The sequence below is a fragment of the Hylobates moloch genome, unplaced genomic scaffold (assembly GCF_009828535.3).
Source record: "Hylobates moloch isolate HMO894 unplaced genomic scaffold, HMol_V3 SCAFFOLD_1, whole genome shotgun sequence".
Taxonomy (NCBI): domain Eukaryota; kingdom Metazoa; phylum Chordata; class Mammalia; order Primates; family Hylobatidae; genus Hylobates; species Hylobates moloch.
The window spans coordinates 161,291,551-161,579,908 of record NW_026652276.1 but is presented as its reverse complement, the minus strand read 5'-3'; the positions used below and the strand labels follow the sequence as shown (position 1 = coordinate 161,579,908).

The 288,358-nt window shown below is 38.5% G+C and overlaps 3 protein-coding genes, 1 long non-coding RNA gene and 4 pseudogenes across 20 annotated transcripts in view; 5 read left to right on the top strand and 3 right to left on the bottom strand.

Moving 5' to 3' along the window:
* The window catches only part of UMAD1 (UBAP1-MVB12-associated (UMA) domain containing 1), a 261,998-nt gene extending 226,981 nt beyond the window's left edge, over window positions 1–35,017 (top strand). Inside the window, exons 4-7 of the mRNA XM_058440621.1 lie at window positions 17,194–17,408; window positions 20,224–20,313; window positions 25,335–25,449; window positions 34,784–35,017. Coding sequence (XP_058296604.1) covers window positions 17,194–17,408; window positions 20,224–20,313; window positions 25,335–25,449; window positions 34,784–35,017 — 654 coding nt within the window. The remainder of the gene's footprint in view (window positions 1–17,193; window positions 17,409–20,223; window positions 20,314–25,334; window positions 25,450–34,783) is intronic.
* An 11,676-nt stretch (window positions 35,018–46,693) lies between these two features.
* LOC116809815 (U6 spliceosomal RNA) lies at window positions 46,694–46,806 on the top strand (annotated as a pseudogene).
* Window positions 46,807–49,451: 2,645 nt separating this feature from the next.
* On the bottom strand, window positions 49,452–50,650 carry LOC116810811 (G2/mitotic-specific cyclin-B2-like; annotated as a pseudogene).
* A 35,000-nt stretch (window positions 50,651–85,650) lies between these two features.
* Window positions 85,651–108,861, bottom strand: LOC116813695 (uncharacterized). 2 transcript variants are annotated; one of them, XR_009215731.1, is made up of 6 exons: window positions 108,714–108,861; window positions 98,542–98,640; window positions 95,888–96,035; window positions 90,743–90,780; window positions 90,031–90,577; window positions 85,651–86,392 (listed from the first exon to the last, which is right to left on the bottom strand). It is a non-coding gene; the product is annotated as an uncharacterized LOC116813695 (long non-coding RNA). The 2 variants fall into 2 exon arrangements; XR_009215730.1 differs by lacking the exon at window positions 90,743–90,780.
* A 280-nt stretch (window positions 108,862–109,141) lies between these two features.
* Window positions 109,142–237,264, top strand: GLCCI1 (glucocorticoid induced 1). Of its 2 annotated transcripts, none has more exons than XM_032760680.2 (8): window positions 109,142–109,796; window positions 143,702–143,853; window positions 162,175–162,261; window positions 203,647–203,763; window positions 208,303–208,455; window positions 219,156–219,366; window positions 233,096–233,216; window positions 234,396–237,264. In XM_032760680.2, the coding sequence occupies exons 1-8, from the start codon at window positions 109,340–109,342 to the stop codon at window positions 234,739–234,741; spliced, it is 1,644 nt and encodes a 547-aa protein (XP_032616571.1). In that variant the 5' UTR covers window positions 109,142–109,339; the 3' UTR covers window positions 234,742–237,264. The 2 variants fall into 2 exon arrangements, with proteins under 2 accessions (XP_032616571.1, XP_032616580.1); XM_032760689.2 differs by having other exon boundaries at window positions 109,193–109,796; window positions 203,650–203,763.
* On the top strand, window positions 120,251–121,171 carry LOC116813694 (peptidyl-prolyl cis-trans isomerase-like 4; annotated as a pseudogene).
* Window positions 121,496–122,640, top strand: LOC131380641 (peptidyl-prolyl cis-trans isomerase-like 4; annotated as a pseudogene).
* A 24,638-nt stretch (window positions 237,265–261,902) lies between the features above and the next one.
* Window positions 261,903–288,358, bottom strand: part of ICA1 (islet cell autoantigen 1) — a 151,422-nt gene continuing 124,966 nt past the window's right edge. For 13 of the 15 annotated variants that reach the window (XM_058446910.1, XM_058446918.1, XM_032760635.2 and 10 more), the window contains 4 exons: window positions 287,362–287,424; window positions 287,217–287,258; window positions 276,805–277,074; window positions 261,903–262,175 (listed from right to left, as the gene is read on the bottom strand). In XM_058446910.1, coding sequence (XP_058302893.1) covers window positions 262,054–262,175; window positions 276,805–277,074; window positions 287,217–287,258; window positions 287,362–287,424 — 497 coding nt within the window. In that variant the 3' untranslated portion in view covers window positions 261,903–262,053. Of the gene's footprint in view, window positions 262,176–264,429; window positions 264,642–276,804; window positions 277,075–287,216; window positions 287,259–287,360; window positions 287,425–288,358 lie in introns of those variants that run through there. The other 2 variants (XR_009215718.1, XR_009215723.1) reach the window with 2 other exon arrangements.

Sequence of the window (288,358 nt, the reverse complement as noted above, 5' to 3'; positions counted from 1 at the left end):
TTTCTCTCACTTCGGGCCCTTGCTAATTGTCTTCCATCTACTTAAATATTCTGTATTCCTATATTCATCAAATCCTAATGAATCTGTTAGACTTGTTTCTGAACTTTTCCATCTTTTACTTAAAAATATTGTCCTGGCTGAGCACGGGGGCTCACGCCTGTAATCCCAGCACTTTGGGAGGCCGAGGCAGGCAGATCACGAGGTCAGGAGATAGAGACCATCCTGGCTAACACTGTGAAACCCTGTCTCTACTAAAAATACAAAATACAAAAAAAAAAAAAAAAATTAGCGGGCGTGGTGGCGGGCACCTGTAGTCCCAGCTACTCGGGAGGTCGAGGCAGGAGAATGACGTGAATCCAGGAGGCGGAGCTTGCAGTGAGCCAAGATCGCACCACTGCACTCCAGCCTGGGCGACAAAGCGAGACTCCATCTCAAAAAAAACAAAACAAAAAAATAATAATAATAATAATAATAAATATTGTCCTACATTAGACAAAAGATGGAAACAACCAAATGTCCATTAATAGATGAATGAATAAACAAAATGAGGCATATACATACAATGAAATCTTATTCAGCCTTAAAAAGGAATGAAATTCTGATATATGCTACAACATATGTGTACCTCGAAAACATTTGATTAAGTAAAATGACCAGACACAAAAGGATATACATTGTATGATTCCATTTATATAAGGTGCCTATAATAGGCAAATTGATAGAGACGAAAAGTGTTTACAAAAAGCTTACCCAGGGCTTGGGGAGAGGAGGGATGGGTAGTTGTTTAATGGGTATAGAGTTTCTGTTTAGGATTCTAGAGATGGATAGTACTGATAGTTGCACAACATTGTGAATTTACTTATGCCACTGAATTATACACTTAAAAATGGTTAAGATGGTTAATTTTATTTCTGTATATTTTACCACAATAACAAACTACTGTCCTGAGTTAGCCATGAAATGAAATAATAGCACACTCTTTTGGGCTCTGAGTGTGCACCAAGAAGGGACTCAGCCTCCTGCCATTCTGAATGGCCACTTCATCCTCATACTGGGGTGGAGAAAACACAGCAGTATTTACTTTTCCAACCCCATCTTCTATTTTGAAATATAACCTTTTGCAAGTGAGAGCCAAGGTCAAGTGACACAGCTTTCTGCTCACCTCTTCAGTTTGCCAAACATTGTTTTTCTAGTGGAGTTCTGGGTTAGGTGCAGCAAGTGTGAGTAACACTATCACTCATACGCCCAGTGGAATTTAATTAGCCTACCCTCATAATTTCTGTACTCGATTTGGTATGACACATTTCCTTACTTTCATCTGTATATGAAAACACACAGTTGCGTATTCACCAACTATAGTGTTTCCAAGTATGTGGATTACTCTATATATCAAATTCAAATTACACAGAAAATAAGGCTTTTCTTCTCCAATATTTTCCCATTTCTTGAAGAATTATTTACTTTTTGAGATTAGAGAGATGTTTATACATAGGGTGAACATGAGCAATTCTAAGTACATACTAAGTATTATATATGTATGTTTTTGTATAATAATGGTAGAAACAGTGGCAAAGCATAAATTTTCAGCATATATTAAGAGCGGCAGAGAAGATTAGTTTTTTGTGCTCAGACAACAGCCTTAACATGAAATAACTGTATTCATTGTTGTTTGTCATAATATTTAATTATTTGTTCTTAAAAATATATATCATACTTAGGTTATGAGAATGGCAAATGTTCATTCTATCAAAGCACACACCAAAAAACCCAACATGTAGCTGGTACTTAATATTTTTAGATTTACTTTCTTTTTGTATTTCTGACTGTATTTTATGCCATTTATTTGCATTCAGTCAATATCATATAAGTGATGTCAATTTATTTAATTATATAAAAACAAATAAGTATAATATATTTTCTTACCAGGTTTAAAAATGGAAAGTGTTCCATTTTCTTTCTTATTGTATATGTAGATGATTGAAGTACTTTTTTTCACTGAAATGAGTATTATTCACTTCAGTGAAATTAATATTCAGCATGCTGAGGAGATGGGCAAGATCATTTCTCATTGTTTTCCTTTTAAATTATCTGGAAAAAATATGATCTTGTTGCATTACATTCTGAAGAAGTTGAATAGATACTTACAATAAATAAGGCTATATAAATGGGAAGTTAAGTATTAATAGAATCCAGTGTGACTAACAAGGGATATCAAGTTCTTCAGACCTGTGGTATACATAATAAGCTTGAAGAATTCGTGCACAAAAGCCTTAACTGTTTTGCAAGCTTGGTTGTGATTAGATGCTATAGTTTTCTAAGATACTACATGTTGTAGCCAGCTTGGTAGATTTAACCTAGTAATAAGATGCTTAGTTTAACTGTTAGTTTAAACTCAGTTTCTATAGCGGCACAGTCTTTATTTTTGGACCTTCACTTGCCAATCCAGATGACGCTTGTCCATAAAGAAATTGCTGAACTTGAGACCTAAAAACAAAACAAAAAACAAAAAAAACTCCAGACAAGTATCCTTTCAAATTATTTCCCTTGATGGAAATTTACTGGAAGGCTTTAACCAATTCAGTTTGCTTAGACTCATAAAGAAATTATGATAATGTCTAGGTAAACTTCAGTAAAACATTTTTTGTGAAATTATACTACAGTACATAAAATTGAAATATTGCTGATTTCATGTAAAAAAAAAGACATCAGCTTGGCTAAGTTGGATTACATTGTTAGAGATTGCTTATGTAGGTTGCATCGACATTGTTATGATCTGGACACAGGGGATACATACTTGTTTTGTAGTCTATATGTGACTGTCATTGACTTGGAGTATGGGACAGGGAGCATTGGATTTTAAGTCAGAAGACCCAAAGTGTAAGTCTCTGCCAGTTAGTGGTGGTGTGATAGTCACTAACCTCTGAGCCTCAGAAGATAAGAATGAAATAGCTTCCGTATCAAATTTAGTGAGTTGTGAGGTTCCAATTAAATACATGTGAACTACTTTGAAAACTGTGTAAAGCACCATACAAATGTTATTTGTTATTTTTCCAAGGTTCTGATGAGAACTTTTCTGATCTCTTAGATCTAACTGAATTATCATGAAACTTTGATAAAATTATACCAATATATTGTTTCATATAGTACTATAGGGCATGCAAGTTTTTTAAACCCTTAGTTTGTTATATTTTAAATTTCCAGATCATTTAACATCTGCTTTACTTCGGTTTTTGTTTTGTGTTTTATTTTGTTTTGGTGTGGTTAATATGCCTTTTTTGTGTAAATGGAGTTGCTTTGGGCAGTAGAAGTTGGTGGGGGTCCTAAGTCCTAATAAAGGGCACTGTTTTTCCTTCTTATATCCAGAGCCAATGGAGAAATAAGACCAAAGAGCCACCAGACAGAGAAACAAGACACATACAGCTGTGGGTGGATAGTGTAATAGCTAAGATGGACTTGTGCACTCCCACTGTCCCATGTCTATATCTGTGGGGAAGTTTAAGGCACCACAACAGACTCTCCCTTTGGTCACTTTTTTACCCCAGTCCAAGCAGAGAGATAAGGAGAAAGAGACTCTCCCTGGGCCTTAGGATATTAGGGTTTAGCTTAGCCCACCTAGAAATATAGACTTACGTCTGTCATCCACTGTGATAATAAGAAATATATATTTGGTCTTTGTCTCTGGTTCCTGGCACTGAGCTTCTAGAACACTTTGAATTTCCTGAGTAATAGGGGTGAGAGGAGCATCTTTTGTTATCCATAACAAGTTCCTTTCAACCATGCCCACTTTTATACAGTAAACCCTCCACTGACATCCTCGATAGGTTCTTGGAAGCTACAACTTTAAGCAAAATGACATATAACAAAACCAGTTTTACCATAGGTTAATTGATAGAAATAAGAGTTAAGTTGCTATGGTATATTTGTGGTCACAAAAAAAATCACCAAACTTCTAAAGATCAAAACACTTCTAATAGTAAACACTGAAATAAATGTGAGCTCTGTATTTAGAAATATTAATAAGGACAAGTAAGAACATTACTCACCCAGTTATTCGAGTTTGGATTCGCTGGAGCATATCCCAGCAGCTCAGGGTGTCAGGGGGTACCCAGAGCTGGACAGGGCACCATCCCATCACAGGGCACACTCCTACACACCCACACCCAAGCAGATGGGGACAACGCAGACACACCAGTTCTAACATGCACAGCTTGGGGATGTGTGAGGAAACCAGGGTACCTGAAGAAAACCCACCTAGACATGAGGAGAACATGAAAACTACACACACACGCACACACACACACACACACACACGCACACACACACACACACAGTGGCCCCTTGAAGAATTGAGTTTTTTTTCTCATCCATGTTGTAACATTGAACAAAACGATGTTATCTGAGGACCCACTGTACTAATGAGATGGCTCTTGGTGGTTTCTGGATAGCATCAGAATGAAGGACCATTTGCCAGAGGAACCAACCATGTAATTAGAGGGTTGGAACCGTCAGACCCACTCCTTAACCTCTGGGAAGGAAGAAGAACTAGAGATTGAGTTAATCACCAGTGGCAATGACTTTTATGCCTATGTAATAAAACCTCCATAAAAACCTCTAAATAATAGTGGGTTCCAAGAGTTTCTGGATTGGTGAACACATTGAGGTGTTAGAAGGGCGAGGTCCCCGGAAAGGGTGTGGGAGCCCCTTGCTCCTTTCCCCTGATCTTGCCCTATGCATCTCTTCTGTTTGACTGTTCATGAGATGAGGGTATCCTCTGTAATAAACCAATAATGTGAAGAAAATTGTTTTTCTGGGTTTTGTAAGCTGCTCTAGCAAATTATCAACCCAGAGGAGGGGGTCGTGGGAATCCCCAACTTTATAGCTCGTCAGTCAAAAGTACTTGTGACCTGAATTTGTGATTGCCATCTGAAATGGGCGCAGCCTTGTGAGACTGAGCCCTGAACCTGTAGGGTTTGGGCTACCTCCAGGAAGTTAGCGTTGGAATTGAAATGAATTGTAGAACACTCGGTTGTTATTCGGGGAGTTGGAGAATTGGTTGGTATGAGGAAAAAGCCCACGCGTTTAGTGTCATAAGTGTTGTGACTAAAAACAATATAGACCCACCAACTAGGTAACTCAGCCTACCTCCTTGGGGAGGAATAAGGGGTGGAGCAGAAGGCCAGAGTTCCTGTGACAGAAAAAAATTCCTGTTTATGGAAACCAGAGAAGTAGATACGAGGCTTTTTCCCTCTAACAGAGGTGAAGAGCAATCAAATAAATGGAATTCACCTCCCCGTCCCCTTTCCTACCCTCCTTTGCAGCTCTCATCTCTGAGGCTGTCCTTCCTTTTCAGTACCTACCTAGTCCTGCCACCCTGTTGCTGTTCATGTCCACTCTCCCCAAGCATAGGCTACACTGCAGGCCCTCCAGATTATGCCATGTAGCTGGAGAGAAACACCGGTTCCTGGGAGAGAAGAGCTGTGTAAGGCAGGTTGGTTAAGGGGACTTTGGAGTATATGAGGCTAGCTCAGTGAGACGATGGGTCTGTAGGAAAAATCTTTCCCCAACGGTTTCATCTACATTGTAGCAGGACCCCAATAAACCTCCTTTAGGGGGTATATTTGTAAAGCTGTTCATTTGGCAAGTCAAGGAACAACTTATCTCATGCTTGAGGAAATGGATGTAGCTGGAGTCACAAACCAGTTTATCTCTGCATTTAATACCATCCGTAGTTTATCATGTTGTTGATAATGGGCAAAATGGGTTTAGTAAAATCTTAGAAAAAGAAACAATTGCAGGAATTGAGGCCCAACATCCTAATTCCTAGCTTATTCAGAAGAAATGTGAATATAAAATTTATGAAGAAATTTAGATTATTCAGTCATTCAGTAAACATGTATTGATTATCTGTTATGAGCCCCACATTGTGCTGGCTGGGAAGGAAATGGGAATGAAAGCTGTAGCCCATGGCTTTGAACAGCCCATAGCTTTGTGGGGGTGACAGGGAATTCTAGTCGAGTGTGATGTGTGCTGTGAGAGAAGTATGCACAAGGTGTTATGGGAACACAGGGATGGTTACTTGGCCCAGTTTTGGGGAGTTAGTTGGGGAAGTCTTTCTAAAAGAGGCTTGTGTGACCTGGAAGGGCAAATTGAAATAGGCAAGATGAAGGGAGTAGAAGAGAGGATGTCTTAACTTAGGTTAAAGTAATTAAATGAGCCAAGGCTCAGAACTAAAGAGAAAGCGTGTGTACACACACATGCATGAATCTACATACATATCTACTTTTGAGGGAGTAGAAAGCAGTAGGCACCATGAAAAGGTTTGGATAACAGCAGATAGCTTGGTATGGATGCAGTAAGGAGTTTAGGAATAACAGTACAAGAAATTGGAGGGGTAAGCAAGGCCAGGTCATGCTTGTGTGTCGTGATAAGGAGTTTGGTCTTTTTTCAAAGGCATTGAGGAATGTTAAGCAAGGAAGAGAATGTGTTTTATATGCTACAAGTGGTAGGAAGAGTGTAGTGTGGGGTAGTAAAGCTGTACATGGGAAACTCTTGCAGCATTCAAGGAAGAAGACCTTAGTATCCTGAATGAAGAGAATGACATGAACCTGAAGAGAAATGGATGAACTAGGGGAGATATTAAAAGCAGAAAAGTCAACAGGACTCAGTGATTTATTGCATGGAGGAAGTGAGAGGGAGGGAAATGTCAAAGATGATACAGGTTTCTGTGTTGGGCAACTATGTAGGTTCTCTTCACTGATACAGAAAATATTGGAAGATTGGAAGAGCATTAAGTTTGAGGTAAGGTTAAGGTAAGGAAGGGACTAAGCTAAGAGCCAGGTTTAAAACATGTTGAGTGTAAGATGTCCTGTGGAATATCCAAAAGGAAATGTATAATAGGAGTTGAACATATGGATCAGGAACTCTAGAGAGAAATCTGAGTTTGAGATTGGTATATGTGCATGTATCTACATACATACCACTTTTGGGGGAGTGGAAGAGTGGAGCAGTAGGCATGATCCATATCAGATAAGCTCATCCAAAGAAGTGTGTTGAGATTAGGAAGAATAAAGGAACAGAAATGAAACCCTAAAGAACACCATCACTTGAGAAATAGACAAAAAGAATAACCAGCTAAGACATGTAGAAAACAAAACTAACAAGTGTACCGAAGCCAAGAAATAAAAATTCAGAGAGAGAGTCAGTAGCAGTAAGTGCTACAAAGTGGTCATTTCAGATTAGCACTTCCAAACATTTTCTGAATTTAGAAAGAGAGTGATTATTAGTAAACTTTGTGAAAGCAGACTCAGTAGAGGGGTGCAGGCCGGAGGCAGGTTGCAGTGGGTGAGGGAGGCATGGCAGACAGCGTGTGCCAACAATGGTCTCAGCCTGGCTGTGAAAAAAACATGGAAAGATAGTATGGGAGTTAGGTAGGTGATATTCCAATGGGCAATATAGAGTTGAGTCGAATTTTTTAAAATGGTTAATTGCTTCTAGGAAAGATTAGCAATTTGGAGACTCCCCCTAATTGATGAAGCCATGTCCTTGAAGAGTTTGCACTGGGTGGATCTGCAGCCCTGGAAGCTCAGGGGAAGGGGTTGGATACAAATGCAGCTACATTTTTTGGGGGGTGGGGCAGATAGAGGAGATCCTCACTTGGTGGTTCCTGTTTTCTCTGTGAAATAGGAGGCTGGCCCACCTGCCAGCAGTGAGGAGGAAGGTAGTGATATAGGGCTAGAGGAGAGAAGAGAAAGGTGAAATGTGTGCTGAGAATCATGAGGGGGGAAGGCCTACTGGGAAAATATGAGCTGCCCGGACAGCTTACGGTCAGAGTTTATGAATTTCTATAAACCAACTTTAAAACAGTTTTTAAAAAAATCACTGAAACAGCCTTTTGTGTTTTCAAAACCAGTATTAAATAGAATCCTGCATTTAACACACTATTTCTTGCCTGGTTCCTTTCCTGAAATGCTTCTCTTTCCTCTTTCCACCGCGCCCCCACTCTAGTTGGCTAGTACAGAAGATTTTTCCAGCTTCAGACAAACCACTTTTCCAAGAATACATGGAACAGATTACAGAAGCAAGTAACAGCCTGCTTACTTCCCCTTCTGCACTTGTATGTACGTTCAGCTGGAGTTCTGAAAAGAGGAAGTCAGGAGAACATTTTTTTTCTTTTTAAAAGAAAGATTGGAGAACCAGGGAGCACAAGCAGGTGGAAATATTGAAGGAAAGAGAAAGAAGAGAAAATGGAAAAAATACTGAAAAAAAAAAAAATCATGAGCCAGAAGGTAAACCGAAATGATGTCAGAGACTAGGAAAGGAACAGAGAAAATAATCTGCCTTCTAACCTAGCCTCTTAGCTTGCTACTGAAATACAGCATTCTTGAACTGGAGCCCTCACTTCTAGGCGAACCTAACACCCAGGCCACATGGAGATAGAAATCTTCTGTGAATTCAGCTTCTCCCCCCTAATTTCTGTATCAGTGACAACATGTCCTGGGTTTTTATTTCTTTCTTTGACCTAACCCTTCAATTTTAAAATCAAGTCTGAGTGCGTAGAGTATCTGAAAAAGAAGGGGACCAGATCTAGTGCCATTCAAAAATATTTAATGAGCACTTTGTATATATAAGTGCTGTTCTGGGTACTGGGAGCTTGGAGAAAAATAGGAAACAATCTTTGCCGTTGCAATATGATTTCTCCCAAGTGAAAGGAGACTATTGCTTAGGAATTATATAGGTGCAAGACACCAACTCTCAGGCTTTTAATAGCTAGACAGACATTTATTAGTGACCAGCTTCTTACAAAAAATAAAAAGCTTAAGTACTGCCTTAACTGTGCCATAGCTTGTATCACCTTCTCCTAACCTCTGTCCCCTGATGCTTCTAACTCAGATTTGCCCCTCCACCTCACCCCACAGTCAAGAAGCTGATGTAATGCAAGCAGATACCAGCTGAAGCCAGAATAGAATGGATAGTTATCTAGGGAGATAAAGTGACAGTGTTGCTTGTTCAGGCTGTTGTTCAAAGAAGCATGTCTTTTATTTATAGACATTAGAATTTAAAGGCATAGACAGCCAGAGCTTGATATTACCTCTTCTTTTTGTAACTTGTTTTCTAGAAATATGCTTGGTATAGCTACCTTCTTTGCATGTAAATTGAATGTGTTAGAAGGGTGTTTTATACCTGGTTTCATGTTCTTTTAATAGGTTCTATTGCTGTTTTAGTTAAGGCTGGTTTCTAAATTTTAATGTATCAATATTTTGCTTTTATAGCATACTATTTTATCTCTGTCTGAGGCATAGGTTGCAGAAAAAAGCAGGAGGTTTTAAAAGAAGCCAAATATAGATGACTTTCATATTAATAAAATATTCATAATTTAGTTGGATATAGCTAAGTAGATGAGGTCTCCAATTGTTAGAGCGTCTGCAAAGTTGGCGCCTCCTAATAGACTTCATGGTGGTTACTGGAATTTTGTGCCAGGAAAAATGTAGTTGTCTGTTCTTAAACCTGAATTTCCTTGCTTTCAAACACCCAAGAGTGAGGTTCACAAGGATGCCACTAACCTTCTGTTGCTCCGGGGAAGCGACTTCATTTTTCCAACCCTTTGCTGAAAAGTGTTATATGCCTTGTATTCTTGGAGTGTGTTTTTTCCTAAGCTCTGAGAAGATTTTTAAGATTGAACCTCATGAATTTTTACACCCCTCTGCAAGAAAGAGAGGAAGAGTGCCTGTAAACCTCTTTGAATTATTTGAAATAAAGATAATAGAATGTAAGGAATGAAAATAAATTTGGCCAGTCAATTTTTTAACAGGTTAACTGATGAACAAGAAATAGTTTTTACACAAACACATGAAAACAGCTTATAACAGCAAACTCTATTTGTTGTAATGATATAAATAAGAATATTAATTTTCTTTGTAAGATTAAAAAAATCTGACATGGTATGCTCATATTTAAACTAAGTAAGGGCAACCACTAATTTGAAAAAGAAGTATTAAAACTAGGTTTATGAAGAAACTATGCTCAGAAACATTCTGATAGCAGCATTTCTGTGAACAGGATTCATCACAAAAATAACAAATATGCTTTATGAACTTAGTATTTGAATTAATTTTCTAAAATTTGGCTATTAACCAAAAGGTTAATTGAGTCTTTTCTTCTTGCTCTATTGTGGTTAACATACTAATTCTTCCCATTAAAGACCCATTTTATTATGCAAATGAAAAAATCACAAGACTTTGTGTCTAAGAGAAAGCTGCTTTTTTGCAGGGGAACTCATGCACCTGTTTAAACTCCCAGCCCCCACCACTGCTTCCATTGGCTGCCAGACTTAGTGATCAGGTTTATAGGCTGTAGGGTCCTTGAATTTTGACTCACATTTTCTTTGTGACTTACTCTTGTTTTGGCTTATATTTCTCCCCTTCCAGCTCTCAGCATGCCTACAGCAGCTGCATCATGGCACTCACCCTGCTGCCAAGAGGGCAGGCAGCCTCCTTGGAGACTGTAATGTTGCACTATAGCCAACAGTTAAGAGATAGATGCTGGAGTAATACTTACAGCACAGCTGAAATTCACATCATCCTAGGAGGCATTTGGTGGAACACTTTGCCCATCGTATTGTTAAACTAATTTTTAAAAACTTAATTATGAAAAATTTTCAAGCTTATACAAAGGTGGAAAGAATACTATAGTGCATTCCCACTTACCTTCATGTCTGTTTCAATAATTATCAACTCACAGACAATTTTTCACTGTCCATGGTGTTTTTCCCATGGTGTTATCCAGACTGCTGGTAGATTCATTTCCAGGGATAAATATATCTTAAATTAGAGTTGCTTTTCCATCCTTCTTCAGCCTGTCTGTAAGATCTGTCACCTTAATGATTTTCTCAGTCCTTTCTTCTTTAAGGTACAAAATATTAGCATCTTTTTTCTTCCTAAATTAAGCCAAGATATGCTACTTTAGTAACTGTTATATTTTCTAATACTGTACCCTAAAATTTTTGAAGCACTGTTCATTCAGTCAATCATTCTATCCAAAGCATGTCTGAAATGTGCAGGATCTTGGAATATAGAGCTTTAATGGTCATTGGGTTTGATTATCAGTTTCACCACTGACAAGCTGTGTAACCTGGGACAACTTCCTTAACCTCTCTGTGCCTCAGTTTCCTCTTGTCTTTAATACGGGACTAATAGGAGTACACACCCTTACAAGGCTATCGTAAGACTTAAATGAGCAAATACATTTAAACAGCTTAGATACAGCCTGACACAAAGGGTTCTGTATATGGTAGTTGCTGTCTTGTCATCATTGTCATCCTAGTTGTCTTCATCATCTTCATCTTTTGTCCCTCTTCACTCATTTTACATAATAGTGGGCTGAGGCTCAAATGGGTAAAGCAATCCCCTTCAGGTCAGATGGCAGTTTTATCAGGACAACTTGAACGAGAAACCATGTCCCAATTTTTTGACTGTACTAGATATAGTTTGATACATTCTTGTCCTCAAGGAATTACGTTCTCACAAATAACAAAGAATTGTCAAAAAAAAAAAGAGGATTAATAAAAATATGAACAAGGGAGTAAATATTGCTGCTGGAGAGTTAAGCCTTAGGAGCTGTGTGTTTCGAGAAGAAGAGAGAGACCCTCAGCTGCTGGGGAGTCCTTGCCACACTCAGTCTCCCACCACATCAAGAATCTCCCCTCCTCAGTTCCACGCAGACCTCCGAAAGAGGAGAGGCCTTCATGTCCCATCAGTAAAGTCTGCTCTACTCAGCCATAAAAAAAAAAAAAAAAAAAAGGAAGTCGTGTGTTTAGAAAGCAAAATGCTACAGGTAACGTACGGGCATACCTCGAAGATATTTCGGGTTCAGTTCTACACCACTGCAATAAAGTGAAAATTGCATTAAAGCGAGCCACGTAAATTTTTTTGTTTCCCACTACATATAAAAGTTATGCTTACACTATATTGTCATCTATTAAGTGTGCAATAGCAGTATGTCTAAACAAATGTACATGTCTGAATTAAAAGTATACTGAGCTGTCTCAGGGAAGTCTGAGGAGAGGCAGATAGGGGAATGGCCAACTAGTTGGTGGAACAATCAGAACACACACAACATTTATCAGTTAAATTTGTCGTCTTACATGAGCATGGTTCGTGGCACTGCAAAACAAATACAATAATAGCATCAAAGATCACTGATTATGCCTCACCAAAGCAGATAGAATAACAGCAAAATTTGAAATATTGCGGGAATTATAATAATGTGACATAGACACACAAAGTGAGCACATGCTGCTGGATAAATGACTCCAGTAGACTTACTTGATGCAGGGTTGCCACAAACCTTCAATTTGTAAAAAATGGAGTATCTATGAAGTACCGTAAAGCAAAGTGCAATAAAAGAATGTATGCCTATACCTCCACTTTAGTGGAGAAGGTGGGATGTCAGAAATGCTTTTGTTTAAAAAAGGAGATGATTTTGCTAATGAAACTCTAGAACATTCTATACACAACCAAAAAAGAAAAGAAAGCTTGAGTGGGATGAGACTACCAGATCTAGGGAATATTTACACATGAGATTAAAAGAGAAAGCAAGAAATAAAAGGAGAGGGAAAGGTATTATTTGAACTACCAGTGAGTGTCAAAACAAAAGAGATGAATGGATTCTAAACTTCATCTAACCCCACATGGGATCTGGCATTTCTAAAATGTTATTTATTCACTTACTTTAACATGTGCCAAGCACTGTTCTGCTTACTTATAAATGTAACTTTATTTAATCCTTGCATTTAACAATCCTATGAAATAGTTAACTGTTATCAATCTCATAATACAGCTAAGGAAACTGAGGCACGGAGAAGTTAAATAATTTGCCCAAGGCCATTTGCTTATTAATAAACAAGAGACCTGGGATTTATACCAAGCAGCATGGTTCTGGAATCTATGCTCCTAACCACTTCGTTCTTGGGCTCACAGGTGATCAAAGCCCCGGTGCATATGGAATCTTGAGGTTTTATGGTGAACCCAAATGTTGCTTCCCTTTCAGTTTTTCTATATAAACCAGTGTATAGGGAAGCCCTTTAAAGAGAATAGAATGGTGGTGTCATTACTCATACTTGCACTCTTGGCTGACCCGAGGATAATTAGCATTGTGAGTCCCAATTAGATTTCAGGAGATAGGATCTGCCCACTGCAGACATACGTCTTTATAACAAGCTTTATCATAACAGAGTATGATTACATTTGTTAGTTGCAGTCCTAAAACAGTAATCTGGTGTTATTTTCACATGAAATTATAAGACCACTCTTATAGGCATGTGCTTTTTAACTTTACTAATTCGAGGTCATTCACTAAAAAATATTTCTTGACGGCCCCTGTTTTAGGTGTTGGAGATGCTTTGTGACAAGTTCCTTCTCTATAAATTCTCTATGGATTTTTTCCTTTCTTATGAGCTGCTTCTTACTAGCTTATAAATTGTCATTATTTCTCCCAACTTAAAAAGAAAAACAAAAATCAAAAGAAACTTTTCTTGACTACACATCCCTTTTTAACTACTGGCCCATATATGTTTCCCCATTTACATCATAACACCTAGAAAATATTGTCTGTTCTAATTTTCTCTCCATTTTCTCCACCAGATCTCATCCAGCTCCAGATTCAAATTATATCCCCCTGCCTACTAACAGCTCCACCTGATGTCTGCTAGGCACTGAAACTTCCAAAACTGAACCCTTGATCTTCCCACCCATTCCTGCTCCCTGGTACTCTTTCCCATCCCTATAAATGGTGATTCCATATGTCTCATTGCTCAGGCCAAGAACTTTGGCTTTATCCTTAACTGTGCTTTTGTTCTCATACTCCCACCATCCATTCCATCAGCAAATTGTGTTCATTTGACCCTTAAAGTCTATCCAAAATCCAACCATTTTATCTCACCTTTGCTATCCCTGCTCTAATCGACTTCATAAGTAATCTCTCATTCCCAGCTATCTTCCCACTTCTTTCCCTGGCCACTCCACCTCTACCATCTGCTGTCAACCCAGCAACCAGGGTGATTCTTTTAAAACATCAGTCAGAATATATCACTTCTCCAACAATATGTTCTTCAAGATTTTTTTCAACTAACGTGAAATAATTTGGATGAATCTCATCCACATAATGTTGAGTAAAAGAAGCCAGAAGCAAGAGTTCATACTGTATGATTGCATTCATTTAAAATACAAAACCAGGCCAGGCATGGTGGCTCACGCCTGTAATCCCAGCACTTTAGGAGGCTGAGGAGGGTGGATCACCTGAGGTCAAGAGTTCAAGACCAGCCTGGCCAACATGGTGAAACCCTGTTTCTACTAAAAATACAGAAAGTATCTGGATGTTCCAGCCTGGGTGACAAAAGCAAAACTCTGTCTCAAAATAATAAATAAATTAATTAATTAAAATACAAAACCAGGTAAAACCAATTCTGTGTTATTAGCAATAAGGATCGTGATTGATGGGACGGGGGTTGATTGTGACTGCAAGAGAACACCAGGAGGGCTTCTGAGGGCTGGTCTTTTCTATTTCCTGATCTGGGTGCTGGTTGCTCATGTGTGTTGTTTGTAAAAATTTAGCAAGTTATACACTTATGAGGTAACCTTTTCTGTGTGTATTTTATACTTTAATAAAAAGTTTTACAAAATTATTTCTCATACAGAAAATTATTCTTTTTTTTTTTTTTTTTTTTTTTTGAGACGGAGTTTCGCTTTTGTTGCCCAGGCTGGAGTGCAATGGGGCGATCTTGGCTCACTGCAACCTTCACCTCCTGGGTTCAAGTGATTCTCCTGCTTCAGCCTCCCAGGTAGCTGAGATTACAGACATGCGCCACCACACCCGGCTAATTTTGTACTTTTAGTAGAGATGGGGTTTCTCCGTGTTGATCAGGCTGGTCTCGAACTCCCGACCTCAGGTGATCTGCCCACTTTAACCTCCTAAAGTGCTGGGATTACAGGTGTGAGCCACTGTGCCCGGCCTAGAAAATTATTCTTCTCCTTTAGACTTAGAGTCAAAGAATTTGTCAGCATTTATAACCAAAGACACAACGTACCAGAATCTTTGGGACACAGCTAAAACAGTGTTTAGAGAGAAATTTATAGCACTAAATGCCCACAGGAGAAAGCAGGAAAGATCTAAAATCAACACCCTAACATAACAATTAAAAGAACTAGAGAAGCAAGAGCAAACAAATTCATAAGCTAGCAGAAGACAAGAAATAACTAAGATCAGAGCAGAAGCGAAGGAGATAGAGACATGAAAAACCCTTCAAAAAATCAATGAATCCAGGAGCTGGTTTTTTGAAAGATCAACAAAATAGACCACTAGCCAGACTAGTAAAGAAGAAAAGAGAGAGAAGAATCAAATAGACACAATAAAAAATGATAAAGAGGATATCACCACTGATCCCACAGAAATACAAACTGCCATCAGAGAATACTATAAACACCTCTATGCAAATAAACTAGAAAATCTCGAAGAAATGGGTAAATTCCTGGACACATATACCCTCCCAAGACTAAACCAGGAAGAAGTCGAATCCCTGAATAGACCAATAACAAGTTGTGAAGTTGAGGCAGTAATTAATAGCCTACCAACCAAAAAAAGCCCAATAAATCTTTATTGAGCAGTAGGCACTGTTCTAGGCATGTGGGATACAGCAGTGAACATGTGCTACAAAAGCTTCTTGGCTGGGTGCAGTGGCTCATGCCTGTAATCCCAGCATTTTGGGAGGCAGGCAGATCGCTTGAGTCCAGGAGTTCAAGACCAGCCTGGGCAACATAGTGAAATCCTGTCTGTAAAAATAATACAAAAATTAGCCAAGCATGGTGGCATGCTCCTATGGTCCTAGCTACTTGGGAGGCTGAGACAGGCAGGGTGCAGTGAGCCAGGATCACACACTGCACCCCAGCCCGAGTGACAGAGCGAGACTCCGTCTCAAAAAAATAAAAAACAAAAACCACATAAAAGTAAGTTTTATATAAGTGAGAAAAGGCCTCATTGAGATGGCATCTGGGCTAGCACTTGGAAGGAGGTAAGGGAAGTAGCCCTGTGTATGTCTGAGAGAAGAGTGTCCTGGTGAGAGGGAATGGAAAGCAAAGGCCCTGAGGCAGAAGCAGGCTCGGTGTGCACGAGCAAGCACTTGCAAGGAGCACTAGCAAGGAGACAGTGGAATTGAAAAGGAATAGGCCAGGGCACACGAGCTGGAGATGAGGTCAGAGGCACACCTGGAGCCAGATCGTGAAGGAGCTAGTAGGCCTCTGTAAAGACTTGGGAGTTTTATTCTGCCTGAGATTGAGGGTTGAGGGGGGAGTCATTTTTTTGCCCAGGCTGGTTTGAGTTAGGTTCCAGGTGCTCATAGTGGCAGGCCATTCATCTTCATTGCTGTAAATAAATTTCAATATATTATCCATTCTTCTGTTGATTGATATTTAGGTGATTTGCAAGAGATATTAATTGTAAAGAAACTGAACAAGATATATCCTTTTCAAAAAAATTGCATAACTTTTGTGACATAACAGGCTAGTTCCAATGACAATCAGACAATCAATCAATACTCATGGTATACATTAGAGATAAATTATGAGTACGTATATATTAGTGTCAAACAGTAAAGTGTGCAAGGTTGAAAATACAAAGATATGCCAGATAGATTGCTTGCCTTCAAGGACCGTATAGTCTAGTTGGAGATAAGATATATTTGCATATGGAACAGCAATTAGCAAGGACACATATAGGCAACACCAAATAACATCTTAGGCAATTTGCTCCGTAAGCATTCTGAAATGGGCAAGATCACTTTGGACTCCAGTGATACAAGATTTTATAGGGCAGCTGAGAATTTAGCAGAGCCTGAAAACGTACATAGGATTTGGAAAAGCAGAAACAGACTTTGCAGACATTATCTGAGGGAAATAACAAGAAGGCCATTTTGTGTTTAAGGGGTCTGTGGGTGGTCAGTCTGAGTTAAAGTTTAGCATTCATTTTAAAGCCTAACGGAGATTTGGATGAATGTAATTCTAAAGTAAAGTAAAGAGCTGCGTTCAAATCTGGGAATATTTATATAGTCCACATTTCTCAATCATTTTGATGTATTAATGCCACATTTACCGTTACTAAACCTCAAAGTTCACAAGGCCTAAATGTTTTAAATATATGTATTTTTAGACCAACAAAGAAAATTCATCCAGTGTGACTGTATCAGACCCTGAGATGGAAAATAAGGCAGGCCAGACTCTGGAGAACAGCTCATTAATGGCCGAGCTCCTGAGCGATGTGCCCTTCACCCTGGCCCCGCATGTTCTGGCAGTACAGGGCACCATCACTGACCTTCCCGACCACTCACTCTCCTATGATGTCAGCGAAAACTTATCACGGTTTTGGTATGATTTCACTCTTGAAAATTCAGTGCTCTGTGATTCATAATCTTTATGTCTGTTGGCACCTTAACAGCTTTAAAATATGTTCGCCTATTTTATTTAACCCGTTTGATGTTCTTTGCCATTTCACTGTTTAAGGCCCTCAGCAAAGCAAGGATCATAAAGCAAAGAAAATAGCATTATGTTCATTACTCTATTTTTAAGAAAAAGGTACATTTGTACACAAACTGAACTTAAGTTCTACTTCCTTTCTCCCATATAATAAATATAAAAATTAGGCTATGAAGGTTTTATGAAAGGAGTCAATTCCTTCAGATGGTCTCTCAGAATATAACACCTCAACGTTATCTTAGAAGAACTGTGAAAAAGAATTGTGGCATTTTTCAGTTACCACAGCTCCAAAGTCTGAGCTAGAAGTGGGTGTGAAGTCTCCTCTCTGGTTTATAGGAAGTTGAATTAGTGTTATTCCTGAATTTTTTTCTTCCACAGTGTTTATGAATGAATTCAGAAAAAAAGTTGCCAGTTAGCTTAATTTCCTCAGACGCATTGATGTGGAAATTTAAAACTTGTCCTAAACAGCAGTGCTAGTTAGCTGATATGAGAATGCTAGACTTGCTCTGCGTGCTCTTTCTGGAGTGGCCCATTTCGGTTTTCTGAAACCCATGGCAGCCCTTTCCATCGTGAATAATTTTTGTGTTCCCACCTTTGTTCTCTGCCTTTTTGCTACTTCCGTGTGCTCTCTGACCAGCTTTCCAAAGAACTTTCCCTGCTTCTGCCTCAGTTGCCATTTGCTCTCCTTTTATCACGTATGTTCCCAGTTTATGAAGAGATACACACTTCCTTTCAACCTCTCTGCCTCCTGAAGAAAAAAATCTCATGATGATACATATTATTGCTGATAACACCCTTATTTAGAAATTTGTTGGCCACAATACAGATGGAAATGTTTTACTGCTGGAAAAACTAAAATCAACTTATTTCCAATTAGAGTATAGGCAGAACACCTAGATATGACTTTTAGTTCTTGAATATCTATTATTTACTATAATGAAAACAGAACTGCCATTGGTCAATAAACTGTAAAGGGAAAAGGTAAATTGTGATAGAGAATTTTCTATGCCATGGGAAATTGAAATCACATTTATTTTGATTACCAGCAATATGATTTATTAACTCTGTGCCAAGTTTTAAGTATATTTTTTCACAAAGATAGAGTGCCATAGTGAAACTAAACACTGTGCATAAAAGTACATGAATTATTCCAGTTTTAAAGTATTATGCATGTTTGTTTAATAAATGTGGCATGGTTTTAATACAAATGCTATGTTATTTAAAAGTTAGAGGAACATTTCTATTGACAAAAATGCTTCCTTTACATATGTTAGCATATGATGTTAATGATTAAATTAGATCTTTACATAGTTCTTATAAAGCATCAGTCTAGGAAATATGACTTATTACTGATGCAAATGTGAATATTTTATAGTAGTTTTGTAAAAGAACATCCTTTTCAAATATCTATGTTAATGTACCCTTGAAACTAAATGCAAGCACATAGTCAGTTTGTCTAATTTATGTGTGAAATTTTGTCGAAAATACCTAAACATTTCATCTATATTTGTGTCTACCATGTTATAAATGTTTATAAGTACCTTCATGTGTCTATAAAAAATGTTATATTTAAATAAATGTGAATTAAAATAAAATTTTTGATTATTTTCTGATCCAGAGAAGTGGGTTTCTTTGCATTATTTATATCTGAATGCAAGTTGTTAATTCTTTAGGAGCCAAAAAGTTTAAGTATATAGTTTGTATAGTGCTGGGAAAAATATGCAATTTCCTCTTACATGTAGTTTTAAGGAATAACATTAAAAATGGTAAGATCACTAGTCCTGGCTTAATAGGACTGGAGTGATTTGAGAGAGATGACATGAGCATTTCTAGATTGATCCCATCATCACAACATTTAGTAAGGGCCAATGTTAATGATCTTCTTTTTTAAACAAAAATATTGTGAAAATTACGATTTAATTTTTTATTCTGTATATAAATTAATATTTCTATGAAACATTAGAAATCAGTAAGTCAACTTCATTTTACCCAAGAGAAAATTGAAGCCTAGAAAGACTATATGACTTAAATCGCTTAGTGATAAATAAATGCCTGCTTTAATAGTGTTAGTAATTATAATATATGATAACAAAGCTGTATGATATTGTGGGAAAGAGTTCAGGCAATTGAGGCAGCCAGACAGAGTTTGTAATGGCTCCCTCCCTTATAAGCTGTGGAGCTTTCAATCAGTCCCCTGACTTCTGGTGCCCTCAGTTCTCTCAATTGTTAAACACTAATTGTTCATAACTTGCAGCGTTATGTTAAGTTATAGGTGGTGTATGTCAAATGCCTGGCAGCCTAAAGCCTAGCGCATCATCAGTATTCTGGGAAAGGGATTGTTATAATTCTCGTTATTGACCATACACACACAATGCTATAATGAAATGCAAAATACATATTAATTGAACTTCTTGAAGAGTAATATAAAAAAAAGGTACCTATACTAACTGTAGATCCCCCTCCTTCCCAGTATTTTTTTCCATATTAAATACCTTACTATGAGAAATATTCCTAAAATATGTTAGTTGACTGTTCTGCCTTAGCTAAGAATTCCATAGTGAACATTTTTTTCTTTTTCTCATTATTACAGTCTTTTTCCTAATATATGTTATTATTGCAAAGTACTATAGGTATAGAATGTGCAGGTGATTTTACTGAATCTTACTTATTTATTTATTTGTGACGGAGTTTTGCTCTTGTCACCCAGGCTGGAATGCAATGGCATGACCTCGGCTCACTACAACCTCCTCCTCCTGGGTTCAAGCGATTCTCCTGCCTCAGCCTCCCGAGTAGCTGCGATTACAGGTGCCTGCCACAATGCCTGACTAAATTTTTTGTTTTTTTCTTTTGGTAGATACGGGGCTTCACCATGTTGACCAGGTTGGTCTTGAACTCCTGACCTCAGATGATCTACCCGCCTAGGCCTCCCAAAGTGCTGGGATTACAGGCATGAACCACTGTGCCCAGCCTTGAATCTTATTTTTAGCCCTAAAATACGTTCAAGAACTTGCATATATTTTTTTCCCAAGCTTTCTTTAAAGACATTTGCATTCTTTCCTAAAAACAGAATGAGAGAGGCGATTCTGACCAGTTTATTATCCTGGCTAATTAAATTTTGATCAACTGAACTTTAAAATTGTACCATTAAAATGTTAACAAAGGCACGATTTTTATTAACAATTGCAGATCAAATCCATAATAGTTTTTTATGGTAAACATTCATTGACGTCAACACTTGTTTTTTTCTTCTCTTAAAGAAAAATGGTGAATTCAAAACAGTATTAAAAAATTCCTCTAAAATTCCCAGAGATTTCATTTCTCATAATTCTAAATGACAAGTAAGGAGAAGCAAGGAAAGAATCTCACTCATGTTCTGAAACCGTAGTGCATCAGACTACCTCTGTGCCTCCCATGGTAACAATTGATCAATAAATGAACACTGCCCTCAGTAATCTAGCAAAGAATATGTTTCTTTCAGAGATTAATGCATTATCTTATTAATTATGTCAATAACTCACACAAAATATAAGTTTATTGGAAATGTAGTTGAAGGATGTTTTGTCTTTTAAAGTTTTTGGGAAATACAGGTTTATGGACATTATCTTTTGAGCATTTGTCACATATTACTGAGGGCATGACCTAGTAGTTATTATTGGGAAATCTAGGTATTATTGGGAAATCTAGGTATTATTGGGAAATCTAAAACTTTCAGAATAAGTCCAATTCCATTCATACTACATTGGCTTGAAGGATTAAGTATTCTTATGTTTCAGGAAAAGGACTCTATGCCATATGGTTTGGCAGATAGGTGTGTGTGGGAAAGAGAGAAAGAAGTATTGATTGATGCAGGGAACTCTGTTTCAGTCGATATGACAATATGTCAGTCTTTTAAAAATTTAAATAAACTTTTTATTTTGGAATAGTTTTAGATTCACAGAAAAATTATGAAGATACTACAGAGAGTTCCCATATACCTCTCACTTAGTTTCCCCTGTTGTTGACATCTCACATAACTACAGTACATTTGTCACAACCAAGGAATCAACACTGGTACATTGCAATTAACTACATTGCACACCCTGTTCAGATTTCATAGTTTTCCTCTAATGTCCTTCTTCTCCTCCAGCAGCCTATCTGGGATAGCACATTACATTTATTTAGTCGTCATATCTCCTTAGGCACCTCTTGACTTCAACAGTTTCTCAGACTTTTTATTTTTGATGACCTTGCAGTTTTGAGGAGTACTGGTTAAGTATTTTGTAGAATATTTCTCAAGTGGGGTTTATCTGATGTCTTCACATGGTTAGACTAGAGATATGGGTTTTTGGAGAAATATTAAAAAGGTGATACGCCCTTCAGTGAGATTATATCATATTGAGGGTAGTATAAGCTATAAACATGACTTATTACTGATGATGCTGACTTTGAATACCTGGCCAAAGTAGTGCTTCTCAGGTTTCTCCACTGCAAAAGTTATTCCCCCCAACCTTTCTATACTCTTTGGAATTAAATCACAAAGCACAGCCCACACTCAAGCAGTGGGTAATTAAACTCCACCTCCTTGAAAGGCGACTATCACATAAATTATTTGGAATTCTTCTGCATAAGAGATTTGTCTCTTTTGCCCAATTTATTTATCAATTATTTATATTAGTATGAACTCAGGAATCTTCCATCTTTTTTCCAAGTCTTAATCAGCGCTATCCAAGAGACATATTTACATTTTTATGAAAGTCGATAAAATTTGGAACGTTTTACATGGTGCAGATGAATACCATTTTATGTTGGATATGACAGTATATTCTATGGTTTCCTCAAAATTTATCTTCCTGTTAATGTCAGGCATGTATCTCCTTAGCTTGCCATGAATAACTATATATACCACAGGCCTTCCTTGTAGGGCTAACAGTGTTGCATTGTAAGTGGAGCCCTCGTAGATACCTGGCCTTTTCCTACTTTATTCCAAAGATGGTTGCATCTTACAAATAATGTCATTCTTCAGCAAGTGGTATGGAAATGAGATTGTAATGTCATTATTTCCTCTTTAAAGAATCAGGACAACTGATGATACAAAGAGCTCTTCTCTGTAAAAGGTGAGACTTTTTTTTTTAGTAATAGCAAAAATAAAATTGTACCTCCTTAATTTTCTAAAGAAAGATGGATTTCATTTTCAACATTAAGAGGTAGTTTTAAGAAGCAGTAGAAGTCAGCGTGGGCAGCATGGTGAAACCCCGTCTCTACAAAAAAATTAGCTGGGCTTGGTAGCTGCAATCCCAGCTACTCTGGAGGCTGAGGTTGGAGATCATCTGAGCCTGGGGAGGTCAAAGCTGAGGCGATACAGTGAGCTGTGATTGTGCCACTCCAGCCTGGTCGACAGAGTAAGACCCTGCCAAAAAAAAAAAAAAAAAAAAAAAGAGGAAGAAAGGGAGAAGGAGAAGGAAGCAATAAAAGGAAGAAGAAGAAGAAGAAGAGGAGGAGGAGGAGGAGGAGGAGGAACAGGAAGAGGAAGAAAGAAAGAAGAAAGAAGAAGAAAAAGCAGCAATAAAAGGAAACCAATCTTCTTTTGGAGGGGAAAAGTGCCCAAGAATCTCATAATTTTACTTCTCATTAGCGAAAGCTCACTGCATGCTAAAACGTAAATTGGATGAGTGGATCTCATTCAGTTTCATTTGGGAAACACACAATCAAAGCAAAAAACAACTTATGTAGTCTTTGCAAGAAACTTGAACATAATTCCTTGTCAAGAATTTATCCAATCCCAATTTTCACCCTTACAATAAATAAATAAATAAATAAATGCCTTACAATCAAAGGTAAAGCAAAGGATAATTGCATGCAGAACAAACCATCAGTTGACTGACTCTGAACCAGCCCCAACAGAGAGCTTGCAAGTCACTACCCAGGCCAGAAAGGGAGTCAGACAATAGAGCATTTCAGAGGTCAGTTAAGGAGACAGGTTCCAACGTAGGACTGCTGCCAGGCAGGTACAATCCAGTGTCTGACATCTGGGTTCTGCAGCTGCCAAATCTGCCCCTTGTGTGGCCACAGGTGTTGGCTATAACTCTGAGGCACATGGGAGAAGGAACAGAGTAGTGTCAATGTCATTGTGCATATGTGTGTTTATGTGTATGGTTTTTCTTCTAATTTTTTCAAAAGGTACATAATTTATTTTGTTTTAAAATGAGTGTATTTCTACATAATGGCTGGGAAGATTTGGGAGGCTAGCAAAGAAGATTTCGTTCAAGAACAAGGGGAAAACAAAGGTGAATTTTTACATCTACAGGGTACATTGTACGCTAACATGTTGTGTGTGATGTTGTTAACTTAGTCATTTGAATAGGCCTTCTCAGGACAAAAATAAATAAATAAATAAATAAATGGATGCCGAAACACACACAGGCGGTTGGTATAAGATGAAACCTAAATACTCATTCTCTTCCTGCAGTTTTCTCCCCTCATCCTTCTTTTGGATCTTCAGGAGAATTTATGTTTATCCACACCTATTTTTGAGCCTGGAACAGACTAGACTGTATGCAGCCTTCTATCTCACACTATACCAGTTGTAGCTATCAATTAACACAGCTTAAAACAGGAACACAAAACTTTCCTCTTCTTTTTGCAGGAAACTTAGCTACTGTCTGTAAAGCAAATCTGGAAGTTTCTACCTCAGGTAGCTGTTTGAGTTTCCTAACCCTAAAGATATAGAAGAAATGAAGACGATTTAGAGAATGGAATGATCCCGCTAAGAACCTTAAAGAACAGATGGTCAGTAGGCTAGAAAAAAAAAATACAGGTCTATATCTCCACAAATTAATTGGATATTTCTTCCATGTTTTGCCTATTCCATATCCTGAAATTAGAAATTGAACTTCAAGGAGGAAGAAGGAATCTACATATTTTATCTTCATATTGAATCCCTTCTAAACAGAAATGCTTCAGTCCTTGGGCCAATGTCTGTCCTGCTTTTAAAACTAATGTGACCTGCAGTGGTTTTTCACTGTATCCTCTATATATTCCACCAGCCAAGAAGATTTCTGACAGGTTATACTTTGTATTTTCCATTACAAAGATCATAGGTAAATTGAATGCGCTTTTTCAAAAATTAATCCCCATCCCCTATTTCACTTAAGAATCAGTGCTCTGACTGGGCTTGTGCTTAGCACGTGATAAATCCTCAGTCAGGATTTGTTGAATGAAAGAGTGAACCAATGAAATAAATCATTAAGTTATTTATACATGAGATTTCCCAAAAGCAAAGGAATAGAATTTAAAAACTTTTGCCATTTCTCCAGCCTTGGGAAGAACTGTGTTTGTGCAGTTGAAAATAATGCTTAGCTTACCAGGCCTCTACAAATTGTGCCTTTTATCTGTTTAGGGTATTTTCCATGTTTCTCAGGTTGTGTTCTCCTCTGCCCGTAATGACTACATATGTCTTCATGATGAGTAAGAGCTGATTCTAGACAATACAGTGTATGTTGGTCCAAGGTTTTATCTAGCTGCCAAGTTTCCCTTGTGTGTTCTTGGTTATGGTAGTGTGTATTCCTGTCCCAGAATTTATTAGTCCTATCTGACCTGTCCTTGAAAAATGTTTTCCTTTTTCATTTGCTTGCCTCCAAGCACATTTGGGTATTTTTAATGACCTTGTTTTTTTTTAAAAAAAAGGTTTTTCCAGGAGCGGTAGTGCACCTTTGTTTCAGTACTCTCCTACATCTCTGTCCTACATTTCCTGCTCAGCCAGTTCTATCCCTTCGTCATATAAACATGTTTAGCGCTTTCCTGTCTAACTCCAACTATCAACTCTTTTTTCCTTCTCTTTAGAGTCAAGCTTCTTGAGAGAGTGGTCTATATTTGTGCCTCCAATTTCTTACTTTCTATTCATTGTCAACTTCTGCAGTCTGACTTCGCGTCCCTCATTAGAACCTCCCCTGAACTGGTTTATACTCAGCCCACCTTTAAAACCTGCCAAATGCCTTTATCTCTTTTTTTTTTTTTTTTTTTTTTGAGACGAAGTTTCACTCTGTTGCCCAGGCTGGAGGGCAGTGGCACAATCGCACGATCTCAGCTCACTGCAATCTCCACCTCCCAGGTTCAAGCGACTCTTCTGCCTCAGCCTCCCAAGTAGTTAGGATTACGGGCTATTTTTTTTTTTTTTTTTGTATTTAGTAGAGACGGGTTTTCACCATGTTGGTCAGGCTGGTCTCGAGCTCCTGACCTCGGGTGATCCACCCGCCTTGGCCTCCCAAAGTGCTGGGATTACAGGCGTTAGCCACCACGCCCAGGCTATCTCTCTTTGAGGCAATTAATCACTATTGATGAATCCTACTCTCTTGAAATTGTCTTCCACCCTTGATGTCTATGACACCTTTTCTGGTTTTCCTTCCATCTCTGTAACCATTCCATTTTAGACCTTTGGGGACTTGTTTTCACTTCTACTTGTAAAATGTTGGTGTTCTTCAGAATTCTGCCTCTGACTCTCTTCTCTACCTTTTCTTTTCCCTACACTATCATATCCATGCCTTATCTGCCAAATCAATCTTCAGCCCAGAACTCTCTCAAGTTCCATATCCATATACATAATTTGCTATCAAATATCTCCCTTGACCCTTACTCTCAGCTTCTATAACAAATCACAGTAGCTGCTATTTTTATTTGCTCTACACTATTTTTCATATCTCTCCCTCTGCCCACTTTCCTTTCAGGAATTCTGCACCACTTTATGTAGTCCTGGTGGGAGCAGTGATACTTATGGCCATTTCTATACCACAAGGTGATAAACACGTAACCTAGCCTAGTCCAATTATCATCCATCAACCAGTACATAGATTTTAGGAGAAAGAAGCACCTATTTTGCTGGGTTACTACTGACAGCCATCCTTCCCTCCATGTTTCGAAGTCTTGACCATATTATTTGAGGCCCTGGATTACCCAAGCAAGAAATCTAAGAATCTATCCATTCTTCTTTCTTGCCTCCATACTCAATTGATGATAAACTTTTGTTAATTATACATCTAAAAGATTTGTCTGTCAAATGTGTACTCCAGACCTACTACTACTCCTGCTTCAGTCCCGGTCTTTATCATTTCACCCAACTGATCTCCCTACATCCAGTTAAGCCTCCCTCCATCCATCCTCTACACTAAAGCCAGTTGAAATATATTAAGAAATACAGATAAATTCCTCAGGGGCTCTGTGGTGTCTCTGGAAAATTGAGGCATTTTAAGGCAAACAAGGGCCCCCCACCTGCCTTTCCAGCCTCCGCAAATGATATTGCAACTCATATATTCTGTGTTCTTGCCCTATTGAGCAATGCCCTGCACCATTTAACATGCCATAATTTCTTTGATTATCCTTATATTCTATTTCCTTTCCCTGGAATGCCCTGACCTTCCCTTCTTCACCCGGCTAAATCCTATTACAAGACTTTTTTTTTCTGTGTCATCTCCTCTAGGAGTCTTCCTTTATTTTTGCTGAGCTGCACTGATGTCTTTCCATGTTTTTGTGCTAACCTGTGCTCCCCTCTTTCAGGGTTCTTGATCCATAGTATTGTAATTGTTTGTTCCCTGTCTGCTTCATAACTCTGAATTGGTACCAACATAGACTTCTGTGCTTAACATGATGCCTGACATACAGCGTGTGCTCAGTAAAATTTGTCCAGTAGGTGAATGATTGAGTCACTATTGATTCAAGGAAATACATGAGTTTATATGCCATCTAAATTAGACTATTAAATGTTGCCCTTGTGTCTGTGTTGGAAGCCTTTAAGGAAACCTTTCAGATATCCATATTAGAATATGCTACATTTCCTTAATGCTCCCAAACATATCTTGTATTCTAAATAAATTAGCTTTTTAAATTTCTACCCCTTTTGTTTGGTGACCTGTATCAGCATTAATACAATAAAGACATTTTATATTTATTATAATCTTTCAGACAGTGTTAAGTCTTTAGATTAAATTTTGGGGATGTAAGTTACTATGAATCTATGTATTATTATTATTTTGCTCCCAGGCTGGAGTGCAGTGGTGCGATAATAGCTCACTGCAGACTCCAAATTCCTGGGCTCAGGTGATCCTCCTACCTCAACTTCCCCAGTGGCTGAGACTATAGGCACCTGCCACCATGCTTGGCTAATATTTTAATTTTTGCAGAGATGGGATCTCACTTTATTGCCCAGGCTGGTCATGAACTCCTGGCTTTAAGCAATCCTCTTGCTTTAACCTCCCAAAGCACTAGGATTATAGGCATTGAGCCACCATGGCTGGCTGGATCTATGTATTATAACTTCAGTTTTATTTTTTGGTTTACTTTATTTTTTATTTTATTTTATTTTTTTGAAACAGAGTCTCACTTATTCTGTAGCCCAGGCTAGAGTTCAGTGGTGCAATCTCAGCTTACTGCAACCTCTGCTTCCCAGGTTCAAGTGATTCTCCCACCTCAGCCTCCCAAAGTGCTTGGATTACAGGTGTGAGCCACCATGCCCAGCTAAATTTTTGTGTGTGTTTTTAGCATAGACGGGCTTTCCCCAAGTTGGCCAAAGTGGTCTCAAACTCCTGACAAGTGATCTACCCACCTTGGCCTCCCAAAGTGCTGGGATTACAGGCGTGAGCCACCATGCCTGGCCAATTTTTTTTGGCTTATTTTAATATCTACCTGGGAAGACCTTTCTTCCTCCTTCTATTAAATTAACATTATTTAATGCCAATTAAATTACATGGCTCTTTTCAAAGCATGGACTTGAGTAGATGTAAATATATATCATAAAATGGAATACCTGATTTTTTAATGGGCTGTAGCATTTTGTTTTTATGTAGTCTAACCTTACTGAAGGATTTGGAAATGTTAACCCTTTTGGTGATGGACCATATTGAAAGATAAGCTCATTTTGCTTTTGAGGAAAAAATAACAATTATTTGAGGAAGGAAAACCATAATTTCGATTTTTCATGCAATCAAAACAGGTTCTAAAATATTCTTTAACTGGTCCATTTATTTGATAGCCAGTTTACTGACTGAATTTAACTTTTTAATTTCTGTAATGGATTATAATGATTTTGTGCACTATTAGTTAACTGAATTTCTAACTAGTGTGGTTACCACATTAATTATTGCAACCTTTTCATGGGTCCTCTTCTCTCCCAAGATGCAAGTGTGGATATACAATACATTATTTTCAATAAATGGGGAATAGTAGCCAATCTCTTAAAACTTTGATTTAGCCTATAAGAAGAAGAAGAAAAAAAAACCCTGTTGTTAACAAAATTCTCATTTCTGTTACCTAAATAACAAGTTGCAAATACTTTGTAACATCAAGAAGTCATACAATTTTTCATTAGAAAGAGTTTCAGCAAAAATAGTCTCCAGAACTTAAAAGCAAACTCTTTCTTATGAAAAATTGTATGACTGACGGAGTCTTGCCCTGTCACCCAGGCTGGAGTGCAGTGGTGCAGTCTGGGCTCACTGCAAGCTCCGCCTCCCGGGTTCATGCCATTCTCCTGCCTCAGCCTCCCGAGTAGCTGGGACTACAAGTGCCCGCCACCATGGCCAGCTAATTTTTTGTGTGTATTTTTAGTAGAGACGGGGGTTTCGCCGTGTTAGCCAGGATGGTCTCGATCTCCTGACCTCATGATCCACCCGCCTCGGCCTCCCAAAGTGCTGGGATTACAGGAGTGAACCACCACGCCGGGCCTTTTGATTAAAATGCTAGATTAAATTAGCGTCAGGGGTCAATAGTTTCTTCTTTTCCAAATTGAAAGACTACCTGCTGAAACTCTATACCCACCTTAGGTTTCCCACCTGAGTAATTTTAAGTGACTAAGTTTCTACAGTTGGCAATATTTAACTATCAGAGTGGTTGTAGGAATTAAACCTCCTTTAAGCAAACCAATTGTCTTCTGGTTGTAGGTTATTTCCATTCAGGCTTATTTCCACTGGGGCTTTTCTAGTATATGTAGAGATACACCTGAGGCATGATTTCTTTTTTATGTGGATTGTGATAAGGGCCTCATTTCCCAGTGAAATTTCTAACCACCCTAGGGGGCGAGACCACTGGGCTTGCTGCTTTTGTTGTGTTGAAGTACAGCAAATGTGATATCCTTCAGCCTGGGTGTGCTTTGTTATGCTTGTTAAATACAGAGTGCCAGAAAATGTACCCTAAGCATGACACAACATAATACACAAAAGACAAGTTCTCTATCCTTAGCACTTTTCATTCTAGAGTCTAATATTGCAGGTAGCAGTAACAGTATCAAGTTGACCACCAAAGACAGGTTTGATCATCATGAAATGCCAAGTAAGTGAGCCAGTTTAAATGAAAGTCAGGGAAGGAGGTGATTCAGAGTAGTGGTTATTCAGAGCATCCAAAGAAAATTTGTTGGGGCTAGTTTATTATTTTTTTAATTACCTTGCCTGGAGTGTGTGATTTGTAATGCAACAAGATATAGAAAGAATGGACAAATGGACAGGGGTGGTGGTGATAAAACAGAATGCAAAGCTACAGCATCTAGACATGAAGCCATATTCTCTTGTCACTAGCCTGGAAATAATGAACTATTGAGTACATGTCTCCTTTTTGGCCCCATTCTCACTATTGAACCTTATTTCCCACAGGACCCAGTCAAGCCAACCTCTTTTCCACGTACTCATTCCTTATCTCCTTTCTGGTGCCATGTCACTCCTCTGTTGATGGTATTGCTCCCTCTTTTGGTCTTATATCCTGCCCGCACACATACTAACACTCACTGCACCTCTGTTTTCAGCCCCTTCATGAGTGTGTTCTCCAGGAATGGCCAACACATGTCATCTCAGAGCCCCTCTGGCGCTGGCATTCGGATTTTCCCACTGTTTCTTCCACTTGTTTTCTCACAATATTGTGTGATGAATCTTGACTCTCTAAGTACATTGTAAGATATGTAAAGGCAAACTGATTATTATTTTATGTAATAAAACATATTGCATACAGTAGGTGCTCAATGAATACCTGACTTCCAAACATTATTGGAGTTGTTGGATTTCAAATGATTGACCACCTACGTTAGTGTCAAAGGTCTTCAGTGCCGAAGTAAGATGTGTTATCACCACTGTCACTAGAGGGGGATTACCTTCCCTCCTCCCCACCTCTTTCCCACTCCCTGTTTAAATGTGTTCTTTAGTATATGCTCCTTCCCCTAAAGCAGATCCTCTCCCAGAGATGCACCTCTTATAATCAAAGTTTTGAAGCTCATGATTGATTGTAGAACTATTTCATCATCATTGGAAATGGTTAAGTGCTGCCCCTTTTCTTCTTTGTCATTTAACAATTTAATTATATGTCACTTCAGCTTAGGGTTGAAGCATAGTATTTTTCCCATAGGAGGTACTTAATAAAATCTGGATGAATGGATGGGCAGACAGATATGTGGGGTTGTATCCATTATACCTGCACCACAGACGGCCACAGACCTATGAACCTACCATTTGCTCCGAATTGTATGGTAGGTCTTCATGACGCTTTCAGTGTACCCGCATACTACTTCATTTCCCCTTGAAACGAAAGACAGTTGACAAAGTGGATGTGGTGGGTTGGTATTTAGCAATAGTAATAATAGTTTTTTTAGCTTACATTTGCTGAGTTCCTAGGTACCAAGCACTGTTCTAAATGCTTTACATATATTACTTATCTTTAAAAACTCTATTATTGCCAAAAGTAGAGATAACCCTTGTCCATCAGTTGATGAATGGCTAAATAAAATGTGAAATGTGTATACAATGGAATATTATTCAACCACAAAAAAGGAATAAAGTTATAATACATGCTACAACATGGATGAATCTTTAAAACATTATACTAAGTGAAATAAGCTAGACATAAAATGACAAATATTGTGTTATTCAACTTACATGAAATATCTAGAATTTGCATCTCTGTGCATACTCATAAAGATGGTAATTTGATTATAAATTACCAAGGACTTTAGTGGGAGGGATGGCAGTTATTACTTAATGGGTACAGAGTTTCCATTTGGGGCGATGAAAAATTTTGGAAATGGTGGTAATGGTTGCACAACATTGTGAATGTAATTAATGCCACTGAACTATACACTTAAAAATGGTTAAAATGGCAAATTTTGTTATATATATTATACCACAGTAAAAAACAGTTTTGCAAAACCCTGTTCCTCACCTAATTTTAATTTGAGTATATCTGGAATGTTTAAACAAATAGGAGTTGTATATACTAACATAAGAAGAAGTCTGGAGGGTGCTGTGGCATTGGTTCAGGATCATCCTCTCCTCGGATCTCTTGGCTGACCATCCACAGGCCTTTCCTGAGTGCTTAGTATTTAGCAATAACCTCCTACAATTTAGAAGGAATAGGGTATATGATGGAGGAACAAGGGTCAAGTCACCGTAACCCAAGTATTCTCAATGGGAAAACTGGTTTTGGGGAGACCAAAAATATCTTAAATATTAAACGGTTTGTGGCCCTCCAAGGCTCATCCCCACCCAACAAATCTTATCCCTTAGTATTTAATTCTCTCATAAGAGAGTATTTAAATTCTTTTTTCTCTTTTGGAGAACAGTAATGAAAAAAAAAATGAGAAATACTTTTGTAGCCTAAGGAAGTAGGTGGGGCAAGGGATATTTTTCAGAGAAGGTGAGAAGTACTGTTTCCTAAAATGAGATGATACAGTTCTCTAGAATATGAATGGCGAGTGATTTTTTTTTTTTTTTTTTTCTGAGACAGGGTCTTGCTCTGTCACTCAGGCTGGAGTGCAGTGGCTCCATCATGTCTCACTGCAGCCTCAACCTCCTGGGCTCAAGTGATCCTCCTACCTCCTGAGTAGCTGGGATTGCAGGCGCATGACACCATGCCCGGGTAGTTTCTTTTATTTTTTATAGAGACAGGGTCTGGCTATGTTCCCTAGGCTGGTCTTGAACTCCTGGGCTCAAGTGATCCACCTCAACCTCCCAAAGTGCTGGGATTATAGGCATGAGCCACCATGCCTGGCAGTGAGTGAATTTTCAAAGTCCTGCTGGGTATTTTCGTTAGATGCATCCCTTTAGCTGTTGTTAAAGTCACTATTCATCCCAGTTAATTCACTTTCATTCTCTCTATTCATGAATGAGATGTTCAGAGAATACTTGCTTTTTACAAAGGATGAAGTAGACATGGACACTAAATCACTTTTGAGAGTAACTGTGTCTACTTTTTAAATATCTTATCTGAAAATAACTGTACTATTTAGTTAAGATTTCTTTGAGTCACTAAAGCTGTAGTTGGGGGTTGGATGAGGGGACATGTAATTTCTTTCTGTACCCTATCTTTTCGACACTTTTTCTAGGTTTTAAAATATATGTGAAATGCTACCATTATGGAGATACAATAATATAACTCATAGCTGCATTTTATATCTATGACTTCATCTGGCTGTGTGAAGCAGATGGCTCACAGAATACAGCAGCCACTCTTATATTGATAGTTGTGGTTTAAAAATCATTGTAACAACTACTAACAACTACTGTATTTGCTAGAAAGGCACATAGTCCAGACTACATTTTGGCCTAGGGAACTGTTATTAATTCAAATATATGAAGCTTCACGGGATAATTTTACAAAATATTCATAGCTAAGCATTGGATTTTTGTCTTCTCTGACACTGTACCAAATTCCGTAACGAATTCCTTCTTGCTTAGATGTGGCTGGGACAAAGCCTCCCCGCATTTGACTTAATTGTTGCTTGTCCCAAATATTTGACTGAAAGTCTCACTACCTTTTAGCCATCCTCACAAAAACATAATTGAATATGTATTTTCATCTCTACTGAAACATCATTTTCCTTCAAATCAACTAAATTTGCCTCTTCCCCCAATTCGTTGTAGTATTCATTTTATCATATATCAGCTTTTTTACTCTAAACTATAGGAAGGGAATTGTCTGATGATAAAGTGGAAAGCACAAAAGTCATGAAATGCTAGGCTAAGTCTCTCCTGACAGTAAGCACCCACTATGGCCCTTTCTGCAAACCTCAGTACTCAGTACTCAGTTCTGCAAACCTCAGTACTCAGTTAGTGCCCTAACTAGTCATCATCCATCCTTTGTAAGGAAACATTAATTTCTGGTTCCCTGGCCTTTGCGTGATTGTGTTCAAATGTTTATTTCACTTTTGGATATTTGGCTCATTTTTTTCTTTCCACCTTATCCCCTTTATTCTAAGGCAGGGTGAGGTTGGAGATGATATATATTGAGGAAGAAAAATAGAAAAACATATAGTCTCTGAAATTCCCTGGAATTTCAGTTAGTTTCCTTTAGAACCAGGGATAAAACTCTTTGTCTAGATTTATCCATCCCTTTTCATTTCTTAAATATGGTAAGGAATTCTTACATGTCTGGTGCTGGCCTTTGGTATCCAGTAACATGAATGGAGAGACGCTCAGTGAATGTCTTTTAAGTGGGTGTACTAGTAAATGTTCCCTAAAGTGTTTATTTTATTCCCATGTCTTATATCATTTGACAGAAACACACAATTTGGGTTCTGTGAGGTGGATGCTAGGGTCTAGGTGATATCGTTCTGGTCGGGAGTTCCTATAGGCGTGTATCAACAGAGCCAAAGCACAATTATTTTCTCCAGTAAAATAGAACTTCATTTAAGCACATAAATACAAATATAAAGGAACATTCTGTGTAATTAAGAGACACAATATAGAGCTCAAACTAAAGGAATTCATGTGTCTAGGTGTAGTTAAATGCCTCACTAACATTCAGCCATTCTCAGTCACTGTAATCCAAACCCAATATCTCCCTGGGCTTAGGTAGATCCTAACTTGTATATAGAACTTTCCAGGGCTTGTCCAATTGAAGTTTTGTGGGTACGTTTCTAGTAAGCCTTTCATTTCTCTCTAATAACAATGATCTTTGCCTGCTGGTTTTCAATTCAAAAGGGGAGAGAAGCCTATTTGCCATTCCAAGGCTAAAGATATATTTGCTTTCCTAAAGTTGTTATTCTCTCATCTAACTTGAAACATACAGAAAGTCTAAAAAAGGTGATACCACTAAACCTAATCAAAGAGGAATTTCCGTGCCACTTCCAAAACCCCTACATCTTCTGTATCTGCTCTAAATTCAGTCTGCCTTATAAGTCAAGATTCATCTAGTTCAAAGAACTCACTCTTTCATAACATTAGATAGTATTAAAGTAGAATATGAGATTTTTTTTCACAGCGTATTGTCATGCTTATAGTACATTTTATCTACTGGAGTAATCTAATAACTTAATACTCTCTTAAACACAGCTTCTTGTAAGCACATTAAAACCTATCCTAGGAAGCCCTTCAGAAGAAGTGACAGCAAAATTCCCCAAAATGTTGCCTGCTTGGAAAGTTACCCAAAAGTTTAGTTCTGAGGAAGCTGACATTGAGTGTTTCTTGGTTTGGATTGTGCTCCTCTCTAGAGGCTGCCCCATGTGCATAGCTGGCAGAGAGGGACATGGATGGGCATTAGAAGCAGCTCCAGCCACTCAGAATTAGAGGTCTTGATGGGATTGGGGGTGGAGTTGGGGGGAGTGGTGAGAAAAGGAAGCAGAAACTGTGGTTGATTTCATGCTCCTCTGGCTTGCCTCTCTTACCCTAGGCACAGCCCAGAGATGCTCTGGCAGGGGTGGGAGGCAGCTGGATAGATTAAGAAAGGCCTTTTGTCCCTGCAATTCTCTAACAGACCATATTTGAGATGACAGATGCAAAATAAACAGGCATGACTTTAGACAGGTCCAGAATGGTCTTAATATCCTGAAGCTTATTCTTATTCAAACTTCGTGTTTTAATTGTTTGGAATTTTTAGACAGAGTAGGTGGAATTTCATCCTTTGTATGTTTTAAGGAGAGCTTCGCTCCTCTCTTTACCACCCACCCCCCGCCACCCAGTAAAATACTGAACTTTCATTTTAATCCATAACACTAAATGCTTTTGTGTTTCTCTTTCTTCAAAGACTGTCATTAATAATGTCTACGAGGAAATCATGGGAAATAACAAAATCTCCCCCAAATTGATTTTTACGTGTTGTTGGAAATAACCATATAACAACAACAACAAAAAAAATGCTCATTCTGGGAAAAAAGTCTGTCCAAGGATGTGGAAAACCTCAGCATTAAAAATAATATCCTAAGTAATCCAAAAGGGAAATTAACTTTCACTTTGAAGGCATTCACTAGCACAAACACTAAAATAATGAGTAAACTGTCTTTCCTGAGAAACTGCCAGCTGCTGCCTCCCATTGGGCTCCAGGTCTAACAAGCCTCGCTCCCTGCCCTAACTTGTGACTCTGTGTCAGGAGACTTTTCTGAAGGACATTTTTTCAAGCAATTAGAAACAATCTATTGTGGGCCAGGCACGGTGGCTCACGCCTATAATCCCAGCACTTTGGGAGGCCAAGGTGAGCAGATCACCTGAGGTCAGGAGTTCGAGACCGGATTGGCCAACATGGTGAAACCCCGTCTCTTCCCAAAAAAAAAAAAAAAAAAAAAAAAAAAACCACACAAAAATTAGCCGGGCACAGTGGTGTGCACCTGTAGTCCCAGCTACTTGGGGGCTGAGGCAGGAAAATCAGTTGAACCTGGGAAGAAGAGGTTGCAGTGAGCCGAGATTGTGCCACTGCCCTCCAGCCTGGGAGGCAGAACGAGACTCCATCTCAGAAAAAAAAAAAAAAAAAAAAAAAGGCCAGGCGCAGTGACTCACACCTGTAATCCTAACACTTTGCGAGGCCAAAGCAGGTGGATCACCTGAGGTCAGGAGTTCAAGACCAGCCTGGCCATCATGGTGAAACCTCATCTCTACTAAAAATACAAAAAATTAGCGGGGCATGGTGCTGCGCTCCTGTATTGCCAGTTACTCGGGAGGCTGAGGTGGGAGAATCACTTGAACCTGGGAGGCAGAGGTTGCAGTGAGCCGAGAGAGCACCACTGCACTCCAGCCTGGGTGACAAGAGCGAAACTCTGTCTCAAAAAAAAAAAAAAAAAAAAAAAGAATCTATTGTGTTATTAAACACCGACTTCTCTTATTGTCAAATCACTCAGAATTGGCCAATTTCCCTATTAAGTAAAATTGTCATTGTTATTATAACATAATAGCAATGCAAGGCACTGTGGAGTATAGAGGGTGTTTAAGTTGATGATGCGTATTTTACGACCCTCCAGAGAGGCAAACATGTTCAAGTGTCCATTCACACCCACATACAGTGAGTAGTCTCCTAGGGGATGGGTTTGTTGAAAATTTCAGAGATCACCTAGGGTCTATGAAATATATCAATAATTTCACTTTTAAATTGTATAGTAGATTTACAGGTGTATGTAATATAAGTAATTTAATTATTCATTGTGTATAATGTGACACATTATCATATAAAAGCTAAAAGTTAGGAAAAACAAAGGTCCTGAGCAATATCTTTAGTGTATAATCATTTATTGAAAAATTAGAAGTTGATTTGGGAATGCCATTGTACAGGCTTAGCTTGTTGAAACCAGCCTCTTCCATGTTACCCTCCACCCAGATTGACATATCTTAGTGTCTTCCACACTTCACAGGGTGATACAGGTTCTGCCACTCAAAGCTCACTTCGACCCTTGCCCATAAAATTCCTAAACAGCTTCATCTGTTAGTGGTTTTCAAGAGTAGTAGCATATGTGGACCATGCTGTAATAATCTCAGCAATACAGATTTGTTAAAGGTTCACAAATGCTTAAGCACAACTATATTCAAACTAATGTTACATTAGACTAAAACAATATCGCTTTTGAGAAGTGGAGCTACATGCTGGAAGTTTTTTAAGGGTAGAGGTTGGGGTGAAAGGGATGGAGAATGAAAACTGAACAGGAGAGAAAATCAAAGGAGAAAACAAAGTAACTACATTATCTTCCCTTGCATGTTAACATGGAAATAACAAAGACACTGAAATATTCTTGGAGAATTTTCCCCTCTGGGGGGGAGAATATCTATGAAAACTTTTAAGAAGGGGTATATATGGCCAAGTCACCTGAAAAGAACTTTAAGAAACATCTGTCTCCACCCTCGACCCTCAAAACATCTAAAATTAATTTTAGGACCTAAACCCGATTACTTTAAAAATACGTTTCCTAGATTTAAGCTGTAAAGTTTAAGTGTTCTCACCACAAAAAAAGTTAAGTATGTAAGGTAATACATGTGTTAATTAGCTCCATGTAGCCAATTCACAGTATATATGTATTTCAGGACATTATATTGTACATGATAAATTTATTTAATTTTTGTCTGTTAAAATAAATAACCAAAATAAAATATATCTAAGCAAAGCTAATAAAATAGAAATTACCAGATAGTACTTAAGAAAACCCAAGGTCGCTACTAGCAGCTATTTATAACTTCATGGAATGCTGGCATATCCGACGGTGTGTTTGTAATCTTTTCCTCTCAGGTTCTCTGATAGCAAGATTCTCTAAATTGAAATGACTGCTTTACTGATTGCCTCTAGTTTTCCCCCTTGTTCTCCCTGAACTATATTAACTTTGTGCTATGTTACTGACTGTGTATGTTGACAGATTTTCTAGAGAACTGCTGATGAATACTGCCCACAAGAAATCTCACTTTTCCTTTTCATTGACGTATTTGTGTAATTTATAATTCTAACCCATGAGTTAATTCAATGCAGAGATTATTTAAAAGACTACTTGAGACATAGTATATAGCTAATCCAGGTCCTCATAATCTTTACCAGAAGTTATTTGCTCTTGTGCGTAATTGAAAACAAATGTTCTGTGTTGTGTACAAGTATTTTGATCTTAAAGGCCATGCTTAGTAGAAAAAGAGAAGGTTAGGATTCTGTAGTTTCCCTTAGTGCTTTCAAGTTATCTTCTTTATAGTCATACTTATCTATATATTAAATTATAATAGTTTATATATAGGCTTGAGTTTATGTATGTATATGATTGTACATGGATATATGTGTCTAGACTTGGGAATGCATAGACTTAAAAATAAAATTGTAGACCTTGTCATAACTTAAAGAATTACAGATGGAATTTAACATAACATGTCTTTTAAAATCAGGTCTAAAGATTATTAGAAGGATTTGTTGCGCAAACTACCAGATTGGACATAAAACATGGTTTCTAGTTTTCCTTTGTTATGAAATGAGTGAGTCATTTAGCCTATTTGGGCCCCAGTTTACTTATTTTTACATTGAAAATACAAAAATAATTGTAGATACTTGACCCTTTAAAAGATAATGTGCTGAGAAAACAGGCAGAATGGTCAGCACATTTATTTTATTTCTTGAATTTCACAGATTAAGAATAGCACTTTCACTTACAGCAGCAATGGCAGACAAGACACTGTACTCGAAACCAATTATATCCGAAATAAAACATTTTGGTTTGCTGCTGGACTTCCTGGAAGTGGGTAAAACCATCTGTAAGTCCAACTTCTCCTCCCCTCCAAAAAATAAAAAGGAACAAGTTGAGACAATGTTGAAGCTTAGAGCCATGAGCAGATAAATGTCCTGAGCAAGAAGCAAGGGAGAGAAACTGTGATTATACTGAGGGGAAATGCCAAGAGAAGCACTGTAAATTGCAACAGGGATACTGAGCCTGGGGTCAACAGCAAGAAAAAGGAACTAAATCTGAGATTTTGCATTAACCCAGGTCCCTCAAAGAGTAGTAAATGGCCCCAGGTTAGTAGTCCTCCTACCTACTCGCAGAAACACACCAAATCACCATAGGAAAGAATCTTAAGGATACCTCGTCAGATTCCCACAATGTATAATCAGACAAGTATTAGTTCACAACCAAAGACATGAAGCGACAAGAGGAAATAAGCCATCTATATTAGAACTGTTAGACATAGAAATGCTGTTTATGAAGTACTTAAAAAGTAAAATATAGAATCAAAATAGTGAGCAAGGAACAGAAAATTATCAGGAATAATCAGGCAATTCTTACAAATAACACAATGGAATGTCTACATAAAATATGTAAACATTGAAAGAAAACACAAGACATGTTAAAAAGCAGATTGTCCACAGATGAAAGAGAATTAATGAACTTGTAGGTTGAAGTGAATACATTAACCAGAATATAATCTTAAAAGAAAAAGGGCCAGAAGACGTTAGAATAATTTAAAATGTTGAGGATAAAATAAGAAGGTCTAAAATAAGTCAAATCAGAGTCGCAGAAGAAAAGAATAAGTCAACCAAGAAGTGATAATAAAATTAATCAAGGAGAAATGTTCAGAAATGCTGAAAGCTGTGAATCCCCAGTTTCATAAAGGACAGTATTCCCAAGCAAGATGAAAAAGAAAACCAATAGCTAGCATAGTGGTGGCTTCTAGAGAAACAAAGCAAAAATGTTTAAAAGAGCCAGAAAGTAAAGACACATCACATACCAAGAAATAATCATTTCATTGGCAGCAGAGTGCTCAACAGTGATACCAGAAAACAGAAAGCAGTAGAATAATAAAGTGTTGAGAGCGAATAGCTATTATCTATCAATCATGAGAGTAAAAGGCATTTGCCATTAAACAAAAATTGAGAATTTACCATCGGTAGACTCACACTGTATTAATAGTCTGTTCTCACGCTGCTAATAAAGACATACCTGAGGCTGAGTATTCTATAAAGAAAAAGAAGTTTCATGGACTTGCAGTTCCACATGGCTGGGGAGGCCTCGCAATCATGGCAGAAGGCAAAGGAGGAGCAAAGGCGTGTCTCACATGGCGGCAGTCAAGAGGATGTGTGCAGGGGAACTGCCTTTATAAAACCATCAGATCTTGTGAGACTTATTCACTATCATGAGAAAAGCACAGGAACGACCTGCCTCCATGATTCAATTATCTCCCACTGGGTCCCTCCCATGACATGTAGGAATTATGGGAGCTACAATTCAAGATGAGATTTGGATGGGAACACAGCCAAACTGTATCACACACTAAAGGTTATTCCTTAGGAAGATGGTATTTTGGGGCTGGGCACAGTGGCTCACGCCTGTAATCCCAGCACTTTGGGAGGCTGAGGCGGGTGGTTCACTTGATGTCAGAAGTTCGAGACCAGTCTGGCCAACATCATGAAACCCTGTCTCTACTAAAAATACAAAAATTAGCCGGGTGTGGTAGCATATGCCTGTAATCCCAGCTACTTGGGAGGCTGAGGCAGGAGAATCTCTTGAACTTGGGAGGTGGAGGTTGCAGTGAGCTGAGATTGCACCACTGCACTCCAGTCTGGGCAAAAAGAGCGAGACTCTGTCTCAGAAAAAATAAAACGAAAAGAAAGATGATACTTTTGACAAAAATTCAGTTAAGGTAAAAGTCAATAGCAAAATTATATTTTTACAGTCCTCACATCTTTGGAAATAGAATACTTAATTATTCATTGCTCAATTAAGAAATCATAATGAATTTTTAAAAATACTTAAAGCCAAATTGTAATGAAAATGTAACATGTCAAAACCAGTATTTTTGAGGGCATTCTATCAACCATAAATACTTACATTAGAAAGAAAGAAGTCTGAAAATGAACTAAGCACCATCATAAGTATTTGGAAAAGAATAAAAGAAAATAAAAAGGAAGCAGAATCCCCTAAGTTGAAAATGATATTACAAAAGAAAAAATTATGAAGATAAAAGTTAGCTCTTTGAAAAGACTCATAAAATAGACAATCTTTTGATAAGACTGAGAAAAGAGTACACATAATGTAAGGATTAAGAGAGAATATAAATATAGCTATAGCACAGATTAAAAAGAAAATACTATGGGCAATGTTAGGCCAATAAATTGAAGGTGAGGTGAAATAATCTTTAGAAAAATAGAACTTACCAAAGCTGAATTAGGAATTAAGAAACGTTAATGATTCTGTAACTTTGTTTTTTTTTTTTTTTTAAGACAGAGTCTCGCTCTGTCGCCCAGGCAGGAGTGCAGTGGCGCAATCTCAGCTCACTGCAACCTCCGCCTCCTGGGTTCAAGTGATTCTCCTGCCTCAGCCTCCTGAGTAGTTGGGATTACAGATGCATGCCATCACTCCCAGCTAATTTTTTATTTTTAGTAGAGACAGGGTTTCACCACGTTGGTAAGGCTGGTCTCAAACTCCTGACCTCATGGTCCACCCGCCTCGGCCTCCCAAAGTGCTGGGATTACAGGCGTGAGCCACCACTCCCGGCCGATTCTATAACTAGTAAAGCAACTGAATTAGTAGTTCAAAATGTCCTACCGGAAAGACCAATCCATTTAATTTTATAGGTGGAATTACTAAGCATTCAAGAGTTAATTTCTATCTTTTACAAACTTACACAGCAAAATGGAAAAGAACAAATACTCTCTAAATCATTCCATATAACCTGAACACCAAAAATAGACAAATTCAGTTTGAGAAAATAAATTATAGGCCAATCTCACTCAAGAGCCTAAATAAATTATACGAAATGGAATCCAGTGGAGTTAAAAAAAAAAAGTGTATTTATCATGACCAACTTGGCTTTATCCCAGGAATGCAAGGGTAGTTTAACATTTAGAAATCTAGAATTGTGATCTACATAATAGATTAAAAGGGGAAACCCATATATAATCTCAATAGGAACAGAAAAACTTTGGATAAAGTTAACCACTGATTTAGTATAAAAAGTCTTAGCAAAGTATGAATAAAAGAGAATTTTCTTTACATGAATGATGTTATCAGCCAAAACCTCAGTAAACATCATTCTTGATGAAAATCTAAAAACATTCCATGTAAAATCACAAATGGGATACGTTTGCTCACTATCATGTTTTTAATCACCATTAAAACCGAAGCTTCTAGCCAGATAATAACATGAGGAAAATAAATAAAGGCATAATGATTAGAAAGGTGCAAATATTTCTTCTATTCCAAGTTTGCTTTAAAAAAAGAAAGAAAGGAACAAACAAACCCATAAATATTTCAGATAATATGATAATATACAAAGAAAATCACAAAGAATCGAAAACTAATGTGATAGTAATTAACTTAGTAAGGCGTCAGGCCCTAAAACTCATATACAGAAATTAGTTGCCTATTTTTTGTGTTTGTTATGTTTTATTTTATATTTTATTTGCTGTTTGCTTTGGGTAATAGTTTCAGAATAAATAGGAAGCAGGAGGTCAGGGAGACAGACTAAGTTGCTGAGACATCTGCAGAAACAGCACAGAGACTGGGAAACTGTTCTCTCAGTTTGCTTGGTACTGAGGGTTTCCTAGGATGCAGGACTTTCAGGTTCAATACCATGACTGTCCCAGTTTGCCTGGGACTGAGGGGCTCCCGGGATGCAGGACTGTCAGTGCTAAGACCAGAAGAGTCTTGCACAAACCAGGAGGAGCTGGTTACTCTGTGGAGAACTGTAAGTAGTCCAGTGTCATTGCAACTTAAAATGCAGGGCAGGAAGTGGTGACAGACAAGATTGGGGAGAAAAGCAGGGATCAGATCACAAAGGGCCTGGTGTTCCTTGCTAAAGGAACTTGTACCTTGTTCTCCAGGCAGCAGCAAGCTGTTGAAAGGTTTTAAGTGGGGAGGTATGTGACAGTGATAGTTTGCATTTTAGTTAGACCACTTCAGTAGTAGTCTAGAGTCTAGGGGCTCAGGCTGGAGGTAGGAGGTGGTTGCTATAGTCCAAGTAAAGATGATGAAGGCCCACACTAAGGGGCTGTAGGGATGGAGTGGACGGGACAGTCCCAGGGACTACTTAAGAGGCAAAATTTGTAGAGTGACTGACTGGATGTGGGAGTGATAGACAAGAGTTGACAATGATCTCTGCCCTTCAGAAAAATGTTAGACAACATGTTGGCTAAATGAAAATACAGGCTGGGCATGATGGCTCCTGCCTGTAATCCCAGCACTTTGGGAGGCCGAGGTGGGCAGATCATCTGAGGTCAGGAGTTCAAGATCAGCCTGTCCAACATGGTGAACCCTGTCTCTACTGAAAATACAAAAATTAGCCGGGCATGATGGCACATACCTGTAATCCCAGCCACTCGGAAAGCTGAGGCAGGAGAATCGCTTGAACCTGGGAGGTGGAGGTTGCAGTCAACCGAGATCGTGCCACTGCACTCCAGTCTGGGTGATAGAGTGAGACTCTATCTCAAAAAAAAAAAAAAGAGAAAATATAGAAAGAGAAATATAACCAACACTCATATATGCATCATCCAGTTTAAGGAATAAAATATTAAAGATACCATTGTATCGCCCTACATATACCTGATCCCACTTCCCTGATACCACTTCCCCTTCCCTTCCCAGAAGTAACCCCTACATTACACTGATACTTCTAATTGCCTTGACTTTCTATAAAATTCTGCTACAGAGATGTACATTGCTAAACAACCTATACTAATTGCAATGTTTTGCATTTTTCTAAACTTTATAGAAATTATAAGTATTAGTATGTAACATGCAGTCTTCTCTCACCATTGTATATGAGATACAGCCCCTGCACAAGAGTTCTCTGAAAAGGAATGTGGAAGAAAGAGACTGTATTCCAGTGAACAGTTTGCAAACTAGGGAGATGCAACCTTCAGTGTAAAATGAAGGTGCATTCCTCAACTGCTTTTCCAAACAGTGGTCATGGACAGTTTTTTTTTTTTTTTTTTTGAGACGGAGTCTCGCTCTGTCACCCAGGCTGGAGTGCAGTGGCGCAATCTCGGCTCACTGCAAGCTCCGCCTCCCGAGTTCACGCCATTCTCCTGCCTCAGCCTCTCCGAGTAGCTGGGACTACAGGCGCCCGCCACCACGCCCGGCTAATTTTTTGTATTTTTAGTAGAGACGGGGTTTCACCGTGGTCTCGATCTCCTGACCTCGTGATCCGCCCGCCTCGGCCTCCCAAAGTGCTGGGATTACAAGCGTGAGCCACCGCGCCCGGCCGGTCATGGACAGTTTTAAAATGTAATATAAAAAAGGTACAGTTTATAGTTACAACAAAAATGTACACACCAATTGAGAAAAACCAATAGAAAATGATCAAAACATGGTAACAGGCATATCAAAGGAGAAAAGTGAATGGGCAGTATATAAAAGGATGCTCATTCTCATTAGTAATAAAGGAAATACAAATTAAAACTGAAGTGAAACACCATTTATATACCCAGAATTGGCAAAAATTAAGAAATTGGACAATGTCAAGTGTTGGAAAGGATGGGGGTTAACAAGATCTCTTATATACCTTTGTTGGGAAGGTAAACTTGTATAATTGCTTCATAAAACAACTTGGCATTATCCAATAAATTTGAGAATGAATGTAACTTACTCCTAGATATATATCCTGGAGAAACTATTATCCATGGTTGCCTAGGAACTTGTTCAGAGCAGCACAATTCAGAAAAGAAAAAAAACTGGAAATGACTGAAATATCCATCCTTTGATAGACAAAATAAATAAATTGTAGAATATTTACTTGGTGGAATATTATACAGTAGTGAAAATGAATGGTTTTGATGAATGGATAAGCAATATGTGGTGTAGCCATACAATAGAGTCATATTCAGCAATAAAAACTAATGAAGTACAGTCATGTGCTACATAATGACGTTTCTGTCACAATGGACCACATGTACAACAGTGGACCGGTAGGATTATAGTACCATACTTTTACTGTATGTTTTCTATGTTTAGATACACAAATACTTACCATTGTGTTACAGTTGCCTACAATATTCAGTACAGTAATATGCTATACAGGTTTGTAGCCTAGGAGCAAATAGGCTATACCATATAACCTACATGTGTAGTAGGCTATACCATCTAGGTTTTTGTAAGTATACTCTATGATGTTTGCACAACAATGAAATTGCCTAACAATTTATTTCTCAGAACATATCCTTGTTCTTAAGTGATGCATGATTGTACTGATACATGCTACAGCATGGAAGAACCTCAAAATGTTATTTTAAATGAAAGAAAATCACATATTGAATGATTCCATTTATGCGAAATGCCTAAAAGAGGCAAATCAATAAAGACAGAAAGTCAGGCCAGGGGATAGGGAAGCAGGGGAGAGGGATACTGGGTATGACTGCCAATTGGCACAAGATTTCTTTTGGGGGTGATGAAAATACTCTGAAATGAGAAGATGATGATGGGTACACAACTCTGTAAATACACCGAAAGCCATTAAAATATATACTTGAAACAGGTGAACTTGATTATGTAAATTATGTATCAATAATGCTATTAAAAATGAGTACTCTATAGTAACACAATGCAACGTGAGTCTGTAAAAATTTAAATACTAAGTTGGAGGAAAAAAGTTCCAAAAGACAATATATAGTATTATACCATTTCTGTATAACTTGAAAATAAGCAAAATGAAATAATATTGGATATTTTTTAGGAATACATACTTACATGACAAAACCATTAGGAATATTGAAAGGAAGGATAACCATACAGGAAAGTTGCTGCCTCAGGGGGCGAAGAGGCACATGGGACAGAGGAGGAATCCATAGGTAGATGCAGTGCTATTGGGGATTCTTTTAGTTCTTCAGTTGAGTAATTATTTAAAAGCTTAAGTCTTATTTTGATTATAATTTACATATTTTATATTTAATCATGTATAGGTATCAAATATATTACATTTGAGATAATAAAAGAAAATGCTTTAAAAATAATAATAGTATAGGTATACTAGCAAAAACCAAGTCACTTATGAAAGAGAAAATAAGATAGACCCCAGATGTCTGCACACCATCTTCCAAGCCAAAGCCAATGCAGCAGTATCTACAAAGTTATGAGGAAGACAGTGAATGACTTTAAAATTTTAAGCCCAAATTATCCTCCTAAGGATAAATGCAACAGATGGATAGTAAGCATTAAAGAATGTAAAGAAATGAGAATCCATGAGCCTTTTATAGAATAAAAATAAGTAAATTTAAAACTTTTGTATAATAAAATCTAGGCAACGAAGTAGACGAATCAAAGAGTATAAAAATGGAGAAGCCAGGCACAGAAAAGTTAGATGATGAACACCAAATTATTTAAAATAGAAATGAAGAGTAAACAGTGGTTTGAATTATGGTTTCAGAACAAGATGTAAATGTTAAAAACCCAGACGTTATGAAGAATAATATAACCAACAAAATGCATTTGGAAGAGGGAGAGAGGAGGAAGAAAGTGAAATGATGTCTCTTTTATCAAATTTCATAAGGAAGTTGTCAGATATTGTAAAAAATTGAAATATAATTTTTAAAATATGTTGATTGGTTTTGCAGCATATATACTAAAGTTGGAATAATACAGAGAAGACTAACATAGCTCCTGCACCCACAGGATGATACACAAATTTATGAAATATTATATATTTTTCATTTAAAATGAATTAATCTTTTTCCCCTCTAAAATGTCATAGAAATAGTAAGTGCGGTAGGATATAACTATCAGTTGCCAATCCTAAATTTTCATATTCAATATCTAATAGATACATTGCAAATTTGGTAATTTAAGATTTGTTTATAAATGTGCATATATTTACAGTAGGAACTTTAAAATCATTTAAAAATGAATGGTAAAATCTACAAATTATGTGAAATAACTTTAATGTACATATATTTTATTCTAATAAACTTTTGAATTCCAGATTGACTTTTATTAGAAAAAATAAAAATAAAACATACATTGACTCTTCCCCAGTGTTTGTCACTGGGGGAGCTATTGACATTTGGGTTGAGTATGTTTTGATATGAGGTCTGTCAGGTACGTAATAAGATGTTTGACATCTCTGGGGAATGCCAGGATCCTCATAATTGTGACAACCAAAAACATGTCCATGCATTTCTAGATGCACCCTAGGGAATTGGCACTGCCATGGATTGAGAACCACTGCTCTAACTTCTTACAGGTTTTCATATCTTTCCTATTAAATTTAGAGCAATGTTAGAGAATTAATATCTCTTAAAATCTCAAAAGGGAATCATTTACCTGAAATTCATTCAGCTTCATGTTGGTGTCCTTTTCTCCTATTAAACTAAAATAAAAAATAAACTTAATACAGAATAAGCCTGTTTATTGAACGCAACAATTTTCATTAATAAAAAAGTATTTGTTGAAACAAGGAATCTGAAAAAATACACAGTTACTTTGCATATTTTTATTGTGATAATACATGTGTAACACACAATTTACCATTTTAACCATTTTAAAGTATACAGTTCCATGGGATTACTTACATTCACATTGTTGTGCAATCATCACCACTTTCCATCTCCAGAACTTTTTCATCTTCCCTGATGTGGTTTGGCTGTGTCCCCCACCCAAATCTCACCTTGAATTGTAATAATCCCCATGTGTCAAGGGTGGGGCCAGGTGGAGATAATTGAATCATGGGAGCTGTTCCCTCATACTGTTCTCATGGTAGTGAATAAGTCTCATGAGATATGGTTTTATAAATGAGAGTTCCCCTGCACAAGCTTTCTTGCCTGCTGCCATGTAAGACATGACTTAGCTCTTCTTTTGCCTTCTGCCATGATTGTGAGGCCTCCCCAGTCATGTGGAACTGTGAGTCAATTAAACCTCTTTCCTTTGTAAATTACCCAGTCTCGGCTATGTCTTTATTAGCAGTGTGAAAACAGAGTAATACATTCCCCAATGGCATATTTAACATAAATTATATATAGTCATTTGCCATTTGCCAGTCTCTTAATTTGGGGCCAAGATCTTTTCTTTGAGAGTGGTCCCCTGATTGGAATTCCCCCTCACCATCTTTTTTGCATGAATTACCACTCTCTAAGATTATCAGTTTCAATTTTTAAAAAACAAAATAAGAAAGGAAAGACACTTGGAAAGGAACTGAGTGTAGAATCCTCCTAGATTCCCCCGGCCCCCTATGTGTCATGCCTCATGCTCACAGCTATTTTGAAAGCAAACTAAAAAAAAAAAATTGAGAAGGATTCTCGCTGTGTTGCCCAGGCTGGTCTCAAACTTCTGGGCTCAAGCAGTCCTCCTGCCTTGGCCTCCCAAAATGCTGGGATTATAGGCATGAGCCACTGCACCCACCTTGGAAGCAAATTTTTAATCACCCTATATTTATCCAGTCTTTCTAGCATACTCAATCTAGTTTTTATGGAAACAAAAATTTGTTCTTTTTGCATTTATATTTTGTCAGTTTTCTTAACATTTATTTAAATTATATAATTTAAAAAAGTTTGGGTTCAAACACCCAAATTGGTTCATGGAAAGCTTCCAGCTGAACTGGTCGGGACAGAAGTATAGGGCATCCAAAGTGCTATCTGCTTGCGCATTTAAAGTGAAGGGTGACACGGCATGATCTGGCAAGTCAGATATTATATTAACATAATAGATTGAAAATAGCATGTATACTTGGGATGGTTAATTTTATGTGTCAGTTTAGCTAGGCCATGGGGTGCCCAGATATTTGGTTAAACATTAATCTTCTGTGTCTGTGACAGTGTTTCTTGATGAGGTTAATGCTTAAATTGGTAGACCGAGTAAAGCAAACTGCCTTCCATAATATGGGTGGGCCTCATCCTATCCTTTGAAGACAACATGAATAAAACAAAAAGACTCCGTAAGGGGGAACTCCTCCTGCCTGACTGCTTTGAGATGGGACACCAGTTTCTTCCTGGCTTTTGGACTTGAAACTGAAACATTGGCTGTTTTTTTAGTCTCCAGCCTGCTAAGTTTCAGATTGGAAATACACGTCACCTTCCCTGGGTCTCCAGCTTGCCAGCTGCAGATCTTGGGATTTCTCGGCCTCCATAATTGCATGAGCCAATTCCTTATAATAAATATCTTTTAGGATCTCTCTAGTAGGATAAATTGGTATATTCTGTTTTTTGTTTTTTATTTTTTTACCTTAAGAAAAACCAGTAGCTTTATTTTTCTTCAATATGCATTTAGAACATTGGTCTGAGAAGAGGTTTCATGAAACAGACCAGAGAACTATGTATAAAATTAAGAGTTCTAAACCAGTAAGAAAAAGTGGACAAATGAAGCACACATCCCCAGGGGCCACTGCAGCCTAGGACCCTCCCATCAGAGGGAAGGCAAGGTCTTTGATGGCTTTTGAGTTCAGCTGAGGGATCATGCTGATCTTCAGGAATTTGCTGCTTGCATACTTATTCTTGATGGCGATGAATTTAGTTAAGTTTTCATTTACTTTCAGCACATTTTTGGCCACGTGCTGCATGACTTCCAATACTTCATTCTATGTGTATCCTGTATAACACTGCTGCTTTAAGTTCCATTTTCCTTGGCCCAGAACCTTCTGTGACAAGCAGGAAGCAGCTGTTGCTGCCTTAGAAGGATGATAATGCATCATATCGTAGTCAATGAGAGTCAGCTCCATCAAATATTTGGCTAAAGTGTGCTGTTCAACATCAGCCTTTCCGGCTTTTGATGCTTGCCTTAAGAAGTGTAGTGGCAAGGGTCCACCCAACTCAAATTTCAGTTCTTTCAAAATTAGCTTCCATTTCTTGGATTTGGAAACTAGTATAAGCATTGTCTGTAATGTAAACAAAGCCTTCAATATTTGGAGAAAACATCTCCTCATACTTGGAAGCCAAGAGCAGAGCACTAATCCAAACTAGTTGAAGCTTCCTCTGGGAAACTGGCTGAACCAGTAAAAATCAATCCATAATGGCAACACACACATACAGAGTCTCCTGAAGAAGCCTAAACTTGGAGTGGATTTGCACCAACCAGTCTACCAGGATGGTACACTTATGTCCATTTATATCTCATCCATCTAAGACATGTGGGTTTATGAACTGCAAAATCTCCAGCTGCCTGAGGTACTGATAGATATCCTTAACATAGTCACTGCAGAGCTGAGGGTTATTCCAATCTTCGTTATCAATATCCTCAATTTTGTAGAGCAAGGCATGAGAAAAAGCTTGGCAGATGTCCTCTTCTTTCATGGAGGCATCCTCAGGTATGGCAGAAGGACCCTTTGGAGCCAACATTTCCATCTGTGCTGTTTCACAGAAGCAGTAGGTTTCAGTTGTTTGTTGACATTCGTTGTTTCCCTGGGTTGAACTGGTACTTTGGTGTTCTGAGCTTTCTTAGCTACTTGTGCTGCTCTGGCTGTAACTCTATTTCCAATTTCTTCTAAAATGGTATGTCTAATAGTCACATGACTCTTAGGTTTAGAATTAACTCCTGTCTCTCTCTCTTTCTCTATGCATATACCCATTTATCCTATTGGTTCTGTCTCTGGAGAGTCCTAATAGAATACCTGACAACTAAATGCAATGTGGATCTTGGGACAGAAAGAGGACATTAGTAGAAAAACTGGTGAAATTTAAAAAGAGCCTGGAATTTAGTTAATAGTAATGTACCAGTGTTGGTTTCTTAGTTGTAACAAATGTACCATAGTAATGTAAGATGTTAGCAATAGAGGAAGTTGGTTGAGAGGTATAGAATGCTCTGTATTATCTTTGCAACCTTTCCATAAACCTAAAATTATTCAAAAATAAAAATTTTGTTTTAAAAAATAGCATGTACCATATGATCTCTCTCTGAAACTGTTCCTGATTGTCTAGCTTTCTATTTGTATTTATGGATTCCATTCACCAAATGTTAGTAATCTTTACTTTGGGAAGTTATTTACTTCTTTCTTTGTGCTTTTCTGTATTGTTTGAATTAAAAAATATATATATATATATATATAACTAAAATAGTGAAGTCATTTTTTAAAACATTTGAGGCTGTTTTGAAAAGATGACTTCTAAAAATCTTCCAGAAAACACTATGATCTTTGATTTGGTGTTTTTTTTAATAGCACGGTCTCACCTATAACATTCTCCTTAGGAACCCAAAAATGATTTTATGATGGGGCTCCAAGATTGATACTCTGTGGCAGGACTTGAAAAATGACCAGGTTGTGTTACCATAAGAACATGTTCCTGTTTTGTTTTGTTTTCTTTTTTATTTTTCTAGTTCATTAAGGCTGCTATAACAGAATACCATAAACTGGGTGGCTTATAAACAACAGAAATTTATTTCTTACAGTTCTGGAGGCTGGGAAGGCCAACATCAAGGCACCAGCAGATTCAGTGTCTGGCGAGGGCCTGTTCCCTGGTTTATAGATGGCTGTATTCTCACCCTTACATGGTGGAAGGGGCAAATGAATTATCTGGGGTCTCTTATTCATAAGGACACTAATCCCCTTCATGAGGGCTCTTACCTCATGGCCTAATCACCTCTCAGAGGCCCTGTCTCCTGATACCATGACATTGTAGGTTAGGATTTCAACATAAGAATGGGGTTGGGTGGGGAAGCAAACATTCTTTAAATAGCACCGACCCATACATAGCTTAATGGTTTGTGTCAGTGTGTTACTATGGCTATTTGCTGGCGATAAGCATCATAAGGAAATGAAAGGCTTTTGGTTGCAATTCTCCTGTGGTTCTGTCCAGTGAAGCAGTAAGAGAATAAAGACAGTCAGGGATTTTTATCTCCAAATCAAAGCAGAGCTCACCTTTTAGTAATTGGAGGAATTAAAAGAACAAATTTCCTAAATGTTTTATGTTCTAGTACAAATAAATTTTTTTAATACTCTGTTTATCCTCATATCCTCTATTTTCTTTGTTCTCTTCATCTTGCCTCTATGTCTCCTGATGTCCAACCTCTCTCTTTTGATGCTTTTTTCTTTTGAGTCAGGGTTTCCCTCTGTCGCCCAGGCTGGAGTGCAGTGGCGACATGATGGCTTACTGTGACCTCGACCTCCTGGACTCAAGTCATCCTCCCACCTCAGCCTCCCAAGCAGCTGGTACCACAGGCACACACCACTAAGCCCGGCTAATTTTTGTATTTTTTGTAGAGACATTGTTTTGCCCTGTTACCCAGGCTGGTTCAGAACTCCTCTAGGCTCAAATGATTCTCCTGTCTTGGCCTCCCAAAGTGCTGTGGTTACAGGAATGAGCCACCGTGCCCAGCCTCCTTTGACTTAAAATATTAGGTCTATTGTAGATTCTCAAAGGAGCCATTTTTTTCTTTTTCCACTCTAATACTGTGAATTCTTTGTGGATGGAGAGACTGTTCTCTTCATTTCTGTTTCCCTTCACCTAGCACAGTCCTCACCCATCAAATCATAGAGGATTGTAGCCACAGCTGCAAATGGAACCCTGGGGTTTTCCAGTACCTCCTACTCATTCAAGTTCTATGTCTCCCTTCTTCCCATTGTTTTTCTTTCTCAGGTCCTTTTTCTTCTCATAATGTAGTTATAGGCTTATTGCCTGTATTCTGTGCCTTCTAAATGTCCAAGCTCTAAGGTCATTCTGCTGTTTATATGAGGCCAGGTCTTCCCTTTAACTTCTGCTTCTGTAAGGTAATAATCTAATCTATACCAGTGGTTCTTAAACTCTAGCAGGCATTAGAATCACCTGGAGGGCTTGCTAAAACAGACTGTTGGGCCCACTCCTAGAGTTTCTTATTTAGTAGGTCTGGGATGGCACTGGAGAATTTGCATTTTTAACAAGTTTCCAGTAGATGCTGATGCAAATACTGATGCTGCTAGTCCAGAGACTACACTTTGTACATCATGGATCTACACTCTACAGAAGCATTGGCTGGTCTAGCTCCCTTTGCAAGGAGGGAAAAAGAAATGCAGATGTTCAGTGTCTAGAACTTAGCCATAAAGTAAAAATAATAGGAAGAATATACATGTTTTATTTTAAACCCAAGATATAAAGGCGTTTTTTCCCTTATAATGATTATTCTTCAAATCATTTCTATAGACCATAAGTAAAGTTAAAAGTGCTAAAGGAGGAAAGACTATTGATATTTCTATCAGAACACACAAAAAGGTTAATTATGGCGTGCACATCTTAAAGATCTCCTTGCCATCTGAGCCATCTCCAGAAATACTTGCCACAGAACTGAAATAGAAATGATTATATGAGTAAATTATCACCCACACTCCTCGCATGCATCATTTCATACCACAAGCCTTTTCTCTTTTCAAGGAATAATGGTTTTACATTTTACTTTGTGATGGCACTCTAATTGCTAAATATAATAGGGGCATTATGCTGCAAAGTTAAAAGACTCCAAGTGAAAAGATAAGTCAAATATAGTAATTTCACACAGCCAATGATTCTTCAAAGTATGCTTCTCTTTTTTTCCAGCTGTCTCCCAATTGTGAACTCTCACAGACTCATGAAAATTGAATACTAAGACAGAGAAAAGCTAACAGGGATCCTAGAATATTTCTAGTCCAGGAGCCTGTAACTCTGATCTACTGGCCAAATCTGGCCCACCACCTGTTTTCGTAAATAAAATTTTATTGGAAAATAGGCATGCCCATTTTTGTTGAGAAACACCCGTACCCGTTGTTTACATATTCTGTGTGGCTGCTTTCGCACTATAATAACAGAGTTAAATAGTTGCAACACAGACCACGTGGTCCAAAGCTGAAAATATTTACTATCTTGACCTTTACCAAAAAAGTTTACTGACTCCTGCTGTAGTTCCAGCTACTCACTGGACAGATTAGAAACCTATCTAGAGGGAGAGAGTTGGGGAGGGCAGGAGAGAATGGAGGGAGAGGTAGTTCAGGTTCACACATTCAAACAGAAACAGGATTGCAGAATGTGAGGCTTCTCCCTAAGCAACTCCTGGAAGAGCTTTGGTCCACTGAAAGCCAGTCACAGCTGCCCTTTCTGTATTAGTTGAGAAGAGGACGTTGGAGTAAGTTTGTATCTCATTATGATTTTCAAAGAACCTCTTCAAATGTCAACCCCAAAAAGAAGAGTTGTGAGACAGAAGTGTGCTTTGATGTTAGTCCAAAGTGTTATTTATGGCATTTATTTGCACACGTATACAAAAGCACATTAGCAGCCTAACCTTTGGGGCTCATTTCTAATAATGAAAAAGTCCTTTTTCATTGATGAGGAAATCATTGGGATCATCTTGTCTTTCAGAAAATATACTAGCATTCTGTCACGTAGTATTCTCCATAGTGCCCAAAGCTTTCAGGAGAATATGCCTTATAGTAGGAATTCTTATTTCTTCAAGTTATTAGTCACTAAATTGACAAAAGTATATGAGTGGTGTCTGCATATGTTTACATTGCTATTTTACATAATTTATATATCCATGTCTAAAATAAAATGATATAGTAGTGCTAGGTGTTCCCTAATCTCTCTCATTTATATGTTAAAAATATATCTATTCTGTAAATGAACAGAAGCCCCAATTCCATGGTTTCAGGTGAGTGCAAAGATATGTACAATGAGTTAAAATGGAGTATTGTCACAAAAAGGACCATTATTTTATTTGGTCATTCATCAGTTCTTTATTGGGTACCTCTTCTGTACCAGGAACAGAAGAGGTACTGACATGATACACACCAAGAGGCTAAGAGGATCTTGTAGTCTGATGGGGTGATGGGGAAGGTCACATGCAATACAATGTCTGCAAGTTCTGCCTTGGAGAAAGCCCTGGAAGAGACATTTGAGTGAAGTCCAAAAGATGAATAAGGGCTTGCCATGCAGATATGCACATGCTAAGGAAATGAAACTCACTTTTAACGTTAATTCTCCTGGGAGATGTTCTTGACTCCTTAGTCCAAACCCCTTAAATATCCCTGTTCTGTGTTCCTGTAGCATCTATCTATCACAGGACTTTTCTGTCTGCCTGGCATTCAGTAGGTGTTTAGCAAATGAATGAATAATAAGTGAGTGAATGAACACATGGATAAGTGAGTGAGTGAATTATGAATATAAAAAAGTCAGAGGTGTGAACCACTATGGCCTATTCTTGGAACTGCATATATGGCTAGAAGATAGGGCATGGGGAAGGAGGGACAGATGTACTGGGATATGAATCTGGAGAGGTAGGTCAGGGTAAGATTGTGGAGGACCCTATATGCCAATCTAAGAATTGAATTGTATTTATTATTTCAGCAATTTCATGTTGGCCCCCGTTCTGTGCCAATCCTGTGTTAGGCTCTGGAGATACAAGATTCAGCCCCTCCCCTTGTAGACCTTACTGTTTCACTGAAGCGATATATATATATTTTGTTTGTTTGCTTGTTTGTTTCGGAGACAGAGTTTTGCTCTTGTTGCCCAGGCTAGAGTGCAGTGGTGCAATCTTTGCTCACCTCAGCCTCTGCCTCCCAGGTTCAAGTGATTCTCCTGCTCATCCTCCTGAGTAGCTGGTATTACAGGCATGCGCCACCACGCCCAGCTAATTTTGTATTTTTAGTAGAGACGAGGTTTCTCCATGTTGGTCAGGCTGCTCTCGAACTCCCGACCTCAGGTGACCTGCCTGCCTCAGCCTCCCAAAGTGCTGGGATTACAGGGATGAGCCACGGCACCTGGCCACTGAGGCAATTGTGGATAGGATATGGGCCCTGGATGTAGACTGCCTGGGTTTTAGTTTTAATTTACTCATACTAGCTGCGTGGCCTTCAATTTCTCAATGCTTCGGTTTCCTTATCTTTAAAATTGAAGTAATAATAGAACCTACCTCATAGTTACTGTTGTGATTAAAATGAGATAATGTGTGTAAAACTTCCTGGCACATAGAAAGTACCCAACAAATATTAAGCACTCTTTTCACTGGGTAAAATGGACATTAAGCAAGTAAGTAAAAGTGTGATGGGGAATTGCAGAAGATGAGGCCCATAGTACAAAGATAATGTAATGGTGGCAGGTGGTGGTGTGCTGTGGAAATGATCTGGAGATTCAAAGAAGTACTCTCTAATGGAAGAATGGGTGGAAATGAGACTGGAGAGGAGGCAGCAGCCAGCTCATGGAGAGGGTCAGGGTCAGATTTTGGACTTCGTTCCAGGGTCATTGAGAGCCACTGAAGAGATTAAGCATGGGAATGACAAAATCAGAGTTGTGAATTTTTTTGTTTTTGAGACAGGACCTCTCTCTGCCACCCATGCTGGAGTGCATTGGCATGATTAAAGTTCTATGTAGCCTTGATCTCCTGGGCTCAAGCAGTCCTCCTACGTCAGCCACCTAAGTAGCTGGGACTACAGGTGCATGCCACTGCACTTGGCTAATTTTTTAATTTTTTTGGAGAGATGATATCTTGCTGTGTTGCCCAGGCTGGTCTTGAACTCCTGAGCTCAAGCAATCCTCCTGCCTTCACCTTCCAGAGTGCTAGAATTACAGATGTGAGCCACCATGCTTGGCCCAGAGTTGTGATGTTAATAGATGAAGAGAAGTGGACAGATATAAGAGATTGCAGGAATCGAATTGACAGGAATTGGTGATTGATTGACTGTAAGATGAGAGGGGGAAAAAAAGAGTGTAAGATGACTCCCAGATTTCTGGATTGAGCCATTGAATTAATAGTGTGCCATTTACTCAGGATCTATGAAAGCAGGAGCAGACTTTCAGGGGCAGTTGAAGTTGAACTGCCAGTGCAGATGGTGATGGAGCTCAGAATATAAATGGGCATGGAACCTGAATGTGGATGAGATTGTCAAGGAAAACATTTAACAAGAAAAGACAACCAAGATGGAATTCTGGGTGTAGAAGAAAACCCCAGAGTAGACTGAGCAGGAGTATTCAAAGAGGTTGGTTAAAAACTAGGAGATGGTGCTATGACAGAAACCAAAGGAGGAGAAAGGAGGACATGGTCAACATTATCCAATGCTGCTTCATTTTTTAATAAGGATTAAAAATGGCCCACTAGATTTGGCAATTAGATCTCTTATCAGGGTCATTTAAAACTCTTCTAGATCCTGAACATAGTGGTTTCTGAAGATCCAACCACATATTACAGCAAACATTAAAATGCACCAAACTCCATATTAAATTTATGTCATAAAAATTTAGGAGATTAACCTTTTTCCCTTTGAAATTATTACAGATTAAAATGTTCTATTTTCTTCTGTATTTGAGTCAATTTTTAATTTTTCTAAAATGTTTTTCTAAACATTTTTTTCAAACATTTTTCTAAAATGTTTGAGATTTTAGATCTCAAACATTTTGTAGGTTCTTGAAAATGTAGAGGACCTAGGCTGTCATAAATAGTGACCACATTCAGGCTGGGCACGGTGGCTCATGCCTTTAATCCCAGCACTTTGGGAGGCTGAGGTGGGCAGATCGCTTGAGGTCAGGAGTTCGAGACCAGTCTGGTCAACATGGTGAAACCTTGTCTCTACTAAGAATACAAAAAATTAGCCAGGCGTGGTGGGGGCTGCCTGTAACTCCAGCTATTGGGGAGGCTGTCTGGAGAATCTCTTGAACCCAGGAAGAACAGCCTGCAGTGAGCCAAGATCGCACTACTGCACTACAGCCTGGGCAATAGAGCCAGACTCTGTCTCAAAAATAAAACAAACAAAACAGATAGAACCACATTCAGAGAAGGCTACAGGGGCCATGGAATGAATGAGTGATAGAGCCAAGACAGTAAGTATGAACTTCTCTTTCCCAGACATAGCAAGGAAAGAAAAGAAAGAGATAGAGAGAGCAAAGAAGGCCGTAAAATCCAGGTAGGACATGATTTATTTAAGATTGGAGTTTTTCACATGGCTTAGAAGAAAAATGTAGCAAAAAAAATTGATGACTCAGGAGAGAGTAGTAATATTTGATCAAAATGCTGCTTAAGGAGACAAGAAGAACAGATCCAGAACATCAGTAGGATTCACCTTCTTTAATGTCCCTCTTTGTCTGAGTCCAGATGGAAGAAGGTAAGAACAGGTGGTGGATAGATGCTCACATCCTATAGCTATCATTAATAATGAAATGTTAAAAATCACAACTCTATCAAGTAACTGCCACCACCATTTGGCATTGTTCTCCTAAAGATCGGAGGCTACAATAATGGCAGTAAAAGGTCCCAGCAGTTAACAACTCTGTTTCATAAATAATTTCAAACTACTCTGTGATGCAGAGTGCTGTGTAGATGCCTGTTGGGGTTTGGCCCCTGATTCCTTTATGATCCAAGAAGAGTCAACGTACTCTCTCTATAATAGATGTTGGAAGTAAAATGCCCACCTGTGCCAAGCAAATTGATTTGTCAAAAGCACCATCTGATAAATTTGTTGATTTACAGAGAAGGCAGGAGCTTTATGGGAAGTGCATTAACTCTTTGGGGCCCTTGGGGCAACAGAACTAAATCATTGCTGCAATACTAAATGGTTTCTCTAATGGCACCAAAAGTAAATGCATCCCCCCAAATCTCAGATGTTCCCAGGTGGTCATTCACCCTCTGAGACTTAAAATGATTACAAATACTTTTCAAGAGCTATATCGGTGGCCCAGTTCTCACTTTACAGATAGGGAAACTGAAGTTCATTCTAGGCCAGTTAATAACAGTTTAGAGTAGATACTAGCCAGCTTAAGTGGCCAGCTAATAATTAGCATTGCTGCTCTGACACCAATAGGTATTCCAGTGATCATCTCAGTAAATATTTGTCATTTGAAGTGTAACTGTTCACAGTAAAATACTCCATATTCATTCCCACGGAGTAGACAATTAGCTCCAATAAGATTGACTTATTGAATGTCCTTTTGCAAAAATTTTATTTTAGTTGTGGCTTTTTGTTGTTGTTAGATGGTTGTCAATTGTAGAAACAGAAATGAAAACTCAAGTCAATAAAGAAGATAAGAAAACTTTTTATGATAGATGCTGGGAGTAGGTCTCAAATTTCATGAGCAAGTTTATTAAGCTCATACACTGAATACATTGGGTCATCTTTGGAGGTGTTGCTTAATAACCCATGAGTGTTTCAGAGCTGAAGAGGGCCTTGAAAGCCTTAACTCGAGAGTGCTTATTTTACAAATGAAAAAATTGTCTCTAAAGTGGCCCAGCCAGGCCTTTTGCCTTAAGCTTGCGAAGTGACACAACCTGTTTACATAAAGGCAACACAGAATGGGGGCCAGGGACTCCCAGGACTTGAAGGCTAGTGGCCACAGAAAGGGGGAAAAAGCATTGCACATGGTCGTTACATTATCCAGATTTATTGTAAAAAGGCCCACCAATTCTTAGACCTCTTCCCTCAAAAGGAAAAGACAACACATACACACACATGCACACACACACAGACACTCACCTACACACATAAAGAAAAGTTAGTTACCAAATGATAAGCATGTAAAACTTGAGGCAAAGAAGTTCTATTCTGGGCTTATCCACCTCTAACCTCAAAGCTTACTTGCATGGCTAACAGCTTTTAGGAACTTCATGACCAGACACTCAATTGTAAATTTCTCTAGAAAGAAAAAAATAAAAGCTACAATAACAAAATGTACTCTGTAAGCACAATTGAACCTTGAATATTTTTGATGTTGCTTCCTAGTGTATTATGAATGTATTATTATGAAGTTTACATAGAAGAGCAATGATCTGTGTAATTTCTTGCCTAAAATGGTAGTCTTTTGGTCAGTAGACCAAGAATGAGAACAGCTTAGGGTTCTGGGATTGCATGGAATGAGACATTGGTTTTGTTTGTTTTGTTTTATCTTGTCATTGGTGATTAGATTTAGGACATACGTGCCAAAATAGGCCATTTTAATCAACATTGGGACTTCCCTGTTAAAATCTTGGCTGAGTTCAGTGAGTTTCACAAACACATAAAAAGCAAGCTTAAATACTGGCAGAGGGTGGCCTGAAAAGGAAATTCAGCTTTTTTGCTGAATGTGATTATTAATCAAAATAAATATAAGGATCAAATAATTATAATTGCATTAAACTCTTTGGGGATTTGAGACTTCTCTCATATCTATAAACTAAGAATAGCTATTATTGAATTCACTTATGAGTCACAATCCTTTACACTTATTTGTCATCTTACACATCACAAAATGCTTTCACCTGTTATGATTTGGTTTGATGTTCACAGTGCAAATGTGCACGACAGGTATTAGCCCCATTTAATAGATGAGTGAGTTGAACTTATGAATGGTCCAGAGCTCTTTCCATAGGCAACATTGCCTCTAAGATCCTGTTGGCTGTCCCTTTGTGATGAATAATTACTTCTTTGCTCAAGGAAGAACTACACCTTCAAAGGTTGCTGTCATTTTATATAAATGTTGACTGAAGGTGTGCACAACCTGACCTGGAAATACGAGAAGTATGTCATTGACATATCTCTATGATATTCAAGCAGATTACCTTTTTTCTACCAATAATAATTGAAATAAATTAAGGAGAGTACAGATTAAACATATGTTTTCAGTTGATGGTGGGAATGTAAAGAGGCTGTTAATGAATTTGTTAATGGCTGTTTCCATTTTGCTGAATGCTCGGTTATCAATGCCAATGAGTTTTGGACTTTGATCATAATAACATTTATCTGTTTCTTTAAAAGCTGTTTTTTTTTTCATACTGAAGGTTACCCTAGTTGCATAGTGCACTTTTGCCAGCCTGATGGCGCTTCTGAATGCCTCCATACCAGTGCTCCCTAAGAATCTGTAAAATATTCTTTTCATGCCAGCTGTTGTGCTCCTTTTATTCCCCCAATTTGCATATGGTGCGTTACTGAACAAGAGCGTTTTTCTTTCGATTTCACCCAATGCAGGTGTGCAGTCATTCTGTGAGAGCTTTTGTAATTGGCTATGTAAATTATCTCTTAGGTCCAAGGGCCAAAAATATAGTTTTTCATAAAGACAATAAAAAACCATAATATTTATGCTTTATTTTTTTTTCAGCCTTCTGAGAAAATCTTTCTGCCAGTAGCAACATCACAAATGGCATCACTCGTTGTGGGAAGAGTTGGCAATTATTTTTCTAGCTGGTGTAGGTTTGTAGAAAACAAAAATTTTCCAAAGCCATAAATATGTAATAAAATGTATTGGCTTACTTTGCTTTCTGGAAAAGCCCACCAAAATTTCTTTTTTGTATTTACTTTTAAAATCTTCCCAGATACTTAAGAATTCCTGGACTCTATTATCCTCTAAGCCACTGCTTTTTATTTTCTCCTGCAGTCATTTTCTATAATACGTACTTATCTCAGACTCAGAACACCAAACTGAAATAGGTGGAAAAGTTTTTCTTTTTTCCTCAGTTACATTTATGTGTACAGATGCTAATTGGGGTAAAATGAAGGTACTATGAATCTTTAGACATTATAGAAAATCTGGGCTTGTTAAAATTTGAAGTGCCCTTAACCTTTATTAAGTATTATTGTAACCAGAAGTCCTAAAGATATATAAAAGGTCAAATATTTATCATGTGTACAAATCTGACCCCAATAATAATAGATTATTTATCCTACAGCTCCTTTAAAATGTCAAAAATCATATCACATCTCATATAAAGAAAATATGTGATTTTCATGAAAACTAATTTCATTAATTATTCAGATGTCACTAGCCACCAAATTTAAGATGATTTTGAACTTAATTCCTTCTCAATAAACATAAAATAAATTAAACTTTTATTGATATGAACTATTGCTTTACTCCAAATTTTCACAATCCTTAAATAAAAATATAAAGCAGGAACTCAGACATTTTCACCAAATGGCTCCTTTCACCCTTAAGCTTTGTTCAAAGTTTTGGCCAATTCTATGAAAGCCCAAAAAAATAAAAAATAAAAACTTTCTCTGCTCTGTCCTTAAAAACTTAGTATCCAAGTTAAAGTTTATAATCACATTAAAGTCACTTGACTTTTAACGTTTACCTTTTATAGAAAGAAAAAGGAATATTCGAGTTGGTTTCTGGTAGGTTCCAAATAAGGCATAGTAGAGTCTTAAATTTCTTGTAATGATCAGAAGGAAATGCATCCTTTTTATTATGTGGTAATCTGTTGGCTGAGCTCAGATTGCCAACCTCTCTGTACCCTGCTTTGGTTGACTAGATGGCTCACTCCTCTGGATGTTACACAAATAGCCTGTGCTGGTAGAGAAGGGGACTCAGACACCAATTTTAGGCTCAGACTGATTTGAGAGAGTAATAGTCTCAATTGGCTTTGCAGAAAAAAAGTCATGTTGTACCATAGTCATGAGCAGTTTTCTAAATTCTGTCATTTTAAATATATCTTCTGGTCACTTCTCTTAGTTCTCTATTGATCAGGCCACTGGAGAAACATAAGGATTTTTACAAAGTATTTGTCTTTCCAGGAGACCGCATTCCAGATATGAAAATATATAACCCCCATACACTTTTCTAAAGATCGTGCTAAGTCATCTTCCCTCACTCATTCTTGCTGGAGCCCACTCCCATGTTCCTTTTGTAGGTGGCATCTATTTCTTATCCACTGTAAATTGTGCCACCCTGCTTTCTTCAGCAGATTGTTGGTGCTAAATAAATGGTGTGATTTGTAGTAATAATAGTGATGATAATGACTCTTAAAACACCTAACTAATCCCAGTGAACTCTCATCGATGTTTAGGCTGTGGAACACATGGTTGACTAACAGTGATAATGACTGAAAACGAGGTGATAAATTACTATGCAGATTATTGATGGCCTATAATTGCCTTAAAAGGGGGATATTTTATAACAGACTAATCCCATTTAAATAAATGTGTGTGTAGCATTTTAGAGATATAGGACTGTATCTGAATTCTTTAATAATAACCAGCTCCCTAAAATACAAGATGCAAAACAACTTAGATAAACACTCCTTAGGTCAAGGGCCATGGGAGGTAAGAATTAAGGTTGTGTTTGCTCTTTCTTGAATGTTGCATTGTTCCTGGGTTGGTAAGCATAACTTTAGAGACTCCACCAATATAAACACTAAACTACCTAGTTATGAGCCTGTGTTTACACAGTCCGGATCAAAAGCACAGACACTCAGGTTCATTTGCATTTGCTGCCAAAAATGTCCTAATTCTTCTTTTGAAAGGGAGCAATAATTCATATTTTGATGCCATTTACTCCGAAGGTTAATTTATATTTACAAATTTTATAACAGGCCTCATGTTCTCTACCATGTTGCCAGCACTTTCTTTTCTTTTGAGTTGGATTGTTCTTTTCTAAGGAACTGATTGTGTGGCAGATCGTCGGATCATTGCAGGGAGCACAGATGAAAAGCCTGTTATTCCAAAGGATTAAATTGCAATTCTTAGTGAACCATTGCCAAGCGATTTTTTTTTACAAACCCAAGGAGGATTGGAAATAGGAAATGTTATGCCTTGAAAAGGGGTGAGAATGGTTGAATGGATGACGAAGAACAATCATCCTAGTAAGTGTTATTAAATTCTCTTCAAGTAAAATCATCGAGCAAATAAATGATAAAATCTGTAAAATATCCAAATGGTCAGGAATAATAAGCAACTGAGTTTGTAAAGAAGTAATAATATCATGGGATAAATTTTGATTGAATCTATCCCATGATTCAGTAAAAATTTACTCATGATTATTCTTCAATGTAGCATGTAGCATTAATACACAAAAATAATTAAAATTCCAGCTTTACTTTAGCATCTTCAGGGCTCAAGGGCTATGGGGGCAGAGGACCTAAGATTTGCAAATCACTTGAATACGACCTCTTTGGGGAAGCATAAAATGTAGTAGGAAAAAAACAATGAAAGGGAATCTCTATCTTGGAGCATGATAACTGAACACATTCCCCAAAATCTGACCTGAAATTAGGAAGAGAAGTTAGTTCTGTTTGAGGTTCTAAACACCAGGAAAGTTTCATATAACCTGAGACGGGACAGGATAAGTAAATTTTGGAAAGAAAACACCATAAAGAAGAGATGTTTCAAAATTCATTTCTGAAATATGTTAATGAACTCAGAGGAAGATAAAGGATTTAAGTGCCCAATGTAATGGAGAAATTAGAGTAAGGAGAAAAGAAACTGACAATTTACTGTGTGCTCTTTGCAACAGGGAGCCTACAGGATGCCATTGTGGTTTCTGTGTATTACTGTAAGAATCAAGAACAAACTCCACATGAAATGCTGTAATAAAGAGTTGAAAAATACGCACTGAAAGTATATCATGTTTCAGGCACATATCAAGCACGATGGTACATGCTTGGGATTAAAAAGATGGATGAGATACAATACCTGTGCTCTAAAAGTTCATAGTATTTGGGAGAAAAGAGAGACATACAAGAGGATGATTGCAGTCAAAACATTGGAGCAGATGCTACAAGGATATGTACTACAAAGGAAGCTCAAGAGCTGCAACTTGCTTTGCCTGGGAAAATCAAGAAATGCTTTGAAAAAGGGGTAGTGTTTGAGTTGGGTCCTGGAGGATGAGTAGTTCTTCAGGCACAAAGAAGACAGATGCAAAGGATAAGGTGCATGCAGTGTGATAAGTTCAGGGTTGCCTGGGTTGAAGGAGTCGGCAGGAGAGAAGTTTGGAGGTTGGTGGGGTTAGGCTATGCAGGGCCTTTTGTAGTTGCTGAGGGGTTTAACTTTAACCAGTTAGGTGCAAGACAGTGTTACCAGCTTTAAAACAAGGGAATGATCCAATCAAATGTGTGTCTCAGAACAGAAGCTCTGGCAGGGAGGGATAGGATGAGGCTGAAGTCCGCAGTTAGCAGTCAGGAGGCAGTTGTAGCAGGGACAAAGGGGAGATGAGAGATCAGATTCCATAGATAGTTTGGAGATGGTATGAGTAGACCTTTGGGAGATATTAAATGTTAGGAGTGAGGAAAAGGAAAAGTTGAAGGGGTTTGCAGCTCCTAAGGTCATGATACCACTAACTGAAATAAAGAACACTGCAAAAGGAATACATCATTTATGTCTACAGCAGGGCAGTATGGGGGGTGGCATGCAGGGAAAGCTAGCAGATAGGTTGTTAAAATCCTGCCTGTGTAGTGGAGAAGACTACAGCTTGGAGAGAACCAACCAGAACAATGTTCTTACCCTGCCCCACCCTATTGTGTCCTTGAGGAGACTCATGGGTCAGAAACATTTGATTGGAATTTTGCTAATTTTTTATCTATTAAAAATGCTATTTATTTATTTATTTATCTATTTGTTTATTTTGAGATGGAGTTTCACTCTTGTTGCCCACCCAGGCTGGAGTACAATGGTGTGATCTCGGCTCACCGCAACCTCAGCCTCCCGAGTAGCTGGGATTACAGGCATGCACCACCACGCCTGGCTGATTTTGTATTTTCAGTAGAGATGGGGTTTCTCCATGTTGATCAGGCTGGTCTCGAACTCCTGACCTCAGGTGATCTGCCCACCTCGGTCTCCCAAAGTGCTGGGATTATAGGCATGGGCCACTACGCCGGGCCACAAAATGCTATTTTTAAAACAGGCACATTCAAGCCTGCCATGTACTGAATATTATTACAATAGAGACCAACAACATGCCAACTCGTCTCAGACTAAACTAGAATGTGGCTCTCAGAACAAATGAAGTTCCCTCTCATTACTTATAAATGGAATAGTGTCCTGATATTACAAGGCAACTTGTTTAAAAACTCATATTTTTACCATTTCCAGCAGCTTATTTTTGTTGTCAAGAAAATCTCAATACTATGCAACTAGTAAGAAATCACAGAAATATCAAAACAGTCTTACTTTTCCAATTCATTGATATGCATAAATATGATAAATTTAAACTAATGAAATATTTATGAAATATTCTTATTTATTTCTCATATTCTATCTGATATATTAATAGTTTGGATATTTGTTGCTGCCCAAATCTCATGTTGAAATGTAATCCCCAGTGTTGGAGGTGGGGCCTGGCGGGAGCTGTTTGGGTCATGGGGGCATATCCCTCATGGCTTGGTGCTGTCTGCATGGTAGTGAGTGTGTTCTTTCTGGGCCCATTCCCTCTCTGCTCCTGCTTTTACCATGTGACATGCCTGCTCCCAATTTGCCTTCTGCTTTGAGTAAAAGCTCCCTGAGGCCCCCTCAGAAGCCAGGCAGGTGCCGTCACAATGCCTCCTGTACAGTTTGCAGAATCATGAGCTAATTACATCTCTTTTCTTTATAAATAACCCCGCCTCTGGTATTTCTTTATTTCAACACGAGAATGGCCTTACACACCATCGTATATGGATTGTGATTATTCATAAGATTTCTTTGGGTTCTACTTCTTAAAAAGTTTAAAAAACATTGAATATAAAGTATATATGACATTTATTTCTCCTGAAATTTATTTCTAAGATTGTTAATCAGGTCTTCAATTTATTGGACTCATTTAAAATTCTAAAATTGTTCTTTTGCTCTTTTCACACACATATCCATATTCTTCTCCTGGCTCCCCACTTCTCCCTCTGAGCTTGGGATTTATGCAAGACAATAGCGGGAACAATCTGATTTGGCAGCATAATAACCAACCGAAATATGTCTTTTCTGTTTTTCACTTTGCTTGATCATGACAACATCAAAATGCAAGAATGGGTGAAGTGTTTTGAAGTCTAGGTTTTGAAAACACTTGTTTGCTGGTGTGGATGTGTGTGCATTTTTATATTTAACATTAATAGCAGCTTTCTCTGTCATTTTTACACTTTCGTTTCAAAAACAGTGGCCTGGACAGATCCTGGCAAAATACATTAAATGGTTATGGTAGCAGCTAAAATTTTTGTGGAAGAATAAAAATGTACATTAATACAATTTACACTTATTTTATTAGTTTATGTAATCTTATATGAGCAAGGGATCAACTCTTCTGTTGTATATAACTTTTTAATATGTTAAAAAGACCTTCATCAACAGCTTCTTGATTGGGTCTCAAGCATTAATCAGGCCCCTCACAAGTACTATGAGAGGCTTAAACATCTTGCATCCATCATAAAGAATAAGTAGGACCATAATGACTAATCACATTAGCATAATTTAAAAATGCAGAGTGTGAATAGCTTTTTTCCCCAAGATTTGTAGTAAAAACATATGCACAATAAGACTGAAATGATTCATTACACCATTCGCTTGTTTATATTATAACATATTTATGTGTCCGGCAGAATGAAACCATAAAACTGCCATTAATGAGTACAGGAAAGAGGTTCTGTTTTTAACTAAATTACATGAATTCATAATGAATACATTTTTAAAAAATTATTTTAAGGAAGAGATATTGCTATCATGTTGTGTCCTTTTGGGACATTACAAAACCCATTCTCATCATATATCTTTTTTGTCATCTACACTTTGCACTTTTCACTTAGGCTATAAGTAAATTTAGCAATTTATGAACAAGTTTCTGCCCTTAAAGCCAAACAAGTTGCAGGTGGAGTCACTTCGTATTGCAGAAGCACACAGCTAAAGGAAAATGTATTCTTAGGGGAAAAAACAAAAACAAAAACACCTTTTTCTTTGTAGCCACTTACAAATTAAAAAAAATCTTGCCACCCCAATGGATATGAGTTCACTGGTACCCTCTCAGAACTTTGGGATATCTGCTTTAGGATTGAATCTGTCTGCTAAATATTATTTATTGAGTGCCAGGCACTGAGCAAGATGCTTCAGAGGCAACAGTGAAAAATGACAAACATATTAGTGCCTTAATTGCCATTGCCTTACCATCCTAGTGAGAAAAGCAGAGAGAGAAACAGACATTTAAATTATAGTATAAAGATTTTATCATGGAAGAACTAACAAGGTGTCCAGGTGCAAGGACAGTGTTGATACCTGGAAGGTAAGCAGGAGTTTGCCAGGTGAAATGGCATGAGGATTAAACAGAACTTTTCCAGGCAGAGGGTAGTATTCTATGTGGAATGTTTAGGGAACCCAGAATAGTCATTATCAAATAATTGTTGAATGCATGTTGACTGCATATAGCTAAACCCTAAATCCCAAGAAAAAATATAGCAAGAGATGAAGCTAGACAGTATTCAGGGGTCCAGATGTATTCACTTAACCATATTCAGGAGCTAGGGAAATATCAGTGTGCAAGATAGACATGGTATTTTCTCTCAGGGAGCTTATTGTTTAGTTGGGGAACCAGATAAAAATAATCACCATAATAATGTCAAATTGTAATGAATGCAGTGAAGAAAACAAACAAGTTGCTAAGAGACAATAACAAGAACTTACTTTAAATGGGATCAGGATGATGCCTCTGAGGAGGTGAGATTTGAAGAATGAGAAGGAGTCAGATCATGAAAGTCTGGGGAATGTTATTAAGGAGCTATGGCTTTATCTTGAGAGTTACCCATGTTTAAAGATTTTAAGCAGCGGAGAGATGTCATCAATTTGCATTTTAGACAAATCACCCTGGCTGCTAGGCAGAGTCTGAAGATGAATAAGGCAGGAGGTAGGGAAACAAGTTGGATGGTGTATTTGTCTGTTTCATTGCTATAAACGAATGCCTGGGACTGGGTAATTAATAAAGAAACGAGGTTTATTTGGCCCACAGTTCTACAGGCTGTACAGGCATGGTGCCAGCATCTGTTCAGCTTCTTGTGAAGCCACAGGAAGCTTACAATCATGGTGGAAGGCAAGGGGGAAGCCGGCATATCACATAGTGAGAGAGAGAGCAAGAGAGAGAAGGAGGAGGTGCTAGGCTCTTTTAAACAGCCAAATCCCGTGTGAACTCATAGAGTGAGAACTCACCCGTTACGGTGAGGACAGCATAAAGCCATTCATAAGGGATCTACTCCCATGACCCAAACACCTTTCACTACACCCACCTTCAACATTGGAGATCACATTTCAGCATGAGATTTGGAGGGGACAAACATCCAAACTATATCAGATAGCTTTTCCAGGAATCTGGGTGAAAGATAATTTCCTAGTGCTAGAATATGTTAGTCACTGTGGTATTAGGCAGGGATAATATTAAAATACTTAGCTATTTTGGCATAAACATTGATCCATCAGAATGGATGCAAGCCTCAGCACTAAAGCAGAGTCTTCAGGCATCGGCTAGACCAGGCTGGATGGGGCAGGTGGGCCCCAGAGGTGGAGCCAACACAACAGGAGCTTAGGCCAGCAGTTCTTTAAAACAAATATGGAAGTATTTCAGTATTTTAGCAACAGATGCTGCTATACCAGCCTAAGAATTAGGTATAGAGAGCCAGGGAAAGATCCAGGAGATGATTAGGAAACAGAAGGCTTACGTTTCGGTAATGTGAAAGAATGCCAAAGGGAGGAGTTAATGATTAGGCTCTGGTTTCTGCTTGGGAAACCAGGTAAACTCATGTATGTATTTATTCAATTATATTTGCTCAGCACTTTACATTTAAGACATCTATCTGAGAGACTTGCAATATCAAGTGGGCAATTGGATATATGAGTAAGGAACTGGGGGAATGATCTGGGCTGAAAAAGTAAATTTAGGAGTTTCCAGCATACAGATATCATTTAAAGCTACAGAATAGATGAAGTCCCCTAGGGAGAGAAGCAGTAGAACCCAGGACAGAGTCCTGAGCAACTTCATCGTGTAGTTTGTGAAGAGGAGAAGGAGCCTTTGATGATTGACAAGTATTCCTGCTGAAGGAAGGAAATCAGTCTTGGAAGGTTTCAGAAGATGAGTGGAGAGTATTTCCAGAAGGAGGAGGGAGTGGCTGGCTGTGTTGAAAGCTGTGTAGAGATTGAGTAAGAAAGAAAAGACTGGAGTCTGAGGGATTTAGCAACATGGAGATCGTCGGTGACCTTGATAAGGACAATTTTAGTAGGTGGTGAGCACAGAGGTCGGATTGTCTAGAGTTGAAGGTAAATGGGCAGTGGAGAAAGAGAGATGGTGAGTACAAAACAACTTTTTGCGGTGATGTGGGCTTCTTTGATTTTTATTTAGGGGAGGGACTTGAGCAAGTTTAATTGCAAGTGGGGGAGCCATTGAGGTATTTCGATAGATTCTAGGGGTGTACAAACTAGGCCTCCTGTCTATTTTTGTAAGGAAAGTTAGAAGACAGCCACTCTCATTCAATTATGTATTGTTTATGACTGCTTTTGTGCTACAAGGGCATAGTTTAATAGTTGTGATAGAGACCTATGGCCCACAAAACAAAAATGTTTACTCTCTGGCTCTTTATAAAAAAAAGTTCGCCAATCTCTGGATTAAGCTAAAATATTACATGCGCTTGCCCATTTAATTTCCCCCAGGAAACCCAAATAAGTACATATGTATATAAATGCATGCATAAGCACATAAACCAAATAAAGAATTTGTTTCCCAAGGCAAAAGTGCGATGGAAATTCTCTGTAGTCAGTTTACCAATTTATCAACAAAAAAGAGAAAAAGACTTTGCTCTTCTGTCGATAATACACTCATAGCTGTTGTTGACAATAGAAATTAGCCCATTGTAGTCACCACTACATACCCAGTACCTGGTGCTGAGCCTGACACATGGTAGGTGTCCAATACATATTGTTTGAATCAAGGAAAGGTACCAGGTGCTGTACTACAGAATTGCTTGGAGCAAGAGGCAGAGGATCTTTCCTAGATTTGGGTAGATAGCGGAGAATTCCCAAGGTAAATGAGCTTATATGGAGCTATCCCAGTGAGGTTTGTGGAACCTGGAATAAATCACATTCCTTTAGAATTAATTTGAGAGGTGAAGGGGGGAATGGGTTGGGGAGACGAGGCCAAAGCTCATGTCAAGAGTAAGCTCAATATGGCAACAAAGTCACAAAGAGGCAGTGTGTAGCTTGGCTGCAGGAAGGGGCCATCCCTGCAGCTCTTTATTTGTTGTGGTGAAACAGCAAATAGAGATGAGCCAAATTTATGTATAGTCCAAGCCAACTTATCCCTCAGGAGTGGGACCAGGAGTTTGGTCTGTTAAAAAGTAGGTTAAAGCAACAAGTCAAAAAATGTGATTTTCCACAAACATTTTAACTGAAAAAAAAAAAAAAAAAAAAAAAAAAAGAAGTATATGTCATCAATTTTCCAATCCTTTAACATAGGGGCAAGGCCTTTTCTTTTCTTTTTTCTTTTTTTTTTAAATTGAGACAGGGACAGGGTCTCGCTCTGTCACCCAGGCTAGAGTGCAATGGCGTGATCATAGTTCTCTGCAGCCTTGACCTCCAGGGCTCAAGCGACCCTCCCACTTAGCCCCCCAAGTAGCTGGGACTACAGGCACATGCCACCACATCTGACTAATTTTTAAAATTTTTGTAGAGATGAGGCTCATTATATTGCTCAGACTGGCCTCGAACTCCTGGGATTAAGTGATTCTCTTGCTTCAGCCTCCCAAAGTGCTAGAATTACAGGCCTGAGTTACCAGGCCTGGCCAGCAAGGCCTTTTCCTTGAGCACAGGACATCACAGAACATCACTCTTGAATAAAGCACAACTCCTACATATTAACTAATATTTAAAGTATGGATTTCTTTAAAGGAGAGTGAGAGCTTCTAGAGAAATGGGAAGAGATCTGAGCACAGTATCCTTCTAGATTTTTTTCCACAATCTTTTGCAGCTGTATTACTCACACTTTGTGATGCTTTCAACTTGTTTTCATAGAAACAGCTCTTTTGTCTTCACATTTTATTGATTTATATAATATTTAGTGAAATCACATCATTATTATAATAAAATACAACTATCATAAACAGATTTAGGAAATAACAACTGCTTCTCAGGAAGTACATAATTCCTATCAGAGAGTGGCCTACTAATTTTGTTCTGTGTTGGGGAGCATTATGATACAAAGGGAATAGAGACTCACTGATTCTGGTGAGTCCAGGAAGGGGAAGCAGGTTAAGACTGTTTTCGGCAAGGGTGGTACAAGCACGTTATAGGCAACAGCTGGTGCTCCTTGAGTCACTGACAAGCTGCCAGAACAGCTAGGTCCCCTGAATATTGACCTGGGGCAGCTGTACCAAGTCATCCCACTCTAGGGACCTTGGAGTATTGTGTGTTGGAAAGCACGTGTTAAGCACTTGCTGTAGCTGTTTCTGGAATACAGTATGTGGAATAATAGCTGAATCCTCCTAACAATGCAACCTTCAGAGAATTACAACTGATGAGAAACCAGCCTTACTTATCCCGTAGCAGATTTAGCTTTGGAAAGTATACTTAAAATTCTCCAACTGCTAGATGTAGACAGAGACAGTAAAATCTCAGTAAACATATTCTGGCAGCTTGTTACGTGGTAACTAACAAAGAACACCCAAAATAGTGGGCAGAAATCACTGAACAATATAAAAATCAGAGTAGTGGCTAATGTATTACCATGAACTGAGACTGGGGAACCCTCTGTTCTCCATTAAATGCCTACCCAGCTTTCTAACTTATTTTATGCTAAATTTGGGCTGATAAAAATGATTCTATCCTCTACTACCAATATTTTGGAAAATTATTTCCAATAATGTGGAAATGAGAGAAATAAGATTGCCCTGTAAAATCAAGATTAGCATTGATGAAAAATAGATATTCAGCATCTTAAGAAACAATATTTCCAATATAAGAACATTTATAATATTAAATATTCTATATTGAGGTATTTAATGGTAGAAGTTGAAGAAGACTAAAAAGTTCAGATATCTTCTTTGACAGATGTGGATATTAAGACCCAGAAAGGTTACATGATTTAGTCAAGGACCCATAGCCAGTTATGAGCTAATCTAGCTCACAACCCAAGTCTCTCAGGTCCTAGTCTAATGTTTTCGCATTATAACACCCTCCTTCTACATGAAATCTTCTGATAAGTTGGCGTCCTTAGTGACCTGGCTACTGTGGCTGAGTCATAAATTACCCCATAACTCAATGATGTAACACAACCATTTAGTATGTTCACTGAGTCTGTGCATTACAGATTTCGCACAGGGCACTGTAGCCCTGGCTTGGCCTTGGTCTTCGCTCCAAGGCTGAGGGCTGGGATTATTTGAGGTTCATTCACATGTCTGCTAGTTGACCCATCTTGGAAGTCACACAGCATGACTTCCACTCTATTCCTTTTTTGTTGAGGCAATCATAAAGGTCCACCCTAGTACAAGGGGATAGATGCCACTTCTTGATGGGAAGTAGCAAGATCCTCGAAGAGCATGTGAGACCAGAAATATTGCTGTGACTGGAAAATACAATTTGCTACAATTAGGAATTAAAGGAATTCTTTGCAAGAAGAAAACTAGAGGGAGAAAAGAGGCAGAAGAACAATAACAAATCATACCTGCAGGCTGAGTGTACCTACTCCCATTTCTCTCCCTCTGGGGAACTTTGCAATCTGTGCTTACTGCAAATTGAATAGGAATAAAGCATTTTAACTCAACATGATTGAGGCTTTTATTTCATTTAACTGTCTAGTTTGGTGTGTTGGAAAGTATGTTTATAGGATATATCCCTAGCATAAAAGCCTTCACAATGAGGAAAAAGGGAGAGATTATTTTAATTGAAGAAATTATTTTTTAAATAGCTTATATACTTGACTATAAAGAAAACATCAATAAATCTCTTAGAACACGAAGTGCACAGACATATTCTCTGACCATAGAATAATAAAACTACAAATCAGAACAAAACATTTCGACAAAAATTTCCCACCCACTTGGAAATAAAAAAATACACTTCTCCATATCTCTTGGGCATAAAGAGGGGAATATGATTGCAGTTACAGAATATATAGAAAATAAGAATGAAGACACTACAAAAGTCATGGGATGTGACACAAGTTAGATTTAAGTGGCATGTAAACCAGTGAGGAATGAATAAATGACAACACCAGCAGCAGCAATGGCTGACACTTCATGTGTTGGACACTTGGAGCTTTACACGTATAAATTCAGTTACTCCACACAACAACCTATAGGTAGACACTAATATGGTCATTCTCATTTTCCTCTGAGGAGGAAACTGATGTACAGGAGGAATGAGTGATCAGAGCAACATTGTGCAACTAGCCCCTATCATATGCCAAGCAGTGTGCAGGCACTAAGGTTGCAAAGATGACCCAGGCAGGCAAAATCCATGCTCTTTGACAGCTCCCCATTACTGCTGGGCAGGGCGGGAATTCCGCTTCCCACTGGGCCTCCACTGATACCTTCCTGGCAGGGAGGGGTAGAAGTGCCTCATAACTGCTCTACATGAGGCCTCCACTGATACAAGGGGGAAGAGGTGGCCTCATTTCCACTGGGTCATGGTGAAAACCCTGAAGCTCCACCAGGCCTCCTCTAATGGCACCCCAGTTGGGGGTGGGAGTGGAAGTCCAAACTCCCTATGTGGTCTCTACTGGTACTGGGGAGGGGGATGGTAGAGGAAAGTGTGTGTCATTACTGCCTGGTGCTCCCTACTCAGCATTCTTGGACAGCATGTTGGGAGGGCCTCAGTGTAGCCTAGCAGAGGGTTACAGTCTAGGCTTCCTAGTAGGACTTGTTTAGCATGGATGGGAATAGGGCGACAGTTGTTTTTTTTTTTTTTTTTTTTTTTTTTGTCATTTTAGGAGTGGTCATTGTCTAGAAGTTTTCTGTTTTACTAGGCTGACCCTTTCCTGGTTCTTTGGCTTGACAGATCTTGCTTTTGTTGAGGCTTTTTTTTTTTGGTTTGTGCCTGTTGGTGTTTGTGGCTTATCAGCTTATTCAGCTCAAAGCCTGGGATATATGAGGCAAACAAACAAAAAGCACAGAGAACTATTACTATGTTGTTCCTCAGGTTCCAAATCCCCCATCTGGTCTGCCTTCTTCTCTCCACCTTTCAATGTTTTAATATTTCTTTTATATGTAATGCCAAGAGGTTTTCATTTGATTTAGCTGGAGGAATAAGGGAAAGTATGTCTATTACATCTTCCCAGAAGCAGAAGTCTCCTGTTTCGTTTTAAGAAAAAAATAATCTGACAGCATATGCTCATTCTCAGACCAAAAAGACAAACAGAATGATAGGGAGTTATATATAATGATAGGTAGAGGGGAAAAGTGGGATCCATGCACTCAAGCATTTTTCACTTTTGCATTTGTCACTTTTTTGACAGTTCATCAAAGTTACAAGAAGGAAAGCTAAGAATATACAGTACTACAGATTCAAGGAGTTTAGTGGATTTGGTGGTGGGTGAATGAGAAAGCCTCCACTGTTGGATTCTATTGTCCCCAGTAGAATAGAAGGGAATCCACCAACTGAGAAAGCAGTGGCTCAGGGAAGGCTAGGGATTTGCAGAGAGGAAGGTGTGAATCAGTTGCTTTGAAAGGTAGTAGAATGAACTGACTAGAGAAATATAGTAGGATTGCTGAGCATACTGAAGCCACATACATTTCGAAGGAAATCAGTCAGCATAGTTGCTGTTACCTTCCAGAACTAGGTACAGAGTAGGTGGGTATATTTAGGTTTAATCAGTAGTTGTTGACAGATTAAATATTAGAAGGGGAAAGGAATAAGGACATGGAAGGTGTGTGTAAGGGAGTGATTATGATGATGGAACACAGGATCAGTACCACAGCATGGCACAATTGCAGAAGGCACATTGTATTTTGTAACACAGTTACCCTGCATAGATTCTAATCTGGATAAAAATGAATTTGAGGCTAGGCGTGGTGGCTCAGGTTTGTAATCCCAGCACTTTGGGAGGCGGGAGAATCACTTGTGCTCAGAAGTTCGAGACCAGCTTGGGAAACATAGTGAGACCTCATCTTTACAAAAAATAAAAAACTTAGCCAGGTGTGGTGGTGCACATCTATAGTCTCAGCCACTCAGGAGGCTACAGGCAGGAGGATCACTTCAGCCCAGGAAGTTGAGGCTGCAGTGAGCTGTAACTGTGCCACTGCACTCCAACCTGGGTGACAGAGCAAGACCCTGTCTCAAATAATAATAATAAGAAGAAGAAGAATTTTAAGATGAATTTGAGAAGGTGGACAGTGAACACGAACATATGAGGATGAATGGGTTGGCAGTCCTAATGGGGTTGAATAACTCTTAACATAGAACAGATAAATTAAAGGAACTCAAAGACAGGAAATGTTGGCCATAGGGTAGATATTTGAAATTTAGGAGGTGAAACAGATTTTGGGAATGAAAAGCTCTAGGGTATGAGAATGGGTAGCTGAAGTGGGGTGGATGGAAGACCATTGGCAAACTAGATACCCTTACCAACCCTCCTATTGAGAATAATTAAAAACAATGAATAAAATATAGAAATATGTTTTAAAATGCATCAATGAACTGGTAATAAAGTAAGGCCAAAACAAATTCAAAGCAAGGCCCTAGCAAGATGACAGAGGCTCTAATGCTGGCTTCTGTACTGAGCAGTTTTGACAGATCCAGGGGATCTTGAGCTCTAGTTTTCACAGCCTTGTGAGATGTGGACAATAGGTCACAAAGCCTAGGTCCAGCCCAAAGAAGGTAGTCTAAAAGACAGCATCCTACATAAAGCTCGAAAGGGTATACCAGAAACAAAATTGCCCCCACAGCAGACAACAAGAAAATTTGCTTATCTTAAAACTTGGCACTGGGTAAAGGAGAAGGAAAATCTCCCCAAAAGTTTATAAGTACAAGCCAACTCTTATGTGTGAGTTTTGCTGCCTGAGTTTTACTACCTGGGTGGTCTGGAAAAACTTCAAGCTGAGAATTTAGTTTAAAGTGGCCCTCCTTCAGCAGTACCCGTGGGCATCTGGCAGAAACAAATGCAAATCCTCTTTAAATGAACTCCCTTCAATCTAGGCTTCAAAGAATTCCCATAGAAATATGAATCCACAGTTAAGAAACAAAAGCACCATGAATGACACCCAATACAAATAATAAGCTTCTGAATATCACCCACAAAAAACTTTAGTCAGGTACTAGAAAGATGATACAAAATTTATATACAGTTTGTAAGGATTAGATGAGCAGAAAAGTTACATAGTCATCATTCACAGATGATGTTTTTTTGCATAGAAAATACAAAAGAATCTGCATACAAATTAGAATTAAGCCTTTTTAGCAAAATTGCTACTTATAAGGTTAATAATTTAAAAATGAATTTCTTTATAGCCACAAATAAAAACAGGTAACATTTACAATACTATAAACACATTAAATACTTGGGGATAAATTTAACAAAATATGTAAAAGATCCGTACACAAGAAAATCATAAAATTATTGACAGAAATTAAAGGACATTTAAATAAGTAGAAAGAAATACTATGTTTATGGATAGGAAGATTCAATATTGTAAAGTTTTCACTTTTATTGTAATTGGCCCATATATTTAATTCAATTACACTCAAAACCCAACAAGGTGGGGTTTTTTGTTTCGTTTTATTTTTCTTTTCGAGGTTTTTTTTTTTTTTTGAAGGAGGAAGGGTTGAAGAGTGGATAGTGGAACTTGGCAGGTTGCTTGTCAAATATATCAGAGCTGGCTGATCAGAGCTGAAAATCAGCTGGGAAAGCATAGGCTTTAAATACATGATGCTGAAACAACTGGTTGCTCCTATAGGAAAACTCAATTTGAACCCCTATCTCACACCACATGCCAAAAAATCTATTCTAGATGAATTAAAGACAACTTTAGGTAGAGCTTTAAAACTTTTGAAGGATAATATAAGAGAATGCCCTTTTCAATTAAAGGAAGGGAAGGGTTTCTGAAGCTATGTTGAAAAGCACAGATAGTAAAGGAAATTATTAAAGTCAACCACATTAAAGTTAAGAACTTCTGTACATCAAGAGATACCTAAAGAGAGAAAAAGATGAGCCGCAAACTGGGAGAGGGGATTTGCTATACCTTTGTGACAAAGAATTAGCATCCAGACTACATAAAAACTGTAAGCCCATAAAAAAAAATACAGCCTAATTTATTTTAAATGGGAAAAGGATTTAAATGGGCACTTCACTGAAGAGAGAACACAAATGGTGAAAAAACATATGAAAATATGCTCAACTTCATTTGTAATCAGGGAAATGCAAATTAAAACCACAATGGCGTATTATTTCAATCCCATTAGTTTGACAAAAGTTTTAAAATGTCAAATAACAAGAATGAGAAAAGATGTGGAACTACTGAGTTTTTATACACTGTTAGTGAGACTGTAAATTATTTCAACCATTTTGGAAGAAAACTTGCCTTATCTAAAAGGTTGAAAATGTGCCTGCTTTTGATCCAGTAATTTTGCTTTTGATATTTGGCCAAGAGAAATTCTTATACGCATGTACTGTGACACAGGTACAAGGATGTTCATAGTAGCATTACTTGTAATAGCAAAATCTATTCATTAACAGGAGAATAGATTTAAAATATGGTATATTCATATAATTGAATACTATATAACAGTAAAAATGGATACATTGTAGCTATGTGCAACAACATGGTTGCATCTCAGGAATACATTGAGTGGAAAAAGCAAGTCACAGATCTATGCAGTAAAATTTCGATTTATATAGTTCGAAACCATGCAAAATCACATATTATATATGTTCAGGCATATGTGCGTATGGAGACAAAAGTGACTCCATCTTGGATGCTAATCAACCATGTTGACTTCTGATTAGCCCCAGTCCCATGAATGCCTTCTGATTTCTGTTTTAGTTACTGTCCTTAGTGTACAAACATGTACTCCTACTTTCAGATCAAAGCAACCTTGATGTTATCGCACAAATTATAGGCTGTGACGCACATAGCATTCTCACCTGTTCTGGAGGATTGCCTTTCATTGTCTTGCTGGAGCACGTATACCTTTTCCCTGTGGTATAAAGCCGTGGTTCTGAGGATTAACAATGCGGAGATCTGCTTGTCTTGTGGCCACCCAAGACCACACTTCTGTTTGTAAGTTCTCTCAATAAATCAGCCAATACTGACAAGCTGGGTTTATTTGCCTCCTTCTTTGGTTTCTCAGCTCCTTTGGCATTTGGGGGCCACTTGGCTTACATGGCCCTTTCATGGAAAAATATGCATGTGGTAAAATACAAACAAAATAAAGGGAATGATGAGTAAAGAAGGATGAGATTGGAGAGGGACACATAGAGGATTAGATGTGGTGTTTCTTAGGATAGTGGCTACATAAGTGATCACTGTATTGTTTTTAAAAACACTTAAACATTCATTTTATAAATATTTTTGTATATATTTAATATTTAATAAAAATAAAACTCCAAAGATCTTTGGAGTTGAGGAGATGAGAGGTTTATCACAGCATTATTTCATGCTGGAAATTGGGAAACAGCAAAGGTCACATAAGAGACTGGTTAAATAAATTAAGGTACGTCTATACAATGGAAGAGCATGCAGCAATGACGGATGATATGTTAGAAATGTACGTACTGATAGGAAAGATATTCCTGGTAGAGCAGGTGAAAGAAGAAGGGTACAGAACAACATTGTATCTCATTTGTATAAGGAACATATAAAAATACACATAGATAAGAGTATAAAAAGTGACGCCTATAATCCCAGCATCTTGGGAGGTCAAGGTGGGAGGATTGCTTGGGGCTGGGAGGTCAAGGCTGCAGTTAACTATGATTGTGCCACTGTACTGCAGCCTGGGCAACAGACTGAGACTCTGTCTCAGGAAAAAAAAAAGTGTTTAGTAGGTACAACAAAAAGTTAACAATGTTGGGATCTGGGGGTTTATGTTAGGATTTATTTAATTTATTTTCTTAATTTCTCCTAGTTTTCTACCACAGACATTATTACTGTTACATCAAAACCATGTCAGAGAAAGAATAACAAAGAATGTCTAAGAAAAATCAGACAGAAGAATGTAAATATAAAATATTTGGAAATGACTTTCACAAAATATGCTTCTTATTCTCTTAGAACTAAAAAAAGACTTGATAAGTAGATGTGTGTGTGTGTGTGTGTGTGTCTGTGTGTGTGTGTGTGTGTGTGTGTGTGTGTGTGAAGTTTCTGGCTAAATATAATAAAGTTGAACTCTTCCCAATTTAATTTGTAGGATTAAAACAATCCCAAACAAAATCCCAGTGGATTTTTTTAATTGATAAAATGATTCTAAGGTTCATCTGGAAGAATAAATGGGACTATTAATAATATAATTCTGAAAATTAAGAAATAAGAAGTTAGACTTGCTCAAAAGGATATTGAAACGTATGAAAGTGACAACCCTTTCCACAATGACAGTTAAATAGGAAGCTCTTAAACATCGAATAGAAACTGCTTAGGCATCAACTTCGTACTTTTAAAAACATTATATGATGAAGTAATTGTAACAGAGAAAGTGATGAATTATTTAGTAAATGATGTTGGAATAATGGCTAAAGAAGGATAAATTTTCACCTTAAACTATATTCTGAAATAAATTCTAGAAAAGTTAAAGAAATATAAAAAATTAAAAGCATTATAAACTACAAGGGAACACAGAAAATATGTAACAGATTCAGGATGTCGTGAGTCACTAAATCCAATGACTGTAGCACCAGTTGATAGTCTTGACTGCAAACCCTTTTTTTATTCCCTTTGCTTCCTTTGGCTTTCATAACACTTCCCTAATTTTTCTCTTACCACTTTGGCCACTACTTCTCCAGTGACTTTGCAGGATTATCCTCCTCTGGAGACCATTATATGTTTGAGTTCCTCTGGGCCCATTCCTTCTCTACACTGTCTCCCAAGGATTCTCATCATGCCTATGGCTGTAGTTACCACCTCCTGTCAGGTGACTCTCAAACTCCAGCCTAACCATTTCCAACTTTTCAGTATTAGTCAGGATCCATGCAGGAAATGTATGGCACATTCAAAATGGGTAATTAAGAAGACTTTAGTTAAGAGATCATTTACAAAGGGTTTAGGGAAGGCAACAAAGGATAATGGTACAGTATCTCAGGGAACATTACTACTTTAGGCCTAAACAAGGAAAGAGGTGGAAATGATTACTGAATGAGAGTGAGAGAGAGGAGGAGGTGGCAAAGGAGTGGCAGAAGTAGGAGAAGGTGGGGAAGAGGGACAGGAGAAGGAAGAGGAAGAGAGAATGCAGTATGGAGATAATATGGAATAAATAATCGGCCTCCACGCTCTTCCTTCAGTCTTCTGCTTCTACCTCACATTGGCTGAACCTAACTAGAAGAAAGAGAACATGGGAACCAGGTGCTGAGGATACATGGGATGTTGATGCATTTCATACAGGTCAGTCTGTCTGGATACGGCAGAATAGAGAAGGGTGGAGGGTGGCTCTATGTGGGAAAGCAGAAGATATCCACCTAGCATTCACCTCCTACCTGGCTTCTTCTCCAGGACATCCCAAGAGCATTTCAAACTCAACAGGTCCAAGATTGAGCTCATGAATTGCCCACTGCATACCGTCTCCTCTCAAAAAACAAACTAACAAAAATCCAAACTGGTTCTTTGTCAGTGTTTTCTTTCTTTTTTGTTAACAAGTTTATTTTCTTGCATTTCTTATTTTAAAAACTTTACTGTATATATTTAAGGTGTACAACATGATGTTTCGATATACATATAGAAAGTAAAAAGGTTACTATAGTCAAGCAAATTAACATCCATTATCTCACATAATTACTTGTTTTTTGTGTGTGGCACCTAAAATCTACTCTTTTAGGGAAAATCTCAAGTACAGTACAATATTATTTCGTGGAGCCCTCCTGTTGTACATTAGATCTTCTAATGTTATCTTATGTCATCAAATGCTATCAATGTCAGGTCTGAATTCTCATTACCATGGAATGGATTAAACTGGGGCAAGAGTAGGAGCAAATAGATCAATGAGGAGGCTGTTCCATTAGTGCAAGCAGAAATGATGATAGAATGGACTAAAGCAGTGTTGGTAAATATGAAGAGAAATGGACAGATTAAAGTGGATAGATTAAAGAGATATGTAGAAAGCAAAAGTGATAGGATTTGGGGGTTTGATAGAATCGGATGTTGGGGGTAAAGGTAATATGGTTGTCAAAGATGACACCATAGATTTTAGGAAGGAGGCAGAACTCTTTTACATGGATTTATTAACCCTGCATAGTCGGCTTCTCCCAGCTCCATCCCCCAAACTCTCAACATTTCCAGCTTCATATTATAGCAAGCCCCTCTCAGGTTCTGGTGACATTTACTTTCTTTCATCCCTCATATTTCCTGTTCTTGTTCCTGAGCAGGACCTTTGCACCTCTGGTTCCCACTGCCTGTAATGCCCTTACCCAGCTACCTAACTCCTTTTCATCATTCATAGTTCAATCACCATTTCCCCAGGGAAGCTTCCCCTGATTTCCTTAGTTAGGCCTAATTTTCCTACTAGAGTTCTCATATATTGTGTACCTTCTCTTTGTAGGATCTGTCCACTGGCAGCTCACACTCATTTGTGTGGCTTTTCAGTTTAATGTTTGCCTTACCCTCAATCCCCCCACTAGGATATAAACTAGGATATAAGACAGGCACTGTATCTTTTTTGGCTCACTTGTGTATTATAGCCTGGAACCTTGTGGTTGCTACACACACACGCACACACAGACACACACACACACACACACACTTACTACTGAATGAATAACAGTAAAAGCAATGGAATATATCACAAAGAAAAATACTGGTATTTTAATTACATTAAGACTATATTCTCTGCATTAAATAAGACTACATAGCAAATAATGAACAAGTGATAAACTTGGAGACATAGTCATATTATACAGACAAAAAAGATTACACCCTCAATAGAGTTCTTACCACATCAACAATAAAAATACTGATAATGCCTAATAAGAATTGGCAAAAACAAAATAAAAGACTCCAAAAAATCCCATAAAGAAAAAGGGTTCTGACATCTTCTCACTGTAAAAATTGGAAGCCCAAATCAAACTAACCTAAACACTAAGGAAATAATATATTTTTGCATGTAACCAGAAAGTCAGGTTGACTTCTCTGAGGTTCACAAGATAACACCCAGCAGCACGTGGGGACAATACGCTTTCCTGTTCACATTCATCAGAGGAGAAGTGGAATCTCTCTCTCTTTTTTTTTTCTTGGCTCACTGCAGCCTCTACCTCCTGGGTTCAAGCGATTCTTCTGCCTCAGCCTCCCGAGTAGCTGGAACTACAGGCACCCGGGACCATGCTCGGCTAATTTTTGTGTTTTTGGTAGAGGCAGGCTGGTCTCAAACTCCTGACCTCAAATGATCCACTCACCTCGGCCTCCCAAAGTGCTGGGATTACAGGTGTGAGCCACCACACCAGGCCGTAGAATCTCTTTTCTAGCAACAAAATACAAGTGCTTCTTCTCAGCCTTATTGACTCAGATTAGGACCAACCTGGATTAAATCTCCTGTCACAGGAATGCTATGTTTTGATTTTGAACCTTTCACGAGCCAAAGAGATTGGATTACTATGCTTGGTTCAATAGTAATCAGGACTCATTCCTGGAGCTGGGGTCAATTTCAGAAACTACATTGTTGTTAAGGAGTGAAACACAATGTCCACTGTAATTGGCCATAACCATAGGAAACAAATAGTCAACTTTAGGAGTGAGGGAGATAGAAGAAAATAAAGACAGCTGTGAGGCATCATTTTTCAACTCAAATTTAAAGCTGGCTTTTAAAAATTACACCACTCACTGAAAATGGATTATAAATTGATTTAACTTTTCTGGAGGGCAATTTGGCAATATATGAAGCACCTTTAAAACATTTATGACAAATTTTGGAAAGTATACATATGTGTAGAAATAAGGAAACACAAAAATGTTCATGTGGCTGCCACTAAGTAGTAAGTTTATAGATGATTTTTATTTTCTTTTTAATATTTTCCATAGTGTTTAAAAACAGGCCTAATTACATTTATTTAAACACAAAGAACGAGGACAAATTCCAGTCAAGAATATCCTCTAGAAGCTTGAGAGGCGGGAAAAGTAGTTTGGGGGATTTATTTGCTATCTCAAGGTGATGAAAAGAAAAATATCTGAATCAAAGAGTCTGAATTATGGAATTCTCTGCTTCTGGGGTTCTAGTGCAGCCCCACTGGTCTGGAATTCAGGAAAAAAGATACAAGGCATAAAATCCCACAGAAAGTTACACAGTTGCAACAGAACATTTAGCATTTATTGCTTGTTCTTCTAATTAAACCTCTAATTCAACTCACTAGGCCCTTGCCTGCTAGCTTTGGTGAGTAAAGTTGAGGCCATGTGACTGGACTTAGCTTGATTTAATGTCATGTTCATTGAGGAGAATGGTTGGACATTTTTTTAAAAAAAACATGAGCATAGGAAATATCTGAAGTCACTTTTAACACTATTCTGAACATGTAGGATAAAGGAATGTGTGTTACTGAACTGGGATTTCCAATAGATATTTAACCCAATGTGATTTGGTGATGATGTTCTTTCTTCAGATTTAATTTCATAATTTCCTCACTTATCTCAGACCACTCCCTCAGTTCTCTTTCTGTCTTAACTATCACCTCTAAGTAACATGGAATAAGTCACTTAACCTCTGCTGTATCCTTTCAAAAATAGGCCTCTGTCACGGAATTTCCTCTCTCTAAACATCTCTAAAGTTCTGTTGGTGTGAAGAATTAGTAAGTCTCTTCTGGTTATATGAATTTAAGAAAGCATTTAGTTTAATGAGGGAATATTGAATTTTAATGGTCCTCCCTTAAAAGGCTTTACAAAAGATTTTTTAGCTAGATGAGATGGGAATATATATGCTAGCACCAGATTCCACTTATCAGTCATCCAGCAGTTACAGCAAGCCAGCAGCTCTGCCTGCGCCTGCGTTGGCCATGAATAGACAAGTGAGGACTGCAGAGGCAGGAAATATGGGGTTAGGTTGATTTCCCTCTATTAGCAGCAGCTTAAACCGGCATGCTGGGCAGCACTGTCTCCTATTGGCTACAGCTGCTGAGAGCAGCAGGATGAGGGTTGACCTATATCTGTCAGGTGTAGGTCAAACCCTGAATTTGTTTGTTGCAAACTTCAGTCTTCTAGAACACCAAGTTTCACTTGTGCTCAACCACATACAATATTTTTATCAGAATCTGTGATATACTCCACCTGCGAAGAGCTTGCATCTGTGGGTTTCCCTCTCTGGATTCTTTTGCTTTCTTTCTTGCTGCCTCTCCCTCCTGTCACCCTCTTACCATTTTTGTCCCCTGCTTCCGTGTCATCCTCTGGCTGAGAAGGGTTGAGATGGTCACAGCTGTGCTCCTTCTAGTAATCACAGTAACACCAGCCCTTCTCTGCCTGCCACAGTTTCCATCTGACCAAGCTGTGCCCATTCCTTTCAGTTGCAGTTATTGCCCCAGGTTGGCACAGCCTGTGCACATATGTGCTCTTCTGGGCCACCATGGGTTTCAGAATGTGTCAGTTGCTAATTACAACTGCAGCTGTGGACAGAAATACAGCACACATTCAAAATGTGGGTCCTAAAGTTCCTACACAGTAAATGTTTCTTGATAGTTTTAAGGCCATTTTTTTCTTTTTTTTTTTTTTTTGTAAAGATAGACTCTAAGTATTTAGACATGTATTTTTCTAGATGAGAGAATAAACTACTTGAATTTTCATTTATTCAGCCACCATCTAACTGTGACAACGGTCCTTTCCCTCTGCTTTTGGTCTCAGTCAATGTATGTATGTTGTTTTGAGACTTAATTGGTATTGCGTTTGTATTTATTTACACCGACATCACAATGTGAAACTTATCGTAGTCAGTTCTGCCTTCATACTAAAGCATCAGTACACTGTGGGCTTCCACTTACAATGCAGAAAGACCTTTTATCATTTCTTCACTGAGGCCTTGTAGTAATAGTAAAGAAGCCCAAATGATGGAAAAATTATTCTAGCACCTCAGGTCCCCAAGCATACAAACTACATCACAGTAATTTCAGATGGAAAAGACCTATTAAGTAATCCCACTGATTCTCTGAGGACCTGCAGTGTTTTTTCCCTCTCCAACAGGCTGATCTACTTTTTAATGCCTTTTCCAATTGTAAATGGCGCAAGTGATGGGGTTTCCACCCTTCCCAAGGGATGATGCCATACAGCCTATAATAGATCTCTCCATTAGGGCATGTGACTCGTTCAGCTGCCTAAATCATCTTTGTTTTGACTTTCATTTCCATCACTCCTCCTGCTGTCCCCTTGGACACTAAATAATTTCTCTCTGTCCCCGCTATTTACACCCTTCAAGTACTTGTTGCCAATGAGCCAGTCCCCTTAGAGCCACATGGTCATGCTGGGAGACTTGTCTCTTTCATCTTCCCTCTGAAGGCAGTCCCTTCAGACTTATAAATCATATTTGTTGCTCTTCAATGAATGCCCATCAGTTTCTTAATAATTTGTCGCATTTCTTTGTTACTGACGCTGCTCAGGAAAATCTTCTTTGTCTCCGTTGCTGCTAAACAAGAAGATGATGGTAGCAGAATCTCTGCTAACAGAAAATAGAGCAGAGCTTTTCAGCTACCAGGTATCTTCCTACCCAGGACAATGGAATCATCTAATCAGTTATCTTTAACTCTCTTACTTGGGGTGCACAATTGCTATGTTAACAGGTGTTAGGTGTGCACGTGGAGACAGGGATAGTTCATCTATGTTTTATCTGGCCAGCATTTGTTGTGTGGTATTTAGTTAATGCCCGTTAGCTGTTTAAGTCATATTTCCCCACCAACCTCAATTCCCAGTTGGAAAAGCTTCCTTGAACTCCCTCAAGAGAATGCTAACCTCCTCCTTTCCATTACTATGCCCATGTTTACTGATACTAAATTGTGTGACATCAGTGACATCAGCATCTTTGCCAGAGGAGGAATTCCTTTGCTATGAGAGAGGCAGAGTGCGCCCTTTACCTTGAATGAACATGAACGGTACTGCAAACCAGGAAATTCTGGCAGTGGGTTTTGTAATTCCAGGGTTAATAGCGTTCAGCCTGTCCCGTCTGTACCCCTCTCCAGAGCCTACTCCCTGGCTACTCTGTGTGCTTATACACCATCTAAAGTACTGAATTTAATAAGGTCTGGCCTACTATGCTCATTGTTCGTATTTGTGCGATAATAATAATACCAACATAGTGCTTCACAAACTGTTTTTGTCTAACTGCATCATCCCATTTAGTAGTTACAACCATCCCGTGAGGAAGGAATTATCATCTTTCTTTCACCAGGGAGGAAACTGAGACTTAGAGATGCTCTATTGCCCCAAATTTGACAAACATCCTATAAATTCTCCTTTGGAGTCCCTCTTGTCCTCCCTCTGAAATCACTGGAGAACATGCTTTCTGAGCAGTATGTGAAGAGGCGCTAACTGCATATAAGTTCCTAAAGTCACTGAAATGCTGGCCATGGCATAATGTTTATCTGTGTTCTCCTTTTGGCAAAAATAGAGTAGCTAGACATCATCCACAGTTTTATATGAATCCTATTATCAGTAGGATAATTCAGTTGTTACTCGATGACAGAAAGAGTATATAAAAATTTTAAGAAATAACTTGCTATCTCTTCCTAAACAATAATGTAATATTATTAGACATGGACTAAAAGTGAGCTTATGTATTCAAACACCAATTCAGACCTTAAGGGTATCTGTTTTTCCTGCAAAGTTGATGAGATTATACACCTAAGGTAAAAGAAGAAAGAGCTATATTTCAATAAATGTTAATAACATGATTTGAAGAAGCAAAGAACTGAAAAATGCTGACTTTTATTTATGAATAATATAAAAAGCAGAAATATAATTTTCTACCAAATACATGGTGGTAAAGGAGGCACAGCAGCCTAAAATTATGTTAATAGCTAAGCAAAAGAGGACATTTTATTTATTCTACAACTGATTTTCAAATAGGCTTACCAATATTTTAAATTTGGCATAAATGTGGTTATGGTAGGAGAAAAGCCTGTACTAAAAGAGTTTTATCCTTTAACAAACTGAAGTGACATCAAATAAATAAAAGACTCTCCAGCTCCAGCAATCTGAAGAAAACCCAGGTCAAGAAAATTATGCATTTTGTTGTTACCTGTACTAGTAGTCCATTCCTTTTTATTGCTGAGTAGTATTTTATTGTATGGATAGTACACAATTTATCTATACATTCACATATTGATGGACATTTGGCTTCTTTCCAGTTCAGGGGTATTATAAATAAAACTGTTATGTATATTTGTATGTGAAACAAAGAAGAAAAATAAAATTATGCATTGGTCAGAGAAGGCATATTGCAAGTGTATGCATATATTGTCCAACACATAAAAATGTGTAGAAGTCACCATGTTTATCAATAGGGAGGGAAGAATTATTTCTTATACATTAGCTTGTGGGCCCCCACTGCCTCATGTACGGCTAACTCTAAATTGGGCTTTGTGGCTGGACTGGATGGTGCCTGTAACTTTGTAGGAAAAAAATTAAGCCAATGCATCTTTGAAGATACATCCTTAACTATGCCAGCTGTACCTTACAGTACCCACTGTTTAACTGTAAAAAAAAAAAGGTGGGGGAAGGGAAATGCTATCATACTTACTGCTTTTTAAAATTACTGCAAATGCAATACATGCTTACTATGGCAAAATTTAGAAACACAGAAGAGGAAAAAACAAACTCAGATACTTTTCATTCCAAAGTAAAAACTTTTGACACACCCTTCCAAGCCTTATATACATACCTATATATGATATGTGTGTGTATATATATTCATCTTTTTAAAACAGTAAGTTTTGGGTTTAAATCTTCCATAGTACTAACTAATTGACTGCTTTGTCCTTTAACTTAAGATCTCTGAAGCCCTTGTTGAAGAACTGATGCTGTTTGGGGCTGATATAAATAGGGTGACAAAAATACTTTAGTTATGTTTTAAAAAATGCATTTACTTTAGATGAATCTTATGAGGTTATAGGTCTTTTAAAAGTACAAGACCTTTTATAGTCAAACCTTGGATAAATATAATGCCTAGAAAATGTATTATATCTGTTATTATGGACATTATTAAGGTAAATGAATCTTTTCTAGGGGTTGCAGTATGTCATTGAATCCTAGCACAATACAAAGGGACTGAAACTGACTAGACCCAGCTTTATGAGGTTTGGGAGTGAGGCAGGAAAGACATAGCTGAGTTAGATGCCAGACCTAAGTCACTATGGATGTCATTAAGCTCACTGTCTTTACCCAAGAACTTCCTCCTGACAATGCTTTTCCTTTTTGCTCACAAGACCAGACGTTCTAATGAATTTTTCTTTAGCATTTTCCAGCTTATCCTAAGATAATTCACAAATATTAAAACATCTATGATGTCCCTATTGAAGAGAGTTCATCAAATACCTCATGATTTGATTAAATACTTCATCAAATCTAAGACACCATCATAAATTGTGCCATTATTTTAAGTGGTGCCAAGAAAAAAGATGCTGCCAATTAAACAACAACAAGCCATTCATTTAAAATTGTATCCACATTTCAGGGCCAGGCGCAATGGCTCACACCTGTAATCCCAGCACTTTGGGAGGCTGAGGCAGGTAGATCACCCGAGGTCAGGAGTTCGAGACCAGCCTGGCCGACATGGTAAAACCCCATCTCTACCAAAAATACAAAAATTAGCCAGGCATGGTGGCAGGGGCCTGTAATCCCAGCTACTGGAGAGGCTGAGGCAGGAGAATCGCTTGAATTGGGGAGGCGGAGGTTGCAGTGAGCCAAGATCGTGCCGTTGCACTCCAGCCTGGGCAACAAAAGTGAAACTCCATCTCAAATAAAATAAAGTAAAATAAAATAAAATTTTATCCACATTTCAGAGATGTTAAAACGTAAAAAAGTTTCTTATAATAAATAAACCGTGGCATTTATTTAACACCTACACATTTCATAGACAATATTCAGTCATATACCATGAACAGATTTTTAGCGCCCACTGCATAATAGGTTATGAACAGAGAAGTCCCAAATTAGAATGGATATCTTCGACATTTAATTCATTTATTTATTTTTGGATTGAAATAAGAACAAAAGTGTTCATATTTTAACATGTATGTTTCTATAGAGAATATTCTGTTTCCATACCTTACATTGCAGTCTCTCAGTGGGAGCAGAAGCCTTCCATGTGATCTTGAGTGTCTTTATCTCGTTGTAATTTGTCCTCAGAGATAACAAAATTCTCAGTTAGACTGCCCTTTTACCTTAAGAAGCATGACTGAGTTCTTTCCTTTCATCTTCAGGCTGCCAGTTAGTGACTTAATTCAGTTTTAATAAATTCATCAGGCTTGGAAAATGCAGATTCATTCCAATTTATGTGTATTGTATCTTTTGCTGGGCCAGTCTAATCACCAGATTTTACAGATGAAGAATGTGAAACTCAAGCCAGTTAACTGATTCGTTCCTAATCATTCAGAAGGGGTTTTTTCCCTGTCACAGACAGTCTGTCCAACACAAAGTCCAGTTCTCTTGAAGTCTCCTTTAGTCTTAACAGATCCAAATATGTTCTTTCAGTTGCCTGAGAAATCCATTCTCTTCTAAATTTTCTGAAATCAAAATTCATCCTCTTTTTAACATTCTGCCCCATATTGGCAGATCCTGTTTGGTTTCCAAATTTAGAGTCATACATTTTTCCCTAGGGAAGAGAAAAAGATATCCCCCATTTATCCACAAGAGTAATCTGCTACCTGGAATATATACATAGAACCACTACTTGGTCAAATGTAAATTAGCTCTAAGTGGGAGAAGGTAAGGGAACAACCTTTCATAGACTCCCATCCTTTCCCCTTTGAATTTTTACCTTGAATTATCTTGTTTTCTTGCTTTAAAATGGATTATCTGTAAAGCATGTGATAGAAACAGAAAGAAATATAAAATAAATGTTTAAAATGTGAAATTTTGATTAAGTTAAAGAATCACACTGAGCTTCTGCAAGAAAGTATGGGATCCTATCATCACTGGTGGAATCAGTTTACCCAGCTATGTCCTAAATGATTATGGTTTATTGAGCCACCTCTGAGCACCTCCCCCTCTTCCCCAAGGAAGTGTCCTGCTTCCTTGGGCCAAAAATAAACCTGTTAGCTGGAAAACAAGCTAGATGAGTGTATTAGTCCATTCTTGCATTGCTATAAAGAACCGAAGACTGGGTAATTTATAAAGAAAAGAGGTTTAATTGGCTCACAGTTTCACAGGCTGTACAGGAAGCATGATGCTGGCATCTGCTCAGCTTCTGGAGAGGCCTCAAGAAACTTAACAATCATGGCAGAAAGCAAAGGGCAAGCAAGCACTTCACATGGCCAGAGCAGAAGGAAGAGAGAGATAGCGGGGAGGTGCCACACACTTTTTTTTTCTTTTTGAGATGGAGTTTTGCTCTTGTTGCCCAGGCTGGAGTGCAATGGTACAACCTTGGCTCACTGCAACCTCTGCCTCCCAGATTTAAGAGATTCTCCTGTCTCAGCCTTCTGAGTAGCTGGGATTACAGGCACTCGCCACTACGACCAGCTAATTTTTGGTATTTTTAGTAGAGATGGGGTTTCACCATGTTGGCCAGGCCGGTCTCGATTTCCTGACCTCAGGTGATCTGCCCACCTTGGCCTCCCAAAGTCCTGGGATTACAGGCGTGAGCCACTGTGCCCAGCTGCCACACGCTTCTAAACAACCAAATATTATGAGACTTCACTATCATAATGACAGCACCAAGGGGAATGGTGTTAAACCATGAGAAATTGCCCCCTTATCCAATCACCTCCCACCAGGCCTCACCTCTGACATTTACAGTTTGACATGAGATTTGGTGGGGACACAGATCCAAACCATATCAATGAGGCTGGGCAAGGCTTGACATAATCCAGAAAAAACGTTTTGCTGAAAAAGCAGAAAAAGCTTGACTAGCCTTAAAGGAGGTGGAATACAGAAGGCATTAATTAGGAATGGTCCTAGAGGGAAACATACAAGGGCTTCTGAGAAGATGGTCTAAGAATGAGATAGAAAGGAGCAAAGTTGATATGTGAGGTATAGTCCCTAACAGCATTTCTGAAATGACTGCTTTTGGCAGAAGACACCCTTATTCTGCAATTTAGGAGAACATTTCCCATTAAGTCATCTGGGTCTTTCTGCTCCCCCCATAAAAATAGTTCTTTTCTTAGAGTGGGAGACAAACAAGTCTAAGTTTAAATGTTTAAAATCCTACTCATATTTCTGAACGACTTTCTTATCAGTTATAATTGTAGATCTTTCACTTACTAGGTAACTGAGGTTTGTATTTTTGATCTTGAAATGTGATGCCAGACCCAAACCATATTCTTTGAAATCATCAGGTTAATGTGTCCTCAGCAAGAAATGTGACCCCCTACTAAGATGATTTCCCTTAAAAAATGTGGGACATTTAGCCATTCCAATTTCACCAAATGTAGATTTAATATATTGAGGTCGGGTGCTGTGGCTCATGCCTGTAATCCTAACACTTTGGAAGGCCAAGGCAGACAGATTACTTGAGCTAAGGAGTTTGAGATCAGCCTGGGCAACATAATAAAACCCCATCTCTACCAAAAATACAAAAAATTAACTGAGTGTGGTGGTGTGCGTCTGTGGTCCCAGCTACTAGGGAAGCTGAGATGGGAGGATCACCTGAGCCTGGGAGGCGGAAATGGCAATGAGCAAAGATCATGCCAACGCATTTCGGCCTAGGTGACAGAGTGAGACTCTGTCTCAAAAAAATAGAAAATAAAATATATTGAGACAAGTTTGTGATGTGTGTGTGTGTGTGTGTGTGCATGTCCAAATGGACAATGATATTTGCAAAGAACTTAGATGTGCTTTTTCTTTGTATTATAGTAAAGGACATAGCTAAATTCAAAGCTGCTTTTAATCACAAATAAAAATAAGCAATTATCTTCAGAGAGACAAATCCAATAAATAAATAATTACATAAAAATAAAAATTCAAATAACATTGTAATTACAAAGCTCTAACATTTTATTGATATTGCAAACATTTTTGGTAATATAAACATAGGAAAAATGATTTTAAAAAATTGAGTTATATTATGGCTTCATTTCCTGTTTTCATTACTCATTAAAACCTTCATAAGTATGGAGAATAAAATGAGCTATATAATTACAATGTGTCAAAGATTCCTTTAGATGCCATCTACATTAACTGCAAGACTATTTTAAAATGAAGTATGTGTGCCAGGTGGCTGATAGGAAATTCTTAGATCAACAACCATTTTTTTTGTAGAATTTTTCTGTTCTTTAGCTAACAATAAGAACATAACTACCAAGATAACATTTATTGAGTGCTTACTATGTTCCAGGCACTGAGCTAGGCCTAGCTTTAAAAGTATTATTTTATTTACATCATAAGATGTAAGAACCCCATGAGCCAGGTATGATTATTATCTTTATTTTATACACATAGTATCATGTGCTTAGCTGTGTGTCTTCTGTGTGCCTTCTGAGTAGAGGGTTTTAGGCAAGGGCTAAAAGAATTCTGGTAGTTATATATGATAGTTTAGCATAATAAGGAATTATGGCCAGATGCGGTGGCTCACACCTGTAATCCCAGCACTTTGGGAGGCTGAGGCAGGCGGATCGCTTGAGGTCAGGAGTTCAAGGCCAGCTTGGGCAACATGGCAAAATTCCATCTCTACAAAAAATACAAAAGTTAGCCAGGTGTGGTGGTGCATGCCTGTTGTCCCAGCTACTCAGGTGGCTGAGGTGGGAGGGTCACCTGAGCCTGAGAGAGAGGTTGAAATGAGCCATGATTGTGACACTGCACTCCAGCCTGGGCAACAGAGTGAGACCCTATCTCAAAAAAAAGAAAGAAATTATATGAAAAGCTAATTTTATTTCCAGTGTTGGACAGAGTGACAGTTTGCTGCTAACAATGGGCTCTATGCTATTTAATAAATTTTCCCCACCCTATACAAAATTCCATTCCTAATACAATGTTATTCTATTCTAAATTTTAAAACCTTTGCAGAAAATTATTTTACATGGGTGGTATGTGCAAAGCATTCTTTCTAGTAATATATGTAGGACATGTTCAGTTTAGAAAAATGTAAAGAAGCCCAGAGATGAAAATAAAAGTCATTCTTTATCCCAGTAACCACAGGGAACCACTATTAATGTTTTGGCACGTGTCCTCTCGCTTGTTTTTATATATGCATGTGTAAATATATATTTACATTCAATTAGAAACATACTTTACAGTTGAGTTTGGTTTTTCTGGTTTTTCAAATTCACTTGATAATATATCATTGACATTTTCTTATGTCATTAAAATTTCTTCCACATAATTCTAACAATAACACAAAATTCCATTATATGGATATACTCTATTAGACTAATTTCTTAATGTTGGATATTTAAGTAGGTGGAGGAAACTTTAAATATAAATAACTAAAGTCTTACTCATGCTATAGGCCTCAGATCTTTAATGATTAAAAAAATCTGCCCAGTAAAAGCCTTGGACTAAAGCTCTATTGATCTGAATTTTAATCTAAAATTGCAGGGCTGAAGGTGGCCTCAGAGGAATATAGTCCATTTTTCTATTTTCAGATAGGACTATATCACTATCCTAGATATATGTCTCTAGAAACTATTCTTGAATGTAATGAGAGCAGAAGATTTCATAACACTGCCCAATGTAGCATTACAGTGACTTGGTCCTGTAGCACAGACTCTGGAAGTAAACAAACCCTAAGACCAAATACCAGGTGAAGGACTTTGACCTTTGACTTTGACCTTGACTTTTCTACCTCCTCATTCTTGGTTTCTATCAGTCTTGCAGGGTATCTGTGAAGATTCCATGAGATAAAATACATAGAGTGCATAGCAGTGTGAATGCCGAGCATATGCTTTTATTTACCTTGTTCCTCTTAAATCTTTAACTAATTTCCTTACATTCTTTCTATGATGAAAAATCCCCAAACACCAATATCTATGGCACTAAATATACCTGAAGGCCATGACTAAGCCCTCCTTGAACTTCTTCTGCAAACTAAATAAAGCTAAATCATTTGACTTTTTCTAGCATCTACATTCATAATTCTTTATTAAATGTAAGACCATCCTAAATTGTGGGACCCCAAATTAGGCAGGATTTATTATAATTGCTCTGGGTGGTGATAGAGATTGTGGTGTAAGGTATAAGAGTACACCTTATTTATTGTTATGTTGATGCCACTATAGCAAGAACTTGCTGGATTCTTATTTTAATTTCTTTCTTTCTCTCTCTCTTAACTTCTCTTTTTCTTTCCTTCTTTCTTTCTCCTTTCCTTCTTTTCTTTTCATTTTGTTTTTTTTTTGCAGACATGGGATCTCACTCAGGCTGGAGTGCAGTGGCACTATCATAGCTCAGTGCAGCCTCAAACTCCTGGAATCAAGCGATCATTCTGCCTCAGGCTCCCAAATAGCTGGGACTATAGCCATGCACCACCATGCTTGGCAAGTTTTTAAATTATTTTTTTAGACACGGGGTCTTAATATGTTGCCCAGGCTGGTCTCAAACTTCTTGTCTCAAGCAATCCCTCCTGCCTCAGCCTCCCAAGTTGTTGGGATTACAGGTGTGAGCCACAATGCTTGGCTTGAATTCTTAAAAAGAACTTACGATGTAAGTTCTATGATGTAAGTAAGTAACTCGGGTTGTACTTGTAGGCCATCATGACAAGGATGACTACTTTTCTGTGCTGTACTTATTTCTTGGTTCTGATTCTTTATCTTACTTAGAAGCAGCTCCTTCATTGTTTCAAGCTGGTTTCATTAATTTGAGTCAGTTTTACTCCTATGGTATTATCTATACACTCTTTCTTTTTAGTTACTTGTTTTGTTAATTTTGATTACATTTAGAGGCAAATGAATTTATGTGCACTTCCTCAGATCAAGGTGAAACCATCTCACATCTATGTGGTAAAGTATAGCTATGACATAGAAATAAAGGGTACCTCTTTTTAAGCAGTTTTCTCTTAATGTAAGTCCTGAAATTGTCTTCACACTTAGAAGTTTGAGTAGATTTTAGTATGTCATCTGTGTGGATTATGAATTTGTAGGCTTTGGGTCTGAAAGCTGTAATTATCAATGCTTGAAAGACATCTGTGAAGGTGAGGATATGGAGACAATTAGCCAAAAGTTAGATATATAATTACCACACCCTGACTTCCTATCAGGAACTCTGGATATTTAAAACAAATTAGGACCTTTAGACAGGCCCTTCTCTTATCAGGGTGCATCATCGGGTTGCCTTGAATGTAGGTAATCAATCTCTTAGGCAGTAAGTGTCCTCTCTTGCATATACTATTAGCTCACAGGTCTTTCAGAGACCAACGTGGAAAAGATCCATGCCTCTCAATTACATCCCTGGCTCTTGCTACAGAGGGAATTTTTATAGTGAAGAAAAAACACTGGGGAAAAAAGTCACCCAATTTTTATAGTGAAAGAATCAGAAGACCTGGCTTCTGCTTCTAGTTTCTCATGTGCTATCTGTGACTCCAGCCAAGGTTGTGGGCCTCCATTTCCCCATCTGTCAAATGGAGACAGCACACATGTTCTAACGTCACAGAATTGTTGTGGTGAAACAAAAAGGCCATAGATGTGAAAGCGCTTTTAAAAGTTCTGTGAAGTTTCTGTAAAACCCAGGAAATAGGGAAAAAATCATGCAGAGTCCCATCATTTCCTTGGAATTTTGAACATTTGTTTCTCTTCCCATCTATGGCTAAGTACTACACATATATGTTTTGATATTTATGAAACCATTGAGTACATAGTTACACTATGAATAGTTATGACTGGAAAGTATTGAGAAAAATGACAAAATTCCTTGTTATTGATAATTAACAAAGGAGCTAATCCTTTCAAGGGTAAAGCTACTTAGACCTGGCTCACAGCACTTACGCTCTAACTGATTTTCTTTAAAGAAAACTCCTGAAGAGTTTTCTAAGAACAAGTGAAGCGAGATTGGACCCTGAGTACAGAAAGTGGGCAGCTAAAGCTTCTTTCCTCAATAACAAGTTTAAGTGCCTTATTTATTTTTGTATTATTAGGTGACACTTGTAAAAATACTTTGTTGAGTAATGATGCTGTGGCAAAACTAAAGTTTATTTAGGACACTGCTCCGCCCAAGGTGAGCAATTAAAGCAGGTATGTAAACCTACTCCCCTGGGCTCCTCCACTCAACCACTTAAGTAAGTAGTGCTAGAAATGAAAAAGGGTGTGGGGCAAGGCACATGGCATGGCTGGGGGTGAGAAGAAGTTGGAAGGGGAAGAGGAGGCCCCATAAAAGAATGAAAAAAAGTGTGAAGGTTGGTAGGAAATCTATAACTAAAAATGGATTCTAACTGCTGATGACTGATATCACTATATCAAGTTAATACAAATTAAGATGGCATAAGATTGATTAAAAAACAAACAACAAAAAAATTCTTTTTCCCGCACGGTATAATAATAACCACCTTATTTTAATTGTAGCCAGGAAGGGTTGTTTGCTCATGTGATCAGGTTTCCTCACTTCCCACACCTGGGGACGTATCGGCTAATATTGATTTAGCACTAATTTATACCTGATGGTCAGGACCAACTAGAATGGAGAAAAACTGGTACAAATTAGAGGGGCTTTGTGGTCCCAGAAAGCAGTTTGGGCTGCGACTATTGTGTATCAATACAAATCACTTTTTCTAGGAGGAAATGGAAAGAAATTTTTCAAGGACCCATATCTATTCTCAGCTGCTGTACTGCTAGTGTGCTCAAGATTTTGTTTAAAAATGTTAGGAATGGATAAGATCAAATTGCATTCTTAGATTTTACTATGTTTAGTTTATTAATCTGGGAGCTAAGCAAACTAGAAGCAGAACAGGCTTTAAAATATCTGACTCATTATTATATTATAAATAATAACTGTTAGCCAGTCAGGTCCATTTCCCTTTTCCTCAATGAAATTTGCTATAATAAAAAAAATCTATAACCTAGTCTTATATTTTTAAACACCACTGTAGATTATTTGGAACCATAGAATTAGATACCAATCATGTGAAATGAATAGACCTCTTAGATTTTTTTTAAAAAAATTCTACAGGTAGAATTTTAAAAGCTGTTTACTTTTGGTAATTTCCATGAATTGATGTCAGGTATCAATGTTTCTATGTATTTGGCTGAAAATGGAGATGATATTTTGGGCCTGCAATTATACTTGGTAGACTTTCATTGATTTCAAATCTACTGTTTTGCAAATTTGCCTGATCATAAAGATCACCTGAGGAACTTGTTAAAAATTATACAATCCTAACCCTCCCACCAGCAGACCAGCTGAATTAGACTCTCCAAGAAAGGGGACTGAAATCTGTATTTTTAGCAAGGGACCCAGATATGCCTGATGATCTGACACGTTTGGAAAATACAGTTTTGTTTCCTTATCATATTCCTCATGATGCCAGAGCTCTTCAACCCTATATTCGCTTCTGACTATCTTACTCTCCACTGATTGCACTGTTTTCTACTCCACCCTACCTCTATTAATTTGTTTTGTGCTGCTGTAACAGAATACCATGGGCTGGGTAATTTAAAATGATACTACAGACTGGGTAATTTATAATGAACAGAAACTTACTGGCTCACAATTCTGGAGGCTGTGAAGTCCAGTATCAAGGTGCCAGCAGTTGGTGAGGTTCTTATTGTGGCATCATCTCATGGCAGAAGGTGTCACATGCTGGAAGAGCAAAAAGAGAGAGAGAGAATGAATAAGGGGGCTGAACCCCCTCCTGCAATAGTGAACCCACTCCCATGATAATGGCAATAATCCATTCATAAGGGCAGAGTCCTCATGACCTAATCACCACTTAAAGGTGCCACCTCTTAATACTATTACAATGACAATTAAATTTCAACATGAGGGGGTGGGGGCAGAAAGAAAGAAAAAAAATTCAACGTGAGTTTTGGAAAGGACAAACATTCAAACCATAGCACCATCTAAGAAGTAAGGCACACTTAATCAGCCACTATGGCCTTTTGTAGCAGTGAGTGTCTGCTGTGGTGGTAGTGGAAAGCAAGTCTTGGGCAGGGAGGTAAGGGATGGAATGAAGGGTTGGAAGTATGGTTCAGAAAAGTCTTTCAAGAGATTCTGATCTTCTCCTTGACAATTGGTTTGTAGATGACTTTGCTACCTTCTGAAGTGGCCACACTCAACTTCCCTTTGCTCTATCCAAAACTTTGTGTTACTTTTGACCTCTTATCCTCCTTCCTTCCTGTAGTAGAAGGGGAAACATTGTGCCTTTTTGTCAATGTTGTGCTCTTGATCAAATCCTTTAATGCTAATGGAAACTAAATCTATTAATCTTCCTCCCCATTCAAACACTTCTTGATTTTTTTCTCCTTTGGCTTCTTTAGCTTATGGGTATATCAATAGGAATATTTTCTCTTTTCTTTTTTCTTTTTTTTTTGAGACAGAGTGCAATGGTGTGATCTCGGCTAACCACAACCTCTGCCTCCCAGGTTGAAGCGATTCTCCTGACTCAGCCTCCCAAGTAGCTGGGATTACAGCATGGGCCACCATGCCCGGCTAATTTTGTATTTTTAGTAGAGATTGGGTTTCTCCATGTTGGTCAGGCTGGTCTCAAACTCCCGACCTCAGATATTCTGCCCACCTTGCCCTCCCAAAGTGTTGGGATTACAGGTGTGAGCCACCGCACCTGGCCTCTCTTTTAAACTAAACTAACGTGTACTTTCTTTGGCTCTGCTCAACCCCAAGATCCCATTTTATATCATGCCTTATTCTAAGTGTTAAACTCTTAAAAGGAATATTCTGCATTGATGCATCTACCTTCATACTCATCTTGTTAACTTAGTTGTAATCTGGCTTCGATTGGGCCATATTTTATGGACACTATTGGCTTGAAGATGATCAGTGATGAGATCCAGTGCTTTTTGCTTAGCTCTTAACCTGCTTTCCCATTCAGCAGCATGTGACATTGCTTATCACCTTATCCTTTTAAAAGCTGCATCAATTAGTGGTCATTTGACATAACAGCAGAAACCTACTCAAATTATTGACATGACGAAAGGGATCTGAGTATAACACTATAGGAAACTCTCCCACAGAAAGTATAGTAGAACTGTACAAGGACTGGAATAATAAACAATGAAGCCATCAGCAACAAGTAAAGTTATAACAAGTAATTATTGAACACGTGGTATATCCTAGGAACTACATAGGTGTTAAGTGATCAAGTAGTGAACAGAAGAGACAAACAAGGTCGCTGCCTCTAGAGACTTTACAATCTAGTAGGAAAGACTTGCCATTAGGAGGTAAACAAATGTGTATTGACAACTTTTAATGAGCAAAATAGATGGAAAAAACTGACTTAATGATAGATTATTATAGATTATTAGTGATGGGTGAGGACTCAGGAAGGACATTCTAAGACATGGCATTTCAAGGGAATTGAGGAGCAGGGAGGTAGAAGTGATTTAGGCTGAGGATACACCTGTATGCAGGTCATGCAGTAGTGTTTCGGGGGAAGTGAAAGGAGGCATTGTGGCTAGAACTGAGAAGGGGAGGAGAAGAGTAGAGCAAAAGTAGTCAGGCCAGGTCAGGCCTTTTAAGCTATTTTAAGGAATTTGGATTTCATTGCAAAGTTATTGGAAGAAACCAAATCTATTTTTTTTTTTTTTTTTTTTTTTTGAGACGGAGTCTCACCCTGTTGCCAGGCTGGAGGGCAGTGGCACGATCTCGGCTCACTGCAACCTCCACCTCCCTGGTTCAAGCGATTCTCCTGCCTCTGCCTCCCGAGTAGCTGGACTACAGGCACGTGCCACCATGCCCAGCTAATTTTTGTATTTTTAGTAGAAACGGGGCTTCACCATGTTGGCCAGGATGGTCTCGATCTCTTGACCCCCCAAAGTGCTGGGATTACACGCGTGAGCCACCGCGCCCGCCCCACACTTATCATTTTTAAGCAGGAAACGTGGCTCAACATATTTCCAAGTTTACCCTGACTAATAAGTAGAAACTAAATTAAAGAAGGCAAGAGTAGAAGCTGGGAGACAAGTTGAGTAGCTGCAGCAATAGATTAGGTAAGAGATGACAGTAGTTTGACTTAATGTAATAGCAGAAGAGATAGAGAGAAGTGGATGGATTAGACATCTAATTATTAAGAACAAATGAGAGGACTAGCTGATGGGTTGGAGGGGGTGATGGTGGGGAGAAAAATTGGAAATCAAAAATATTGTCTAGGTTTATTGTTTGGAATAACTGAATAGATGGTGAAACCATTTACTGAAATGGGGAAAAATGGGGACAATTTTCTCAGAGGTTAAGAGAAAGCAGGAATATGGAAATTAAGATTTTAGGCCCATTTTAGACACATTCATTTCAAGTATTCATGGGGACTTGACGTATCAAGCAGGTAACTGGATATGCAAATATGAATCTTGGAGGAAATGTCTGGGCTGGAGAGTTTCATTTAGGAGTTGCCAGCATTTTGTAGTATTTAAAGCCATGAGAATGTCTAAGATTACCAAGAAGGTGAGTTTATAGAGAAGCAATCAGAGAATAGAGCCCAATTTTTAGAGGGAACTAGAGGAGGAAGAACCTGAAGAGCACTGAGCAGTAGTGGTTAGAGAAGTAGGAAACAGAACAGGTGAGTACAGTGTCCCAGACTCCTATAGAAGAGATTTTTTTAAAGAACTGAGCCTGACCAGCAATGTGGAAAACTGCTAAAAGCTGGAATAGGAAGAGGTCCCAGAACTATCCACCGGGTCTGGCAATATGGAGGCAGTTGATATTGATTAGCAGTTTTCAGTGGGATGAAGCCAGATTGGAATAGACTAAACAGGAAAATAGTAGATTAATAGGATTAAATAGGATATCAGAAGTAATATGTAGACATCTCTGTCAAGAACTGTTGCTGTGACAAGATCAAAGAATTTGGACCGTAGATGGAAAGGGATGGCAGAAGAATCTTTGTTTTGCCTTTTAAAATAAATGTTGGCATAACAGCATGTTCAAACATTACTGGGAAAAATCAATAATTTAATGATGAAGAAGATAGAGATAATAACTGCAGAAATGAAATTCTGAGAGACGAGAGGGACGGAATTTAAATCAGAAGTGGAGAAGATGGCTTTTGATAGGAAAGGAGAACATGTATTACCTGTACAGAAAGGAAAAAGAAATTGATCCAAATGTTGAAAAAATCATAGATTTGATGGTGGGACTATAGTGGAGATGTATCAGCAGGAATGGGTCTGGAGTCAGGGTGGTTTTGGAGGATTCAATAAAATGCATAAGAAACAAAATAATCATCATGGGAAAGTGAACTTCCTCTCAGGCTCTCTCCCTCTTTCTGGTCACCTGGTGTGATTTCTCCTTCTTTCTGTAAGTCACTTCATTCTTTTCTCTCAGAAGGCAGGTTTCCTCTGCTTCTCTGTGCCCATGACAGAAAATGGCCACTCTATGTACAATTCTTTATAGAAAAACATTTTATTTCTTAATTTCAGATTCCCAAAGGAGAAAATTTAATTGGCCCAGCTTTAGTCAGTTGTTGAACTCAGGTGAAATCAACCATGGCCAGAGGGGCAAGGTTATTTGGTACATACATAGCTGTCAGGCCCAAACCCTCTATGTGTTGAGGGAGGATTGGTTTTCAGAGAAGAGGGATATTAGTTTGTCAGATGACCCATGAAGCAGCTACCAAACTTATTTTCTGAGACCCTGAACTCTATTTTGTTAAGGAGTACTTCTGCCCTGCCTTCTTTTCTAGTATTGTTTTCTCTCGGTTTTTTTGTTTTGTTTTTTACTTTTCCCTCCATGACTCATGTATAAATTTTCACAATTTTGTTTTTCACCTTCTTTTCATTTCTATGCTTTTCTCATTTGCCAAATTCATTTGTGACCATGGCTTCAACTACCATATGGACATGGATAGCCCCCAAATCTGTATCTCTTGTCTTCTCAACTTCACTGTCATGTAAAAGCTGTCTCCATTTGAATATTCTCTGGTTATTTTATTTATAGCTGAACTCATTATCTTTTCACCAAACCTCCTCCTTCTCTTAGCTGCCTTGTTTGTGTTAAAGCCATGACTATCTTCTCAGGCATCCAAGCTTGAATCTTCAGAACTGTCTGGCATTCTCTTTTCAAAGTCCACATGATCATCAGCTGAGAAGGAGCATGACTTTCACCTTATTTCACTCTCCATGTCCTTTGTCATTCTCCTAACTCAAGCTACCTAAACTAATGTGGAGTATTCTCTAAACCTTCTACATCATCTTCCAACCATCAATCTCTAATTCATGTTTTAAGCTATTCTTGCATTAATCTTCATAAAGCACAGCTCCACTCATGTTCTCTCCACCCATTCAAGAATCTTCAACAGCTCTTCACTGCATATCCAATAAAGTGCAGACCTTACCTGGCAACAAAGGGCCTTCATGACCTGTCATCAACAGGCTAAGACTTATCTTCCATTAACCATCAGCCAAAGGCAAACTGTTTGGTCATCTTCTGCCTGGTTTTGTGCATTCCTACCTACATGACTTCTTCATACTCTTCTTCCTGAAGCCTTTTCTCAAGTGAGCTTTCCTTTCCCTCACTTCCATAATACTCTATTTACATCTTTTTTATGTAAGGCAAATCTGTAGATATGGCTTTAGCTTTGTCAGCATATCTTTTTACTCCTATTTACCAAGGTGTGAGAACAGGTAAACCCTACTGAGTGTAAAACAGTGTCTGACACTTCAAAAACATTCAATAATTAACCTGATAAGGAGTTGCTATGGCTTGATGCTAGTATTGTTGCTACTAAGCCCCCATTTAGCCTTATTAGGGGCATTAATATGGACCTTTTCAATAAGATGCTGAGTAGGGCACTCTGAAAATTGTGTTTCAAAAAGTTTAAAATAATAAAAAGAAACTTCTCTAGTCCAGCACTGCTGATGAATTGATGGCACCCTAACAACAGTCCCTCAACACACTTACTCATGTGGCAAAAAATAAGATTTGACCACATAGGAAGAAACCTATGACATACTTTAATGACTTTAAACTCTCATTAAAAAAATAACATTATGATAATCAAACATATTCCCTTCATAGCACTACTGTTGCTTTCAGGTATTATGAACACTCTGTTTGGGACTAAAACAAATAGAATGTCACAGCATGGAAAGAGAATATTTATAGTTCTTTGGCCCCCAAGTTTTACCTGTGAATGTGCTGACTTTATACAATATAGTCTTTTAGTTAAATGGTGAGAGTATTATGCATCAGCTTAAGATGCATTGGAGGTGCCACTGGCATCATAGTTGGCGATTGGAGCTGCTATGGAGATGAAAACTGAAAAACCAGTGGTTTTCATTACTGTTTTCTATTTTTGAGAAGTAACTGTACACTTATTCTGGATGACCTTACCAGTTAAAAATAAAATATCTATTACTATTGCTTCTTCTGAACTTCTTTTAGAAACAAAGTTTTCATTATTTACATATAATAGTCTTGTCTACTTAATTATCATTTATTTTCAGTTCCTTTACACAGGCCTCTTGAGAATAGCTCTTCTTAATAGTGAGATAGAACTAAATACCAATCAGCAGATGTCACTCCTTAAGTGATCCTCTTCAGTTTTCTCTGTTTATTTCAGTTGTCCTTTTTTTTTAATGCCTTTTCTCCATTGCCAGTTCTATTTTCCTTTTTTTGAAGATAGGTTCCCACTCTGTCACCCAGGCTGGAGTGCAGTGGCGCAGTCATAGCTCACTGTAACCTCAAACTACTGGGCTCAAGCAGTCCTCTGCCTCAGCCTTGTCAGTAGTTGGGAATACACCTGGCCCCCATTTTCCATTTTCAAGCTCTGATGAGCCTCCAGGAGCCAGTAGGTCTAACAACCATAATACAAGGTATTCTATCTTTTTGAATGGCAGCTTCAATACAAATATCTGTGTGGTTTACAGTAGCCACATCAGATATTTTTCTACTCTGCGACTATGCTTTTGTAGCAGAGATACACCTGTTAGATTTTTTTTTCCTGAGGAAAAGCACAAGTTTTAGTTCATAAGATAAACACTGGCTAAAATTTGCCACTCTTAACAACATTAAACAAATATTTATTGATCATCTACCATACACTAAGCACTGTTGTGGAGATTCAGCAGTTATAAAACTGATAAAAAGTCTTCACTTCATGGCTGTTCTATTCTAGACAGACAAAAAATAATTATAATACATTAGGTTTGGATGCTGATAAGTACTCTGGAAAAAGAGTAGGATAAAGAGCAGGAAAAGCCGAGGGGTGCTTACAATTTTTAAAAAAGTGTTCAGGAAAGCTCTCATCATAAAGGTGGTGACATTTGAGTAAAGACCTGATGGAAATGAGTGAGCAAGCCATGTGGATATCTGGGCAAGAACCTCTCAGGCAGAGGGAACACCTAGTGCAAAGGTGCACGTAGGCTGTCACAAGCAGTAAGGAGTTTAATTTAAGCATCTGCCAGGCACAAAAATTCAGTCAAGGCTTTTTTGTTGTTGTTTCTATTAGGAATCAATCTACAAGAGAGTTTAATCAGCTTAAGATGAACATCAGTGCAGATCTGTTTAGTGTTCTCTCCCAGCCATGACCTCATTGCAAATACTGACAGCCTGGACTGCCTCTCAGATTTAGATGGGCCTTGGATGCTCAGCCAGGCAAACCCAGATGGAGCTAGAAGAGGAAGGTTTTGGTAGCTCTGTGGGCTCTGTAGCTTCTTCATCTTATGATCTCTCCACATGGGGCTGCATATAAATCGTATGTAACCAATGATTCCAAGTTTTAATTTAACCTAAAATGTAGTCTATTACCATATTTGCACTAAGAATTAAATAGAACAGAATTCTACCTCAGATTAGCTAATGGTAGATCCTTGTCCCACAGATAGCCATGGCATGGGGCTACTGAAACGGAAGTATTTCTCATGCTGCAAAATTGTGCCTTCAATTTTGTCTTCTTTACACAGGACAACATAGTAAGAGGTCATTGTTAACATTAAGTCTTATATAGGATTTTCAGAGATTGTTACACTTACATTCAACCAATATAGAAAATCGGCACTAGGCCTAACTACCCCATAGCTAGCATAGTAGCATAACAACGCTCTTCTAGCCTAGCAATCCACATCCCATTCTAGGGGGTTTCCAATTTACTAAGAACATTTTCTTAAAGCTTCTATATATCCTTGGAGCTTACTTTATCCTCAATAAGAATAAAATATTATCAAGAACTCAACAAATGGACATTTGAAAGCAGGCACTGAGTTTAATTTATTTTAGGCCACCTTTGATTTGTTTGATGCCTGTATTCCTTAAATATGAAGATCAGTACTTACTTCATGAGAATAAAGGTTTAAGAGACAACCAAGGTTTCTATAGCAAAGAGAAATGACTGAACTTCTAGATTGGTCATAATGACTTACTAGTAACTGAAAATAGTATTTTAAGATCATACTAATTCTCTGTTTCTCTGTGTGGGTTATTTAGATCTGCTTTAGATGTCTAAGTCAGCTGTGGTAGATTTGAACAAACACAGAAAGTCCTTAAAATATGACTAGGTGTGTTGTTTTAGATCCAAATTAGGTATTGATCATTGTGATTGTGACCTAGTATAAATTTAGAATTATTGTAACCTAATGTGTTGAGGTTGTTCCATAAATATATTTAGGAGTAGCTAGAGATGACATTTCTATAATGCAACTATGCTGTAATCAAAGCAACAACTCAGAAATTTACCAGCATGTAAAAGAAAAACCTTAACTTTTTTTCTTCTTCTTCTTTTTTTTTTTTTTTTTGAGACAGGGTGTCATTCTGTCACCTAAGCTGGAGTGCAGTGGTGTGATCAAGGCTCGCTGCAGCGTTGATCTCCTGGCCTTTTGGGCTCAGATGATCCTCCCACCTCAGCCTCCCTAACCGCGCCCGGCTAGTATTTTTGTATTTTTAGTAGAGATGGGGTTTTGCCATGTTGCCCAGGCTGGTTTCAAAATCCTGAGCTCAAGTGATACGTCTGCCTTGGCCTCCCAAGGTGCTAGGATTACAGGCGTGAGCCACCGCACCTAGCTAGCTTTACATATTTTTAATCTGTCAGACTTTTGTTCTTGCTATTCTGAAAAAAGTCACTGAAAAGAAATCATTTATCATTCTTTTACACACAAAATAATGCAGTTTTTAAATTAATGAGATAGGCCAATTATATACAATTTGAAAGAGTAAAGTTTTTATTCATAATTAAAATATATGTTATTCTGGAAAACAAAAAAAAAGTAGTGGTCTGTCTTCATTTGTAAAATTTCCTTTGAACTGATGGCAACTTATCTCACAGATGAGATTTGTGGGCCATTGTAAATACTCTACAAATTATGTACCCCACAGCTTTGAGCTGCCAGGTACTATAGCAGAAGGCTTCCTCAGACTTTTGAGCTGGTCTGTCTGGCTGAAATTTTTAGCTCCCCACATACTAACTATGTGATCTCAGGCAAGACAACTTATTTATGCCACAACTGAGACCACAGTAAGGATAATAATAGTATCTACCTTGTGGATTATATGAGGACTGAATGAATTAACACACATAATGTTCTTAGAATAGCGGCTGGCACATGGTGAATAAATGTTAGTTATTATTATAATATGTGGTAAAGTAAGAAACTATCGCTAGTTTTACTTGAAGTACCGCATGAAATTTTTGTATTTTTATTGAGTTTCATCATTTTTTTTACTGAACCTAGTATGCTTTCTGGTCTGAACACAAAAGGAAGAAAAGAAGGATGGCTCCTGTACGTGAAAGTGATCCCTGCCTATAGTGCCTGAAATCAGAGGAAGCTTGTCAATGTGGGCAGACACCACGAGTAGACCAATTTGACATTCTGCTTCTCTTTTAACCTCTTGAAAATTAATGAAAGTTATCCGATGAAGATCCTTACATTAATTGCTCCTGATTAAGGTTTAAAATCTTGGTTTACTGTGGGGTAAATTTAAGTTTTTGATAGTCATCCAAAATCTTTGTACCCTTTCAGTTTCATTGCAGAATAAAAAACAAATTTACCACAATGGATTATTACATTACATCTGGTATTTATTCCTCCCAAGAAGCTATCTGCTTCGGAAAAGGCAGGGGCGCCCTTCATTAATATATCTAACTGATGGTGTAATGACATAAAATTCCTTGTTGACCCCTGCTATTCAGTGTTATTATCTTGGAACATAGAATTTGATCATCTCTTTTCACTGCATAACTACAAATGTTAGGCTGTAAAAGTATTTTACTTTGTTCAATTCAGGTTCCAGACATTTCTCCTGATCACCAGAAGTTCTTTTGATTAATAAGGCTACTGGTCACGAAAACTCAGCTTACTAAAATTAGAGGGGAAGAGATCCAGTCTTCTGGTTCTAACTAAAACATCCCACCGGATGCAGGTGTACTTGCAAATTAAAGTTTGCCTCATGTGTCCTCTGTCTCAAGTCATACAGACGGCCCAGGAGGGTGGAGCCCCTGCAACCTGCCTAGCGGGGCGTTTGCGTGTCTGGGGGTGTCGGGACACGCGCAGGACATACACAGTCCCACTTTCCTAGTCTCGCTCTTACCTCAAGGCTGTCAACTTTTACGCTCCTCCCTGCGCGCACAGCCCCCACCTCACGCTGCCACCCCTCACGCCCCGCCTTCAAAGTAGGAGGCATCATTGTCACTGGACACTGCTTCTCTCACTCCTATTCCAGAACCAATCACTCGAGTTCTGGTGGGGAGCGTCTAAGCCAATGGAAATGCTCACTGCGGCAGCTGCCGGGTCCTGGGCGCTGGGAGGAGGTGCCGGGGGCGGGGTGCGGCTGGGGCGAATTAGTTGCCATTCGGAGTGAGGAGTGGGTAGAAGCGGCGGCGGCGGTGGCGTATGCGGTGGCGCGGACTCCGAGGAGCGCCAGCACCTCGAGGCCCTTTCTCTCTACCCTGGTCCCCAGAAGCAGGGGTCCCGGCCCTCCCTTGCAGCTGCCGGGTTCTCCTGTGCGTGCAGCCCCGCGAGGGCTGAGGAGAAGGCTGCGAGCGGCCCTCGGGGCTGCGTGATCCGGGCGGTTGCCCTGTCAGCGCGATGCCTGGAGCGGTGGCGGCGGCGGCGGCGGCTCCGGGCTCCTTGCGGCCCCGGCCGTGACCGCCACACCGAGCCCAGCCGGGCGGTTGGGGCCGTTGGACGTTTGTTTTCGCAGCCTTCCCCTCCCCCCTCGCCGAGGCGGCGGGGGTGTGCGTTGGGGAGGGGGAGCCCCGAGACTCCTCCCCCACAGCGATACCCCCGCCCCTCCCCCTTACACACTCGCACGCACTATCGCGCCGGCTCCCACACGCTCGCGCGCCTCCCGCCCCGCGCCTTCGTGTCGGCCGGCGGGGTCCAGGGCCCGCAGAGCCACCATGTCCACTGCCTCCTCCTGCTCCTCCTCCAGTTCCTCTCAGACCCCTCATCCCCCGTCGCAGAGGATGAGGCGCAGCGCCGCGGGGTCCCCGCCCGCCGTCGCCGCCGCCGGGAGCGGGAACGGTGCGGGCGGCGGCGGCGGCGTGGGCTGCGCCCCGGCTGCGGGAGCCGGCCGGCTGCTGCAGCCCATCCGCGCCACGGTGCCGTACCAGCTCTTGCGGGGCAGCCAGCACAGTCCCACGCGCCCGCCCGTCGCCGCTGCCGCCGCCTCGCTGGGCAGCCTCCCGGGGCCCGGCGCGGCCCGCGGCCCCAGCCCGTCGAGCCCGACGCCGCCGGCGGCTGCAGCCCCAGCTGAGCAGGCGCCGCGGGCCAAGGGCCGCCCGAGACGGTCCCCTGAGAGCCACCGGAGGAGCAGCTCACCCGAGAGACGGAGCCCCGGCTCGCCCGTGTGCAGAGGTAGCGAGCCCAACCCTCCTGTCCTCCCGGGCTGCGTCTCCCCGACGGTGCCCTCCGTGGAAACTTCAGCCTCTTCGGGCTTCTCTTTGCTAGTGCATTATCGAAGGTGTGAAAGTGGCTTTGGGAATCTCACGCCCCTGCGGTTGCTGCGGGGCTTGGAGGAGCGAACTGAAAAGCAACTTTTATTTGACCCTCATGCCGCCCCTCAGGTTCTATCTTCCATCACTCGCCTGCTTCGAGAGGTTTTTCAGTTTAAGAGCGGGCTAGCTCATTCGTGTGTTTGCTGTTTGTAGCCGGGGAAGGAGGAGCTGGGCGAAACACTTAACACGCACACAAACTCTTCAGCAGCGGATAAGGTGGTGGTTGTAATCTCTACAGTCTTTGTGTTTTCCTGCAAAGTTCCTAACGTTCCTATAACTACCGGGATAATTTTTTATTTTTTAGAGAGATGGTGGCATTAGTTACGATGTAAGGATATCGGCTGGATGTAATGATATCTGCTAGAGGGGACAGTTTTGAATGTACAATTGAAGTGTATACGGTTTTTTCCCTCAGTCCTCCCTCTCTCTCTCTCCCTCTCCCCCCCGCCCCGCCAACCCCCTCTCTCTCTCCCTCTCTTTCTCCCCCTCCCCTTTATATATTCATGCATCAGAGCACTCCTGCACTGAAAACAGTTTGTGCGCTACCGGAGATTTTCATGGTAAATTTCTGAAAACTTATTTGTGGAACGTGTTCGTTTTTTTCCTTCCATTTTTAAGTACACTTAACAGTTCAGTTGAGCTGTTTAAGGATCTCAAGTTTCTTTTTTTGTTAGGTGTCAAAGGTAATGGTGAGCTGGTGGATGCTGTGGGTTTCCCTTAGTGTTTTCTGTTTTGCTTTGGTTTTGTTTATGTCTAGGGACACAGTGCATGATTTAGTTGAGCCCTGGGGGAGAAAAGGAAGATTAGCCAAAACAGGGACTTAAAGCTCATAAGGGAGAGTGGAATAGCTAATATTATTAGATACCAGCCTAGAGCTACAGATGCTGCTGCTGCATTGTGGAGGGAACAGATCATACTGGGTGGAAAAATCTCTGCTTGGAAGGGAAACACTGTCAAAGTCTGTACATTGTTTATGTGGAATTTTTTTTTTAATGGAGTTTTCTTGAGGAAGGTGTTAGAGTTGGAGAAAGTGGTTGTCTGCGTTATGATACATTGCAGTCATGGTGTTTTTGTTTTAATATTTCAGACCTGTAATTAGCATGTTGCTAACGCACTTGTTTTCTGACCACTTGATGGTGAACAAGTGTAGGATGTAGTGCAGTGGGATGAGTACATGAGCACCAAGAAATACATCCTGTAATCTGTATGCACTGGGAGGAATATGCTCCTCCACTCCTCCCCCAGGTCAAGCCAGCTGCTGCAGAAACTGACATCCTCCAGCAAATCCTGAATGAATGAATGAAAACAACGTGATCGCCCTAATAATGACCACAACTGAACACACATCTTTGGCTGTATTTTATAGAAAAGGCCACCATTTTCTAACAGATTAATGCCATATGCAACTCCTTTGCACATTTTCTAGAACTGTATGAAATGAGAAGTAACAGAACGAACAGAAAACAGTTACATAAATTTTTTAGTGATTTCGCTTCAACAGTGCACAAATTGAGTTTTGGGATTTTCTTGTAGGGACTAAGAGGCATAAAATAAGCATTGCAGATTGTGTACAGAGGGTCTTGTGGGTGTGAGTAAGAGAAGTTTCGGCAATTGCTGCAACAACGTAATGGCCATCTAGTACCTCCTCCCCTTTTGTATATAAACACTAACATCTTACAACGGATAATAGTACAACTTGTTTTTCTGCATCCTTCAAAAGGCTTAATTGCTTAGGAATTACATGCTTCATCATCAAGCAGTTTTAATAAAATTTGTGATCTGGCTTAAACTATTCTCTTTGTTGTAGTATGGCACATCCGAGTTTAATGCGATTTTAATGCAATCATGATGAAAACACTTTTCTGAGTCTGGTTGTGCAGCAGACAGATTTGCCGTATCAGAGAGCTTGTGTTGGGAATGCAAGGGCTTTCTTTGCTAAAGATGTTTTTCTGCTGTTTTAAACACCAGGTGGTTTTGTCAGTTTCTTACATTGCAGTGATTTTTGAATGCGGGCTTCTGTGCCCCCAGTTTCGTGATTATATTACTTCTCTGTTACTTCTCCATGTCCCGCCTTTTACCCCCACTCCCCAAATTAAAACTGTCCTACTAATCTGTTCTTTCCTTAGCCATTTAAAATCCATGATCTGAACAGTTGATTTAATTTTTCGAATGATTATCTTCTCAGTTTCTTTTGAATGCTGTAAGGTTCTGACTTGAGTGGATTTTAGCCTCCGCTGGTCAAGGCTCCTGCCGCTGCCACTGCTGCTGCAGACACTGACATCACTATACTGCATGAATGAAAAACAACAACGTGCTCCATTTCTTCCTCTGCTCTCCACCTCCTCCTTTTTCTGCACACTTCAGTGTACGTGGGGGTGTGTATGTGCACAAGAGGGTGTTAAAACTGCGTTTGAAACTACATTTTAAAGCATTAAGTAGTTGATGGCTCAAGGGGTAGGTCTATAGTAGAGGGGCATATTGTTTATGAAAAGCTGCAAGTGCTATGGGCATTTGGACTAAAGGTGACATAACTGAGCATTCAGTATTTCATGCATTTCATCTGGAGTGATGATTATAGGAGAAAATATGGAAGCTTAAAAATTTTTTTATGATTCTTTTACCAAAAAATTATGAAACAACATAATTTCTAAATAAATTATATCATTATCTGCGTCTTAAGCATTCTTAATGTGAATATTTGTAGGGCTAAGCCTAGAGTAATAGAGAATTGATATTCAGATTGTTTCACAAGGCTGAGGAAAAGCTGAATTCTATAAATAGGAATAGTCAATTTTAATATTATTATAATATTAATTTATACAACCCAGGAAAAAATGGTAATTTCCTTTATTTTTGTAGCATAGTTTTAAATAATTTAAATGGTTACCATAATAGAAATACATAAATTGCCAAATACCTTGCTGTATATATAGCAGACATGGAGTTTTACAAATTGAAACTGTTTTGTTTGTGCTCATGGATCATCCTCTTTTTGCTTGTTTTTTTTCTTTTGTATTTTTAAAACTTCAAGGTTTGTTATTTACATTCATTCCCGTACTTTTGCCATTAGTGAAATGTCATCCTCCCTCTTGTTTGGTTCTGAAGGGTCTTGCAGTGGTGAATGACAGGCTGCTGAATGAATCCTCAGGCTCCCTGTGATGTGTTTGTAATAGATGTAAAATCATAAAGTATTATGCAAATAGTTATTTTTTTGTAATGGTAATACATAAAGTCTACCTTTGAGATAAATAGAGCAACTCAAATGAGAAAAAGCAGGATGTTAGTGTTAAAATTAATGATCTTTAAGCTAAAATCATTAGTAACAACCAAAAGAAAATACAATAAAGTTGCTTCTTTTTGAAACCTCACAGAGCAGAACCTGTGGATTTAAACATAGAACAAATACAGTTTTACTGTCCAAGATAGTAAGTAGGAAATGCAAATCTTTGTGTGTGTGTGTGTGTGTGTGTGTGTGTTGTAAAGATAGAGCATTAGGATTAATTATGAGTTCTAAAAGATGTAAAAACAGTCATATTTAGAATACTCTGGGTGGAGAATACAGCTTATTTTTAAGTGTACCAAATCTGATAACAAAAACATGGAAGAGCTTGTAATTTATATAGCTCCTGTTATGAAAAATAGCATATGTTAGTTCCTGATTTAACATATCAGGTTTATTTAGGCCTAATACTCTACCAGATTGCTAACTCTAGAGTGAAGTTTGATTAGACTTTTTCATGAATATCTTGAGAGTCTCATTGTTTTATACATAAAGAAGTTATGATTCTATTCTAAAAGATAATACAAATATGATGTTAACTGCATGTAATATATGTTTGCCTGTGTTAATTCATTTGCTTTCGGTTTTTCTCTTTTCCTTAAATTTATCTTTTTAAGTCATTTTTATACTGTGCTCGTGGAATACAAAAAATTTTAATAACTTTTCTCTTTTAAAAGAGATACTTCAGATATTCTCTTTCTATAAAGTTTATTCTCAGGCTGATATTCTTGAAAATTAAGATCCTCCCTTTCCATTTTAAAATTAATTAATTTTCCTTGAGTGCTTATAGAAACTTGTTTCAAAGCTTTCTTCTACTAGAGTGAAAATACATTAACGTTTTAGCTTTTTCTAAAGAGACAGGTTTCACATACTGACTTTTGGGAAAGGTTTTCATTCTCGGAGAACTATACTAGAGAGCAGCAGTGTTCATTATTTACAGAACTATTTTTTTCCATCAGTTATTTCATGCTGCCTAAAATTTCTAGATCAATGAGTGAATAGCAAAATAGATAAATGAATTTATAGTTATTTAATCAAAATCTATTGTCTTATGTTCAAAGATTATATTCCTCTCAAATAACTGTTATTGTAAGCATATTGAATATTGAATACCTAGCATGTGTAAATCACCTTAATCAGTTTTTAACTATATGTAAAGTTCTGTGTGTATATATTGAACTGGAAATAATTTTATTAATTACAGTACTTTTTACAGAAGGACTGCAGTGTACATTTCTGCAAGGACTTAATGCAAGTTAGGATTTGTACTTTGGGGAAATGTTGAAGGATAATGGCATCCTTGTGATTTTTATTTTACTTGTGATAAGTCAGACTACATGTGAATAAGAAAATAAGGGAGTAACTGGGCTCCACAGCAGTGAATAGAATGGAAATAAATGACAGTATTCAACAAATGGCTAGTCGGAGAGGGTTTTCCTTAGTCTGAAATTTTAAAAAATTCTGAAAGTCTGTTTTATTAAAATGTTCACAGGTAGTTAATAATCTGCCAAAGAGTATATTCTAATGACTTAGTTCTTCTTAATTTTAGTTGGGTCCTTTCTCCAGAACTTAACATTTCCAGACACCACTAAGATAGACTTTTTGGCAGCCCCTGTCCTAGTCTGTGTCTGGCACTGTTTTTTGTCTTCAGTATATAATTTATTCTTTTATTAAGTGTCTAAGAAGCTAAATCACTCACACTCTTTTTGTGCTACATACTGTTTAATTATTTTAACAAGAGGTTGAATTTATCTAACTTCTGGCCTCTGCCAAAAGTAAGTGGAGGAAAGAGAACACAAGTACTCATATATTGATAAAGAAAGCCTAGGGAACTGATGGAAGGCAGCTACTACCTGTGTTTCCCTCTACTCTTCATCTGGACCCTTGAAAGTGACCATAAGTTGACTCATCATTTGGCTATTCTAGAAGAATTTTTGTGCTTATTCTGAAAAACAAATTATAATGGATTAGCAGTAATTCTGAAAATCTAAGGATTTTACTTACGAAGAAATTGTGGAAAAGTATTTCATTGTAGCATGAACAAACATGGCAGATACCTTTAAGAAGTGTTGTTTATTCCAAGTGAATGTTACTAAAGCACATACCAAGAGGCAAGTTCATGAATACCTCAGTGACTTCCCCTATACTATGCTGTGTCTCTAGTTGTAGGTAGGAAGGAAGAAAACATATATTTGTGTGCTAACTATATACTAAGCAATGTATACTTTGATTCAGCAAGGATTTAGGATGTGGATCTTCTCATTCCAGATCCAGTGTTCATTCCATAAGACTATCCTGTTGCTCCTAACTCAAAAAGACTCTGATGTTGATGATCAGCTGTGATTTCTAAGCTAAAAGAATGACAAAGGAATTGGTTTTCTTTTGTTTCCATGGCACTATTACGCTGTGCTGGGATATGATCTGACATTTTCAGAATGTCTAAAAATGTGAGACCTAGTTTGTTGAATGTAACTAAAATAAAATATAGATGGATTGGCCATTTTTCTCCATTTCTTTCTTGCATATAAAGAGAAAGAGACAGAGAGAATGTGTGTGTGTGAGAGAGAAATCCTTGTTTCTGAGATAGAGAGAGAAATTCTTGTTTCTGAAGATAGGAACATGATTGTATCTGGGCTTTCTTACATGTATTCAGAATCTGTACTGTCCTTGAATTACTTTATAGTGAACATAAGTGCTTTTCTCCCCGTTTCTCTCTTCATAAATGTTAAAAGTTAATTACATATGGTGCTAAACTGATGAAAGCTTCAGGAATCACTAAACAGAGACTGGTCTCAAGTGATTGTCCCAGCAACTGGCAACTAGGTTGATTCAGCCCTCCCAAAAGACAACCGGCTTCCAAGAGCCTGCAATTTGTGGGTTGAACAGTGTACGTATATAACTTAATGAAGTCCACCATAGTATACCTTAATGATGGCTCACCAAAAAGAATGATGATTTAAAGAAGCTAGTGGGCTGGGCGCAGTGGCTCATGCCTGTAATCCCAGCACTTTGGGAGGCTGTGGTGGGCAGATCACTTGAGGTCAGGAGTTCGAGACCAGCCTGGCCAACATGGTGAAACCCTGTCTCTACTAAAAATACAGAAATTAGCCGGGCATGGTGGTGCGCCTCTATAATCCCAGCTACTCGGGAGGCTGAGACATGAAAGTCGCTTGAACCTGGGAGGTGGAGGTTGCACTGAGCCGAGATCACGCTATTGCACTCCAGCTTGGGCAACAAGAGCGAAACTCCATCTCAAAAAAAAAAAAAAAAAAAAGAAAAGGAAAGGAAAGAAAGGAAAGGAAAACTAGTAACCCATGGTTGTGTGGCAAGGTCAGTGTCCAAAATTGTCTACCAGGTTATTACAATTGTTAAGAAATCCTCCTGGGCATGGTGGCTCACACCTGTAATCCCAGCACTTTGGGAAGCTGAGGCAGGCAGATGGCTTGAGTTCAGGATTTCAAGACCAACCTGAGCAACATAACAAGACCTTGCCTCTGCACAAAATATAAAAATTAGCCTGGGCATGGTGGCACACTCCTGTACTCCAGCTACTCAGGAGGCTGAGGCAGGAGGATCGCTTGAGCCCAGGCGGCAGAGGTTACAGTGAGCTGAAATCACCCCACTGCACTCCAGCCTGGGTGCTAGAGTGGGGTGCTGTCTCAAAAATAAAAAAGTTAAGAAATCCACCAACCATCTAGATGTGTTTCGTAATGAAAAGGCAAAAACTGCTACAACTTCCTGTCTAGTGTTACTGAAGATCAAATACTTATTAACTACTGACAGTAATAATTCCTTATTTATTCTGTATAGCCATAAAGAAAACTTGTGTGAATCGTCCGTATAGCTAATTTTAACTTTTACATTACTAAAAAATTAGCTTTCTGATGAAACATTTTCTAACATTATTACACACTTGATTGTTAAGCACAGTGAAGAAGACATAAACGAACTCCTTGTGGCTTAATTAGCTTTATTAATAACTATTATTGATAACATATACATAAAATGATTACTATAGATGATATTGAGAATAAGACTGAATGAGTATTGACTGACTAGACTTGCGCTATAACTCATTCTATAAATTTGCTTTTGGGATTATTTGCTGTTTTTCTGATGAAGGTGGAGCAAAGCATGTTTGACTGAACTGGTCCTTGATAGTATAACCGGGCTGTTTTCTCTAGAACTAATTACCAAATGAAAGGCCAAAGCAATTATTTTCCAAATGGTTCCATAGACATGTCGTAGAGACATAAATGTATCCTGGGAAATGCTAGATTTGGAGTCAAGAAACTTGAGTTCTCATTTCAGTTTTGACATTTGACTTATGACAAGCCACTAACTCTGCATCTTATCTTCTGTGTCTTTAAAATGAAGGGGATAGGCTTTTTAAGATTTTGGTTGGGTAGGGAAAAGATTCTGCTATTGAAAGGAAAAGAAAGTTTATTAGACTAGATGATTACTAAAGTTTTTATTTATTGAGCTTTTATGCCAACTAATAATCTTTGATAGAATCCAATATAGGGTACTTTTATTAACCTCTTTTCACAGATGAGGAAATGAGGTCCTGGGAAGTTAAGTAATTTGCCCAAGGTCAGTCAGCATGCACAGGGCTCTTGTAATGCTCTAAGTCCTGGCTTCAAGATAGCTGAAAGTTGTTGGAACCCAGTTAGTTATGGGGCAGGAAAGTATGCACGATGTATTATCCCACTGCTTATATAGTTAAGTCATAGAAAGGCTAAATATAGCTTTGGGGTGGTGAGGGAAGAAGAGAAAGCTAAATGGGACTAGACCCTAGGGTGCATGGAACTTAAAATAGCTGTAAGTATCCCCAGTAATTATGCCATCATTGGGCCTTACCTTCGGTCCCTAAAGGACCTATCACTTTGTTTAGACAGAATTTAGCATTTGATTTTTAAAAACTTCCTTTCACATGAAATTTCAAAATCTGGGTAGAATAAGGTCTCTTTTTTGTGTATTCATATTTGGCGATGTAAACTTTAAAAAGTCTGCCCATTTATAATGTATTATAAGGCTACCTTCAACCCCATAATTATGATTCTCTACATTTATCATCCTTTGATATTTTAGCAACATTTAACATAGGATCTTTTTATACAACACTGTCATGGCAAAGCAATGCACACTACCTTAAAACAATTTTTTATATCTACTTGGCTCTTTCACTTCTTTTAGGTTTGTTGATGTAATATAGAAAATAAATTTTAATCTCTATTTTAATAATTTATTCCAGGGTGTTTTGGCATTTTTTCAATGTCATTTGTGCTTACTGTAAGTTCTGCATAGTAGTTAATGTGGAAATGATTTTCTTTTATAAGTAACATTAGAAATTGTGTTTGTTGTTTGGAGAGTAGAAGTATTATATAGAGTCTTTGTGATGGATAAAGTTGCTCATAACATTTCTTCTGTAATTATATTTACTTTTCTAGTGAAATATGTCAGTTATACATTGAATTAGTGAAGTGTAATGCTGGTATCTTAGAAGATAATAAAAACAGTAGGACTCAGTGGCTCAGGGTTACATCAAGTTTAGCCATATGGAAACTTTACTATTCCTCATACAAACTTGTGAAGTGATCTTTCTATGAAGGTACAAAAATATCATAGTAAAATATAGATTGGTTTATATTAGCTAATTATAAACAAAATATATTTATAATATCTTTCGAAGTTTTGTAAGTGTCATTTTATTTCTTCTAAAGTATTCTTGGAGTTACTCTGACACATTGCCCCTAAAAGAATCAATCAACAGTCCTCTTCCTGCTTTATGTCAGATCATTTAAGTGTCTAGGACTTAACTAAACTGGTGTTGGCAAACATTGCTAAATGCAGTTTCATTAGTATTGCAAAAGTGAGGATTTAGACTGTGCTCAGAAATTAGATTTTTGAAAAAAGCGACAGTATTCTGCAATATTTAGATCATATAGCTTAAAAAGTGTGTTTTAAAGATCTATTAATACTTTACGTGCCAGAGTGACCTCTTAGTTTGTAAAAAAAACGCATTCAGGGAATTGCATCTGCTCACTTTTTATCTTTTTAGATAACAAATAGTGGGTCAAATTCTTAGCAGATTTTAAATGAATTATCCTTGTTCAGAAATATGCTATTCTCACTGAGTTTTAGATTTTATATATGAATTATTTATTTCTAAGTTAGCTTGAGCTTTTTCTGGTGTTGTGTTTTGAAGTTGCCACTCTGTTTATGTGTACTTTGCTTTAATTAGATGAAGCTTAAAATATTAATTGTTTCATCCTATGGTTTCTGTAACATACTTACATCTAACGTATCTTGCTGCCTGTACATACTATAATATTATACTATAGTTTGGCCTAGGATGATGTCACTGGCCCTTTCTTTCTCTGCATACATATACATTAGTGCAGAAGTCTGAACTGTATTGTTGGATGTGGCTTCTTGTGTAGTAATGTAGTAATATGTAGTAATAATGTTGTGTAGTAATCTTGGGCAGTGATGCCTTGTGAGGCTGTTGAGATAAGGAGGACTTGGCTTTGTCTAAATATCTACTATTGCTGAGCTAGAATGGGAAGTGACAAACTTTTCATGTGTTATGTCACCATTTACCTGAAATCTTGGTTGAATGCACAGTGACCCATTTTTCTTTCTTTTCTTTTATTCTTTATCTGTCTTTCTTTCTGGCAGTGTCTCGCTGTGTCACCCAGGCTGGAGCACAGTGGCACGATCTTGGCTCACTGCAACCTCTGCCTCCTGCCTCAGCCTCCCAAATAGCTGGGACCACAGGAGTGTGCCACCACACCTGGCTAATTTTTTGTATTTTTAGTAGAGATGGCGTTTCGAACTCCTGGCCTCAAGTGATCCACCTGCCTTGGCCTCCCAAAATGCTGGGATTATAGGTGTGAGCCACTGGACCTGGCCCTATTTTTCTTTCTTATAATCAGACTTTACCTATTTTCAGTTTCTATCGACTTTTAGTTTTTGCCTTAAAGAATATTAGCAACCTCCCCAAGGCTTATAGCTGAGGAGGAGTGGGTGCCATGGCGGTTCTACTGGAGGCTACTTTGGGCAATGTGGTTGTCAGTTTGTACACTGAGCAGCAGCCTTGCAACTGTGAACTTTTTGAGAGCAGGTACCATGGTTTAATGGCATTTGTGATGGCAGTGCCAAGCATTTAGAAGGTACTCGCCTGCTTTAATTTCTTGAGATATTACAAAATAAAATATTACAGTTATTGCCTTATTCACAGTGTACGAAGGTATTTTATCATACAAACTGTTGATCCTACAGGGACTGGTCATGGAGGAGAGTCTATTTTTGGCCAATTGTATGGTGATCAAGCAAGCTTTTTTGAGACAGAAAACGTCCCAAGAATTAAGCACAAGAAGAAAGGCACAATGTCCATGGTGAACAATGGCAGTGATCAACATGGATCTCAGTTTCTAATCACTACAGGAGAAAAATCTAGATTACCTTGATGGTACCATAGAGTATTTGGTGAGGTGACAGAAGGCATTGACATAATTAAGAAAATTAACGAGACCTTTGTTGACAAGGACTTTGTACCATATCAGGATATCAGGATAAATTATACAGTGATTTTAGATGGTCCATTTTGATGACATTCCTGATTTATTAATCCCTGATCGATCACCAGAATCTACAAGGGAACAATTAAAGAGTGGTAGAATTGACGCAGATGAAGAAATTGATCATTTCAAAGGAAGGTCAGCTGAAGAAGTAGAAGAAATAAAGGCAGAAAAAGAAGCTAAAACTCAGGCTTTACTTTTAGAGATGGTGGGAGACCTACCTGATGCAGATATTAAACCTCCAGAAAAATCTGTATATGCAAATTGAATCCAGTAACCACAGATGAGGATCTGGATATAATACTCTCTAGATTTGGGCCAATAAGAAGTTGTGAAGTTATCTGGGACTGGAAGACAGGAGAAATCCTCTGATATTTCTTTCTTCCTTTCTCTTTCTTTCTTTCTCTCTTTGTCTCTCTCTGTCTTCCTTCCTTCCTTCCTTTCTTTTTTTGTTGAGATGGAGTCTCACTCTGTTGCCTAAGCTGGAGTGCAGTGGCACAATCTCGGCTCACTGCAGCCTCTGCCTCCTGGGTTCAAATGATTCTCCTCCCTTAGCCTCCCAAGTAGCTGGGACTACAGGCGTGCGCCACCACACCCGGCTAATTTTTGTATTTTTAGTAGAAACAGAGTTTCACTATATTGGCCAGGCTGGTCTCGAATTCCTGACCTCAGGTGATTCACCTGCCCTGGCCTCCCAAAGTGCTGGGATTACAGATGTATGCTTTTATTGAATTTGAAAAGGAAGGAGATTATGAGAAAGCCTTCTTCAAAATGGACAATATACTTATAGATGACAGAAGAAAACATGGGTTTTAGCCAGTCTGTTACAAAGGTTAAATGGAAGGAAAAGGTGGGAAATACACCAAGAGTGATTTAAAGGAGTATAAAAAGGAAACAGGATAAACCATCTAATTTGGTTCTGAAAGATAAAGTAAGCCCAAACAGGAGGCAAAATATAACGTTGTACTAGATGAGCAGGCAGAAGACTCCAAGTCAAGTCACTCACACACAAGTAAAAAACACAAGAAGAAAACCCATCACTGCTCTGAAGTAAGAGAAGATGAAGACTACATACCAATCAAAAATACTAATCCAGATCCAGATAAGTAGAGAGAAAGTTTGGAGTTTGGTCACCATGAAGAAGAAGAAAGCTGTTGGGAGAAACGAAGAGTAAAAGGAGAGACTTCAGAACTGAAGTCGTAGCTGATCTCGAAAGAGGAATGGCCATTATAGTAATAGTCGCAAATCCAAATACCAGACATCTTTACGAAAGAGAAAGGAGTAAAAAGAGACTGAAGCAGAAGTCCAAAGAAATCCAAAGATAAAGAAAAATCTAAGTACAGATGAAAGATGAAGAGGCAGAATTGAGAGGCTAACGTATTCACCCTTGTCTAATTTAGAGTGCCAGGAAAGCAGATGTTCAGATTTTGTGTCAGAGCTTGTTATTTTTTTCATAGTAGGATTATCGCCCTTTAGATTATTAATACTGATTATATAGGGCACTGAAAGAACTCAACATTTTCTTTGTATACTTTTTTACACTAATTTTATTGTTATACATAAATGGTAGTCGTCATTTTTGAAGGCTTTCACATTTTTACTCTTTTTTTAATGGAGTATTTTATACTACAAAAATACATAAATATGTGCTTATAAGGCAAAGGGATAATAAATATGAATATCTGTATACTCACCAGCCAGCTTAAGATCTAGAATATTGCCTATACTTTAGAAGTCCCCAAGAACCCTCTCCCTCTCAAGTAATTATTTGGAAATTTGTGTTTGTCATTTGCTTTGCACATAGGTATCCCTAAATGAAATGTTAATTTTGTATGTTTCTCAATTTTGTATAAATGGCATAATGTTTGTTTACTTTTGTGACTTTCATTTTTATTCCTGTATAGTATTACATGAATACTTACTCTTCTGTTGATGGACATTTGAGTTTTATTTTTTTTTGTTTTTGCTGCTGAAACTGCTGCTGTGAACATTGTCTGTCTAGGAGTTACAGTGCTTGATCATTTGCTATGAGTATCTTCATTTGTATAAAATAATGCCAAATTATAAAAAATATTAGAATTATAGCCTTTAATATTACTATTCAGTTATGTTAGCTAATCTTTAGGATACTTGCCCCATTGTACTTTGTATTAAACATGTGGTCAAAAATAATGTCTTTATGCAGATATTCCTGTTTAATGAAGTACGTGTTGTAGTTAACTTCTTGGTAAAGCAAACAATGTTAAATGAATCATATTTTGTGGCTCTCCTTTTTTATGGGCATATGGAACACTGAAGAAAATCTTACAGCCTCTGACTATAACCATATAAGAAACTGTATAAAATTGTATGTAGGAATTTTAGGAAATAGGGAGGTACAGGAAAAGTAATGAAATGAATTATAATTAATATTTGTTTTGTTCATTTAAAAATATTATTCTATTACTGAATTAAGTGCCTCAAAATATAAAGTAAATATATAGTGCAGTAGCTGAATCTTTGATTATTTGACCCACTGTATTATTCCATAGTTAATGTAGTGATTCTAGAGGCTTTGATAGTTTAGTTATGATTTTTCATTTATCTTAATGTTTCTATAACTCTGTATTCAAGGTAATTTTGGTGGATGTTTGTGCTTCACCAAATAATAGCATGTCATTTTTAGTATTCCATCATCTACTATGGTTTCTGGTGTTAGGAAGCCAGCCTTGCAGTCAATATTTTTTAAATCCTTACATAGGGTTTATATAGAGATTTCTGTTTAGCTGTATATGTTCAAATCAGTGATTTGAACCCAGCTACATGAACAATGATTGTTAGGGCATGCAAGTCCTGTGAATATCTGACAGAGGTTAAAATTAATAGATTACATTTGTCTTGCCCATTTTGTAAAAATGCCTAATAGTTTAGGTAACTGATGGTTTTCGTCTTCATTTAAGGCCTGTTATTCAGTGGTAGTGGTGGAAAAACACTGATTTGGACTTTCACACAAAATAAAAGGAGCTGGGTGCTCTTGCTGGTAGAGGTAGGCGGGATAAAGATGGGTGATGTCAGCATAGTCCACATTTTAAAAGATGGAAGATAGATTTCCACAGAATGAGTTTCTAAGTTACATTTAAAGTTCTATTAAGTGAATTTTGATTTAGTGCGGCTCCACGGACTCAGCTTCTGAATTTTTGTTTGTTTTTTTTTGAGACAGGGTCTCACTCTGTCACCCAGGCTGATTGCAGTGGCGCAATCATGGCTCACTGCAGCCTCAGCCTCCTGGGCTCCAGCAATCCTCCCATTTTAGCCTCCGGAGTATCCCAGACCACAGGCGTGTGCCACCACACCTGGCTAATTTTTTAATTTTTATAGAGACGTAGTCTCCCTATGTTGCCCAGACTGGTCTCGAACTCCTGGGCTCAAGGAATCCTCTCACCGTGGGCTCCCAAACTGCTGGTATTACAGAGCCAGAACTGCTGACCCTGAATCTGTTATACTTAGAGAAACTAAACCATCCATGCCCAAAATTTGGTGGGCTCTTCAAATTAAAAATTCTGACGTTTTTATAGTCCTCCTAAAGACTGTGGTAATACTGAGCGCCAAGTAAGGAGAATGTGAATTATATATTAATTTGAACTTCATCGTAATGTAGAAACTTTAAACTGTAAAGCAGATTTTGAGGTGGTTATTTGCTCTACACAATATCTAACTTATGTGCAAGTAAAATGATCCAATTTACAAAATATTATTTACGCAAACTTTTTAGGAAGTCAGTTACACAAGGTTGAGGTTCATCTGAGGTTGTAAAAACATATTAACTGAGTAGTGTAATTTCTCATTGCTGAATAAAATGTTCTACTGAGATTTAGCAAAATTAATATCCTAAGAAGCTATTATAAATGAACATGAATATATCTTTTCCATTCCCTCTGTAGTCTGAGTTTTACAATTCTGAGGCATGTGGTATTCAAATAACCCCTAAAAGGGAAAGAACTCATATATACTAATGATTTTCTCACATTTCTGTGAAAAGATATGCTTATATTGGATAAATATCCCAAGACTTTTTCTGAAATATTTTATCCTTATTTAAAAAAGTATTACTTCAGTTATAATTCCCTAGGAAATTATTCCTAATCAGCTTCATATTTCTGTCCTTCTTCCAAGAAAAACTTTCACAAAACATTCTACTCTTGTCACTGTCAGGGGGACAGAGCAATAAGTAAGCATAATTAGACTACAAATATGGTTAGTGCTGTAGATTATGATTTTATGTATAATTGTATATTTCTACAGGCTGATTTTATTGTTTTTGTATATACTTAAGGACCAAGGGAAATGTGTGTATGTATGTGTATGAGAGAGGGAGGGAAGGAAAGAGGGAGAGAGGGAGAAAGAGAGCAATAGCATGCGCACCCTAAAGTTCACATTCCTTTTTCAGCAATCACTGGATAATCCCTGGCTCCTGACATTTTCTCCATACAGAGTAGAGGTTCATGATCACTTTTTTCATGATACTTTAGGTAATTTTAATATACTGAGGGATAGTGACTTAGGATTTGCTCACTTCGTATAAGGTAAAACCAATGATGGGCACACATTTACCTGTGTAACCTGCACGTCCTGCACATCTATCCTGGAACTTTAAGTTAAATTAAAAAAAACCAGTGAACACCCAACTAGACATATTCCTGAATGTCTTCCTTGTGATTCAGGGGAAGTTTACTATCTATAGTGTTGTATTTCCTTCTTAGATGCATTTCTTCAATGTTGAACACCTTGACTGAACTGTTTACCTCAGAGTTATTTGGTAAGATGTAAGTTTGTTGTGTGTGGGTTTGGAGAAAAATCAATCAGTTTAGATATAAATCCTTTCTTGTGAATCATATAGTACAGTTTTAGAATGGCAATCCTGTTATCTGCAGTTTAATTTCCTTAACAAATGTATCAATTTTCTCTGCTGGGGTTGGCTTTATAATTTTTGAGTGGAAGATTATGTTGGTATTTAAATTCAAACTTGAAACAAGCACTGAAAAGTGTAATTACTGCATTTCTATTGGCTGGAAATGAGTATTTTTATAGTTGGTACCTGTGTATGGCAAGTTAAAACAGACATGATCCTTACACATTCTGCAAGTTCACAAATCTGAATTTTTTAAAGTATCATTATAACTGTCTTTGGATGTTTTGCTCATGGTTTTTATCTTCTTCTTGATCCTGTTACCATCTGTATAAAAAGTTTTAAAGTGTATTCAATCTATTTTTCACAAAATAGAATATATCATACTCTCTTAGTACAGGAATTTGTATTCAATTTACATGCTTTGATACTCAGACCTAGTGTGGCCAGGCGCAGTGGCTCCCGCCTGTAATCCTAGCACTTTGGGAGGCTGAGGCAGGCGGATCACGAGGTCAGGAGATCAAGACTATCTTGGCTAACACGGTGAAACCCTGTCTCTACTAAAAATAGAAAAAAATTAGCCGGGAGCGGGGCGGGTAGCGGGCACCTGTAGTCCCAGCTTCTCAGGAGGCTGAGGCAGGAGAATGGCGTGAACCTGCTAGGCGGAGCTTGCAGTGAGCCGAGATCGCGCCACTGCACTCCAGCCTGGGCGACAGAGCGAGACTCTGACTCAAAAAAGAAAAAAAAGAAAAAATGACCTAGTGTGTTTTTCTGTGTTACTGAGAATAAAACTAATAAAATTCAACAAATTTTACTCTATATAGTTGTGCGTTTGTCATGTGTTTTAAAGATTCATATGTAATAAGATATGATTAGAAGCATAGTTATCAAGGTAAGAGTATTGAATGATTTAAATTTACACTCAGAGACTTGGTACAGAAATAGAGTTGGTTTCTTCATTTATTGGCACGATGGTTCCAGCCTTTATGGTTAAGAGATACTCAGACCTAGAGTGTCATTGGATTGAGTTCTTACTTCCTACTAGCCTAATCTTTGACTTTTTCTCCTCACTCATTTCTTCCATCTTTCTGGTCACTATATCTTGTCTTACCTCCTCAGAATTATCTCCTGAACATGGTGGGGTTTGTTTTGCAGTCTTTCCGTGTCCTAATTATTACTTCTTGCTTGGACATTTGGAATTGTCACCTCTTAAGTCTTCTCCCATGCCAATTGTCTTGCATCTTTAATGTAATCATTATACTGCTATAAGCACAGTCTTTCTTTAAAAAAAAAAAAAACAAACACAAAAACTGATTTTAATGAAAGATTTCTGTTGGTTCCTTGGTGAATTAGGGGTAAAAGACTCATCTCACTATCCTCCACTGTGTACCTTGTGTTCCTGCCAAACTGAACTCACTTTCTTTGGGTATATTTTTCCTGTCAGGAATACTTGTGCCTCAAATATACATGCTTTTTGCCTGAAAACCCTAACTGTTCTTTGCAGACAGGTTTCAAATATCAGGCTTCTCTGCAAAATATTTCTAACGTTTCCAGGTAAAGAGAAGTGTAGCTTTCTTTGAATATTCAAAGCACTATATTTACACCTTTACATTGTACTGTCACTATTTAAGACACTTGGCATCTCATCTGAAATGTCAGTTTCTTGAGGGCAGGAATTCTGGACTGTTTAGGATCTCATTGCCCACCAAATGTATTTCTCTACTTGAATGTTTCTATTTCACTCGAACACATTGCCTGACATTTTAGTACTTAGAGATCCTTTTGAGTTGACGGTCATTTATTGATTGATTATTGACAGAGTCTCGCTCTGTTGCCCAGACTGGAGTGTAATGGCATAATCATAGTTCACTGTAACCTCAGACTCCTGGGCTTAAGCGATCCTTCCACTTGAGCCTCCCGAGTAGCTAGGACTACAGCTGCATGCTGCCATGTCTGGCCAATTTTTTTTTTATTTTTTATTTTTTATTTTTTTAGAAATGGGGTTCCACTATGTTGTTCAGGCTGTTCCTAAACTCCTGGCCTCAAGTTATCCTTCCGCCTTGGCCTTTAAAAGAGCTGGAGTTGCAGGAGTGAGCCACCATTTTATTTTTTAAAATGCATATCTCTGAAAAGATATCCTTGAAACTCACTATCTTTGTATGGATTAGTTCGATTAGATTATTTTCTTCATGATATTAAATTGAGAACAACAGTACCAAGATAATGGGAGTCTTCTTGGAGATGAGACGGAAGTGATGGACATAATGCTTTTTGGAGAGTAAGTAGTACTCTTTCAGTAAAATGATGTTTGGAATATGAGAATATAGTCTTTCATCTCCATATGGCCCCAAATCCCAAAACCTAGAACTAAGGCAGTACTAGAGTCTCTGTTGATAAGAGTTTACAGTTTACAATAAGGTTTTTGTGGTTAAGTCTATGTTAAAAGGATCCAGAAAGTTCAACTAGTGTTATGTGTTTTAATGCTGATGAGCAAAGCGTTTTTTTGTTTTGTTTTGTTTTTTTACTATCAGGTGTATTATTATTAATAGATACTTAGTATCATCAGTTTGAAATTACATACCACCTTGCTTTGACAAATCTTAAGAACTTTCAAATAAGTTATGAGAGTCCTGACCATCCTTTAAGGAAAACAGTGCACTGCTCTTCAAACCTATTCAAAGAGGTCACCTTGGGGAATTATATATGTTTTCTAGTCTTTTTGAAGTCCTTTTTTTTAAATGTCTTTGGAGAATTTCATTTAGAATACTCTTGGAGTGAATCTGTCATTTAGGGGTAGATACAACTTTTGAAAATAACCAAATGTCATTAAGAACCTAAGAGTAAGGTAGTTGATTAAGTTAGATTATCTTATTTGTGGTGACAGATTATTGTGGTTATGCAGTGAGGGTCACTTTCAAATTTGGACAGACTGTCTCCAAGAGTAATTTAGACAAATAGAGTTATTAATAATACAAAAAGTCTTCTATAGTAGACTCCTATATGTTCACCTGATCCTCTTTTCTCACCCTCTTGTGCCTACTTCTAGGCTGTAATTTCTGGCCCCCTTTGCAGTTCTATATATTTTTCTTTGCTGACCTCTGCTGCAGTTAGATAAGGCTAAATGATAAAGAACACTTTCATCCTTGTTCAACTTAAAAATTCTTCTTTGGTCTTCCTTATTCTTTCTTTTCCCTCATCTGCCAACTGGATGCAGAGAATCTAGTAAAGGACTCTGACCAAGGCCCTAATGGAATGGTAGAGCCATAAGATGAATGAAGTCTGAATCCCTAAATGATCAAGTGAAAAGCAATCTGTTAGAAAATACATATTGGGCTTTTATTGTGATAAGGCACTAATTTTATATAAAAATAAAGCTATAATTTTAAATTGTAGCTGCTAGCATTACCACCCTTACTGTAGAGTTTGAAGAAGGTAGTCCACTAGCTGATGCTATTGGAGCCACCTTGAAAATTAACCTTGGGAGTTCCTCTCTTTCCTTATCTAATCTGTCACATTGGCAAGTATGGTTAATTTGTGTTGGCAGTGCATCTGTCAATGCAAGAGACACTCCGTCAACCTGTTCTATTTTTGTGTTTGTAAAATGTCAGAGCATAGAAATCATAGTCTTTTGTATAAATGAGGAAAATAGAATGACAATTGGACCTGAATTCAAGTTGTTTTTTTCACTGTCTTGTACTTTATTCACAGTGATTTTAGATGAGCCTCACATAAAGAATATTAACAAGAAATATGGAGCTATTCTACTTGAGGCTGTTCCCAAAAGTCTGCTTTGGTAAAGAGGTCTAGAATACATGCCAGGCGATTTTAAATTTTTGAATATTTATTTCATAGTAAAGGCTAAGGAGACCACTTGTGATAGCCACAAGTTTAGCAACTGTTTTGTAAGTAGATATACTAGGTGTCAGATAAATGAAAATATGACAACATTTTTGCTTTTTAGGAACGTACCTCCTGGTAGATAAGCCTTGCATTAATCATTTAAGTGCAAGGTAAACATATTCTGATTGTTAGTTTTTTTCCTCTCCTCTCTCATTCTAAAGTGAAAGTAAAATAGGTGAGATATAGGTGAAAACAGAGACAGATACAAGTGTGTGATGGGACATCTCCATGAGAAATAAGTGAGCTACATTATTTATAACGCTCCAAACATGCGTAGTTCAGTTCTTGTCACCTGTTAATACTAAACACATAGAAAGGATTTTAAAAATGTAATCAGAAGTGAAGGGAGAGAGAAAGGAGAGAAAAAAATCCATTGGAGCTATCTGGCTTGGTGTGGTTTTGTTTTCCTCCTACTGTGAGATGAGTCCAGTACATCTGGAGGTGTTAGTCAGTTTTGTATTCCAAATGCCCCAGCTATTCTAGGTATTGTTAATGATTCAGGCTGTATCTAAAACTATCATCTGAGATTAATTCACTCATTTCTTGGGCACTTAGGGTGAACAGTGCTCTTTGTTTGTTGAGGATAAAAAATTAAATACAGTAAACACTAAAACTTTGTGACTATAGTCTGTTTGTATCACCTGGACAGTGCCATTTTGACTGAAGCACAGTTCAATCGGTAATATCAATTGACTCTTTTTGATGAAGATAATAATGCCCAGTTTTGTGGCTATTTTAGAAAAAAAAGCATAATGCTATCCTCCAATATTTTATGACACTTTGCCCTACACTTATGCTACTGGTTGTTTTATTTCTTCAATTGCTCTCAATCCTTGGCAAAACTTCCTGGCAATCTTTTATGCACAATATTTGTAGAATTGTTGAGGTGAAAGGTGTTCTGTATATGCAGACATAGACTGGTGTTTTACTGTGTTCTGTTTTACTCGTGGCCTCTACAAAAGTGTGATTTCCGTAAGACATTTTCAGGATATTTTCTGCAGCTTTTGGCCATTTCCAACTTTATGAAGCACTCAATTTTGGATAAACTACTAGCTTTACAGCTACATATTTGATTCTTTGGTGTCAATATATATGAAAGTAAATGCTAGAATAAACGTGTGTGTTTCTGTATTTCTGAATCCTTCATTCTGTTGAGTCTATTTATTCTGGGTTTACTCTAGAAAAGTGTAGCTAGTTGTGTTTCCTAGTAAACAACATATTCACCATTGCTGGATTTGGGGACACAATGTGGGGGTGGGGAGAATACAGCTTGTAAGCTATATTTAATTTACTAGATTATTTTGCATTGAGCAAATCAGTGGTATCCAGACATACTTCAGTACAGATTTCTATTTATCATTTGCTTTGCAGCAGTAGATTAGCTTGGCTGGAAATCATACCTTACTCAGGTTAAGTAGTTACTCTTTTTCCTAAGCCTTTCCCCTTAATCTCTTCTACATTTAACCATGGATTTAACTCTTCACCTTATTACTAGACAGTTAGGAGCTAATTTGTAGTTATTACATAAGCAAAGTGTTTAAGTGCGTGAATCTTTTGTTTATAAATTGTATGTTAAAATATATTTGGATTTGGAATTCTACAACTTTTCAGTTTAGATATCATGAGAAGGGCTATTCACTTGTCTAGGAGACTGTTGTGTTTTCTGTATTATATTTAGCTGTTGTTCTTTATTCAAATAGGAGATAAGAATGCTGATAATTTTCCAAGGAAGAATGTTACTTTTCAGAATTAGAGGAATTATAGGCATACAGCTATCTAAATACATTATTTTACATGGCATAATTTGATTGTCCTTTTGTAGAGATTCCATAATATTAATAGCCATAATCAGCTTTTTCTTGGCCTTGAAAATAATTTTAGGGATGCTTTGTTCTTTATTGACATGTCCAGTAGATGGTAAGGTGGTGTGGAAGGAGCCTGGTTATTCTCTTTGTTCCGTAAGAGGCCCTTCTAGATTTACCCCATTGCAAGGAGAAGATCTTCCTCAAGGCTTCTATCTTTTCTACATGGCTCTTCTTCAACCCCCTCAGTCCATTATCCCATCATTTCTCATGGTAAATATCTTTCTCCATAAAAGGAACTACTATTTCTTAATCCCTTCCTGGTTGTTGCTATAGCTTTCCATAGGATGCACTTGGAACTCTGTGAGTGTCAGGCTTGGAGGGAGAGAATAGGCAAAAACCTATTGATGGTTTTAGTGTGAATCCTCCAATTTCAGTTACTTTCCCCTCTAGATTGAGCAGGAGCTGATTTCTTTACTAGGTTACTTAGGAAGAAAACTTACCTCTCTAAGGCTAGCCAATTCAGCGATGTTGGAGGAATATGAGAATTTATTTTCTTTCTTTCTGTCTGTCTGTCTGTCTGTCTCTCCCTCTCATATATATATATCTGCCTCTAGAAGGAATTTAATAACTCACGTTTAGTTATCAGACATTCTGGAAATTTATAGTCTTAAATTCAAATGTGTTGAGAGGGAAACAGTATAATTTTACTATCCTTCTATGGTCATTTATTTCATTTAGTGGTGGAAGACTTGCCCATAGAGATACTGAACATACTGCTGCTCTCTTCTCCTTTAAAGGTGCTGGCTCAATGACTCACACCTTCCACCAGTTCTTATGTTAATTCCTTTCCAGGCTTTTGATTGAAGAGCATTCTCTAATAGATTTTCAGGAAAGACTCATAGGAATAATATTCCATAAGTTCTTGCTAGTTATGTAGCAAGAACTCAGATACAGTTTTTTTAATCTGTGGACTTTATACTTGAAGGTCACTTTAGCTTTATCAAATATATTTGATATGTTGATTATTTTCCCCAGATGTAAGTATGTCCTTTCAGTATGTCCTTTCAAGTTATCTTTTATTTTAGGAGAGTTTTAAAAATTATAGTTTTTAGTATTTTTTGTTTTGTTCCTTTGGTCATTTCTTGAGGGACTCCTGTTATACACATATGTTGGACCTTCTTTGCCTATGTTACATATTACTTTCTCTTGAAATCTTGTCTCCTCATTTTTTTAATTCTATAGTTTTTTTTTTAATTACCATTTCCTATTTCTGTTAAGGCATTACCCATTGTGTTTATTCATTCTTGTGTTTCTTGTAATTTAGTCTTCATCCCTAAAATAAGTTTTGATATCTTTCCTAAGTTTTTTCTGAGTTTGATCACCTCTATTTTCGTATCTTCCTTGCTGTCAAACACATCATTTCTGAGTATTTTTTAAGTAATGAGGTTTTTCATCACTGTTGTCATTTAAAAAAGGATTTTTAGCTTACTTTGAAATATTAGGTCACAGTTTTCATCTTATATGGGCATGTCTTTCTGACATGCTTTCATTATTCATAGGGACATCTTTTATTCTTTGTATGCTTTTATTCCCTTATGATAACCTTAGGAAGAATCTGCTATTTTCTGTTGTTCATTTTTTTAAGTAAAATGAATTTTTTTGTACTTTTAAATAGGGTGGATAGTTCATGATACCATTTCTGTCTTCAAGGCTCTAGTGCTCCCACTCTTATTGTTTTTGTAAAATGACTTCTAAAAAAATTCTCGATTCTGCTCTCTTCCTGACTCCGTTGTCCAACTTTTTCTCAGCCTTCTCTTTTCTTTGCTTCTGTCTGCTCAATTTTGATTAGACTCTCAGTAATTTCTCTTTACTGTTGGATTCCATATTGGAAGCAGTTCTTTTTTGTTAGATTTGAGCATAGCCATATTGCTCTAGTATCTCAGACTTCATTGAGTTGATGTCCTCTTGCCTTCACTTGCAAATCAGTTTGTGTGGAATCCCCTCCCAATTTGGCTACTATTCTAGATTGGCCCTTTACATTTACCCATTAGTGAATTGTGTTCTCTGGACCATCAGAAGCCTGGGTACATTCCTTTGCTGTCTCTCACACAGATGCTGATACCACTATGGCCCAATACTTTTTTATGCTTTCTCCCAGCTCACTTATATTTGGTGTTTTGTGGAGATATTTTGTGACTTTATTATGTTGTAGATGCCAATACTCCTTGACTTACAATGGGGTTACATCCTGAAAAAAAAAAGAAAATATTTTAAGTCAAATATGCATTTAATACCCCAGTAAACGCATTGTAAAGTCAAAAAATTGTGAGTCAAACTATCGTAAGTCCAAATGCTTCTTGACTTAGATATAATGGGATTATATCCTGATAAACACATCATAAAGTCAAAAAATTCTAAGTTGAAATATCATAAATATGGAACCATCTGTATTGTCCTTGAATCTTTTGTTTGGCTATTGTCTTAATCTGTTTTGTATTCCTATAACAGAGTGTCACAGACCAGCATGGCCAACATAGTGAAACCCTGTCTCTACAAAAAATACAAAAATTAGCCAGACATGTTGGTTCATGCTTGTAATCCCAGCTACTTGGGAGGCTGAAACATGAGAATCACTTGAACCTGGGAGGCAGAAGTTACAGTGAGCCGAGATCACACCACTGCACTCCAGCCTGGGTGACAGAGTGAGACTCTGTCTCAAATAAATAAATAAAGTAGCTATAGAATATTATAGCTAGTTTATAAAATTTTCAGACTCAGGGTTAAATTATTTAATGAAATTAAACTATTAAAATCTAAATTTAACTTATATATTAGAGCAGTCTGATTTAATTTTACTCTGCCACTTTCACAAAAAAGAAATTCATTTTTCACAATTCCGGAGAGTGGGAAGTACAGTATCAAGGTACTAGCATTTGGTGAGGGCCTTCATGCTATGTCATCCCATGACAGGGGTAGAAAGGCAAGAGAGCAATAGAGGGTCGACCTAGCTCTTATAACAATCTGCTCTTGTAATAACATTAATGCATTCATGAAGGCAGAGCCCTCATGGCCTAAATGCCTCTTATTGGTCCCCACTCTTAATACCATCAGAGTGGCAATTAAATTTCACCATGAGTTTTGGAGGGGACATTCAAGTGTAGCACCTTTCTTCATTGCTGTCTGTCTGTCATTAAAATCTATTCTGCCAGCATCTTCATATTGTTGGAATACATTGACAAAACTTTTATGTAAGGAACTGTCTTGAATATTGACTTATTACTCTATTTAATGGACAGAAAATGCTACATATATTACATAGATATACGTAGAGATACACACAGACACACACACACACACACTCTCTCTCCATATTTGTCCAGGCAATGGTTTCACTTAATACACTAACAGTGTTTGTGTTTGTGTATCAGTGTTTGAAGTGAAACTGTTACGTGGACAAATAGGGAGAGCATGTGAGTGTATGTGTTTGTGTTTTGTGTATGTCTGTGTATTTCTGTATGTATGGACATCAATCCCAAGTAAAAGCAAGTGAAAAATTTTAGTAGTATCCTCTACTAGAAGAGTGAATATTTTTCTATTTGTTACCTTTGTTATTAAATAAAAATCAAATTTTGAGGGAAAATGCTTTTTCCTATATGTCATTATATTGAGGAAATTATTCCCTACTTTAATTATCAAGGTATTTGACCAGTAATATTAGTTAGCACTTTAGGAGGCCGAGGTAGGCAAATCATTTGAGCCCAGGAGTTCCAGACCGTCCTGGGCAATATGGCAAAACCCCGTCCTCTACAAAAAATACAAAAATTAGCTGGGCGTGGTAGCATGTGCCTGTAGCCCCAAATACTCGGGAAGCTAAGGCAGGAGGATCATCTGAGCCTGGGAGATCAGGGCTGCAGTGAGCCGAGATTGTTCCACTGCACTCTAGTCTGGGCAACAGAGCAACCCAAATGTCCATCAATGATAGACTGGATTAAGAAAATGTGGCACCTATACACCATGGAATACTATGCAGCCATAAAAAAGGATGAGTTCATGTCCTTTGTAGGGACATGGATGAAGCTGGAAACCATCATTCTCAGCAAACTATCGCAAGGATAAAAAACCAAACACTGCATGTCCTCACTCATAGGTGGGAATTGAACAATGAGAACACCTGGACACAGGAAGGGGAACATCACACACCAGGGCCTGTCGTGGGGTGGGGGGAGGGGGGAGGGATAGCATTAGGAGATATACCTAATGTAAATGATGAGTTAATGGGTGCAGCACACCAACATGGCACTTGTATACATATGTAACAAACCTGCATGTTGTGCACATGTACCCTAGAACTTAAAGTATAATAAAAAATAATAAATTTTAAGTTCAATTAAAAAAATAAAAATGAAAACAGTCCATTTTATAACCTTTATTGTTGTGCTCTTGTTAAAAAGTTTTTCTTTATAAATTGAGATGTAATAGTGAGTCTGTCTCATTTGATAAAAAATTTTCCAAGCTTTGGTGCTTTAACTGGAAGTGAAATTCACAGAATTTTGTGAAATGTTGTTTTCTGATTAGGAATATTTGTGTTCTTTTTGCTTACAATATGACTTTCCACCTTTGGTCAGTTATTTTAGTTGTTTTTGTAGTTGCTAATACTTTGTGATTACTTCTTTAGTATATGAACTCATTAGTCATAGTGATTTTAGATGTTTGGAATTTCATTAACAGAATTCATTTGAAATTTATAAGGCTGATGAATCTCCTTCTACTAATTACTACTTTGCTAAAGTTCCTTAAAGGACTATTATTCTGCCACCTCCCAAAAAAACGAACTTAAAAAAATCTTTTGCCATATATGTAATTAAAAAAAAAAAAAGTATTCCAAATATCAGAGCTCCATCTTAATTTGTTGTGTACTTTTTCAGTGCTTGTTACCAGGCTTCTTGTAGCCATATTAGTGAAGTTTTCTTTTCAACCTTGATGCAAAGATACTCCCTTGAGTTTTCTTTGAAAATAGACTGAAGGCCTCCTTCTAAATGTCTTAACTTATGTGTCATTTGACATAAGTTTATTGGGTGAGCTGTAACCTAGAGAATCATGCCTAAATAGCTGCCTGACTACATTTTTTGGTTTGTTTGTTTTTCCTGATGGACCTCAGGTTACAGAGTTTTGTCAGGCCTCATTTGGTCAGAAGCATGTTTGTTTCTCTTGTCAGCTTCTTGATTGGTTTCTTTCCAGATTCTGCAGGGCAGCCATATGGTCATTTCTGCATGTTTTCTAGATTGCTTCTGTGGCAGAGTTCCAGGTTTGGTTGATTAGTATTTCAGATTCTACCCACACTGAGAGAGCTTCAGTTTTGCTCTTTGGTTTTATTTCAGAAAGCATATTCACAACTAGTATCCTTCCTGTCACTTATCTGAAGTTCATTTGAATTTGGTGATTTTATTTTATGTGGCCCATGTATTTGGCTAATGTTTCATCATTTTGTATGCCAAGGAGGAAGACTATTAATGGCTGTTGAAGTGCTTAGATTATGCTAACTTAGGAAAACTAAATCTAGTAATAATTCTATTGGATGATAAATATTAATGTAGATTAGATTGGGTAGAAAAACATACCAGTCACCTTTCCATATCTTGTATTCTCAGTTATTTTGTTACCTTTTTTTTTTTAATTTATTTTTAAAATCATTGTCTATAACTGCGAGGCAAGGAGAAAATTACTTAATGTTAGTAGTGATAATACATTAAAAACTATAGCTTTCAAGGTATTCTCATTACAGAATTAATGAAGTAAATTTCTATTAATAAAATTGAGCTTTAGCAAATTTATGCTTAGCCTTAGTGAACCAACAGCAGGAAAATTCCCCACCTGTATTTATTTATGGCTATTTTTGATCTCAGGTAGTTTAAAAACTATCATTTCCAGATATTTTGAAGTTGAAGAAAAGCACCTTAATGTCTTGTATTCAGTCTGATCTTGATGAATTTGGTATTTTGATTTCAATGAAGATTGAATTAATACGAATAGGTGAAGTTAAACATCATGAAAAACTCACTGACTACCTGTTAAAATAAAGGTTTTATAAAGTAGCTATAGAGGCTGGGCATGGTGGCTCACACCTGTAATCCCAGCAGTTTGGGAGGCTGAGGCAGGCAGATCACTTGAGGTCAGGAATTCAAGACCAGCCTGGCCAACATAGTGAAACCCTGTCTCTACAAAAAATACAAAAATTAGCCAGACATGTTGGTTCATACTTGTAATCCAGCTATTCGGGAGCCTGAGACATGAGCATTACTTGAATCTGGGAGGCAGAGTTTACAGTGAGCCAAGATCACACCACTGCATTCCAGCCTGGGTGATAGAGTGAGACTGTCTCAAATAAATAAATAAATAAATAAATAAATAAAGTAGCTATAGAATATTATAGCTAGTTTATAAAATTTTCAGACTCAGGGTTAAATTATTTAATGAAATTAAATTATTAAAATCTAAATTTAACATATATTAGAGCAGTCTGATTTAATTTTACTGTGGCACTTTCATTTTATAAGAGAACCTACTTTGTTTTTTTCAGACTTACATTTTTGAGGAGGTAGTTTTTTTTGTTTTGTTTTGTTGTTGTTGTTGTTTTTGAGACGGAGTCTTGCTCTTGTCACCCAGGCTGGAGTGCAGTGGCGTGATCTTGGCTCACTGCAACCTCTGCCTCTCGGGTTCAAGAGATTCACCTGCCTCAGCCTTCTGAGTAGCTGAGATTACAGGCGCCCACCACCACGCCCAGCTAATTTTTGTACTTTTAGTAGAGACAGCGTTTCGCCATTTTGGCCAGGCTGGTCTCAAACTCCTGACCTCAGGTCATCTGCCCACCTCGGCCTCCCAAAGTGCTGGGATGACAGGTGTGAGCCACTGTGCAGGCTCAGGAGGTAGCTTTTATTGTAACTACTTTTAACTTTTATTTGCATGCAAAATGTCTTGTTTGTGTGGTTGGGTCTTTTCCAAAGAAGCTATAGTGTACTTTGTCTTTCTTTCTTTCTAGTGTTCCTAAGCATTCTACCTTGAAGTGTTTTGTATTTAGGTTTTAAGGTTCTTATTGCCATGGCCAGAACTTTATTAATAGCTACTGACCTTTTGAAGGAGCTGACTACATGTTTAAATTTATTAGATCTAAAAGTTTAGCTGCTAGTCACAGATTTCAAAGAATTGGTTGACTTTTTTGCAGCAGGATATTTTCTAGAGTGTATAGTCAAGCTTTTAATGTCTCTAAATAGGTTGTTGCCCCCCAAAATTTATTTTTTGAGATACAGAAAGAAAATATAATTTCCATATTTTTATTTTTTATTTCCTACATATACATTTCTATTTTTCTGTTTTATAATATATAACATATTAGCAATATCATAGATATCCAGTACATAAATAAACAGCTACACATTACTGCATGCCTATATATTTACCAATAGGGACACTTAGTAAAAATAATTTGAAGACCATAGTTCTGACAGACTAGTTATAGAAAGTGAACACTAAGGGTAGAGCATGTAATCTTTTTAAAGAGATAGGTAAAGATTCAATGATTAAAAATATAATAAAAGAAAAATTAAGTAAATAAGTAAAAGTATAGATTAGAATATTATTATACAGACCAAGGGACTCATTTATAGGTTATTTATGTATTTAACTCATTATAAAACATTAAAATGGGCTGAGTATTGTGACTCACGCCTGTAATCTCAGCGCTTTGGGAGCCTAAGGGGAAAGGATTGCTTGAGGCCAGGAGTTTGAAACCATCTTGAGCAACACAGCGAGACCCCATCCCCACAAAAAACTTAAAAATTAGCCAGATGTGGTGGTGCACACCTATAGTCCTAACTACTGTAGAGCTGAGGCGGGAGGATAACTTGAGCCCAGGAGTTCCAGGCTGTAGTGAGCTATGATCATGCCGGTACACTACAGCCTGGGCTGGCGACAGAGCAATACCCTGTGTCTGAAAAGAACAAGGCTGGGAATGGTGGCTTATACCTGTATTCACAGTATTTTGGGAGGCCAAGATGGGAGGATCGCTTGAGCCCAGGAGTTTGAGAAGCCTGGTCAACATAGTGAGGCCTCATCTCTATAAATTTAAAAAATTAGCTGGGTGTGGTGATGCACACCTGTGGTCCCAGCTACTCAAGAGACTGAGGCAGGAGGATCACTTAAGTCTGGGAGTTTGAGGCTGCAGTGAGCTGTGATCATGCCACTGTCCCCTAGCCCTGGGTGACAGAACTAGACCATCTGTAGAAAACACAAATAAAATAAATTTAACACCACCCCTTCAAAAAAACCATTAAAATTGTTCCTATTGTTTATTTACTACACTAAAAGGAGTTTTAATAATTAAATGGACTACATACAACTTTTCAAATTGTTTGGAGCAATTTAAGTAGAGGCTCAATTTATTCAGTTAGAATGGCGTTTCCTTATCTGGTTATAGCTGACCTTTACATAGGCCTTTTAAATTTAGAGGTCAACTGATAAATGTCGGCTTTGCCTCTCAACAGTTTGTTGTCTTTTGTTTCTTCATGGTGGAAAGAATTTAAAGTAAACTTTAAAATTTTAGACAAATTACTATAAATCAGATAATGGGAGATGTTAATTTTCTGTTTCCCAATGTTGCTAAAATTAGTAGGTATTGCCTTTATAACCAGGAAAAATATTCAAAAAGTTAATATAAATAACTTCTAGTAGTATTAATAGAACTAGAAACAGTTTATATATCTTCAAAGTTACCTATGATGTGGGGAGGAGGTAAAGATAAAGGGAGAAGAAACAAACAATAAAACAGAAAGCAATTAGCAAGGAAACATTCCAAAATAGGAAAAACTTACATGACAAATTAAACCAAATTTGTTATAACAATAAATATAGTTGGGATAAGCTCACCTTTTACAACCAGAAGGCTTGCTACAATGTTTTTTTCAAAAAGTACAAAATCATATTTTGTTTTATGATACACATAAAAAAATCTTTTAAGAACTTAAAAATGAAAGGATGGGCATACCATGCAAATTAACAGAAAGAAAGCAGAAGGGGGTCATAATATTCAGTATCATAAAACTTCAAAAATAATTAATGGGACAAATTATAATAGTGATATATATAAGCTGTAATGTTGATGTCAAGAATCTATATGGACCCTTTACCATTATGTAATAGCCTTCTTTGTCTCTTTTGATCTTTGTTGGTTTAAAGTCTGTTTTATCAGAGACTAGGATTGCAACCCCTGCTTTTTTTTGCTTTGCATTTGCTTGGTATATCTTCCTCCATCCCTTTATTTTGTGCCTATGTGTGTCTCTGCATGTGAGATGGGTCTCCTGAATATAGCACACTAATGAGTCTTGAATCTTAATCCAGTTTGCCAGTCTGTGTCTTTTAATTGAGGCATTTAGTCCATTTACATTTAAGGTTAATATTGTTATGTGTAAATTTGATCCTGACATTATGATGATAGCTGGTTATTCTGCCCATTATTTGATGCAGTTTCTTCCTAGCATCGGTGGTCTTTACAATTTGGCATGTTTTTGCAGTGGCTGGTACTGGTTGTCCTTTCCATGTTTAGTGCTTCCTGCAGGAGCTCTTGTAAGGCAGGCCTGGTGGTGACAGCATCTCTCAGCATTTGTTTATCTGTAAAGAATTTTATTTCTCCTTCACTTATGAAGCTTAGTTTGGCTGGATATGAAATTCTGGGTTGAAAGTTCTTTTCTGTAAGAATGTTGAATATTGGCCCCTACTCTCTTCTGGCTGCAAATTAAAACCACAATGAGATACTATCTCACACCAGTTAGAATGGCAATCATTAAAAAGTCAGGAAACAACAGATGCTGGAGAGGATGTGGAGAAACAAGAATGCTTTTACACTGTTGGTGGGAGTGTAAACTAGTTCAACTATTGTGGAAGACAGTAGGGTGATTCCTCAAGGATGTAGAACTAAAAATACCATTTGACCCAGTGGTCCCATTACTGGGTGTATACCCAAAGGATTATAAATCATGCTACTATAAAGACACATGCACATGTATGTTTATTGTAGCACTATTCACAATAGCAAAGACTTGGAACCAACCCAAATGTCCATCAGTGATAGGCTGGATTAAGAAAATGTGGCACATATACACCATGGAATACTATGCAGCCATAAAAAGGGTGAGTTCATGACGTTTGCAAGGACATGGATGAAGCTGGAAACCATCATTCTTAGCAAACTATCACAAGGACAGAAAACCAAACACTGCATGTCCTCACTCATAGGTGGGAATTGAACAATGAGAACACTTGGACACAGGAAGGGGAACATCACACACCAGGGCCTGTCATAGGGTGGGGAGCTGGGAGAGAGAGAGCATTAGGAGAAATCCCTAATGTAAATGACAAGTTAATAGGTGCAGCAAACCAACATGGCACATGTATACCTATGTAACAAATCTGCACGTTGTGCACATGTACCCTAGAACTTGAAGTATAATAAAAAAAAAAAGAAGGAAAAAAAAAGAATCTATATGTGCTAAATAATATAGAACTAAAATATAAAGGTCAAAAATGTGTAAAAAATAAAGAGAATTTTTAGAACTCAATAGTAGTTTAAAGCTTTTAGAGTATTCTTCTAAGTCTGTAACAGATAAAACTGATAATTATTCCTATATTCTATAATTTAATTCAATTGATATACAAGACAAGGAACTATATATTCTGAAAACAAAATATCTTCTCTGTAATTCATGAAACGTTTATAAAAAATGACCATGTTTTTGGTCACAGGGAAAGTTTCAGGTAATTCCAAAGAATAGAAATGGGTTCCATTAGATTCTCTGCCTTCAGTACAATACAGTTAGAGCTAAAGTAATACAGATAAAGAGGAAATCTGGTAATTTTCAGATCTTTTCTATCAATTCTTGGGTCAAAGGAAAAAATAAAAACTGCAGTTCTAAGCTGTTATCTGCATAATATGATAACATGCATTTTCTTCTGTTTTTCTGGTAAACTATGTATTCTGATTTCAGGAAGGTAAAGGACAGCATTTAATAATGTTTCTTCACCCTCTGTAAAGAGGAAGGCATTTTGTTTGATGTGAGATATGACTCTGAAAAGACTCTTAGCCTTGGGAACCTATAAATCTGTTGGATTCTATCATAGAATGCACATTAGTAGTAAATTATTTAGGATGGATATATGGAGAATCCTCTATAGTTTCTGTATAGATTTGGTGTTCAGTGTGATTAATTTTTAACAGAGATACTTGTGATACCCCTATGGGAAGGAGAACTATAATAGTTTGTTATGGCAGATTAATTGAACTGTGTATAATGTCTATAGATTTTGGGTTCTTTTTACCTCTGTCCCTTGTTTGCATCTCTTGCTCAGTATTCTTCTAGGCCTCAAATTCTTCATCTGTGAATGAGGAAGTTGAATTAAAATATAAAGTTATTTATACATGTTATTTTTGTATAGCTGTGAATAAATTCATTAAGTGAGTATTGAATGTTGATTCCTATTTAGTCTGTAGGGTTTAAACTTATGCTCTGGTGGGGGAGAGAAACAGGCTTAGGGTGCCGTGAAAGCAGAGACAGGCAAGTATATCTTAGAAGGAAGGGGAGAGGAAAGGGCATTAGGGAAACTTTCACAGAGGCAGTGTGACATCTGAACCGGTCTTGAAGATAAATGAGTTTGTCAAATAAACAAGAAAGAGAGTTCTAGGCTTAGGAAGTAGAATGTACAGAGGCAGAAAGAATGTATTTTACCTTTGGAAAAACACAGGCCATTCATATGACGCTTAGCATGGAATTATGGAGTAGCAAGATATTAAACGTTGAGGTATATGGCACCCAAATCATGAAAGCTTAGTATGTCATACTAAATAATATGGTCTTTAAATTAAAGACAATGACTAACCATGGAAATGTTTTCTATTTGGGTATGACACTGTAAAATTTAGTTGAAATGGATACAGGGATAGCAGTTAGATAACGGGCAGTTCAGGTGAGACATGAATGGGGAGTCTTAATTAAAATAATGGCGATGAGATGATACGCAGATTTATATAAAATGGATAGGCTTCATAGGGTGTGTGGAAGCCGTGGAAATGTATGTGAGATTTAACGTGAATGTATTTTCCTTGGGACATGGTTCATACATTTCATCTGATCATACAACAAGGCTGTTAGTGTAAATATATATATCATGGGGAAAATTGACAGGATGACATTCTACAAACTATGAAGTTAAATAACTAAATTTTATTTTATTCACTAATGATTAATCTTTTTTTTTCACTTTCTGTAGCGGACAGGGCAAAATCTCAGCAAGTTCGGACCTCTAGTACAATAAGGCGAACCTCCTCTTTGGATACAATAACAGGACCTTACCTCACGGGACAGTGGCCACGGGATCCTCATGTTCACTACCCTTCATGCATGAAAGACAAAGCTACTCAGGTAAAATAAGGAAATCAAAATCAGCTTATTACCCTGCACTTCTTCTGTTTTGATCACAGTAAAGAAAATGTAATATAATCAAATTTTCCCAAATTTGAAATACATCCAACCAAGGAAGAAAGGAAAAATCCATTGTTTTAAATAAACTTTGCAATAATTGTTTTTTGTCATCTGGGTTTTAGAAGTTTTGAAATTCTTTAATACTTAAATAGCACATCAGTCTATATTACATGGTTGTAGACACACTGTAATTTTAAGAATTGCTTTCTAATAGAAATTAAAATGACTAGTAACCATTTTAGAAAATATAATTTTTTAAGAAGAGTTTGCACAGTTCTTGAAAATAATTTGTAAAGTAGTAACAAATGCTTAATGAAATCTGTGTTGGAGAATTTATTTTTTTCTGTTTAAAACCAAGACTAAAAGCCTTCAGAGGGAAATAGAAATTAACTGTCACATTTTCCCTGTTTTTGGAAGGATCTCCAAGCTTTTGATTTGAAAAGCTTTTCCTCCACATCAGAAAAAAAATCTGAAAACATCTTTATTCATGATTATCTGAGTTCTTGACCATACCTTCATAACAGTAGTCAATCAGCATTTATTGGCATAAAGAAGAATACTAAAAATATAAGAGATAGTCATTGGTTTTAAAAAACCTGCAGGACAGTTAGGTAGATAAGATACACATTTATAAAAATTGGTAAAAGAAGACAGTGTAATTCGACGTTAGATGAATGGAGTATGTAAATGTGAGGGCATTCAAAGGAAAGAGAACATTTTGGGCTTTGTAGGTTAGGGAAATAGAATAATTAGAGGTTCATGTCTGAAGACTGAGGAAAAAGAGAGAAAGTTTTGGACATGATCTGTAAAACTCTGCTTCTCAGTTTTTGTCATTTTCTCAGGGAAGCTTGAAACTGTGAAATTGGCTTCTTCTTTATCATCTGTCTCATCAATTCTGTCCTTGTAATATTTTATGCTGCTCTACTCTTTTGATTTCCATTCTTCATTTAGTGAGGAAGAGGGTAAGTTTAATATGGCAGGCAGTGGAATTTCCAAATAGAAATAACTAGCAAAACTTAGAGGTGTGGGCCTGGAAAGTTAGAGATCTGGACACAGATAATTAATTCAGAACCATCCTTCTAGAGGAGTTAGATTCACAAATATGATAAAATATAGGTAAAGAAAATAAAATTTAAAAATAATTTTAAAAAGAGAAAATTTTTAAAAATGTAGTTATAGAGTATGAAAGAAGAAGGTCAAGTGATGGAGGACTTAGTTTTTGGAAGGGTACACACACACAAGAAAAAAACTAATATATTCATCTGAAAGCAGCAAGAGGAGGAGGGAGTTAATATTTATTAACTATGTACCATGTACTGTTTGTTTTATAACCTGTTTCATTTAATTCTCACAAGACCATTGCAACATTACACAGATGGAAAAGCAGTCACTCAGGGAACTTAAATGATTTATCTAGGAGCATAGAGCTAGAAAGTGTTGGAGCCAGATTTCTAACACAGGCTAATCTATTAACCAATATGAGCTCCATTTTTATTATTATTAAACTGGGATTATAGGATAACACAAACATACATATATATATATGTAGCTAGTGCTGTGACACTGCACTAAAAAATGGTAGCTATTCTTTTTAGATTACCAAACCAACATATGAAATGAACCCTATGTGCTGACATGACACTATCCAGAGGGAAACATTATCTTGTTGTTTGTTTGTTTTTGTTTTTGTTTTTTTTGAGACAAGAGTTTCTCTCTTGTTGCCCAGGCTGGAGTGCAATGGCGCGATCTCAGCTCACTGCACCCTCCGCCTCCCAGGTTCAAGCAATTCTCCTGTGTCAGCTTCCCGAGTAGCTGGGATTACAGGTGCCTGCCACCATGCCCGGCTAAGTTTTTGTATTTAGTAGAGACGGGGTTTCACCATGTTAGTCAAGCTGGTCTCGAACTCCTGACCAAAGGTGGCCCACCTGCCTTAGCCTCCCAAAGTGCTGAGATTACAGGCATGCACCACCAAGCCTGGCCCAGAAACATTATCTTATTCGTTCTTCACAAAAATTCTGAAAAAGAAGAGAAGCCAGAGAAAGAGCGAAACGCTAGGTGAAAAACTGGAATAGTGAAGCCTTAGAAGTCAGAGGAGAAAGCTATTCTAAGAAAGGAAAAAATTGTTGACAGTATCAGATGCTAAAGAGAGGTCATGGTGATTAAGGACCAGATTTAGGGATCAGAGGCACATTGTCTTGGAGAGTGCAGTATTAGAGATAATGCTAGAGTAGGAGACCCTACTATTTGAGAGTTAAGGGAGTGATGTGGAGATAGAAGAAAAGAACACTGGGTATGTTTCTTACACATGTCTGATTTTTTATCTGTGCAGTGGGGTTAATAAAACCTAACCCATAATATTACTGTGTGATTAAGTATGATAATATTGAAGGTAAATTTGGCAAATACGAGATACGCATTTAAGTTATTAGTAGTATATGTAGACATGCCCGCTTGTAACGTTTGCAGGGTCTGCAGCAAATATAAAGGCCAATATACCATATGTATGTAAGTTAAATGAACAAATTATTGAGTAAAATACATTTTGTCCTCCCCCCACTATCCAATGACAAATAATCTTCATATGGACCTGGAAGATGAGGTTTAAACTAAGAATTCTCAGATTCTTCAGAGTTACATGCCGGTATATGTCCACATGCAGCAGGCCCACCAGGCCCACTAGGCCCACCTCATCTGAGCCTAAGTCCCATTCTCTTCCTACCCTACAATCTATTCTGTACTTTAAGCTGGCTTTACACATACACTTGGACCCACCAGTCCTCACATTCAAGTGCCATCCTCAACAAGCAAGAACCAGGGAATGGGTCTGCAGACCTTAGAAGCCAAGCCTACTGCTGTTTGTTCAGGAAATTCCTGGTTTTAGATTACATGGAGTATATTCTACAGCCAGGCATAGGCTCATAACGTCCATGCTGTTTGCTCCCAAGGTCTCTTATCCCATGGGGAGGGGCATGGCTGCTAGAAGGCCAGAGGAATTTCTCCTAAATTTTGAGGTCCAGGATAAGGGCTTGTCTGGCTTGCATCTATCTGGATGTAGGTCATTTATTTGAGAAGTTTGACATTGAAAAGAAGGTAAAATATAGGGCTCATTTTACAGATGAGGAACCTGAGGCTTAGAGAAGTTAAGTAATTTGTACATCATTACATAGCTGTACATTAATATGTACTACGTACATATTGCATCGTTACGTAATATGTACGTAGTACGTATTAAGCGTGAGGACAGTGAACCCAGATCTGGCTGATTCTAAAGCGTTTCCTTTTTTTTCTTCAGCTCTCTGTTGCCTTTTATGGCAACCACTAACCACTAACCTACTTCTTGCCTCACAAGCATAAGAAATGGTCTTGCCCTAACCATTTATTAGTTTAATTGAAGATACAAGAGATGAACATATGAGATACTTTTTATGGCGACATCCATTCCTCCTGGATTAACTGTTGAACTCTTAGGGTGGGAAGAAGTCATTTTATTTATGTAGTGGAATTATGTAGTTGACATTGGTGGAAGGAAGGTGGTATACTCAGCTTGCTACAGACATTAAACACCTGGGTCGTTTGGCCTTGGTGGAGGGTGTCTTGAGGGTGTTCTTTCTTTTATATTTCTGTTTCAACTACCTTAATTATTGAGAGCTTGACATAAAGAATTTCATATTGTTTAGTATGTTTATGTATTAAAAAGAAGTAGCATAGTGTTGTGAAAAGATTGTAGACTTTGGAACCAGATCATGTATTCAAATCAAGGCCCACTGAGGGAACTTTCTGGGATAATGGAAATGTTAATTAAAAAATTAGTTAATTTTAATTAAGTAAAATTTATATATTAATGGTGTATAGCATGATGCTTTGATAGACACACACACATTTGAAATGATTACATCAATCTATTTAACATGCATTACCTCATTTTTTTATGTGTGGTGAGAACACTTAAAATCTACTCTCTTAGCAATTTTCAAATATACCATATATTTTACTGTAGTCATTATGATGTATAGTAGATCACTTGAAGTTGTTTCTTGTAACTGAAATTTTGTGTACTTTGACCAGCGTCTCCCAAGGACTCCTAGCCTCTGATAACCACTATTCTACTCTCTATTTCTGTAAGTTAAATGTTGTATATCTTTTTTTTTCTTTGAGACAGGGTCTTGTTCTATTGCCCAGGCTGGAGTGCGGTGATGTGATCTCGGCTCACTTCAACCTCTGCCCCTCAGATTCAAGCAATTCTCATGCCTCAGCCTCCCAAGTAGCTGAGAATTAGCTGGGACTACAGGCCCCTGCCACCACGCCCAGCTAATTTTTGTATTTTTAGTAGAGGTGGGGTTTCACCAGTAGAGGCTAGTCTTGAACTCCTGGCCTCAAGTGATCCATTAGACTTGACCTCCCAGAGTGTTGGGATTACAGGCATGAGCCACCATGCCTGGCCAGTGTTATATGTCTTAATAGAAGTTTGGGTTATGTTGGTGAATTCATTTATCGGAACTTACCCAAGTGTACACTTGTACATTTTGCTGTATAACTTTAACTTTAAAAATACAGAATATGAACGGAAAACAAATACTGAACTCAGATGTTTAGAGATGAAGTATACTGCTGTCTGCAACTTTGAAATGAATCAAAAATAAGATCAATTGATGGGTGGATACCTAGATAGATATCTGGTGGAGCAAATAGAGCAAAATGTTATTTAGAGAAGCTGAGTATTGGCTTTATGGGCCTTCACTGAACAGTTGTTTTTTTTTTTTTTTAACTGTTCTGTTTGAAATTTTTATTAGTAAAATGTTAAAAAAAAATTCATGACCCACTGACTTAACTGCTTTGTGACCCAGTCTTAAGCTTTCTTTTCTGTAAATTGAAGTTAATAATACCCGATTTGCACATTCACACATTTATTCTGAGGATTATAAGATACAGCTTTACATTGTTAAGGCCTCTGAAGAAATGGATCACTGCTGGTTATTTAGAGTCATCTGTTTAGCCTTGTAGAAAGAAAAACTAAAATCCATTTGTGAAATTTAATATTTTATTACTGTAGCCTTACAGATACAACCTTTTTAAAACAAAAAATGTATTACCAACTCTTAAAATTGAACTTGCAATTAAAGTTACTGTAATAAAACAGTAATTTTTCCTCAGTCTTCACCCCATAGTCTGAGGTATAGTCTCTGGACAAATTTTAAATTCTGTGTTTGAGTGTGTTTTTAAATGTGAAAGTAATATATACTCTTTGTAAAGTGGTCAAGTAATAAAAAATAATATATACAGCAATAATCAGAGGTATTTCCTACAACTTCCCAGGTATAGTAATGATTAGAGCTATTCATAAATATTGGCATTCTCTCTCCTGGGCACATGATAGGATTCTACTTCTCTGCCCACTTGAAGTTAAGTGTGGCCATGAGACTTGATTTGGGAAGAAGCTTTAAAGAACTGGTGCATTCTCTCTGACAGGGAAGTAACTGTTCACTTCTACTCTGTCCATCTGGGTCACTGACAGTGACAAGCATAGCCTTCTTAATGACCCATACATGTAGTATGAGCAAGAAATTAACTTTTGCAGTTTTAAGTCATTTAGATTTGGAGATTGTGTAGTTACCATCCTACAATCTAGTCTTTACTGACTAATATGCAAAGTATAACCCTTTTAAACAAATTTTTGTAGGCCTTTCAGAGTATAGTATGTTATTTTTCTTAATTAAAAGCTTTTCAAAAGATTCAGTGTGGACATAAAATCAGTATCAAAATAGAATGAAAAAAAAAAACTGAGCACTGAAAGTGTTTTTTTTTTTTTCTTAGAGTTTTGCCATTTGCTTAATTAACTTGTTTTCTTAATCTTATTTAAACATTTAAAAAATTGTATCTTAATAGTTTATTTTCCTGTTATACCTTTCTTTGAGTTCTATAGGCCTTAAACTTTTTCTGATATGGTTAGATGCGATTTTCTTTGTATGAGTAGTCCATCCAAAACAGCCCCTGGAACAGGCTACCTCAGCCCAAAATGTCACCTCTTTTGAAAATGTCCATTAAACTAGAAGACATGATGGTGTTAATCTACAGAGCTAATTTTCATTAACAAGCTTTCTGCAAGTGAATGTATTCAGTCTTAACAAGAGAAACCACCACTGCCTTCTTGCTTTCTTCTTTTTAAATGAAGATTTAAAATGCTTTTGATTAGATTTATATTCTAATAAAATGATGGATTTAATGCTTTTTATATATAACTTGTAAAAGAAAAAAGTCACTTGCCTAAACATAGAATTTCTACTTTAGGAATCTGCTCCCTGCCAAGGTCAGCATCCTGTCATATATCTTATAAAATCTCTGTGCTTCTCAGTTCTTGCAGGGATGCTTAGTGATACATTTATAGACATTCTATAATTATCCCAGAATGTTTTTAATTCAGCTAAATTAAAAGTAAATATTTCAGGTTATATATTTTTGGGTTTTATCTGATTTTGTTTTAAAAATAATGCTTTTTGGTGGTAAAATAATCTGTCATATATTTGATGGCAAAATAATCCATAATATAGAAGGACATGAATAGTAGCCACTAACTTCCTAGACCTACTACTTAAAAAAAGTATTATTAACAGGTTTTGGGGGGCACATATTTTGAGAAATTTTCTGTACCTATAGAAATACATTGTTTAAACATATACACACAGAGATGGAATCATACTTTATATCATATTACTGACTTGCTTTTTCCATTTGATGGATCATGGGCATCTCTCCTTATAACATGTAAATCCCTACCTCATTTTTTTTCTATTTTTTAAGTTGTGGTAAAATATATATAACATGCTAGCGAGGCATGGTGGCCTGTGCTTGTAATCCCAGCTACTCAGGAGGCTGAGGCAAGAGAATCCCTTGAACCCGGGAGGTGGAGGTTGCAGTGAGCCGAGATCACGTGACTACACTCCAGCCTGGGCAACAGAGCGAGACTCTGTCTCTTCCCACAAAATAAAAATAATGAAATTTACCATGAGTGAAAATGAATTAACCATTTTTTAAATGTACAGTTCCATAGCATTAAGTACGTTCATATTATTGTACAACCATTACCACCATCCATGTCTAATACTTTTTTACTTTTTCCAGCTGAAACTCTGTATTTACTAAATACTAGCTGTCCATCCTCCCCACCACACCCCAGCCTCTGGTAGCCATCATTCTACTTTCTGTCTCTGTGAATATACTCTAGGAACCTCATATAAGAAAAATCATACAGCATTTTCCTTTTTTGTCTGGTTTATTTTACTTAGTATAATGATTTCAGGATTTGACATTGTAGCCGTATGTTAAAATTTCCTTCCTTTTTAAGGCAGAATAATATTCCATTAGATATACATACCACATTTACTTTATCCATTCGTCTATGGATGGACATTTAGGTTGTTTCTGCTTTTTGACAGTTGCGAATAATGCTGCTAGCAACATTAGTGTATGGGTATCTTTTCGAGTCTCTGCTTTCAGTTCTTTTGTGTATATATCCAGAAGTAGAACTGCTAGATCATAGAGTAATTCTGTGTTTAAATTTTTGATGAACTGACATACTGTTTTCCACTGTGGCTGTACTGTTTTATACTCACATCAGCAATGCACAAGGGTCCAGTTGTGTTTTGTTGTTGTTGTTGTTGTTGTTGTTGTTTTGAGATGGAGTCCCGCTCTGTCGCCCAGGCAGGAATGCAGTGGCGCTATCTTGGCTCACTGCAAGCTCCGCCTCCCGGGTTCACGCCATTCTTCTGCCTCAGCCACACGCTGCCATGCCCGGCTAATTTTTTGTGTTTTTAGTAGAGACGGGGTTTCACTGTGTTAGCCAGCATGATCTCGATCTCTCGACCTTGTGATCCGCTCGCCTCGGCCTCCCAAAGTGCTAGGATTACAGGCATGAGCCACTGCGCCCAGCCAGGGGTCGTTTTTCTACATCTTTGCCAATATTTTCTTTTTTCCTTTTTTAAAAAATAATAGTCACTCTGGTATCTTACTGTGATTTTTGATTTGTATTTCCTAAATGATTAATGATGCTGAGCATCACTTCATCTGCTTTTTGGCCATCTATATTTCTTTCTGGAGAAATGTCTATTCACGTCCTTTGTCTATTTTTGAATTGGGTTTTTTGTTGTTGAGTTTTAGGAGTTCTTTATATATACTGGATATCAATCTCTTATCAGAGACATGGTTTGCAAATATTTTCTCCCATTCTGTGGGTTGCCTTTTTATTCTTTTTTTTTTTTTTTTGAGGTGGAGTCTCGCTCTGTCACCCAGGCTGGAGTGCAGTGGTGTGATCTTGGCTCACTGCAACCTCCACCTCCTGGGTTCATGCCATTCTCCTGCCTCAGCCTCCCGAGTAGCTGGGACTACAGGCACCTGCCACCATGCCCGGCTAATTTTTTGTATTTTTTAGTAGAGACGAGGTTTCACTGTGTTAGCCAAGATGGTCTTGATCTCCTGAACTTGTGATCCCCCCGCCTCAGCCTCCCAAAGTGCTGGGATTACAGGCGTGAGCCACCACGCCTGGCCAGGTTGCCCTTTTATTCTTTTGGTAGTGCACTAGTTTTTAATTTTGATAAAGTCCAGTTTATCTATTTTTCCATTTGTTGCCTGTACTTTTGTTGGCATATTCAAGAAATCCTTGCCAAATCCAATGTCAGGAAGCTTTCTTCTTATTTTCTTCTAAGAGTTTTAGCCTTTAAGTTTAGTTCTTTGATCCATTTGAGTCCATTTTTGTATAAAGTAAGAGTCCAACTTCGTTCTTTTGGATGTGAATACCCAGTTCTCCCAGCAACACTTGTTGAAAAGGCTGTCCTTTTCCCATTGAATGGCCTTGACACCCTTATCAAAAATCAGTTTACCATATATGCTAGGGTTTATTTCTGGCTGCTGTATTTATTACAGTGGTCTGTGCCTTGTGGCTTTTTGTGTTATGCCATAATTGGGAAAGATTTTTTCCACTCCAAGTTAAAAAATTTCATTTAAACTATATGTTCTTTTAATAGTTTTATGTTTCTTTTAAAATATTTGTGTCTTTGATATTTCTGGAGTTTATTTTGATGGAAGGCATGAGGTGATATCCAGCTTTATTTATTTTTCAAAGTGACAAACAGTTGATAAAGAGTTTATCTTTTCCCTGCTGTTTTGAGATATCATTGTTATATCATAAATTTCCATTCTTACTTGGATCTCTTTCTGGCTTCTCTATGCTATACTATATACCATTAATATCTTTTTTAATACTGAATGATTTTAATCTATATTGCTTAGTAATTCATTTTAATAATTTGTATGGCTAGTCGCGTATTTATTTTTGTCAGTTAATTTTATAATTTGTCCAATTCCTCAAAATATTTTATATTACAATTAAATATGAATTCAGGGGAATTGATTACCATATTGAATCTTATCCAAGAAAGGGGTATATCTTTTTATTCATTCAAGTGTTATGTTTGCCCTTCAGAATATTTTACAACTTCTTATTGGAACAACACATTTCTTGTTAAACTTATATCTAAATATTTTGTCTTTTTTGGTTGCTGTTGTAATTAGGATATTTAATATCCAATTTATGTACAGGACATCTTCAACTTGACTTTTCTTGTTTCTAGTAATTTTTAGGTAATTTTCTTTGGTTTTTCGGCTGTACGATTATCCAAATAGTAATTCTACATCCTTTTCGTTATTTCTTGGTATGTGTCCTTTTTTGGAATTGCATTTGTTGCCACTCCCAGAACCATGTAAACTGACAGTTATGGTACTGAATGCCTTGACTTTTTTTTTTTTGAGATGGAGTCTTGCTCTGTCGCCCAGGCTGGAGTGTAATGGCACTATCTTGGCTCACTGCAGCCTCCACCTTCTAGGTTCAAGCGATTCTCCTGCCGTAGCCTCCTGAGTAGCTGGAATTGCAGACATCTGCCACCATGCCCAGCTAATTTTTTAATTTTTTAGTAGAGACGGGGTTTCACCATGTTGGTCAGGCTGGTCTCAGATTCCTCAGGTGGACCTCAGGTGATCCACCTGTCTCGGCCTCCCAAAGTGCTGAGATGACAGATGTGAGCCACTGCACCCGGCTGCCCTTGCCTCTTTCTTGACTCTAATGGTAATGTATCTAGTTTACTCACTGGACAAGGTATACTGACATTTGCTATGAGGCATGTGTGCTTGTTATACATAGAGCACACATGCTTATTTTACTAATAGTTTTTCTTGTTTTAATCAGGAATAATAATTTATTTGGAAAATGCCATTTCATCAGTGAATATGTTTGTTAATTTTATATTTGTTTATTATTCAGCAGGAGTTCTTAAATTTTTTTCATGAGCCTTAGAGTATTTTTACACTTGCTTCATAAAAAGGTTTTGCAAGATTTCCTTCCTCTGTGCTCTAGCATAACACAGCATAAATATCATCTGAATTCTCTGTCACTTGGGTCTGAAAGGATTTTACCTAAGTAACTTACTAGCCTAGTATGTTTTTGGACTGTAGCACTTGAGAAAATTTTCTTAATTTCTTCCATGGTGCTTGGTCTCTTGGTTGATATCAGGGAGAGATTTCAAAACTTGTATTCTCTGAGGGGTGAGAGATGGGATGGTTAGATCTTAAATAAAATTACATATACTGATACTTCCCTTTCTCCAGGTGATGTTATTATTATATTTGGTATTTTATTCTTTTAAATTAATTTTTAAAAGTTAAACTATGAAACATGAGACATGCCAAAAGCACATAAAGCAGTTTCTCTTAATCTCATTAGACTTCAGTGTATGGAGTTTTATGATCCTGCCTCTATGCCAGCATCTTTCCCTAGAAATCTATTTGTTTTTATTTGTTTTTAAGAAATAGATCCAGACTAAGTACTTAGCATTTGGCTTTAGGCAACATTCAATAAAGTTAACTAAGTCTGAACTAAAACATAAATATTCGTTTCTGTTGACGTCATATTTAAAGTACCTAGCCTTTTCCTCCATTCCTGAAAGGAGCTTGGTTGGGGAGGACTTTAGTCAAAGGAGTAGATGATGCACCTCAAATACTTACTGATATAAAAAATAACTTTCAGTTTTATCACTCTGATCAGAAATTCATTTCCTGACCAAAAGTCACACTTTATACAGCTGTCTGAGTTTCCTGTGCCCTTGTCAAAGGGCTTGCTGTTGAAATATATTTAAGAAACAGCAGTTGCTGAAACATTTTAGGGGCTGGGGGACTTCTTCATGAAATGGAAGCAAGACTGAAGATTTGGCTGTTTTTGCCTCTTAGATTGCATTCTAGAGGTCTAAATTATTTTTTGTGGAGCTGGCCCCTGACTGGCTGTTGAGATTACCTTTACTTTTTCTCTCAGCCATCATCTAATTATGAGACAGAGGATTATAGAATCCTAGAGTTGAATAGTTCACACCAAATTAGTCATGTTCCTGGTTTAGGGAGTAATTTCTTTGGTTGCTAAAGGAATATACTCAGCTATATTGATGAAAGATTTTAACTCATAACTAAAATATTTAACATTTTATTCATTAGTTTCAAATACCATCTCTAAAATTACCAAAGTCAAAATTCTGCTTATTAATTTTAATAGGTTATGTGTTCATTTGTTTCAAAAGTAGAAAGTATACAGCGAAAGGCCTTTCCCATACCCCCGTTACCCTGATACTCAGTTTTCTTCCCTTTATGAGAAACATTTAGCTGGAAACAAAATTAACCTGTTTTTCTTCATTGCTTTCTCATGCCTTTGCCCCTAAGCACACTGTAGGTAAAATTGTGAAATAGGTTGTATTTATTTGGAATAACACTCTTACTCTGGTCCTGACCTGTGTTGGTTTTGTACATTGGTTCTCAATCTGTTATATCTTTATCAATTTTCTATGAAAATTTCCTGTGATAATATTAAACAGAATTTACTAAGAAAGACATTTTTACGTTAGAGACATTATGCCTTAACAATTAAGATCGGCCGGGTGTGGTGGCTTACGCCTGTAATCCTAGCACTTTGGGAGACCGAGGTGGGCAGATCACGAGGTCAGGAGATTGAGACCATCCTGGCTAACATGGTGAAACCCCATCTCTACTAAAAATACAAAAAATTAGCCAGGTGTGGTGGCGGGCACCTGTAGTCCCAACTACTCGGGAGGCTGAGGCAGGAGAATGGCGTGAACCCGGGAGGTGGAGCTTGCAGTGAGCCGAGATCGCGCCACTGCACTCCAGCCTGGGCGACAGAGCGAGACTCCATCTCAAAAACAACAACAAAAAACAATTAAGATCATAGAGTTATAGTTTAAAATTAGGTCATAGTTTACGGTATGGTATGAGAAAGCAGTATGCCTCTCAAGGTATACTGTTTTGTATAAATGAATGAATAAGTGAATGATTGATATGGGAGATACCATATTGTTAGGAACCAGTATAAACCAAGGAAAAACTTTTCCATGCTATTGGAATTCTAACAGCTTTTGGGGGACAACTATTATTGTCAACATAGCCTATTGCAATGAGGATTATATGAAATAATCCATGTTAAGCTTCTAGCACAGTATGTATGACATAACAGACACTGATACATATTAGTTGCCTTTGATTAGAATCGATAGTATTTTACTGTTACCAGGTTTAAATATAATAATATGGAATTAAGTGGACAGGAAAAGTCATTATTACTAGTATCAACTATTGATTATACAATTATGAACATTAGGTCTGGACTGGTAGGAAATGGCATAGAAATGATACAAATGACCCCAGAGCATGTGAGGGCTCTGAAATTCAATAAACAATTTCTGGTAGGTCAGTATTCATTCAGTCAGAGGTAGTTATTGTGTGTTTGCTGTCTTACAAATAAGAAATGGTACTTCAAATCTATAGGTTCAGGTGCAGGAGAGTGTATTCACATTCTTAGGAAAACTACTCCCTCCTCCATTACTTAGTTATCCTATTGGTGATATTCATGCCATCGTCTTCGCACTATTAGTTTTTATGACTTCAGTGGGTGTTTTTTAGAATGGTGTGAAAAATATTTTTGGCAGTATGTAGTAATCATCTATGTTGCTGATTTTCTGTCAGATGTAAGAGATTTTAAAACAATAACATGTTCAAAGCTAGCAAGAAAAATGAGTGGGAATATGGTCAACATGACACCTTGAGTGCAGAAACCGTATCTTATTGATTTCAACTTTTTAGTCTAACACTGGTTTTCAAACTTTAGAATCCATCAGAATCATCTGAAAAGGTTGCTTAAAAAATAAGAAGTATATTTCTGGGCCTTATCTATGAGTTCCAGATCTAGTAGTCTGAGATTGAGTCTGAGAATTTGCTTTTCTAACATGTGATGATGCTGCTGCTCATCTGTGGACTGCACTTTGAAACTGGTCTAACATAATGAGCACAAAACTTAGCATAGAGTTGGAGCTTGATAAAAAATTTGAATATATAACTGCTGCTATTACTGAATTCCTAAAGCTTAAAAAAAAAACCTTCCAACTTTACATAAAATAAAAATGCAGTCTTAACTTTCACAGTGTTTTGTTCGAGCTGAATTCTGCCTTTTTCTACACTCTTTGCTAACCAGAGCAGCTATTTACTATATCTGGTTGCCACTGTTCCCAGAAAGGCAAAGGATAATTACACTAGAACCACAGTCTTTTGTGCTGCTTTGTAATACTTCATCAAGATAGACTTTTCAAAATAATATTTTAAAAAGTTTTAAAAGAAGTTAAAAATTTTTTATTAGTCAAAAGAAAAACAAGTTTTTGTAAACAAAAACAAATATTTGTAGGGTTTGTCATTACCTATTCTAAACGTTTTTTATAATTTAAGATTAGTCTGTGGTCATAATTAATTCTTAATTTAAGTATCATTGATTTTTCAGCTAATTACATCTCATTTCTTGCTAGGTTTGTCATTGCTATAAGTACTATAAAATAATTAGCAGTCAGTACTCATATTTCTATAATCGATTTATAAACTACAATAAATTTTAAGACCAGTGATGAACCACAAAAAAGTAGATTTTTTAATATTTAAATAAGATTAAAGAATTTTGTGATGTTTTTGTTTATGGATTTTTTTTAAAATGGCCTTAGACTTTTGCACATTGACAAAGAATGTTTTTTACTAGGAGTTAGTTTGAGCTGGTTTGAAGTTGATAAAACTAAAAAGCATATTGGCCCTTTCTAGTTAGTGAAAAAAGATATACATAACAAAAGCACCCAGTATTTAAGCTTCTTGGTTGATCTAGCCAAAAATAATTTTTCTAATGGTATTCATTTTGAAGCCTCTTTAGTCCTGTGCAGTGGGATTGTTCTCTTTGCATTTTACTTAGAGAAAAAGTGGTTCTCACACAGGTTGGAGCTGGGAGGATGGCCCTAGAGGGTGGAAAGAAATGTCATGGTCTGGACTTTGGAGACTTCCAGGGAGTGAGAATAAAAAAGGACCCCTTCTACCTATAGGTATTCTTTTTACATAGAGGCTTTTTTTTTTCCAACTATCTTTTTTGTTAATAGTCTTACAGATAGGTTTTAGTTCTGCATTGTTCAAGTGTACAGAAGTTTCATTTCTTTTAAATGATGATATGATATTACAATTTTTCCTAAATTTATTTGACTGTGGAACCCTTTTTGTCTACTCCTAACCAAGGGCACGGTTATATGTAGCACTATTTTAAAAATTCTAGTCTAGATTAATGGACAGAATAACAGACCAGTTGGAAGGGGCTGCTTGCTGATATGAAAGGAAAGAACTTTTGCTACTTTGTGTTATTTTCCTGATTGAAATGGTAAAACATTTCTCAAATACACAGGTTTAATAAATTGGATTCAAATTAGTTCACCTTCTGTGACTTGTTAATCATCAGCTTTAAATAGATTTGATTTTGCTAGCCATCTTTTGGTTTTGTTTTGGCTAAAATAACTTATTAAAAATCAGTGATCAGTGTATAGAACACTGCCCTCCAGCTGAACTTTCTTTAATATTGGAAATGATCCATATTTATGTTGTCCTATATGACAGCCAGTAGCCACATATGGTTGAGCTTTTAAAATGTGCTAAGTGTGACTAAGGAACTTGAGTTTTATTAAGTCCTCATTAATTTAAATCTAAATAGGCACATGTGGCTAGTAGCTATTGTATTGGACAATTCAATCTGTAGAATATATTTGTAGATGAGAATATTTTTCATACTGTTTATTTTAAATTGATGGAATTAAAACTACTCTTTGGGGGATATTTTTGGAAAGTTAATACTACGATGACCTTAAATTATATGCATTCTATAGTCACATGATTGAGAGAACTCTTTCAGTCGTTTTTCTCTTTTAAAAAGTACAGTCATTGTCACTTAATGAGGGGGATATGTTTTGAGAAATGCATCATTAGGCATTCATCGCTGTGCGAACATCATAAGGTGTACTTACACAAACCTAGATGGTGTAGCCTACTAGACACTGAGGCTATGTGGCATAGCCCATTGCTCCTAGGCTACAAAACTGTACAGCATGTTACCGTACTGCAGACTATAGGCAATTGTAACATAGTGGTATTTGTATATCTAAACATAGAAAAGGCACAGTAAAAATAATGATATATAAAGGTAGAAAATGATACACCTATATAGGGCATGTACCATGGAATGGAGTTTGCAGGACTGGAACCTGCTCCGATTGGATCAGTGAGTGGTGAGTGAATGTGAAGGCTTAGGGTATTACCATAAACTACTGTAGACTTTCTAAGCACTGCACATTTAGGTTACACTAAGTTTGTAACAAATATTTTTCTTTCTTCAATAATGTTACCCTTAGCTTACCATAACATTTTTACTTCATAAACTTAATTTTGTTTAGCTTTTTGATCCTTTCATAATAACACTTAGCTTAAAACACAAACATATTGTACAACCATACCAAACTATTCTTATTCTAAAAGCTTTTATTATTATTATTATTATTATTATTTGCTTTTCAGACTTTTTTTTAAAGCTAAGACAAACATACACATTAGCCTAGGCCCACACAAGATCAGGATCATCAAGACATCACTAAGTAATAGGAATTTTTCAGCTTCATTATAATTTTATGGGACCACTGTTTTGTATGCCATACATCATTGACCAAAACATTGTTATGCAGCACATAGCTATACATATACTACTAACTTGATTTCTTTTGTAGGTAATTCTTTTGTGTAAATAATAATACACTCTGAAATAATTGAATAGGTTTTCACATTCATTTTTAAGAAAAGGATAATAGGAAGAAAGAAGATATCTGTGAGATAAGAGAACTCAGACTTAGTTCCTTTTGCCGTTGGCATGCTTGCCAGTATTGAAGCAGTTGCAGAATTTTTGTGGCTATTAATTTATCTGTAAGTTGGAGATGCAGTATATGTAAATGTCCTTTGAAAAAGAGCTGTACAAAATAACTGCAATTCACATTATAAATGTTGATTTTGAATAATTGTGGAAAATGCTAAAAATTTGACTAATTTTCTGTGAATATACTTTGAGTTATAAAGATTATGATCCTTAATCTTTTCATTTTGATAAGAGTAATGCTCAGTTGGTAGACAGGTAAAACCAGTAAGTTATATAAATTATCAAAATAAAAGTGACTAAACAATTGAATAATTTTGGAATAAATTTATTATTAAGGATACAATTATTTGGAGGGCTGAATTATTTTCAGAGTAGGTCATCTTACCTAGGACGGAACATAGGAAATTCTAATAAGTAATAGTTTTTATAAGCAACTTATTTAATATATTGATACCTCTTATCCGTGGTCTTGCTGATTGAATAAAATATTTTACTCTGTCAATTGACTTAACAACTTCTTTTTACTAGTGAACTGCTCAAGCAGTTTATTTTTGTGTTTATTCAGCTAGCATTCAGTTGTTAGTGGTTTTTTTGAATATCATTGCTTTTAAGACGTGGTGATTATTTTAAAAGTTTTCCACAAGCATTTTGAACTGTAAAATAGAACTGATGACTTCTTCATAAGAACTTATATATTATGTAGTCACAAGTATGGCCTTAATATAAATGATACCTTTTTGAGCATGTAATGAAAAATAATTTTTAAAGCTGTGTATAGTTACTATGACAATCATTGCCCTTTAAGTAGTGGTTTTTACTCTTTCTGATTTACATTACACAAGAGTCTTCTCATGTATTAAAGATGGTATTTTAATATTGTTTAATTATTATTATTTTTTTTTTGAGACAGAGTTTCACTCTAGTCACCCGGGCTGGAGTGCAATGACATGATCTTGGCTCACTGCAGCCTCTGCCTCCCGGGTTCAAGTGATTCTCCTGTCTCAGCCTCCCAAGTAGCTGAGATTACAGGCGCCCGCCACCAGGCCCAGCTAATTTTTTAGAGACGGGGTTTCACCATGTTGGTCAGGCTGGTCTCGGACTCCTGACCTCAGGTGATCCACCCACCTTGGCCTCCCAAAGTGCTGGGATTACAGGCGTGAGCCACCATGCCTGGCCTATTGTTCAATTTTTTAATACAACTATTAAATGGTCTTACCACTGTATGGCATTATTTCAGATTTAATGATTTGTGTTACATTTGAGGATAGTATCTACTAATGGCTAAATAACTGAAAATGATATTTTATATAAAAATGATTCTGTTTTCTGACATACAGTTCAGGTTTTTCGAAGATGTATTACTTTAGTTTATATTCTGTTTATTTAGCTTATATTTTACTATTTTTAATCTTTTACACTTTTATAATAACTTTATGTGTTTTATATAAAGAGGCCTGATATTTTTCAAAAAAGATACTAATACTTACTCTTCCCCAAGCACAGAAAAAGTAGTACAGTCAGCCCCCTAGCTAAATATTTGAAATGTAGGTCATTCTTAATACTACTGCTTTTAAGATACTTTTGTTCATTTTACCTCTATCGAATTTAGTGGAAATACCATTTCATATTTAGCTTGGCTATTCTCTTTAAAAACACCAATACATGTATCTTTACTATTCCCTTTGAATTTTATAATTTATTTATGTTATTGATATGAAGATATCAAATGTTTTAAGTAAGATGACTCAGAGACATCTTTGAGCATATATAATTCAGAATATGGCAGAATATTTTAAACATTTCACGGGGTCACGAAACTCTTAGCGTTTAAAGGATTTTACTATAGCTCTCTGACTGGTATGTGCTAAGAATTTGAAATATGTTTCAGTTGCTTGAGATTAGGAAGTAGAGATAAAATTTCTTATTTTATATATATATATATATTTTTTTTAAAGACACCTAGCTGTTGGGCAGAAGAGGGTGCAGAAAAGAGGTCACATCAGCGTTCTGCGTCATGGGGGAGTGCTGATCAACTAAAAGAGGTAAGTTATTTCTGCTTTCTGTCTGTAACCTGTTTTGGTCCTAGTAGATTACCTTAGTATTTCCTGAACGTAATGACACTTTTAAAATTTATCCTAACCTTACCTCTTTCAGTAAGGTTAGGACAAATTCTAGGGTAAGGTTAGAATAAATTCTAGCAGGTTTTTGTAAGGTTAGGACAAATTCTAGTTTGGTAGGCTGCATTCTACATTTTGGTGAACAAGTCTAAATTTACCTTATTTGTGTATTTTGTGTCTTTTATAAATATTTGTTATGCACTCAGTCAGCTTTAGCCTTTCCAGAGTGAAGTCTAATTTTATGTAATACTCTCTATCTTGTTCCTTTTAGTTAGTTTTGTTCTCTCTTCAGCTTGCTTGTTTTTAAGTTGTACAACCAGAGCTATAGGTTATAGCTTTGTTCAATGGTAGGACAGTGTTTTCTGTTTCTAATAGCTTTTTTATTTGAGATGGAGTCTCGCTCTGTCACCCAGGCTGGAATGCAGTGGCGCGATCTTGGCTCACTGCAAGCTCCACCTCCCAGGTTCACGCCATTCTCCTGCCTCAGCCTCCCGAGTAGCTGGGACTACAGGCACCCACCACCACGCCTGGCTAATTTTTTGTATTTTTAGTAGATACACGGTTTCACCACGTTAGCCAGGATGGGCTCGATCTCCTGACCTCATGATCCACCCGCCTTGGCCTCCCAAAGTGCTGGGATTACAGGCGTGATCTAATAGCTTTTTAATGATATCCAGCATATTGTTGCCCTTTGGAACCCAACAGTAATCCATGCTTCTTAGAAATTTAGTTTCTATGACCGATTTCCTTATTTATTATGAATAACCTGAGGTGTCATATCTTTATGTATATTTTGGATTATTTTTCCTGATACTTCTATCCATCTAAATTCTTTTCTATTTGTTTTTATAAATTACAGAAACTTAGAATTGAAAGGTCATCCAGCCAATCTTCTAAATAAATACTCCTTAAAAAGATAGTCATCTAATCTCTGTTATTCTTTTTTTTTTTTTTTTTTTTTGAGGTGGAATCTCACTCTGTCACCCAGGCTGGAGGACGGTGGCATAGTCTTGGCTCACTGCAGCTTCCACCTCCCGGGTTCAAGCGATTCTCTTGCCTCAGCCACCTGAGTAGCTGGGATTACAGATATGTGCCACCATGCCCAGCTAATTTTTGTATTTTTAGTAGAGACGGGCTTTTGCCATATTGGCCAGGCTAGTCTCGAACTCCTGACCTCAAGCAATCTGCCCACCTTGGCCTCCCAAAGTGCTGGGATTACAGGCATGAGCCACCACACCAGGCCATGATCATTCTTAGTGAAGGAAACTCATTACTTTATAAAAAGAGCCAGTTTAATTGTTTCAAGTTGTTAAATATGTTCTCTTATGTATTGAACTTAGAATTAGATAACTTAGTTTTGACTTTGCCCTCTGAATCAATATTGAGTAAGTCTACGTATTTTAAAGGCTAGCAGTAAGTCATTTTTTTTCTCCAGAGTAAACATCTACATTTCTCTCAAAATTTTTTTCATATACCAGTTTCCAGGCCTCTTTGTATAATTTTTATGTACTATAGATTATCAGTGTCCCTCATATACTATGGTGTCTGGACTGCATAGATATAGTTTATTAGCATGATTTTACTTATGATTGTATTACATTTTAGCAGCTTCTTTATAGTATAGATGTAGAGACCTGCTCAGCTCCTTCTGCCTACCATACATGTATGCAAAAAAATCAGTTTTCTCCAGCAGCAACAACAAATACATGAAGCTAAGTCTAATGTCTCTAGCTTACTATAACTACATGTCTATGTATAGCATATGAATAACAAAAAAGTCAACTTGTATTTTTATCTCAGAGTTGAATACAATCTTTTTTTTTTATTATTATACTTTAGGTTTTAGGGTACATGTGCACAATGTGCAGGTTTGTTACATATGTATCCATGTGCCACGTTGGTTTGCTGCACCCATTAACTCGTCATTTAGCATTAGGTATATCTCCTAATCCTGTCCCTCCCCCCTTCCCCTACCCCACAACAGTCCCAGGAGTGTGATGTTTCCCTTCTTGTGTCCATGAGTTCTCATTGTTCAATTCCCACCTATTAGTGAGAACATGCGGTGTTTGGTTTTTTGTCCTTGCGATAGTTTACTGAGAATGATGGTTTCCAGTTTCATCTATGTCCCTACAAAGGACATGAACTCATCATTTTTTATGGCTGCATAGTATTCCATGGTGTATACGTGCCACATTTTCTTAATCCAGTCTATCATTGTTGGACATTTGGGTTGGTTCCAAGTCTTTGCTATTGTGAATAGTGCCGCAATAAACATACGTGTGCATGTGTCTTTATAGCAGCATGATTTATAGTCCTTTGGGTATATACCCAGTAATGGGATGGCTGGGTCAAATGGTATTTCTAGATCTAGATCCCTGAGGAATCGCCACACTGACTTCCACAATGGTTGAACTAGTTTACAGTCCCACCAACAGTATAAAAGTGTTCCTATTTCTCCACATCCTCTCCAGCACCTGTTGTTTCCTGACTTTTTAATGATGGCCATTCTAACTGGTGTGAGATAGTATCTCATTGTGGTTTTGATTTGCACTTCTCTGATGGCCAGTGATGATGAGCATTTTTTCATGTGTTTTTTGGCTGCATAAATGTCTTCTTTTGAGAAGTGTCTGTTCATGTCCTTCACCCACTTTTTGATGGGGTTGTTTTTTTCTTGTAAATTTGCTTGAGTTCGTTGTAGATTCTGAATATTAGCCCTTTGGTCAGATTAGTAGGTTGCGAAAATTTTCTCCCATTTTGTAGGTTGCCTGTTCACTCTGATGGTAGTTTCTTTTGCTGTGCAGAAGCTGTTTAGTTTAATTAGATCCCATTTGTCAATTTTGGCTTTTGTTGCCATTGCTTTTGGTGTTTTCGACATGAAGTCCTTGCCCATGCCTATGTCCTGAATGGTATTGCCTAGGTTTTCTTCTAGGGTTTTTATGGTTTTAGGTCTAACATGTAAGTCTTTAATCCATCTTGAATTAATTTTTGTATAAGGTGTAAGGAAGGGATCTAGTTTCAGCTTTCTACATGTGGCTAGCCAGTTTTCCCAGCACCATTTATTAAATAGGGAATCCTTTCCCCATTTCTTGTTTTTGTCAGGTTTGTCAAAGATCAGATAGTTGTAGATATGTGGCATTATTTCTGAGGGCTCTGTTCTGTTCCATTGATCTATGTCTCTGTTGTGGTACCAGTACCATGCTGTTTTCGTTACTGTAGCCTTGTAGTATAGTTTGAAGTCAGGTAGCGTGATGCCTCCAGCTTTGTTCTTTTGGCTTAGGATTGACTTGGCGATGTGGGCTCTTTTTTGGTTCCATATGAACTTTAAAGTAGTTTTTTCCAATTCTGTGAAGAAAGTCATTGGTAGCCTGATGGGGATGGCATTGAATCTATAAATTACCTTGGGCAGTATGGCCATTTTCACGATATTGATTCTTCCAACCCATGAGCATGGAATGTTCTTCCATTTGTTTGTATCCTCTTTTATTTCATTGAGCAGTGGTTTGTAGTTCTCCTTGAAGAGGTCCTTCACATCCCTTGTAAGTTGGATTCCTAGGTATTTTATTCTCTTTGAAACAACTGTGAATGGGAGTTCACTCATGATTTGGCTCTCTGTTTGTCTGTGATTGGTGTACAAGAATGCTTGTGATTTTTGTACATTGATTTTGTATCCTGAGACTTTGCTGAAGTTGCTAATCAGCTTAAGGAGATTTGGGGCTGAGACAATGGGGTTTTCTAGATATACACTCATGTCATCTGCAAACAGGGACAATTTGACTTCCTCTTTTCCTAATTAAATACCCTTTATTTGCTTCTCCTGCCTGATTGCCCTGGCCAGAACTTCCAATACTATGTTGAATAGGAGTGGTGAGAGAGGGCATACCTGTCTTGTGCCAGTTTTCAAAGGGAATGCTTCCAGTTTTTGCCCATTCAGTATGATATTGGCTGTGGGTTTGTCATAGATAGCTCTTACTATTTTGAGATACGTTCCATCAATACCTAATTTATTGAGAGTTTTTAGCATGAAGGGTTGAATTTTGTCAAAGGCCTTTTCTGCATCTATTGAGATAATCATGTGGTTTTTGTCTTTGGTTCTGTTTATATGCTGGATTACATTTATTGATTTGCGTATGTTGAACCAGCCTTGCATCCCAGGGATGAAGCCCACTTGATCATGGTGGATAAGCTTTTTGATGTGCTGCTGGATTCGGTTTGCCAGTATTTTATTGAGGATTTTTGCATCAATGTTCATCAAGGATATTGGTCTAAAATTCTCTTTTTTGGTTGTGTCTCTGCCAGGCTTTGGTATCAGGACGATGCTGGCCTCGTAAATTGTGTTAGGGAGGATTCCCTCTTTTTCTATCGATTGGAATAGTTTCAGAAGGAATGGTACCAGTTCCTCCTTGTACCTCTGGTAGAATTCTGGCTGTGAATCCATCAGGTCCTGGACTCTTTTTGGTTGGCAAGCTATTGATTATTGCCACAATTTCAGAACCTGTTATTGGTCTATTCAGAGATTCAACTTCTTCCTAGTTTAGTCTTGGGAGGGTGTATTTGTCGAGGAATTTATCCATTTCTTCTAGATTTTCTAGTTTATTTGCATAGAGGTGTTTGTAGTATTCTCTGATGGTAGATTGTATTTCTGTGGGATCAGTGGTGATATCCCCGTTTTCATTTTTTATTGCATCTATTTTATTCTTCTCTCTTTTCTTCTTTATTAGTCTTGCTAGCGGTCTATCAATTTTGTTGATCTCTTCAAAAAACCAGCTCCTGGATTCATTAATTTTTTTGAAGAGTTTTTTGTGTCTCTATTTCCTTTGGTTCTGCTGTGATTTTAGTTATTTCTAGCCTTCTGCTAGCTTTTGGATGTGTTTGCTCTTGCTTTTCTAGTTCTTTTAATTGTGATGTTAGGGTGTCAGTTTTGGATCTTTCCTGCTTTCTCTTGTGGGCATTTAGTGCTATAAATTTCCCTCTACACACTGCTTTGAATGTGTCCCAGAGATTCTGGTATGTTGTGTCTTTGTTCTCGTTGGTTTCAAAGAACATCTTTATTTCTGCCTTCGTTTCATTATGTACCCAGTAGTCACTCAGGAGCAGGTTGTTCAGTTTCCATGTAGTTGAGTGGTTTTGAGTGAGTTTCTTAATCCTGAGTTCTAGTTTGATTGCACTGTGGTCTGAGAGAGTTTGTTATAATTTCTGTTCTTTTACATTTGCTGAGGAGAGCTTTACTTCCAACTACGTGGTCAATTTTGGAATAGGTGTGGTGTGGTGGTGAAAAAAATGTATATTGTGTTGATTTGGGGTGGAGAGTTCTGTAGATGTCTATTAGGTCCACTTTGTGCAGAGCTGAGTTCAATTCCTGGATATCCTTATTAACTTTCTGTCTCATTGATCTGTCTAATGTTGACAGTGGGGTGTTAAAATCTCTCGTTATTATTGTGTGGGAGTTTAAGTCCCTTTGTAGGTCACTGAGGACTTGCTTTATGAATCTGGGTGCTCCTGTGTTGGGTGCATATATATTTAGGATAGTTAGCTCTTCTTGTTGAATTGATCCCTTTACCATTATGTAATGGCCTTCTTTGTCTCTTTTGATCTTTGTTGGTTTAAAGTCTATTTTGTCAGAGACTAGGATTGCAACCCCTGCCTTTTTTTGTTTTCCAGTTGCTTGACAGATCTTCCTCCATCCCTTTATTTTGAGTCTATGTGTGTCTCGCACGTGAGATGGGTTTCCTGAATACAGCACACTGATGGGTCCTGACTCCTTATCCAGTTTGCCAGTCTGTGTTTTTTAATTGGAGCATTTAGCCCATTTACATTTAAAGTTAATATTGTTATGTGTGAATCTGATCCTGTCATTATGATGTTAGTTGGTTATTTTGCTCGTTAGTTGATGCAGTTTCTTCCTAGCTTTGATGGTCTTTACAATTTGGCATGTTTTTGCAGGGGCTGGTACCGGTTGTTACTTTCCACCTTCAGTGCTTCCTTCAGGAGCTCTTTTAGGGCAGGCCTGGTGGTGACAAAATCACTCAGCGTTTGCTTGTCTGTAAAGTATTTTATTTCTCCTTCACTTATGAAGCGTAGTTTGGCTGGATATGAAATTCTGGGTTGAAAATTCTTTTCTTTAAGAATGTTGAATATTGGCCCCCACTCTCTTCTGGCTTGTAGAGTTTCTGCCAAGAGATCAGCTGTTAGTCTGATGGGCTTCCCTTTGTGGGTAACCCGACCTTTCTCTCTGGCTGCCCTTAACATTTTTTCCTTCATTTCAACTTTGGTGAATCTGACAATTATGTGTCTTGGAGTTGCTCTTCTCGAGGAGTATCTTTGTGGCGTTCTCTGTATTTCCTGAATCTGAATGTTGGCCTGCCTTGCTAGATTGGGGAAGTTCTCCTGGATAATATCTTGCAGAGTGTTTTCCAAGTTGGTTCCATTCTCCCCGTCATTTTCAGGTACACCAATCAGACGTAGGTTTGGTCTTTTCACATAGTCCCAAATTTCTTGGAGGCTTTGTTCATTTCTTTTTATTCTTTTTTTCTCTAAACTTCCCTTCTCGCTTCATTTCATTCATTTCATCTTCCATCATTGATACCCTTTCTTCGAGTTGATCGCATCTACTTCCGAGGCTTCTGCAATCTTCGCGTAGTTCTCGATACTTGGCTTTCAGCTCCGTCAGCTCCTTTAAGCCCTTCTCTCCATTGGTTATTCTAGTTATCCATTCGTCTAATTTTTTTTCAAAGTTTTTAACTTCTTTGCTATTGTTTTGAATTTCCTCTCGTAGCTCGGAGTAGTTTGATCGTCTGAAGCCTTCTTCTCTCAACTCATCAAAGTCATCCTCCGTCCAGCTTTGTTCCGTTGCTGGTGAGGAACTGCATTCCTTTGGAGGAGGAGAGGTGCTCTGCTTTTTAGAGTTTCCAGTTTTTTTGCTCTGTTTTTTCCCCATCTTTGTGGTTTTATCTACTTTTGGTCTTTGATGATGGTGATGTACAGATGGGTTTTTGGTGTGGATGTCCTTTCTGTTTGTTAGTTTTCCTTCTACCAGACAGGACCCTCAGCTGCAGGTCTGTTGGAGTTTACTAGAGGTCCACTCCAGACCCTGTTTGGCTGGGTGTCAGCAGCGGTGGCTGCAGAACAGCGGATTTTTGTGAGACCGCCAATTCAGCTGTCTGATAGTTCCTCTGGAAGTTTTGTCTCAGAGGAGTACCTGGCCGAGTGAGGTGTCAGTCTGTCCCTACTGGGGGGTGCCTCCCAGTTAGGCTGCTCGGGGGTCAGGGACCCACTTTAGGAGGCAGTCTGCCCGTTCTCAGATCTCCAGCTGCGTGCTGGGAGAACCACTACTCTCTTCAAAGCTGTCAGACAGGGACATTTAAGTCTGCAGAGGTTCCTGCTGAGTTTTTGTTTGTCTGTGCCCTGCCCCCAGAGGTGGAGCCTACAGAGGCAGGCAGGCCTCCTTGAGCTGTGGTGGGCTCCACCCAGTTCGAGCTTCCTGGCTGCTTTGTTTACCTAAGCAAGCCTGGGCAATGGCAGGCACCCCTCCCCCAGCTTCGCTGCCACCTTGCAGTTTGATCTCAGACTGCTGTGCTAGCAATCAGTGAGACTCCGTGGGCATAGGACCCTCCAAGCCAGGTGCAGGACACAATCTCCTGGTGTGCCGTTTTCCAAGCCCTTTGGAAAAGCACAGTATTAGGGTGGGACTAACCCAATTTTCCAGGTGCTGTCTGTTACCCCTTTCTTTGTCTATGAAAGAGAACTCCCTGACCCCTTGCGCTTCCCGAGTGAGGGAATGCCTCGCCCTGCTTCAGCTCACGCACAGTGCGCTGCACCGACTGTCCTGTACCCACTGTTTGGCACTCCCTAGTGAGATGAACCCAGTACCTGAAATGGAAATGCAGAAATCACCCGTCTTCTGTGTCACTCACGCTGGGAGCTGTAGACCGGAGCTGTTTCTTTTCGGCCATCTTGACTCCACCCCCGAATACAATCTTAAGAGTTATCACCAAGATTTAGGCTGAAAGGAAGTAACGCCAGATATTAATGTGAATCCATAGGAAGAATTGAAGAGTGCTGGGAATAGTAAATATGTGGATAAATATGAAAGAGTTTTTAACACTGTTTTGTTGGATTTATAATTTAACTATAACTGGATTTCAGTAATATATGACATAGACTCTTAAAAAGGAATGACTGATTCAGTGAGAACATTTGATTGTTTCCACAGAAGGCAACCATAAAGCTGGGCAAAACTGTCAAAACAACTGTTTGAGTACTTTACCAAACAAACTGAGAAGCTTTATTCTTGAAAACTAATGAACATAGGGTAAGAATAGCACAAATTCGTGATCTGGTGCTACTCCTTTTCTCCTTTTCCTTGTCCCTAGCTCTGTTGCGTAGCATTTCAATCAGGATGAAAATCAGCAGCTTTGCTTCCACTTTTGCAGTGACATCACTTGCTATGGAGCATTGTAGGTTAAAATAGTGATCTTTGTGGCAAGTAAACAGAGAGGGCCAACAACTTTATTAGTCTAAGACTGTAGTCCAATTTGGGGCCAGCAGTAGGCTCATGAACTAGTTGAGTTTAATAGAAAGTTTTGAGAGGTAAGACAGTAGTGGGAGCTTGATAAATTCCCCACATATCCCAGGTTGACTGGAGGCTGTGGACATGCACATCAGAGAACAGAGTGGTCCCAGGCCACCGATGTGTTCTTGGCCAGGAGAGCCTAGGAATAGGTACAGAGGAAATTCAAGTGGGCTACTGGAAATAAAACCAGGGAAGACTTGTAAAAAACCTGAACTTCAAATGCTGTCCTCTGTCCACAAACAAATCCTATCAGTAGGAAATAGAACCCTTATTGGCTTGAGATGTTTGAACAAAATGTACAATCAGTCTTTGGCCAAACACTATGGTGAACACTGGAGACCTGCTTTAAAAGGTCTTAAGTCAGCCAACAAATAATAGAGACATAAGCAGTCACGCATTTCAGGAGAAACAGACTTGTAGACCATTAAGAAACAACAAGTAGACAGCATCTCTCAGGGGAGAAAATCAGAATCTGGAGTTGCTATAATAATATGTTATATGAAATATCCAGCATTCAGCAAAAAGTTTTGAGATACACAAAGAAACAAAAAAGTAGGGCACATACTCAGGAAATAAAGCAGTCAGTAGAAACTGTATGTGTTTTTATAATGTATTTAGCAGACAAAGATATCAAAGCAGCTATTATGTTTAAAGAAATAAAGAAAACTATGATTAAATGATTAAAGGGAAAGTAGGACTACAAGGACTCAGTGAATAAAAAATTTTCACAGGCTGGGCACGGTGGCTTACACCTGTAATCCCAGTACTTTGGGAGGCCAAGGTGGGCGGATCACGAAGTCAGGAGATTGAGGCCATCCTGGCTAACACGGTGAAACCCTGTCTCTACTAAAAATACAGAAAATTAGCCGGATGTGGCACATGCCTGTAGTCCCAGCTACTCGGGAGGCTGAGGCAGGAGAATCACTTGAACCTGGGAGTTAGAGATTGCAGTGAGCCAAGATCGTGCCACTGCACTGCAGCCTGGGTGACAGAGCGAGACTCCATCCCCCCAAAAATAAAAAATAATAAAAGAATTTTCACAAAGAGATAGTCATTCTAAAAAAGAAGGAAACAAAATTCTGGAGTTAAAAAGGGCAATAACTAAATATAAAAATGTTAGATGGGTTTGACAACAGATTTGCGATGGCAGAAGAATCAGTGAATTAGAAGATAAGTCAATAGAATTTATATACTCTGAAGAACGGAGAGGAAAAAAAAGATTAAGATTGAAAAAGCCTCATAGGAGAAAAGAGACAGAGCAGAGAAAAAGAATCAAAGAAATACTGACAGAGAACTTTCCAAATTGATGAAAAACAATCTACAGATTCATGAAGCTTAACTAACCACAACTAGGAAAACACAAAGAGCCATAAAAAGAAGAAAATGGGTCATCACACATAGGGGACCACTAATAGCTTTAACAGCTGACTTTAAAATCAGAAGTGATGGAGACCATAAGGCCTGATGCATTCAAAGTGCTGAAAGAAAAAAAATAGACCAAAAAACTGTCAACCAGGTATTCTATATCCAGCAAAACTAGTCTTCTAAAGTGAAGGTGAAAAAATGGCATTCCCAGCTAAAACTTGAGAGAATTTCTGCCTGTCAGATTGTCTTATAAGAAATATTAAAGCAAATCTTTAGGCTGAAAGGAAGTAACACTGTATATTAGTTTGTATCCATAGGAAGAATGGAAGAATGCTGGGAATTATAAATATGTGGTAAATATAAAGGAGTTTTGAACATTGTTTTGTTGGATTTATAGCAGGTACATGAAATATATATACGATAATAGCACAAAGGAGGAGTTAGGAAAAGGACATAAAGTATAGTTTCTATTTGACTGATATTAAGTATTATTGTGATATAGATTGTGATAAATTAAGACACATTATAATCCCTAGAGCAATTGCTAAGTTACTAAGAAGATAACTCCAAAAATGTAAAAAAAAAAAAAAAAAAAAAAAAAAAACACCAGAGGAATTAAAATGGCATACTAAAAAATATCACAAAGCAGGAAAGGAAGAATAGGTAAACAAAAAAAGTTGTGACACAAAAATAGAAGCCTACACCATTCATCCCTCCCACCCCCCACTGGAGTACCAAATTTTAACAACTATCTGCACAGGGAAAAACACCATTCACAAGAACCCAAAATCAAGTGAGCAATCACAGTACTGAGTTTTAAGTTCATAGCACCAAAAGAGGCATTGAGTAGGCCAGGAGAGAGAGTCTTGAATTGCTGATGTTACCCCTCCATCCCCTGGCAGCAATTGTGTGGAGCACAGAGTCTGTGCACTTTGGGGAAGAAGAGCACAGCGACTGGGGAACTTTACACTGAACTCAGTACTGCCATATCACAGTGAAGAATAAAGCCATGCTGGCCTCAGCCAGTGCCTGTGCATGGAGGGAGCGTTTGGACCAACCTTAGCCAGAGGAGAATCGACCATTCCAGCAGTCAGAACTTCTTATTGTCAAGCTTTAAAGAGAGAGAGAGACAGACAGACAGACACCCTGTTTGCTGAGGAGAAAGTAAGGGAAAAGAACAACAGTCTTTGTCTGGTAATCAAGATAATTCTCCCAGATCTTTTTCAAGACCTCCAAGGTGGTAGGTATAACTCTACAAATCTGAAAAAAAAAAAAAAAAAAAAGTGTTATTGGGCTTGGGGCCCAAGTCTCTTTGAATACCTGGAAAGCCTTCCCAAGAAGGACAGGCACAAACAAGCCCAGACTGTGAAGACTACAATAAATACCTAACTCTTCAGTGCCCAGACACTGAGGAACATCTACAATAATTAGTGCCATCCAGGAAAACATGACCTCACCAAATGAACCAGGCACCAGGGACTAATGCTAGAGAAACAGAGATACATAACCTTTCAGACAAAGAATTCAAAGTAGCTATGTTGAGGAAACTCATGCCTGTAATCCCAGCACCTTGGGAGGCCAAGGCAGGCAGATCCCTTGAGGTCAGGAGTTTGAGACCAGCCTGGCCAACATGGTGAAACTCTGTCTCTACTAAAAATACAAAAATTAGCTGGGCATGGTGGCACACACCTGTAGTCCCAGCTACTGGAGACTGGGGAGGCTGAGGCACAAGAATTGCTTGAGCCTGGGAGGTGGAGGTTGCAGTGAGCCAAGATCGCACCACTGTACTCCTGCCTGGGTAACAGAGTGAAACCCTATCTCAAAAATAAAAGGAAGAAAGCATACCACCAGAAAAAAATCACCAAAAGGAAGACAAGAAGGGTAGAAAGAAGGAAGGAAGAGAAAACCAGAAAACAAATAATAAAATAAATGGCAGGAGTAGGTTCCTACTTATCCGTAATAAAATGGAATGTAAATGGACTAAACTCTTCAAACAAAAGACGAGTGGCTGAATGGATGAAAAAAAAAAAAAAGAGAGACCCAATGATCTATTGCCTACAAGAAACACACTTCACCTGTAAAGATAAACATAGACTGAAACTAAAAGGATGGAAAGATATTCCATGCCATTGGAAACCAAAAAAGAGCAGGAGATGCTATGCTTATATCAGGCAAAATAGATTTGGAGACAAAAACTGTAAGAAAAGACAGGGTCATTATATAATGATGAAGGGGTCAATTCAACAAGAGGATGTAATGATTGTAAGTATATATGTACCCAACACTGGAGCACCCAGGTATATAAAGCAAATATTATTAGAGCTAAAGAGGAAGATAGACCCCAATACAATAATAGCTGGAGACTTCAACACCCTACTTTCAGTATTAGACAGATCTTCTAGACAGAAAATCAGCAAGGAAACATTGGGCTTAATCTGCACTGTAGAACAAATGGACCTAATAGATATTTACAGAACATTTCATCCAACAGCCTCAGAATGCAAATTTTCCTCCTCAGCACATGGATCATTCTCAAAGACAGACCACATATTAGGTCACAAAACATGTCTTAAAACATTCAAAAAAATTGAAATAATATCAGGAATCCTCTCTGACCACAGTGGAATAAAACTACAAATCAATAACAAAGGGAATTTTGGAAACTATACAAGCACCTGGAAATTAAACAATATGCTCCTAAATGACCAGTGAGTCAATGAAGAAATGAAGAAGGAAATTGAAAAACTTCTTGAAACAAATGATAATGGAAGCACAACATACCAAAATCTATGGGATATAGCAAAAGCAGCACTAAGAGGGAAATTTATAGCTGTAAGTGCCTACATCAAAAAAGAAGAAAAACTTCAAATAAATAACCTAACGATGCATCTTAAAAAGCAGCAAAAGCAAGAGCAAACCAAACTGAAAATTAGTATAAGAAAAGAAATAATAAAGATCAGAGCTGAAATAAAATGGATTTGAAATGAAGAAAACACTACAAAAGATGACTGAAATTAAAAGTTAGTTTTTTGAAAAGATAAAATTGACAAACCTTTAGCCAAGGTAAACCCAGAAAAAAAAAATACCCAAATAAATCAGAGATGAAAAAAAAGACTTTACAGCCGATACCACAGAAATTCAAAAGATCATTAGTTGCTACTTTGAGCAACTATATGCCAATAAATTGGAATATCTATAAGAAATGAATAAATTCTCAGACACGTATAACCTACCAAGACAGAATCATGAGGAAATCTAAAGCCCAAATGGGCCAATAACAAGTAGAGATTGAACCCATACTAAAAAGTCTCCCAGTAAAGAAAAGCCTGGGACCCAATGGCTTCACTGCTGAATTCTACCAAACATTTAAAGAACACCTAGTACCAATCCTACTAAAGCTTTTCCAAAAAATGGAGGGAGATGGAATACTTTCAAACTCATTCTACAAGACTAGTATTACCCTGATACCAAAACCAGACAAAGACACATCAGAAAAGTAAAAACAATAGGGCAATTTATCTGATGAATATTGATGCAAAAATCCTCAACAAAATAACTAGCAAACCAAATTCAGCAATACATTAAAAAGATCATTCATCCTGTCTAAGTTGGATTTATCTCAGGGATGCAAAGATGGTTCAACAAACTCAAATCAATGTGATACATCATATCAACAAAATGAACAAAAGCCATATGATCATTTCAATTGATGCTGAAAAAACATTTGATAAAGTTCAGCATCTCTTCATGTTAAAAACCCTCAAAAAAACTGGCTGTAGAAAGAACATACCTCAACATAATAAAAGCTATATATCCCACAGCTATTATTGTGCTGAATAGGGAAAAAAAAAAGAAGGATGTTCACTTTCACCAGTGTTACTCAACATAGTACTGGAAGTCTTAGCTAGAGTAATCAGAAAAGAGAAAGAAATAAAGGGTATTTGAATTGGAAAGGAAGAAGTCAAATTATCCTTGTTTGTAGATGATATAATCTTATATCTGGAAAAACCCAGACTCCATCAAAAAGCTATTAAAACTGATAAATTCAGTTAAGTTGCAGAATACAAAATCAACATACAAAAATCAGTAGTGTTTCTATATTCTAAAAGTGAACAATATAAAAAGAAATAAAAAGTAATCCCATTTACAATAGACACAAATAAAATTAAATACCTTGGAATTATTCAAAGAAGTGAAAGATCTCTACAATGAGAAGTATGAAATACTGATGAAAGAAATTGAAGAGGACACCAAAAAATGGAAGGATACTTCATGTTCATTAATTGGAAGAATCAGTATTGTTAAAATGTCTATTCTACCCAAAGCAATCTTAGATTCAATGCAATTCCTATCAAAATACCAATGAAATTCTTCACAGAAATGAAAAAACTAAAATTTGTATGGAATGACAAAAGACCCAGAATAGCCAAAGCTGTGCTAAGTTAAAAGAACAAAACCGGAGGAATGACATGACCTGATTTTAAATTCTACTGAAGAGCTATAGTAACCAAAACAGCATGGCACTGGCATAAAAACAGACCCATAGACCAATGGAACAGAACAGAGAATCCAGAAACAAATTCACACACCTAAAATGAGCTCATTTTTGACAAAGGTGCCAAGAACACACATTGGGAAAAAGACTTCAATCCATGGTGCTGGGAAAACTGGATATCCCTATGCAGAGAAAGAAGCCTGACTCGTTTTTCTCACCTTATACAAAAATAAAATCAAGATGGATTAAAGACTTAAATCTGTGACCTCAAACTATGAAACTACTACAAGAAAACATTGGGGAAATTCTCCAGGACATTGGTCAGGGCAAACATTTCTTGACTAATACCATACAAGCACAGGCCACCAAAGCAAAAATGGAAAAATGGGATGACATCAAGTTAGAAAGCTTCTGCACAGCAATCAACAATGTGAAGAGGCATCCCACAGAATGGGAGAAAATATTTGCAAACTACCCACCTAACAAGGGATTAATAAACAGAATATATAAGGAGCTCAAAGAACTCTATATTAATAAACCTAATAGTATGATTTTTTAAATGGGCAAAAGATTTGATTAGACATTTCTCAAAAGAAGACATAGATATGGCAAACAGGCATACGAAAAGGTGCTCAGCATCACTGATTATTAGAGAAATTCAGATCAAAACTGCAATGGGATATTATCTCACCCCAGTTAAGATGACTTTTATCCAAAAGTCAGGCAATAACAGATGCTGTTGAGAATGTGGAGAAATGGGAACCCTCTGTACACTGTTGATGGGAATGTAAATTAGTACAACCACTATGGAGAACAGTTTGGAGGTTTCTTAACAAACTTAAAAATAGAGCTGCCATATGATCCAGCAATCCTACTGCTGGGTATATACCCAAAGGAAAGAAAATCAGTATATTGAAGAGGTATCTGCATTCCTATGTTTGTTGGAGCAGTGTTCACAATAGCCAAGATTTGGAAGCAGCCTAAGTGTCCATCAACAGATGAATGGACAAGGAAAATGTGGTACTTATAGACAAAGCAGTACTATTCAGCCACAGAAAGAATGAGATCCTATCATAATGACGTCCAGTTCCATCCAACAACATGGATGTCATTATGTTAAGTGAAATAAGCCAGGCACAGAAAGACAAACATTGCATGTTCTCAGTCATTTGTGGGATATAAAAATCAAAACAATAGAACTCGTGGAACTAGAGGATAGAAGGATGGTTACTTACACACTGGAAAGTGTTGGGTGGGGAGCCATGGGGAGGTGGGAATGGTTAGTGGGGAAAAAAGTTGGAAAGAATGAGCAAGAACTAGTATTTGATAGTACAACAGTGGGACTATAGTCAGTAATAATTCATTGTTCATTTAAAAATACCTAAAAGAGTATAATTGGGTTGTTAGTAACATAAAGAATAAATGCTCAAGGGGATAGATACCCAGTTTACTCTCATGTGATTGTTATGCATTGCATGCCTGTGCCAAAATATCTCATGTGTCCCATAAATACATATACCTACTATGTACCCACAGTAATTAAAAATTTTTTAAAAATAAATATTTTTTGAAAAACCAAACAGACTGAAAGCAAAAAGATGGGAAAAGATAAAACAGTAACAATAAGAGAGCTGGAATAGATACGTTATTATCAGACAATGTAGACTTTAATACAGTAAGGATTACTGAAGACAAATAGGAACGTTTCATAATAATAAAAAGGTTAGTGTAAAAGGAACTTACAACAATCATAAGGATATATGCGTCTAACATCTGCATTTCAACAATACATTAAGCAAAAAATGTAAAATGAGAAATTATAATTATATGACAGTAATTAGAGATTTCAGCATCCCATTATTGAGAAACCAGTTAGAGAATCAGCAAGGTGATAGAAGACTTTAACAATATTATCAATCAACTTGACCTAACTGACATGCATAGATGGAAAACACCCAGTCACTGCAGAATAACAGAAAGAAATCTTAGAAAACCCCAAATATTTGACAATTAAGGAACACTTTTCTAATAACCCAAGGATATTTTTTAATATTTTCAATTGAGTGAAAATGAAAACACAACTTAGAATTTATGTACGCAGCTAAAGCAGTGCTTCAAGGAAAATTTATACTTTTAAATCCACATATCAGAAAAAGAGAAAAGCTTCTCATTAATTACGTAAGTTTCCATCTTAAGAAACTGGAAAAAGAAAAGCAAATCAGAGCAAAAACAAGCAAAGGAATGAGAAAATAAAGAATAAGCAAAACTAATGAAACAGAAAAGTATTAGAGAAAAATCAGTGTAACTAAAAGTTTGCAAAGATCACTAAAGTTGACAAACATTTAGCTACACTGACTAGAAAAAAAGCAGACCCAAATTACCAACTTCAGAAGTGAAAGAGGTGACATTACTACCAACTGTACAAACTTAAAAAATGTTATGAAATGATGTTATGAACAACTTTATGCCGTCAACTTAGAAAACTGAGATGAAATGGACAAATTCCTAAAAGACACAAATTAGTAGAAAGGTATAAAGTGCCAAAGCTGACTTAGGAACAAATAGAAAATGTGAAGAAACTTATAAAAAGTAAAGAAGCTGAATAAATAATTTAAATTCTTCCCACAGAGACTATCCCAGGGTCACATTTGATGAATTCGATCAAGTATTTAAGGAAAAAGTAATGTTAATTGTTTACAAACTCTTTTTCTAAAAAATAGAAAAGGAGGGAACACTCTCCAATTTATTTTTTCAGGTCATAAGTACTCTCCTTTCAAAGTCAGGCAAAGACATCTCAAGAAAATAAAACAAGATGAATATCCATCTTGAATATAAATATAAAATTATTAATAAAATATGAGCAAACCAAATCCAGCAATAAATAAGAGGGATTATATACCCTGAGTAAGTGGGATTTGTCCAAGGAATGCAGTGATGGTTTAATATCAGAGAATCAGTTAATGGCATGAATTATATTAATAGACTAAAGGACATAAATTACATAATCACCTAAGTAGAGTCAGAGGAAACATTTGACAATATTCAACAGTCATTCATGATTAAAAAAAAAATCAACAAACTGGGAACAGAAGAAAACTTTCTTCATCTGATAAAATGCATTTATGAAAAACCTACAGATTACTCATATTAAATGATAAAACAGAATGCTTTTCTCCTAAGGAACAAGGCAAGAATGTCCACTGTCATCTTGTCACCAATTTTATTCATTACTGTACAGGAGATTCTAGCCAGTGCAGTCAGGCAAGAAAACAAAAAGACATTCGGATTGTAAAGGAAGCAGTGCAACTTCCTTTATTCACAGAAGACATAATCCTATATGTAAAAACTCCTATGGAATGTACAAATATATTATTATAACTAATAAACAAGTTTACCAAGGTTACATGATATGAGATCAACATACAGAGATCAATGATATTTCTGGGTAGTAGCTATGAATAATTAAAAAATAAGAAAACAGTTTATTCACAGTTGCATCGAAAAAGATTAAAGTGTTTAGAAATAATTTAACAAAGCACTCCAGAATTTATACACTGACAACATTACTGGATGAAATTAATAAGGATTTAAATAATGGAAATTAAATAAATGGAAAGACTTAACTTGTTCATGGACTGGAAGAATCAATATTAAGATGGTAATTCTCAAATTGACATATAGATGCAATGCAATTTCTATGAAAATACCAGGCTTTTGTTTTTTGGTTTGGTTTTTACTAGGAACTGACAAGCCAATCCTAAAGTATGTATGGAAATACAAAGGATCTAGAAAAGCCCGAATAATCTTGAAAACAAAAAATTTGGTAGAATTATATTACACTATTTCAATATTTCCTGTGAACCTACATTAATATAGTTAGTGTAGTGTTGGCACACATAAAGATTTATAGGTAAATGGAACAAAATTTGTGAATCTAGAAATAAACCCTTATATTTGTGGTCAGTTTATTTTAGCCACAGAAGCCAACACAATTTAATTGAAAAAGACAGTCTTTTCAACAGTTGGCGCTAGAATAATTGAATATTTGTATGTACAAAATACCCGTTAAGTCCTAGCTCTCACCATAGAGAAAAATCAGCTTTCAGTGAATCATAATCCTAAATGTAACCTCTAAAATTCTAAAACTTCTAGAATATCTTAATTAGACATTCTTAGATACAATCTCAAGAGTAAAAGCCCTAAGAGAAAAAAAGGTAATTGGATCTTCAATAAAATTAACACTTATACTTCAAAACACACCACTAAGAGAATAAAAAGACAAGCCACAGACTGGAAGAAATATTAGCAAATCATGTATTTGATAAAGGGCTTCTATGTAGAATATATAACGAATTCTTACAAATCAATAAGAGGATAAATAATCTACTTTAAAAATGGGTAAGACACTTGAATATAGAAGTATTTCATCAGAGAAGAGGATGGCTGACAAGAGACATCAGACACCACTTCTCAGAAAGAAGAACCATAGTTACAGGTGAATAATCATAACTTGAATAGAATATCAAGGGGAGAGTGCTGGAGTCCAGTGGAGAACTCACAGGAAGAAGCTAGGACACAGAAAAAGAAGGAAAAAGAGGCTGGCAGAGATTAGCTAGGAAGCCCAAGGGACTTGCTATTTTGTTGAAAGGACAGGTGGAAGTGTTTTGGGCTCCCCTTCCCCTCGCAGCAAACTGCTGGTATTCGTGAGTTCCTCTGCCCTTATGAACCCAAACAGTGGTGTGGGTGGTGATTTGGAGACTTACTGAGGGCATTACACCAGACTACCAGCTCGTGCTGGGTTGCTTACCCTCCCCGCAGACCTAAGCTGTGATGGCAGGCCCAATATATTTGGGACATACCTGTTGAGGGACTGAGTCCTGCCCAAGGAACCTCAGCTCTTGTGTCTCCACATCACTGGATCCCATACAGACATTCCCTGGCACTCACTCCGATTGTAGCAGCCACATAGTGCTGACTGGACCCAGGGGAGCTGCAGGATTCTCAGTGGTCTATCCCTCAGGGAGTGCTGCTCCTAAGGGAATGGGAAGTGCAGTGCACAAAAGTGTGTGCTGTCCTTTGCCCGAGAACTCCCCACTTAGCTGAGAGTGACTGCTACTTCCAGTGCAGATGTGGGCACTGTGCTTGGCTCTTCCAAGAGAGGAACAGGGTTCCATCCCAGCAGCCAGGTGGCCTCAGTGCTGAAGCACAGATGTGGAGAAGGGATATCTCCTCTGCAGCTTGTCCACTGCTGCGGACACAGCCATGGCTGCTCCTATGGGAGGCTGGTACAGGCGTATCAGAAGACAGCCATTCTAGGGCAATAAGGTATGGCTTTGTCCACGCTGATACTCTAAAAAATAAGAATTTATTCAAGCCGGGCCCAGGCTTGTGTGAAAGGTGGGGCATCTCCCCCTTATATGTGGAGTTGTTGTGTTCCTGCAGCAGAAATCAGGAGAGCGACAAAGATGTATGTTTTAGGCTGAAGACAGGTTCTACACCAAAGACATTTTGGCAACAAGCTATGGGACAGGCAGATTTAACAGCTCTTGGCTACATTGCAGTGTGGATATAGACAGTGTTGTCTGTCCCGTCAGAGTGTCCCAAGTGCCTAACAGGGGTGTGGCAGGGAAGCAAATCATGTTCCCGCCTGCCTAAGTATGGAGCTGGGGCAGTTCCCTCCCCCACATAGAGAGCTTGTCACATTCTACCAGGAGCTCCTCTCACCACCCGCTTCAGGGCTAGTGCTTGTGTCCACCATTGGAGTATTGAAGAGCAGGCTTGGTGGTTTAGCTGTACCCAGCTTTGTCCTCATCAGGGGCTGAACAGGGATCTCAGGCTACTGTGCATTACACAGTCTGGCCAATTTGAGGCAACAGAGAGATCCTTCCAGTAAACAAAGATCAAGCATCTACCCATCTGCTTCTGCTGCAGCTGGCCTTTACACATAAGCACCACCTATTGGTCTGTAGGTTAAATTGCAAAACCCAATACAAAATCTGCTAACACAAGTGCACAGTTCTGGGGAATGAGATAAACTTCCTGAGACCTCCAGCATCCTGGCCCAAGAGGCAGTGAGTTTGTTCACATGCCCAGTACATCACTTCTACAACTAGTATTTGAGAAACCATCACACAAAGCATGTCTGTAACCAAGTAACTCATAGAAACTTTGCTTTCAGTGGAAAGCACCCAGAACAAAAGCCAATAGGCCATACACAACATATATTATAGTCTCATCCTTAAGATGGAAAAAAAAATCATGTCCAAACAAAAGTAAATTCAAAAATAAGAAGAGGTGGTTTATCCAGATGAGAAGGAACTAGAGAAACAATTCTGGAAGTATGAAAAAACAGAGTATTACAACACCTCCAAAGGATCATACTAACTCTCCAGCAATAGATCCTAATGAAAATGAAATCTTTTAAATACCAGATAAAGAATTCAAAATATTGATACTAAAGTTCAATGATATCCAAGAGAAAGCTGAAAAACAATACAAAGAAATCAGAAAGACAATTTAAGATATAAATGAAAAGTTTATTAGGAAATGCTTTTTTAAATCCACCAGAACTTTCAGAAATGAAAAATTCATTGAATGAATTACAAAATAGAGTTGAAAGTTTTAACAAGTAGACTAGACCAATGAGAAGAAAGAACATCAGAGCATGAAGACAGCTCCTGCAAGTTAATCCAGCTAGAAAAAGAAAACAGAATTTTGAAAAATGAACAAAGCCTTTGAGAAGTATAAGATTATGTAAAACCTCCAAACCTAGTCACAGGGAGAAGGTTTCTTCCTGAGGGAGAAGAAAAAGAAAAAAGTTTAGAAAACCTATGTGAGGAGATAATTGAGGAATACTTCTCTCATCTCACTAGAGATTTAGATGTTGAAATAGAAGAGACTCAAGGAAATCCAAAAGATATATTGCAAGATGACTTGACCAAGATATATAGTCTTCAGACTATCTAAAGTCAATGTGAAGGAAAGAAATCCTAAAATCAGCAAGAGAAAAGCATCTAATCTCCTGTAAAGGAAACCCCAACAGACTAACAGCAGAATGCTCAGCAGAAACCCTATAAGCCAGAAGAGGTTGGGTGCCTAATTTCAGACTTCTTAAAAGAAAAAGAAAACTGTCAGCCATGAATTTTGTATGCTGGTAAACTAAGCTTGGTAAGTGAAGGGGAAATAGTATTTCCCAGACATGTGAATGCTAAAGCAATCCGTCACCACTAGACTGGTCCTACAAGAAATGCTCAAGGGATTTCTAAACATGGAAATGAAAGGTTGACACTCACCATCATAAAAACACATGAAAGGATAAAACTCACAGGTCTTATAAAACAGTTCCACAACTGAGACTGCAAAGCAACTAGGTAAGTTAACATTATGATAGGAACAAAACCTCAAATACCAATATTAATTTTGAACATAAATGGGTTAAATGCTCCACTTAAAAGATATAGCTTGGCAGAATTGATTAAAAAGCAGGATATAACCATATCCTGCTTACAAGAAATCCACCTAACTGCTAAAGACACTTAAAAACTCAAGGTAAAGGGGTGGAAAAAGACATTCCATGCAAATAGAAAGAAAACGTGAGCAGGAGTAGTCATACTTACATCAGATAAAACATTTTAAATCAACAGGAAAAAAAGATAAGGTCATTATATAATGATAAAGGGATCAATTCAACAAGAAGATACAGCAATTCTAAATATATATGCACCCAATACTAGGCCACCCAGATTCATAAAACAGATACCGCTATACTTAAGAAAACAGATAGTAATACAATAATAGTGGGTAAGGGACTTCAGCCCTCCACTGACAGCACTGAACAGGTCATCAAGACAGAAAATCAACAAAGAAACACTGGACTTAAATTGGACTCTAGATCAAATGGACCTGGCAGACATTTACAGAACATTCACAGCAGCCATAGAATATACATTCTTCTCATTAGTGCATGGAACAGAACACCAATGAAGTCACTGATGACAAAAACAAATGGAAAAACATTCTAAGCTCTTGGATTGTAAGAGTTTAAATTAATATGGTTAAAATTGCCACCTACATATTCAGTATAATTCCTATCAAAATACCAAGGTCATTTTTCATGGAATTAGAAAAAATAATCTGAAAATTCATATTGAAAAAAGCCCAAATGGTGAAAGCAGTCTTAAGCAAAAAAAGAAGAAAATGCATCACATTACCTGCCTTCAAATTATACTACAAGGCTATTGTAACCAAAGCAGAATGCTGCTGGTAGGATAGCAAAAACATAAATCAATGGAACAAAATAGAGAACCCAGAAATAAAGCCAACCGATTTTTGACAAAGTTGACAAAACATATGCTGGGGAAAGTACACTCTTTTGAATAAATGGTCTTGGGAAAATTGTGTAGCCATATGCAGAAGAATGAAACTGAACCTATATCTCTTATCATATACAAAAGTTAACTCAAGATGGATTAGAGACTTAAATGTAAGACCTGAACCTATAAACATTTTGGAGGAAACCTAGGACAAACCTAGAAAACCTGGGACAAACTTGAACATTGGCCTAAGCAAAAAATTTGTGAGTAAGATCTCAAAAGCAAATGCAACAAAAACAGGCACATGGGAGTTAATTAAACTAAAAAGCCTCTATGGAGCAAAATAGATAACAGAGAAAATAGACTACCTACAGAATGCAAGGAAATACTTGCAAACTATCTATCTCACAAACGACTAATGCGCAGAATCTATAAGAAAGTCAAACAATGCAACAAGAAAAAAATACATAACCCTGTTAAAAAGTGGACAAAGGACATGAACAGACATTTTTCAAAAGAAAACATGCATATAGCCAACAAGGAGATGAAAAATGCTCAGTATCACTAATTATCAGAGAAATGCAAAATAAAATCAAAATGAGATAGCACCTTATACCAGTCAGAATGACTATTAAAAAGTCAAAAAAATAATAGTTGTTGGTGAGGAAAAGGGAATGCTTAGTGAGAATGTAAATTACTACAACCTCTATGCAAAAATATGGAGATTTCTCACAGAACTAAAAATAGAACTGTCATTTGATCCAGTAGTCCCACTACTGGGTATCTACCCAAAAGAAAGGAAATTATATCAGAGACACCTCCACTCACATGTTTATTACAACACTATTCATGGTAGCAAAGATAAGGAATTAAGTGTCAATGGCTGATCAGATAAAGAAAGTGTGGTGTGTCTGTGTGTGTGTATATGTATATATACACACCATGGAATACTATTAATTCATAAAGAAGAATGAAATCATGTCTTTTGTAGCAACATGGATGGAACTGGAGGGTATTATCTTAAATGAAATAACTCAGAAGCGGTCAAATATTACGTGTTCTTACTCATAAGTGGGAGCTTAAAAATACGTATACATGGACATAGAGAGTAGAATAATAGACGTTGGAGACTTGGAAGGGTTGGAGTGGGGCGAGGGATGAAAAATTACCTAATGGTTACAATATTTATGTGATGGTTCCACTAAAAGCCCAGACTTCAGCCGGGTGCAGTGGCCCACGCCTGTAATTCCAGCACTTTGGGAGGCCACGCGGGGTGGATCACTTGAGGTCAGAAGTTTGAGACCAGCCTCGCCAACATGGTGAAGCCCCGTCTCTACTAAAAATACAAAAATTAGCTGGGCATGGTAGCGGGCTTCTGTAATCCCAGTTACTTGGGCGGTTGAGGCAGGAGAACCACTTGCACCCAGGAGGCGGAGGTTGCAGTGAGCCGAGATCGTGCCACTGCACTCCAGCCCGGGTGACAGAGCAAGACTCTGTCCCAAAAAAAAAAAAAAAAAAGCCCAGGCTTCCCTACACAATATATCCATGTAACAAAACTGCACTTTACCCCCTAAATCTATAAAAATAATTAATAAAAAAAGTATTTCATCAAAGAGAATGTATGAATGGCAGATGACCACATGAAAAGGTGCTCAACATCATTCATTAGTCATTAGGAAAATGAAAATTAAAACCACAGTGAGGGAGGTGTGATGGCCCACACCTATAATCCCAGCACTTAGGGAGGCTGAGATGGAAGGACCTCTTGAGCTCATGAGTTCAAGACCAGCCTGAGCAACATAGTAAGACTTCATCTCTACAAAAAATACCGAAGTTAGCTGGGCATGGTGGTGTGTGCCTGTGGTCCCAGTTACTCAGGATGTTGAGACAGGTGGATTGCTTGAGTCCAGGAGTTTGAGACTGCAGTGGACTATCTATGGTCATGCCACTGCACTCCAGCCTGGGTGGCAGAGCAAGACCCTGACTCAAAAAAAAAAACAAACTTAAAAACCATAGTGAGATATAATTAACACACACACACACACACACACACACACACACACCAATGACTATTATTTAAAAGACGGATTAATTCCAAGCATTGGTTAGGATTTGGAGGACCTGGAACTCTCAGACATGGTTAGGAATATAAAGTGGTACAACCACTTTGGAAAACACTTTGCTAGTTTCTCAAAAAGGTAAACAGAAATTTAGCATACAACTCAACAATTTCATTCTTAAAAGTCTGTACAAGAAACATGAAAACACATGTCTACATCGAGACTTATACACAAATGTTTGTCACAGCATCATTCAAACTTAATCCATAAATGTATGCATGTGCTTTGCTTCATCGACTATCATTCTCCTCTCCTTGGGCTTCCGTATTTCCTGAGACACAATAATAGTGAAATAGGCCAACTAATACTCCTACCCTACAGTGACCTCTTAAGTGTTCAAATGAATGAGAGAGTCATACCTCTCTCACATTCAGTCAAAAGCTAGGAATGATTAAGCTTAGTGAGGAAGGCAGGTAAAAAGCCAATACAGATCAAAAACTAGGTCTCTTGCACCCAAATCACCAAGCTGTGGATGCAAAGGGAAAGGTCTTGAAGGAAATAAAAATTCTACTCAAACACAAGAATGATAACAAAGCAAAACAGCATTATTGCTGATATGGAGAAAATTTGAGTGGACTAGATAAAAGATCAAACCAGCCACAACATTCCCTTAAGCCAAAGCTTAATCAGAGAAAGGCCCTAATTCTCTTCAATTCTGTGACAGCTGAGAGAGAAGAGGAAGCTGCAGAAGTAAAGTTTGAAGCCAGCAGACATTGGTTCTGAGGTTTAAGAAAAGAAGCCATATCTATAATGTAAAGTGCAAGGTGAAGAATTACTAAGTGGTGATGTAGAAACTGCAGCAAGTGAACTGGAATACCTAGCTGAGATCATTGATGAAGGTGGCTACACTAACAGGTTTTCGTTATAAACAAAACAGCTGTGTTGTGGAATAAGATGTTGTCTAGGACTTTCATAGCTAGAGAGAAGTTGATGATAACTGGCTTCAAAGCTTTAAAGGACAGGCTGACTCTCTTGTTAGGAGCTTGCTTTTTTTTTTCTTTTTCTTTTTTTTTGAGACAAGATCTTGTTCTGTCACCCAGGCTGGAGTACAGTGGCATGATCATAGCTCACTGCAGCTGCAGCTGGGCTCAAGCAATCTTCCTACCTGAGTATCCCAAGTAGCTGGGACTACAGGCATACACCACCACACCCAGCTAATTGTTTTTTATTTTTATAGAGACAAGGTCTCATTATGTTGCCCAGACTGGTCTCGAACTCCTGGGCTCAAGCAGTCCTCCCAAAGTGCTGGGATCACAAGTATGAGCCACCACACCCAGCTGCAGCTGATGACTTAAGCCAGTGCTCATTTACCATTCTGAAAATCCTGGGGACCTTAAAAATTGTGCTACATCTATTGTGCTTGTACTTTATAAAGTGGAACAACAAAGCCTGGATGATAGCACGTTATTTACAGCATGGTTTACTGAATATTTAAGCCCACTACGGAGACATACTGCTCAAAAAAAGGAAGAGATTATTTTCAAAATATTACTGCTTACTGACAATTTGCCTGGTCACCCAAAAGCTCTGATGGGGATATAAAAAAAATTAATGTTTTCATGCCTGCTAACACAACATCCGTTCTGCAGTCCGTGAATCAAGGAGTAATTTCAATCTTCAATTCTTATTATTTAAGAAGTACATTCTGTAAGGCTTACAGGTACCATAGATAATGATTCCTCTGATGAATCTGGGCAGAGTAAATTGAAAACCTTCTGGAAAGGATTCACCATTCTAGATGCCATTAAGAACATTTGTGATTCATTGGAAGATTTCAAAATATCATTAACAGGAGCTTGGAAGAACTTGATTCCAACCGTAATGGATGACTTTGAGGGGTTCAAGACGAGAGTGGAAGAAGTCACTGCAGATATGGTGGAAATAGCAAGAGAACTAGAATTAGAAGTGGAACATGGGCTGGGTGCAGTGGTTGATGCCTGTAATCCCAACACTTTGAGGCTGAGATCACTTAAGCCCGGGAGTTTGAGACCAGGGCAACATAGCAAGACCCTGTCTCTTTGAAAAATAGAAGTGGAACCTGAAGATGTGACTGATTTGCTGCAATCTCGTGATCAAATTTGCATGAATGAGGAATTGCTTCTTATGGATGAACAAAGTAAGTGGTTTCTTAAGATGGAATGTACTCCTGATGAAGAGGCTGTGAACATTGTTGAAATGATAACAAAAGATTTAGAATATTACATAAACCTAGTTGATAAAGAGTGGCAGGGTTTGAGAGGATTGACTCCAATTTTAAAAGAAGTCCTGTGAGTACAATGCTATCAAACAGCATCACATGCTACAAAGAAATCTGGTATGAAAGGAAAAGTCAGTCAATTTGGCAAACTTCACTGTTATTTTAAGAAATTACCACAACTGCCTCTGCCTTCAGCAACCGCCATCCTGATCAGTCAGCTAACATCTACGAGACAAGAGCTTCACCATAAAAAAGATTGTGACTTGCTGAAGACTCAGATGATTGTTAGCATTTTTTAGCAATAAAGTATTTTAAAATTAAGGTATGTATATTGTTTTTAGATACTACTATTGCACACTTAATAGACTGCAGTATAATATAAACATAACTTTTATTTGCACTGGGAAACCAAAAAGTTCATGTGACTCACTTCGTTGCTATATTTTTTATTTCTTGTGGTGGTCTGGAATCAAACCTTCAATATCTCAAAAGTATGCCTTCATTCAACAATGCTATGGTAGTGTGAAAGCAGCCATAGGCAGTATAGAGTAGGTTTGACTATGTTCCAGTAAAACTTTATTTGCAAAAACATGACAGGCTAGATATGGCCAGCAGAACATAGCTTGCCAATCCTTGCTAAGTGAAGTCAGATGAGTAAGACTACATGTTATATGATTCTAGTTTTGTCAAAATTCCAGAAAAGGCAAATCTATAGAAAGGAAAAAATGCCTATTATGGTTGCCTGTGACCAGAAAACTGGTGATTGGCAATAAATAGAATGAAGGGAAATTTGGGGGGTGATGAAAAATTACTAAAATTGGATTGTGATTCTTGTTGTATAACTCTGTAAATTGATTAAAACCTTATGAATTTTATTATTACAATGGATGAAGTTAATGGAATGTAAATTATACTTCAGTAAAACTGAAAAAAGGGAATAGATATAAAAGACTAATGCGATTTTCATGATATTTCACAAAGATATTAAATTCTGTATAACAGGCTATAAAAATGATGAGAGTACATGGGTGAAGACTGAACATGAAAATAGGAAGAATAGTTGTAATAGATGGCAAGAATTATAATTTGAGAAAATCATGAAAAATCAAAACTATTGTTGAAGCACTAAATTTTTTTTTTTTTTTTTGAGATGGAGTCTTGCTCTGTCACCCAGGCTGGAGTGCAGTGGTGCGATCTTGGCTCACTGCAAGCTCCGCCTCTCAGGTTCACACCATTCTCCTGCCTCAGCCTCCCGAGTAGCTGGGACTACAGGCGCCTGCCACCACGCCTGGCTAATTTTTTTACATTTTTAGTAGAGACAGGGTTTCACCATGTTAGCCAGGTTGGTCTTGATCTCCTGACCTTGCGATCCACCTGTCTCAGCCTCCCAAAGTGCTGGGATTACAGGTGTGAGCCACTGCGCCTGGCCAAAGCACTAAATATTTTTAAAAGTTACACACCACTAAAGTTCAGTGCTTTTTGAAATAATGTATCATCATCTTCCTTGACACAGGATCGAATTAAACAGTATTAAATCCATTCCTTTTTGTACTTTTTTTTTTTTTTTTTTTGAGACAGGGTCTTGCCCTGTCACCAGGCTGGAGTGAAGTGATGTCATGTCATCTCACTGCAGCCTCGACCTCCTGGGTTCAAGTGATCCTTCTACCTCTCAGCCTCCTGAGTATCTGGGACTATAGGCATATGCCACCACACCTGGCTAATTTTTGTATTTTTTGTAGAGACAAGGTTTCGGCATGTTGCCCAGGCTGGTCTCAATCTCCTGGGCTCAAGCAATCGTCCAGCCTATGCCTCCCAAAGTGCTAAAATTACAGTTGTGGGCCACTGTGCCCGGCACATCTATTCTTCATAATTCACATGTATACTCTCCCTATCAGATAATTTGCTTCAGGATTTCTGATTAAAATGTCAGTGAAAGCACTTGTATATAATATGCCTCTACTTTGCTCCAAGCCTATAAGAATGCAATGTGAAAAAAATTAATCGTGAGTAAATACATTTTATCTACATTTAAGACAAGAAAAATCTCAACAGACCATAGAAATAGAAAAAAAGTCTTGGTGATGAGTGGATGTTGATGCTTACAGTAAGTCCTCACTCAATGTTGTCAGTAGATTCTTGGAAACTATGACTTTAAAGGAAATGATGTCTAATGAAACCACTTTTACCATAGGCTAATGGACAGAAACAAGAATTAAGTCCTTATGGCATATTTCTGGTTATAAAAACATCACCAGTCTTCTAGATAAAGACCAAAAAACTTATAATATTAAATACTGAAATAACTGTGAGCTGGACATAAATTTAAGAAAGAGTAATAAAAATAAGATATTATTTACCTAGCTGTTCCAGTGCAGGGTCATGAGTGGCTGCAGTGTATCCTGGAAGGTTAGTGCACAAGATGAGAACCAACCCTGGACAGGATGCCATTCCATCACAAGGCACACTTACAGATGCACCCACACTCACTCAGACTTGGACCATTTAGACACAGCAACATATTTGGGATGTGGGAGGAAACCAGAGTACCCAGAAAAAAGCCATGCAGACATGGGGAGAGATTGCAAACTCCACACAGTAGCCCCAGCTGGAATTGGTTGTTTTCAATCAACAATACAATGAAAGGACCTATTGTACAGAAACCTAGGTAATCTTCATGGGAAAGAGAACCAGAAGTATTCTGCAAATGGCAGGAGACTGGAACTGGGCTGTCTGTATAAAAGTAGGGAACTGGGACCGTGATTTAGGCAGTGCAACTATACCTGAAATACTATACCTGAAATAATTCCACCTGACACTGTTGGTATTTTCCTGTGACCCAGTGAGGCAGTTATGCAAAAATAGGAATGTAACCCTATAACATATGTAGATGTGGCACCTGAATTAGAGCTCTACTTATGAGGGACCAAAATTCCAGTCTTCTTAATGTTAGACCTGCTCTGGAGCTGTGTAACTCCAGAGGTGTGAGTAACCATACAACCACACAGCAGGCAGGAGTTCACAGAGGATACAACTTCCACATAAGATGAACTTGCAAACAAATATCTTAGGAAACATATTGTCATAAGAAATATCAGACATATTAAGTAGGCTCATTAACATCTGAGGAAATGAGAGTAAGAACCACAATTCCAAAAAAAACCCTTATAAATGTTTAAGATTTTCAAATGAAGTCATAATTCACTATGAGAATGGAAGTAAATAAGAACAGGTGGAATGAAAAGGGGCCACTTGCAAATCTTGTAACAAAATTTGATAAAATTAAAAATAAACTGTTGGATGGATTAAAGTCAAGTTGGCATAACAGAAGAGAGAATTCATGAATCAGAACTATCAACTGGGAATTGAAATTTAAAGTTAGGGTGAATCAAGTCACCTAGAACATAGAACAAAGAGGTAAAGAGGTTTAAAACATGAAAGAGAAGAGACATGGAAGATATAAACCAAAAATAAAATTCTGAGCCTCCCTCAACCATCTGAGTGGACTCCCTCTTCTCGGCCAGGAACTGAAAGTTAACCTGAAAGACTGGTTCAGGCCATTATGGGAAGCAGGGGTGGACATGCCTCTTTATGCCCTCCTCCCTTTTGGAATTTGGGAAAAGCTGACCAGCATTAACATCAACACAGACCTTAAGTTTGATAAGAAACATTTACAGTATATTCTCTCTGAAGCCTGCTACCTGGAGGTTTCTTCTGCATGATAAAACTTTGGTTTCCATAACTTCTTATCAGAATCCAGACATTCCTTTCTATTGATGATAATTCAGCCATTTGCCAATTGGAAAATTTTTAAATCTACCTATAACCCAGAAGCCCCTGCCTTGAGTTGTCCTGCCTTTCTGGACTGAACCAATGTATATCTTAAATGTATTTGATTGATGCCTCATGTCTCCATAAAATGTATAAAACCAAACTGTGCCCCAACCACCTTGGCCACATGTTCTCCTCAGGGCTGTGACATGGGCCGTGGTCACGCATATTTGGCTCAGAATAAATACCTTCAAATACAGAGTTTGACTTTTTTTGTTGACAGAGATAACTGAGTTAGGAATTCCAGAATGTAAGAATAGTGCCAGGGAAGAGAAATTTTCCCAGGTTGAAAATTTGTTAGATTTGGAGAAGGATGTGTGTCTTCAGATTGAAAAAGTTACCAGTTTCAATGAGGAGAAACAGGGAAAAAAAAAAAACACCTCTAAGTATAGCATAAAGGAACTGTAGATCAATAATACACACGTACACACACATTCTAGCAATTAGGGAAAAGCATATTACTTACAAAGAAATGACAACCAGGTTATCAACGCATTTATTAGAAATCACAGTTAATGCTCATATACAATGAAGTTGTGACCATGTTAAGGAAATGAATCCAAGTGAAACATCACTTCCCTTTATGAAAAGATTGATTTTCCTCCAGTGCATTGTATTTACTAGAGATTTGCCAACCCAGCCTTTATTTAGATTATACACTTGTTTAAGTTTTAAACAATTGTATGCATATACTTTTCCATTGGTTAGATTTGTGTTTCCCTGCTGAAACTACACAATAATTTTAAATTAATGTTTAAGGATAAGTAGGGTTTAAGATGTCTGCTAGGAAATAAGGATTTAATGAATACTTACCACTTTTTACAACAGTTAATTTGCACACATTTAGTTGAGGTAAAAACGAAGAAAAGTAGATGCTTAAGATAACTTGTTAGCATTCATTATCAGCCTTTGGTGACATTGCATTAGTTTATATAGTGTCAACATATGCGTTAACATCAAATGAGTAAGATTGTATGCTCAGTATTGTGTAAAGCATCTACAATTTCAAAAGAAACTTTAGATACAGTCTACTTCTTAAAGAGCTTAAGAGCTTAATTACATATTAGACAACACAACTAAGACTTTAAGTGATAATCACAAAAGGACTTTATTATTAGCTCCCACTATCCTTATTCAGTGACAGAAGTTCTTCTGCCCATGATAGAAAATTAGAATCTGATGACTCCTAAACTCCTGTGTTCCCTTTAAGTGAGTAAATGCTTTCTTATCTCTTATGATAATCAAAGCTTACATCTCTTTTTATGTTTACAGCTACTTCCCTTCTCCCAGAGTGTACTGCTGCTGGGTGACTTATCATGGGTGAAGGGATCCCAAGGGCTTCTTTTCTCTTTCTTGCTCATTTTTTCCCTAACTCAACAGTCTCTATTTCTGACCTCTGTGGAATTGGAGCTTGGAAAAATGAGGGAAAAGGAAATGGAATAGAAATGTTCCTACTTGACTGCTACTGTCATAAGAGGCTTTTACTTTTTCTGGGCTTAAAAAATTTTTAAAGTTGACTTTCTCTTATATTTTCATGGGTCTTTGGAGATCCCCTGTTCTGCACATCTCTTACCTACAGTTCTTTCTGGGTTAGTGTGTCTCTTACTCTCTCCTTAGCCTCTAGAATTCTAGAAATAACCTTCAGCTTCTCAGCTGCTGAGCTCTATTTCCTCTTCTTGGTGGCCCTCTTAAGAAGGACCTAAAACAACCCTTCATGATGGTTCACACACTCAGATTTCCCAAATGGCTCTTGAGAAACTCTCACCAATTTTTTTTGGGAGGTGGGGGGTCTGTTTAATACAGGGAGCTTAGATTTATTCTAATGCAGCAGTAAATCTGTATCATCCTACCTCACTCTTTTCAGAGTGTGGAGTGAGTCAAATACCAGTCCCCTTAATTATGGGGAACATACATGAGTCTTTCCAAGTTGTTCCATTAAAACTCCTCTCTTTTCATTTGAGGTAAGGGAGGAAGTGTACTGTCTTAGGTATTAGATTTGATTTTATCCTACTTGGAACCTAATAAGGTAACCTGTTACTCTTTCATAGATGCTAGCAGAAGATATAAGACTCCTGATTTAGGGACGGGTGACTTTATTATTTACAGCACAACAAGTATCAAGAACATCAAATTTATGTCAATTCTCCTGGACCCCAAGTCCCATGGGGAAATGAGGAAGACTCAGATGGATCCTGTACATACAGTAGATCATATTATAGAAGAGGAACAGTGAGCTCGGGTAATCCACTGCTTTTACAATAAGCAGTAAGCACATTTACCCTTTGTCCCAGAGGGAACATAAGTAAAACTGTTATATTGTTTTCTTTTTTTTGTTTTTGTTTTTACTATTCTGATTTTTATAAACAAAAATTGAAAAAGATAGATTTACTATTCTTTAAGGCACTCAGTGGAAAGAAGAATAAAATCACATGTTGCTTCGTTATTTCACCAGCAAGCCCTCTCATTAGTAGGTTATATTTTTTTTAGATGGAACCATCTGAAGGAGTAAAATAAATGATTAGGGATGTTTCTTGCTTCCAGTCAAAAGTGATTAATGAGTATTATTGATAGGGTCTCCTTTTTAAAGTAAGACTTCCCTTATACTTTAATAAAACTATAGTTTTACTGAGAGGGTACAGTCTGCCCTAACATTCTGTTCATTCTTGGTATTTTCAGTACATATTTGTAATGATATTAGGGAAGAACAGTTGCAGTAATGGTTTCTCTGGACCTACAAGATAATAGTCTGAATATTTTATATTATCTCTTTGAAATCAAAGGAATTATGTTATAAACCTTTTAAAAATACATGTATTATTTATCCAGTAAAGTCTGTGTCTAAATTAAATTGAATTGTAAATATGTTTTATAATCCTTTCATTATCTTTTAAAAAACAGACCCAATAGGAACAGTTTTGAAGGTCACACAAATTGTTTATCAAAAAATATAGAAACTTAACCAGTAAGTTAATATACAGTCATTTAATCGCTTCATTAAATTTTTGTTCATTATTATTTCAGTTTCACGGCTTGTAATATCTCCAGCATTAAGAAAGGAAGTTATGCAGTGGTTGAAATTATGAGCCAATAGTTATTTATTGGTAGTTATTTACAGTTGAACATTCACACAGTATTCAGTAGCATCGCTAGGTAATAGAGGTTACAAATGAAGGCTATAGAACTGGATTTGCCATTTATTAGCTGTTTCACTTTGGGAAGGTACTTTGTTTTTGAGTTTTTCTCATCTGCAATATAAATTTGAGGCATCAGATGGGTTTGTAAACAGTGTTTTTAAATTTTAGTCTGGTATTAAAATGTCTCTGTTGACAAATGTGGCTTATTAATAGTTGTAAATACATTTCTATATTAAAACTTATATATATATAAATATTCTCCCAAAGCTAGCTATATCTGTAGAGGTGAATCTGGGGGTTCGGGGGTGTGTGGTATGTGGAATCTCTGTCTATTCCTGGATCAGTGGGTTTATGTGAAGTCTGCATGTAGGCAAGCATGTCTGTTTGTGGATGGAGGTATAGGGGTAGATGTGCTTACAGATGACCCCTCCCTGTGTATATGTATTGTGCTTGCACGTATGTGTTTTCTTTGTGCATGTTTGTGTGCATGTGTTGAATGAAGAGCAGTTTGTTCATCAGGGTTTGCTAACTGACACTTTAAAGAAAAACAGGAAAACAACACTGATTATTCATATTTATAGGAAGGCAGACGTTTAAAATTTTTATTTTTAGAAGTTTGAGATTTTTGTTGAGGGATATAATATATAAAATTTATACGTAGAGGAATATAATATATAAAATTTGCTTTTAACTAGACTATAGACCTTTCTTTTGGGATATATGATCTTTATAAATATTAAAGTTTGTCATATATTTCCCATTTTATAAAGAAGAGAATAACAGTTTGAGATTCATGATTTTTCAAACTATATTTTCAGAAAAATTACTTGAGTTAATATCTTCAGTGATTGTTTTGGGGAAGGAGTTACCTCAGTTCAGCCTTTGTCACCTTTTCCATTCCCATTTGTCTGTAATTTTTGTAAGATTTATCTCCTTGTGAGTTGTTAACTTCATTCTTCAGTCAGTATAGAATGGTGATGAAGAGAGCAGAATGTGGAATTCCACTTACTGAGTCCAAACAGTTGTTTACCACTTAACAATGTGACTTTTAGCAATATATTTTTTTAACCTTTCTACTTGTATTTCTTCACCTTTAAAATAATAATAATAGTACCTATCTCATGTGCTTTTGTTGAAAAATAAATGAGATAATTCATATAAAAGCAAGTAGCAGAGTGCCTTCTACAATGCTAGTACTCAGTAAATAATTAGGCAAATTTTAATGATGCTTTTTTATTGTTAATTGACACAGTCATCAAACTGGCCTATAATTACTCTTAATAATTGCTAGAAAGAATATGTTATTAGGCAGAATGTGCATCATCAGAGCATTTTCAGCATGTTGAATTATAATTTGTTTTAAATTGTATTACCGGCATTTGGCAAAGGATAAATTTCTATTATAGGAATATCCCTTTACATAAAGAGGGTGTGTTCTAATGTCCGTTGTTAGAAATGTCATTAACAGAAATAGACATCATAGTTGCATATTTGCAGAGGTCTTCTATTTTCCGGTAGCTCATTCCTCTTTGCCATGCAAGGCAGGAAGCATAGCTCCCCAGCCCTCTTGAATAATCGCATGATTTCCTCTTCTGTTAGTACTATTTCCTACTAAGAACCTTAGAACCTAATTACAGCCTTGGGCATGTCATTCATTTCTCCATCCAGGTAACTGAATTAAGAATTTTTGCCTCATTTGAGTCAGGTTACTGCTTTCTGCTCTTCAGCTGTTACCGTGAGTGACTTAGTATTGAGAATATAAGCACTTCCCCCAGAAAATCTTCTGTGGTCAAGGCTACTATGTTAAAATAAAAAAACACCCTTCACCCCCAGCAATGGAAGGAGAGTTCCAGTTGTTTCATGTCTTTGTCATCGTTTGGTTTTGTCATCTTTTAAGTTTAGACCTTATGACGGTGTTAATTTATATTTCCCTCATTAGTATGATGTTGAGCACCTTTTTTATGCATATTCACCATTTGGATATTCTCTTTGGCTAAGTACCTGTTCAAGTCTTTTGCCTACTCTTAGACTTTTTCTTATTGCTTTGTAGGTATTCTTTACATATTGTGGATATGAATTCTTTGTTGGATACATGTGTTGTAAATATGTTTTCCCAGTGTATGATCTGCCTTTTTATTCTAATGGTATCTCTGCCTTCTTTTTCAAAGATGAAAAGAATTATAGCTATTACTTTTGGTTCCTGTTAAATAGGATTTTAGCTTTAGTCACCTTGTTCTGGACAGGTACTACCCTATAGGTCACCTTTGTGTGAATTAGATAAAAGCACCCCCTCTAACTAGATGTAGCCCCATTAGCATAAGATTTTTTTTTTAAAGGGTGGTGTCTTTTAGTGAAGGAAAAGGCTTCTTTCAGGTAGCCCGAGTATTCTGCTAAGGCTACAGCTTGCTGAGTAGAGCTTGGTCTAGCCTGGATTTACCCCTCAGTCTGGTGCCTTAATGGTTGCTCAGCACTCAAACCGCAAACCAAAAATGGCACCTTAGGGCAGGTTATCTTTAAATATTCAGAGTTTCTGGCCGGGAGCGGTGGCTCACGTCTGTAATCCCAGCACTTTGGGGGGCCGAGGCGGGCGGATCACGAGGTCATCCAGACCATCCTGGCTAACACGGTGAAACCCCGTCTCTACTAAAAATACAAAAATTAGCCAGGCGAAGTAGCGGGCGCCTGTAGTCCCAGCTACTCGGGAGGCTGAGGCAGGAGAATGGCGTGAACCTGGGAGGCGGAGCCTGCAGTGAGCTGAGATCGCGCCACTGCACTCCAACCTGAGCGACAGCAAGACTCCGTCTCAAAAACAAAAAAATAAATAAATAAATAAATAGTAAATATTCAGAGTTTCTAACTATTGGATACAAATTATTACAGTTTATGCATTGAATTTTCTCTTTTCAAAAGGTTGTTCTTAAGTTGTGGGGAGCTAACTTCCAAAATTAATTTCCTAGTTTTGAGTTGGTTATGGCTTAAAAGTTTAGTTATCAGTTAGATGTCTCATACCCAGGATATATTTTTCCCACTGCAACACTGTTCTGTGGAATCTTGGTTATAAACCAACCTATAGTAGTGGGATAGAGAGACCTTAACCACTGTGTGTAATGGGTGGTCTTTCTATAGCAAATATTGTTTAGCAGTCTGCCTTAGGGTAGGAGTGGCATACTTCCCACATTGTCCTAACATTAAAAATAAGAATTACTTCACTTTCCAGCTACCTCTGATGGTTGTGCTTGTATCGTGGTGCAGTGTTACCTGTGGATAAGAAGGATGAACTAAGGACACCAGGTCTCTTGCTAGTGATAACCTGTAACATTTTTCCTGGTTTTAGGCTTGCTCCCCTCTCTTCCCAAAGCCCCCAAATCCTGCTTCCTTTCTCACTGCCATCCCTTAGTCCTTTTAAGTTAAGATTTCCCATTTCACTGCTCTATGGTGGAATATAATTCATTCTGAGAAAGATTTCTGTCTTCTTCAGTCCTTGAGGCAAAAGTGCTCAACCAGTCTTTTGAGGATAAAGGTTTTGGTTTTGTATTATTTATTTATTTATTTAAATGTTAACAGTAGTGGGGGAAATAAACAGGACAAAAATAGCAAGCAAACAGAGATGATGTTACTAAGTTTTCAAAAAATGTGTTTCTGGTTCTCAGATATTAAGTAAGGCCAGTTTCTGTTTTTTCTTCATTTAATTTCATAAATGCTTTAATCTTTTCTTCGTGACTATGCTAATTACTCTCTCTATAGTTATTATTCCTCGTGACCCAGGGTCACTTATTTCCTACCTTTTCATGGTTTTGGTTTTGTTTTTGTTTTTGTTTTTGTTTTTTTGACACAGAGTCTCACACTGTCGCCCAGGTTGGAGTGCAGTGGTGGGGTCTTGGCTCACTGCAACCTCCCCCTCCCAGGTTCAAGCAATTCTTTTGCCTCAGCCTCCCAAGTAGCTGGGATTACAGGTCCGCACCACCACATCTGGCTAATTTTTGTAATTTTTTTAGCAGAGATGGGGTTTTGCCATGTTGGCCAGGCTGATCTTGAACTCCTGATCCGCCCGCCTCATCCTCCCAGAGTGCTGGGATTACAGGTGTGAGCCACTGCACCCAGCTGACTTATTCCCTAACTTTTTAAAACCTTGGAGCTAGTGTAGTTGGGACCCGTTTCAAGTTTAAAGAAGGCATCTCACATACTTCTTGACTAGAATTTGAAATATGCCAAGTATATAATATATATTTAGGAAAATGGTCTACCCAAATTCCCACGGAATTGTAAACAAGAGCATAACTATGTTATATTCCAAAGAAGGTCTGTCTTTGGAATTCACAGTACATGTGAAAAGCTATAGGATTGTATTATTTAGGTTGGTAATCTAAGTGAAGTAAGGTTTGTAGCATGATGTAGGCTTTTTGTCTTCAGGTTTTTTTTTTTTTTTTAATTATACTTTAAGTTTTAGGGTACATGTGCACAATGTGCAGGTTTGTTACATATATATACATGTGCCATGTTGGTGTGCTGCACCCATTAACTCGTCATTTAACATTAGGTATATCTCCTAATGCTGTCCCTCCCCCCACCCCACAACAGTCCCCAGAGTGTGTTGTTCCCCTTCCTGTGTCCATGTGTTCTCATTGTTCAATTCCTACCTGTGAGTGAGAACATGCAGTGTTTGGTTTTTTGTCCTTGTGATAGTTTACTGAGAATGATGGTTTCCAGTTTCATCCATGTCCCTACAAAGGACATGAACTCATCATTTTTTATGGCTGCATAGTATTCCATGGTGTATATGTGCCACATTTTCTTAATCCAGTCTATTGTTGTTGGACATTTGGGTTGGTTCCAAGTCTTTGCTATTGTGAATAGTGCCGCAATAAACATACGTGTGCATGTGTCTTTATAGCAGCATGATTTATAGTCGTTTGGGTATATACCCAGTAATGGGATGGCTGGGTCAAATGGTATTTCTAGTTCTAGATCCCTGAGGAATCACCACACTGACTTCCACAATGGTTGAACTAGTTTACAGTCCCACCAACAGTGTAAAAGTGTTCCTATTTCTCCACATCTTCTCCAGCACCTGTTGTTTCCTGACTTTTTAATGCTGGCCATTCTAACTGGTGTGAGATGGTATCTCATTGTGGTTTTGATTTGCATTTCTCTGATGGCCAGTGATGGTGAGCATTTTTTCATGTGTTTTCTGGCTGCATAAATGTCTTCTTTTGAGAAGTGTCTGTTCATGTCCTTTGCCCACTTTTTGATGGGGTTGTTTTTTTCTTGTAAATTTGTTTGAGTTCATTGTAGATTCTGGATATTAGCCTTTTGTCATATGAGTATGTTGCGAAAATTTTCTCCCATTTTGTAGGTTGCCTGTTCACTCTGATGGTAGTTTCTTTTGCTGTGCAGAAGCTTTTTAGTTTAATTAGATCCCATTTGTCAATTTTGGCTTTTGTTGCCATTGCTTTTGGTGTTTTAGACATGAAGTCCTTGCCCGTGCCTATGTCCTGAATGGTATTGCCTAGGTTTTCTTCTAGGGTTTTTATGGTTTTAGGTCTGACATGTAAGTCTTTAATCCATCTTGAATTAATTTTTGTATAAGGTGTAAGGAAGGGATCCAGTTTCAGCTTTCTACATATGGCTAGCCAGTTTTCCCAGCACCATTTATTAAATAGGGAATCCTTTCCCCATTTCTTGTTTTTGTCAGGTTTGTCAAAGATCAGATAGTTGTAGATATGTGGCATTATTTCTGAGGGCTCTGTTCTGTTCCATTTAAGTCGGCTTAGAACAAAACTTTTCTGGCTTATTTTGATGTCTCAGAGGCCTTGAAAAAATGGATTGACTAATATTTATCAATTTTAAGATTTTATGTTTAAATATTTTTTTAAATGAGTAAGTACAGATTATATTATTAATCTCTAGGCATTCTGAGCTCTTTCATGTAAGCTCTTTCCAGTTTTGCTTTTATACCTCTGTCCTGATTAAATGAATTGTACAATTTGAAATCCTATTTCTTTTTTATCATAGAGAATTATCTGTCTTGATTTATATTGATTACCTACAAATTTTGATTCATTTTCTTGTAAAAATTAATGTCCTCTGCAAGAAAATTATGTCAGTTCAACAGAGAGGAAGGAACACAAATATTAACATAATCTTATTTGTACATCTTTTGCAAGCACATTTTATGAGAGATCCATAAGCTACCTAGAGCTTTAAAAAACTTAAAAGGATCTAAATATCTCAGCATAAAAGAAAGGATATAAATTCTTCCTTGTTTGGGTGCTTTATTTTCTTCTATATTGTTTTCTCTTCTATTAACCACAGGTAGACATTAGTTTTCTCAGCGACCTATATACTTCTACCCTTGAGCATTTATAGGCTTTAGTAGTAATTTTCTATTGTGCTTTATATTGCCATGGTTATTCAAGGTAAATATTTAGATACTTTTGTAATACATTATATCTTTGTTGTATCTCTCTGGGCTCATTGTAGATGTTCAGGGAATAATTATTAATTGATTAATATCATCTTTTCTACAAGGAAAATAATACCAATATTAAATGACTTCCCCAATTTGTTAATGGTTTCCTTTAAAATACTCAGGAATTTTTTTACATCACCTAAAATATGTAAGTAGTTTAATGAATTCCAGGTCATATAGTAATGAGTTTTCTGTGAAACCAGGGAAGTGTGACCCTTCCTTTTAGGAGAATATACCCTAAATTATATTTGTTTTTAAAGGTTTTATGATTACAGAGTAATATATATATAGTAATATATTAAATATTAATAAGTTACTAATACTAAATAGCTTTGATTCTCGACAACACCATGGGATTTACAATTTTAAAGTGTTTAGTAATTGGTAAACCAGATCCATTTTGTTTATGTAAGACAGGAACTTAGAAACTAAGGTGGTGCATATGTTTAGAGATCAGGTTTAACTTTAATCAGTAGGCATTTGAAATATTATTTTTCATCTTATAAAAGGTTTTCAGAAGGGAAGATATTTCTGGTGTTAGAAAGGTAAAATCTGAAATAATCTGGGGAAATGTAGTCAGCATATTTACCAATAACACTATTCAAATTTTTAAAAGTGAAGCATTTGTAGCATATATTTACTTCTCATTTTTAATAATCTTAATCCTAAAAACTTGCAAGAGCAAATCATTGTAGTGAAATATTGTCTCTTCTTAGAAACTTGAAAATGTTTTAATCAATACCCCAAAACTGAAGGAATAAATATAAAAATTTGGTATTCACTTTTATTCTCTTCTTGCTTCTCTTTCCCTGTCCCCAAAGCAGATCGCCAAACTGAGGCAGCAACTACAACGCAGTAAACAGAGTAGTCGTCACAGTAAGGAGAAAGATCGCCAGTCACCTCTTCATGGCAACCATATAACAATCAGTCACACTCAGGTAGGCTAACTTCTTCTTGTCCAGATTTGAATAATTACTTTTAGTTCATTAAGGAAGGGAATTCATCATTTCAGCATTAAAAAAAAACCATAAATCTTTATCTCTACTAAATTACTAGTTTGTTAAATTGTTATAAAAAGATTGTTAGAAAGCAGCCGGGCGGCTGGGCTCGGTGGCTCACGCCTGTAATCCCAGCACTTTGGGAGGCCGAGGCGGGCGGATCACGAGGTCAGGAGATCCAGACCATGCTGGCTAACACGGTGAAACCCTGTCTCTACTAAAAAAATACAAAAAAAATTATCCAGGCATGGTGGCCTGTAGTCCCAGCTACTGGGGGAGGCTGAGGCAGGAGAATGGCATGAACCCAGGAGGCAGAGCTTGCAGTAAGCCAAGATCGCGCCATTGCACTTCAGACTGGGCGACAGAGCGAGACTCCATCTCAGAAAAAAAAAACAAAACAGCCAGGGGCAGTGGCTCACTCCTGTAACCCTACCACTTTGGGAGGCCAAGGCAGGTGGATCACTTGAGGTCAGGAGTTCGAAAGCAGCCTGGCCAACATAGTGAAACCCCATCTCTACTAAAAATACAAAAAAATTAGCCAGACTGGTGGTGGGTTCCTGTAATCCTGACTACTCGGAGGCTGAGGCAGGAGACTCACTTGAACCCAGGAGGCAGAGGTTGCAGTGAGCCGAGATCATACCACTGCACTCCAGCCTGGGTGACAGAGCGAGAATCCATCTCAATGGTTAGCCTTCTCTTAATAACAGATAAAACAGAGGATGGTGGTGTCAAGGATGATACTGACCTGGATTGAAATCTTTACTTCCTTCACTTATTGAGCAACTATGTGCATTATCTCATTTAATCTTCCGAACGGTTCCTTTACCCATCTTTCTCTGTATCTCTATGTATCTTATCCCTATTTTACATATGAAGAAATTGAGGATTAACACTTTTATTTTCCCCTAGAAGTAAATACTAACATATCCCATGGAACAAAATAGTAGTGTAACAGAAGAAACCCAAGCAGTATATCAAAACAAACCCAATTAGGGTTTGTTTCACAAAGATAAGGATGATTCAACATTGGGAAATGTGTTAATTTAGTTAATTGCATCAGAAAACCAAAGTAGAAAAAACAGTTGATTTTTTAGATGCTGAGTTACACTTTATAAAAACTCAGTATCTTGTGATTAAAAAAATGACCTCTTACTAAACTAAAAATAGGATATTTCCTAATGTGACTAACTGCAAATACAGTAAGATCCTAACAATAAAATATTAGTAGCATAATTGTTAAAAAATCAAGTCAAGGATGTCTATAATTATTGATATTATTTGCTAGTGATTTAGAGGTTCTAGAACAGGGCAGTAAGAAAAAGAATTATCACTACTTACATATGATATTATATATTTAGAAAATCAAAGTGAATTAACTAGACTATTAAAACTAATGATCGGATAGCTAAAATGAAAAATACTGACAATACCAAGTGTTGATGAGGATGTGGAACAACCAGAACAGCCACACATTGCTGGTGGGAACACAAAAAGGTACAACTACTTTGGCAAACATTTTGTCATTTTCTTAAGAAGCTAAGCATATGCTGACCGTTCAACCTAGAATTTTCACCCTTTGGTATCAATCCATGAGAAATAAAAGCATATGTCCACACAAACACTTGTACATGAATCTTCTCAGAGGCATTATTCATAATACTAAAACAAAATGGAAATAGACAAACATCCATCAAGTTGTGAGTGGATAAACACTTCATATATCCATGCATCCATGCAATACTGTTAGGCAGTAAAATGGAAGGAACTACTGATACACGGAATAACATGGTTGAATCTGAAAAACATCATGCTAGGTGAAAGAAATCAGGAGCAAAAGGCTACATACTGTATAATTTGTTATATTAAATTCTCAAAAAGGCAACATTATCGAAACAAAGTTTTAGGGATGCGGATTGACCACAGAGAGGCCCTAGGGAAATTTTTTGGCTGGTAGAAGGTTCTAAACATGACTATACTAACAAAGGTCAACAAACTGCATACTTAAAATGGGAGAATTTTATTGTATGCCGATTATACCTCATTAAAGCTATAAAACAAACTGGCAAGTCTGAGACATTTGAAGTGAAAATTCTTATATGCCTTCCTTTTTCTTCTTAATCTGATAGAATGAACATATTGTTTGTTTCAAGGAGTTTTTCTCTAGGAGTCCAGTGCACTTACACTAGATCAGTTGACTCATTGACTTAACAAAGAATACTTACACAATTGTTCAAATTTACATTGAATTTTTACCATGTGGTTGTTCTTAAAAATTATTATCCTTTGCTATACACACTGGAATATTTGTAGGTGGAATATAAAGTGTAGAATGTACTTTAAAATATTCCAAAAACCAAAAAAGGGTGTTCACATGAAACAAGTTGGTAAATGTTGATAATTTTTGAAGCTGGATTATGTGTACCTGGGGGTTTATTGTGTTACTCTGTTGAATTATGTTTATGATTGGAATTTTCCATAATGAAAAGGGGAAAACTGAAACTAGATGACTAGATAAAGTATAAACATACCCAAATTCAATTTCCTCTTATACTAGTAATAACATGTTTCAAAATATGATGAAAAATGTAAAATGCCTGGAATAAAACTTAAAAGAAATATGTAAACTATACACCTTTGAGAACATGAAATATAAGACACATAAATGGGAAGTCTTAACACATTAATAGATGGGAAGATTCAGTATTTTTCAAATAGCAATCTACCTGAAATTAATGTACAAATTGTTTTGCGTTCCAGTACAAATTTAAAAGGAATTGTTTTTATTACTTGAAAAATTGTCTTCAAAGGTCAATGAAAAAGCAGTGCCCATTAATAGAAAATTTGAAAAGACTTTTCCTACAAGATATGAAAATGTAATATAAAATTATAGCAATTAAGTGGCACTCTGCCTAGGGATTATCAGATAGTAGCTCCAGGAAATCAAATACAGAATCCATAAAGAAATGTTGGGGCAATTGGATTACTGTGTGGGGGAAATAATACTAAGACTTTACACCATACACAAAAATGAATCATGATAGGTTAAGTATTTAAATATGAAAAACCGTAAAAATCCAGAAAGAAGAATATTTGATAAAAGTTGATTACCTATTTGATAAAATACAGTTAACTCTTCAACAACAATGGGGGTTGGGGCATTGACCCTCATGCAGTTGAAAATTTGTTTATAACTTTTGGGTTCCCAAAAACTTAACCTACTAAGAGCCTACTGTTGCACAGAAGCCTTGTCGGTAACATAAAATAGTCGCTTAACATATTTTATATGTTTCATGTATTATATACTATATTCTTTAATAAAGTAAGCTAGAGAAAAAAAATGGTCATTAATAAAAGCATAAGGAAGAAAAAATATGTTGAGTGTTCATTAAGTGGAAGTGAATCATCATAAAGGTCTTCCTCCCCATTGTTCACTTTGAGTAGGCTGAGGAGGAGAAAAAAGAGGAGAGGTTGGTTTTGCTGTCTCAGGGTGGCAGAGGTGGAAGAAAATCTGTATGTAAGTCGATCCACAGAGGTCAAACCCATGTTGTTCAAGGGTCAACAGTATTTGAAAAAATACTGATAGTAATATATGAAAAAGAGTTAAAACCTCAATATGGAAAAAGCTCATGCATCAATAAGAGACAAAAGACACTGATGAGCAGCAACTCACAGTTGGCAAGAATACACCATTGTATGGGAAATATTATTAGTGTGCTAACCAATGATTAGCAGTCTGCCTCATCACAGATCATGTATGTCAACTTGATTCAGTGTAAGATAGAGGTCGTTTTAATTTTTACCTTATTAATCTTTATTTTTCTTATTTCTTTCCTGTTGTATAAATCATTAAGCATCAAAAGGCTTGTCTTACACTTTTTACTTAACAACCGTTAGTGGTAGTTAATTTTTGAGAACTCCTGCCAAGGACTTTTGAAAACAGGCTTTAAATTGTTAAGTGAGTTGTTGAACTTAGCATAATACTGTTGCCACGTTACTTAATAATCCAACAGACTTTCTTAAATAGTTGACAAGATGGAAATGGCAAATACTAGAAGGTAATTGTTACTATACAGAAAACAAACATCTTGTAAACATACAGAGCTATACAGTGGACTTACATGATATATTTAAGTTACGTGACTTCAACTATGCTGTTCCCATGAAATAGAAAAAGGAAAACAAAGTAAATAATGCAGAAGATTCTGCCATTCTACTGAACAAGTATATACATTATACAGGTATACCTTTATACTTACTTACATAAAGGGATTTGAAAGGATTATTTTGACTATGTAATTTTCATTTTACTTTCTTACTTCAGAACCTAAATTTCTGTATGTGCACCTGAATTTTTATTGTATTTGGAAGGTCAGAAATAACTCCATTCATTGAGTTTCGATTTTAATATTTACCATACTCTTTAGTTCTTGATTGCTTTGACCACAAATAATTTGATACCACCTTTATCTTATCTCATAGGCTACTGGATCAAGGTCAGTTCCTATGCCACTGTCAAGTATATCAGTGCCAAAATCATCTGTTTCACGTGTGCCCTGCAATGTAGAAGGAATAAGTCCTGAATTAGAAAAGGTATTCATTAAAGAAAATAATGGGAAGGAAGAAGTATCCAAGGTAAGGTTACATGGGATATTTGAATCCTTTTTTTCTTTGATATAACGAACTGTCTGAAAAGTACTTTCTTGGTAACAGCTTTGTTAAGATATAATTCACATACCATCCAGTTTACTCATTTAGTTTACAATTCAGTGGTTTTTAACAGATTCAGAGTAATACAACCATCACCACAATCAATTTTACAGCATTTTCATCACCCCAAAAAGAAACATTTTATCCTTTCACAGTAGTCTCTCATTTCCCTGTAATAGTCTTGGCCCTAGGCAGCCACTAATCTGTTTATGGATTTTTTGGTGGTGGTTGTAGATGTTTCATATCAATGGAATCATACAACGTGGCGTTTTTACCTGGATTTTTTTAACTTAGCATAGTGTTTTTAAGGTTCACCCATGTTTAGCCTATTATCAGTGACTTCCTTTTTATGGCCAAATATTAATCAGTTATATGGATTTTATTTATTCGGTCATCAATTAATGGAAATTTGGATTGTTTTACTTTTTGGCTATTGTGAATAATGCTTCTATAAACATCTGTGTACAAGTTTTTGTGTGAACATACTGTTTGCATTTCTCTTGGGTATATACCTAGGGTTGGAATTGCTAATATGGTAACTCTATGTTTAACTTTTTGAGGAACTGCCAGACTCTTTTCCAAAGTGTCTGCATTATTGTATATTCCTACCAATGTATAAGAATTCCAGTTTCTCTGCATCCTCACCAACACTTGTAATTATCTGTCCTTTTTTAATTAGAACAATCTTAGTGGATGTGAAGTGATATATCATTGTGGTGTTAATTTACATTTCCTAATGGCTGAAGATGTTAAGCATCTTTTCATGTGCTAGTGGTCTTTTTTTTTTTTTTTTTTTTTTTTTTTGTGATGGAGTCTCCTCACTCTTTCACCCAGGCTGGAGTGCAGTGGTGTGATCTCAGCTCACTGCAAGCTCCGCCTCCCAGGTTCACACCATTCTCCTGCCTCAGCCTCCCGAGTAGCTGGGACTACAGGTGCTCGCCACCACGCCTGGCTAATTTTTTTGTATTTTTAGTAGAGACGGGGTTTCACCATGTTAGCCAGGATGGTCTGGATCTCCTGACCTCGTGATCCTCCCACCTCGGCCTCCCAAAGTGCTGGGATTACAGGCGTGAGCCACTGCACCCAGCTTTTAGTGGTCATTTGTATATCCTCATTGGAGAAATGTTTATTTAGATCTTTTGCCCCATTTTAAAATTGGCGGTGAAATTGCTAGGTCATAGCATTTGTACATTTAAAATCTTGATGAATATTGCCAGAATTACCCTCCCAAAAGGTTGTACTATTTTACTCTCCTTCAACATTTCATGTTAAGTTTATAATTTTATATATATTACAACATCAAGGAACTCTTTGGACATCATGGCATCTCTGTTTACCATTGAACTCTTTTTTTTTTTTTTTTTTTTTTTTTGAGACAGGGTCTCGTTCTGTTGCCCAGGCTGGAGTGCAGTGGTACCATCTCGACTCACTGTAACCTCCTCCTCCCAGGTTCAAGTGATTCTCCCGCCTCAGCCTCCCGAGTAGCTGGGATTACAGGCACACACCACCATGCCCAGCTAATTTTTGTATTTTTAGTGGAGACAGGGTTTTACCCTGTTGACCAGGCTGGTCTGGAACTCCTCACCTCAAGTGATCTGCCCACCTCGGCCTCCCAACATGCTTGGATTACAGGCATGAGCCACTGTGCCCAGCCCATTAAACTGTTTTCCTTTATACATTAAGTAAAGTTTAAGAACAGTCATGTAAAGATGTAAACTTTTGGTCTAATTTTTAGAGGATGAGATAATTGACATATTTGCTGATTCCTTAAAAACATCCTTAAAAAGCAAAACTATACTAAAATAAAAAAGTTGGTAAAGTACTTCTGCTTTTAATAAGCCATACTTCAATTGTAGCCATATCAGAATTATTCCAGGATAACCTACAAACTTAGAAGATAATTTTTAGAAGTTTTAGATTTATGATTAAATGTACCTCAAAGTTTTAATTAAAATATCACCATGAACTGGCCAGTAGCCAAAAAAGGAAAATTGTCTGGTTAACTATGTTGATATTCCAACATAGTTAAGCAGACAATTTGTTCACTTTTTTTGTTTATAAAACAAACTGATAATTAAAAATATCTTTAGAGTAGAATAGTTATTGTTGTGAAGTTGGTATAGTTTTTGTTTAGCAGCATACTGTAGACAAATGAAGTTTTTAACTTTTAGGTTCAAGGGTACATGTGCAGGTTTCTTATATAGGTAAATTGTATGTCACTGGAATTTGGTGTACAGATTTCACCACCCAGGTAATAAGCATACTACCTGATAAGGTAGTTTTTCAATCCTCACCCTACTCCCATCTTCTGCCCTCAAGTAGGCCCTGATATCTGTTGTTCCCTTCTTTGTATCTATATGTACTCAATGTTTAGTTCCCATTTGTAAGTGAGAATATGTATAGTATTTGGTTTTTCTGTTCCTGTGTTAGTTTACTTAGGATAATGGCCTTTAGCACCATCCATGTTGCTGCAAAGGACATGGTCTTACTCTTTTTATGGCTGCATAGTATTCCATGGTATATATGTACCACATTTTCTTTATCCAGTCTACCACTGATGGGCATTTAGGTTGATTCCGTATGTTTGTTATTGTAAACAGTGCTGTCATGAACATATGCATGCATGTGTCTTTATGGTAGAGCAATTTATATTTCTTTGGGTATATACTCAATAATGGGATTGCTGAGTTGAATGGTAATTCTGCTTTGAGTTCTTTGAGAAATCACCACAGTGCTTTCCACAGTGGATAAACTTACTTACATTCCCACCAGCAGTGTATAAGCATTCCCTTTTCTCCACAAACTTGCCAACATCTGTTTTTTTGACTTTTTTGTTTTGTTTTGTTTTGTTTGGTAACGGAGTTCTCGCTCTGTTGCCCAGGTTGGAGTGCAATGGCACGATCTTGGCTTACTACAACTTCTGCCTCCCGGGTCCAAGAGACTCTCCTGCCTTAGCCTCCCAAATGGCTGGGACTGCAGGTGCACACTGCCATGCCTGACTAATTTTTTGTATTTTTTTTTTCTAGTAGAGACAGGATTTCACCATGTTTCCCAGACTGGTCTCCTGAACTCCCGAGCTCAGGCAATCCACCCGCCTCAGCCTCCCAAAGTGCTAGGATTACAGGTGTGAGCCACTGCGCCCAGCCTGTTTTTTGACTTTTTAATAGCCATTCTAACTGATGTGAGATGGTATCTCATTGTGGTTTTGACTTGCATTTTTGTAATGTGGAGCATTTTTTCATATGCTTGTTGGCCGTGTGTATATCTTTCTTTTGAAAAGTGTCTGTGCATATGATTTGCCTACCATTTTTTTTCTTTTTTTTTTTTTTTTTTTTTTTGAGACAGGGTCTTGCTCCATTGCCGAGGCTGCAGTGTAGCAGCACAGTCATGGCTTACTGTGGCCTCAATCCTTCAGGCCCAAATGATCCTTCCACCTCAGCCTCCTGAGTAGCTGGGACTACAGCCACGTCCCACCACAGCCAGCTGATTTTTTTTCAATTTTAGTACAGGCAAGGTCTTGCTAATTTGCCCAGGCCTGCCTCAAACTCCAAAGCTCAAGAATCCTCTTGCCTTGGCCTCCCAAAGTGCTGGGATTATAATTACAGGCATGAGCCATCATACCTGGCCATTTGCCCACTTTTTAATGGGATTCTTTGGTTTTTGCTTGTTCGTTTGTTTTCATTTCTTAGATTCTGGATATTAGACCTTTGTCAGATGCATAGTTTGCAAACATTTTCTCCTATTATGTAGGTTGTCTGTGTACTCTGTTGTTGAAACCTATTGTTGTGCAGAAGCTCTTTAGTTTAATTAGGACCCATTGGTCAATTTTTGTTTTTGTTGCAGTTGCTTTTGGCATCCTTATTATGAAATCTTTGCCAGGTCCTGTGTCCAGAATGGTAATTCCTAGGTTATCTTCCAGTGTTTTTATAGTTTCAGGTTTTATATTTAAGTCTTTGATCCATCTTGAGTTGATTTTGTATATGGTGTGAGGAAGGTATCCAGTTTCAGTCTTCTGCATATGGCTAGCCAATTATCCCAGCACCATTTATTGAATAGGGAGTCCTTTCCCCATTGCTTATTTTTCTCGACTTTGTCAAAGAACAGATGGTTATAGGTGTGCAGTATTATTTCTGGGCTCTCTTCTGTTCCATTGGTCTGTATGTCTGCTTTTGTACCAGTACCATGTTTTGCTTACTATGTCCTTGTATAGTATGAAGTCAGGTCATGTGATACCTCTAGCTGTGTTCTTCTTGCCTAGGACTACCTTGGCTATTCAAGCTCCTTTTTGGTTCTGTATGAATTTTAAAATAGATTTTTCTAATTCTGTGAGGAACATCATTGGAAGTTTGATGAGAACAGCATTGAATCTGGAAATTGCATTGGACAGTATGGCTTTTTATTTTTATTTTTTTGGAGACAGAGTCTTGCTGCTCTCTCGCCAGGCTGAATTGTGGTGGCATGATCTCGGCTCACTGCAACCTCCACCTCCCAGGTTCCAATGATTCCCCTGCCACAGCCTCCTGAGCAGCTGGCACTACAAGCGTATGCCACCATGCCCAGCTAATTTTTTTTTTTTATATTTTAGTAGAGACGGGGTTTCACTGTGTTGGCCAGGATGGTCTCGATCTCCTGACCGCGTGATCTGCCCACCTCGGCCCCCCCAAAGTGCTGGGATTACGAGTGTGAGCCACCGCACCTGGCCAGTATGGCCATTTTAACAATATTTATGCTTCCTATTCATGAGCATGGAATGTTTTTCTATCTGATACTGTCATTTCTAATTTCATTGAGCAGTGGTTTGTTAATTCTCATTCTAGAGCTCTTTCCCTTCCCTGGATAGCTGTATTCCTAGGTATTTGATTCTTTTTATGGCTATTGTGAATGAGATTGTGTTCTTTATTTGGCTCTCAGCTTCGATATTGTTAGTATATAGAAATACTACTGATTTTTGTATGTTTTGTTTCTTAAAACTTTGCTGAAGTTTTTTATCAGATCAAGGAGCTTTTGGGCAGAGACTATGGGATTTTCTAGGTATAGAATCATATTGTCTAAAACCAGGGATTGTGTGCCTTTACTCTTCCTGTTTGTGGCTTTTATTTCTTTCTCTTGCCTCATTGCTGTAGCCAGGACTTCCAGTACTATGTTGAACAGGAGTGGTGAGAGAGGGCATTCTTGTTTCATTACAGTTTTCAAGGGAATGCTTCCAGCTTTTGCCCATTCAGTATGACGTTGGCTGTGGGTTTTTCTTGGATGGCTCTTATTATCTTGAAGTATGTTCCTTCAGTGCCTAGTTTGTTGGAGGTTTTTAACATGAAGGGATGTTGGATTTTATTGAAAGCCATTTCTGCATCTATTAAGACAATTATGTGGTTTCCATTTTTAGCTCTATTTGATGAATCACATTTATTGATATGCATATGTTGAACCAACATTGCATCCCAGGGATAAAGTCTGCTTGGTCATGGTGGATTCACTTCTTGATCTGCTGCTGGATTTGGTTTGCTAGTATTTTGTTGAGGATTTTTGCATCTATTTTTATCAAGGATATTCACCTGAAGTTTTTGTTGTCATCGTCATGTCTCTGCCAAGTTTTAGTATCAGGATGATGTTGTCCTTATAGAGTTAGTTAAGAAGTCCCTCCCCTTCAATTTTTTTGAATAGTTTCAGTAGGAATGGTAGTAGCTCTTCTTTATACATCTGGTAGAATTTGGCTGTGGATCCATGTGGTTCAGGGCTCTTTCTGGTTGGTAGGCTTTTTATTACTGACTCAATTTCAGAACCATTATTGTTCTGTTCAGGGATTCTTTCTTCCTGATTCAGTCTTGGGAGTTTGTATGTTTCCAGGAATTTACCTGTTTTTTTCTATATTTTCTAGCTTGTATGCATAGAGGTGTTCATAGTAGTCTCTGAGGGTTTTTTAAATATTTCTGTTGAGTCAATGGTACTGTCCCCTTTGTCATTTCTGATTTTATTTGGATCTTTTTTTCTTTATTAGTCTAGCTAGCAGTCTCTCTCACTTATTCTTTCAAAGAATTAACACAGGGATTCGTTAATCTTTTTTATGGTTTTTTGCATCTCAGTTTCTTTCAGGTCAGCTCTGATTTTATTTTTGTTATTTCTTGTCTTCTGCTAGCTTTGGAGTTAGTTTGCTCTTGTTTCTCTAGTTCCTCTAGATGTGATGTTAGTTTGTTATCTGAGATCTGATTTTTATGTGGACCTTTACAGCTTGTAAATTTCCCTCTTAACACTGCTTTAGCTGTGTCCCATAGAATCTAGTATGTTGTATCTTTATTCCCATAGTTTCAAAGAATTTCTTGATTTCTGCCTTAATTTCATGGTTTACCCAAATGCCATTCAGGAGCAGGTTGTTTAATTTCCATGTAATTGTATGGTTTTCAGCAATTTTCTTAGTATTGATTTCAATTTTTATTGTATTGTGGTCCAAGAGTGTGGTTGGCATGATTTCAGTTTTTTTGAATTTGTAGAGGATTGTTTTATGTCCATTCGTGTGGTTGTTTTTATAGTATGTGCCATGTGGTAATGAGAAGAATGTATATTCTATTGTTTTGGGTTGAAGAGTTCTGTAGATGTCTATTCGGTTCATTTGGTCAAGTGTTGAGTTCAGGTCCTGAACATCTCCATTAATTTTGTATCTCAGTGATCTGGCTAATACTGGCAGTGGGGTGTTGAAGTCTCCCACTATTATTTTGTGGACATCTAAGTCTCTTTGTAGGTCTCTAAGAACTTGCTTTATGAATCTGGGTGCTCCTGTGTTGGGTGCGTATATATTTAGGATAGTTAGGTCTTCCTGTTGAATTGAATCCTTTACCATTATATACTGCCCTTCTTTGTCTTTTTTGATATTTGTTGGTATAAAGTCTGTTTTGTCTGAAATTAGAATAGCAATCTTGCTTTTTTTCAGTTTTCCATTTGGTTGGTAGATTTTTCTCCATCCCTTTATTTTGACCGCTTGGGTGTCTTTGCATATGAGCCTGGTCTCTTAAAGACGCCTACCATTTAGTCTTGCTTCTTTATGCAGCTTGCGAGTTTGTGCCTTTTAATTAGTACATTCAATCCATTTACATTCAAGGTTAATATTGATGTGTACTTGATCCTTCATTGTGTTGTTAGCTGGTTCCTGTGCAGACTTAATTGTGTAGTTGCTTTATAGTGTCACTGTTCTGTGTACTTAATTGTGTTTTCGTAGTGGCTGATAATGTACTTTCCTTTCCAGATTTAGCACTCCTTTCAGGACCTCTTGTAAGGCAGGTCTGGTAGTAATGAGTTATCTTACCATTTTCTTTTCTGAAAAGAATCTTATTTGTCCTGTGCTTATGTAGCTTAGTTTGACTAGATAGGCACTTCTCACTTGAAATAGGCTCCCAATGTCTTTTGGCCTGCAGGATTTCTGCTGAAAGGTCTGCTGTTGGCCTCATGGGGTTCCCTTTGTAGGTGACCTGCCTATTCTCTCTAGCTGCCTTTAACATTTTTTCTTTCAATCCAACCTTGGAGAATCTGATGATTATGTATCTTGGGAATGATCCTCTTGTGTAGTATTTTGCAGGGGTTCTCTGCATTTCCTGAATTGAATGTTGGCCTCTTTAGTAATGGTGGGGAAGTTTTTGTGGACAGTATCCTGAAATATGGTTTCTAAGTTGCTTGCTTTCTCCTCATCATTTTTAGGGATGCCAGTGCATCGTGGATTTAGTCTCTTTACATAGTATAATATTTCTCAGAGGCTTTTTTCATTCTTTTTTATTGTTTTTAAAAAAAAATTTGGCTAGGCATGGTGGCTCATGCCTATAATCCTAGCAATTTTGGGAGGCCAAGGCAGGTGGATCACCTGAGGTCAGAAGTTCAAGACCAATCTGGCCAACGTGGTGAAACCCCATCTCTACTAAAAATACAAAACATTAGCCAGACATGGTGGTGGGCACCTGTAATCCCAGCTACTCAGGAGGCCGAGGCAGGAGAATCTCTTGAACCCAGGAGGCGGGAGTTGCAGTGAGCCGAGATTGTGCCATTGCACTCCAGCCTGGCAACAAGAGCAAAACTCCGTCTCAAAAAAAAGAAAAAAAATTTTCATCTTAGTTCAGAGAACCAGTCTTCAAGCTGAGATTCTTTCCTCAGCTTGGTCTGTTCTGCATTAATATTTGGGATTGCATTATGAAAGTCTTGTAGTGTGTTTTTCAACTCTCTGATCAGTTTGGTTCCTTCTTACAATGGCCATTTCATCAATCAGCTCCTGTATTATTTTATGGTAATCATTAGATTCCTTGGATTGGGTTTTGGCTTTCTTCTGAATCTTGATGACCTTCATTTCTATATTCTGAATTCTGTCTTTCTGTCATTTCAGCCATTCCAACCTGTTTAAGAACCTTTGTTGGGGAACTAATGTGGTCAGTGGGAGGAAAGAAGACACTGTGGCTTTCTGAGTTGCCAGAGTTCTTGCACTGGTTCTTTCTCACCTGTGTGGGCTGATGTTCCTTCAACCATGGTATAATTTGTACAGTCGGTTGACTGTTCTGGATGTTTTTAGAGTCTGAGGCATTGTACAAGGTTTTTATTTGTAGCTGAGTTATTGTCCTTAGTTTCACAGGAGGGTTGATTAAGTATTTTCAGTATTGAGGTTTGCACTCTGATTGAAGTTGGATGGCTCTTAAGCGTGATGGCCAGTAGGTAAGCTCTTGCTCAGCCACGTGGCTCTTCTGTATTTCCTCACAATTGCAGCTGTGCTCCCTCTCAGTGCTCTGAAAGTGTGGGCTCCTCTCCCACTCAAGTGCTGGCTGCAGATCTCGGCTTGGTACTCCCAGGCTGCAGCTCTGGGGTGAGCTAAGGCTTTATGTTCTCTCCCAGCTTGGAGGCAGCAGGGGAAGGGACCTTGGCAGTGGCTATGGCAGAGGGCCTTTCCCTTGTCTCTGGGGTCCACCCCAGAGAAATAGCAGAACTGCTGCCAGTCGGTGTGATTGGCTTTGAGTAGGACAGCTGCGTTGTGGGCTCAAGCTGGGGGATCCTGGGGGGAGACAGACTGACCTCTTCTTAGGGCAGTGGCAGCTTGCTGGAAGTGTGGTTAAAGCACTCAGGGTCTTTACTCCTTTCCTAGTACAAGGGTAGCAAGGGCAGTACCACTGCAGTGGCAGTGGCAGAGGGGCTTTCGGTTGCCTCTGGGAGCTCCACTTCAGAAACACAGATCCGCTGCTACTGGGATGTTCAGCCAAGGCGTGGGGCAGCTGTGCTGCTGGCCTGAGCCGGGAGCCCCACCGGGTGAAAGGTGGAGTGCTGAGGGCTCACAGGGAGGACATGGGCTCCTCTCTGTATGGTGGGTATGTCATGCTAGCAGTGCAAGTAAAGCCCTCAGCCTCTCTGTTTCTTCTTCAGTCCAAGGGCAGCAGGGGCAGAACTCTAAATGAAGTTTTCATTTGCATAGTTTCAGATTTCAGCCTTCACTTGTTTGGTATAGAAAATATTGATACATTTTGAATCTCACCTGATTTTACATTCCTTCATTTCCCCTCTTGACAGTGTTTCTAAAATCTCTGAAATGACAATGATCAGAGTAAGAGCAGTAGACACAATAAATAGTGAAAATAAATTATAAATAAATTAACAGCATATTGGTTCTTTTCCCTAGCATGCAGTCCTGTGTGTTTAATAACAACAGATATTTTCAATTATATAACTGATTTTTAGAGAATTTTATAACTTGTTAACCTCACTTTGTTAGCACACAAATGAAGAATATGGAGTAAGATCTATTTTTACAGAAGCAGAGTAGTAAAGTAGAAAGAGTCCACTGCAGCAGAATCTGATGCCACTTGATTAGCTGTATCACTGAACTATAGGTTCCTCATTTGTGAAAACAAAACAATGGACCAGTGAGCTCTGAGGTACCCTCAAGACCAAAATGTGTGGCTCTGTGATGATGGTTTCCTTTCTTTCTTTCTTTTTGCTACTGAGAACAAAGTATTCAAACTATGGAAGATTATGAGTAGTGCTACTTAGTTGGATACTGAGTTAGTAGAATTTGATATCCAAATTCTTCTAATATTAGAATTCTTCTGAGTTACATTAATAAATTGAGTACTAATAGAATAAACCTCTTTATTAGAAATTTTGGATAATTTGCAAAGGAAATAGAAACTATGGTTCTGTTCATAGCCTCTAAAAATTAAAATAGGAAGGAATGAACAAACAGAAAAATCTGTACCTGTGAATATGAGGAATATGAGATTTCAATTTTTCTTACAAGCAAGTCAAAGTGATTTTTTTTTAGCTTTGTTAATTCGTTCAGCAAGTGTTTACTGAATATCTGCCATGTGCCAGGAGTAGTGCCAGGCACAGGACTCCTGCTGTCCTTGAAGAGTTTTGTGGGATGTGCTGACCTACAGGTACATACAGTGAGCTATGGAATTTTTAAGGCAAACAATTTGATTTAAAAGAAATGTTTAGTTCAATAAAGGTAACATACGCAGAAATTAGCTTAAGACAAAAGCTTGGTCTTTAGCCTTTGAAGAATAAATTGGGCAGTAGTGGTGGAATATGAAATCAAAGGAAATACTATGTGCTTTCTGTGTAGATGAATATATGAACCAGCATTTGGATGTTTAATGGTATTCCTCTTACAGCCGTTGGACATACCAGATGGTCGAAGAGCTCCACTCCCTGCTCATTACCGGAGCAGTAGTACTCGCAGCATTGACACTCAGACTCCTTCTGTCCAGGAGCGCAGCAGTAGCTGCAGCAGTCATTCACCCTGTGTCTCCCCTTTTTGTCCCCCGGAATCCCAGGATGGTAGCCCTTGCTCAACAGACGATTTGCTCTATGATCGTGATAAAGGTAAGAATGGAATTGTCCACTTAGAGGGTTTGTTATGGGGCCTTGCTCATTATACCTTGTCTTAGACCATTACATCTTTTTTTTTTCTTTTGTTGAATGGTGACATTGTCAAAGATTGGTTAATCTAGGTTTCTTTGTTCATTGGTTTCACATACCCCCTTTTTTGTAACTCTAACAAACATCTTCCATAAATGTGTCAGAGAAGCACAGCGCATGGTTCTAACAGCTAATAAAAGCCATAAAATGGAGTGTGTACAACTTCATATAATGCATAGGTCTTTTCCTTGGTATTGTCCAGAGCGGATGATGGTTATGGTAAAGTTAGCTTTACCATGGTAAAATCAAGCTTAATGTTAGATTTTATAATCAGATTGATTTGCGAGGAAACAATTTATAAAAATTCTGTTGGAAAAAGTGAGTGTATTTTTAACCAAGTTTATAAGCTCAGTGAGTACCTACAGGACATCAGGGATTATGTTATAGTATGTAGATAAATAATTAACTGTTGAGAACCTCTGGGATTCTTATTTCCTATCAAGCCCAACTATCTCTCCATGTTCTTCTATCCTTCTGTCTACCACTACTTGTCTACCAACATTCCCTGGGTTCTTTCTGTTTCTAGCCCCCTAAGACCTAGCTACAGAAGGCCATGTAGACTGCCCAGCTTCTTCCTTCCTAGCTGCTTACAAAGAAACACTGAACTTATGTTTATAACAAATTTACTGCTTATCACCATAGAGAAATAGGTCAATGGCAACAAAATTGTGAAACTATACAAAGTTAGACGGTTTATAAAATCTTGCAGGAGTTTTATGGTCCTTGTTCTGAATTGACCCCATCCCCTATGATTGATGTATTGTTGTATGTAAAATGCCCAGATCATAAGTGCTCAGCCAAATGAATTTTTACATATGTGTGTGCTCCTGAAACCACTACCTAGATCAAGTGTAGATACAGAAGATTTTTATTATCCCACAAGGCTCCCTTGCACCTCTTCCCAAATAGTATCCTTCCTCTCTCCACTTGAAAGTAACCACTTTGCTGACTTCCATCACTATAATTTAGTTTCCCCTGTTACTAGACTTCATAGAAATTGAATAATGTGGTATATATTCTTTGTGTCTGACTTCTTTTACTTATCATTATACCTAACTCTTCTAAGATGTTAAATGGAAGCTACTTTGGACTTTGTCCTCTGCTTTTATATGTGGGTAGATCTTAACAGTTCTCCCCTTTCTTGTTGACTCTTTCATTATTGAAGGCCTTGTGGACCCCCTTCCTTCATTAAGGATATATTGAATATAGTACCAGGTGTCTCTTGGCTTCACGTGGGAAGTCTCCATTTCTTAAAATGTCAGACTAGGAAATTTTCATTTCACTGAAGCATCCTGTGAGAATAAACACCTTTAATCACTTCCTCACAACCTTTTAATGTGGATGTTTCACAATAAAACATCTTGCTTCCAGTAGGAGTGTTTGTTTTGAAGGTAAATGGAAATGATAAATAATAGTAACTTGTTTTAGGTTGTGTAGGTGGTAAATGGAGAAACCAGTCTGTCTTGATTCCAAACTCATATTCTTTGTTATTAAGTACAGTTCAGGCTGGCCACTTTTGCTACTTAACACTTGTAACTGGGGTAAAAATGAAAAGTAGAAATAATGGTGGCAGTACAGCTAGACAATTAATTCTGGAGTTCTGTTTTCTTTAATACTGTGGATAATTGAGAGATCTGAACCAAAAAGTAAATGTATTGAGAAGATGTGTAGATGAGTTCCATTTTGGTTAACTGGTTGTGGGATTGCCTTCAGGGCCTCCCAGTGAATAGTGGTTTCTGTAGTTCACAGGTCTTCACTTACATCATAAGTTTCAAACATTGCATGTTCTTTAATATATTATAGCTCTTTTTCTTAAAGATGTATAATCAGTTTTATTATGAGAAGGTATAATCATGTCACTCTCCTGCCAGGGTCTTTTGCAGGAGACATTATAACATAGAAGTTAAGAGTAGCACTGGCTTTGGGACCATAGGAATGCATTTGAATCCTGTGAAGTTTTGGACATAAAACCTGCATTAATTCTCAAGGATTTAATGAATGGTAGCTGCTGCTATAAAAATAGTCACCTTTATTATCACCTGTTCGTTTCCCTAATCCTTTCAGGAAAAAATATCAGTTATTTAATACACAGCTTAGTCAAAACCTCCTTCCCTAGCCTAGTTTGTGTCAATTATCTAATAAGATGAATTCTGACCATTTCTTAGACAGATTAGACCTTTTCCTAAGTTTGCCTTTGTTGGTATATTTTCCTCTGTGCCCTTTTGTTCTTACATACCAGATATCTGCCTGCATAACACTAATTTCTTTATACTCATCCTCTTGTTTTTTAATATGTTTTTAAAATGAGAACATTGGTTCAGATCATCTCTAAAGCTAAGGTTTTTTCCTAATAGTTAAAAAATATTTCTTGGTAAAATAGGGTAATAATACCTTCCTCATATCATTGCGATTGCATGAGATACAGCAAAATGCTTAGCACAACTTATTGGCACATGGCAAACAATTAGTGGTGATGAATGTTGCTTAATAGTGATTTTTAAAAATCTCTTTAGAACTTCTTATAGAATGGGTTTCAGAATTATTTAAGACATTTCTCTGTTTTCTACAAGATCACCTCAGTTTGAGAATTAAAGCCCCATGGCATCAGTTTCATAATATCTACCATATTTAGCTGAGAGGCATTACTTTGTGATTAAGATCAAGTTGCTGTTACTACTCCCTGGAAAACTGTGTAGCCCTCTGTTATGCAATACAAGGTTTCTAGTTCTCAAACAAATCAAATACCATCTTTATAAAGAGAAAATTCAGATAGCACCTATCCCTTTTATATATGTAACTGTGCACACATAGGTATGTTAGAATTGGGAGTTGAGGTTTATGTATTTCAACTGAGGTTATACTTCTAGTTTATTTAAGGAACACTTGTTGAGCATTTATTGTATGTCAGATATTGTACTAGAGAGTGGAGAAATAGAGATGAATAAGATGTGATATCTGTCTTTAAGGAATTTAAAGTGTAGTAGGGAGTAATTAGGAATGTAAACAAATAATACACTATTATACAGTGATGTTTAGAGTACTAAAGTATAAAGGAGGGAATTGTCCAGAAATTTTACAATTTCTGCAGCTAATATATGTTATGTCATTCAAACTAGTTTCTGACTCATTTCTTCTTTATGTAAAGCCCAAACTCTGAGTTTTGCTATTTTTAAATATACTAATTATTTCTGTGATCCCGGCATTTTGGGAGGTCAAGGCAGGCAGCTCACTTGAGGTCAGGAGTTAAAGACCAGCCTGGCCAACATAGTGAAACCCTGTCTCTACTAAAAATACGAAAAGTTAGCCAGGTGTCGTGGCATGCAGCTGCAGTCTCAGCTAAATTAGGAGGCTGAAACAAGAGGATCACTTGAACTTGGGAGGTGGAGGTTGCAGCAAGCCGAGATCATGTCACTGCATTCCAGCCTGGGCAACAGAGCAAGACTCCATCTCAAAAAAAGATACTAATTCTTTCCTATAATGTATGTTTTCTACAATAAATCATAAATTGGTGCTTTATAAAAGACATAAAAGGAAGTTGTATAGCTTTCCTAGAGCTTTTCATCATTATGAAAACAGAACGAATTCTATAATTTTGAAGTCAGCTAGGATGGATTTGATTTGGAGTACCTACATATTCTGCAGTTGCTGTAGAGATTTGTTCTGTGGTAAATAGTTCAGACATCTGTAGGAGCGTGGATAGACATGGAGGGGAGAGGGATGCTGCAGTGAATAGCTGCCCTAATGAGGGATGTGCTGGTGAGCTGATTATTTTTCTAGTATTCATTTTATATACATATTCTTTTTCTGACTTTGCTAACATTATTTTTGTGTGTTCCTAACATCTATTTGCTATGAATTACGTATAATTTGAGACCTATAAAATAATTTTGTATTATCAGTGTGCATCGCACCTTGGTTTTTTTCTTTGCTTGTATGGATTGTAATGCCAGGACAAAAACACTCTGTCAAGAAAGTTTCAACTATTGAGAGACTTGTTTCAAGTGAATAGGTTTTTGGTGTTTTGTTTTGATTTTTTACTAGATTTTTCCAGTGACCTAAAGACTGAAGGCAACTTGGTCACACTGGTCACATGTGTAAAGTTTCCAGGCTAACTAATAGCCATAGGAACTACTGCTGCTCTTCTCTGTGTGGAGAATTCAGAGATCCAGAATAAGAGCACTCATCTTGACATCATCAGAATGTACCCTAAGAGGTAGCTTACATTCTTCCACATTATCATACCCAAAATAAAATGCAAGGAACAAAAATAGCCATTTATATAATACAGATGGCAGTGTCAGAATATTAGTTTCTTAAGCAGCTCTGCCAGCATTGCTTGATGGTAGCCAAACTGGTGCTGGGCAAGCCACAAAATGTAGACTTCAGTCAGCTACTTATCATTGATCTTTGGCACAGTTCACTTATGCAGTTGTTATAAAATTCTGCAATTTTGCAAGATATTGTGGAAACATTGATTTTTGTAATCATAAAATAAATGGAATCATTTTATTCAGGCCAACTACTGAGTAGAGTTGTATTCCAAGAGTCCCCAAATTGATTACTTGTAATTTAAGCTATATTTTCCTGAAGGAACAGTGTACACTATGTGGAGTTTCCCAAGCCAATGCATATAAGCCTATTTAACTCATTCTGTGATTTAACTCATAAATATTCGTATTGCTAAACTTTTAGTGTTAGGACTGAGCCTCCCTTGGTCTTAGGAGAAAAAAATCAAAAGTATTATTTTGTCTTTTCAGGGTCTAGGGTTGACCCTAGGCAGACTTTTGAAACAGACTGCTTTTGGCATCTTCCTATTCCTTTATACATATATTTTAACATACTTGTATTTATCTCTAGGGCTCTATTTCTTGACCTTTTTTTGACCTATGCCCTTACTATGCTTTAACCCTCTATTTTTTAGATAATCAGCCAAGATTTTATGGCACTTTTGGGGGTTTATATTGTAAAAGCAGATATGATGGGTATACTACTTAGAGCTACCACATCTTGAAAAATCACTGCTTTTGAACCTGGATGTGTTTATCAAAATATTCTCTTTATATGGTTCTAGGATGCTTATTATCCTAGAAGAACCTTTTGGTGGTAAAATTACAGCATATAAAGATATTATTCCAACAAAGGAGTTAGTCTATGGGTTAAAATTGATCTATTCTAGAATTATGTCCCTAAGGTCATTTTACCTGTCTTTCAAGAAAGCATCTTAAGATACATACATTCCAGTGTCTAACAGCACAAAATAAGTATCCAGTAAATGCTCTTGTCCCTTCTTTCTGAAAATGTTAACAATTGTACCAATGGCAGATACTGTGATAGCTGTCTATGAGTTATTATTCCTAATTCAAAACTACTTAAGTATACAACTCAGTTTTAGCCATTATTGCTCAGTTTAGAATATAAGCAAATCAAAAATTTTTAACATACCTGCATATATATTTCACTTAATCGTTTGTCTATTTACCATGATGTTAGCTCCAACAAGAGTAAATGACCATATTTTGGTCAGTGCTTTACTCTCAGTAAATAAACTAGTGCCTAGCATGGTGTAGTGCTTAATGGAGATTTTTTTTGAATATTAAGACCTTTGTTCATGATATGTCCATTTTTTAATGGATATATTTTTATAACTATGTTGAAAATGTGTTTTCTTTGAATTGTTAAATTTTATGTTAGGCTTTTAATGTTCATGAAGAGTGCGTGATACTCTTCATAAAAATAAAAACCAAGAATAATTAAAGTAATATTATGCTAAATTTAGTGATAGGCTTTTGGTGGGAAAGAGGCCATGAAGTTCAAATTTGCTGTTGAAATAAGGGGAAAGGAAGTAACTGCCAAAACTTCCCCTTCTTGCTGTTGGTCATGCTGGTAACCAGTAAACTCTGATAGTAACTGGGTGGAAAATAATAGGATGTCAACTAGGTTCAAGGAAAAGGGAATCTGTTGGATTTTTCCTCCCCCATTATCTTTTGTGTTCCTCTGAGAAGAAGTATCAACTTATAGGGGACCACTCCTTACACTAGCTGCTTGTGACACTGACAGAAGGCAGACCCAATGAAGCTCTTGCCTGAGCCATAAGCCTTTAATTAGAGACAGAATGTTAGATTGGAAGGAACTTGATCATCTAGTCACCTCCTCACATCTCTAATAAAGACACTGGAGTTGAGATAGATCCAAACTTAGTGAAACAGATAGCATAACAATAATGAACATTGACTCTGGGGCAGCCAGGTTGAAGCCCTGCTCTGCCACTTAATTTTGTGCCCTTGGACAAGCAACTCAATCTATCTGTATCTCCTCACCTATAAATGGGGGACAGCTGCCTCATAGAATTGCTATGATGATTAAATATGTTCAGGTGATTTTATTTTTATTATTTCCAATATTACCACAGTCCTATACTATAGGTAGGTGACATTGTCATTATTTAAAGGTCCCAGAATCTGAGGCTTAGAGAAATTAAGTAACCTAGCTAACTTCCATGGCATCTACATGCCAACAAAGATATTCTGTAGGAACCTGATTACATCTTGCTGCCTTTGCAGAAGGAATAGTCTTTATATGGGCATTCAGCTGTGAAAGGGCCCGGTGTGTAGACAACAGTAAGAAATTGAATGGTTGGGGTATAGGGGTGAATGGTGGGGAGTAGAAAACAGTGAGACTGGAGAGTTAGAAAGTCCACTATTTAGGCTGGGCTCTGTGGCTCACGCCTGTAATCCCAGCACTTTGGGAGGCCAAGGCAGGCGGATCACGAGGTCAGGAAATCGAGACCATCCTGGCTAACACAGTGAAACCCCGTCTCTACTGAAAATACAAAAAATGAGCCGGGCGTGGTGGCGGGTGCCTGTAGTCCCAGCTACTTGGGAGGCTGAGGCAGGAGAATAGCATGAACTGAGATCACACCACTGCACTCCAGCCTGGGTGACAGTGCGAGACTCTGTCTTAAAAAAAAAAAAAGGCCACTATTTCATAAGGGTCCTTGTAAGCTTTGCTAAGAGAAAGAAAAGCCAAGGAAAGATCTTTTGTCAGCTGAAGTATAGGACCAGCTTCACATTTAAGAACTATAACTCACGTTGACACAGAAGTAGAGGCAGTAGGAGGACAAGATAAGTAGCCATGTCAATAGTCTAGTCTTGTGATTTTCAAACTTTATTTATTCCACACCCTTGTCAGCAATTTTGAATCTGTACCCCTAATAAAAGTTTATATATTTCTAGGTGATATATGTATATAATTCATTCTACAAACTGTTAAAGTTTACTTGTTTTAAAAGATTAAAAGTATGTATAAATGTAGAAATAAATATATTTAATTGCTCTATTTTTTCCTACATGTCAGCAGATTGTTTCATGCCTCTTAGTTGGGAGACCACAGGTATAGGGCAAAGATGAGGAGACATAGCAAGGTCAGAGGAACTGGAGGAAAGGGGCTGAAGAAGAGTCAACAGCATTTGGTGGCCAATTAGATGTATGAAGGTGGGGGAGGAGGAGGAGATCAGGATAATAGCAAAGTTCTTATGAAGTTCCAGCTTGGGAGATGTGGAAATGATTACCATCATTAATAAGGTAGTAAATATTGGAGATGGAATAGACTTTAAGGTGACTATAATGATGTTTAAGATTCCATGTTGGTTTCTGCCTAAAGACATTATAATACCATTTCCCTTTAGCAAGAATTTTTTTAAAAAGAGGAAATGCTAAATTTTATCTAATGTTGTGCTGACAACATTGATAGCATTTTGCTTTGCCTTCTCTTTTGAACATAGTAAATGCTTAGTAAATATTTAAGTGAATATTTAAAATTGTAGTGAAATTTTTATTAGAAGTTCCAATGTTTTTTCCCTAAATGTTAGTAAAGTTTACTTGTTTTTAAAGATAAAAGGTAAATATGTATAATGCACTGATTTTTTTTTTCCCCACACGTCAGCAGATTGTTTCATGCCTCTCTTATTGGGAGACCACAGTTGTAGGATACCTTAGGAGCAGTTTAACATGAACAATGTGTTTCAGTTTTTTTTTTTTTTTTTAAACTGATGTTCCTGGAAATTTTGCCATTTAATAAACTTGACAATATAAAAATTAAGATTGTATTATAGTGATTTTCTTCAAATACCTACTTTTGCACAAGATACAAAATATTTCGTGTAATCCAATTTGTTTTTAGTTTTACCATTAAGATTTATAATCATTATTTTAGTCTATAAATTGGTTTGAGGACCGTTTTCAGTTTTAACTGTCATATCAGATTAAAAGTGACTTGTTTTCATTTTTAATTGTCATATCAGATTTAGAGTGAGTAGTTAACATATCAACAATAATGATTAGCACTGTTGTTCTGCATATCAAGATTATGTTGTGGAAGAAGCACTGTACTTATTTTGAGTACACAAAAACAAAAGAGTAACTTTTTGGCTTAATTTGTAAGTTGGTATCAATTTAATTCATACTTATGGAATGAGAAGTGATTACAAAATATAAAATACCTCCTACATATAATAAATATTTAATTAATGGGCCTTGGAATGTAAGTTGAGTCCCGGTTATTAAAAAATCAATCTGATTTGAAACAAAGTTCATAAATATAAGTAATAAAAGGTTCTGATGTCATTTTTCCCCTGTACTCTTTGCTGAATGCTGATCTAAAGGAGATCTTACATATAGCTGATGTCTTGGTTCATTACAATTCTTTGGTATTCTCACAAGGTGTTGACTTTGAATTTTAGAAAAACCTTAGAGGCTCTTTGTAAAAGCTAAATATTCTCCTTACTTGTAAGTTTCCAACTTGGTCTTGGAGTTAACTGAAAATACAGGCTATTTAATACAATTGGTAATACAACCTGATTCTTAAAGTTTATTGCCAAGAAATGATACACAATTGTGTGTTTCTCCTGATTTCATTAGGCCTTCAAACCCCATTATAGTTGATAATTTCATTTCCTGAAGTAAAATAAGTATATTTTAACACTAGAGTAGTAATTTTGTTTAAGTACTATTTAGTCAATCATATTTCTAATTTAATTCTCTCGGCCAATTTTATGCTTTAGTATGTCATTGAGTAAAGTGTTGGTTGAGCAGTGTACTCACTTTCCTAGTCAGTTAACTACCTGGGAAAGATAGAATAAGAATTACATTCTACTGGTTATTGCTGCATATACTATAAAAGTATTTTCTTTGCATAGTAGTCTATAGAATCTGCATGCTTTAGGCATTGATTTTAATTTCAGGATGATAGATCTCTTTACACTAAAGGATGCCATCATGAACTGGCAGAGTTCCTGTCAGGCAGTTATAAACCTGGACAACCTGGTACTCCAGATATTATTCTGCTTCTGTCTCAGAAATAAAATTGTATCTGTATGTACCTGAGTACACAAATCTATTAAAAACATTTCCTTTACTCTCTTCTTCAAGAGAGAGCAGAATAGGCACTTAATTTTTGAATGGTTCATCATTTTTAATTTTCAAATTAGAAATGATGTGTTACTTTTTACTATAATAATAATATTCAGAGCTTACTGTGTTTCAGGCACTATCCTAATCCTTTTTTTGTTTTTTGGTTTTGGGTTTTTTTTTTTTTTTGTAGAGAGGGTTTCACCATGTTGGCCAGGTGATCTCGAACTCCTGGCCTCAAGTGATCCTTCTGCCTCAGCCTCCCTAAAATGTTGCAATTACAGGGGTGAGCCACCTCACCCAGCCCTTGTCCTAGTCCTTTTACATACATTTTTCACAGCTGTCACGTCAGTGGTATTTTCTATTTTATAGATCAAAAAACAGAGGGCTCAGACTTACCCTATGCCATGCATCTAGGCCTAGGAAGAAGTCAGGTGGCCTCACTCCAAACCAATGTTCTTAACCATTTCATGATTGGTTCTCAGATATGGCTGTGCTTCAGGTGCACTTGGGAGATTTACCCCCACCTCCCCACCCCAAGGCTATACTTGGCTCCTCCCCAGACTAATTAAATCAGAATCTTTCAGGAATGAGGTCTAGACATTGATCTTTTTAAAACATCTGATAAGTCTAATGTGAAAGAAAACTCTGGTGAAGAACCACTATTCTATTATTGCTTGTTTTAGAATCAGTTTTACTTAATTTAATAAAGTAATGTGATAGAGATAAAACACATTTATAGACTTAGGGCTAGAATAGAACCATGGCAGAGATTTTACATACCACCTGCATAAATGAATCAACCTTTATATATGTGATATATATATTTTTGAGACAGGGTCTCACTGTCACCCAGGCTGAAGTGCAGTGGTATGATCAAATGTATAATTTTTTATACAAGAATTGTGGGCCCCACAATATACCAGATATAATAAAAGTCAGAAGAAATTCAGAAAACTGAAGCTATACAAGTACATGTAGTTTAATGAATATTGTTTCTATATGAAATTCCAAACTTTAATAACTTCTCTAATTTTTCCAAGCTTTAATTTATTATCATATGTTTAAAAGTATTTGATAAGCTACTCATATTTTAATGGTAAATATGATACAAATGCATATGTATGATCTGTTATAAAACAGCAATCACATTTTTCCATATTGATTTTCAGAGTTGAGTGTTATAAATATTTAAAAATGAGACTTGTGAATGCAGAAAGATGTAAATAATTATATTCACCGCATTTAATTTTATTGACATTAGCTATGATGTTAAAAGTCATAAAGTAACATTTAACCTAATCTCAACTGTATTTCTAGTTATGATTCTATATTATTCTCCAGGATACCAAAATGAGAAAACTTACCATTACTGGTAAACAAGAGAGACTGAATTAAGATTACCATGAGACTTCTCATCTTGAATCTCCCAAGCAGGCATATTTATATTTATAATGTTCTGTTATTGAAATGTGGCTATTAAATTCAACACAGAGTTTTAAATGAATAGTAATAGTTTATACATTCAGGCCTGGAATGAGTAGCATAGGTTGGTCATATGGATTGTTTTTAAAGCCTGCCACTTTGTAAGGCAAGAAAAAATATATATGTAAAATATGTCTTCTTTGTATGTTAGAACTATTAAAGAAAAATCACAGAATTTTAGAGTTCATGAATGGCAATTCCTTTAATTATATAGAAATCCAGAGAGATGATTGTATTCCAGGTAACATAGAACTATACAACAAGAGCTAAAGCCACAGACTAGATGTCTCCATTCCCTGACCCCTATTTACAGACTCTCTGATTGCATACTTAACCTGAAGAAAAAACTCCAGATTTAGCAAATACTTGTTTATAGTCTCAAAATTTTTTTCTTTCAAGCTTTGCCTTTCCAGACCACTTAACATTAAATACATATTCAACTTAAAAAAGCAATTTTTATTGAAAAGACAGATATAATAACACTGAACACTGTCTGTCTAGGATAGCAGTATATTTGTTTACTTAATATTAATACCCCAAAGAAAGGCAGAATAATGTTTAAGAGGGTAAAACTCCGTTAAAAAATGCACTTACAGCCTCTGAAATTAGAAATATTTTAAGAAGAAAAATTACTTCATTCTAGATTGTTAACAGGAAGATAATCAGTTTTGCAGATAGATTAGCCGACTCACATCTAGCCTTCAGTTATGAGAAAGTCCTTTGAAACCGTCAGTAAAATAGTGGGAGAAAGAATGTGGTAGGCCTGATGATGTAGTAAGAAAAAGAACACAGAAGACTAACTGTGGCCAAGATGACTTTTCTTACGTGATAATAGGGTGGATCCTTAACTACCGACATGACTGCTAATGGCATCAAGCCCGTGGGGTTTGAGGCTGATGCTGCTTGTGCAGTGTAGGCTAAGTTGTGTCCAGCAGTAATCTCCATGGAGGCATCTCATGCCATATCTACTTGTATTTTTTAAAAAATTTCTGTGGATACATAGGTGTATATATTTATAGGGTACATGAGATGTTTTGATACACATATGTAGTGTGAAATACGGACATCATGAAGAATGGGATGTCCATCCTCTCTACTTACTTGTATTTTTGATCTCATATATTTCCTTTGCCTGGTTTGTTGTGTTTGCATAGTAAGGTAAGGTCAAGCCATATTTTTTTATATTACACCAAATTTGAGGCCTTATTCTCATCAGATGTTTGGTTTGTTTGCTTGTTTTTTGTTTTGATCATGGACCAGTCTTGTCTAGCCTAGCTTAAATAGGGCAGCAAATTCAGACCTCCAATCAGGCTAATTATGCTTTGTATCAACCTGAGACAATCCTGTTCCTCCTCCTTCCTCCCATTTGTTCATGTAAGATATAGGTTAAATATTAAACTTAAGAAAATTCTCAAATCTGAATGGTATATGAAGAAACCAAATTTCATTCTAAGACTTAATTTTTTCCAAGAGGCTGTTTGGTACCTACTCTGTAGGATCATACATAATAATGATAGAGAAACTGTGTGGTTTTCTAGCTTTCCCAATAGTGTAACCTTATTATTTTGCAGACAGTGGTTTCCCAGCCGAAGATATAGCCACGTTCAAATATAAGCATAAATCTGCATTCACAAGACTAACAAGTATTAGTGTGCATCAAGGGTCTTCTTCCTAAGCATGTATTATAACTTCATTAATGATGATAAAACATTCTTATTACTCATATTTTGAATATTGGACTGTGTTCTATATTCTAAACTAAAGCAACTTATCAAAATTGTGATGAACATAATTATGATACTGTTGCTATCTTTCAAATAGATGAAAATAATACATTTCAGTAGATCATGTGCTTAGTATTTTAGCAGTGGGGATAGGTTTGCATTAAGTCAGAATTTGTTTAAATAGGACTATTGTATACAAACATGTTACTGACTTTACAACTTGGCATCTTACAAAAATAATGACACATTTTAGTGGATTTGAATTTCCAAAATCTCTTGCCAGGTAGGAAAGGGAGAAATTGCATATGGGTTTTATGGCTTTTCATGAATAGACCATTTTCTTCTTGGCCAAAAATATGAGGAAAACGTGTTAGGTAGAGATGTTTGGAGATTTTGCATGTCTTCTAGTAGCAAAAATACCAATTCTGCTGAAAAAGCCCTTTTATTATAAACATTTTAAAGGTAAAATTCTGAGCAAATTATGTTTTTTATGTTAGGTAGGTAGAAAGAGACATTTTGTAAACTTGTTTTTTTCCCCTGCGTACGTGTTATTCATGATATTTAGCAAAAATAACATTTCTGCTAAGAACTTTTGTAAAGAATATTATTCATTTTCGTTAAATTGGTTGGGCAGTGAGAAGGCATGTAGAGAACCCTGTATCATTATAATCTGTTTTATTATTCTGTATGACTTAAGCACATTGCCCCATCATTTGCATTCTTGAAATACATGATAAATAACGTATGTTTTCAGGATTACAGCTCTGTTGTATTCAAAATGCAGTTTTCTGGACCAAAATGTCCTTTTTATGTTCTATGGTATGGCAGATTACTGTTGCATTGAAGTTTTTATTTAGAAGAAATGTACTACACAGGGTATAAGAAATAGCTTTGCAATAAAGGAGACTGGTCAAAGCATAGGGGCAGTAGTGGATAAATTGTGCAAAAGGCTGTTTGTTTGGAAATCAAATTTAAAAGAGCTTTCAATCACTAGTTAATATAACTGCTTTAAATTTACAGACAGTGGGAGTAGCTCACCGTTACCCAAGTATGCTTCATCTCCCAAACCAAACAACAGCTACATGTTCAAACGGGAGCCCCCAGAGGGATGTGAGCGAGTGAAGGTCTTTGAGGAAATGGCGTAAGTAATGTCTTTTCTGTCAGCTGGGATCTGCAAAGCTGTAAAGCTTTTTACTGAGACCAGTTGATTACATATGAATCAACTACTCTATCCAGCTGATAATGTGTTTCAAGAGCAAATTATGTAAAGAGAATTGAATAGGCAAGAGAGATCTTACTGAAGGAGAATTGGAGTCTGTATGTTGGAAATGTATAAGCCAATACAAAGAAACTTGGAAACTTATTCTTACTACCTAAAAAATCTATTTTTAATCGTTAAGAATTGTCATTTCAAGAACTCTTAGTTTAGATGGTAACAAAGAGACTTTAGGAACAAAGTTAATATCCATGTGTGACTAGCTTAAAGACAGTGTACTCCACAAGCCAGATTAGTCTCTTTCCCTGTAGCCTCATCTAGCTTGCTTATTCAGGCTTTCTGTTCACAAGGGGTTCGTTTTCTTAATGAAATTTTAATATATGTAAGTTAGAAATGAAATTAGAAAAAGAGGTTCATGCTGTAAACACTGGGCAGAGTAGCTCAGAAGACTATGTGGTTCTTGGATGCCCTCATGCCTTTGTTCCAGTGCAGGTGCCTAGTGGAGGGTGCAGTGCTCTTGCAACCTAGAAGGACCCATCTTGCAGGAGCTGATGGCGTAGCTCCTGGGAACGGGAGGAGAGGAAGGGCTTGTGGACCCAACCTCTGCTGAATTGACTGGCTTTTTGAGAGACCATTGAAACTCTCCCCTCCCCACTCCACCCCCCATCTGTGCTAGTGTAAGTCTTTCTAGAAAGAAAAAAGGAGAAAGTGTTTAAAACTAAATACATGATGGACGAATGCCCCCTGCCTCCGGTATACTTTTTCTTAACAGAAAAGGTCATTCTAACTTTGCATAATCTTCAATTATAATGTAGAAGACTTTTCCACCTTCCTAAATGATTAAAAGCAAACTAATCATCTCTAAATATTTGTCTTCCTGGTTCTTTTGAAAATCGTTTTGTCTCAAATACCACTTCAGTGCTGTGTGCATGAATAGTCTGCCAGCTGACTTGTGCTATGGAAGATGTTTACCCCTCTGTATACACTTAACCCATCTCCTGCCATTTACATTTTAGCTGTTTTAGAGAACTCCAGTTAATTCAGAAAATGCTTAACTTTTTCTGTGTTCATCATTATAAATCCAATTTTGTTTTATGGTTTTAGGTCTCGTCAGCCTATCTCGGCCCCTCTCTTTTCATGTCCTGACAAAAACAAGGTTAATTTCATCCCAACCGGATCAGCTTTCTGTCCTGTAAAACTTCTAGGCCCCCTCTTACCCGCTTCCGACCTTATGCTCAAGAACTCTCCTAACTCTGGCCAGAGCTCAGCTTTGGCAACTCTGACCGTTGAGCAGCTCTCATCCCGGGTTTCCTTTACGTCTCTTTCCGATGACACCAGCACAGCAGGCTCCATGGAGGCCTCTGTCCAGCAGCCATCCCAGCAGCAGCAGCTCCTGCAGGAACTGCAGGGTGAGGACCACATCTCTGCTCAGAACTATGTGATCATCTAAAAAAGGGGGAGCTGGCCTCCACCCTATGTTCCATGGATTAGGAACAAGATTTCAGACATCTATCTGCATGAGTGACAAACTTTCTGAACACCACCACCACCAATAATACTTATCAGCATCATAAAGTATCTCTTAAACACTGATCTTGGCAGGGACGGAACTCCTATTGAGCAGTTTTTGTGGAAAGCAGTAATGCTTGCAAAACGTGTGTGTCATTCAGCATTTTAAGTGGAGACTATGCATTTCATAGTATGTTTGACAGATTAGTACTGTGTCCTGTGTTTTCTTCCGGATTCTTCAGTATAAATAAGCTCTATATCAAAAAGTTGCCTGTCTAAATAGAAAATGTCTTGCTGTGTTTTGTCCTATGGAAAATACTGTAATTCAGGATTATGTTTACAATTGATCCAGGTGTTTGTTTCTAACTTCTGTAATACATACAATGCAAAAAAAAAAAAAAAATGGCCACAACAGTTGCACAGTGCCCACCCTATGGCCTAGCTTCAGGTACTTCAGTTGAAGTCTAAACTCAGGTAACTTGGAATGTATATCATATTGGGATATTAAATATTTCACAGCTAAAAAGCTAAAGAGGGAACATCACTCTTTTGCCTTTCCTTATTTTATGCATTTCTCTTTCCTCATTACATTCCACATTCTTAGAATAAGAAGTGCATTCAATCCTAGGAGAATGATAATCCTGGACATGGGTGAACATGAGGAGAACCAGCAAAATCTGTGGTGTTTGACATCACTTTGTCATTTGGTTACAAGTAAAACAACTGTTGCATTCGCTGTTTCAACATGTGTACATGTGGCTTTTTTAAAAGTTCAGGTGTTGCTCAGTAAAGGACTGTTACAATGTTGCAAATAAAGTGTTCAGTACTAGACTGTACATAAACATTCCACATTGTGTGTGATGAAATTTAAAGACAAGAATGTCTAGAGTTAATTTCAAAATAAGTGAAGTGTTTGACGGAATGGTTGAGATTTTTTTGTTTATGTTAGCCATCAGGGTCATAACTGTAACCATTTTATCTAAAGACATATTTATGTTTAGTTTCTCCCTTGGAAATTATTTTGCAGGTAAAAAAGTGACATACTTTTGGTTATTGTGTTCCTCAAGCAGTTTAGGTGCATGATCTTCATTTACATAGAATACTTGGGTCTCAGAATTGATGCAACATAAGCAGGTTTTTTGGTGACTTACAAGAGCAATAGTTTGAAGCTATCTCATTTAAGCCTCTAATAATACATAATCATGAGTAGTTTTGAAATTTGCAACATGTGAAGTAGGGCATAAACTCAAGAAAATAGCCTTGAACTTGCAGACTTTTGACACAAGTTCTCCACAAAGTGTGAAGAGAGCCCTAGGCATTCCTGATTGGTCAATAGGAGAGCCTAACTTTCATTATTTTCTTCAGTACAAAGAGTATCCAAAAGCAAAGTTTTTGTATTTGTATTCCACTACTTTCAGTTCAATAAAATCTAGAGTTGTTTCATCTGCATCTAAAGTGTATGGCACAATTTTCTTAAGAATTAGGGGAACCAGGTGCCTACATTTAAAGGAACATTTCAGTTCCTTTCATTCATTCCTGAGTTTTTCTTTTATTTTCTAAGAAGGTTGAAGAAGGATGAGTGATAGAGAAGAAAGCAACACCATTGACTTTTTTTTAAGAAATGATATATATATGTATATGTTTGTGTGTGTATTCTGTGCATTATTTTGTCATGATCTTAATTCTCTTCTTTCCACCAAAGTTTGCCGTAATATTTTCTCCTGAAGGTGCATCCTGGCTCCTTTAAATTAGTCAGTGTTATATTGTAGGAGACTGTCATGGAAAAAAAGGACTCAGTTTACTTTTGTCATTTCACAGGGGAACCTTTTAAAACAATCTTTTCAGCAGCACATACCTTTAACCCTAATAATCTCAGGCCTTGATGAAAATACTATATTTTGTAGATTATGGTTAAAGGGAGAAAATTACTAGTTCCGTAAGATAAATATGAGCTCCATTTGACTTCTGATATCTGGTTTAGCATTACATAATATGTTGATCTTACACTCTGCTTTTGTCCAAATAAAATGCAATAGTATCAATATCAATTTCAGAAAAATGGACTGAATATGCTTTTTTGGTGATTAAATCTGATGTACGATATTTATAGTGACGTGCTTTTATTTTCTCATGAGATACTAAATATTGTGTTGTACATTTGTTCTTAGCATATATTAAAGTTTTGAACCAAATGTGTTAAAGCTTACGCTTTGCCATGTAAATTTCCCAGAAGTTGTTGAGCTCAAATGTATCCTACATCCAGCTGTAGAAATTTGTCAGAAATTGTTTAAATTTTGTATATAATTGTACTGTTTAATTCTAGCCATTGCGCTGAACAGTATTTGAGTTACCATATAATATGGCTTTACACAAGGAAATGTGTGGCTTTTGTTTTGTATTTTTTCAGTATAGAAGTTCCTGTGTCTTATTTAAATAAAGTTATTAGTAAAACTGGAATAGTTCACACATGTTTTTGGAAAGACTGGGGTTGTTGGCTCGTTACCCAACAGAGATAAATTCAGCTCAGGGTAATGGTAGTTTTCTGTACTCATTGAGTTCCTGACCTGCATCTCTGGAGGTGTGGGGTGTCTAACTGGATCAGATTTCTACAACCTGGCTTCCTCTTGGCATTTAACTTACACACTCACTCTCCATCACAAGGTGAGAAGCTAGAGGTCTTAAGTTCCAAGTCTTTGTACTGTTCCCAGGTAAGATCACATTAAATAGAGAAAACATTGTTCTCACATCACTTTATACCTCAGAATTTATAGAAATGAGTTTAAATTCAATGAAATCATTTCAAAGGAAGTTGCATATTTCTTGCAAGCAAAGCTGCAGCAATAAAATTTAATTTTTTATTTTTTATTTTTTTAGATTCAGAATAAGATGGAGAAAAGCTTTACAAAACAAAGGAGGGTTGACATTATGCCCAGTTATCCAGACATGGATATGGTCTGGTAGGCCATATGGTAGCGTGAAAGCAAAAACAAAGCACTCTGAGAAATAATTTATCAGCAGAGTGTTGTTCACTTCCAAAGCGCATCTCAAAGAGATAAGATTTGATCTTTAAATTGAACTTAAAAGTGACCAGTAGCTGTGGTTTTGGCTGAGAAAAATAAAACATAACTCCTCAAATGGTGGGATGTATCAGCTATGTATATGTTATTTAGGCAGGAAATTATCTACCTTATACAACTTTAAATTTCCATTGCAAGTGAATTCATGTGAAGGAAAGTGGAATTCCTAGCCCCATCTCTTCTTGACTCGATCGTATAATTAATATAAACAGTCCTGAGAAGTTAATACAGTATTTGCAAAATCAGACCTCAGGGACAAGGAGGGGAATATTAGGCCTAAGAACTTGTGTGTTGTAACCAAACCAAAAATAATCACTTGAAGTTTATTTATGAATATTGCAAACTGAGGGGTTTCCCTCATACCCCATCCCACAGTGTAAGGTCGCATCTAGCTCTGAAGTTTCATTGTCTCCTATATATTGCCTACCTGTCTCTGGGAAGCTTCTAACATCTACCCTGCTCTCTGATATGCACAAGTCTCGATTTCCCCCTGTACACTCACTCTTGGTGAACTCATGGTTCTTTGGAGCTGTAGGAACCTTATGAAGATGGATCCCCTGATTCACGTGTTGATTCAAAATCCCACTGCTGTAGTCTAGACCAATAGTTCCAATTGTTTAGAGAACATCTCCTCTCAGACTTCTTGCCTTATCTCAACCTTAGTGATTCAGTGGAATAAATACACTGTCTTACCCCTTGTTGGACCAAGCCAGCTGTCCTTTACATTCTTATTTCCAAAGATAAGGACTGTCTGTCTCCTAAATCTCTCAGATTTGCTTTTCTGCCTTCCTGTTATCTCACCACTCAATTCTGAGGTGCAGCAACATATGATGGTGGCAGATGAGAGAGCCATGACATCTTAGATGAATTTCTGTGAAGATTGTAATAGCAAGGAACCAAAGTCACTGCGTATGTTAGACTTCCACTAACCTCTGTAGCTATAAGACCAGGGCCAAACTACTGTTCCTGGGCCAAATCCAGCCTGCTGCCTGTTAGTGTAAATAAAGTGTTCCTGAACAAAGCCACACTCATTTATTTATGGATTGCCTATAGCTATTTTGCAGCGCAATGACACTGTTAAATAGTTGCAACAGAGAGTCTGGCCCACAATGCCTAAAATATTTACTCTCTGGTTCTTTGCTGACCTCTGCTGTACACCAAAGAGCAGACTGGACTAGGTGTAGGTAACTTGGATCATATATGTAGTTGGGTTTTGTTTTGTATTTTGTTTTAGTCAGAGTCTCACTCTGTTGCCCAGGCTGGAGTGCAGTGGCGCAGTCTCGGCTCACTGCAACCTCCGCCTCCCGGGTTCAAACAATTCTCCTGCCTCAGCCTCCCGAGTAGCTGGGATTACAGGCACCTGCCACCATGCCGGGCTAATTTTTTGTATTTTTAGCAGAGACGAGGTTTCACCGTGTTGGCCAGGCTGGTCTCAAACTCCTGACCTCGTGATCTGCCCACCTCAGCCTCCCAAAGTGCTGGGATTACAGGCATAAGCCACCGCGCCTGTCCTATGTAGATGTTTTAAAAATTTGCCCATGAATTATTTTATACTTCTCCCTTCAAAAGGTAGAGCTTCATTTTCCTCTCAAGTGTGGGTTGATTTGCTTCTTATCAACAGAATATGGCAGAAGTAATGGGAAGTCACTTCTAAGAACAGGTTATAAAAAGACTAGCTTTGTCTTGGTACTTGTTCTGTTGGATCACTTACTTTGGGAGAAGCTATATTGGGAGGATACCGAGAAAGTTTATGGCAGGACCCTATGGTGAGATTATGGAGGCCCCTGACCTCCTGCCAAAAACCACAAGGAAGCAGATCCTTCAGCTCCAGCCAAGCCATGAGACACCTTGAGTCAGAAACCACCCAGATCAACTGGATACCTGATCCAACGCCCCTGGATACCTGACCCTCAGAAACTATGTCAAATAATAAATTTTTGTTATTTTAAGGTGACAAGTTTTGGGGTAATTCGTTACATAGGGTTAGAGAACTAATACAACAGCCCTCTCTTTCCCCCATACATATCCCATTATTTCCACCATCACCTAGAGCCTTGCCATATAAGTCTGTCCTCTGGGTCCAGAAAATGAAGCTTGCTCTTTTGGAATGGACACTGCTTGACGAAACCCTTTTGGACTAGGTCAAAGACAAAGCTTTCTCAACATAAAATTTTGTTTTTTGAACAGTTTGCATGTTAGAAAAGGATTTCCTATGGAAAATGATGCAAGAAGGAGCAGGATAGGTGATCAGTTTTTAGAGCTGAAAAGAATAAAAGGCAGAATTTCTCAAGAAAAGGAGGACTATCTCCACCTCATATGTCTTTTAGTTAATAGGAGGCTGGTAACCCACTGGTTCTAAAATGACCTATCTCGTTCCATATGCATCTCTCAAAGAGGAGAGTAAAAATAATTTTTTTTTCCCAAAGGCTTTAGATCAGTTTGGTGATGGGCTCTCTCCTTCATAACAGCCATTTTCTTAACACTAAGAATTTGAACAATTAGATCATTTTTCCTCCAAAAGATTTCCTGATAACAAGGAGTAGATCCCCTTTCACACACCACAAATTCTACTCAAGTTTGGCATCTGCTTTAAGTATGACATTGATGACATTCCTTTAGTCAGAATTGGGCATGACTGCAGGCAATGGATGTTATTTCAAACCACTGTCTGGAAGCAAGATGGATAAAGGTGGGTATAGGGCTCCACAAGGACCTGCCAAGTGAGGAGAAGGGTTCATGCTGGAAAAGCAAACCTTTTCTTAGGTTTTCTTTTCCACTTTGTAAACGAAACAGGTTACACTCAAGGGACAGGACTTAACAAAGGACACTGCTCATGTGCTGCAATAAACAGCCTGCCATTTTTCATATGGACTGGAATTGAGGCAGACAGGGTAATCTTAGCTGACCCTCTGTTCACCTGCCCATTTGATTCCAGACAAACACCTGGTGTGGTTTCTCTCTTCTGCTTCCCTTCCCAATGAACACTCTGCAGCAAGCCCTGGGAGCTTTGAATGAAGAAGCTATTCCTTTTCAAATCGCTAACCCTTTCTCCTGATTGCTCCTCCAAATCTGTGGCCAGTGCAGCAAGTCCTGTGAAGAAAATAAGGAGGTAGCAGGAGGTGGCTAAAAATGGTGATGTCAAGGAATAGAAACTGGTGAGTGAGGGAAGGAGAGTGTTGAGGTGAGCTTTCATAATATTCATACACCTTTTGAAATATTTGATTTTTTTTTCTTAAAATGAGCATGTATTCTTTTTGTAATGTTTGGTAACATTACAGTGCAAAAGACAAGGAAACAACATGACCATTCTGTAGAACTGTGAACGGCCCTGTTCCCTCTGCTGGTTCCAACTTCTACCCATCCATTTGTCATCCAATTTGCAGCAGAAAGTGGATATAACTTAGCTGACTGTCTAATATATGACTAATATAAAAGAAAGGTGAAATTCAAAGGAAGTGATTAACATGAAAATAAATGTTTAACCTCACTAGTAATCAAAGCAATGCAAATTAAAACAACAATTTGGCAGGGCACGGTGGCTCATGCCTGTGGGAGGCCAAGGTGGGCAAATCACTTGAGGTCAGGAGTTCGAGATCGGTCTGACTAACATGGTGAAACTCCGTCTCTACTAAAAATACAAAAATTAGCTGGGTGTGGTGGCTCACGCCTGTAGTCCCAGCTACTCAGGAGGCCGAGGCAGGAGAACTGCTTGAACCCGGGAGGCGGAAGTTGCAGTGAGCCGAGATTATGCCATTGCACTCCAGCCTGAGCCACAGAGTGAGGCTCCATCTCAAAAAAACAAACAAAAATCAACAATTTATTGCTTGTAAATTGGCAAAGAACAAAAAAAGGAAGGATAATAGTGCTAAAGGAGGCTGGAGATACACTCTTGAATCTGTTATTAGAAGGATACGCTGGCACATCCTTTCCAAACAAGTGGGGCAGCATTTATGCCAAGTGGCAAAGCAACAGGTCACAAACCAGTGTGATCCGTTTGTTTTATAAAAATATATATATGTGTGGGGAAACAAAAAAAGGATGAATGTAAACGAAAATAATAGTGTTAGTAGTGGTTATGGGCCAGGTGCAGTAGCTCACTCCAGGAGTTCTAGCTACTTGGGAGGCTGAGGCAGGAGGACCGCTTGAGCTGCATTTAAGGCTACACTCCAGCTTGGGTAACAGAGTGAGACCGTGTCTCAAAAAAAAAAAAAAAAAAAAGTGCTTCTCCTGGGTAGATAATTTTTTAACATTTGCTTTTCTGGTTTTCTAAGTATTCTCTAGTAGTACCTGTTAACCTTGTAATTTGAGAGAAAATGCATGTTAATCTCTAAATATCAAAGGACAGAAAAAGTAGGGAGGGAAAGAAAGGAAATGGCAGCAAAACAATTTTGTTTTAATGAAAATGAGTGACATCTCTTAAAATCAAGGTGGCTTAAGAGAAGGCTTGGTAGAGTGGACTTTGGCTCGGTGGGAGAATCCTAACATGGCATATCTCCCTTCCCAGAAAAAAAAAAAATGGTCCCAACATCCTCATACTGTAAAGTAAGCAGGATTAAATTATGTAAGCCTGGAATGGGGTTGAAAGTGTCTTTGGGAAAGGCTGCAGTTTTAGTTCAGAGGACAGAGCATTTTCTGGAGTGTGGCCATACTGACAGCCTTCCACTCAGTTGAGATGGGTTTGTGAAGTGGGCACCAGGGAGTCCAGAAATCTGTCCTCTCATTTATGCTTCTTGAACTGCCTCATCTAGAAAATTAAAAGGGACTCCTTGCCCCAAGCAAACTGTAGAAGCCTCAAAATGGCCAAGAGATTGTTCTTGATTGTGATTCATATTTCTAAGTACACTTCTTATTGCAGGTTGTTTGGTCTGGTCTTACAGAGATTGCCTAAAGTAGGTACATGTGAGATGGACATTGATCCTTTGGTCATAGAGGTTGTTACCTTAGAATTTGTATTAGGAAGATTGGGAATACCAGCATTGAACAGGCTGCACTGGATACTTTGGTTGAGAATTACCAGTGTACAAGACCTTGGGCCCCTCTTATTAATCTTTGCATCTGTAGCTGGCATAAGCCAGGGGCACAGAAAGCAACTTGGGGATTCAGACATTTGCGTATTTCTCCTTCTTGGCAAGTTTCTGCCCCCTTATTCACTGAACTAGGTCTCAGCACAGTGCCATCTGTGATTTTGGTCAGCTGGCAGGCCACACATATGTCCCTCCCATATTCTGGAACCCAGAGGCAGTGTGGCATAAGAAGAAATGGTCCAGACGTTGGCATCAGACAAGGGTGAGGGATGGCTCTGTGAGCGTGGGAGTCTTTATTTATAAAATGGAGATAATTATTCCATTCCTTAATTAGAATAATAAAATGGAGTCGGCAAGCTCTCTGGTGTCTCCCACACAGACACTAATTCTTTTGTATCAGGACTCCATCTTTATGACTTCCTTGTACCTTAATTACCTCCCAAAGGCCCTATTTGCAAATACAATCACATGGCAGTGGGGGGTTGGAGGGGTGGAGGGGTGGGGGGTGGGTTATGGCTTCAACATATGAATTTGGTAGGGGGGTGGGTGGGGTAAATAATTTAGTCCATAGCAAATAGGTACTTCCATTAGGTAGATGCAAATTAAAACCACAATGAGATATCACTTCACACCAACTAGGAAGGCCATAATCAAAAAGACAGATAATTACAAGTGTTGGTGAGGATGTGGAGAAATTGGAGCCCTCGTGCATTTCTGGTGGAAGTGTAAAATAGTGTACTTGCTTTGGAAAACAGTCTGGCAATTCTGCAAAAGGTTAAATATAGAGTAACCACATGACCAAACAATTCAATTCCTAGGTGTATACTCAAGAAAGTAAAAAGACTTAAAGATGGTTGAGGGCAGATTCAAGATGGCCGAATATGAACAGCTCCGGTTTGCAGCTCCCAGCCAGATCGATGCAGAAGGCAGGTGATTCCTGCATTTCCAACTGAGGTGCCCAGTCCCTCTCATTGGGACTGGTTGGACAGTAGGTGCAGCCCACGGAAGGTGAGCCAAAGCAGGGTGGGGCATCACCTCACCTTGGAAGCAGAAGGGGTTGGGGAATTTTCTCTTCTACCCAACGGAAGCCACGAGGGCCTGAGCCTGAGGAACTCCGGCACAGATACCGCACTTGTCCCACGGTCTTCACAACCCACAAACCAGGAGATCCCCTCCAGTGTTTACACCACCAGGGCCCTGGGTTTCAAGCACAAAACTGGGTGGCCAACTGGGCAGACACTGAACTAGCTGCAGGAGCTCTTTTTTTTTTTTTGAGATGGAGTCTTCTTCTTGTCGCCCAGGCTGGAGTACAATGGCACGATCTCACCTCACTGCAACCTCTGCCTCCCGGGTTCAAGCAATTCTCCTGCCTCAGCCTCCCAAGTAGCTGGGAATACAGGTGCCCACCACCACGCCTGGCTAATTTTTGTATTTTTAGTAGAGACGGGGTTTTGCCATGTTGGCCAGGCTCGTTTTGAACTCCTGACCTCAGGTGATCCACCTGCATCAGCGTCCCAAAGTGCTGGGATCACAGGTGTGAGCCACCATGCCCAGCATTTTTTTTTTTCTATACCCCAGTGGTGCCTGGAATGCCAGTGAGACAGAACTATTCACTCCCCTGGAAAGGGGTGCTGAAGCCAGGGAGCCAAGTGGTCTGCCTCAGCGGGTCCCACCCCCATGGAACCCAGGAAACTAAGATCTACTGGCTTGAAATTCTCGCTGCCAGCACAGCAGCAATCTGAGATTCACCTGGGACTTTCGAGCTTGGTGCGAGGAGGGGTGTCCACCGTTGCTGAGGCTTGAGTAGGTAGTTTTTAAGGTTACAGTGTAAACAAAGCTGCTGGGAAGTTCAAACTGGGTGGAGCCCACTGCAGCTCAGCAAGGCTGCTATGGCCAGTCTGCCAGATTTCTCCTCTCTGGACAGGACATCTCTGTGAACAAGGCAGCAGCCCCAGTCAGGGGCTTATAGCAGACTTAAACATCCCTGCCTGAAGTCTCTGAAGAGAGCAGCAGACCTCCCAGCACAGCATTTGAGCTCTGCTAAGGGTCAGACTGCCTCCTCAAGTGGGTCCCTGACCCCCGTGTATACTAACTGGGAGACACCTCATACAGGAGAGCTCTGGCTGGCATCGGGCAGGTGCCCCTCTAGGTTGAAGCTTCCAGAGGAAAGAACAGTCAGCAATCTTTGCTGCTCTGCAGCCTGTGCTGATGATAACCAGGCAAACAGGATGGGGAGTGGACCTCCAGCAAACTCCAGCAGACTGGCAGCAGAGGGGCCTGACTGTTAGAAGGAAAAGAAACAAACAGGACTAGCACATCCACTCAAAGACCCCATCCAAAGGTCACCAACCTCAAAGACCAAAGGTAGATAAATCCACAAAGATGGAGAAAAATCAGTGCAAAAAGGCTAAAAATTCCAAAAACCAGAACGCCTCTCCTCCTGCAAAGGCTCACAACTCCCTGCCAGCAAAGGAACAAAACTGGACGGAGAATGAGTGTGATGAACTGATAGAAGTAGGCTTCAGAAGGTGGGTAATAACAAACTCCTCCAAGCTAAAGGAGCATGTTCTAACCCAAGGCAAGGAAGCTAAGAACCTTGAAAAAAGGTTAGTTTAATTGCTAACTAGAATAACCAATGTAGAGAAGAACATAAATGACCTGATGGAGCTGAAAAACAGCACAAGAACTTCATGAAGAATACACAAGTATCAATAGCCAAATCGATCAAGCAGAAGAAAGGATAAAAGTGATTGAAGATCAACTTAATGAAATAAAGAGAGAAGAAAAGATTAGAGAAAAAATAATAAAAAGGAACCAACAAAGCCTCCAAGAAATATGGGACGATGTGAAAAGACCAAATGTATATTTGACTGGTATATCTGAAAGTGACAGGGAGAATGGAACTAAGTTGGAAAACATTCTTCAGGATATTATCCAGGAGAACTTCCCCAACCTAGCAAGGCAGGCCAACATTCAAATTCAGGAAATACAGAGAACACCACAAAGATACTCCTTGAGAAGAGCAACCCCAAGACACATAATCATTAGATTCACCAAGGTTGAAATGAAGGAAAAAATGTTAAGGGCAGCCAGAGAGAAAGGTCAGGTTACCCACAAAGGGAAGCCCATCAGACTAACAGCGGATCTCTCTGCAGAAATCCTACAAGCCAGAAGAGAGTGGGGGCCAATATTCAACGTTCTCAAAGAAAAGAATTTTCAACCCAGAATTTCATATCCAGCCAAACTAAGCTTCATAAGTGAAGGAGAAATAAAGTCCTTTACAGACAAACAAATGCTGAGAGATTTTGTCACCACCAGACATGCCTTACAAGAGCTCCTGTAGGAAGCACTAAACATGGAAAGGAACAACCAGTACCAGCCACTGCAAAAACATACCAAATTGTAAAGAACATCAACACTATGAAGAAACTGCATTAACTAATGGGCAAAAAGACCAGCTAGCATCAAAATGACAGGATCAAATTCACACATAACAATATTAACCTTAAATGTAAACAGGCTAAATGCCCCAATTAAAAGACACAGACTGGCAAATTGGATAGAGTCAAGACCCATCAGTGTGCTGTATTCAGGAGACCCATCTCACATGCAAAGACACACATAGGCTCAAAATAAAGGGATGGAGGAATATTTACCAAGCAAATGGAAAGAAAAAAAAAAAAAAAACAGGAGTTGCAATAAAAAACAGACTTTAAACCAACAAAGATCAAAAGAGACAAAGAAGGGCATTACATAATAGTAAAGGGATCAATGCAACAAGTAAAGTTAACTATTTTAAATATATATGCACCCTATACAGGAGCACCCAGATTCATAAAGCAAGTTCTTAGAGACCTACAAAGAGACTTAGACTCCCACACAATAATAGTGGGAGACTTTGACACCCAACTGTCAATATTAGACAGATCAACAAGCCAGAAAATTAACAAGGATATTCAGGACTTGAACTCAGCTCTGGACCAAGCAGACCTAACAGACATATACAGAACTCTCCACTCCAAATAAACAGAATAATACATTCTTCTCAGCACCTCATCACACTTATTCTAAAATTGACCACATAATTGGAAGTAAAACACTCCTCAGCAAATGCAAAAGGACAGAAATCATAACGAACACTCTCTCAGACCACAAGTATAATCAAATTAGAACTCAGGATTAAGAAACTCATTCAAAACCGCACAGCCACATGGAAACTGAACAACCTGCTCCTGAATGACTACTGAGTAAATAACGAAATGAAGGCAGAAATAAAGATGTTCTTTGAAACCAATGAAAATGAAGACACAACGTACCAGAATCTGTGGGATGCATTTAAAGCAGTGCTTAGAGGGACATTTATAGCACTAAATGCCCATAAAAGAAAGGAGGAAAGATCTAAAATTGACACCCTAACATCAAAATTAAAAGAACTAGAGAAGCAACAGCAAACAAATTCAAAAGCTAGCAGAAGACATGAAATAACTTAGATCAGAGCAGAACTGAAGGAGATAGAGACACAAAAAACCCTTCAAAAAAAAAAAAAAAATCAATGAATCCAGGAGCTGGTTTTTGAAAAACATCAACAAAATAGACAGTCTGCTAGCCAGACCAATAAAGAAGAAAAGATAGAAGACCCAAATAGAATAGAATCAAATACACACAATAAAAAGTGATATAAGGAATATCATCCCTGATCCCACAGAAATACAAACTACCATCTGTAAGCACCCTATGCAAATAAACTAGAAAATCTAGAAGAAATGGATAAATTCCTGGACACATACACCCTCCCACATCTAAGCCAGGAAGAAGTCGAATCCCTGAATAAACCAATAACAAGTTCTGAAATTGAGGCAGTTATTAATAGCCTAACAATCAAAAAAAGTCCAGGGCCAGATGGATTCACAGCCAAATTCTACCAGAGGTACAAAGAAGAGCTGGTACCATTCCTTCTGAAACTATTCCAATCAATAGAAAAAGAGGGACTCCTCCCTAACTCATTTTATGAGGCCAGCATCATCCTGATACCAAAACCTGGCAGAGACACAACAAAAAAAGAAAATTTCAGGCCAATATCCCTGATGAACATCGATGTGAAAATCCTCAATAAAATACTGGCAAACCAAATCCAGCAGCACATCAAAAAGCTTATCCATCACAATCAAGTTGGCTTCATCCCTGGGATGCAAGTCTGGTTCAACATATGCAAATCAATTAATGTAATTCATCACATAAACAGAACCAATGACAAAAACCACATGATTATCTCAAAAGATACAGAAAAGGTATTTGATAAAATTTAACAGCCCTTCATGCTAAAAACTCTCAATAAACTAGGTATTGATGGGATGTATCTCAAAATAATAAGAGCTATTTATGACAAGCCCACAGCCCATATCATACTGAATGGGCAAAAACTGGAAGCATTCCCTTTGAAAACTGGCACAAGACAAGGATACTCTCTCTCACCACTCCTATTCAACATAGCATTGGAAGTTCTGGCCAGGGCAATCAGGCAAGAGAAAGCAATAAAGCGTATTCAAAAAGGAAAAGAGGAAGTCAAATTTTCTCTGTTTGCAGATGACATGATTGTATGTTTAGAAAACTCCATCGTCTTAGCCCAAAATCTCCTTAAGCTGATAAGCAACTTCAGCAAAGTCTCAGGATACAAAATCAATGTGCAAAAATTACAAGCATTCCTACGCACCAATAACAGACAAACAGCCAAATCATGAGTGAACTCCCATTCACAATTGCTACTAAGAGAATAAAATACCTAGGAATACAACTTACAAGGGATGTGAAGGACCTCTTCAAGGAGAACTACAAACCACTGCTCAATAAAATAAAAGAGGACACAAACAAATGGAAAATTGTTCCATGCTCATGGATCAGAAGAATCAGTATCATGAAAATGGCCATACTGCCCAAAGTAATTTATAGATTCAATGCTATCCCCATCAAACGACCACTGATTTTCTTCACAGAATTGGAAAAAAACTACTTTAAACTTCATATGGAACCAAAAAACAGCCCACATAGCCAAGATAATCCTGGGCAAGAAGAACAAAGCTGGAGGCATCACGCTACCTGACTTCAAACTATACTACAAGGCTAGAGCAACCAAAACAGCATGGTACTACTGCCAAAATGGATATATAGACCAATTGAACAGAACAGAGGCCTCAGAAATAACACCACACATCTACAACCATCTGATCTTTGACAAACCTGATACATACAAGCAATGGGGAAAAGATTCCCTATTTAATAAAAGGTGTTGGAAAAAACTGGATAGCCATATGCAGAAAACTGAAACTTCCTTACACCTTATACAAAAATCAACTCAAGATGGATCAAAGACTCAAACATAAGACCTAGGACCATAAAAATCCTAGAAGAAAACCTGGGCAATACCATTCAGGACATAAGCATGGGCAAAGACTTCATGTCAAAAACACCAAAAGCAATGGCAACAAAAGCCAAAATTGACAAATGGGATCTAATTAAACTAAAGAGCTTCTGCACAGCAAAAGAAACTATCATCAGAGTGAACAGGTAACCTACAGAGTGGGAGAAAATTTTTGCAATCTATCCATCTGACAAAGGGCTAATATCTAGAATCTACAAATAACTTAAACAAATTTACAAGAAAAAAACAACCCACCCCATCAAAAAATGGGCAAAGGATATGAACAGACACTTCTCAAAAGAAGACATTTATGCAGCCAACAGATACAGGAAAAAATGCTCATCATCACTGGTCATCAGAGAAATGCAAATCAAAACCACAATGAGATACTATCTCATGCCAGTTAGAATGGCGATCATTAAAAAGTCAGGAAACAACAGATGCTGGAGAGGTTGTGGAAAAATAGGAACACTTTTACACTGCTGGTGGGAGTGTCAATGAGTTCAACCATTGCAGAAGACAGTGTGGTGGTTCCTCAAGGATCTGGAACTAGAAATACCATTTCACCCAGCACTCCCATTACTGGGCATATACCCAAAGGATTATAAATCATTCTATGATAAAGACACATGCACACATGTTTATTGCATCACTATTCACAATAGCAAAGACTTGGAACCAACCTAAATGCCCATCAATGATAGACTGGATTAAGAAAATGTGGCACATATACACCATGGAATACTATGCAGTCATAAAAAAGGATGAGTTCATGTCCTTTGAAGGGACATGGATGAAGCTGGAAACTATCAAACTATCACAAGATCAGAAAACCAAACACCGCACGTTATCACTCATAAGTGGGAGTTGAACAATGAGAACACATGTACATAGGGAGGGGAACATCACACACCAGGGCCTGTCGGGGGGTAGGGGGCTAGGAGAGGGATAACATTAGCAGAAATACCTAATGTAGGTGATGGGTTGATGGGTGCAGCAAACTACCACGGCACGTGTGTAACTATGTAACAAAACTGCCCGTTCTGTACATGTAACCCAGAACTTAAAGTATAATAAACAAAATTTAAGGAAGGAAAAAAAATCCACTTTTTTTTGAGATGGCTGGAGTGCAGTGGTGCAATCTCAGCTCACTGCAATCTCAGCCTCCGGGTTCACGCCATTCTCCTGCCTCAGCCTCCTAAGTAGCTGGGACTACAGGCACCCGCCACCACGCCCAGCTAATTTTTTTTGTATTTTTATTAGAGACAGGGTTTCACCATGTTGGCCAGGATGGTCTCGATCTCCTGACTTCATGATCCGCCCGCCTCAGCCTCCCAAAGTGCTGGGATTACAGGCGTGAGCCACTGTGCCTGGCCAATCTACATTGTTTTTTTACAAAAAGTTTAAACATCATTCTTATCAGTTCTGAGAATAGTGGAAGCCCTTAAAAAAAAAAAAAAAAGAAAAGAAAAGAAAAACATGTCCACATGAAAACCAAGTACACAAATGTTCATAGCAGCATTGTTCATAAGAGTCCAAAACTGGAAACAATCCAAATGTTTATCAGTTGATGACTGCATAAATCAAACATGTCCTATCCACACAATTGTTATTCAGGAATAAAAAGGAATGAAGTACTGATACCTGCTCCACACGAACAAGCCTTTAAAACATTATGCTAAGTGAAAGAGGCCAGTCACAAAAGACTGCATACTCTATAATCCCATTGATATGAAACGTCCATTATAGGAAAATTTGCAGAGACAGATAGTAGTAGTGGTTTCCAGGATCTGGGGTAGGCAGAAATAGGGAGTCACTATTACTAAGTACAGGCTTTCTTTTGGGAGTAATAAAAAATGTTCTGGAATTAGATAATGGTAATCATTGCGTGACCTTGTAAATGTACTAAAAGCTACTGAATCATATATTTAAAATGGTAAATTGTATGGTATGTGACACGTATTTTAATTTAAAATTTCATGTATGCAAAAAAACCTATGCCATAGTATAGTTAAGAGGATGAAATGGACTTATGTGCACATAGCACAGTGCCTGGCATAGAGTGACTACTCCATGGACGATAGCTATTTTTATTTTTCATAGTCCATGTAGGGTCAGAGTGAAGAGAATAAACACACAAAGGTGGTTCATAGCTCAAGGCCATTCATCCAATGGGGGGGTGGCCTACTTCCTTCTCTGTTGTCTGCTGTTTTCCTGGGTTTCAATACGTGAAGCAGTCAGGCCCCTGACCACACTGATAGCCTGTGGAAGAGGCCAGAGTGCGCGCACTGGTTCTCCACCATCTTCCCTGCTCATCGTGATCCTGTGTGCCTAGCTCTCCTCACCCTGCCGAGACCTGAAAAGCAAGGCCAGGACACCAGGGCACTTCAGGCTTCAGCCTTGGCCCATTCCTGTCTTTTCAAGGTGCTTTCTCTTTAACCACAGACCTGGTTTATAGGGCAGAACAACTAGGCTGCTTGGCTCTGGGCTTCTCACAACAGATTCACCATATAAGCCCAAGATCAAGAAGCAAGGGCTCCCTTCAGGGCTGCTTCTGAGGGCAGGTAACAGATGGGTGGCAAACTACAGGTAGCCAGAGCTCAGGCTAGTGTGTTGTCAGGATTTGTTCTCTCCCTGCTAGTTTCTTCCTTTCCAGCTGGAGCCAAAGTCACAGCTCACCCAGGATGGCAGCTCCTATTGGCAAGATAAAAATACACCTCAGTTTGACTGCTGAGGCCCACGCATGGCCAACTCAACCATTAAGGGCAAAGAGAAAGGACCAAGAACAAAATGGCTGTTACTTCCCTGTGGTGGGAAAGGGGGCCAGAGGAACCTCCAGCTTGCCTACACATGTTTGCTGTGGGCTGTTAGTGCTCACGGGAAATTTCAAGCTCTTTGGTGCCCTCTGCATCAGCATGAATCCTCTGATGAGCACAACTTTTCTGACTTGTTTTGTTCATCCACCCCTTTCAGAATATATGGAAGCTCTAGACCATTTCATCAAGTTAAATATCCACACAGGTGCATTTTCACAAAAACTTACGTATCTCAGAGGATGTACAGAACCATTGAGGCTAAGGGGTCCATAAATCTCTGGACCAGAATAGATTTTATTGTAACAGGTCAGAAAGAGTTTATAACCCAGCCATCAGAAATAGCAGTGAATTTCTGGAAGATAATAGAAGCAAGGGTGTTGACCTGTCAAGTGCTGTGTATGTCCTAGGAATGCCTTCTGTTTGTGCCATGGACGGAAGACAGGAGGAAACTCTCAGTGCAGAACAGATCCTTGGGGTGCCACAGTTCAGGGCAGATACATCAGCAAGAAGACACCTCATACCAAAATGAATAAAGAGTTCCCTGTGAAGTAGCTGGGGAAGGAAGCCCCAGAGGGTTGATACATAACCCAGCCTGGGCTGATGAGGCATTCCTAAAATTAGTTGCCTCCTCACTGGCTGGCAGAGGGGGGCCTGGGTGTAAGACCCTGTCTTAGTCTGTTCTCACATTGCTATAAGGAAATACCCAAGACTGGGTAATTTATAAAGAAATGAGGTTTAATTGACTCACATTTCCTCATGGCTGGGGAGCCCTCAGGAAACTTACAATCATGGCAGAAGTCACCCCTTCTCACAAGGCAGCAGGAGAGAGAATGAGTGCCAGCAGGTGAAATGCCAGATGCTTATAAAACCCTCAGATCTTGTGAGCACTCACTATCACGAGAACAGCATGGGGGGAACTGCCCCATGATTCAATTACCTCTTACTAGTTTCCTCCCACCACATGTGGGGATTGTGGGGATTATGGGGATTAGAACTCAAGATGAGATTTAGGTGGGGACACAGCCAAACCATATCAGACCCTATCTGGTTTCAGAGGTTTCCTGAACAGTTCCAATCAGCTCTCTACTAGGGCAAATCATAAAGAAGTTGCCCCTGCTAATAATGAGGCCAGTACTTACCCAACACTGAGATGCTGTCAGCAGCTGCATCCCAACAATAGAAGGGACATCCAGTGGTCTGGATGTTCTACTGAAATGCTCCAAGAGTGACAGGCAATAGGAGCAGGGTGGGGGATGTGGAGGAAGACATTGATAGAGAGAGCTTGAGGGGCTCCAGAATTTGATTGAGTTTAATCATGCTGTCAAGGAGAATGCCCGCTGGTTCAATGACTGTGGCTAAATGCTTGAGAACTCTAGAGGAAGCACTGGGACATGTTGAGAACAGTGGGGCCCTCAGATCAGTTTCTTACCAATCATCTGAGGATAGGACATAGGTGTTTATTTTGTATTAAGGCCAAAGATTCTATTTTCAGAGGAGAATACAAAGAGGTGCAACTGATCAAAGAAACTTAGAAAAACAGCAGAAGTGGAGCCATGCTCAGTCCTCATGGGGCAGTCCTTACAAGGATTCAGCACCCTGGGCTGGTTGCATGGTCCACCCACTCTAGCTGCGCACCCCTCTGCTGCGTGTCTTTTCTGTGCCCCTCTGCCCTGCTTGCTCAGAGTTTCCTATTACTCAAGACTCCTATTGCTCTACAGTAACTGTGCATTGCTTTTGCTTGTATTGGTATCTCTTGCTTTTATAATTGACAAACTGTTTGACATTATCACCAGCTAAGAATCAAATGAGAGGGAATATGATAAACTCTGAGTCTTCTCTGGGTGAAAAGTTATTCTGCAAGGCCTACCACATTGGCTTCCTGAGCTATTCAGCTGAACGCAGGAGGTCCTGTGGCTCAGAGCATGACTTCCTAGCCCAAGACTGTTTCTCCTGGCAAAATGGGAGCCAGGACTGCTTAGAAGTGGGGGATATGGAAATGACAGTCATCTTGAATTTTGGTCTTTTTGATACATTCACTTGGAATGTTTCCAACCTCCTATAAGACAACTGCCAGTATTACAAGACCTTTGTCTACTAAAAGCAAAACTGCACACGAAGAAAACCCTACTGTAAAGCATGTTTTCTTATTTCCTTTGAACAAACTACTTTATTGTTGCAAAGTTTGCAACCCATTTTAAAGACCAACAAACTTTGTGCTCAAGAAATAGTCCATCTATCTGATCCCACTTCCCAGGCCCTTGCAATTAGGCAGGGCCACGTGACTTGTTCTGGGTACTGGAGGGAAGAGAAGTGTGCCCTTTCTAGGATGAAGCATAAAACAGCCAATGCATGACTCTCAGCTCAGCTTTTCCTTGTGGCTGTGATGGAGAGATTCCTGTGTTTTATGTGATCAGCTGTAGGTCAGTGATGCCTTCGTCAGCTTGAGCACCTGAGGATTTGTGGGGCAAAGCCCACTGAGCTACGTTGGAAATAGAGCACAAAAGGGAAAGGAAGCAAACTTCCTTGTTTTAAATCACTGGGATGTTGTGATTTTGCAAAACATAACCTGGCCTGTCCTGACTTGACACAGAAGGATGCTGGCAGATCCCTGCAGGAGGACACCAGTGTGAGGAGCACTCTCTTTCTTGGAGGTGGAGGCCAATGAGACTCCCTAATCTACAACTCAGGCTGAGTCTCTCAGCTTCAGGTAATGTCTCAGAGGTTTGTTTTCCCCGTACTGCTGGCATCCCTCTGTGGAGGATCCAGAATCCAATTTCTTCTTTCTTTTTTTAGCATCATACTTATTGAGGCATAATTTACACACAGTACAATTCCCTCTTTTTAGTGTACACCTGTATGGGTTTTGACAAATGCATACAGTCATGGAACCACCAGCACAATCAGTCTATAAAGAGTTCCATTATCCCCCCGCCAAATTCTCTTGTGTCCCTTTGGAATGAACTCTTCCTCTAACCTCAGCCTTGGGCAACCACTGATCTGATATCTGTCCTTATAAGGTTTTTTCCAAAATGTCATGCAAATGGAATCACACAATATGAAGGTTTTTTTTTTTTTTTTTTTTTGAGACGGAGTCTCGCTCTGTCGCCCAGGCTGGAGTGCAGCGGCGCGATCTCGGCTCACTGCAAGCTCCGCCACCCGGGTTCACGCCATTCTCCTGCCTCAGCCTCCCAAGTAGCTGGGACTACAGGCGCCCGCCACCATGCCCGGCCAATTTTTTGTATTTTTAGTAGAGAAGGGGTTTCACCGTGTTAGCCAGAATGGTTTCCATCTCCTGACCTCGTGATCCACCCGCCTTGGCCTCCTAAAGTGCTGGGATTACAGGCCTGAGCCACGGCGCCTGGCCGCCATTTTTTTTTTAAAACCAGCCTTTTATTTTAGAATACTTTGAGACTTACCGAGAGGTTGCAAAGATAGCACAAAGTTCCCATATGCCCTTTACCCTGCTTCCCATATTGTTCACGTTACATAGCTCGTCAAAATTAAGAAATTAAAATTTCTACAATACTATTATATCTACTATTACTATACTATACTATACTATACTATACTATACTATACTATACTATACTATACTATATACTATACTATACTATACTATACTATACTATACTATACTATACTAAATAAAGCATAGACTTTATTTGGATTTCACCAGTTTTTCCAATGATGTCCTTTTTCTGTTTTGGGATCTAATCTAGGGTACCCCAACTTAGCATTAAGTTGCTGTGGCTTTTTAGTTTCCTCCCATCTGTGGTTTCTCAGTATTTTCTTGTTTTTCATGACCTGTACACTTTTGAAGGATACTTATCGGGTATTTTGTGGAATGCCTCTCAATTTGGGTTTGTTTGATATGTTCTGACACCAAGCTTGGGGTTATGAATTTGGGGAGAGAATAGCACAGAGGCTAAGTGCCTGTCCCACTGCATCATGGTAGGGGCGCACATGATATTGCTGTGGATTATCATGGTGTTGATCAATATTCATATTTGCCACTAAATGATATTCCATTGTATGCACATACCACATCAATTGAAGGACATTTGGGTGCTTTCAGTTTGGGAGATTATGAATAAAGCCGATACACACATTCACATACAGGTTTTTGTGTGGATATCCCTTTTTTTTTTTCTTTCCCTTCAGGGTAAATTCCTACATGTGGGATTGCTGGGTTGTATGGTAAGCATGTGTTTCACTTTCTGTGACACTGCCAAACTGTTTCCCCAAGTGGCTTCCATGTTACATTCCCATCAACAATGCATGAGAGTTTTAATTGCTCTGCATCCTAATTTCTGTTCATCAGTGTTCCAATTAGTGATTTGTTCTCAAGATACCTTTAAGATTGGTGAGTTTTGTAATGTGTCCCTTTTGTCTGTGCACACAAGAATCCACTTCATATCTCCTAGTCTTACCACAGAATTTTGTCCAGCTTTATGGAAAAATCAGAGGCAACTTATTCAATAGACTTTCTAGTCCTGTCCTCCTCCCTCCATTCCCATAATATTTATGAGGTAATAAATGATGGGAAGAGAAAAGAGAGCCTGGCATGTCTTATGCAAGGTAATTCATTGGGAGAGGGTAGGAATTTTTTTTTTTTTTTTGGATGGAGTCTCACTCTTGTTTCCCAGGCTGGAGCGCAATGGTGCAGTCTCAGCTCACTGCAACCTCTGCCTCCTGGGCTGGAGCGATTCTCCTGCCTCAGCCTCCCAAGTAGCTGGGATTACAGGTACATGCCACCACACTTAAATAATTTTTTTGTATTTTTAGTAGAGACGGGGTTTCACCATGTTGGACAGCTGGTCTTGAACTCCTGACCTCAGGTGATCCACTCTTCTCAGCCTCCCAAAGTGCTGGGATTACAGGAGTGAGCCACCATGCCCAGCCACATTTTTAAAATTTAGTTAAAATTTTAAAAATTGACAAATAGTTGTATATATTCATGGGGTACATAGTGATGTTTCTATCCATATAATGTATAGTGACCACATCAGGGTAATTAGCATATCCATCATCTCAAACATGTATTTCTTTGTGTTGGGAATATTCAGTATCCTCCCTCTAGCTATTTTAAAGTATATGATATTGTTAACTACAGTCAGCCTACAGTGCTATAGAATACCAGAACTTATTCTATCTAGCTATAATTTTGTGCCCTTTAACAAATCTCTCCCTTCCCCCTTCCAACATTTTACCAAGAGAGTGAACTTTGGTGGCACATTTCTCCACACTTGAGTGTTGCTGTGTGCAAGTACAATGCTAAAGTCTTTGGGGACATTAACTCAATCCTTGTAATGACTCCAAGTGGCAGGAAATGTTACTATTCCTATTTTATGGATGAGAAAACAAGCTTGAGAGGGTATATGACTTAGAGCAGGCGGAGCCCAGGGTTGACCACAGATTTGTCTGGCTTCAGAGCAAACTTAACAACTGTCCTAAATGCCTCTCCTGGATGCTATCCCCAAAGGGTGTACTTAATAACTAACTTCTGAAAAAATAAAAATAAAAGCGGTCATGAAGGACAGGAGTTTTGCCTGTTTTTGCATTTGAATTGTTTTCTACAACTTTTAATTTCTAGCAAACACTTAAGAAGCATTGGCCTGGGAGTCAGTCCTGGAAAACCAAGACTAGTAACCACAGGAATGTGATTACTAGTCTTGGGTTTCCTTAACTTTAAACTTGGGTTTCCTTAACTTTAAACTTAGTTCTCGATGTCCCTTTGGTCTCCTCAGTTTCTTCACATGGATATGAGCAGGTTGGAAGCAAAAAGCTCTAGGACTGTTTGTGATTCCATGAAGTCAGCGGGAAGGTCAGTATTCTCAATGGGCCACTAAGAGCTCCAAGCCTGCTGGGGAGTGGCCTCATGGCACAGGTGGGTTTTTGGAAACCCCCCTAATAGGGGATTTTTTGAAACCACTGCAGTTCTTTAACAACCCTGTTTCATAGCCCTCTGGGAAGACTGGAAAAGCATTTCCTGAAAGTCTTCCACTGGAAATTAGAGTGGCTGTCTTGTATTTTCCTGCCTAACATCCATTTTTTTTTTTCTTTCCCTAGTAACAGCATCCCAATTCTGCCTTAAGAAACTTTCTCTATTCTTGGTCCTTGAGGGTGAGACTCCAGTGCATGAAAAGCTGGGCACACAGCCCATTTCCCACCACGACTACTATGGTTTGAATATATCCCCCAAAGTTCATGTGTTGGAAACTTAATTGCCATTGCAACAGTATTAAGAGGTGAGGCTTTAAAGAGGTGATTAGTCCAAAAAGGGGAATCTCCACCCCTTTCCCAGAAAACTCATGAATAATCCACCACTTGTTTAGCATACAATCAAGAAATAACTAAGTACACTCAGTCAAGCGGCCCATGCCGCTACTCTGCCTATGGAGTAGCCATTCCTTATTCCTTTACTTTTTTTTTTTTTTTGAGATGCAGTTTTGCTCTTTCACACAGACTGGAGTGCAGTGGAGCAATCATGGCTCACTGCAACCTCCGCCTCTCAGATTCAAGCAATTTTCCTGCCTTAGCCTCCTAAGTAGCTGGGATTACAGGTGCCCGCCATCACTCCCAGTTAATTTTTTTTAGTAGAGATGGGATTTCACCATGTTGGCCAGGCTGGTCTCAAACTCCTGACCTCAGGTGATCTGCCCACCTCAGCTTCCTAAAGTGCTGGGATTACAGGCGTGAGCCACTGCGCCTGGCCTCCTTCACTTTATTAATAAACTTGTTCTCACTTTACTCTATGGACTCGCCCCACATTCTTTCTTGTGCATGAGGTCTAAGAGCCCTCGCCTGGGGTCTAGATCAGGACCCCTGTCTGGTAATAATAGCACCATGCATAAGTCCTGCCTACAGGCCCACCGACGCCTCGGGCCGCCCAGGGCTGCCAACTCTGAGTAGATCACGTCTTTTTGGGAGAAACCACTGACAAAAAGTGCTGGTTCGTCCTAAGTTGGTGCATTTCTAATTCTGAAGCTGACGGGTGCTTTTCTCACTTTCCCAGAGCTCAAAAATCAACTTGATATTTCTAAAATTACATTTTGAAGGAAATGAATCTGTAAGGTACACCAAAAGCACATGCCAGCTGGGGAAAGAAGAAAGAAGGAAAAAGAATTGTCTCTGGCTCCCTCCCTTAAATTTGTATATTCTTTAAATCTTGGCTGGGGGACAGGGAAGGGAGCCTGGCGGACCACCCCACCTGGATTGGCAGGAAAGCTTTACAGGAACAGGTGCTCTCTGAATCTCCCCAAAGGGTTCAGTGCAACTGTGATTCAGACCAGGCTCTCATCATGAAATGAAAATGAGGGACAAGTGGGAGTGTACAGGAAGAGAGTAGGGTACCTTTGTCTTCTTTGTGCCGGGCCAGTCCTTGGGTGGCTGACGAGGGTCCGGGAGGTGGGTCCTGGAGGAAACGCTTTGGCCCGGCAGGCACACAGGCCACTTAAAAGAGAATCAGGCAGCAGCTGCTGCTGCTTAAACTGAAAAGGTGGTCCACGGGCTTTGCGTGAGCCCGGATCAAAACACGCATGTCAAAAGGAATCAAGAGGCTGGCCAAGTGGATTGCAGATAGAAAAGGGAATGGAATCTTTTGTTTTTTTTAAGGTCAAGAAAATTTGGAGAGAAAATGCCTCCATGTGCAATTCTTTCCTTTTCCTTATAGCGAAGGTCGTCCAGCTACCACAATCCTCTCCACCCAAAGATCAACTTTTAAATGCCACCTGTTAGTATTTAAAGTAATCCATTCGAAATAGATGAACCCCACCCCCTTTGCTGTCCCACCCTTTCCCCCACCAAGCTCTCTGGGCCTCTAGCCTGGATGGAGCGAGTCAGCGCCTCCTCCCTCATCTTCTTACTGTGGTTGCAGGGTTCTCACAGCTGCAAATGTGACCCAGGATGAAACCAGGACTGAGTCCACATTCCATGAAGGGCAGCTTGACTCCCGCAATCATTAATCCATTGCTGACGAGGTGACTGCAGGGTGCTGACTGCCAGGGAGACAGAGATTTGGAGAAACAGGGAGACTGTTCTTTGGGGTCATAGCACCTAGTGGTAGAGGCAGATACATAAAGCACAGTCCTTGTGAGGCCAGGGCAAGCACCATCCTAGTGTCGCTGGATGAGATGGGAGAGAGGCAGGAAGGGAGGTCAGGAACTGATGAAGTGTCACGGAGAGGTGAGGGCTGGTTCCTCAGAGGAGACCTGGGGGGTGCACTTGGAGAGGTCCTTGTGGAGCACGTCGGCTCTGCAGAGGCTCTGGAAGGGTAGGTGGGGTTGTGATGGCATCCCAGGAGACGTGCACAGCAAACGCACAGGCCCAGGGTAGGGTGCAGAGGCTGAGGGTACAGCAAGGCCTCCTGTGTGAGTGCGGGAAGGCTCACAAGGTGAGGCCCTGGTGCTGAACTCTTCATATCCTCAAAGCCCACCAATGCTGGGTTGAGGAATCTGCTAAATGAGATTCTAACAAAGGAGACCCCCTGGATATCTGATGGTAGGCCCAGATGTTAGCGGGGTTCCGTGAGCTGCCTAACATGCCCCATTTCACCTGCAGTGCACTTCCCTGTGCAGACAAAGAACACCTTCAACAGTCCCCCATCTCCAGTCCTTCAAGGTATCTTGTAGGGACGGAGGTGATTGCTGTTGCCAGGTCCTTCCATGAGCCGTTGCTGTGTGTATGTGTGTTTCAGGAAGTGGACCCAGGAAGCCCTTTCGGAGCTGGGCACTGAAGCTGCAGGAGTCCAGGAGAGACCTCCTGGCCCAACCAAGCATGTGGAACCATCTCCTGGGGCAGTATTGGATTCCACCCCTACTCTGGGCCTCTAGCTCATTGAAAGGGGTATACATGGGCTTCCACAGATGTGTGTGGGCCCTCAGCAGGTCACCTGTGACGTGTGGCAGGGAGAGGTGCCAGCTCTGGGGTCTCTAATAGTGGCAGAGTATCTGAGCTGCCCAAATGTAAAACTGTGGCTCCCACCCCTGCCTGATCCTTCAAGCCCCATGTTGTCTTTCCTGCTGCTGCCTTACCTGGGTGGTACATGGGGTCAAATCAACAGCTTCAAGGCTGCAATTGGGACCCATCCTTCTCCTCTGTCCCACTCCAGCCCCCACACCCACACCCAGAGCACTTTCCTCAGCACATCACTGAGTCCCCACAACAGACTCCATAAACTTGACTTTGCATGTCAAATATCTTTTCTGTTTAATTAAAAAAAAAAAAAAAACAATGTCACAAGGGGCTTCAGAAATACATGCTTTTGAATTCCAGCCACGAAGAGGACAAAAGGAGACAGTGGTATCTGCAAATATGGCTGCTTTCCATAGAAAGGTTTGTGCCTTGGAGAGAAGCCCAGCTTCTCCACCAGTGTGAGAACACGTGGCCCACCAGGCACCTGCTGTGGGGACAGTGTCTTTGGTTGGCCAGAGCTTCATCCAGAGCTCACTGGAAGGTGGCTTGGCAGGAAGAGGGAATCTTCCTACAGCCCTCCTCCAAGGGGGACAGAGGCTGGGGGCAGAGAAGGAGGCATTTAAGCTTTGCTAGCCCCCTGCTGCCTCTGAGGCTGTAGGACACGTCATTCAAACCTACCATCAAAGTAGGCTTCTGATTTCAACTTGGATCTCACGGTAGCCCAGTGACACCGCAGCAGCCATGATGGGATGTAGGCAGGAGAGCGGCGGACTGGAAACCGCTTGTAGACAATCCTGTATTATTTAGGTCCACATAGAGATACACGAAAACCCTTTATACCAAATAAGAGTAAATAATTATACCAATATAAACAGGGCCGTTGACCCTTTCATTTTATTAAAATGACACATAATTATTAAAACAGCATACTGATCACTTTATACTTCTGCTAGCCCCCGGGGGAGCTGCTGGGGGTGGCATGTGAGTGCCCTCCCGAAGGGTACAGATTCATGCATTGAGCAATTCGTGTTCTTTATCGGTTTTCCCAACAGCATCAGGATTTGAGAGTGGGTCGAGGTCAGCGAAGAGGCTGAACCAGGCAGTCAGGTCTGAGGCAGCCTTAGCAGGTTCTGGGGAGAGAAGAGGAAACATGAGCAAACCCCCCTTCCAAATGTCCACCTCTGCCATGCGGGATGCAGGCAGGTCCAGATCATTTTCAAATGCAGGATGTTCAATCAGACAAATCCCTTTGCACTCTGTCTCTGACAATAGTTAGGGAATTCCAACACCCGTGGGTAGTTGGCTGGTTAACATTTCCAAACCAGGGCCTGAAACTCCGTGAATAACAAGCTCTTGTGTTAACAAACTCCCACCTGCACCCCAGCCCCACTAATGGCCATAGCCCATGAAAAGCTGATCAAACCCTCAGGCCCTGCCACTTCACCACAACCAGGAAATAGCATAGTTATTTCAGAAATCAGACTGAATGGCTGAGGAAGCAAGGGGCTTTCCACCGTCTGCTGGAGGAATCTTTTCAAATCTGCTGGGTCAGGAGAAATATTATGGCCACTCTTTTTACCCTTCAAAGCAACAGGCCCAAAAGTGTTTGGCGCCCAGGCCTGGCTTCTCCTCTTCTCTCAGGGTCACTGCCTTCTTCAATCCTTTCCTGTTAAAAGGAGGGCCCTGACATGCCTTCCCTTCTCCCAGGGGGTCAATTCCCCTCACTCTTCAGCCTCATTGGAATACTCCCTTCTGCTCTTCCACCTAAACACCTGCCCTAACTTCCTGAATACCACGATTATACAGCCAAATTATTTTCCAGATGGGGAGAACATTTTCAAAAGAGTGCCTCATGCAAGTGATTTCTAAATAAGATGAAGTCTTTGTTTAAAATACATAAATCATTCCACATGAGAATCTAAGTTCATTGGCTTGGATGACCTGTGTTTTTTTTTCTTCTCCAACAGGTGGGAGTGTCAGAAACATGAAGAAAACGTCTCTGATGGGTGATCCTTCTAGCTGAGAGCAGCTAGGAATGTGCTTGCCATCTGGCTGAAAAGAGTCTCAGAAAGTATTGGTAGGACAAGTTGCTAAAAGTGGTTAGTGAGGGGATAGAGGCAATGGGATTATATCAATATAAACAGGGCCTTTGATCCTTTCATCAAAATGGCACTGAAATGCTAAGATAGTGTACTGATCACTTTATACTTCTGATTCCCCTCCCTTTCTCTTTTTGTAAAACAAGTCTTTTGTAGATATCAGTGTATCTACATGTAAAAATCAGTGTATCTATGATGGTGAGAAAACTATATCAAGACTAGTTGGTAATATGCAAGTTATTACTATGTAACATTGAATTCCATGTGCAATTAGCCCTGGAATCATCTGGTTTATCTTGATATGATTATCAGAGACAAGAGAGCTCACTATAGCTTAGTTGGAGGGAGAGTGGGCAGGGTACTGCCTAAAAAAAGGGAGTCACTCATCTTTCTTTAGTCGTGAAGGAGGTGGCCCAAGGAAACTGTATGGGGCATGACTGATTTCGCTGGATTAGCCTATCTCTATTCTTGCTAGAGGATATCAAAATATCTTAAAGATGACCCCAGTGAAAATATGCTACACGCTTGTTTCCCCTTCCTTCTAACCTCCTCAAGGGTCTTAGGAGGTCTTCTGAGTGTTATCATGGCCTTGCCGTGAGGAGCCAGTGATTGTGCTTTGGGACAATCCTCACATTCCCCAGGCAGCCAATGTTGGAGACAAAGCAGGTGCAACTTATTTGCATAACACTTAAAAGAGCATCATGGGAACACTTTTTGATGATAATGGAGTAGACACTTCCTTTAACTTCCTGTGGCCAAGAAGAGAAAGTCAGTGATACCAAAGAAACAGAGCTAGAGCTGCAAACACAGATGATATCTTCAGTCGAGCAGAGGCTCCCTTGGGGAACCTGTCCCAAAAGAGAACAGATCTCATGAACTTGAAACGACCTCTTTTGACAACTACGAAACCTGGCCCTTTCTGAGGAGCACAAATTAAATGCCCTATTTGGTGGTGGCAATGGTATTTTTGGCTAAAAATAGCAAACCTCAGAGGCCTTTCATACCTTGGTATTTCCAACCAAACTTGGAGACCACCCAACCACATGTAGATATTTGACTCAGCCACATTAGGTACAATTTGATAAAGAGAATTATGAATGAGGGCATTAAGCCAGAAAAAGAAGTCAGAATATAATTTCTGGGATTATGCAAAATTCTCCATCTCATAGCCCTGCTTTGAGCCCTAGATGTTCAAATGGAAATTAGCAAAGTAGTACAGAAAACAGGTTAGGCCACTGGAAAGGAAGGCAGCTGTCATTTCAGAGAGATAAAATGCTGTTATTACCTTTCACTGCAGGGCTGTTGTCATTTGGACTGCTTGTCTTTGGTACTGGCCATGGAGTAGGAGGAGGACTGACATTGCTCTCTGATCAAAACCAGAGCATGTCAGATCTAGTGAAGAAGTCACATGGACCCACCAGCTGATGGCCACATCCATGGTTCTTGACCATGGTTGCCTCCGAATAAAAATAAGACATTTCTCCCATGTTCCTCATACTGGAATACATTTGAGGAGAGAGAAGATATGCATCATCGAACCCAATCCAAAAATATGAAAAATGAAGGAAAAGGTTAGATTCTGAAAAGCAACTAAACTATTGCTATGGATAAGGCATCTTTGATTTTTAGCTTTATTTATGCCCATTTTTCTTCTCAAGCACAGTCGTTTCATGATCATACCAAAGATTATCAATGGTGCTCTAGGGATTCAGGTGCCTTGTTTTTCTGTCACAAATGGGGAAAAGCTTAAAAAAGAGAACACCATTAAATGAAGCAATAGGACTAGTAACTGCACGTCTTCTCAACTTTCAATATGATCCAGTCCTTTTATTTTCTACACAGCTAATTTAAATGGGGAGAATTAATTAATACAGATAAGTAAATGACAGTCCAGTCCAAATATATGAGGGGGAAAGAAATCCCTCGTTAACATATGCCTCCCCCTTACAATGGTATTTGGCTTGTGATATGGTTAGGCTTTGTGTCCCCACCCAAATCTCACCTTGAACTGTAATCCCCATAATCCCCACATGTCAAGGGAGAGACTAGGTGAGGTAACTGAATCATGGGGATGGTTTCCCCCATGCTGTTCTCCTGATAGTGAGTTCTCGTGAGATCTGATGGTTTTATAAGGAGCTCTTCCCCATTTGCTCCACACTTCTCCTTCCTGCCTCCTTGTGAAGAACACGCTTTGCTTCCCCTTCATCTTTGCCATGATTTTAAGTTTCCTGAGGCCTCCCCAGTCATGCTGAACTGTGAGTCAATTAAACCCCTTTCCTTTATAAATTATCCAGTCTTGGGCAGTTCCTTATATTAATAGCAGTGTGAAAATGGACTAATACACCTTGTATAACCCAACCACATGTTCTATAATGCCCCTTGTGCCCTGCCTGCCCCAGAATGGTTAAGAGGCATTCAGCACTCCTGTTTTAGGGACAGCAAACCTAGTTCCACACAGCATTTACTGTCTGTCCTGGAGGTTTTGGCATGACTCATATTTAAAGTAGAACTTTACCATAAGCTTCTTTGTACCTCTGCTTTCATTCTATATATGCAAGTCTTACCTTCTCAATAAGACAAGGAATTTTTTGTTTTTCAATTTGCTCCAAAATACTTAACACAGCACAGGTAGATGTTTGCTGATTAAATGGATTGTTGATTCTCACTATAAAATGTAGACCATCAGAGGATGCATCACTGTTGGGATCATTATGCTTAAAACTGTATCCTTTTATTGGGATACTCTGGTCACAGTGTTTTTTAAGGAAAAGATTTGTATCTGATAAGGCCCTCAAGAGAGATCATGTTTGGAAGGCAGAGTTCAGATGGGGCAGTGAAACCAATGTCCAGAGCAAGAATGCCACTCAGTAGATGGCACAAAAAGTATAGGATTTAATGCCACTTGTTCACTCTGCCATCCTAAGCTTTACACTTTCCAGTGGACTTCATTATAGAATTATACTGTATTTCTTAGCTTACACTTTCATCTCATTTCCTAGAGTCCTGAGCCCCTGGAAGCCAGGGACAATGTATTATTCATGTTTATATCCTTTAGTGCACTGAATGCTACACAATGGGTGTTCAAATATATGACTATTGCATTAATATAAACAGAATACTCTTTTAAACCATGAGAAGTATACTTCTAAAGCATTATTTTAAGAGATTGCAAAGCAGTACCTGGCACATATTCAGTATTATAATAATACTCACTGGTTGAAGTATTTCATTTTAGGCAAATGGCACAAACCTTACAAACTTATTTATTAAGACTAACTTAATGAAACAGGTGGCCTGTGACCTATTTATTGAATCTAGAACAACGAAAAAATACAAAGAGTTCTAAAAGGCATTGTTATTCATTGGAAAGGTATTTGAACATACACATAACAGAATTCACAAACAATCAAAAGTACTAGACTTGGAGGGAGCTATCTGGGACCGTGGAAATGTTCTAACACTGGACTGTGGTGAAGGCTGCACAATATAAAGTTACCAGAAATCCTTGAGCTGTTCTCTTACAATGGGTGAATTTTTGGCATATAAATTATACTGCAATAAAACAATTTTTTTAAATGACCAGTATTTGGTGTAATCCAGGAATAACATAACCTCCCTGGTTCCTAGAAAATTGGCCCCTGACCATTTTCCTTCTAGACCCAAATCACATAAAACAGTGGTAAATGTGGAAAGTTAAAGTTGTGGTTTCTGTGTGTGCCAAATAATGCTGATCATAGAAAAGCTGCGAAGTATTGAATCTAACTGGTAACTGTCACCCTTTCCTGCAATCCTTCTCCAACACTAAGTGTGCCCAAGACCCACCTGTCCTCCAGAGCCCATGCCACCTTTCCCTAACCCCTGCAGCTTGCCCTCAGTCTCTCAGAGCAATGGTTCTCACAATGTGTGCCCTCAACAGAGGCATGGGCATCACCTATGTGCTGGTTAGAAATTCAAGTTCATGAGCCAATGCTGACCTACTGAATCAGAATCCCTGCAGGTAAAGCCCAGGAAAAGATTTTAGCAAACACTCAGTGATTGTTATGTAAGTAAAAGTCCGGGAAGCACTTCCTCAGCTGGTCTGAGGCTGCCTAGGTCACCATTTCGATTAGAATCACAGGATGCCTTTTGGGCCAGTGTGAGGACTAGGCGAGAGGTTCTCCTAAGAATCAGAGGGGCCCACTTCAGGACCCCACACTCCCAGGCAGCTGACTCCCAATCTTGCAGCTTTATGCACTTCGATCCTATTGTCCTCTGACAGAGTTCCTGGAGGGCCAGGAACTTCCAGAGAGAACTTGAACTGACTCAGTAAAGCCAGGTGAGGAGTAGAGAAGTCAACCCCTCCCTGATCTCTGCATGCTATGTGACACAGTGGGAACTCAAACAAGATAATTTTTCCCATTTCAAAAATATGCATGACACTCAGCTGCAGAGAACACTGGAAAAAAGAGGCAGACTTGAAGCATTATATTTTTCAAAGTATGACATGAACACATTCCTAAAAGGAGGCAGAAATCAATTTATATGTCAAAAGGAAACTCACTTCCCATCATGTAATGTGTGTGTTCTTGAAAAGCTATAAATAAGTGAAACATCTGTGTATCAAGTCATACTTTAAAAGAACCCAGAGGCCGGGTGTGGTGGCTCACGTCTGTAATCCCAGCTCTTTGGGAAGCCAAAGCAGGCGGATCACTTGAGGTCAGGAGTTCTAGACCAGCCCCGCCAACATGGTGAAACCCTGTCTCTACTAAAAAGACAAAAATTAGCCGGGTGTGGTGGTAGGCACCTGTAATCCCAGCTACTCAGGAGGCTGAGGCAGGAGAATCACTCGAACCCAGGAGGCAGAGGTTGCAGTGAGCCAAGATCGTGCCACTGTACTCCAGCCTGAGTGACAGAGTGAGAATGCATCTCAAAGACAAAAAATAAATAAGAGGACCCAGGAATACAAATTATATTTTCAAACATGTGATTTAAAAGATGATAATGGCAGATTCCTAAATAGACAAAACAGGTATCTTCTATTTGAATTCCTTTGTGAGTATGGATTTTTAAATATTGTTCACCTAAAACACTCATGAACCATACAATGAACACCTAGAATCCATGGATTTGGGGGCTTCTCTGCAGCAGAGGACATGATGATCATAAAGCCTGAAGACATTCCTTCTTTGGGAGCTAAGATGATGGGAACAGTACACCTCAGAATGTTCACAAACACACATAGGGTATCATTATTCCCTTTCCCTGTGGTGTGAAGCAGAAACAACAGCCAGTTTGCCAAGTCACATTCTTTTCTCAGAACAATTATTAAGCATCAGTCTAACAATTCCACTACATGCGCATGAAGAGATAAAATAGTATGTCTATGACACCAACTATTTATGGAAAACAAAAAGCAAATACTAAGCTCAGCTACAGTTTCAACCTCATTCATATCACTTTGGAAATTATTTAGGGGAAGGGTGCAATGAGGGTAATTATGGATTGAATGCCAAGCCAGATTTCAAATGTCTTGGCTTCTGTCAGGAAAAAATGCTATTTAAAGAGAACTTAGTGTTGCTAATATTCCCATAATTGCCATCAACTGTTCTCTAGCTGGTGCGAGTTGGCTGAGGCATTTTTAACATGAAGGTGTGGCTAGGAAGATGTCAGCCCATCTCAGAGTAGTTATGTCAGGAGAGGGGTGGTGAAGAGCGAGCAACCAGGGCACTGAGTTCTGTGAACAAAATGACTACCCTAGCTTTCAGGATCCTTTGATAGGTCAAATGTGCTACCCATTTGCAGGAAACAAATAAAATTTTATTAGAGCAAAAAGCTGCCCCCCTTACTTACGTAAAGGAAAATCTAAATCAGCCAGGCATAAGGCTGGCCAGCTATAGCAGCAAGTGAAGCCAAAGGACACCGCCCAGCACTGCGCTTTGCCATGGGTGTCGATTACAAGCGAGGAGAGCCGAAGCCCGGGGCTGGGCGGGGATCACAGCCTGGAGAGCTCTGCGGTGGGGCTGCCTGTGAAGGAGAGAGTGGGAACACCACAACCACGCGGCCAAGCACCATCCTGACACCCACAGTTCCCCCTCAGGCCTAGTTTCCATGCCTGCAAGGGGTAGATAAAACGTCCTGCTTCATTTGGGGGTTGTCTGGATAAAATGGGATCTTGCAGATGAAACCAGGTAGGAGAGAGACTAGAGAGCAGGCCTTCAGTAAACCTAAGCTGAATCTGGGAGTTTGTAAGCTAAGCAGACGGCAGGACTAACCCCCGAGGACATCATCTTCAAGGGTTCACATTTTAGGACTGGTTTCTTTTCATCTAGTGTCATTTGTCAGTTGTCCTCTCCCCCACTTCTTGCCATCCATCCATCCATCCAGCCAGCCAGCCAGCCAGCCAGCCAGCAAGTACTTTTGAACATTTAGTGTATTCCAGGCACTGAGCTGTGTTCTGGAAATATGATGGTGAGCAACATAAATATGGGCCCTGTTCCCATGACAACCTAGAGCAAGAGACAGAAAATGGAATCAGAATGAGATCCTGTCATTTGCAACAACCTGGATGGAACTGGAAGACATTATGTTAAGTGAACTAAGCCAGGCACAGAAAGACAAACTTTGCATGTTCTTACTCATTTGCGGGAGCTAAAAATGAAAACAATTCAATTCATGGAAATAGAAAGTAGAATGATGGTTACCAGAGGCTGGAAAGGGTGGTAGGGGTGGGAGCAGTAGGGATGGTTTGCGGGTACAAAAATATAGTTAGATAGAATAAATATGATCTAGCATTTGATAGCACGACAGGGTGGCTGCAGTCAACAATAATTTATAGTACATTTAAAAATAACCCAAAGAGTATAATTGGAATGTGTGTAACACAAAGAAATGAGAAATGCTTGAGGTGATGAACACCCCATTTACCCTGATGTCATTATTACACATTGCACGCCTGTACCAAAATATCTCACATACCCCATAAATACATACGTCTACTATTCCCATAGAAACTAAAAGTTAAAATAAAGTGAATCCATTTTACAACAAGGTAAGGGGAGAGGAATGATTAAGTACAGGTTGTCATGGACGTGGGCAGCAGAAACACCCTGACTGCTGGGGAGGGGGGACTCAAGGAAGGCTCCTCAGTGAGATGACATTGGAGCGGAGACACTGAAGGATGAGAAGTTAGCCAGGTAAGACAAGCAGCATGCTGCGTAGGTGAGTGGCATGCTCTAAGGAGAAGGGAGAGCATGTGCCAAGACCCCATGGTGGGGACAGACGGGTGCACTGAAGCTTGATATGGCTGGAGTCGGGCGTGCTGATAGCACATGTGGTTCTCCAGGGAAACAATGCCACAAAGACAGCTAAGCAAAGATGTGGGAGGTGTGGGCAGTGAGGAGACAGTCGTGTCCTAAAGGACCTAGTAAGCCATGCTGAGGAGTTTAGACCTTATTCAAATGGTGGAACAACTGCAACAACTAAGCAGGTCACAAGGCCTTTCTGGGGCTCCTTGATTCCCTGTTCTATAAAACGGGTGTGGAGTAGATCAAAGTTCCTTCTGTGGACTAAATTCTGCAGAGCTCCAAGACCTGCAAATGCTCCTCAGCAGGCATAGGAAGTGCTGCACTTTGGTGGAACTCCGTTCCATTGCCTTGTGCTGAGAGTGCCTGCTCTGCATTCAAACTATAAATACACCCCATGGTCTTTTCCCTCACATGATTCTGAGTACTGGGAATGTCAATTACCTGGAGCCAGGCTAAGCCAGGACTGGCAGGAGGTGAGCACTGTTTGAGGAAAGGTGAAATGGAGATAACCTGAAGCCTGACATTATATTAGCCTTAAATGGAAATCCACCCAAATGGCAACGGCATCTCAGAATTCGGTAAAACAAAAGAATACTGTGAAGGAACAAAAGGCTGTATGTTTTTGGGAATTTCGAACAAGATTCCTAACTTTGGTTTGCAGAGTCCTAAATTAAGAGATGTCCTGATGCATTTATTTTGAGCAGCTGGTAATCTTTCTAGTATCAGTGTCTACCTCTAAATTTTGGAAATGGGTAGAGAATTGAGAACATTGACTCTGAGACCTCTCAGCATCACCTGTCTCCAGCTCAGGTGGCCTCTCTGGCTGGCTCTCCTCCTACTCACACAAAGAGGCCTCGGGAAGGCACAATTTTCTCATCACTGCATGACACAGGAACCCCCACCCCCTATCATGCTGATAACTTCAGACACTCTTAGAAATCCCAGCTAAAATTAACTTCATCTTCTCATTTTCAGCACAACTTGAGTCTACATGCATTCCTTTGTTTCGGACTCTTAGAGCTTAAAGTCGGAGGAAAAGAGGATGTCACTCTTCTCGAAATCCCCCTTCCTCTCCATTTCCCCAGGGTACTGGGGACAGAACGAGGAGAGAAGTCGAAGAAGAGAGGTAGAAAAGCAGGGGAGAATCCAGGGAGATGACAGAGGAGGAAACTGAAGAGATGAAGGTGGAAGAGGAGGGGGAAATGTGGATTGTGAGAGGGGGTGAGGGAGCTGGGGAGGCAGCCCAGAGCTTGCACTTCAGTCCTGGTGCCTGTCCCTGAGGACTCGCTGCCCCAGTCTCTCTCGGAGAGCCAGGAAAACCTGAGACGCAGCAGGAGTGTGCCAGAGTGAATGTAGCTGCTGGCACACAGGAACAAGATTTCCTAGGACAATCTCAATTTCAAATATTCTATTCTGGAACATCATTCAATTTTGTGTGGACTTAGCCTCTGTCTCCCACACCCATTCCTCCTTTATAGCTCCCCAAATATCTCTATCCTTGTGTGCGACCAGGATGCCCAGGCCAGGGTGTCATTACAAGTCCTGCCCCTCTGACGACTTCCAAAGAGGGGTCTGAAGAGCCCCACTGGGAAATCCCTTTTGCTATCAGAGACTGTACTGAGAGGCCAGGGAAGGGAATGGTGAAAGGCACGGATTCTGGAGTCAGGCTGCCCGGGCTCAAAATCCAGCCTGCCCGTTAACAGGAGCGTGATCTTGGGCACATCACTTAACCACTGTTCTTCAGTTTCCCAGGCAATAAAACGGATAATAGTAGCTGGCTGGGAAGGGTATGGGGAGGATTAAAGTTCATCCATGTGAAAAGCACACAGGACAGTTCTTGGCACATAGCACGTGCCACACTGAGTGCTGGCTGTTATTTTACCATCTACAAATCGTAGATTCACTGAATCATACAATTTTAGACCTCAGCATCTCTGCAGTGGGAACTAACCGAGGGATAAGAAGATAACACAGGGAAAAGAAGCTAAGTCCATGACCTTATTTTACAGGTAAGAGGTAAAGGCCCAGAGAACTGAAGGGGCCTGACCACCAGATTCAGAGTGAGGAGGGGCGGGGGAATTGCAATATAAAACCCAGGCTCTGAACTCCTCCCCAGTGTGTCACTGAGCCAGTATGCCAAACACTTGTTTTATTTTTTTGATACAGGGTCTGTGTTGCCCAGGCCAGAGTGCAGTGGCATGATCACAGCTCACTGCAACCTCTACCTTCCAGGCTCAAGCAATCCTCTCACCTCAGTCCCCCAAGTAGCTAGGACTACAGGCATGCGCCAGCATGCTCAGCTACTTAAAAAGAAATTTTTTTTTTTTTTTTTTTGTAGAGATGGCGACTCACTATATTGCCCAGGCTGGTCTCAAACTTCTGGCCTCAAGCAATCCTCCTGCCTCAGCCTTCCAAAGTGCTAGGATTACCGGTGTGAGCCACAGTACCTGGCCAACCCAGTGAGATTTTCTACTCTGTGTTTAGTTTGACTGCTTAGTCATTTAAGTGGTTTATTGAAATTGGTCTTTGAGATCATCTGGTTGATCAGGGGAGGCAGTTTCAATATAGGGTGGCCAATGTTTAATAGTAATCGTTAAACTATTATATATAACTATTCATGTGTATAGGTAGATTTTTTTTTTAATAGACAGAGTATCCTTCTATTGCCCAGGCTGGAGTGCAGTGGCGCAATCTCTGCTCACTCTGGTTCTCGGGTTCAAGTGATTCTCCTGCCTCAGCCTCCCGAGTAGCTGGGACTACAGGCATGCACCACCATGCCCAGCTAATTTTTGTATTTTTAGTAGAGACAGGATTTCACCATTTTGGCCAGCATGGTCTCGACCTCTTGACCTCATGATCTGCCCACCTTAGCCTCCCAAAGTGCTGGGATTACAGGCATGAGCCACCGCGCCCGGCCGTGTATAGGTAGATTTTCTAGGCCATGGATGCAGTGAAAAAAAATCTCAAGCTAACATTCATCCTTTCCTCTTTTTTGAGGGGATTGAGGGTCCTAATAGAAGCACAGAAGGCAGAATTTGACATGATCAGTCATGGAAGCATAATGTTCATCCTTCATTTGTAAGATACACATGTTGAAGGATCCCTGAACTGGGAGCACCTGCTGGGAATCTGTAAGTGTGGCAGAAGCTGAATGGGCTGCTTGTTTCAACCACTTAGGTTTGGCTTTTTTTCCTCCTATCATTTCAATTCTGTAGGTATTCAACTGGCAGCTGTTTGCATGCAAAGGAAATAGTACAGTAGTTACAAGTTAACTCAACATTTTTTTTTTTTTTTTAGAGACAGAGTCTCACTCACTCTGTCACCCGGACTGGAGTGTAGTGGCGTGATCTCAGGTCACTGAAATCTCTGCCTCCTGGGTTCAAATGATTCTCCTGCCTCAGCCTCCCGAGTAGCTGGACCCACAGGTGCACACCACCACACCCAGCTAATTTTTGTATTTTTAGTAGAGACAGGGTTTCACCATGTTGACCAGGCTGGTCTCAAACTCCTGACCTCAAGCCACCTGCCCACCTCGGCCTCCTAAAGTGCTGGGATTACAGGCGTGAGCCATCATGACCGGATGGTAACTCCTTTAACACTGACCTTGATAGAATCCCAGCAGAGGAAATAAAACTTCTAGCAGACAGAATGACCCTTTTAAATAGGAAATCAGATCATGTTTCTCTTTGGCTCAAGATCCTGTGATGGCTCCCGATTTTACTTGGGCTGAAAAAAGGTCTAAGTTCTTCCAACAGCTATGAGTCCCTGTGTGGCCTGGCCTCTGCCTTTGCATCCTCTGAGCATCCCTCCCGCTTGCTTAGTCGGCTCCAGCCAAGTGTCCTTCCTGAAGACCCTTCACTGTGCCAGGCACGTCCTCACCTTAGGGCATTGGCACAGGTTGTTGCCTTTGCCCAGAGCTCCACATGGTTCATTCTCACCTCCTGCAAGTCTCTGCTCAGATCTCATCTTCCCAGTAAGAACCTATTGAGCTCTGCAGGCTGACATACTACCCTGGCAGCCCCAACACTCCATTATCCCCAGGCTCCACTTTTTCCTTTTCTCCCTAACATTGATCACTTTCTAGCCTACTATGCGATTTGCTTATTATTATGCTTATTATTCACTGCCTGTCTGCATCCTGTCACAATTTGAGTTCCAGGACAGCAGACAGCCTTGTCTGTTTTGTCCTCAGCTGAATTCCCAGCGCCTGGCACACAGTGGGACCCAGTAAATATTTGTTGAATGAATGAGAGACTTGCTAAAGTGCTAGTAGGATGGCAACCTCAAATGAGATTTTGTTGGCCTGAGTAACAAATGGCCTCCCTTTGCAGTTCCTGTTTCTCTTTCCGTAGCATGAGCTTGTTTTCTCTCTCCTTCTCAGAACACCTCCCTGCTTAGACCTCAGTGTGGTTTGGTGCCTTTCCCATGTATATGGGGCAAGGCTGAAGTGCAATTCCCCATGGCCGCTGCCCTTGTCATAGCTCTCAGGCATAGTCTGGCAGCCCCATCATGGGCACTGAGATGAGCTTCTCTCACTTTGCCTGCTCAGGAAGTGGGCGTGGAGCTCTGACTTCTTGGCTGTCTGCTGATGTGTGTGCATGGGCTCTTACAATGACTGACACTCGGCCACCCTGGCTAAGCAGCAACACAGTTGCAACCATTCCCTGTGGGTAGTAGGGGCTCTTGTGTTTCCAAAGCTGAGGATCTGAGTGGGGTTCATTCTGCAACACAGCTGGGGAGTCCTCAGCAGCCCTAAGATATCACTTGAGGATCTGGGCTCTGCCTCGACTCTCTCAGGGCTTGTTAGCACCTCCACCACAGGTGGGTGGGGATGAAACTCTAGTCAGTTGGCAGCCTTACTCATTTGCAGCTCCCGTGAATGAGGTGGTGAAACCTGGGGTGAAACTCAGGGTGGAGAAACATTTTTAGATTTCATTTATCCCTGCTATCTCTACCTCCATTACTGCAAATAAATGAAATGGCTATGAAACAAGACTCCCAAAGGAAGATAAAAGGAGTCATGTATTTCATTAAAAAAAACAAAAGACTTTTTTTGGTCTTGCCCACCAACTCTTGTGTCCATGATCTCATCTCCAAAGACCTAAGGTTTTAATAGCCCATAATTACTTAATCGTTCCAGCTTTACCGTTTTGTTCTCAGCTTTAAGTGCCAGATAAACATGTTGTTTATTAGGGAGACAGCCTAAATTCATAGAAAAACCAAAACAGTTTGATAATTTCTTAAGTGATTCCTGTTTTACAATTAAAGTCACATGAAAGAAGGAAAAAGTGTTGAAATACTAAAAAATGGTTTCCTTTCAGAAGCCTGTGTGTTTAGAAACTCAAAAATTTAAATTTCAACATGAGTTTCAGGCTTTGCACTGTCAACCAATGTGTTCCAATGCTAGCAATTCTCAGCCAGCACTCGGTTGGTGTACCTTGAATCCTTACTGATGTTGACAACCCCGCCAGCATTTTTTTTTTTTTTTTTCAGACAGAGTCTCACTCTGTTGCCCAGGCTGTAGTGCAGTAGCATGATCTTGGCTCACTGCAACTTTGCCTCCTGGGTTCAAGCGATTCTCCTGCCTTAGCCTCCTGGGATTTGGGATTACAGGCACGTGCCATCATGCCTACCTAAGTTTCTTTCTTTTTTTTTTTTTTTTTTTTTGTATTTTTAGTAGAGACGGGTTTCCACCATTGTTGGCCAGGCTGGTCTCAAACTCCTGATCTCAAGTGATCCTCTCACCTCAGCCTCCCAAAGTGCTGGGATTACAGGCATGAGCCACTGTGCCTGGCCTGAGAAACCACTTCTGATCAGTGGGGAAACTCTACTTTTTCTGTGGCTGAGGAGGTAATGTTTGGCCCTGTGTTTCGGGCAGAACCAGAAGAGTGGAGCTAGTGTGGGGTCCTCAGGGGAGAAGTGGATCAGGACAGAAAGGGAGCAGAAATGCAAGATAAAACTTAGTGTGCAAAAAGAGTGAAGAAGCCCCGTGCAATGTCAGTCAGCACCCAGGAAGAGGGCATGCTTATGGGAACGTGGTGAACCCAGGGCGGAGTGGCCAAGTCAACGGGGCCTTGACCACGAAAGCAGTTTGATCCTCTCAAGTATGCCACAAGAAGACTAAAATCAAAGGATGACAATATGATTTAGAACCACTCATCTAACCTTTGATGTTAACACAGGGGAGAATTATGAAAAGGGATGTATTTTAAACCCTGAAACATCAAGTTGGAATGTGATTCTAAGTCTCCAGTTAAAAAGTCAATAAAAATAGAGAAAACATTAAAAAAGACAAAGAAGGAAGAAATATGCCTTTGGATTGAAAATAAAAAAGAATGAACAAACAAAAGCCCCAGTTCAATCCCCACCATACCTACCTTGTAGCGAGGCCTGTAAGTCTTTCATATTTTGGTCTAAAAGCTGCGAAGGAAGGAAACCTGAGCCTGTCTGGGGCTTGGGGTCTGGCTCTCCCAGGGCCATAGTGGGCACTGGCTCCTTCACTTGGCCATCCCCAAACACAGCGGCCCACTCTTTGCTGAACTCGCCCTCTTCCAGGGAGGAAGCATTGAAGATCTCACTCAACAGCAGCAGGTCATCTTTGTCAGCACCTTCAGGTTCCGGGGTCCCTGCCACTGGTCCCAGGCAAGCTGATTGAAGTAACAGAGAAAAAAACATCACCACGGAGGGCTCAAGCCCTCAGGAATCAATGCTGTGGGGGCTGCGAATGGGGAGACTGGGTGATGGCTAGATTTAAGAAAAAAGTCATCAAAATATAAGTTCATCCTATTATTATAGCCTCTCTTAAGAGTTTATAGAATTAAATTTCTAATCCCATGTTCCCTTGTCCCCTGTCCTCCAAAGCAAGTTCAGTTTCTGGGCATCAGACTCTAGGGTTTTGGTTTTTCTTTAATATAAAAACAAATTTACCAAAACATTTCTCAGATATGAAACAAAGCCAAGATTGAAAACATGTTGGAGATCTTAGTTCCTTGTTTGCATAGCTTCCCAAATCTTCCCACGCAAGCCCTCAATACACATTGCCTGGGCTGGAACAGCAACACGCCATGTGGCAGCCTGTCCTGCCACCCAGGATGGGGAGAGAACTTTCACCACGCCTGGCCCAGGGCACGACAGGGAAGGGGAGGATGTCCAGAAGCTCAACAATGCCCAAGAGAGGCATCCTTACTTCCTTCCCACTTTGCTGAAACTCCATTGCATGAAGCAAAGGAAAAGTGGGTCTGGTTTGCCTAAGTACCTTTTGCAGCAATAAAATAAAAGGGAAAGAGGCTGTGGGTCAGGGAGTTTCACAGGCTAGAGACACAGTTCTAGGGGCATTGAAGTGAGCACCGGATCAGAGGGGAAGCCTCAGGTCCACCCCTTCCCTGCTATGTGACTTCAGTAAAACCCTTAGACCCCCTTGAGCCTCTCTTTGCTCATCCACAAGGTTATCATGTTAATAACAGCCACCTCGGTGTTGTCAGAAAGACCAAAATAAATACACCTTAAACCTAACTGCCTTTCCAGAAGGAAGGCTTTAAAGAAGGCAGCCATCCTTACATTACGAACATTGGCAGAATACTGAATATTGAATATGAGTAGCATTACTATCAGAAATCTTACACCAAGTCCTTTCACTAGGTTTATTACATATTTTGAGAACCAAAGACTGATGGTGTTATCAACTGTGGCTTTGTGGTGGTATCTAATTGCCATTTGGAAACTATAAACATTTTTGCTGCTAATTCACAAAGAGGAGAAAAAAATTAGGATTTATGTTTTTTTTCTGAGACATGCTGTAATTCTGATATGGTCATATTAAATGAGATGACCAGGTTTTCTTCAAATATATAAGATAATTAGTAAGTAAAGGCTTTTTTTTTTTTTAAAGTTCTCTTTGTTGGCTTTACTGGATCTATTTTCAATCACACTTTACATAAAGATCTAAAGATGAAGGGGATTTCTGATGTGCTGAGCAGACAGGCTATAAATCAGGGAGGGGAAGAATCTAGTCACTCTCATGTCCCTGTGGTTTAAAAATAGTGGCAAAACATCATTTTCGTCGGACAACTGTCTAATGTAAGCATTCTTATTGTCTGTGTTATCACAGAAATTCTCACTAAGACATAGCCTGTAGGTGTTGTGGGTGAGAAGATGGGGAAAATGGCATTTTAAACAGGCTTCTGAGACAGTGTGATATTAACAGGGTAGTTCAGGAACCACTTGAGCCTGCACATGGTGGGCGAGGCAGGACTGTAAGGTCAGGCAGGTGGCCCACCTCTGTGGATGAAGGCAGGAGCTGAAGGAAAGGAGAGCAACCTTCGCAGCTCAGGATGTGTCTGTCAACACCTGTATCTATGCATGCTCCCCTCCTCAGCATTACCCTTTTAAGGATTATTAACATTACAAAACTCTATACTTCCTACTTTCAGGTAGGACTGGAATGCCCAAACCCTTTCTTATAGTTTACTTTTTGCCCTGACTGAAACCAGATAATTACTGAACCAAACCTATTTTATTGAAACCAAGTCAAGTCAATGTGTAGACCCTGGAGGAGCAGATAATTTCAAATCCACCTTGGAAATGACGTATGTTCCTTCTACAGTCGCTTTATACAGCCCTCCACTAAGTCAAACCCTTAGGGAGGCTTCACTACTTTAGTATAGATGTCTGTCCAGGGAAGATCATCATTAACATTAGCAACAACAAATAATAAACTGTAAGCCTTCTAAAAATAACCACAGACGGTAATAGGTCCATCTTTGTTTTTATTGTTTAGGTTTTGTGCTATGGTGTTTATAATGGACTTTGGTGGTTTTTGCTAACTCAGCATCCCTTCCCTCTGCTTCTTCAGTTTTCCCTTTGGGAAAATGCCTTCTCCATGTGATCCTGGTGAGATGCCTCTAAAAATGACTCCTTACCCTCCACCCCAGTGAATGACTGACGAGGCTGACCAGAGTCCTCCATCCCCCAGGCCATGGTGATTGGCTCAGGGGTGGACACATGCCGGACACCTCCCAGAATTTGGTATATAGAAACTTAATGGAAGAGGGCCTCTCTTTCTTGGGATTCCAAGCTCTAAAGATGCAAATTTCAGGCTTCCAGTGATAATGAAGTCAACACATAGAGGGAAACAGCCTCAAGAAGTGGAGAGAGAATCCTGACAACACTGTCTAAGCCCCTGGATCCAGCCTTGCTTGAAGCCAATCCACAATTGAGCGTCCCCATTACATGGATCAATACATTCTTTTTTGCTTTTAAAAATTTAAACCTAAACTACTTCAAATAGGGTTTTTCTATCACTTGCAACCAGAAAACTTTTTACTAATACCATATCCTATTCAACTCAAACTTTTTAGTGACAGAAAAGAGAAAAGGACCCTTGGTGAGGATATTGCCTACAGCCAGTTCTAAATACAGATTTTGCCTACACTGAGGCCTACCATTGAATTTAGCCTTTTATTTGGCTTCCTGGTTATTCAACAGTTAACAGGCTGCACAGTGCACATTTTCTCTTTTAAGAGAACTTACTACTTAGCTAAAAGCAATGAAACTGGCACTGACTTGAACCATAAAACTCAAAAACCTCCCAATTATTGCACTGATAATTAAGATGCTTAAAATTATTACACATAACAGGTAAGAAAAATCTAATTACAAGTAGAAAAGGACAGGTTCAGGTCTGTAACCAGACAAGTTGAGACTTGAGAAATAACTCTATAATAGTCAGTTGGCTCTTGCGAATCATGCTATCATTTTCTTTGAAAAAAATTCAACTCAACTGAGAGAAAATGGAGACACATGCAGAGATGTGATAAACTCTTTGGGAGAAACTCTAGTAAGAAACTCCCAACTGGAGTCAGGGCTTCCACCCATGCAGACGTGGATTGCTTCTGGGTTATGGTGCCCCAATCCTGCTTTTGTCTTAAAGGATGAACAAGGGTTGAGGATCTCTCAGGTGCCAAACCCACAGATGCTACTCCAAGTTCCCTTCACTCTCTTGCAGGCTCCCAAGTCTCCACGTTTACTGTCTTATCAGATAAGCCAACTACAGACACTGCTGCAAAAATAAGAGCCAACAGACATGATGTACTCACATCCTCACCTGTCTCCAACTCCGTGTGACCTTGCAGGCATTGCCTCTCCTTTCTAGGATAAGCTCTCTCTGTGCCCTCCCCTCCTTCCTGAAGTCTGCTCTGTTCCCACCATTATTCAGATCCAGCATCTTTAGTCTTTCATATTCCAATGCTTCCTTCCCCTAGCCACAGGAGATGTGTGCCTATCTCAACAATAATGAGCCTTCACTTGATGTTGCTCTCTGCACCCCCCCACCCACACTTTCAAGTTACTGTTCTGGTTTCTTCTTCCTTCCACAACCACATACTCTGTCTCTACTCTTTTCTCAGCTGCCTGTAATTAAGTTCCTGCTCCCACCCTGTACTGAAGTAGCTCTCTTGAAGGTCAGCAGTGAGATCCTCATGGCCCATTCTGATGCTCTTTTCCCAGGCCTTTACCTTTCCCAGGTACGGCATCATTTGTACCACTGCCCAGCCTGGCAATGCTGCCATCTCCTGGGAGTCCCCATGAGGCGGCTCTCTTGGATGACCTCCCATCTCCCTGACAGTACCTTCTCCACTGCCTCCTCCTACTCTGGCTGCCTTTAAGGTTTCATCCCAAACCATCATACCTTCCCTACATTCTCTATAGAGATCTTTTCTATTCTTAGGGTTCCAATGTCACCTCAGAAGGTTCTCCAATCTCTACCTCCAATTCCAAGTTCTTTCTGGAACTCCAATGACAAATTCCTGTCTGGGAGCCCTTCTGGGTTTGCCCATTGGAGAAGCTGCTGGTGCTCAATAGAGGAACCCTCTTACTGTGTATCTTTGCTTAGTCTGTGTTATGGTTTGCATATCTGTCCCCTCCAAAATTCATGCTGATATTTAATCCCTAGTGTGGCAGCATTGAGAGGTGGGGCCTTTAAGAGGTGATTGGGTCATGAGGGCTCTGCCCTCACAAATGGGTTAACCCATTAATGGATTAATGAATTAATGGATTATCATGGGAGTGGGACTGGTGGCTTTTATAAGAAGAGGAAGAGAGACCCGAGGGAGCACACTCGGCCCCCTCACGATGTGATGCCCTAAGCCGCCTCGGGACTCAGCAGAGTAACCACCAGCAAAAAGGCCCTCACCAGATGTGTCCCCTCGGAATTGGACTTTTTAGCCCCTATAACTCTGAGAAATAAATTCCATTTCTTTCTTTTCTTTTCTTTTTCTTTACAGAGTCTCACTCTGTCATTCAGGCTGGAGTGCAGTGGTGCAACCATAGCACTCCAGGCTGGAGTGCCTCCCGAGTAGCTGGGACTACAGGCACATGACACCATGCCTGGCTAACTTTTAAAACTTTTGTAGAGATAAGGTTTTACTTTGTTGTCCTCTTGGTCTCAAGTGATCCTCCTGCCTTGATCTCCCAAAGTGCTAGGATTACAGGCATGAGCCCTTTTCTTTATAAATTATCCAGTTGCTGGTATTCTGTTATAAGCAACAGAAAGCAAAGTTAGGCCGGATGTGAGATCACTCACTTACTCAAAGGCCTTCAATGGCTCCCTGACTACTGGGTAAACCAACACTCTGTCTAGTGGTATTCAGGACCTCTGCAGTCAAGCACGAATGCAGCCCTTTCAGCTACCCATCAACACAGCCAATTGGAAAGCCTTCATTCCATTTGGCAAAACTTCTCTACTTGCCATTGCTCAAACATATTCTGGGAACCTGATGATTCATCCCAGTGAGAAAAATCATACTTTTTCTTTTCTTTCTTCTTTTTTTTTTTTTTTTGCAACCAATAGGAATCTTAGAGATCATCTTCTCTAACTCACTTTACAGATAAGGAAAAAGACACCCAGGTTAAATAACCTACCCAATGACACAAAATTTATTAGTTACAGACAATCTTGCTAGGGACCCCGACTCACAAGTCAAGGTGTTTTCTAACTGCAGCACTCTGCTTTTACTTCAGAACCTATTAAGGATCTCATGTATAAATTAATATTTAAGCTTTTGTAAAGTGTTGAGGGTTTCTAAGGTCAGATGGCTCCACTGGCAGCCAGGCACCATGCAGGCACCGTGGCAGAAAGGCTGAGATGACAGATCCACTCAGCATGTTTGCCCTGTACTGCCCAAGTTTTCAAAAATAAAAACCCTATGCCCCTGGGAGAACATTCCCTAGGAGAACTGATCCTGAACCAATGAGCAATATCTGTGTGAAAACTCACATAAAGAGGAAGCTCTTTTAAGTTCAGACACGGTGTGGGAAATTGGTGACAGCTCGCTCAGGTGGTATTTTTGAACTCATACTGAGTTTCATGACCTCAGCATAAATTAGAACACAGAAGATGGAAGGAAACGTAACTACATAGAACGAAAACGAGAGCACAGGAAAGCTGGCAGATAAATGTCACTTAATTTACCTTCATCTGCGTGTGAAACAGGAAGACTCCATCTCTTTGGTTTTCTCCCTCGTCCCCACTCTGGACATTATGACTAATCGTAAAGGCCACACGCTTGCAGTACAGATGAAAAACCCCAAACACCAACACTATCCTCACATCGCCCAAAGAGAGTAGGGGGAAGATAGGGAGGAAAACACCTTACAAAAATGGCTAACAAGAAAAACATATTCTATAACAAACTGTACTTGTTTGGAACTCAAGAACACTGCTTCTAAGAATTTTGCTCTGATGAAAAATGAGATAGATTATAGTAAGAACAGATAGGGAAAAACTACTCTTACTCTCTGAAAAACAAAACAAAACAACAAACAACAAACCAACAACAGTATTGGACCCTGAGTGGGCACTAAAAAAAAATTCTTGTTCATGATCCCCAAGCTTGCTACTCCATTTCAGCAGCAGATGTTAGCAGACAAGTAATCTTACTCAAAAACATAAAACCTAGGCCAGGGATAAACATTTATAGGCTCTTTATAGAATTTTTTTTTTTTTTGGAGACAGTGTCACTCTGTTGCCCAGGCTGGAGTGCAGTGGTGCAATCTTGGTTCACTGCAACCTCCGCCTCCCGGGTTCAAGCGATTCTCCTGCCTCAGCCTCCAGAGTAGCTGGGATTACAGATGCCCATCACCACGCCCAGCTAATTTTTGGATTTTTAGTAGAGACAGGGTTTCATTATGTTGACAAGGCTGGTCTCAAACTCTTGACCTCAAGTGATCCGCCCATCTTGGCCTCCCAAATTGCTGGGATTACAGGTGTGAGCCACCGCACCCGGCCAGAATCTTTATAGAAATCTTTATAAGGGTAAATCTATAGAGAGCACTACAGGCTACCGGGTGATCGGCTAAGAACAGTATTTGGTTAAAAAAAAATGTACCAAAGCCAGCAGTACATCCCAGGATGCTGAGGAAGACAGAGAGGAGGGAAAGTTTATGAGAAAAGAGAAGGTGCTTTTTAGTACTTGCCACTTCATATGTGAGGAAGCAGTCAGATCCCTAGTCAGTAATCTACGGACAACTGCAGGAGACAGTTCTGAGTGACTCAGGAGGCACTCAGAGGTAAACATGTATGATTGCTGTGGGCTAAAAGTTTTCACCCACACCTATGGTAGCTATTGAATGAGCTATTATTCTGACATGTGACCACAATCTAGAATCACAAGTCTAGAAGTAGTAACCAAGGAAGTAACAGGAGATAAACATTTTATTTAGAATACAGACAATTAAAATTATTTCAGTTGGCTCAGTCTTGTCCTAGAGAGGGATCTTTTGGGTAAGGCCAACTTATGAGACTTAGGTGAGTTGAATTCATTGAACTGTCTTCTGCTTTGTAACACCACTTTTTTGTTCAGGTATCTGCTATTCATTTTTCTTGGCCCAATTTTGGGAAACACAAAGATTTCTCCATGTTATAGTTAATGAATTGAGGTCAGATTGCCACATGTGGTCATAAGGCAATTTGAGAGCCACTTTTCATGTGTCTCAAAATGTTACTAACTTTTTTACTTAAAACAGTTTTATAAACTGTGGTCAAATATTGGTTTTACATTACATTAGCTATTTAGTAGGAGAAAGCCAGTGTCATTATGACACTGAATGGGGGTGATTTTCTGGGCAATGGCTCTTTGAGAATCGCTGCTGTTGTCACGAGCGGTCTGCTTTTTGATAGCATTGTACCACGGCTTAGCCATTACTTGTCTAGTGGAATTACCACTGGGAGTGAACCGGCCCCCAAGCAGCAGGGTGCTAGAGCTTATCGCCCCCAAGTCCTATAAAGTCAGCCATCCCTGGATTAAGCTCTTTTTATTTCTTGACTGTTTAATGTTGTGCATATTGTAATCAGCATTTTAATTCAGGATTTGGGCCTTCCGGCAGTTTTCCAAAGGGCACACATTTTGAAGTCAACAAATTAATGAGTGTTCTTTTCTTCAGTCACCACAAGTTCTCTGTGCACTGAGGGAATATTTTTATTCTACTGACCACGTTAATATTTAAGCCAACGCTACCCTATGGGTTGACAACATAGAAGTGGAGGCAGACGGTGGGGCAGCACTGCTCATGCCTGAAGAAGGGCTGTGTAGGTTGGCAGTGAGAAAGAGAAAAGAGAACTTATGTGACATTGCCTTTAACTGAGACAATGTGCAAACCAACACTTCTGCCTGAAAACAACTACACGTTTTAAGGGACCAGCACATTAATATCTCTATCTTTAGAATTACATAGAGTGCTCAAAAAAAGGGGTATGGACTGCTAGTCTACAAAACTAACAAAGATCGTTAACTATAAACCAATGAGATACGAAAGTTGTTTTAAATAAGTAGACAAGTGTCAATCTCATTCCAATGTATCTTGGCACATGCTTTTGAGGAAGTTTATAAAAGTAAGCATCTATTGCAGGCAGTGGCATTTCTGATTTAATTCTGTGAAAAAATGCATGACTACTGGCTTAGGGTTGTACCTTTACTGCCAAGTTAAAAAAAATAAATTCTAAAGCCAAGAACTTTTTTTTTTTTTTTAAGAAAGAGGGAAACAAAATACAGACTCATATTTGCTGTGTCTGGGTAAAGAAACACTGAGATACACTGGGGGATGGAAGTATTAGAATAGGGAGGGGGTTAAAGAAGAGGAATAAGAGTGAGGATTCTTTTACCGTGTATTTTTTTATTATAAGTCGGCTTTTGTCCCAATGTGAATGTACTACCTAGTCAAATTCAAACACTAAAATAATAAAATTAAAGAAGGTGATAATAAAAGCAAAGAGCAAATTATATAAACAAGATGCTGGGAATGAAAGGAATAACAGCCTTCCTATCAAAGTAAGTTAAAGCACATGAAGGATTATAAATACATTTATTTACTGGTAAGACTTGTTGAAACTGGGTGGTGGGTACCTAGGCTTGTTCTATTACTGTCTTTACCTGATTTTGGTAAGAATAAAATATCTCCTCCAAAAAATAATTTGTAAAAGACACCTTTATTCTATCAAAATAATCTGTTCTTAAGCCAAAGAGGAAAATGTTTTACAAAAATGGACACCATATATGGCAATCTACATTAACTGCTTATTACTTCCACTACCTGGTATGATTTCAATATTTATAAATGATTAGTCATTTTGATAAAATATTCATGGGCATTCACACAGTACTGCAATAGTATGCTACCTGTCATAAGACAGTAACAGGGAAAGCAGATATCTGTCCTCAAGTTTATATCCCTAAACCCTGAAAACTTAATGCTAGAGGTGAGGTGCCTTTCTACTTTTGAAAAAACTTTAACCAATGTCCTCCGTATTCCAGAGACTCTCTTCCTTGCACACTCTGTAAATTAAATCAACATCAAGCCCAGACTGAACTGAGTTGTCTGTCCTGGTTGACTGGGGCCTGCAGGATAACCTCAGCCATCTGTAGTCCTGTGAGAAATCTGTAAAGCCAGGGCAGGCTGCATGCCAACCACCAGGGCATGGGATGCTCTGGAGTTTGGCTCTAAATTTCAGGGGTATTTTGGACTCTTGGTACATCATTAAAAGGAAACCCTTGGTCAGATGGAGAGCTAAGGCTATAATTAGGCTGAACCCGCTCAATGTCTTAGGATTACTTAACACTCTACATTCTCACTCAAATCCATGGTTCTGGATTCTCTTTTGGGAGGTTATTTCGTAAGTGATTTTCGGTTTGGTAAATTCAGGTGTGGGACTTAACTAAGCAAACTCTCCCTTTGCATCTACCTAAGGGTCAGCAGAGACTTAGTACAGTAAATCACCCACAAAACATTACTAGTCCTACTATCTCAACTCATGATCATTTGACATAACCCTGTGTTAGAGGCCATCAAGTACCCCTTACACATGATCTCCAATTCTGACAATAACCCACCAAGGCTGTTGCTATTGTTTCCATTTTACAAATGAGAATAACTGAGGCTTAGAAAGTTTAAGTATGAAGCAAATCACTTAAAATACAGGCCATTTATGGTAAAACCGGTCTTTAAATCCACGTGTCTGATTCTGAAAGCCATGTTTTTTCTACTATAGCATGTGACCCATGACATAACTTTTAGCTGTAGTAGTCTGAACATTATGAAATTCATTATACTAATGATGATAGGTCTACACATACTATTTTGTGCTTGGGCATATTTAAGGTCATTTATAAAGACTGTCACCCAAAAAACTTTCCTTTGGAATGCAAAGCTATTAAAAAGATTAATATTACACTCTTACATGTAAAAGAGTAACTTAAAAAATCAAACAAATCATAATCCCAAAGAAACACATAAATCTTACCACCTTCCTCAGGTTTCATGTCTAATAGTTCATCTATGGGTCCTTTAGAGAAGAAGAAAGAAAACAAAATCATGAGTCAGTTTCATTTTGTGAGGAGTTTGAGTCAAATAATTAAAATTGAGTAGTTTTCCTTAATCTAGATTACCTGAGCATGCAGTATGTGTAGAGCTTTTGTCTAAGGCAGATAAAATACTTTTTCCATCTTCAGCTGTAATATAACATGTGCAACTGGTTACCAACAACTCGAAATGGTGTGCATGTTCACACGCTATTGCAGTGTAAGGTAAATGCATGGCTTCAGGAAGAAATGGGATCCACAAACTCAGGCAGAAGCAAGGGTCCTCAGATTACACTGGACTCCTATTAGCTCTCAGAGAATGCTGAATTAACAGCCCTGAATCTTTGCTTTGTTTGGCAGATAACCTGAAAATCATATGATATTGAGCTAACAATTCTCCTTCCATAGACAAGTGTGTGGCTTAAGTAATTGACTATTACTTGATGATGCCAATGAACATATGGGCCTGGCTAAAATGAAAAGGTAGATTACTAAGTGAAAGAAGTCAATCTGAAAAGGCTACACATTGTATGATTCCAATTACATGACATTTTGGAAAAGATAAAACTATGAGGACAGTAAGAAGATCAGCATTTGCCAAGGGTTTGAGGGGAGGGAGGGCTGAAGAGTGGAGGACAGGGGTTTCAGGGCAGTGAAACTATTTTGTATGGTCCTGTAATGGTAGACACATATCATTATACATTTGTAATACCCACAAAATGTATAACACCAAGAGTGAATGCTAATGTAAACTATGGACTTTGGGTGATAATGATGTCAATGTAGGTTTATTGACTATAACTAACATACCACCTGGTGTAGGATGTTAATAGTGGGAAACGCTATGTATATGTTGGGGAAAGGAATATATGGGAAATCTCTGTACTTTGAGCCTAATTTTGCTGTGAACCAGAAACTATTCTAAACAATAAAGTGTGTCTGTGTGTGTGTTTGTAATAGAACAGCCTTAAAACTTGATTTGCTCATATGTTCATTAGCCTTTTTGCCAGTCACAGAATAAAAGAAATATGATACTTCATTATAATGGATTTTATTCTGTGCATATATAAAACAAGATGATCGA

What these genes read in the sequence shown, in the direction of transcription:
- GLCCI1 (XM_032760680.2), top strand. Translation starts at nt 109,340, where the DNA reads ATGTCCACTGCCTCCTCCTGCTCCTCCTCCAGTTCCTCTCAGACCCCT. An exon ending in GGAAGGAAGAAGTATCCAAG is followed by an intron (nt 208,456 to 219,155) that starts GTAAGGTTACAT and finishes TTCCTCTTACAG; the next exon opens with CCGTTGGACATACCAGATGG. An exon ending in AAGGTCTTTGAGGAAATGGC is followed by an intron (nt 233,217 to 234,395) that starts GTAAGTAATGTC and finishes TTATGGTTTTAG; the next exon opens with GTCTCGTCAGCCTATCTCGG.